The sequence below is a fragment of the Pseudorasbora parva genome, chromosome 24 (genome assembly GCF_024679245.1).
Source record: "Pseudorasbora parva isolate DD20220531a chromosome 24, ASM2467924v1, whole genome shotgun sequence".
Lineage (NCBI taxonomy): Eukaryota > Metazoa > Chordata > Actinopteri > Cypriniformes > Gobionidae > Pseudorasbora > Pseudorasbora parva.
In genome coordinates this window covers 19570382-19792881 of record NC_090195.1, presented here as the reverse complement: position 1 = coordinate 19792881, position 222500 = coordinate 19570382, and the positions used below count along the sequence as shown (strand labels likewise).

Here is a 222500-nt window from a genome sequence, read left to right as displayed (position 1 = left end):
TAAGCCCAGCCTAAGTCTGAACTGTGTGTGGACTGTTTGGGATGATTATGAGGGTTCTTTTGTTGTATTACATTCCTGAATAGCAATGCCTTGCAGAAGTCCCACTGAGACCAGTCACTTGCAACATCATCCGGTCCAAAATGCAGTAGGCCTATATTCTGAGGTTCAAGAATGTGTCGGTTAAAGAGAGAGCCTGCTGCGGAAAATGCAATCAGTAGCATTTATCTAGACCCAATTTTTCAAAATATTGAAGCTTGTTTAAGCTTTACTACAAAGACACTAATGCATGTGATACAAGTAAATGAAAAATTAGAAAAAGAAAAAATGTATGTGTCCTGTTGTTATACAACTTTTTTATACTTTTACAGCATTTTAAAAAATAGCTAGTTAAAATTGAAATATCACGGTTTGCACTTTTTTTTTTTACAGTACGTGTATTTATGTGTATGTACAGTGTACTTCCCTAAGAATATACTGGGTAATAAGGTGTTAAGGTTAGGTTAAGAGTAGGTTCAGGCTTAATACCTAGTTAAGCTACCAACTTATTGTAATTACAGTAATAATTACATTGTATGTACATGAGGAACAGGACCGTAAAATAAAGTGCTACAATATCACAACACATTTGAATTGAGAAAATAATATTTCCATCGTGCAAGTGGTATTCAAGTAACAGTTTTTAAATGGGCCTAATCTGGACAAAATACATCAACAGTTTCCATTTAGCCCTCAAAGGTGAAGTTGTATAGCCTGACAAGCCCCACATCAAGATGTTGGGTCTGGAAACTCACCATTGGCAGGGCTCAATCCGAGGGATAAACGGTTGTCTTTCAAACTCCCTCTGCACTGCATGCACGCAATTGGGTAGAGCTACAACCAACCAGAGCAACGACGGTGACACGGAGCTAGTTGAAAGATTAAACTTTTTTAATCTGTCCAAACATGTGCATTGTCAGGCGGAAATGACGGAGCCGAATCTTCGGGACTGCAGGTAAACAAGACACTTGAGGATAGAAAAACGGCAGCTCTCATGGACACACGTCATGTTCTAGGCTGTGCAGGAGATTTGAGGACTTTTCTACCCTTCCCACAGATAAAAAATGTCAGCAGTCATGGTTGATGTTTTTTTTTTAATCGGATACCACAACAAGTTAATTCAGGATCGTTCGTTCATTCGGCCCATTTCAAGCAAGTTTCGCTCAGCGTCTTAAACTGAAGAAAGTGGCAATTACAACTGTATTCCTGCAAGCAGTAAGTAGTGACATATCCACTTATTGACTGTTTAAACAATTTCTGATTCACGAGCTTGTGTGCCCATATAATCTTAGTGAAAGTGGTAAACAGATTTGGCTTGCTGTCTGCTATAGAGGGGCTCGGAGAGGATATTCTACCCGAGCTCCGATTGCCCCCCTATAACAGTTAAATTGAATGAATAATATAATGAATGAATGAGTCATTTATATAACGCTTTCATATGTACTACTGTACACCCAAAGCGCTTTACACTCGTGTCAGGGATCTCTCCTCAACCACCACCTGTGTACAAAAATTGTACAAAAGGAGGAGCAGGGGAGGAGGAGGGATGCTTCAGGAATTAAAAAGGGGAAGAGGTAAGCTGCTGGTTTTATACCTTGGTATTAATTGAAAGATTAGATGGGCGTACTCCTCCCGAAATTACGTTTATTAACTTTACTTAAATTGAAAGTTTCTTAGAGAGACATATTGTCTAGATGACGCAAGATGCTAGTACAGTAACAATAGGAAACACCAAGTACCATACAAAACTAAATAGTGTGTCTAATAACAAAGGGTAATATTATTTTGTATTACAAAATACAACTGTAGATACATTGCTTACAGATCATTCACTCGATCCTTCTAGCAAATGTCACCTTTTCCACCATATGATTTAAAAACGATAGTCATTTGACAAGGCTATTCATTTTGTAAAAAATATATATTATTTATATTTTTGAGAACTTAAGCATGTTTTTTTCATGCTTGTATTTCAGAGTACATTACAGTCACTGCATAGCCTACACTGTGACTAACGTTATATAAATGTCTAAAATCTCTGGTTTTGGTTTCATCTCTGAGGGAATGAAGAGCGTTCTTGTTTGTGGTTGCCAGATTTCAGTAATTTAAATCCCCCAATCAGAGCTGTTCTTTCTCAACACAATGCAGTGTTATACCTAAACATGTATAATCTGGCAACCATATGCACGCAAGCTCTCTCTCCTGCGTGGGTGATCTGAAAACACCAATAGACAAGTAGGCTGCATTTCAGCAATCTCCATTTGAGATGTTCTGCTTAAAGTGTCATTCAGTAAGTGTTCTGTCAGGACGGTCAGGACTCACGAGCCGCTGAACTGCTGTGTGCTGTTAATAAATCATGCTGATTGACTGAAATAAGCCAATCAGAGCAGAGCTCAACATTAATATTCATGACTCTTAAAAATAAGGCAAACACAGAGCATTACATCCTGGACCTGTAAAACTGTATCTGGACAATTTTTGCCCTTAAATAAGCCACATATGTAGATATCAAAGAACAATTCAACATATTGTTTCAACTCATTCTAGGGCACCTTTAAGAATTACTTCACTTCGGTGCCGTTCTTTGTTCTTTTCTCAGAGAAAAGCTCAACTCCAAGTCTTCCAGAATCGCTGTCAAAGCTGATTTGAAAGACTGGCGTTCGCCAGCTTGGTTACTAGAAACACACAAGCGTAACTCCACGGTCATTCTGTTAAGCCCCGCCCACCGACTCTATACACGATGTGATTGGCCTGACCAGAGTTTGGTTTTTACAGCTCAGACGTGTATTAAGAGTTGCTAGACGATTCTCGCGGCAGATTAGATTTGCCAAATTTGCTTGGCAACTGAACATCCCCGATCGATTTGAGGTCCTCGTAACTCGCAATTTAACTTCTGGAAAAATCAAGAAAATCTGTCGGGTAAAAGAAGCCAATCACGGTCACTTTTTTTTAGGTTCAGCCAATAAATAAATAAATAAATGAATGAATGAATGAATGAATGAATGAATAAATAAAATATTAATAATTACAATAATTTGTTAAGCCTAATGAGTTTCCAGTGTTATTAAAATTGTACGTTAATAATGTATGCTGTAGGCTACTACTTTTTATTTTAAAATTGTGAGGCAATTTAATTTAATTGATTTGCATCTCTGTATTTCATTTCAGCAGTTGTATGCCATTGGCCTATCCCAATTTTTGCATACAAATAGTCTACGTGGATGTAAAACCGTTTAGTTTTTAAATTATAAAAGTCTTTACAATTACAGTTAAGTAGCCTACAACTAATACAAATAAATAGCATAGGCCTATAACATAAAAAAAAAAAAATCACACAAACATATATCACACAGTCAAACGATTCATGTTGTAAACTTACTCTTGAAAAAAACATATCTTGAGAAAAAAAAATCATATCAGTTAAATTTAATTTGAACTAAAGCAAAACCTTCCATGTCGTTGTCAGGAGCAGACTGAAAAGAAAACGCTTTAATCTGTTAGCCTACCTGATGCAAGAAATTACAGCGCGCTCGCTCCTCCTCCTTTTCGTTGTCTTCTGAAAGTAAGCTTTTTTCAAGGGGATGCCCACTCACTCCCCGGCGAGATGTGAAGGGTTTAGTTTTTATTGCTCCGATAAAAGAGCGTCGAGCTAACGGTCGCGGCGCAGTCGGCTGTTTGATTCTTTTGCACGGCTCCGGACACTAGAGAATCACACATCCCATTTCTCACATCGCCAGCTTCCACGGCCCCTAGCGCATTTTATGTAGCGCTCCCCTCCTGTGCAGATGGGTTAAATATTACATCAAAGAGCCTTTAATGTTTCACAGTGCCTCTCGAGTTTCGTCCCTGTATCGAGTTCAAAACTAGTGCACGGTCCATTTTAACAGTAGACTTAATGGATCGCAGTCCATAATCAGATTATCACCGGCTTAATGTAGAACAAATTTCACTACACCCAGCATCAAAGAGGAGTCACACACTGTAAGTCCACACTGCATCTTTTTCATAATTCAGTGTTTAGACCTGATCTAGACACGGAGGAAAGAGATGGATGAGGTATGGCCTGATTTTGATAGAAGGCAGATAGTACACAATGGACTTGTAAAGAATGAAAGACAACATCACTCGCTAAACCAGTTGCATATGTGCTTTATGTCTTCTTCCAAATGTTGTGCGTGTGTGTGTTTACGTTTATAGCTCCTTCACTGTCAGCATTTATCTAGAAGTCATTTCCTTTCACTGTCGTTCCTCAGGGTCATTCGCATTTCAACGTGTCTGCACTCAGTCTTCCCAAATGTTACAACAAATGAAGACAAAAACGTATTCTGGAAGTGTCTGTGGTGTTTAATGAAATGGTTGTGTGTTAAACCCCCGCAAAGAGCACTGGTTATACTTGAGACAACCATCCAGCTTTAGTATCAATTAAGTTTTATTTATAGTAATTAGACGGTTCAGCGTTCAAGAATACTTGATTCTGATTGGTCAGTTGTGGTAATTCCACAGTCTAATATTTCCTCCATATCTAATATTTTCTCCAGAACTAACTTATTTGGTCCCACTTTATATTAGGTGGCCTTAACTACTGTACTTCAAAAAACAAAAAAGTACAATGTACTTATTGTGTTCATATTGTAATGCAAAACTCTTCTGCTGATATTGAGGTGGGATAACAGTAAAGTTAGGGACAGTTGTGGTGGGTAAGTTTAAGGCTAGGGTTAGGTGTAAGGAAAGTGCCAGTGTCATTATAAATGTAACTAGAGAAATTAATTACAGATGTAATTATATATAGGTAATTTTTTTAATGCAAGTACAATGTAAAAACATGCATGTAGCCTACACAATAAGTGCATTGTATCAAATGATGAATTAAAATGTTAGTGCACAGTAGTTAAGGTCACCTAAGATAAAGTGGGTCCAAAGGTTAGACTCATATTAAGTTCGTCCAATTTTTTTAAAAAAAAAACTTTAACAAGGTTATTAATTGAATGCATTTTTTTTTTTTTTTTACAGCAGTATTCCTGCTGAAAAACACTCATAAATCTCCACCTGCCAGAGAATCGAAATAAGCAAATTGTGCCAAAAGAATACCACCTGCTCCTGAAACACTGCGAATGAGATAATAAGGTCAGTGTTACAGCTTTTGTTGTTTCATGGAATGTAGTTTTTTTTTTAGGTGACAATGCAGTTATTTAGTAGACTGGGTTAACCCAACCTTATCTGCCGAGCTTAGTCTGGAAACCTGCACATTAATTTCTACTGCTTCTCTTCTCAGGTGTTATAGTCTACACCTGGCACGCTATTGGCGGGTTTAACACAATGGGTCCGAAAACCTAGGCAGCTGACTCGTTGCCTCGCTGCCTTATCAGACAATGACTTATAAGGCAGTGTTTTGTGCATGAAGGCACCTCACGAAACTAATTCCAGAGAGACTTTTAAAGCTACACTGTGTGATATTTTCCCCCATCTAGCGGTGTAAAGGTATATGACCATCCAGTGAATAATAGTTTCTATTCCTCTCCATTCTGATTTCGTTTTAACTCCTACGGTGGCCAATTTAGTCCAAGATTAACATGGCAACCCCCCTCTTCACATTCGACACGGTGCCATCGAGTGTTAAAACGTGAAAGGCGAAGCTTGAATTTACGGGTATGTCCCTCTTTGGCTAATGTACTTTCAAAATGGAGGGGCAACATGGCGACCAGCATTCGAACCCCTCACCCATTTCATCACTTGAATTTATTTCTCTCTCACACACACACAGGCATTTTGATAAATGTATACATTTATGAATTTTATATTTTAATAAAGAAACAAGTTTGATTTTTCACTTAGATTTATTTCTCTCTCACACACACTCACACTCACACACACGCACACACACCTTCTGTAACACATAAGCTCCAATATATACTGTACCAGCTCAGAATTATTATTTTTTTAAAGGCCTAAAGTAAACGTTATAATTCCAGGTCATTCCAGCTTCTTACATTACACTGTCAGACTTGCAACTGGGACTGGGGAGCTAAAATCCTTTAAAAAGAACTGTTTTGCACAGCTTCTTGCGTATGCTTGCACTCTGTAACTCCAGGGTAGTTAATTTTGCGATGTGTTGCAGCCTTACTTTGTGAAATAGGCCTACAGACACCACAAAAGACACAAGCATGAAATGATAATAATGTATAAATTATAAAATAACCTAAATTATTGTTCAATCTTACTTGTGAAATGTAATCCCATGCGATCTGGTATCAATATTGCTTTATTGCAACCGTAAGCTGCAGAAAAAACAGGCATAATTGCTCGCTCTCCATTGACTTTGAATGCTAGCATTGAGTGAAGAGACCCAACCAATATGGTGGCGACACTGGATCACGCTCCAGCACATCATGGGGCATCTACGTATATGATGTCTATGCCCTCTCCTGTATGTATTTTCAATGGCATATTATAAACTTACGAGAATACTTTATTACTTGAAAGAAGTGAATATACATTAATGAAAGAACTAAGTGTTTTTAGCTAAGAATACACTAAAAAAGTTACACAGTGTAGCTTTAAGGCAGTGTAACATTTTAATGATCTACAGCTAAATAGAGCGAGCTTTGGTGAGAACTAAACACATATTTAATTACTACATTATTAATTTCTCACTAGAAATGACATCAGAAGTGGAAAATATTAGTTTAAAAAAAAAACACATTTACACATAAACTGACATGCAAACACTTTTGGACGCCATCTTTTTTCCCCAGCTCAACTGTCACTGAATGGAAAGCACAGGATTGTGGGATATCAAAGGCAGCAAAGGACACATGTACGCTGCCTTCAAAAATCGATCAGATGAAGGTATCGCAGGAGACAGAAAGTGAAGCAAACAGTAGATTCGGTCATTAATTGATGCCTTCCTGTCTTCAAATGTGACCTCCGAAGGCAGCATTTTTCAGGTTTCGGACGCAGCCGATAAGAAACGATGGGTCGTTGCCCGTTGCTCACGCCTCTTGTGGTCTGATTGGTTGAAGGACTATTCAATTGCATACAAAGTCATTTAAATAATGCTCATTGATGACACCTCTTGTGCAGTAGAAAATACAGAGCAGACTCCCCAGACCAATGTTCAATCTTAAACTGAGCTTGATCTGGTGATAACCAGACAAGTTATTTAGACCTCGACTTATATATAAACATAGCACATATTTGATAGGTTGTTTTCGGAGATGTGAGCTCCAGACAGTTAGCAGCTGTTCAGAGCTTGTGTACCCGAACTACTTTTTCTCGGCCAGTCCTTCAGGAATTTGCCGGTGGCTCTTATGTAGAGGGTGTTTAAACATGAATCATTTTGGGTATATCAAACGGTCAATCTTTGCTCTAATTAATCTATTACTTGTTCCAGAGCATTCCTTTTATTGTTATTACGTGTACCCTGTCAATCATAAAAGTTAAAATCGTCCACATTCAGTTTAATTTCCTACCGTATTGGAGAGAAATGTAGCCACATGTTGATCTCCCGCCAGTCGTGGGTCTTTACTGCAAAGACTCCCTTCATGTGTTTTCAGTTTAAATATATTGATGCATTTAAAAATTATGGCCAAACATATCATTACAAAAGTTCACAATGCTGCTGCAGGTGAACTATAATGTTGATAACATATTTTCGTCAGATTACATACTAATAACTGATCACTCAAACTCCGTTATCTAAACATCTCTATTTAACTGTCAGACTCACACATCCTGTCACATGTTCAGTGAGTCTGTTTTGCTTGATTTGCTGATTTGTTCCTTTGTTCAGTATCCCGCCACTTGGTCACCATCACCGTCATTATGAGTTCATTTAGTTCAGCTGTGTCTGTTTCATTATCTCGTTTTGGGTTCAGTATTTAAGTTCCATCTTGTTCACTTTGTCTTTGTCTGGTCTTTGTTATGCTAAGTTGGATTCCTTGTTGCCTGGTTTCAGTTCTTTGTGAAGTTTGGATTAAAGTGTATGTTTGCTTATTATCCTCTGAGTCTTCAGGCTGTTCCAGTGCACCCCTCCAACCTTGCACATTTGTCATGTTTGTAGTTTAACACTTTTTATTTGTGTTCGTAGTTCTAATTGAATTCTCATCCAACTTGCAATGGGTTGTGGCTAATATCAGCCGTTAGAGTGCATGTCAATCTGCACTTCGAATTCTGACCAGAAATAGTAGACCATCAGGGTATTTGGAATACTCTTTTCAACATACTACAATTTGGGATATTCTAATTCTATTTTTGAATATTATTTAAGGTGGATAGGATGCAGCATTAGGCTCAACTGTTGGGCTCAATTGGGCTTAACTGTCAATTTAAGATTTGAATCCGTGGCAGAAGGACACTCCGTTGTTTCTTATTTATTTACACACTCTTGCTATCAAACTGTTGTATAAACACAATATCACATTCCTAGCCATGCAATATGATTATATATCAGCAAGAATCACAGCTGTGCTGATATAGGGCGATATCACACAGCTACTCAGAACAGATTTTAAAATATACTGTAAAAATATATTGTTGGTTTAACTTTAAAAAATAAGTAACCTGGTTGCCTTAAAATGTTAAGTTTATTGAAATTAAAAATGTGAGTTAATACAATGAAGGAAATTGGTTTAATAAATAGAAACTCAAAATATTATTGTATCTGGACAACTTCAATTAAAAAAAAATTGTGATAAATCATGAAAATGATTCACTGCATTATTACAAATAAAACACAATAACACAATATGCTTATACAATCTTTTAAAACTATTTGAATAAAGGGTGATTTAAATTCTCCAAAAATGTTCATTGTATTAACTCAAATTTTCAATTAACTCAAAATTGTAAGGCAACCAGGTAACTTACTTTATAAATATTATTTTACAGTGTACTTTTTCCTTCAAACAGATTTTAAGGAAATGGCTTTATAGCTTATGGTTTATAACTCTTTTCTTTGTTCCCTAGGGGGAAAAAAATATATTTTAAAAAAATACATTGTAATAGATTATTTTCCCTTAGAAGCTTCAAGATAACACCCACAAAAAAATCTAAAATAATGTACATTTTATTGATTGGGTGAGTGCCATACTATATGAAATAATTTTAAAAATATATAATCGTTCTTCCCAGTCGTGCTGTCGGTGCCAACCTCTTTGGCTCCAGAACTTGTTCTTAGACCTTTGTACAGTGTGGTAGTGAATGTGAGGTGTCACAGATCTTTAAAGCTTAGAACTGAGAAATGGACCGCAGCACTATTTTAAGATGAAAATGGACACGTACCACCCCAAGCCACAGATCATCAGTCTTGCACTGGATGTTTTGGACTGTTGCATAAAGAGAAATATACTCCCTCTCTCAATTCAACATTGTTACACGCCGTAAATGGTCAGACTATGATATTAAGCATTCATCAACCCTGCTGCCCAGAAATCAAGCTCTGGACTACAGCGCAAATTCAAAACAGAAAGCTTGCGATTGATGGCTTCCGTAGCCAGGCCGTTTTGAGTTGAGCTATGATGTAAGAGAATAAACAAGACGGCCTGACGTAGTCAGCTTAATCAAGACTAGCTTCCTTTTCCGTAGGCGGCAATTCTGCGCAATTTCTCTCTCCAGTTCATTCCTCATTCACAATTTCTAATCTTATTTAGATGTTGATTGTATAGACGGTCCAAATCAGAGGTCCACGTGCTTACTGAAACTCTTCCTTATGCCTTTAGACTGCACAAATAAACAGGCATGGCTAAAACATCCATCTTGCTTATGCACCACAGGATCATGCCCAACAAAAACATGGCTTCTGTTTTCTATCTGTGTGCGAGGTGACTGGGACGGGGCCAGGAGACACAGGCCTCTGTCGTGTGCTGCCCAGGCTGGCATCTTTCTTGAAACACTAAACCAACATCCCCTTAAATTAGGATTATACAAATTGGCTTTCCTCTGACTCACTTCTTCCTCTTTTATGGTCAGTCTCTGAGTGCCTGCGGTAGTCGTTTGATGATGTGCAGCAGCCAGGTAATTGCTCCAAAACCACCATGTTGTTTTCTGACAGCACAACATGTTAAAGTTAATGTTGTGGATCATGACATCTTCCACTTTTTTTTTCTTTTTTTTCACAAATTCATCAAACTCACAATTTCCAAAACTCAAACTATACTACGTAAGAGTAAAAAAAGGGAAGAAAAAGTCAAAGACAAAAGCTTAATATATATTTTTTTATTGATTTACTTAATTATTTAAATAGATCCCCTGAAAATAAAATATCAAGTTCTCATAACTTATAAATAAAACCAGACTGTGGTAAATGCACTGTAAAAAAGAAAAAGTTGCAGCCTTAAATTTGTAAGTACAATTTAAAATTAGAGTAAAATACATGAAACTGACTTAAAATAATGAGTTGAATCTTGTATAATTTATAGAAAAAAGTTGAAAATGGCTCAACTTATTTTGATGAGTTAAAGCAATGTAAAAACATATGTTGTCATAGCTTAATTGATCATATAGTTTTCTACAGTGTGGTTTTCTCATAATATACACTCACATAAAGGATTATTAGGAACACCTGTTCAATTTCTCATTAATGCAATTATCTAATCAACCAATCACATGGCAGTTGCTTCAATGCATTTAGAGGTTTGGACCTGGTCAAGACAATCTCCTGAACTCCAAACTGAATGTCAGAAGGGGAAAGAGAGGTGATTTAAGCAATTTTGTGAGTGGCATGGTTGTTGGTGCCAGACAGGTTGGTCTGAGTATTTCACAATCTGCTCAGTTACTGGGATTTTCACACATAACCATTTCTAGGGTTTACAAAGAATGGTGTGAAAAGGAAAAAACATCCAGTATGCAGCAATCCTGTTGGTGAAAATGCCTTGTTGATGCTAGAGGTCAGGGGAGAATGGGCCGAGTGATTCAAGCTGATAGAAGAGCAACTTTGACTGAAATAACCACTTGTTACAACCGAGGTATGCAGCAAAGCATTTGTAAAGCCACAACATGCCCAACTTGAGGCGGATGGGCTACAACAGCAGATGACCCCACCAGGTACCACTCATCTCCACTACAAATAGGAAAAAGAGGCTACAATTTGCACAAGCTCACCAAAATTGGACAGTTGAAGACTGGAAAAATGTTGCCTGGTCTGATGAGTCTCAATTTCTGTTGAGACATTCAGATGGTAGAGTTAGAATTTGGCGTAAACAGAATGAGAACATGGATCCATCATGCCTTGTGGCCACTGTGCAGGCTGTTGGTGGTGGTGTAATGGTGTGGGGGATGTTTTTTGGCACACTTTAGGCCCCTTGAGCCAATTAGGCATCATTTAAATGCCACGGCCTACCTGAGCATTGTTTCTGAACATGTCCATCCCTTTATGACCACCATGTATCCACCCTCTGATGGCTACTTCCAGCAGGATAATGCACCATGTCACAAAGCTCAAATCATTTCAAATTTGTTTCTTGAACATGACAATGAGTTTACTGTATTAAAATGGCCCCCACAGTCACCAGAACTCAACCCAATGGAGCATCTTTGGGATGTGGTGGAACGGGAGCTTCATGCCCTGGATGTGCATCCCACAAATCTCCATCAACTACAAGATGCTATCCTATCAATATGAGCCAACATTTCTAAAGAATGCTTTCAGCACCTTGTTGAATCAATGCCACTTAGAATTAACGCAGTTCTGAAGGCAAAAGGGGGTCAAACACAGTATTAGTATGGTGTTCCTAATAATCCTTTAGGTGAGTGTACATACATATACAGCATTACCTCTTTTCTCACAGTGTCTGAAACTGTTAAAGGATTCAGGCTCTCCAAAACCCCCTTTCCAAGAGCCTACTCTGCTCTGATTGGACAATTGGCCCAGTCTACTGTGATTGGTCCATCACTTACAGCACATGTCAGAGACAAAACGCCAATTACATCTCTGAATTTCAGCTTGTGAGGCTTCCTCAGCACTTAATACAAAGTGATACGAATTGTAACTGTGGCGTCGGTTTTACTGTGCCAATTTGAGCCAAAGTCCTCATCCTTTGGGAATGCCTGCAAAATGGTTTTGCTTTCACATCGCAGAAAACAGCTTTTTCTTGACATGTCAACATGAGCCAAACTCTTTCAGGCCTCGGCTACAACAGTGTTTAAGGGTGGGTGAAAGTAGATATTGAAGACCAGGAATTATGCAAATTTGTTACTAACCTACGTAGGTTCGTGCAGGAAGACTGGAATAACTGACAACTCATTTCAGCCAGTTTATAATCTGTTCTTTCTTTTGGTAGACAACACAGGCTTATCTGGGTAAATATCACTGAAGTCAGCGCTTTATGCTTGCTAGGAAAAAAAATTTCCTTATGGAAGTTGTGCGTTTGGTAAGCTAAAAAAATATTAAAACTCAAATCAATATGTGTAGTTGTTTAATTACTGTATATCATCCGGTATCGTAGACTCGCTCTCACTTGTTTTATTCCAAAGCAGCTTCTGTCATTTTGCGATGATTGTTTTGTACACTAACATACATAACATACAGGTATGAATTATAAACAGTTTCATCTCAAATCAATATCTGTTATACCCAAATGATGAAATACTGTGTAAAATGTGGTAAGACTGTACCGTATCCCTTAAAAGTCCGTCTTGAGTTTGCCGCTTGCTAACAAATGCTTTCTCTGCGGAAGCTTTGCATTTAAAGGGATAGTTCACCCAAAAATTAAAATTAGCCCATGATTTACTCACCCTCAAGGCATCTTAGGTGTATATGACATTCTTCATTCAGACAAATACAATCAGAGTTTTATTTAAAAAATAGCCTGGCTTTGAATGGTGGTGAATGGCAGCCCAAAATTTGAAGCTCAAAAAAGTGCATCCATCCATTATAAAAGTACTCCACATGGCTCCAGGGGGGTTAATAAAGGCCTTCTGAAGCAAATTGATGGGTAAGAAAATGAGCCATATTTAAAACTTAAATATCTACCTTCTGTGTTCAACTTACAAAAAAAGTGTAACTGGTGTAACTATGATGTTGGACGTAACGCAAGCATTTTGAACTGCAAGACACTTTTATGTTTTTTTGTTACACTTTCTTCGTAAGATGAATACGGAAGGCGGTCTGTCGGAAGCTAGATATTTTACTCATAAAGTTTTAAAGCCGTGTGGATTACTTTTGGATGGATGTAATTTTTTGAGCTTCAAATTTTGGGCAGCCGTTCACATTCACTTAAAAAAGTTATGTTAAAAAGCAGATTGATTTATAAGCTGAACAATTCCTTGAAACGTCATTGTTCTATTTTTAAAAGCATATCTTTGCCAACAGAATTAACCTGTAATAACACATACATAGTTTAATTTGGCTCATGAAGCAAATACACCCAAAGTAATCATCAATTAATGCTTCCTCTAATGTAAACACACTTTATTACCAACATTGTTCATTACCAAGAATAAATAAACCTATTTAGGGGAATGTACGTTTTTATTTTTCATTTAATATTTACGCAGCCAAGGGCAGAACATTAGTTTTAATTCATTCCACCATATCATTTTGCCATTATACATAAAAGATTTCTGCGTCGTTCACAGCATAAAGCATGTTTGTCTTTTCAAATAAATGATTTTTCAGTAAATTAATGATCCTGCTTTTTCCAAACTCAAACCAATGTGATTGACAGAGCTGATGTAGTCTAGCACAAACATATTCCCTCATAATTCTCTCTGAAACTAAACGCACAACGTAGAAGCGCATGCGTTAGTTTACATGTGCAACCGTGCCTGTGTGTGTTCCCGCTCTTATATGTATGTGATCTTTAACATCCGTGAATGAGTTCCAGGTGTGTGTATGTGTGGTTTGTGACACAGCCCACCTCAGCGCTGTGGTGATGTGCTCCATCTTGAGAGCTAGGCTCTTTTGCCTTGTTTCTCCAGCATATGTAAACAGGCAGTGTCAGGTCTCTGGTAATGACTGACCTCACCGTAGCTACAACGCAGATTGCTTTTCCTCTCTCGACGGTCCCCTCGCTGAACGGACGCCAACTGCAGCACTGCTTTACAAAAATGTCCCATGCAAAAATCCAAGCTGACTCTGGCATCAAACCATTGTTTAACAGTACATTTTGGCTCAAAAATGGCTCAGTTGCATGTGGACTTTATTTTGAAGAACCTCCCAGAGAACTGTAGTGTATGGAAGTCCATTTCCGCCACATAAAAAAAAAAAAAAAAAATATATGAATTATTATTTTTATGAAATTATAAATTATTATGACATAAAAAGACAAAAGTAACACCATACTTATGAGAGGAAGTCATAAGTTATAATTATGAGATGAAAAGTTGAACTTATGACTTAAAAAGTGGAAAAAAATTGACATAAAATGTATTTGACCTTTTTATCTCATAATTAAAAATGTTCTAATCTTCTAATATTGACAATTATGAAAAATTTAGAAAGTATGTTTATAGAATTTTGACTTTTTATGTCATATTTTTGACTTAAAAAGGGAAATGATCAGTTAGTATGTCATAATTTTAACTAGTTTGTATCTCATTTTGGCTTTAATGTCATAACTATGAGTTTATGACAAAAAAAAATTAATTATTAGTATGGCAGAATTTTGACTTATGTCATCATGACTTTGTATGTCGATTTTGACTTACAGTAGTCATAATTTTTTATCCTAATTATTACACAAAAATAAATTATTAGTTAGTGTCTCTTAATTTTGACGACTTTCCATCTCACAGTATCTCATCATTTTAGCTTTAATGTGATCATTATGACATAGGATGTCATTTTCGACATTTTGTCATAATTTATCTGTTTAATCTCATTATTTAATCTTTTTAGTATGACATAAAAAGTGAAAATGATTAGTGTCATAACTTTCTCATAATCGACTCATTTTTTGAGACTCATCTCATAATTATGACTTTGTATGTCATTTTGACTTTATCTCACAATTATGACTATGTATGGCAATTTTGATTTACATGTCATAATAAATCTCATAATTATGAGATAAAAAGGGAAAGTTGTTACTATGTTATAATTTCAACTACTTTTTTATTTCTTAGTATCTCATCATTTTGGCTTTAATGTCATAATTATGACTTAGTCTGTCAATTTCATCGTTTTTAATGTCAATTTTAACACTGGCATCAAAATATCTTTCTATGTCATATTCTTTACTTTTTATCTCATAGTTATGACTCTGTATGTTAATTTAGACTTTGTATGTCATAAATTTAGACTTTTTTTCTTAAGTTGCAGAAATAGTAGTGACACTTTATGATATAAATAAATAATGTGATTGGACTTAATTAAACTTTCCTCTTTTGCCATTTTTTTAACTGCAAATCTGTCTTAGCACGTGCTCTGTGATTAAAGGACCTGTACCCCTATGTACCACACCGATCGCTCCAGCCGTCCCATTCCGGTGAATTCTCCAGCTATGAGGCAAAACCTCCAGTGTCAGAATCCAGCCTGTGTCGACATTTACAGATTACTGTTGCCGCTAATGTATCTGTGCTTGCAGCCACAAGTCAAGTCATAATAATTAAAGACACGCTGCATCTAAAGCGTGCATTAATCATGTTTTATATGGACTTTGAAGCTCTAATGGGAAACAGCCACCCATACGACTGCCTCTCCACTTTTATTGTGCTTGGACAAATTGTGGTGAGTGTATGCTGTATGGCCCATTTCTGACTGGCTTTTACAGGAAATGGCAATAAGAAAAGCAAAAATAAACTGGAGTGAATCAGGGAGACAGTCGGCGGTTATGCTGTCTTGATTGACTCACCAGACAAAACAAAGCCTGATCTGTGTGAGTGCAATAAAGCACAGCTATCGAGATAATAGTATTGTCAAGATATTACATTTAAATTAAGTTAATCCTTTATCCTCCCCAGCTCAATTTTATTTGTTCAATAGGTTCATTATACTAACTAATTATCAAGATATTTATGGTAAATTAAAATCAGCTCAATTTAAACTGTTCACTAGGCGCAGTAATTCAAGTTTTTATGGAGCATATCAACCAATACACGACAAATTCTGCTTATCCGAAACTGCTAAACTATAAAAATGAGCTGAAACTTTAGACCTGTGCATTTATCATGCACCTTTTTCCATTGACATTGACTTATATTTAAGATTTTCATTAAGACATGATTTACTATTTTATTACTATTTATTGAAGCCATCATGGTGGTCCATATCAGTATTTTCCTTGTGACCGTTTGCTGGTCCTCGCAATGTAGATGACTTCAGGTTTTACTATTCCTGAGGGGACATTTGGTCACAGGCAAAACCTGACCCACATGTTTGCTTCGCTATCTAAAGGGGGACAAATAAAGAGTTCTGTTGTTTTTACATACAGTATAAAGCTAATTGTAAATGCTACATGCTTTCTCTAAACCTAGAAAGCTATGTCTGCTGTAGGCTACAAAACCATGAATATATGCTTCCATGTTTTTTTAAACTACAAAATAATAATAATAATGTGATTTTTACAAATTATAATATTGTATTATTGCAATGTAAAAATAAACTACACTGAATAAATTGTCATATATTACTGAAGACAACATGTTGAAAGAAAAAAATAAATAAAAAAATCTAAAAAAGTGATTAAATCTAACAATTCTTGACCTGCGGGTGCTTTTGACTATGCAGTTTAGCACACCAACGTCTTTATAGAAATATTTTAAAAGAAACTTCATTATAATGGACAGCAATATGTTTAATCATGTCGGGCAACTTAACAGAAACTTTTAGGAAAAAATACTAGGCCGCACTTTTAGGTGGCCTTAGCCTTGTGTAGGCTACTTACATTAAAATAAGTATGTACTTATTGTGTTTTATTGTATTGCAAAACACTTTCGCTGATTTTGAGGTGGGATACACGTAAAGTTAGGGACAGGTGTAGTGATGTGGGTGACGTGTCATCTCTACTTTAAGCTTTAAACTGCACTTCAGAATCCTATGGGTGACTTCACGGACACTACGTCCATTTTATTTTTTTTATTTTTTTGAGGGTGCTTTCACACTAGCACTTTTGGTGTGCACCGGGTTTGATTGGCGTCAGAGTTCGGTTGATTTGGATGATGTAAACGCTGTCTTCTGAACTTGGGTGCGCACCCAACAGTGTAAAAATATGTATGTACACAATTAGTGCATTGTGTCAAATTATTAATTAAAATGTTAGTACATAGTTAAGGCCACCTAATATAAAGTGGGTCCAAAGAATGTACTTTAAACATACACAAAAAAAGTACTATGATATAATATTGCCCTATCTCCAGCATCGCAAAGTCCCCAGGCCCTTTGTTAAATGTTTGTGTATAGGGCCTTTGTTAAATGATTAAATACATATGTCATATGAACACGTTTTTGGATTCAGAGGAAAGATTAGCCTAGAAATCTAGACGTACCCTAGCGTCAGCCAATCTAATCTGCCCGCGAGTGTCGTATAGCAACTCTCAATACCCTTCTGAGCTGTAATCACCTCACTCTTGTTGGGCCAATCACATCGTGTATAGAGTCGGTGGGCGGGGCCATAATGACAACGGAGTTGCGTTTGCATGCTTCTAGTAAACACAGAAACTGGCAAACGGCGGTCTTTCGAATCAGCTTTGACCGTGACTCTGGAAGACTTGGAGTTAAGCTTTTCTCTGAGAAAAGAACAAAGAACGGCACTGAAGTCATTCTTAAAAAGGGAAGATGTGTTCTGAGTTTTGCCGACCGGATACGGCGAATGTTTAATCTATCAACAAGCTCTGTTTCACCTTCGTTGCTCTGGTTAGTGGTAGCACTATGCTATCGCGTGCAGAGGGAGTTTGAAAGACAACCGTTTATCCCGCCCCTCGGATTGAGCCCTGTCTATGGTGAGTTTCCAGACCAAACATCTTGATGTGTCTGGCTTGTCAGGCTAAGGAAAGATCACAATTCCAGAGTTTTTAGCAAAAATGTGCCTATTATGGCGCCACCTTGTGGCAGATTCTCAACATGTATCCACCTTTTTCCTACGCCCCATGAAGCTTTCCATGAATTCTAGGAGTAACAATCAGCAGGGATCATTCTATGAATGCAGTAATGCGCATTTTCAGAATCGGACTGGGCTTTATTCGCCGAGTGTGCACAAATACACAAGGAATTTAATTAATGGGTTTTATTGCTGTGAACATTATGCATTAGCACATGAATGGCATCCAGGCTAGAAAACCCGCAAAAGCTCAATTATTTCCACATCAATATTATGGATGTACTACATATCACCATAGTAATAGATGTCTGTGTTAGGTAACATACATTTCCTTATTAAAAAATGTTCATTAACTATTATTCTTTTGACGTCCTTGATTTGAAATTATTTGCTTCAGTTTTTTTTCTTCAGGGAACAAGGGTTACATACGTAACTGAGATGTTTTGTAAAGAAACTTTACAAAAGAAAGCATGTAATGCTACATGTGTTAGGTCATTGTTTAATGAGTGACGTGTTTGTTGGTTGACAACATTTGCTTGTGTTGAAAAAAAAGCTTTTTTTTTTCTTTTGTTAAAATCAACTTAGATAATTAATGTGGTTGAAATAACATAATATTTTGAGTTTCTATTAATTAATCTCCTTTATTGTATTAACTCATTTCAATGAACTCAGAATTTTAAGGCAACCATGTAACTTACCTTTTTAAGTTAAACCAACAATCATTTTTACAGTGTAGCAATAAAAAAAACAGTAAGATTTTTGATTATGTAATCTTTTGATTAAAGTTTCATGTATGAAATAAAACGCAATGGTTGACGTTTTATTTTAAGGTGACGTAGTTACACGTTACTACTTACTATAGTAATAAAAGTAAATTGTGTATAATTACAAGTAACTCACCCTTAACAAAACCTGGTACACTTTATTTTACAGCGTCCTCTTGACACGTATTAATATCTATAAAATATGCATAATCACATTAAACTAACCCTAAACCAACCCCTATTCCTAACCCTATATAGTAAGTACATGTAGTTGATTAATATAACTCAATAAATATTTGAGTAAGTACAATGTAACTATACGTCACCTTAAAATTACCCGCAAATGTACTTATTATAGCGCCACCTAGTGGCTGACATATGTGTGTGGTGCCTGGGTAGTGGAGGGATTTGAAACCATCCCACCAATTATGAGATATCTGACGTTAGATGACGTTTAAAAAAATTTAGGGCAGAAAAGGAATACAAATTTTCAAAAACAGTACAAATACAATGATTAAATATAGGCCTGGACCCCTAATAATATGCTTTATTTATAAAGCAAATCATTTTTCCAAGTGAAGATATTGCAGCCAAAGGGAATATTTGTCAAATTTAGTTGAGATAGTTGGCTAAAAGTAACTGCAAAAAAGAAAAAGTTAGATTGTGGAGAATAAACCTCCTTCACCATGCAGATGCAAGTTGGGTTTATTTTTTGTGTGGGTGTGTGTGATTTAAATGTCCACAAAGTGTCTAAATACTTTTTGGGGCCACTGTATGTGTGTATGTATACATGAGAAAATCAAAAAGGCCTGCAGCCTGCTGAGCAGTGCTCATGTTTATTTGAAAGGGTACTACCGTTGAATAAATCTGCAGTCTTTCTGTCACGGTGAGCTCACGTTCTCAGCGCAGATGTTCACCTAACAGCACACTGAGGAAATGCTGTGACCGCTTCTCTATTTTAATCCTCTTTATCTTTGCTCTTTTTTCTTCTCTAAATCTTGACTCACTCCACTGGCTTGCACAATATTTTGCTGGTAGTCAAAACAGAAGTGGATTAGTTTATTATCTTTCAATTAGCTCTGAAACAGGCAATCTGTATGATCTCTCAGCCTTTCTCGGTCTCTGTAGACTTAGAGATTGTGAGGGTCAAAGTTCACATCTCCTTCTGCTTTAGACAGACATGCATGTACACATGAAGGACTAATGCATTTTTTGTAAAATCATTTTGCATTCAATTAACAGTGGCATTATAGACTTCAATAAAATGCGGATACAATACCTTTATTGCAAAAAGCAATAAAATGTACAGTAAAACAAGTAGTGTGTTATGACAAAGATCATGTACAGTACAGTCAGTAAATTTCAGCAAGTCGGCATGATGGCAGCAAAATCTCCAGTTGTATGAGGCAGTATAATTTAGGCAAGAGGAATGTTTTTTTTTTTTTTTTTTTTTTTTTTGAACAACAGTGCCATCTTGTGTCAGCGTTATTTCAGTGGTAGTGATTGAACTTCTAACAGAAAGCTGAGGCAGGGTGCAAATTCTGGTGTGTAAAAATATAGGCTATACAACATTTGAAAGTTTGGGGTTAGTAAGATTATTTAAAATAAATCATATATATTAGATACATTTATATTTTATTTAGCACGGATGGATTAAACTTATCAAAGGTGACAGTCAAGGCATAATGTTACAAACGACTTCAATTTCCAATCATTGCTGCTCCTCTTTTGATCTTTTCATCACAGAATCCTAAAAAAAAAATCACGTTCCACAAAAACATTAAGCAACACAGCTGTTTTTACTGTTGATAATAATAACTAGAAACTTAAGTTTAGTGGGACAAACTTTTATTTTGGCTTGACAAAGCCTTGTCTGAAAATGTGAAAGTTGTATATGCTTCCTAGCGTGTTTCATCATGTCGCTAACACGTTTTATATATTACATATTTACAGATGTTAGCATGTCTTAGCATGTGTTCATTATTTAGCATTTTGCTAGCATGTTTGTAGCAGGTTTAGTATACATTGCTAGCATAAATATGTTGCAAACATTTGAGCACACCCATTACATATTGCAGAGATTGCTAACATGTGGTAGCGTGTTTTAGCACAATACTAGCACGTTTTAGAATGTTGTTAGGAATGTTTAGCACATTGCATGCGTGAATTAGCACTTTGCTAGCATGATTTATCACATTGTTAGCATAAATTAGCAGGTTTTAGCCAACATAAGAAATGTTTCTCAAGCACCAAATCATATGTCTGAAGACTGTAACGTGATGGCTGCTGATATATAGTTTTAATATCAGTAATAAATACACATTTTCACAAAAAAAATCTAAAATATATCATTATTTTGAATTGTAATAGTATTTCACAATATTATTCAGCAAAAATACAAATGCATCATTTTGACAAGTTCAGTGACACCTGTGAGGTTCACCGTTTTATACCTGAAAAATCAGATATCATTGCTTAGCAGCTTTTTAAACATTGATCTTTTGTACTTTAACAATATATATATATATCGTTAACCAAGTTAATTATGATTTATGATGATCTATTTGATTGTTATATTTGTAAAAATTTATCAAAACGTGTTTTTGTCTCTGCTTCCAGTATGCCCATTCCATCGGGCTCATCTGCCGCACGTCCACGAGGGTGCAGGAGGCTGTAATAGAGTCCCAGAAAACCCAATCCGAGTGAATTTGACATTAATATAAAAAACATAATGGGCAGGAAATAGTCAGTCCTTTCAGACTCTGGCTTGAGCAGAAACAACAAAATAGGTGCAGCAAGATTTTGACAAACACTTACAATATAATACATAGTCATGGGGACTTTGGTGTTCTCTCCTTTAATGTTAAAGAAGGTAAAAACGAGGATAACTCCAACAATAGCTCGATAAAGATATTCAAGGACTCGTGAAGTGCAGAATTCGGTCTCCTCCACAAATGCCCAGATGGTTCCCACCAGCCATACGAAGGCCATTGCTAGAGTAGTGAAGGTGGAAAGCATGATGAAGAGGGTGAAGCTGAGGATTCGAGGGGTTATGGTAAATATTTTGTAGAACAAGTAGACAGCTGTTGGGATTCCAGATGGCATCTCATTAATGTGAGTTAGAGAGCGCCGTAAACAACGCCGATAATCCACCGTGGCCCAGGCTATGTTGATGAAAGACACGGCCATGCTAATGTCTAAAAAAGAGATTTTATTTTATTATAAATCAGTCTGATTACATGGTTAACAACAAACTGTTTGTCTTGTGCGCTGATATAGGCACTTACACTCTGCAGTGATGCCATAAAACAACTAATTTGGGTTACACAAAGAACAGTTCTTAAAAGTACCATTTTAATAATCCAAAGAACCATTTTCTTTAAAGAACATGTTATTGAATGGAAAAGTTCCATGAATGATTCAGGCTCACACTATTAAAACGTTTGGGGTCTATAAGAATTCAAAAGATTATGTTTTTGAAAGAAGTCTCCTTGCCAAGGCTGCATTTATTTGATCAATAAAACAGTAAACATATCTTATATCTTAATAATTTTTAATAAATAAATTGTATTTATGTGATGTTAAAGCTGAATTTTCAGCATCATTACTGCAGTCTTCAGTGTCACATGATCCTACACTCTTAAAAATAAAGGTTCATTGGGGTTCTATATAGGGTTCTTTACTAAACTCCAAAGAACCTTTTATGCTGATGAGAAAGAACCCTTTTTGTCACAAAGGTTCTTGGCTATTATTCATTCTATTACATTATTCTGCAACATTTTGTAGTTGTAATTAAATTATTGTTTATTAAACTGATTTTTTGAGGAGACTGAAATGGCACTGAAACACTGAAATGGCACTCTTCCTGTGATTGATTTAACTAAATAAAATGAGATAATATATATACATTTTCTAACCCCCATACAGTATCTTAAATTTTGTGATCATTCACATGCATTCATAAGGCATTTGAACACACTAAATAATGCAGTGAGATATTTGTCAGTAATTTGAAATATTTAATCCGGAAAAGACAAAACAAATGATAATGAATGAACCCCTAAAAAGTTCCATAAAGAACCTTTTTCCAGGTTACAAAGAACCTAAAGTGTTCTTTTGATTGAACCCTTAAAAAGGTTTCTATATAGAACATTTTCTTCTAAGAGTGTAGAAATAATTCTAATATACTGATTTGGTGCTTTAAGAAACATTTATTATTGATATGATTAAATCAGGATTCTTTGATGTATATAATCTCCAGCATTAATTTGAAATATAAATCAATGTAACAATTTAAATGTCTTTAGCCTACTATCACTTATGGTGTCTTTTAAAAAAACATAATCTGAATTTTTGAACAGTGTAAACTGTGGATATGTTGGGGAAATCTACTTTTAAAAGTAATGCATTACTTCATAAAAAGTAACAAATTGCGGTACTTAGTTACTTTTTATGGAAATGCTTTTGGGTTATTTTTTCGCACGGCTCGGCTCCTGTGTTTTTGTTTGTTTTATAAAAAATAAACAAAAGATCTAGTTTTGACAAATGTAAAAGCCCTTTCACACCAAAAGTGAAATGAACAAGCCTCTGGCTGATGCCAAGTCAGGCACAGTTCAAACAAACATTTCAGCTTCTGGATTGCAGAAAAAAAAAGAGGTTTTTCTAGTCATTTTTGCTTATTGAATGGTATTTTATTTTTCAATAAATGGGGGAAAAAGCTACTTACATTACTTATTTGAAAAAGTAACTCAAATATTTTGTTATACATTTAAAAGTAAAGTGTTTCTTGTTACTTGAAAAAAGTAATCTGATAACATAGCTTGCATTGCTTGTAATGTGTGTGTGCGGCAGTGCACGTATAATGCTTGCATATGTGCAGGACTTACATTGCAGATTAGATCGATGGTTGTGCTCCAGTATGATATAGACCTGCAGAACAAGTTGAGGAACGCTCTCCAAGAACGTCTCAAACATGCGGAGCATGCTCAGATCCGTAGCGAGCCCAAAAAGGCATAACTGCTCCTCCTCTTTATTCTGTCCTGAACACAGGACTTTCAAACTCTTCTTCAAGAGATTGTAATACCTTAGAGTAACAGACAGATTGATTGATCAACTCAATTTGGAATTTCCTTCCACCCTTATTTTTAAGAACTAGTTCCCCCGCATTATCTTCAGTCTTTTAAAAAAGACTAATTCATCTTCAGTCATCATTTTTCTCACCCTCAAGTCTTTTCTCTGGAAGCTTTTTTCCATCAAACACACACTCTCACACACACACACACACACACACACACACACACACACACACACACACACACACACGTATGTTTTTGTGACATATATGGTTTTTATCAAGTGGGGACATGGCCAATGTCCTCATATTCCACCCTCTCCTTGTAATACCTGTGTCATACCCATGTCATTATACACATTTATCACAATAACATCCCCCCCCACCCCACCCCACACACACACACACACACACACACACACACACACACACACACACACACACACACACACACACACACACACACACACACACACACACACACACACACACACACACACACTCACACACTCACACACACACACATATTGTGTGAGCCTGTTTATGTGGTTTATGAGGACACAAATGTGTATAACTACATGGGTATTACACTGGTATTACTCTATAAATGTGGTTTATGAGGACATATCAAATGTCCTCATAATTCAAATGGCCTTAAAAACATACTAAATGATGTTTTTTTGAGAAAGTAAAAATGCAGAATGTTTCCTGTGATGGGTAGGTTTAGTGGCAGAGGCAGTGTAAGGGGATAGAAAATACGGTTTGTACGGTATAAAAACCATTACGCATATGGAGAGTCCCTGTAAACCACATAGACCAACATGTGTGTGTGTGTGTGTGTGTGTGTGTGTGTGTGTGTGTGTGTAATTACAACTTTTTATCTGACAATTCAGACTTTTTTCTTGTTTATCTCATAATTATTTTATCTTGCAATTATGAGTTTATATTGCGTAATTGTGACTTTCTCCAGAATTTTGAGATATAAACTTGCAGTCGTACGTTTTAAAGTCCGACTTGTGACATGTAAGTTTTGTTCTTGCAATTGCAAGAAAAAAGACCGAACTGTGAGTTGTGACTTTCCTTTGGACCCCATTGACTTTCATTATATGAACAAAACAGCTGAAGCATTCGTCTAAATATCTTCTCTTATGTTCCACCAAAGAAAGAAAGTCATACAGGTTTGCAAAGACATGAGAGGGAGAAAATGATGGTTGAATGCTCATTTTTGGATGATTTCTCATTCATTTTTAGATATTAGATTCATGCCGTTTGAATGCTTAATAAATTAGCATGACATTACCTGGTAAAAAGGCCTATCTGCAGTACATGTATCCCAATCAGATTGCAAGTGGACAGAGCCTTGTAACCTCCAGCGTTTTCCTCATCATCTTTGAACCATGCATAGCTGAATATCTGTATGCATACAGATCCGACAAGAACAAACGCAAGAGTCAGTGCGGCCCAGGTCACGTAACCGCTTCTAAAATACTGCACAGATAACAACAGGTCTGATCCAATGTCTCCTAAATAAAAAACTAATCCAAAAACGGTGCATAGCCATCGAAAAGGGGAAAATCTCCTTTCAGTAGATGTCATTGTGGTTTATGGCATTTAATAAACGCTGATGGCAGATTGTGCTTGTTAATGCTGAATATGTAGATAGACATTTGGTTTCTGTCAACGAGAACAGCTGGATGAGTCATTCCCTTCTTGTCTTCATCCAAAACTGATAACCTGTATAGAATAAAAGAGAGAGAACAGACGGACATCAATACATTGTAGAATGTTTGACATCTGAACTGAATGAATGAACCAGCTTGATGTAAAGACTTCTTATTGATTCAGTTCTTTAAGTGTCATGTCATGTTATCTGAATGTGTCTCTGTATTTATGTTTTGGACTTTGTCCAGTACAAGTCAGTACCCAATGCCTGATTAATGATAACATTATGTAATGTGTACAAAATGTGCAGCACACTATCATAACCACATTTTCCCATTTAAAAATATTTATCAAAAGTACATTTTTATAGAGGGCCTGAAATGTCATTCATTTTTATGTTCTTAAACTATTTCAAAATGGCACTTTACATAAGATTTCATTCATCAACATTAGTTCAACACGTTATGTTTTACAGCATTTATTGGCCTTTGTTCATTTTAATTAATAAAAATGCAACTGTTCATTAACTATGTTAACATATATAATTTAGATTTTATGATTGTATCAGTAAATGTTGAGTTTAAGATTGATAAATGCTTTTGAAGTATTTTTCATTGTTAAAGGATCATAGTCCACCCGAAAAAAAGAAAAGAAAATTGTCATTACTTACTCATCCTCACGTTGTTCCAAACCTGTATGAGTTTCTTTCTTCTGGTGAACACAAATGAAGATATTTTAAAGAGCCAAACAGTTGACGGTAGCTTAGCCATTAACTCCCATAGTAGGTTAAAAAAAAACTACTATTGATGTCAATAGCTACCTTCAGCTGTCTGGTTACCAACATTCCTTAAAATATCTTCCTTTGTGTTCTCAAACAAAACAAAAACTCATACAGGTTTGAAACAACTTGAGGGTGAGTAAATGATGACCATTTTCACTCCTATTTTAAATATCCTTTTAAGCAATAAAGTTAATGTTAAAAATTAAACCTTATTGTAAACCTTATTCACATTTATGTTTTTCTTTTACTTTAATGCAAAGCACTTTCAGTTTTCATTTGTCTATAAAAAATAGTCTTACCAGGTCTATGTGAAATTTATGTATAAAATACTATCAAATGTTAACATTTACTATATTAAAGAAAACATCCTGAAAGTACTTAAATCATTACTGTTAACATATTGTGAAACACATAAGCACATTTGACATAAACAGTAGGACAAAATGTATTTTCTAAGCCTTGTTATCCAGTGGGTAATACTGTCAAGCCATAAACTGCCACTTTACAATGTTCCCGAGTGTAATATTAAATCAGCATATTTACTCTCATTAGCTATTAGTTCAAATTGTAAGTCCAATTCAAAACTTACCAGAGTTTTCATTCTTCTGCTTGCTCAGTTGCAGTGGCGACAAGACTCTGGTTTCTCGATTCTAGACAGTATGACATTTCTCATCATTCCAATGACGGTTGTAAACCACACCCATCTGAACTAACAGTGGCTGTGTGATGTAATACGCACCCAAATATGTCTTTAGTTATATATTGTTTGTAAGCCAACGAGTTATCACAGCAATTATTCATTCCCTGACACTTTGAATACAGAACCAAAAGAAGAAACACCTGCTATTCTCAGAATTACACTCAGTCTCAGCCCTTCTATTCTTCGCAACCAGGAAATAACTGCATTCTGGTCATTGCTTAGATCCTGAACTGAAACTACCATTTAACTATACCATCAAACAACAAGTGCTGTGTTGTGGGTTTGGCCATTGAACAAAAATGAAACACAGGAAATGGCTGCTTTTGATATGCTGCTTTACAAGTTCTACAATAATCAGCAGACTTCCTAGTAACTGTACTTCATGTCGCAAAGGCTTAGAGGTTATTTCACCCCCTTATTAAAAGCTAGTTTTCCCCATTGCCAAAAAATTACAATCAACTTAGATGTTTAAGTAATGTCAACTTAAATTACATTCAATTTACTTTTTTTAAGTCATTTTGATGAATTAAAGCAATATAAAAACATCTGTTGTCATAACCTTGATCATATAATTTTTTTGGAAGCGGCTAGTAATTGATAGTGTAAATAATTGTGAATGTAATTAATTGTAAGTGTAAATGTAATCTGCATCCATTTAATAATTTAAATAAATATAAATTTAAATAAATTTAAATATAATTCACACAATTTATGGTGTAAATAGAATATATCACTATTTTCACTTAGTAAATAGAAACTAGCTATTTGCACTTAGTGTAAATATCATCTATTGGTGAGAAAATATGTTTTTCTCACTGAGTGTAAATCTAGCGATAGATGCTATTTACACCAAGTGTTAATAGCAACATTCTATACTCACCTAAAGAATTATTAGGAAGACCTGTTCAATTTCTCATTAATGCAATTATCTAATCAACCAATCACATAGCAGTTGCTTTAATGCATTCAGGGGCGTAGTCCTGGTCAAGACAATCTCTTGAACTCCAAACTGAATGTCAGAATGGGAAAGAAAGGTAGTGATGGCGAAGTGAAGCTTTCTGAACCAGTGAAGCTTTCAGCACAGTTGTATCAGAAAAAGGTTCATTACTCGAAGCTTTTCAAGTCAGAGCTCAACAAGGACCTCTGCTGTTGAAAGTGAGGGAAAGCGCTGTGTCGCAAAATGTTTTGCAACCGACGCATTATCTAGAAGCAAAAAGTGAATTAATGGATTGATTAATACATTAATGAATTAATCAATATATTATATATGACATTATATGACACAACCTGTTCCATTGCATACTCCTAGTAACTTAAACCAATAAAGATATGATTTTGTATTGTGAATGTGAACATTTTTCCTGTTTGTAAACAAATAAAACTCACGAATAAAGGAAGTATGCTAAATAAATGACTGCACACAAGGAAAAACACACACACTTTCACATGATTGGATAGGCCTATACTTGTCTCTAATGTATGAAGTCATAGGCTAGTGCAGATTAAATAAATAAATACATAAATAAATATATGCAGCAGAACAAAAGCCAAATAAATGATCAACCTTATTGGGCGAAATCAAATGAAAGTGTTCCCACATTTCAGAACGCCCTCTCTTTGCAGCAGGTTCCATAACAAACTCGCGCAATACAAAAAACCTGCTCAATGCAACGCAATACACCTCAACAACCCACAAAGGCACGCCCTGTGTCGCGCATTTTTAAACCTTTCTGAATCAGTCACGTGGGTGTTTGTGAAACGAAGCTTCGGACGTCATTGGTCACGTGGTTTTGATAGAACGAATCAAGCATCGATACAAAGCTTCACAGAAAATTGTTTCATTTTTTTGACATACGCTTCGGAGCTTTGGTGTCACTGTTAACATCACTAAAGAAAGGTGATTTAAGCAATTTTGAGCGTGGTTGTTGGTGCCAGACGGGCCAGTCTGAGTTTTTCACAGTTGGCTCAGTTACTGGGATTTTCACGCACAACCATTTCTAAGGTTTACAAAGAATGGTGTGAAAAGGGAAAAACATCCAGTATGCAGCAGTCCTGTGGGCAAAATTGCCTTGTTGATGCTAGAGGTCAGAGGAGAATGGGCCGACTGATTCAAGCTAATAGAAGAGCAACTTTGACTGAAATAACCACTCGTTACAATCCGAGGTATGCAGCAAAGCATTTGTGAAGCCACAACCTTGAGGTGGATGGGCTACAACAGCAGAAGACCCCACCGGGAACCACTCATCTCCATTACAAATAGGAAAAAGAGGCTACAATTTGCACAAGCTCACCAAAATTGGACAGTTGAAGACTGGAAAAATGTTGCCTGGCTACATATCATCATGTTGAATTAGATTTATCTCTCGTTGTCTGAGAAAATGCGCCGAAAGCTTGTCAGATTTTACTTTCACTTTCTGTAGTGAATAATTGACTGGGTTTGAGATTGCGTTTGCACATTGTGTGATATCCACTGACTCGCGTTCATGAATTAAAACGGAAAAAGAAAAAAGGAAAAAAAAAGACAACATGACATTGTGTCGAGATGGACAACGGTTCCCACTTCCCGTCATAATAAGATTAAGTAGGCTTAATATTAATTAATATTAAATACAAGTAAGTAAGTAAGTAAGTAAGTAAATAAATAAATAAATAAATAAATAAATAAATAAATAAATAAATAAATAAATAAAGTGTGAAAGTAAAACAAGTAGCCCTAAATTAATGATCAACTAGCTAAATTAATAAGAGGCACTGGATATGCTATACACGGTGGTTTGGAATACTAATGATCCATTTTACAACACAAAATGGAGGCACAACAGTTTACTTAATTTCTGTTATTTGATAGCTGCCTACATAACCTAAATATCTCCCTCTTTTCGTTTTCTTCCTTGCTGCTTTTAAAAATTAAATGGTTAAACTTCTGCTTTCGCGCAGGCGCAGTGAGGGAAAATAGGGCAATCAGTTCGTGGCTTTGCTTCAGATGTGCGATAACCTCATGAGGGGCGTCCAGAATTTCTGGCACGCCAGAAATTCATCCGACCATCTGATTCCCATTTGGGAGAGGTTTGTCGCCTCTCGTTTCCCCCTGTACACTACACTGCACTTCACGACAAATGACGCATATGCCCAGCTTTAGTGCCAATTTGGCATCGGTTAAATGCCACGGCCTATCTGGGCATTGTTTCTGACCATGTCCATCCCTTTATGACCACCATGTACCCATCCTCTGATGGCTACTTCCAGCAGGATAATGCACCATGTCACAAAGCTCAAATCATTTGAAATTGGTTTCTTGAACATGACGATGAGTTCACTGTACTAAAATGGCCCCCACAGTCACCAGATCTCAACCCAATAGAGCATATTTGGGATGTGGTGGAACGGGAGCTTCGTGTCCTGGATGTGCATCCCACAAATCTCCATCATCTGAAAGATGCTATACTATCAATATGAGCCAACATTTCTAAAGAATGCTTTCAGCACCTTGTTGAATCAATGCCACGTAGAATTAAGGCAGTTCTGAAGGCGAAAGGGGGTCAAACACAGTATTAGTATGGTGTTCCTAATAATCCTTTAGGTGAGTGTATTTATACTCAGTAAAATAACATTTTCTTAGCGATAGATGATATTTACACAAGTGCAATGTTTTTTAGTTTCTATTTACTAAGTGAAAATAGTTTTATATTGTATTTACACCATATAAAAGTAGCAGTTATTTGCCATATAAATAGTAATTAGCCTACATGTAATTTATCATTTATTTTGACAGATACATACTATTTGCACCTCAGTGTTCTACATTACCAGGATGCAGTAATAACAGTGTGAATTATTATTTTTATTTAAATGTTTTAATGGATGCAGCCTTAAAGAAACACTAAAAGCCCTCCCTACACCTATCCCTAAAGGGGGTCGCACACAGGACGGGAAGTCTTTAAGTCTTTAAAATTCAAACACATTGTTTTCAATGAATACACACACTGGTGGTGGCATTTGGCGCCTGTCCGCGGCGATTCAGGAAGGTTTTGAAAATCTATTTATTTTTTTACAACACCAGCAAAGATCGTTTATTCCAGCGCGTGTGCAGACAGAGTTGCCATGTTTTTACAACAAAACCCTCCAACTACTAGCCCTAAACTATTCTACTATTCTAACTATTCCCTAACTTCTCGGGGGGTTCTCCGGGGAAAAAAATGGCGTTTGTGGGATAAAATGTGTGTAATTTTGGCAAGGTTGCCTGCTGAAATTCGCACTCATGGGTCTATATATCACATAATAGTCGCTTCAACCCGCGGACATAGAAAACAACCCGCGGGGAAAAAAACGCGGACTTGGCAACACAGTCCAGTTGAGCTCTGTTGACGTCGTTTCGTTGCTCTGATTGGTTGTAGGTCTATCCAATTGAGGTCTTTCCTGGTTCGGTTAAAACAATCCCCATAATCACAGCCCAATGGAGCAGTTTCAGACTCATATTCTGACTAGAATTGAGTATGACCACGTAAGGCTACATGGCCCCTTCATTCCAATAAAACTCTTTATCTTTCAGCATACCAATGATGAGTGAGTTTGTTTTTGAGGAACTTGACTGTCTAGCACAGTCCTGACCTTAACTGAATTAGTGCAATTAGTGAATAGTCAAAAAAATGAAGGATTAAGAATGGGATGTAAGGATTTAAACAGTACAGCGCATCAGCTGAGGACACACCCTACAGTGGGACACACATCTAAATCAGTAATGACAAATAAGAAACACCATGGGAGGCGTCAATTTAAATGTATGCCAAAGAAGTGTTGTATGTACAAGAAGTGTTTTTTTATTTGTATTATTAAGAATTAAAAATAAGTAGGCTATAATATAATAAAATATTAGGCCTATTATAAATAAAATAAAAGTAAAATATCATATAATATAATATTCTTTTAAAAAATAAGATGAAATGCAAAATGATGAATTTTAAATAAAACATACTATGATTAACAGCCTCAGATAGTTACAAGTCTCAGTAGGTATGTCTTTAAAATAAAAAATAAAAATAAAAAAATCCCTGTGGAGAAAATAAAACACTTTGAAAATAGTTTTTAGTTATGACTTTTTTTTTAATTGATTTTGTCCATTTAGTCTTGTAACAAACACAATGTGATTTCCGTTGATCGAGATCTGGCAGTAACAGCTAATTTTTCCTCTTGGGAAAGTGATTTGCTCACAGTTTTTCCTGCTCGTGAAATCCCTCATATGCCAGCGAACCAATGAGAATGTGGGACAGTGATGACGATACAGAACAACAGTGTAGGCACCAAAGCCACCGTGAACCCACATACCCAGAACAAAAGATTTGAAGAAAATTACGGTTGTTTGGCAAATAAATAAATGACAGATAGAGATGACAGAGGACTCGCGCAAAGACATGAGCCAGCTTATGGGGGCTCAGGTCCCGCATGCCTCGCTCTCTCCAAATAGAGAAGCTTTTGCCATTGCTCTTCACTCAGAAGGACTAGCACCCCTCGTTTGAAGCGAACAGAAGCGTCTTATTTGGTGGTATGGATGAAGACCTTCATGATGAAAGCTTGTCATTGACGGCCTCTGAAGGCGAATCCTCTGAAGGATTGATCAGGCTCCGTCGATGACCCTGCCCTTCCGCCTCAGACCGGGAAAATCAACGTCAGGGGGGCTGTTGAAGAGCTCTGTCTCGACTGGTCTTTACCAGAAGCCACCTTGATGAATGGTTCCTGGCGGGGGGATCACTAGGCCCCTCGTCAGCAAGCAGCACGTTTTTTCGCTGAAGTTAGCGATGAACTAACAAAGTCCTAGCTCTTCCTGCCTACGCACTTCTGCTTCTGCAGCGCTCTCGACCTTAGATGGCGCGGAGGAAAAAGGGGTATGAAAAACGACCCCCCAGAGGAAGCAGTGGCCGTGCATCTCTGCCCACCCACTGCCATTGAATGGAAGGCCAAAGTGTCACATCCATCAAAGCTGTGCAGAATAACTTCAGCTCTCGCCAGCCATGCTTACGCCTCCGCTAGTCAGGCTGCCTCAGCCCTGCACACCATGGCGGTCCTCCAGGTGTTCCAGGGGACACTCCTGTGCTCTGGACCAGAGTCTGGAAGAGTCTGGACCAGACCGACAGCCTTCCGCGATCTGCGCAGTGCCACTGACCTGGCTCTTCGTGTCATAAAGTCCACCACCCAGGCTATTGGAAGGACATTGGCCAGCTTGGTAGTGCTTGAGTGCCAGCTGTGGCTCAACTTGACGGATATCAAGGACCTGGATAAGACCGCCTTCCTTGACTCCCCCATCACTAACACTGGTCTCTTTGGCCCCGCTGAGAATGGCTGCGCTGAGCGCTTCACTGAGGCGCAGAAGTCTTCGCAGACCATGCAACACCACAATCGCTTAGACATCATTTTGCTCCAGCGTATCCACAATGGCGGACAGCTTGAGCTCGCTCAGGGCGGGTCTGAGAGGAAACGCTGCTTGTCAATCAACGTCAAAGGGAGGGGAGTCCGATCGTGTGACGCCACACATCGAACGGCTTGATTTCAGACAAGTGAAAAAATAAAAGGAGATTAAAAAAAAAAACACTTGATGGATTTTTATCATTATAGGATGGTTGTGTACAGTCGCTACCAACACACATTGCTGTATAATCAACTTGTAAAAGTGCATGTACCATTATATGACCCCTTTAACAAAGTTTGCATATTGCCATGCCTTCAAGCTATGGTCCACACATCGGCAAGCTCGGCTTATAGCTCTGCACTATGTTGGCTGTGCACTGCGTTTTAAAATAAGGGCTTCAATATTTTGAGAAAAGGAGTTTTCGCATAGCGTGTAGCAAAACGCAATACTTGTTCCCGTTCTCAGGGAACAGAGGTTACGTGAGAAACCGTTGCTCTAATGTGTAATAAAACATAATACATTAAAGGGTTAGTTCACCAAAAAAAATTCAATTTTCTCATTATTTCTTACACTCATGTCATTTGACACCCATAAGTCCTCTGTTCATCTTCAGAACACAAATGAAGATATTAGTGTTGAAATCCGATGGCTCAGATAGGCCTTCATTAACACCAATGTCATTTCCTACTAAAGACCACTAAAGACGTCGTTACAAAGCCCATCTCTCTACAGTGTTTCTTAAATCATTTTATGAAGTGACGAGAATAGTTTTTGTGTGCAAAAAACCTAAATAACGACTTATATAGTGTTGTCCTATTTCGAAACACTGCTTTGTAAAGCTTCGGAGCTTTATGAATCAGTGTATTGAATCAGCGTTTTGGATCGCCAAAGTCACGTGATTTCAGCAGTATGGCTGTTTGACACGCGATCCGAATCATGAATTGATACGCTGATTCATAATGCTCCAAGGCTTCAGGAAGAAGTGTTTTGAAATCGGACCATCACTATATAATTATTTTTTTAAAAAATTGCGCACAAAAACTATTCTCATCGCTTCAGAAAATTATTATAAAACCACTAGTGAGATGGGCTTTGTAACGACGTCTTTAGTGCCTTTTATGGCTCTTGAGAGAGGAAATTACTTTGGTGTCAATGAAGGCCTTTCTGAGCCATCGGATTTCAACAAAAATATCTTCATTTGTGTTCCGAAGATGAACGGAGGTGATAAACGAGCCTGGAGCCTGGAGTCTGGAACGGCATGAGTAATTAATGACATGTTTTCATTTTTGGGTGAACCCTTTAAAGCGCATTTGGTTTTTCCATGATTTAAAACCGTAAATCGAGGGTATAATGCGGGTATGATGTCATAGGTGATGCACAGACACGGTCTGTGTCCTGGTTAAAATTTCTTATTTCTCTGGATTTAAACATTCTTGGAAACATTCAGGATAGTGTAAGTAGCCTACACAAGTCAACATATTTAACATTGTTCCCTGTGTTTTATATTGTGCCTTTAATATTTTACAGAAATGTAATGCCAATGTCCATTATTAACAAGCATGTGTTTATTAGATATACATATATCTCTGTTTATTTTTTATTAATTTGATCCACTATAGACGGTTTCAACGGTAACAACATAAACAAACGCTACTGCGCATGCGCGCTTTTGTGGCCCAAACTTAACTTCCGGTAGACATCAATAACACCAGAGGATGCGTTATCTTTCTTATGCGTTAGCATCTTTAATTTTGATTGTGCACCATTATCTTAATGTATAGATTTTTTTTTTGTTTCAGCATGTTTATTATAAATAATCTCCCATTTATGTCTTTAATATAGAGTGGGAAAACGCCCCACTTAAAGGGTAGGTCACCCAAAACTGAAAATCCTGTCATTCATTACTCACCGTCACGTTGATCCCAGAGTTTCCGCTAGAAAAAAATGGTGCCGGACATTTTGATGATATGCCGGTCAAAAACTCCTGAAAGCAGTTTATGTAACTTAAAAAAAAATGACCATGTTTATTAGCCGAACTTTCAAATAGACGGAAAAAAAACATGAACGTCCGATTGGCGTCAATCAACTAATTTTTTAACTTATAGGCGTAATTTGCGGGTGGGACAGGTGGGACATGTCCCTACCACTTTTTTTAAAACATCTTGCTTCACGGATTTACCTAACTAATACAAACAATGCAGTTCAATGCAGCAAACGCGGCTCATGCAATCTTCACACAGACGAGCGCTTTAATCTAACGCTTAACGCCGTTGCAGAGACTTTCTGTTTGTTCCGGTCAGATCGCGAAACAAAACGCACAAAAACTGTTCCTGCTCTTGATGTACAACCACTGATGGTATTCGGTTTTGATGAGAGAAAAAATAGACCACGAGGGCAGATTAGAAACGAGAACTTCTGACAAGTTTAACAGACTAGACCAGTGATTAAACAAAGTGTGCAAATCTATTTGCCTTTATTCACGTGAAAAATCTTTAGATGCAATAATTAAACGCAATTAATAAATTTAATTATAAACTCAGTATGTCTCATTTAGTTGGTAACATTTAAATTGGCCACCGTGTGAAATGACAAAATCATATAATATAACAGTACAGCTACTGATAACTACAAGCAGGTAAGCACTACAAGATGTTTTTGAAATCATTAGAGAAAACGACCATGTGCTTATTTAAATCTTTTCGTTTCTACACATATTAGGCTATTCCTCATGTCTGTGAGGCAAGCCTGCCGAGTTTCAGTTTGAGACGCGCTTCGGTTCATGATGAAAGCGATGGCTTCCGCGACCTAGTCTACTTATTTATTTCTTATTAATTAAATACATGCAATTAACCGAATAACCCTTTATTAAAATTAAGAGACAATTTGTACAAAACGAAAGAAAGGCTTTTTACAAAACAAAACTTAATATTAAACTAAATATAACCACCAAAATCATTTCTGACCCACTCGCATCTTTGCACTTATAGCCTATCATAATCAGATGAAATCTAAAAATAATATTATAATATTTAAACATAAATATGAAGAAAAAAAAACATTGTTTAATGGCTACAACAAGTATAGTAAGCTACAGATTTATGTCATGTCTGAGCTGGATTTGAACGAACATAATTTTACCGGTGGGTTCACAGTAGCCTATATAAATGCATGCGCACTCGCCTTTCAATTATGCAATGCGTCGGCATAACATGTTTCTTTGTTTCATAATATAAGAATAATGTTGGGAAACTTGTGTCATGTGCTCTCTGCTTGATTTTTAATATTTATATCATGTTAACCAAGAATAGTACGTCAAAATGTATTTCTACTGAGTAGTGCGCCATACAAACAGACACAGACCGGAAGTTAACTTCGGGCCAGGCGCGTAACCGTAGCAACGCGCGTGCGTTCGATGAAACCGTCTATACAGGGTGTCTGCACGGACCCTATACCCTGAAAATGAATAAAACCTCTATTTTCCTCCAGTCCAACAGATGGCACTACTGCGTCTTTTGACACTGTAAAAAGTGCCTTAAATTGGAAAAAGAGGATGGAAGAAGAAAGACAGAAGTAGGCGTAAAGACTGACGTGCCTGCCAGATAACAAAAGTGAAGACGTGTTCCTCACTCACACTCACCAAAAGTTCTCGCAACATCCACCAAGATGGGAATCCGAAAAAAGAACAACAAGAACCCGCCGGTGCTCAGCCACGAGTTTGTGATCCAGAACCATGCGGATATTGTGTCTTGCGTTGCTATGGTGTTTCTGCTGGGTCTTATGTTTGAGGTCAGAATCCACTTTTTATTTCATTCATTCACTGCTATAGATTTAAGACCCGTTTGTGGTCAAAGATGACAAATAAGTCTGATCAGTGTTTCTGTGCGGAAACCTCTATAGCGGAAACCTATATCTTATTCTGGCATAGTCTGAACAGACCCTTTCACTTCCTTTAACTGCAGATAAAACTGTTACTTTTTATTTTTACCCTAAATGTGCAGACTTTTTATATGAATCTCTGATTCATATAAATTAATCTTACACCGCAGATTTACTCTCACGCGCTGGTGCTAATTCCCTTTTCATTGAAATAGTTAGAATTTGATTCAAAGAAGCATGATGCACGAGAGAGAGAGGGATTTCCTATGAAGCGATTTAAGGAACTTTAAAACCCGCGAGATGAAAAGCAAGCGCGCGAATTGGTTACATTTGAAGAAGTGTTGAGCGGAATTACAGAATTGATTTGTAAAAATGATTACGTAACATTGTAGCTGCACTGATACTTTTACGCGCAAATGAAGTGTTACGTGGCAATCGGAGAATGACTGAGCGCTGTCATCGGTGCACAGCAGCAGCAGGGCCACGATTTAAGCCAGAAAAATATGTTTACTGATATCAACTTTGCTATTTTACACTCCCAGTCCTCGTTAAGAATGCGAGTTTGCAAAACCGTTAGATTTGGACGATCGTTGGCTGAATATAAGCAGTGCTGGTGCATGATGGGAAATGAAGTTTACAGTACTGAAACGGGCATTTTTAAACATACTCATGTGTAAATGATATCTTGAAGAAAAACTGATTATACCAATTGCTGTATGTGTCTTATAGCTATGTCATTCACACATGTCAGTCATTCTGTGACTTAAAATCTGCATGGCCTATTCACTTGCATATTGTAAACCTTTCCCATACAATAAAACCGAATGGTGAAAGAAACTGGCTGACTGTCATTCTCTAAAGACATATCTCTCATTTTTTAGAGTGAAATATTCCTTTATTTATTTGTGTATTAACTGCCGTTTTATGTTTCTTCCCATTGCAGATTACATCAAAGGTAGCAGTTTTGTTCATAACTGTGCAATACAATGTTACAATTCAAGCAAATGGTAAGCATTTGGTAAACCTCGTTTATTTTTGGTCTGTATAGCTTGAGTATAAATATTTTCTGTCTATTTTTATTATTTTCTGGCACGTTTGTTGTTATGTTTGCTAGGGCTGTCAAATGATTAATCGCTAAAAGTAATATATTAATATTATATATTATAATAATATTATATTAATAATATTTATATTACAAAAAAGCTACATATTTGTATATAAATGTAACCCTTTTTTCTTAAACATACAAGCATTTGTGTGTATTTATATATACATAATAATTATACAAAGTAGACACACACATTATGTAAACAAACTTTATTTCAGATGCAATTAATTGCGATTTGACAGCACTAATGTTTGCTATTTCTGTTATAATAAAAAAAACACCTCAAGGTTTATCAGGATTTTTTTTTTGTTCCAACTTGTTTTTGCATAACAGCTCTATTTACTAATGTCACTGACACTTGCTGTGGCATAAAACGTAGCTCAATAAAAAAAAAAAAATACACAACACCAGTTTTATCATGATTCTTACCTTATATTTTGCAAGAATATTGCTCCGTTCCTAATGTGGAAAATCAACTGTTTTTTCTTTGTTTTTCCACTATCTTCTTTTTTGAGATTGGACAAACAAATCAGATATCAGTTGTCTATACTAAGCTAGCCATGCTGAGTGTGCATGCTAATGGTGTGTGTGTGTATTGTGGATTTTAGGAGGTCCAGAGGAAACGGCAGTGAATTACTTCCATTACGGTCTGAAAGATGTGGCCACAGTCTTCTTCTACATGTTAGTGGCAATTATCATGCACGCCATTATTCAGGAGTATGTGCTGGATGTAAGTATCCTGTTGTGAATGAATAAACGTTCACTAGCTGAAATGTTAATGCCATTTGTGCGTAAATGTTAATGTGCATCTTATTAGTGTTTTGGTGGAACACTGTTAATATTAAGAAATGTTTTGATTTGTTATGCCACTTACTTGAATCTATGACTGTTCAGAAAATCAACAGGAAGATGCACTTCTCCAAAACCAAGCACAGCAAGTTCAATGAGTCGGGGCAGCTGAGTGCATTCTACCTCTTCTCCTGCCTGTGGGGAGCCAGCATTCTTGTCTCTGTAAGAGCTTCGCTACTCTGTTTCATATAAATAGGAGCTTACGTGCAGCTTGGTGTTTATAGCATGCCTGAAGGATTCATTTGACTTATTCTGCTTAATCTGAAGGAGAACCTCCTGTCCAACCCTGTCAGCCTGTGGGACGGCTACCCGCACACTCTTATGCCGTAAGTACTGCTGTCTATGCTTCTGGGAAATGCAGACTATTTTAAAGGTTGGTTCACCCAAAAATGACAATTCTGTCATTTACTCACCCTCATGTTGTTCCAAACACATAAAACTTTAGTTCAAATTCACAATGCAAATAAAGATATTTTTAATGACATCTGAGCGATTTCTGTCCCTCCATTGAAAGTGTATTCATCTAAAAATCTGACGCTTCAAAACGTTCATAGAGATTGTAAAATATATCCACATGAATCAAGCAGTTTAATTCAAGTCTTCTGAAGAGATGCTTTTCTTTACATATGAGCACTGATCAGTGAACATACTTGGAGAACTGCATTTTGGTAAACGGAAGCCGAAGCATGCTTTCTTGTTGTGCGGGAAACCAACGAAACCATTCTCGTGTGTTAGGCAGCACGTATGAGCAGCTGCGAGAACCAATGAGGTTTTTTGTCATGCGTCAAGCAAGTACAGTTAAGCTTCCGTTTACCATATTTGAGTGCTCTAGGTATTTTCTAGGTATGATCAGGGTTTATTTGTAAAAAAAAAAAAAGTTCTTAAACCGCTCTATTCATATCATTTTACGATCTCTTTCTGAACTCTTTGAACTGTCAGAGTTAGGGGTGGGTAATATACTAGTAGACACAATTAACCAGTAGAGATTTTGGACTATCATTCCTATTGCGGTTACACTAATATGGCATTGCTGTACTGTATGGTCATCTGAGCCAGATTATCCAATGGGCAGGGGCCCAAGTTGGGGGTGGGGGGGAGGGTGGAGTTAATTTAAATAATAAAAAAAATTAATTAACATTTCCGATAACAGGGTGTCTGTTTGCACAAAGTGTAAATAGCCAGTCTTGTTGGAATGTCACGCATGAAAGTAGCTTTTGCCTCGTTCCACCCAAGTTCGACTCCGCCTTTTGCCGAACTAGCTGTTCTCCAATAGTAATTTACACTCCGTTATTACTGCATCCTGTTGATGTACAACAATACTGAGGTGCAAATAGTATATGCCATAATTTATAAGTAAATGTCATCTAACAACTATTTGCATTTATTGCAAAGAACCGATAGCCTAGAAATCTAGACGCACCCTAGCGGCAGCACATTTAATTTGCAGCCAGGGTAGTCTAGCAACTCTCCTTTGATTGTGAGCTGGAAAAACCAAACTCTGGTCAGGCCAATCACATCGTGTATAGAGTCGGTGGGTGGGCTTAACATAATAACGGCAGATCTGTGATGGTTCCGCATGCTCCTTAAAAACAAAGCTGGTGAACGGCGGTCTTTCGAATCGGCTTCGGCCGCGACTCTGGAAGACTTGGAGTTAAGCTTTTATTTGAGAAAATATCAAAGAACGGCACTGAAGTCATTCTTGAGAAGGGAAGATGTGTTCAGAGTTTTGCTGACTGGATACGGCGAAAGCTGAATCTATCAACAAGCTCTGCTTCACCTTCTTCATTGCTCTGGTTGTTTGAAGCGCTATCCTATCGCGTGCAGAGGGAGTTTGAAAGACAACCGTTTATCCCGGCCCCTCGGATTGAGTCCTGCCAACGTTGAGTGCCCAGACCCAACATCTCAAGTGATGTGGGTCTTGCTTGTCAGGCCAAGGAAACTGATTCTTTTACTGTAAATAGAATATATCACTATTTTCACTTAGTGTAAATAGCATATCACTAAGAAAATGCTATTATTATTTAGTGTAAGTAGTATTTATTGCTAAGAAAATATGCTATTTTCACTTAGTGCAAATAGCAGCTGCCTTCAGGTAATGACACCATGTATAACCAATAAAATAAAAAACAGAATGATATAATTGACCAAGCGCAAAGTGTAGAAAGCATGTAACGGGCCACAATGTCTTCAAATAACCCAGTACTGAATCTAGCGGCTGTGCGAGTATTCAACGTAGTTTAAAATGAGTGAGAGAAGTGGTTGTGGTAAACGCAAACAAAAAAGAGGAGGCAGGATGCTTAAAAAGACATTGGCCCTCATTTATCAAAAGTGCGTACACCAAATTTCCAGCGTACACCTGGCGTTCACCCAAACCCACGGTGACTTTGAGATTTATCAATATGGACGTTGGCGTACGGCACGCTCAAATCCTACGCCAGCTCAGGAGGTGGTTGTACGCACGTTTGAGTTAGTGTGAAAATGCGCAGTAAAACAATTCCTAACACCACAAAACGCACTGGCAAGATATGCTATATGACGCACTGTTAAAACCACAACAACAACATTCAGTGTTTTTTTTTGTGCAACATGAACGTCCATGTTTAATTTGTGTGACTTTACCAAAGCGTTTGATTAGTAGGAATATGTAATCCTCCAGTCGCGAGCCTGTGCGCTTTATCTGACGTTTCAGGCCCGTCTGGCCCGGCAGCTGCGGACGGACTGAAACTAAAATAATTTAGACTGACAAAATAATAAAAATGACCTTCTTCTTTTAAATAAAATCAATAAAAACGACACTCTTCTTCTGAATAACAAGCGTCATTAAGAGTAATAATCATAATAATAATAAGAAGAATCTTACAAATCGTCATGTAATTATTAATGTGAATGAATCTTACTCCACATCACATCATTATCACTATTGTACACCCCAATACATGTGCCGTGATACGAAATTAAATGCTAATTGTTTCAAAACGTGCTGTAAAATAATGCATTGTGATGGTAATTTATCATCTAAACAGCTATTTAAACTGCTGGAGTGCGCTTCTCAACCTCCACACTATTAAGAGTACTCGTAATTTGGGTCCATATTTTGTTTTTGTAGGTGCCTTTAATCCCACTCTTTAAACTCCCAAATAAAACAATTTCGTTTTTTTTCCCACTTCCCTGGTGATGGTCTCGATGGGCGCGTCTCAATCATCTCACTAGTTCAGTAGTCAGAGCACTGATCAGGGAGTCAGCCCATTGACTTATGTCCTAGTCAGTGCCCTGACTAGTGGACTAGTGAGATGATTGAGCGCGCCCGATCTCCACGTCGGAGAAGTTCCGCTTCTTTGCCGTCTTCTGTTTGTCCATGGCGTAAAATGAGGGCGTGGGAGAGGCGGAGACTTGAATATATAGGGGCGTGTTATTCTAATGACGATCGTTTTCAGCCGCCGCATTTATCAAGGGCAGGTATTGCGTACACCGGGATTGCAGAGGTGCGCACAGCTTCATAAATCAGGCGGTGAGAGGAGTGTAAGCATAATCTTACGCCAACATATACGCCCGTTTCTACGCACGATTGATAAATGAGGGCCATTGTACCCAGGGGCCTCTGAATTCTTAATCCGTGCCTTGCGTTATGAAAGCATATCTTTTGTGTTTTTAAGATTGACGGTTTAAAAACTGATTATAGGTTATTATTAGTTTATTAAAAATATTGATAACAATTATGAAATTTCAATGGTTTCAAAAATGTTGATATCATAACCTTATTCAAAGCGCACACAATAAAACTATATTGTGATTTACTCTGTTATCGTGAAATAAAATGACTCCTATCGTGATGTAAGATTTGGGTCATATCGCCCAGTTTTGGGTGAATAGACTTTTAATGGAGGGAGAGAAATGTTTCAAATTTCATTACCATTTTCTTTATTTGTGTTTTGAAAATGAATGAAAGTCTAACAGGTTTGGAACAACATGAGAGTAAGTAATTAATAAATGAACTTTCATTTTTGGGTGAACTATACCTTTAAAAGCGTAATGTTTAAATTTGAACTAATGGAATGTGCTAATTAATTAATGGATGGAAAGTGATGGTTGTTTTTGGTTCATATTCCGTCTCGCGTCACATCTGCCGATCCGCTGCATGAGCGCTCATAAGCTACATCTTTGGTAAACTGATCCGCCGAGATGGTTCGCACCAGGAAGACCGTTCAAAAGCTATCTCAATGCTCCTGATCGAATTATCTTGCATTAGTCTACCTCTAATTCTCTCTTCTGATTTTTGTAAACCTACTGTGCGTAACACACAGCTTGCAAATGCAATTACCATTGACATTTGATTTCCACAAGTCGTGGAGATGCTGAAGAAGTTCCTTGCCTTGTTTTAGGTTCCAGATGAAGTTCTACTACATCTGCCAGCTCGGCTACTGGCTTCATGCAATCCCCGAGCTCTACTTCCAGAAGGCCAAGAAAGTAAGCAAGCAAGCAAAGTCAACAGAGTGTTGAGGATGCACTGAAACCATATTCATGCATCCTGTTATTGTGATGGGACTGATTTCCTTCTCCAGAGGTTTTTTTGTTTACCAAACTTTTACTTGACGGAAAACGACAGAAGGCAGGACAATGTTGTCTTGTTTTATTTTTCAGGAAGACATTCCTCGTCAGCTTGTTTATATAAGTCTTTACTTGGTCCAAATTGCAGGAGCCTACATTCTGAAGTAAGCAATTCATTTATCATGTTTATTCATCATAAACAGTTGTCAGGGCATGCATTATAATGTTGTGTTCACGCTCAAATAAATGCAGCCTTGGTGACTTCTGTTGAACTGTTAAACATCAAATATTATTGATTGGCTCTTATTGCACCTGGTTAGGACATGGTGTACAGTTGTCAGTGACAGATGAAATTAGTATAAATATAAAACAATGCATAGTGACAAAGAATTACACTTTTCAAAGACTAATAATGCAGTTGACTCACACGTTTTAACCATTAATGATGTATTTCCAGTCTGAACCGGTTGGGCCTGGTGTTGCTGGTCCTGCATTACTTTGTTGAGTTCCTCTTCCATGTATCCCGACTCATTTACTTCAGCAATGAGGACAGACAGACCGGGTGAGTGCCATTCATTTGACAGAGCGAGTCTAGTTAATAAACACTGTTTTTTTTTTACTGAGCACAGGCAAATATGAAATTGCAAATGAATTTCAGCACAGTTGTGCGTTTGAAAGGATGTTTGACCATTATGAAGCGTTTTGTGTATGTTAACAGGTTTACAGTGTGGGCTGTTCTGTTTGTGCTGGGCCGCTTGTTGACTCTTTCCCTGTCTGTTCTTACTGTGGGATTTGGGCTGGCCGGAGCAGAGAAACAGGGTCTGAACATCGCTGAGGGAAGCTTTAATGTCATGTTTGTTCGGTAAGCAGGGTGATCCTCATCTTGTGTTCCTCACAAGACTTCTTCCTCACTGCAGTGAAATGAAAGGGTTAGTTCAACCAAAAATGAAAATGATTTAATTAATTACTCACCCTCATGTCGTTGGACACCCGTAAGACCTTTGTTCATCTTCGGAACACTAATGAAGATATTTTTGCTGAAAGCTGATGGCTGAGAAAGGCTTCAGAAAGGCCTCCATTGGCATTCAGTACATTCCCACTCACAAGACCCATAAAGGCGCTAAAAACATCGATACAAAGTCCATCTCACTACAGTGGCTGTACAATAATTTTACAATGAGACGAAAATAGTTATTGTGTGCACAAAAATCAAAAAACGACTTTATCCACCAAGTTATTGACGTGAACTCGTCGCATGCGCGAGAATATGACGCAGATCCACCGTTCGGATTCATGACCCAGAAGAAGAGGAGCGCCGCTACCACGTGAGTCCACGACCGAGACCTACACGGAAAACAATAACTTGGCGGATCATAAAAGATATTTAGATTTTTTTTATTTATTTTTTATTTGCGCACAAAAACTATTCTTGTCGCTTCATCAAATCATTGTACAGCCACTGTAGTGAGATGGACTTTGTATCAATGTTTTTAGCGCCTTTATGGGTCTTGTGAGTGGGAATGTACTGAATGCCAATGGAGGCCTATCTGAAGCCTTTCTCAGCCATCAGCTTTCAACAAAAATATCTTCATTTGTGTTCCAAAGATGAATGAAGGTCTTACGGGTGTCCAACGACATGAGGGTGAGTAATTAATGAAATAATTTTCATTTTTGGGTGAACTAACCCTTTAATAATTAAGATTAATCATGCAAATGCTTTGAAGCATTTTGGATATTCTCTTTAGCAACTGATGTTTTGATTTTTAGTTTTTCAAGAAGCAATTTTTAGCACCTTATTATTAGCCAAGTGCCTTACATGTGACATGATTGAATTTCTGTAGAACTTTGAAGTAGACAATTCTCTGAATTCAAATGATTTGCCCTGCACATACAGTGAAACCAAAATGAATTCAGACCTTCACCTTCAATATTTTCTCACATTATCACAGTTTATTCGCTATTGTTTAGAAAATGGTTATAAAATAGGACAAGACCTCAGAGTTAAACTGTCAGTACAATGTCAGATGTCAGATAACTTTGACAGAAAGATATGTAATGGATTACATTCAACCAATCAGCTGTTAAATTTAAGCACACAATTAGATAATACCAATTTAGTTCAACCAATGACCAAGCAACGCTTAGTTTTGTTCAGTCTGAAGTGTAAAAGGTCCCATTAGCAATTAAAGAAAAAACACTTCAGCAAAACATGGTCAGGTTAAAGTGTCTGAATAATTTTTGTCCCAAATGTTTTATCAATTATACTGGTATGAAGAATATTTGGGTATAATATGTCACCGTTTACTTTATTTTGCTATTCTCACTTACATACATGAACTATAGTGTCCTGTACCCACTAGTAAAAAATGATATCTGGTGTCTGAATAATTTTTGGTTTGACTATGTTGTATGTACAATGCTTTTTCAAATCTGATTTGCTGAGTGAGGTGGCAACAGTCATTAGGGCAAAAAAAAAAAAAAACAAGAAAAAAAAAAATTGCTTGTGTCCCCAAATTTCCCCTGTTAGCCATCAAAAAATTCTTGACTCATAATACAAATATGTAATCGCATTGTAAAAGCTCTTCTACTGGAAGTGAGTGCCTTTTGGATGGATGTGATTTAGTTAAACACCAGATGATGGAAAAGTAATGGCGACCTTTTGCTTTTATTATTGTTGGATTTGTTTGTAATGGCTCTGTTTCTCTCAGGGTGACTGTCTTGGCTGCAATATGCACCACTCAGGCTTTTATGATGTGGAAATTTATCAACTTCCAGCTGCGACGATGGAGAGAACATGCGCAGACTCAGACCTTAAAAAAGAAAACGACGTCTTCTAAGAGCAAATCAAAGAAAGGTCGGTATTGCCCATTTGAGATGCGATTCTACTGTTCCAATTGGGGGTGGGACATCTGATTTTTCTCCCTACTGCTTATGTTCACTTAAGACATAAGCGTTTGCGCAAATGCACGTTCTTAAGCCGATTATGCTTAATAAGTCGACAATGAACATGGTCATGTAAGCGCGGTAACCCGTTTTCTTTTATCGGAGTAAGGTTTAAGCATAAACCGATCGGAATAGGTAGTTTTTTTTTGCCTTTTACCCTGATTTCGCGTGGCATGTAAATGCATTAACTGCTTTCTGTTGGCTAATTGAAGTGCTCTTAATACAGCGTAGCATATTTTGCAAGTAACTTTGTCGCTCTTTCTGTCGAAATAATCCACCACAGTAGGCTTCTTTCCCATTTTGTGAAATATGTTTGTGTCTGCACGTGAGGTTGCAAGTGTTGATGTGTTCTGTGAGTAAACAAATACAGCATATTTTGCTTTAACCGTCAATGCAGCAAACAACAGGGTTTGTACGGTCATGAAAAACCTGGAAAAGTCATGGAATTTTAAAATAGCTATTTCCAGGCCTGGAAAAGTTTGGAAAAAACAAATAAACCAGAAAGTTTTGGAAAAGTCATGAAAATATGTATGTAATAGAAGATATGTTTAAGTGATTATATTGGTTAAACAAACTTTGTAAACATACTCGAGACGAGTACGGATCCGTTCCTTGCAGCCACCCGACTGCTGCATTCCATCAGATTTCCTTTTGCAGCGTTGAGCATTACAACCAATCACACGCCTTTCTGTCGAGCATGATGGCCAATCAGAAGTGTTCAGATTAGTTATCGCTGAAACCAAGCATTGCGTTCTAAATTCTGACTGAAACTCGCGAATTCTCCCGTCATCATAAACAACAAAATCCAGATTGGATGTAAGAGCTTAATATCGCAATGTAGTCATCTTCCGTGATTTTAACGAGAGTATTTGTGATAGCATTTAAACTCGCGCTAGACCCAATTTATGGATAGACTCGCATATGGTCTCATTCTCTGCTCCCATCCTGTATAACGTTACTTTATTCTGGTTGATATAATTTATTCATCGTGCTGGTAAGATCATAGGAATATAACTCCTAAATGGTTGTAAGATTCCTTTATCTGTGTAGTCAGAATAACCTATGACGTGTAGTTTCCCCAAACACAAAAACATTTTATGTATCTATTAATCGACGACATTAATAATCATTATTACAATATCAAGAGCATTACCTGACAATAATGACTCTGTAAAGAGTTAATTATTTTTATCATCTGAGTAACATTAAACAGTGTGTAAATAAACATTTATGCTATTTCAGATTTCAGGCTTTTGTTAATGATACCATTTCATTGATAACAAGAGTATTGTGTTTGATTTAAGTAATTGTTTAATTTAAGTATTTCACAAATGACAACACAGGTAATCATTAAAATTTGTAATTATAATTGCTCCTGGAAATCAATTGTAAGGAGCCCCTTAATGGAAAATGTAATTTCTGACCCTTGCATGGGGGAATGTCTGGCATTTTTAGTTTGTAACGTTATAGGTGTAAATTACAGAAATTTTAAACAAAAATTCAGGGACAATGATTTGATGATTTGCAATGATTGATGGGTTTCCAATGAGATAAATGGCAAATAGGAGGCAAAGCTGTTTTAAAATCTTTTTAAATTCTCATCTCATTAAATGTTGTATTCCAAAAGTTTGTCTCTGGCACTGCCACCTTGTAAAGGTTGCTGTCAGTGTTACTGGACACTTATTTAACATTTTTGCCTCCCATTGATGTGTGTTAAAGGGATAGTTCACCCAAAAATGAAAATGTGATGTTTATCTGCTGACCCCCAGTGCATCCAAAATGTAGGTGTGTTTGTTTCTTCAGTAGAACACAAATGAAGATTTTTTAACTCAACCGTTGCTGTGTGTAGGTCATATAATGCATGTGAATGGGCAACAATTCTATGAGAGCAGAAAAAAAAACATGCTTTGACAACATGCACAAAGAGACCTGTGGCTCATGACAACACATTGATATCTTAAGACACAAAACGATCCGTTTGTGTGAGAAATCAAGCCGTATTTATATCATTTTTTTTACCTCAAACACAACGCTATATCAAACAGCCTTCACTTCCGGTAAGGTCAATATACACGCTCTGGGTATATGAGCCAGAGTGTGTATATTGACCTTACCGGAAGTGAAGTGCATGAAGGCTGTTGGTTATAGCGTTGTATTTGAGGTAAAACAATTATATAAATACGGCTTGATTTCTCACACAGATAAACATCACACTTTCATTTTTGTGTGAACTATCCCTTTAATTCATTGCTAGGGTCAGACAGATTTTTTTCCTAACCATCTTTTGTATTTTGTATTAAACCACATAGCTTGTCGTTAATTAATTAGTTCAAGATATGCTGTGATTTGACATTTAAACATGGATTTTTCTTATTTGACATGTATACACAGACGTTTCATGGAAGCTTAGGTCATGAATATTTGTCTAAAAGTCATGGAAATGTATTGGTAGAAATGTTTATGAACCCTGAAACAAACAAAACCATAAAAACGTTTACCTGTTTAACTGATAAAGATTTAATCAGTCAAAATCCTTACTATCAGTTAACAGTTAAACGGTCAATATGAAGTGTGATAGGTGACAAACATACTTAGAGCAGATATAAACGCATCCGGAAAGAGTGCAAGTTTTGCATGAAAGAAAGAAGGAAATATATCACAAACGCAGTCTTTTCAGACCCAGACATTTGTAAAAATGTGTTCTCATCTCTCGTGTATTAGAAGTGGTTCAGTCAAAACTCTGCTTCTGTAACTTCATGAGAGGATAATATAGGAGCCGTAAGTTTCCCACTTGCACATTGCAAGCTTAATTTAATAATTTACATAACATATGGAATACTCAGGCAGATACTGAAAATATTATAATATACGTCACTACAAGGAAATACCCCAATTTATTAATAAAGTCAATGACAACGCAAGTAAACTGTGTTTATAGTCTACTGGTTTGCATGTAAACTGGGAAAACTGGTTATTTCTATAAGCTGATATTTGAGACATTTCAGCATTACTGGTGTGCATGTAAACGTGCTCACTGTTCAAATGCAATAAGCTATGAAAGATGGATGCCCTGGATCCCACAAATCTCCATCACCTGCTAGATGCTATCCTATCAACATGAGCCAACATTTCTAAAGAATGCTTTCAGCACCTTGTTGAATCAATGCCACGTAGAATTAAGGCAGTTCTGAAGGCAAAAGGGGGTCAAACACAGTATTAGTATGGTGCTACTAATAATCCTTTAGGTGAGTGTATATTAAGAGAGTACATCTTTCTAGTTATTCCAAGCTCTAAAATATCCTTCAAATATTGTTGTGGACAGTCGAGGGCCTTGAAAGTCAAAAAGGTTGGGATCCAGATCTCGAACATGTCAAAAACTTGTATATATTGCAGATTTACATAATGCTACACAAAATGGCACAATCAATTTACACCATCAATTTATATTGTCACCACAATATAAGTTGTCATACCAGTACAAGCACTCGAGGCTGTACTGTAAAACCAAATTGCTTTTATTAAAGGGATAGTTCAAACATTTAAATTATGTCATCATTTACTCACCCAGATATCATTCCAAGCCCTTAAAATTTAATGGAACCTGTTCCTTCATTAAAAGTCCAGATAACCACAAGGTAAAGATCCAAAAAGGTTATAAAGGCTCATAAAAACACATCCATATGAATTATATGGAGATTATAATCACTTGATATGAGCAGATTTTAATTTAGTCTTTTATTTACATCTAAAGAATGGCCGATACGCATGCATAAAGCAAATCACTCATGGTAAATACAGAAGCTTTAACATGTGCGTGATGCATGAGAACCAATAAGGTTTGTTCTAGCTTGTGACGCACATACATTTCCGTATTTACCATATGCTATTTGTATGTTTGTCAATCATTGTTTAGATCTGTTTTTAAAGATGTTCTAAATTAACCCGATTGATTTATATTGATTCGTTTTACGATGCATTTATAACCCTGATGATTATCTGGTCTTTCAGTGGAGGGACAGAAACCTCTAAGGTTTCATTAAAAACATCTTCATTTGTATTTCATAGATTAACCAAAGTGTTATTGGTCTATAATGACGTAAGGGTGAGTAAATGATAGGTTTTACATTTTTGGGTGACCTGTCCCTTTAAAGGCCTCTATACTTATAGCTATGATATAACTGCTGTGATGTCATTTCAAACATAATCAGGCCAAAATAAAGTTCATTTGTAGTTCAAAACGTCAGAAAAAGTCTGGTTAACACCTTTGTACTACTATTGGTCCATGGCAATTACATAATTGATACGCGGAGGATCTGCTGCTTTGAACATAGAATTTGTTCCCCCCATTCGTTTCTCCTTTAGTCGATTGATGTATGATCATTTGCTTTTCTTATGCTTTATTAAAAAATGATTGCTGTTTTCTCCGTTTTGTTGCACACACATTCAAACTTGCTCTTAGCAGTGTGGGTGGCGTTGGATGTTTGCTAACAGTATACCGCTGATCACCTATTTCGAACTTTGTTTTAACCCTATGTAGGGCTGGGCAATATGGCAAAAAAAATTATCCTTTTTTCTAATGCATTATAAAAATTGACGTGTTCTACGTTCACTTAGCCCGTCACACGAGAGCGGTTAATCAGACGTGCCATCATGTGGTTGGATCACTTTCTTTTCTTACATGTTTAGATGTAACGTTTGCTAACATTTTTATTCAAAACCGCAATTTCTCATTTTAAATATAATAAAATTGTGACAACATTACATTTAAATGAATCTGAAAAATCGCCCAGCCCTACCCCTAAGCGAAGAACGAATACAACTCTGCCTTGAGTATATTTGTAAACTTCAGCAAATTCATTTAGTGCCGTTTTTCTGCTTCGAGATGCAAGTCTCCGATGTTAAAGGGCTATTTCACCCAAAAATTAAAATTAGTCCATGATTTAATTACCCTCAAGTCATCCTAGGTGTATATGACATTCTTCTTTCAGACAAAGAAAATTGGGGTTATATAAAAAAAGTTCTGGCTCGTCCCGATCACCTTCCGTATTCAACTTACGGAAAAAGTGTTGAAAGTGCCTCTCTCAGTTCAAAATGCTTACGCTACATCTGACGAGTGTAACTGGTGTGTGATGTTGTCAGACATAGCGTAAGCATTTTAAACTGCGAGAGGTACAACACTTTTTCCGTAAGTTGAATACGGAAGGCGATCGGCTGGAAGCTAGATAATTTACTTGTTTAAAGTTTTAAATATGGATATTTTTCTTATACTTCACATGGCCTTTATTAACCCCCGGAGCTGTGTGGAGCAGTTATATGATGGACAGATGCACTTTTATGGACTTCAAAAACGACAACAATTACTGCCATTATAAAGCTAGGATTTGCTAGGATTTTAATATAACTCTGATTTTATTCATCTGGAGAAAAAAAAATGTCATATACACCTAGGAGGACTTGAGGGTGAGTAAACTATGGGCTAATTTTCATTTTTGGGTATAACAGCACTTCAGGGATCTAAACTATGAAATGAACTGCTGATCACTTACGTCAAGCCTCTTCTCATTTGTGTTTGTCTCAGCCAATGGTGTGAACGGATCTGTTGGTGCCAGCGGAGCAGATTCCCCCAGAGCGAGGAAGGAGAAGTCGTCATAAACCACCCACGTTCCCAACTTCTGTACTGGCTGAAATCAGCTTAATCATTCCTCTCCGCCCCACAGTTTGTCTGTTGCCCCTTTTCCCTCTTGTTTATCTGGAAAAGAAATATGGCAACTTCCTCATCCTGCTCTTTGATCACATAGGATGTTGAATGCTGTATTTCACAAAGCCATCAAACTATTATGTCTCTTTGCAAGAAGGGCTTAAGGAAAAATGTGGCATTGGGGTTTCTGGATGGGGTCTTTTTCATATCTCCTACATTCCTTTCCTCTTTCTGAAGGTCCATATGCTCTTTGCTTTATTTGCTTAATCCAAAACTATGATCCAGCCATACCTAGAAAAAAAGAAAGAAAGCTGTGGGGAAAATGTAACTTATTTTTACAAGTGCCTAGCCATACATCATTTTGACACATCACAGAGGGATCATCCAGTATTTTAACTTGAGTTTGAAATCAGGGTTGTATTTAAATTTCTCTGAAAGCTCAGTTTTTCTTCTGATTCCATCCTATGCATTTGGAACCATGTCAAATGTCTCTTCATTGTGTTGTTGTACAAAAGCATTGTCACATTTCTGTTTTGTTAATTAGAAGATCACAAGCAAACACATTCATTTGATGCCTTTTTTTTTTAAAACAAATATGAATTCCATTTGTTGCACTGCACTGTCAAGCTAAGCGAATAGTGTAATGCGCCACAAACTGTTTATTAAGCAAAGAAACAGGTTCCTTCAATGTGCTTTAGATTCTACATTTTAATCTTGAACTTTGCTGTTCGGTGTAGATGACACATGAAAATGTCAAATCACAAGTGTCATTCTAGTGTGAGCAGGTGTTCAAAATCTAAGGACAAGTTCTCAGACAATTTTCATAGCAGATAGTTTCATTTTAAGAACAATACGCTGAGAGTGAAGTTAAGAACAAACATTGTCATCTCATCTTTCTTTTATCCACGTACAGCCAGTTAGAAAGATAACGAGTGAATACACTAATAAAAATGCTGTTGTCACGGTTATTTGCATTTGTAATGAGTCGAAACATGTTTGCATTGCTTTTAATGCATTGTAGATAATGACGTATGCATTTGTTTGCATAAATTAGTTAATTGAAATCCATGGTGCAAATTACAGCGGCTTGGAATTCCGCAAAACAAAGTAAATCTTAGAATGTAGAGTCTAGGTTGGTCAGAAAGCGCTAAATAGAACAGTAGTCGCGTTCTCTTGAGGAGGTAACCATAGCAACAGTTCGTCGCTTGAGCCTCACTATGGCATAGACAACCTTGTTTGTTATATAGGCCTAATAACCCCATAAGAGTAATTTAATCATTCGCACATTTAATACGTAATTCTCAAAAGGAATACTTGTGAAAAGGCACAATGAAGTGCATTTTATTTTATGTTAAGAGGTCATTCTCCTTAAAAATGTTGGTGTTGACCATGTGGTGGTGCTGTTCGCCACGATTTTTCTTAACAGACAACACTGATATTTAATGTTTTTTTAAATAACACTGCGCGTATCTTGAAAATGTTTTCCTCTAGAAAAAGAATACAACATTAACCCATAATAACAAAATCTGTATCAATGCTTTCCTGAACCGAACTGCAGTCTCTTTTGGGACATTTCGTTGCGACAAACCCGTTTCACAATTGCTGGCAAGCGCCTGTCAATCTGAAACGGCGAACAGCAGAATATTGCACAAGTCACTGTTTGCAGATTTCCCTTTGAGAGAAGTTACTTTCGATGTAGACCTTTGATCGACACGGGTTGAACATAGGATTCTTTTCGATTCGTCGATGCTTCACCTCGGTCGCTGGCGTACATTCACATGGAAGTATTTTTGGTTATAGGAAATCAACCTGTCGCCGTTTGTGTTTTGATCGGAGACCCGAACAAGAACGGAGTTCTTGTTGCTGACTAATCACGGTAAGCTTTGGCTTTCTGCCAGATCAACCAGTCCATGAGCTTGTTGCCTTTTGAGGGTTGCATTCTGTGAATATGGGAGAAAAGTAAGAAATGTGAATTTGACAACTCAATACAGTTATGATGAGGCATGGTGGACTACATGTTGGGAGAGAAAATAAAACCCTTATTCAGGCTTGTTCCCATGTATTTCACAGATGTAATGGCCAAAATGCTCTTTAAAATGTGACTAAAAGTGCAATCGATGGGCTGCCTGAAAAAAATTAATATGACAAAAATATCTATATTGCTGTTATTACTAGGCTGCAATGACATTTAAAATACATTTGATCAAATGTGACAGAAATTCAACGTGTTTTGATGCTTTAAATTACAGAGAAGACTTAGACCTCTTAATGTCTCTTAGTGAGACTTGAAAAACAATTAGGCTATCTACAAGATTAAAAAAAAAAAACACTAATGATGGATAAAACTAGATTTAAACTGGGTTATCTCAGACCAAAAAACTCCTGCACTTTTCTTTAGTTGTATCGTCAAGGCCATATGTTAGGCTATTATTGTGCAGTTTTTTGATTTAAAAAAAACATTTGACAAGAAAATGCATAGGCTACTAATAGTCATACGTAGGATGGTATGTAGCCTACTACGGAGTTCTGGAGAGCAGTTTTATAATGTGATTTTTAATTAAGCTGTTATGACATTGATAATAGAGTGCAGATTGCTTTGAATCTGGACTAAAAACAACACCGTCTCGTGAACTGTCCACTCTGGCACACTTTATTTTCTCCCACAGTGCCACTATGTGAAAGCTTTTTCCTTTTTTAACGCTGCTTTGATTTCCTCTAATATTATGAAACATCTACTTGCAGTTTAGAAAATACAAAGGCACGGAAAATGCGATCCAACTGGTGAGCCGCGTCATTCTGTTTGCTGTATCATCATTTTGCCCCGTTGCTCACTGCAAGGTTGCTATGCAGGCTAGAGTAAACGAGTAGATACTGGTGCCCGTAGTATGTGGGGGAGGTTTTGCTGGCGAGATAAACAAGCAGCCAGCCATCGCTAGGCATAAGGCAGCAGGAACATGGCGGCGGCAGTTAACTATAATGCTGTTTCACCAACCCGAAGGTCAGAGCTGGACATTAAGTACAGGATTTAAGAGGAAACAAAACACTGTAAGTGCGACATGGTTGCAAATGTTCTATGTTTGCCGGTGAATGGCGGTTTGGGGTGGCTTTGTAACGCGATTTTTACACAGTCGCTGCATGATCCAATCACAGTTCCGCGGCGGCGGTATCCTGCATTAGCTTGCTAAACCAGCTACACTCGCTATCTCAGCCTGGCCACTTTGCAGAGTTCCAGAGTTGTGTTTTGCTTTTTGTCGTTGGGAAAACAAATCGCTTTGAGCGACCTTGAAGCGGATGCACGGCTGTTGTTGTTGTAACATTTCAATTGTGTCGCTGATTTACTTGATTCGCCCGCGCTGCTTGCATTTGTGCGATTAAGTTTAGCCAGCTCCCCCCTCATATTTGCCTGGCTAGCTTTAGCCTGCGAGGCTCAATTTGACTGTGCGAGGATACACTATTTCACAGCTCATGGGCATTTTAACTTTAGCGGGTTGGACTGTTATATTGTAACGTGTTAATGGGGTTCCGTTGGAATGCTTGCGTTACATTGTGGCGAGTTGGACGTAACAGTTCTAAAGCGAGCCGCTGAAACCAACAATGTATCGTTCGGGTTCTGTTGAAAGTAAAAGCGCGTTGTTGTTTGACAGTCGTTTTTGCGAGGGCTGAGATTAGTGAGTCAGCTCTTTGCTGAACTTCTGAACGGCACGCTACGGTTCGGTTTTCGGGTCTCGTCCGCTTAAGGAATGGGAAAGTTGGGGCGCCAGTGGTTGGGAATGCTAATTAGCATTTACCTCGTGATTTGCCTGAACTCCGCTAGTTTCACGAGCGCTTATATATGGAGCAGAGGCTGTATTTGTCGTCCAGCACTCGAGCGGATTTTTTAGTTTGGTCGACACAGTGTTCGTAGGCAGCGTGACGATGTTTTACGCCGTGTTACGTCACTCCGCCGGGCAGTTTATTGGGTCAAACAAATGATCAACCACACATTCAAGACCGAATGAGAGTCAACCCAGGTTTCGCTCGAAGAGTTGCTGCTTAAATGCTAAGGTGCATCTAGGTCATGTTTAGATGCACCTTAGCATTTCAATCCTGACTCGTAACTCAGAAATAGCTGGGTTCTTCTCATTCTGTTCTGAATATTTGGTTGATCATTTGTTTGCATACATTCTGTTGTTATTGGTGAATTGTTCTTTTTCATAAACGCAGACCATAGTCTAATGAGCGGGAATTGTTCATTGATTCGATTTCCTTTTAAGGATTCCAGTTCATTAATAGCTCCATTTTAAGAAATAAGAAATCCTGATTTAACTACTCTCATATTTGATCAGAACCTCTCTCTCTCTCTCTCTCTCTCTCTCTCTCTCTCTCTCTCTCTCTCTCTCTCTCTCTCTCTCTCTCTCTCTCTCTCTCTCTCTCTCTCTCTCTCTCTCTCTCTCTCTCTCTCTCTCTCTCTCCCCCCCCCCATACATACATGCGCACACACACAATACAATACTCTCATTAGCCTACACACTATATAACTACTCTGATTTATGTCTCAAAAGTCTAAAGTACAAAAAATCAGGATTTTGTAATTTTTGCGCCATTCAACACACTCAAGTGTTTTGATTCACACTAAAGAACTGGTCCATAAAAGGGTTCATGTGGGAATCGGTTTTGCTGTGTGTTTTGTGATTTATTAGCAGTGTTGAAGTGCCACTGGAAACTAGTAGTAAATAAAACACTGCATTTTAGTACAATGTTTTGTTAGCTGAATCGAATGTCATATTTTCTTTTAATCCATTTCTGTAGAAGAACAGGTTCTTCCCAGATAGCACACATACGTCGGGCCGATGTCGGCGCGATGCACAAAGTTACATCGGAAAGACATCGATCAGAGAGCGTTTGCTAATTGGGACAAAGTCGCCGAGACATCGGCATTTGATCGCGAATGCTGTCCGGCCGACGTGTGGACGATGCAATACAGCAAATCCTGGCCACTATTCATGGGCTTTCTAGGACCTTTATTTAGGTCGAACCTTTCGGGTTACACCCAGATATCACACTGGCATAGAATCAACGTTACACTCACGGCATTAAAGACCAACGTCACACACTCCATTCAAAACATCAATCTACGCAGATGATTTACTTACCTTATGCTAAATGACGTTGATGTCAGTTGAGTGAAGCACGATGTTGATTTCAGTTTGGTACAGTTAACGTTAACACATTTTTCTGTTTTAAAAATAGCAAATACTTAATACTAATAAGATACATTAGCCTGTTTATGTAATAATCACACATAACATTCAGTTAACATTGTTTTAATATTTACAGAGCAGTTACAGATAGCCTACATGTTTAGAGCAAACAATCTATATAAATATTCAATGACAATATAATAGAAAAATATATAATAGAAAAGGCATTTACATTCAAATACACAAAGAGGTAGGCTATACAGGTACATAAATTAAAAGCAATATTTACTCAAGAACAACTGATCATGTACCAGACATATTATTTTTATTGGAGCACAAAAGGATATGTCAGTCAGAACATAATGAGACTCAAATCACAGGTTCTTTTCTAATGGTGACTGAGACTATGTGACTCTTTTTGTGTTACACAAAATAAATGCATATGGGTGAGTAGATGGTTTATAAAGAAAGCTTACCCATGAAAATGTAGGGCAGAAGAATATTGCAGATGAATTGGTTCTTTTGCAACTATTGCAGCCTACTATCAGCAAGTAAACTCCTTGGTGAAAAAGGTGACAAAGATGTAACCCACATTTTCAATAGCATAGAGAAAATATTTTTAATTACTTTAAAAAATAAAATGCATATTATGAGCCAAAAAAGAGGTTTAAACCTCACTGAAAAGTCATTATTAAATACCGATGAGAAGGATGCAATACTAGAGAAACTGGAAAATTAAAGTTTGACCATTGGACGAAAAATACTGATCGAGTCTGCAAAGTCCAGCCAATCTCTTGAATTAAATATCAATTGTTTATATATTGACTACAAACAGAATTAATAGTTGTTAATGAAATAGGTTTGGCATTGGTAAATTGAGACTGGAAAAAATATAACCAGAACATCGACTCAAACTATGCATGTGCAGTATAATATCGAGTATTATTTTAGCAAAACTAAGCACTGCTGACAGTGCAGAAAATTTCAGTAAAGTCACTGAGAAAATGTATTAGGATTTGTAAACTTGTAGTTTTCTTTTCTCTCACAAACACAACAGTTATATTTGTACTAATCCTATTCTACAAATCACAAATTAATAAAATCGTGGGCTCATTTTTTCCATCAAGGGGAAAAAAAATCATACTCACGATCTCACATCATCTAACAAGTAAAATTTGTCCATGGCTTCACACTTTTGATACATGGGTGCACCAAACGCAGAATAAAGGTACGGTCACACTACACTTTACATTACATTGACGAGAAACCTTTGTATTAAAGTCAAGTAGATTTTTTTTTATATTTTGAATATACTGTTTTTAAATGTTGAATTCATGTTTATATAAAGACTCTGCAGAGCATGAAGTCATATCATGTTTTTTCATGTTTTTATCATTTGTTAATTTGTAGAATAGGACTTGTGCACCACCAGAAAATAATTTGAAAAGGTTTAACTGTTGTGTTCTTTGTAAGAGAAAGAAAAGTTTGCAACTTCTAAAAAAAACTTTTTTCTGACTTTATGGGTGCTTTCACACCTGCCTCATTTAGTTCAGTTGAATTGTACTAGAGTTCGTTTTCCTCTTTGGTGCGGTTCGTTTGGTGAAAGCAGCAATCGCACTCGGGTGCGCACAAAAAGCGGACCAAACAAGCGTACCGAGACCTCCTTGAAGAGCTGATCTCGGTGCGCTTTGAAACGAACTCTGGAGCGGTTAGCTGGTGGTGAGAACGTGATCCGACCTCGAACAGAACCAACGGCAAAAGTACTGATAATATTTTGACTACACCAGCTGCCATAGTAAGCTGTGCTGACATTATGTGCATGACATTATTACCTGATAGATCGTTGGAAATATTTTCGGAATGAGCGTGTCAGAGTTAAGAATAATTAATGCACGCCTCTGATTGAAGTGACGAGTGATGTGGGCTCGCCGTCTGCAGTACGTTGTTTTCAAGTCGCATCCGCGCTTCATTATAGAAAGGTATTGTTTGCATACTGTGGTTAATACACAATATGTAGTAGATTATGGCCAGGGACAAAACCTGCCTGCAGTCGTCTCTCTATAGTGTTATAGTTTGCTGGCTTTTCCTCTTCTGTTGAAATTTTCCCACAAAGTAAATTCTGACCAATCGAAAAGCAGTTTAGGTAATACACCATGGCCAATGAGTGATGTGGATGTTGTCACGTGTTTCAACTGGTTCGGACCAAAGCAATCAGTGTGGTGTGAAAAGGAACCAAAAAAGCTGTAAAATGCAACAATGTATTATTTAATTGTTTGGCCTTGGTTCGGACCAAATTAACTGAACAAGAGATGTGAAAGCACCCTAAGTGCACTGATGTGTGACTATTCTTTACAACTACAAATCCCACTGTCACAGGTGTTCAGTTTTTCTATAATAATACCCTCACAGAACAGGGTATTGATCAGCCATCCATGCAAAAGCAGAGGTCAGTGTGGTGGACTGTTGGTACATCTGTCCAGGCCAACATTTGATGTCTTCATGCCTTCAACTGGGGATTCCCAGAGAACCTGTAACAAAAATAGTACAGTTCAAAATCCATTGTACATACTCATTACAAAGTATTGAATCTGGTAACACAAATTATCATACAAGGTTCAATTTAACTTTAGCTCAATATACAATATTTGCAGCATAATATTGCACAAAAGGCACGGTTTTGTCTTGCACTCTGAATATTCCATTAATTTTGGCAATTTGTGACAAGCCCAGTGACATTGTCACATTTTCTTCTCTATTTAATTTTTATACAAAATGAATGATTAATGTAAAATATAAATAATTGATGCATTAACTAAATTGGAAAAATATTAGGGATGTCACAATTCTCAATATAATATTGAACCATTCGGTACGACACCCTTGGATCAGTAGGCGCTTATGTATTGCATTAATTTCTATGCATTTTATTTCTCTCTGAATTGGCTCTTTTGTGTGCCAATAGGTCTATGCTGATATGAGTAAAATATCCAATGACGATGCACTAAAGTTAGGGGGTGTTTAGCCACGGATGCAATGCTGGTGTCTTAGAGCGGTGAAGTGATGCTGGAGGGCGCACCACCATCTTTTAAACCTGTGGTGTGGGTGGGGTGTGCGATATAGAGTTAAAGAGTTAGTTCACCCAAAATTAACCCAATAACCCAATAAATTCTGTCATAATTCCTCATGTGGTTGGACACCGGTCAGACCTCCGTTCATCTTCACACACAGATGAAGATATTAGTGTTGAAATCCGATGATTTGATTTGATTTAATGGTTTATTTGAAAGGGGACAGTGCAATTTCATAAAACACATGAACAAGCATGGTTAAAAAAGCCAGAATTAGTCAAAAGGCTATTTTTCATCTGTAGTCCCCTGGACAAGATGTAAAAAAAAGCAATTAAATACATATTAAAATATGTATCAGATTGCTCAGAAAGGCCTTCATTGACACCAATGTCATTTCCTCTCTCAAGACCCATAAAGGCACTAAAGACGTCGTTACAAAGCCCATCTCACTACAGTGGCTCTATAATCATTTTATGATAGTAAAGTAGTAAGTAAGGTAGTACTTTTTCAAAGTTCAGGAACTTTGGTTGAGCTCACGCAGCATTTTATTTCAACTGCACGTTCGTCTCAGCCATCTTACGTGCAATGTCTGTAATAGCTGATAATAATATACATTGTCATTTTAAATCTAGCTTTACAAGCTTTCTGAATATGCTGCTGAATCTGCATATTAGTGCTCTTTTCTGTCATAACCAGCAAAAGCAGCACAGCTTGAATCTCTTCCATACTTGTTATTAATTTTTTTTCACCATGTAAACGACCTGACCGATTACTTTTAAGTGTGCGTTCTTACATGACGTGACAGCGCGCGCCGAGCTCACGTTGACAAGAGAGGATAGTTAATTTTTCTGAGGGGTAAACATTTTATTTCGTAAGTTATGAAGATAATGTTGGAGTAATGACACAGCGTATATTGCCCCAGGCAGTTTTTACTTTAAATGATGTTTCTTAAAAAACTAAGTTCGGGAGAAGCACGTTCAAATGATCTACCTAATCATGATGTCATTCCAACCAGCTGTCAACAATCAGTAATCAACATGTCTACCAATCAGCTCAAGTGGAGGATCACATAAATACCCAGTCAACTCACCAACGTTCCTTGACAAAGTTTGCAGCATCCCTCCACCACCCCTTCTACCTCACACGCACCTGGTTAACTTTCCTAACCAGAAATACGGGGGGAGTACTCTGGGTTCGGGCCAAATACCGAGCTCGGAGCCCTCTCCTCGGACAGCACGCCAAATACGCATACCATTTATTCTATCTGAATTATTTGTAAGTGTGAACTCGTGAACTGCGCCTGACAGAAGATTTTTTTTTCTGAGATGAGTATTACACTTTACGACAAATAAATAGCTATAAATAATACTGTATTAGTCCTGGTGGCCGTTAAGAGTTGCTATGGCTTCAGTTAACACACTCCAGCTGCTGGAGAAAACAGCGTTGACATTTTTGATGTGGCAGACAAACTGCATGTGACAAAATGATTGCGATTGAAAGTCATCACATGTAAACACCAGATTGGTTTAGATAACGTTCAGTAAACAGTCCACTAAATCTTTCAATCGGTACACACAAAAATTATTTCTATCCGACACTGATGGAGGAGCAGTCGCGCAGTAGGTTACATCACCAGACTAATTTGCCTAATCTTCTCGGAACTTTAGATCGCGGTCGAAACGCAGACAGCTGCAGGTTTGGGGGGGAGAAAAGTTCCTGTAAAAAAGTACCTGGTACAAATTGTTCCGGGTAATTTTGGTGGAAACGGGGCTTAAGAGTGTGTCATCTTTCTCGACTGTATGGAGTTCACTTAAGGCATATACAGACTATCTGCTTGGATACTCATCAAGATGGACATGTTGACATACTTCTTGTGCGAGTTTGTCCGTTTAAACGCAAGACTTGTAAGAGAACTCAATATTTGAGACGTGCTGTGAGACGTGCGCGCTCTCGGATGATGCACAGAGACAGATCTTCTCAAAGCGCGCGTGAGTTCTCATTCGCGTCTTCTGGCTCTACACGCGGGTGATGAAGGTGAAAATGACTTTTTTCTTTTATTATCACTGTTGTTGTAGTGTATAACTGAGGATCCAGTACGTGTATCCATCGACAGCATAATTTAATAAACAAAGCATAATTTTCGAGTTATAACCCATATTATATAGTTCGGCCATATTGTTTTGGTGATGAAAGTCTTTTGGCAGAAAGCTGAAAATTTGGTGCATCCCTACTAAATAATGACTTCTATAGTGATGGGCGATTTTAAAACACTTCTTCCTGAAGCATCCGAGCATATCGATTCATGATTCGGATTGCGTGTCAAACCGCCAAACTGCTGAAATCACGTGACTTTGATGATCCGAATCATGATTCGATAGTGATTCATAACGGTTCGAAGCTTAAGGAAGCTGTGTTTTGAAATCAGCCATCACTATACAAGTCGTTATTTTGCGGACAAAAACTATTCTCATCGCTTCATAAAATTAGTGTAGAACCACTGTAGTGAGATTTTTCATTTTTGGGTGAACTAACCCATTAAATTCACATAACAAGATTATAACAGATAATTCCATTAGATTTTGAAAAATGTAATTCAATTTTGTGGAAAGGTTTTCCTTAATTTAAGTTCGTTCAATAGCTTTGTTTTTGAGTGTATTTTCCAGACTAACAATGTAACATTAAATCTATCAAAATAAATTAAAGGAATAGTTCACCCAAAAATGAAAATGTGATGTTTATCTGCTGACCCGCAGGGCATCTGAGATGTAGGTGTGTTTGTTTTTTCAGTAGAACTCAAATGAAGATTTTTAATTCAAATGAAGATTTTTAACTCAACCGTTGCTCGTATAATGCATGTCAATAGGGTGTATTGACATGCATTATATGAGCGATATTAATCCATATTAAACCATGTGGTTTGTGGCTACACATCGAAACGATCGGTTTCTGTGATAAACACAACTGTATTTGTTATTTTTTTTACCTCATATAAGACGAATCTCATTTAGGATGAGTAGGTCAAAATCCCAGCGCAAACGTAGATGCCTCATTCGACCGATCCATCGAGGCACTAATAAGGCATATATCTATGATCGCACCGGGTTTTGACCTTCTTAGATGGAACTAATGGCGTTGGGAATACTAGATGAGATTCGTCTGATATGAGGTAAAAAAATAACACAAATACTGGTGTGCTTCTCACAGAAAGTGATCGTTTTGTGTCTTAAGACATCAATGTGTCGCCACGAGCCGCTGTGTTTAATATGGATTCGTATGTCTGTGTGTGTTTTACTCTCATAGAAATACACCCCACTGGCATGCATTATACGAGCAACAGCTGAGTTAAAAATCTTCATTTGTGTTCTACTGAAGAAATAAACACACCTACATCTCGGAAGCCCAGCAGATAAACAGCACAGTCTAATTTTTTGAGTGAACTATACCTTTAATACAGATTGAAGCCTGTTGTTTTCAGTCTTTTGATCTGGGATACTGGCAGCTATTGGGGATCTCACCATCTTCATGTACAAATTGTAGATGTCATCAAGGCCTTGTCCTGAAGAATCTCAGCACCAAACGCTGGGCTTTATATCTGATCTGGTAATAAGAGCACAGCAATAACTGTAAGAACTCTAATGATATATCTTTACCCTCTGACACTGTATTGTTATATAATTCAAACATTTTAGAGGCTAATAGTATGAGCAGTGAGTACGCTGAAAAATAACTTAAATGCCTAAAGTTGTTGACCGCCTGAACCATAGTCAGCATTTAAAGTATTTAAGTATTTAGTAAAAGTATTAAAAATTTATCAGTAAAATATACATACAAATATTGGGGCACTGTATTATGGTGTCTCAGAAATGTAACTCAAAACAGACCTAGAGAAAATATATTAATATTAATGACCATAACATCCTGTTATCATAATAGTTGATCATAAATACAAACTATAACAAATTACATTTGTCACCTTGTCTAATTTTGCTGATTATTTTACCCTAAAGGCGTTTCAGACGGTCTTACTGTAACAACATGGAGTTAATGTTTTTAAAATGTACAGAACCCCAACTTTTGAACAGTAGTATAATTTTTGAGGTTTTGCTTACCAGTCATCTAGTTTTTAGCCTGAGATTTTCTTCAACAGGAGTGCAGGCCATCAGCATGGAAGAATCTAGGAACATAAACAGTTTATCACAGAGCCTATATAATGTCAGGCTTATTAGAAGGAAACAAGCTAGAGCAGAAGTGAAATGCAGATAAGAGAAGTAGAATATACATAGTATACATACAATAATTTCTTAACATAATTTGTTTTAGGCTTACTTCATTTTACATTGCTCAGTGTTACTTATGTGTGGTTGTCAGAACCTTGCAAACTGTAATAAAAAATAATTTTGCAAAAGAAAATAACATGCATAGTGATGTAGGTAAAATATGTTGTATGGTAACACTTTGGTAAGGGAAACATTCACTTAACTTTTGCCTCAAATTCATAATTTACTGCTTAATAGATAGTAAGGTAGTTGTTGTAGCGTTTAAGTTTAGTTAGATACCAGGAAGAATTTAGGGATGTTGTAGTATAAGGTCATGCATTAATATGTGCTTAATAATACTAATAAACAGCAAATGTGCAAGCTAAGAATTGTTCACCTTACTAAAGTGTTACCTTTTGTAGAAAAAATACTAAAGATCTAATGAGATTTACCCTTCTCTGTCAGCAGCCCATGGGACCATCCTTTGCCTCCGTTGTTGTATTTTTTTTTTTTTTTTACTGAAATCACAGGGGGAAAAAATGAACGTAATTGGTATTAAATAATTAAACATTAAATGTAATTTAGGTTGTTGTTGTTGTTGTTTTTTTTACCGTGAAAGATCATTTCATTTGATTTTGGCGTTTCCTGTAATAACATTAACAGTAACTTATAGTGAAGTTAGGTTAAATAAATTAGCTCACTTCCAATAACCCATTGACAGACTACCAGCAAACCTAAAAAAAACTATCAAAGCCTCTCTTCTGCACATAAAGACGTGATTAAAAACTCACTTTCATTAGAGCTAAAGTATATTAGCAAACTGCTAATAAAAAACGGTTGAGATGCTAACGGACTTTTTCAAAGACACTGAACAATTTTAATAAAGTAAATATTCGACAGAAGCGTGTCAGTTACAGTAAGAAACGTGTACGGAACAGTTTTATATTATTTGTGTAATGTTTACGGACTAAACTTACCTGAAAGCAGCGAAAATAACAGGAGCGTGTCCGTTACTGTGCTGTTGCTGGCTTGCTGCATACCCCGGCCCGTTTCCATGGTAACTTCCACTGTTTGAATGTTCAACGCGCACGCCCGTCAAAGTCACGCAGCAGCATTACATAAATAAAGACGTACATTACCAATTTAATGAACAGTCAGTTTATTTATCAAATGATGACAAATGTTCAGACAGTTTGGCAACTCAAAAAACTTTGGCACAAGAGTATGCACCATTTCTGACTAAAAACTGTGAGGAATTCTTGGAGTGAAAACTGCGATTACAAACTGCCTGTTTTTTTTTTCTGATTTCCTCAAGTGAAAATTTACCTAAATCCCACAGATGGCGTCGCGTCGCGTCGTCTTTTCTCGGGTTGGTGGCAAAGAGATGAATGGGCATCATGAGCAAACAACAGATAAACACAGCATCGGCCTCCAGTAATTGGGCCGACCCAAAGCCGACGAGCTGGAAATAAAGCGATATTCGCCTATGCCTGGCCGATACTTATTCGATGTTATGATTTGGAGGCCGACGTCCGCTCTGGGGCCGACGTCGGCCAGACGTATGTGTGCTATCTGGGTTAGTTCTCAACCTTATTGGGTTTACTCCGTTGGTGGTTTATAAGAAATGATCTGCTTGAATGCCCAAGCTTGGAGGCTGTACACTGACAGCTGGTGTTCACCTCAGATTTGCATCAGCGCTGCTAAGATCTGCAGTAGTGCGACTCAGCCTGTTGGACCAGTAGTTCAATTCATGCTAGCTTTGTTACCAACCTCTTACATCATGCTGAGACATTCCAGAGTAAGGCTCGTGTGGTGCGCAAATGCTCCCACAACCTAAAATAAGAGTAATATGGCAATTACTTTAATTAGTTCAATTTGAGAACAATGCAGGGAATTGTATTCAAGTTTTTTATGGTGAATAATGCAAGCAGCCTACCAGTGTTGTTGTTAAATTAAAGCTAAAATTATTAAAAATAGTTAATTGACTGATATGTAAAAGTAGACTTGATAAATGTAAATGAAAATTAGAAATGTTGTCTAACTGAAATAGTTGAATACCAAAATTGCTCAAATAAATTAAAGCTTAACAGAAATATTTAAAATAACAAAAACTAATAACAAAAAACAAAAGTACATACAATTTAAATGAAAGGGTCATACACACACATGCATATATATATATATATACATACACACACACACATACATACATACACACATGTTTTTGTAAAAGACTGTTTCCAGATTCAGATCGATGATCAAACACAAATGGAGTAGATCAAGTCCATCAACACTCCTAATGCTTGCACAGTCCTGTAGCTCATCCATGGGTCCACATTTCATCAGTAACATTAGATTAGATTTCTGTGTTTGGCGGGGAAAGAGTTAAACACCTCTGATTGGGCATTGTGTTCACACGCTCAACATACAGCTCTGAAAAAAAATGACCACTATAATTTTTTTCTTAAATCAGCATCTCTACAAGTATGGAAGCCATTCCATTCCAATGTCCATTGAATTCCAACACAGGCACAACTCATTTTACTGAATGAGGTGATGATTAGGGGATCACCTGAACCAAATCTTATTTAATAAGGAAAAGTATAAAAAAAACACTTCATCACTATCCTCTTGCAGTAGGACCAGCTGGATGGGAAAAACAGTGCTAGTAGTACCTCAAAAGTTATTGGAATCAAGCAATAATGCTAAAAAAGTTGAAAAGGAAAGTTTTGAGTGAGGAAAAGAAGGGTTCAATTCTGGCTTTACTGGCAGAGGGATGAAGTGAGCATGGGGTTGCTTCCATCCTTAAAATTTCAAAGATGGCAGTTCATAAGAACAAGGTCAAGCAGCAGTCATTTGGGTCAAAGCTACAGACCGGCAGAGGGAAAAAACGACTCTCCGCTGACCGGAATGACCGCCAACTCATTCGAATGTCACTCAACAACCATCATAGGAAGACATCAAGTGACCTACAAAAAGAATGGCAAAAGGCAGCTGGGGTTCGAAACAAGCTCCTAGGGGCAGGGCTGAAGTCGTGCAAAGCTAGAAAAAAGCCCTTCATCAATGAGAAGCAAAGAAGAGCCAGGCTGAGGTTTGCAAGAGACCATAAGGATTGGACTGTAGAGGACTCTAATGAGTCCAATTTTCAGCTTCGTCCAACATCTGGTCATCTAATGGTTAGATGGAGGACTGGAGAGGCCTACAAGCTACAGTGTGTCGCACCCACTGTGAAATTTGGTGGAGGAGCGGTGATGATCTGGGGGTGCTTCAGCAAGGCTGGAATCGGGCAGATTTGTCTTTGTGAAGGATGCATGAATCAAACCACGTACTGCAAGAAAACTTGTTTCCTTCTGCTCTGACAATGTTCTTCAACTCTGAGGACTAGTTTTTCCAGCAGGACAATGCTCCATGCCACACAGCCAGGTCAATCAAGCTGTGGATGAAGGATCACCAGATCAAGACCCTGTCATGGCCAGCCTAATATACAGACCTGAAACCCATTGAAAACCTCTGGAATCTGGTCAAGAGCACTGTAAAAAATTATTTTAAAAAAAAGTTACGTGGTTGCCTTAATTTTGAGTTCATTGAAATTAAAATTGAGTTACTACAATGAACATTTTTTGAGATTCAACAACCTTTATTAAAATATTATTAAAAGATTTTGTAAGCATTTTGGGTAATTGTGTGTGTTTTATTTCTGATTACGCAGTGAAACATGCCAAATAGTACTATCTTCATGATTTATCAAATTTTTTATGTGGTTCATAAACAATAATATTTTGAGTTTCTATTTATTAAACAAGTTTCCTTCATTGTATCAACTCAAATTTTTAATTTCATTAAACTCAAAATTTTAAGGCAACCAGGTTACTTATTTTTTTAAGTTAAACCAACAAAAACCAACACTTTTTTTTTTTTTACAGTGAGGAAGATGGATGGTCACAAGCCATCAAACAAATCTGAGCTGTGTGAATTTTTGCACCAGGAGTGACATAAAGTCACCCAACATCAAAGTTAAAGACTGGTGGAGAGCATGCCAAGACGCATGAGAACTGTGATTCAAAATCAGGGTTATTCCACCAAATATTGATTTCTGAACTCTTTCTAAGTTAAAACATTATATTGAATTGTTTAAAAATGAATTTTTATTCGAGGTATGACAACACTGCATCTTTTTTGTTATTTGGACCAGTTTTTGCTTTCGGCAAAGAAATGCTCTAATTTTATTTGGAATTTGGGAAAAATGTTGTCAGTAGTTTATAGAAAAAACAAAAATGTTATTTTTACCCAAACACATACATATAAATAGTAAAACCAGAAAACTGATAATTTTGCAATGGTCTCTTAATTTTTTTCCAGAGCTGTATGTCTGTGATTGACTACAATGATAAATGTTCTTCACCAGATGTTTCATTGACACTCGTGCTTCGCAGAGCGCTTTCACAGATACAGGAGCGTTTGAAAGGTAGGTCTTTCAGCGGATCCCTATTATATCCACTGATAGACAGGTCAGCTGATAGATGGCTGCTTTCAAATGCTTCCGTGTGTATCTGTGTTAGCGTTGATAATTGTAGCCAATCACAAAGATATATGTTGAGCGTGTGAACATAATGGCCAATCAGAGACATGTATGTTGTGTGCATGAACATGATGGCCTATTAGGGACATATATGTTGATCATGTGAACACAATGACCAATCAGAGACATAAATGTTGAGCGTGTGAATGCAATGGCCAATCAGAGATATATATGTTGAGCATGTAAATACAGTGGGCAGTCAGAGATGTTTAAGAATCTGTTGAACAGCGATTAAAATGACGCTAGAGCGAAATGCTGTTATTGTCACAATGGTACTGACGTCGGTTTTGGAAACTTTATAACACTGCAAACTGGGGCTGCACAATCAATCGCACAAACCAGAAATAGTGCTAAACACAATACACAACATACCATTTCATAGCCTTTATCACTGTAGAGAATACTATGTCGTTTAGCATTGATGTATAAATATACTTTATTAGCATGAAACTACCCACGAAGGCTTGAAGAACCGTATATTGTCGCAGTCATGTGTTTATTAGTCATGTTTAATCATTCAAAGTGTTTCAATCTCCTGTTTATTCAGCTACATTATGTGCATATATATATATATATATATATATATATATATATATATATATATATATATATATATATATATATATATATATATATATATATATATATATATATATATGTATGTGTGTGTGTGTGTGTATGTATGTATGTATGTATGTATTAGGGGTGTCCCCGACTAAGGATTTACACATTCGAATCAGAATTTTCGAATCTCTCTATGGTCGACCGATAGTCGAATCATTTATGTGTGTGTAAACCATAGACCGTAAAAAAAATAAACGGTATAAACGGTTTGGGAAGGGCAGACACTAGTCAGCAGGAGCCTAAGACTATTTTTATTTTACTTTACACACGGCACACACAGCCACCACTTTTAATAAAGACATCAAAACTAGGCTACACTACACATTCGTACATTAACCGTTCTCTCATAACATTTAAAAGCCGTGATCGAAACACAGAACATCACACAAATATATAAAAGAACATTTTGATAAATAAACCTAAAAAAATACCTGCCTAGAGAGGAAAAGAACTCTTTGAGTGCGTTTAAATGCACGTTCTTAAGCTGATTGTGGCTAAAGGGGGTCGTGCACCGGACTGAAGCTCAGCGCCGTTATATACGCGCAAGCTCAATTTTGAATCGACTTCTGACAGAAGAGCTGCACGATGAGTATATCTTGTAGCACAGGGTGAAATCAGTATGTACATTCACCATTTGAGGGAAATATACATTTAATGCTGACAGGCGTCGAATGCCGCAGTAGGTGTGTAAATGTGTTTGAATTTTAAAGGAAATCCCGCGACACGTCTTTATAACACTAATATTGAGCACCCCCATATTGCCAAAATGGAATGATCCTCGTTTCATAACATAAGATCAGTGGTCTAATCCGGTCCTGAATATCGATGCATTGAATCTTCGACTATTAGGGGTCACCCCTAGTATGTATATGTGAGCGATGAGCGATAGTATAATGCCCATAGGGATTTCCTGGACAAGATGCGTTATCTTGCAGGGCATATTTGCTGTTTCTGCACAAGAGGGACCTCTGGCTTTCAGATGGAGCAGCATTTACTGCTGATCACAGAGCCGTGCACTCACAAGTAGCACATTAAAAACCACATCTTTTTGCCAAATCATGTGCCGTTTAATTTTGATAAATTGCGCAGCCCTACTGCAAACTACGAATAGTATTCGGTATGGCCTTTAAAATTCTGTTATACATAATCTTTCTAGTTTCAGTTAGCAGATTTTTGTCAGAAAGCATGTACTTCCTTTTGTAGTAAAATCTTTCCTGACATTCTGTAGTAGTAGCCCGATTACTTAGGGAATGTTAGTCAGCCAAGACTGTCAAAACGCTATGATGTGGTAAGATGTATTCCCACACAAACTGCGGTGTGTGGGTGTGACTATATACCATCAGCACTCACCGACGAGCATGCGTGCACTCCGATGCTGTCTAGGTCTCTGTGGCTTAGCGGCATTCACGCGTGGCAATCTAAATCTGGCATTTCCACCAGTGAATGCCATGGTCACATGACCTCCTCCTGGCTGCTGGCGGTTGGGTGGAAAGAGGAGTGTTAGTTCACATGCAACCCAGCCTGCAGTTCAGAACTATGATTTCATCCTGGATCAGCTGACCTTTGACTTCCTCTATTGATTGAGGTATTCCATCACAGTGAATCACTGTCTGATTGTTGAACTTTGATCTTCCAGCAAAGTGAGTTTGCCACAGTCGCAAGGCTTCAGCTGGGCAGCCCGGCCGCCACGCATACTCAGCAGAAGGTTGAAAGGAAGAGAAATTTGTCATGAGGCTGTTTGATTTTCACGCCACAGTGACAAGATGCAGTCTGTCAGTTAGAGGGATGATCATATGAGGCACTATCAAATCAAATCAGTGTCAAATGGCATCAGATTGGCATGCAGGGGAAACAAAAGCACTAAAATCATTGGCTAAAAAAATCACAAATGTAAGACCCTAATTGTTTAATGTGTAACATGGTTAGGGTTATTTTTTATTTTAATTTTTGTTTTGTTTTTACCAGGGCACAGTAGCTCCATCTGTAAGGATTACTGTAACCAAATTAAGCTAAATTAAGCCTAATTAGAAAAAAGCTGGAAAATGATGACCTTGTCCAGCTTGATTAGGTTAGACCACAGCTGAATGTGAACATGCTCTCTCTCTCTCTCTCTCTCTCTCTCTCTCTCTCTCTCTCTCTCTCTCTCTCTCTCTCGCTCTCTCTCGCTCGCTCGCTCGCTCGCTCTGGCTCTCTCTCTCTCTCTCTCTCTCGCTCTCTCGCTCTCTCGCTCTTGCTCGCTCTGGCGCTCTCTCTCGCTCTCGCTCGCTCTGGCTCTCTCGCTCGCTCTGGCTCTCTCGCTCGCTCTGGCGCTCTCTCTCGCTCTCGCTCGCTCTGGCTCTCTCTCTCTCTCTCTCTCTCGCTCGCTCTGGCTCTCTCTCTCTCTCTCTCTCTCTCTCTCTCTCTCTCTCTCTACCTTTCATTCAGTTCTGTGCGCAGGGCCTTCTTTTCAGTTGTGTCTCAAATTACACTGGGAGCAAAGGGCAGGGAGGAAACCAGGTCTGCCTAAATGACATTGCTGCTCACATTCAACAGTAATGTGCTTTTTCTCAAGAACCGTGTTTAGAAAGCATCCGCTGGAGTTTGTCAAAAAAAAGCTTTAGTTAGTGAGCATGGACCTGAGCTGGAAATTAGCTCTGTGTGATATTTGTAGGGCTGTCAGGTGATACCTTTTTTTTATTATTTTTTTTATTGCAATTAAATTAGCATTTCATGGAATTCCTTTCAATTACTATTTTTTTGCTTCCCTGAAATGTTTTGTATCTTCTCCAGATGCAAAAAATAATAGTAGTATTTGTTTCTTTTACTCCTGAATGATACTGAATGTAAGTTTAGAGTGTGTTGCCAGGGTAACAGTGGGTAGATGGGCCTGAGGCCTCACAGTGACGGATGAGCTGAGTTATAATGGCTGGGTTCATTCCACTCACCGCTTCCTCTCACAGACATACCGTCCTTGCACAGAGTCTGACCCAGGATTGCTACACGCATCTCTCTCAACTCCCCACTTCTGCCTAATGAGCCTGCTGTGTGTGTGTCCATGATGGCTCTCAGACTGTTCAAAACGGGCTGTCTTTCTGTCGCACATAAGTTTAGTCTGGATAGCTGGGAGTATTTTAAAATGTAGTCCATCTGAATACTAAAAATGTCTCTGAGTGCGTTTCTTTGTAACAAATATTTTTGCCTCTTTTTTGTTGTTTAAACGATGTGTTGAATGTGATCAGCTCCAGCTGCAAATTTTAGTCCCCTATATACTCGCCGATATATATATTTTTATATCCTTCGATTGGGGGTAAAAAGGAGTTTGAAATACCTTTGCAGAGGTGTACTTGGGGGTTGGGTGATATCACCAAAATCTTTTATCAAGATTTTATTTCACGACCACAATATTGTTATTTTTGCTTTAAATAAGGTTTTAATGATCAATAATTTCTCCATTTTCCATATAATTAAAAAAATGCTAGCTTAAAAAAACTCAAGCTTACTGAAGACAAGCAAACAGTGATAAAGTGCAAAGAAAACAAACTACAATATAACAAAGACACAACTGAAACAGACCTGAAAAACTTCAAGCACTAGTAATACTAAAATGCATAAAGTAATCAAACGCGGTGAGCACCTATAGAGGTGAATTGCTTCCTCTCAGAGCTAGTACAAAATATTTGATGCTTACCATAACACGCAAAGCAAAACGAGAAAGGCACAACAAAGAAAACTCCGTAACGGAATGAATTATGCAAAAAAAAAGTGTGCTACTGTTACACAGCCTAATTCAACCATTGAAATGTCTTACCTGTCCAGCAGGGAAAAAACCTGAAAAAACCCTTCAAAACATGGAGTTTACGTCACCTTTAAAAGCACTTTTTATCCTTGTTTTTGCATCAGCCCGGTTGAAGTCTCTTCTTTTTGTATTTTACAACGGATGAATCAGAAATGGAGCAATATAACCTGCTAACCGGGGCTCCTTCTTTATGTGTACAGATGTGACGCAATGACGCAAAGATATGCTTGAAATTACCGTGGAAATCCACCAATACCACTGAAATTAAAAACATTATTACAAGCTTACTGTTGTAAATCGAGCTATGGTAAAGAGATAGTTTTAAAAACTGGCTGGTTATGTACTTGCTCAAAAATGTATTTTGAATAATTTTTAACCCCAAGAATTTACGGATCGCTAGCCTAGAAATCTAGACGCACCCTAGCAGTAGCAAATCTAATCTGCCCGTGAGTGTCGTCTATCAACTCTCAATACCCTTCTGAGCTGTAAACGCTTAACTCTTGCCAGGCCAATCACATCGTGTATAGAGTCGGTGGGCGGGGCCAAAATGACGATGGCCGAGTTGCGTTTGCGTGCTTCTAGTACACACAGAAACTGGCGAACGGCGGCGGTCTTTCGAATCAGCTTTGACCGTGACTCTGGAAGACTTGGAGTTAAGTTTTTCTCTGAGAAAAGAACAAAGAACGGCACTGAAGTCATTCTTAAAAAGGGAAGATGTGTTCTGAGTTTTGCTGACCGGATATAGCGAATGTTTAATCTGTCAACAAGCTCTGTTTCACCTTCTTTGCTCTGGTTGGTTGTAGCGCTATCCTATCGCGTGCAGAGGGAGTTTGTAAGAAAACCATTTATCCCGCCCCTCGGATTGAGCTGTCAATGGTGAGTTTCCAGACCAAACATCTTGATGTGGGTCTGGCTTGTCAGGCTAGCGGACAGCAGCTTTAAGCACTGGAAGCCCTCTCAGAGAGAGTATGCGCATATACTGAAATGAGTTGTCTTTCGCTGCTTAAGTTAAACATGTAGCATTTAGCTTCCACACTCTGCACAAACACTTGGATATGCACTTCATAATATAGCCCATTTATCTAGGTTAACATTAGTGCGAGCAGCCATGTAAAGTAGCTAGCGTAGTAGCCACTTTACATGGCTACATGGTTTTAACATGCGTTTCAAATTATATTCTGCGCCCTTTCAGGGCTCGGGCCCTAATAATAATAATTCAATAATAATTATTTACTTTTATATAGTCCAGGGGTCTTAAACTCGTGGGATGATATTGTGTGGCCCCTATTTGACATCAAAGCTTAGTGTTAGTGCGGCCTGCGCGTTGTTCTGAAAAGCACATTTTTGCTGAGTTGTTACGTGTTCCGCGCTTCCCATGCATGCACACACTCCCCGTGTGTGTGTGTGTGTGTGAGAGCGTTAGCTTGGGCCTCATTCATGCAGTATAATTGGTTGACACCACATGATTGACAGGAACAGAATTTGAGGCTGATCAGACAGTCAAAACGAGTGTGTTCTAACCAAGCGGCAACCTCCCGCGAACTCTCTTGAAGCCAATACTGAAGTAATGTAAATTGCAATACCTCAACTGGCCACTAGAGACAGGCTACAGAAGGGAGCAGAATTTTATTGAGCCCAAAGTTAAAATTCCAAACTTTACAGCAGAAAAATCATTTTTACAGCCTGGTACAAATTGTGTTTTTGGCCTATACGGCTAATTTTGACCTTCATGACAACTGTGAGGGGGGTGAATTTTTTTTTCATTCATTTACGTTATATATAGACTTTAAGTTCTGCATAATTAAGGGTGTGGTTACTTTGAATGACAGGTGGATAACCATTTATCCGCTGTTATAGTCTTTGCGTCACCTAAGCTCCGCCCACATCCCACCTTTTTGCCAATTTTCTGTTATCCGAGAGTGACACGCGATGATTTGCTCGCAAGATGGCAACGCCCAGCTCGTCTCTACTTTAAGCTTCAGAACGGCTTATCGGAATCCTATGGGTGACGTCACGGACACTACGTCCATATTTTTTTTACAGTCTATGGTTCTAACAGCGCTCAGATAGCCAATGAAATCGAAGTAGGTGGGGTTTACTTTCTCTTTTGGTTTGTGCAGTCTTCACACACGCTTAATGCCGTTGTGGAGAGAGACTAATCTTTCCAGTAAAATCACAAAACTAAATGCACACACAAAATTGCACACAAAATACAAAGTGCCCATGCTCTTATAAACAATCATTGATGAACATCTTTGATTTTAATGAAGAAGAAAAAAACTAAATGAGAGCAGAGAACTCGGAACCTTTGAGAAGATTTACTAAAAGTCTACCGCTAGACCACTTGGGAACTCAAATATTAGCAGCAGATCTACGCATTTATTGACTCATGTGAAAAATCTCGGGACTAATAATATATTTGATGCAAATTAATGCAAATATAGATCCCAAATAGATTATTTCCCAACTAGAATTAGACCGCTTGGAAGATGCCACAGCCACCATGTTGCACCAGAACGCCCACCGCACACCAGCTTATGGTGGAGAGGAGGCCGAGTGATGAAGCCAATCAGTATGGGGATTATTAGGAGGCCATGATGGCTAGAGGCCAATGGGAAAACTTAATTGAAATTTAATTTTATAAGCCATGTTTGAGGTCAATTAATGATAGGTAAACATTTGCTTTCTGAGTTTGCATGTCACCTTTCAAAATGATCCTACACTTTGGATTTCTTGTCCAACATAATTACCACATAAACAATCTGTGTTAACTAGCTGTTTATCATAGACTGCATACCTTTTTTCAACTAACTTTTAGTTGTCCATTAGGGGGCAGGCCGTAGGGCTGGGCAGTATGACAGTAAGGTATCAAATGTCTATTGTTATAGAATTTTCTATATTGTGAATATTGCGGTATGTATATATATATATATACGTGTAGCAGTGCACTAATGGAATGATGATGAAATGCATGAATGAGACAATAGAGACTGATGTTAAAAATAGTTAAGCACAATAAGTCGTGTCAGCTCTCTAGTGTGGTTTTACTCGCGTCTGACTGAGACTGAACAGTTGAAATGAATCAGAGAATGTATAGTTTGAAGGTTTTTACCAGTCAGTGCAATCTTTTCTGTAAAGGTAGATTGCTTGAGCTGTTTTGAACTAGAACATCTCCCATCTTTGAGGTGTCTTCTGAATCTGAGCAATTTGGTTCACTCTACTTACAAGATGAAGAGTTCATGTTCTAAAAAGCCATAATGTGTAGTGTTTGAGCTGTGGATTGAGAAGCGCTTTGCTAGACCTCAGCTCCGATTACATTTCCCTTTTAATCGAAGAAAGGTTTAAGGGCAGGCAAAAGGTGTACTACTGATCCTGGTGCCGATTGCGTTTCTTTGCCCTTACAAGCGAGACGCTCTTTCTCCACTCAAGTACGTATTGATTTGACTTTGGCTGCTGACATTATGTTATTGCCTCAGATATTTACTGTGAAGGTGGCCTTACTCAAACTGGCTCCCTAATACGATAATGGAGGTCATGTAGGCTCCACCAAGAGCAAATGTACCACAGCTGAAGGAACATTCCAGGTTGAATACAAGTTAAATTGAATCGACAGTATTGGTGTCATGATGTTGAAATAGGACAAATATAATGTTTTCTTAAAAAGAAATTAAGGTAAGGGTGAGGTGCACACAAAAGTGAATGTGGCCAATTTTTTAATTAAAAATGTGAAGCTGTGTTACGTTAATTACGTTTAACATGTTTGAGGTGTTATGTTTTTTACACTAAAATGTAAAATCATACTTATGCACATATGTGACCCTGGCCCACAAAACCATAAGTCGCACGGGTATATTTTCGGCAATAGCCAACAATACATTGCATGGGTCAAAAGTTATCCATTTTTCTTTTATGCCGAAAATCATTTTGATATAAAGATTAAAGATCTTGTTCCATGAAGATATTTTGCACATTTCCTACCATAAATATATCAAATGCATTAGTAGTAGAAATATGCATGGCTAAGGACTTAATTTGGACAACTTTAAAGGTGTTTTTCTTAAAGCTGCGGTCCGTAACTCTTTGCACTCTAGTGCTTAATAAACAGAACTGCATGTGTCTTGCGGAAGAACATTGCAGCCGGAGCTACTTCTCTCTGTTTATTTCTATGGCAGATCACGCAGGGACTGTGCTCCTCCGCAGCGGTACCTACCAGTCTGGCCTGAAATAGTCCCAATATTAACACTTATTATAACTGTACCATAATGATTCGGGGTAAGACAAAAACACGGTTTGGAAAATGGTATTCATGTTGTACATTCTCATTATATAATTTTTGTAAATCTTGAACAAAAAAAAAGTTACGGACAGCAGCTTTAATATTTCATTTTTTTTTTTTTTTAGCCTAAGAATGCAGATTTTCAAATGGTTGCATTTCAGCCAAATATTGTCCTATCCTTACATCAATGGAAAGCTTATTTATTCAGCAGATTTCGTATGAATTTATAAATCTCAATTTCAAAAACTGTACCCGTATGACTGGTTTTGTGGTCCTATTGTTTGATTGTGGCTATACTTTTGAAACAGTATTTTAACAGTTCAGTGTGTAAATTTTAGCGGCACCTAGCGGTAAAGTTTATGCGGTTAAAACGCTCACCCCTCTCATCCGAAGCACATAGAGAAGCTACGGTGGCCAACACAGGACAAAGATGTCGTCGTCTGAGACAGCAGAGGGTAACTAGCATTCCGTAGAGCAGTTTGTCCGCTTAAGGCTACTGTAGAAACTGGCGGGGGAAAATGGCTCATTCTAAGGTAATAAAAACAACGGTTTATTATGTAAGGTTTTTATGCACCACTGAAAACATAGTTATGTATATTTAATATTGCATTTCTGTCACTAGATCCTCATAAATATTACACACTGCACCTTTAACGTAAATGCTAATTGTGCTCATCCGCTTTTGTTTGTCGTGTGCCTTTTCCCGGTTAAATATGGGATTCACCAGTCGATTTTGACCAATTCAGATTCTGTTTATTTTGGAAGGACATGTGGATGCTACCCAAAAGTAGTTCACCCAATTTGAATAGCTTCGTAGAGGCTCAGCATGGTGTCGTCCAGAACTCTGTGATGGAATGCTGCAGGGTTTTCCAGGTTATCACCCATTCTGATTGGTTACGCACTGCCTGTTGCTCGTAACCCACTTAATGAACCTGATAAATGAAAGTTAGCAGAAAGATCAGCGCCTCCTTGCCTGATCCCTCAGTTGAGCTCAAGGTCTTAGTGTCATCAGTGGATATCGACACGCTAGGAGTGCATGACTGCAGGTATGTGGAGAGGACGGTGTTCTTTTCACCGCTGTCTGGAGGTCTCTGCACGCTGGAGCCCAGCGTGTGCCTGGCAGCAGACCCAGAGTGTAATCCTTGGCATGGAGTGTGGCCTGGCAGCAGTTCAGAAAGCCACAGTTAGAGTGGTGGGGGGGCCCTACTTTAAGAAATGCCAAGTCGAAGGAAGGAAACAATGATCACAGGGCAGGTTAACCCAGGGTGGCCACAAGTTGAGCTTGAGGTTAACGCTGCCAAGAGACGCGGTGCGGCTTCGCTTTCGCTTCATTAAAGAGATGTATGCGAGGCTTTCCTGTCCACATTGTAATGTCGGGTCAAGCAGTGGCCAACTGCACATTACTGTACTGTGCAAAAGGGCCACAGAGGCCCCCGCACAGATTTTAAGCGCTTCAAGATTGCTTCCTGTTCACTCTTGGAGACCCTCGACTCAACTTGTCAATCTGTTACAGACCACATTGAGATCCGCTTCTTGTTCATATCTGGATCTTTCAAACGAAATGATTTTCATGACGTTTGATAACTGATATGGTTCGAACCGTGTTCTGTAATAAAATATTTAAGAAACAGTGGGCTATAAAGGCAAAAAACACACTTTTGTTGAATATTTTGGACTATATCACTATATAAAAGAATAGTGACATTGAAATGTTTGGGCTCAGTAAGATTTTTTTTACAGTAAAATACGATCGTTTTTTTTTGACAAAACAGTTACATTATTGTAAACAATACGGGTGTGATGAGACGCTTAGCTCACTAGACGAGACATGAGAAAAAGAGTTTGCAGGTGCATTTTAAAATGTTTTAACTAATCAACTTGTAATGAATGTAATTTTACTTCTACTTTCTGAATATGAATCATCATATGCAGTAAAAGACAACAATACTCAAACGCTACACTGTAAAAAAAAAAATGTTGGTTTAACTTAAAGTAAGTAACTTGGTTGCTTAGCTAATTGAAATAAAAAAAAATGAGTTGATACAATGAAGGAAATTGGTTTAATGAATAGAAACTCAAAATATTATTGTATCTGAACCACATAAAAAAAAATTGATAAACCATGAAAATAGCATTATTTGGAATGTTTCACTGCATCTTCACAAATAAAACACAAACCTGTTTTCAAACCTGTCCTGGAGGACCCCCAGCCCTGCACATTTTGTATGTCTCCTTCATCTAACACACCTGATTCAACTCATGAGCTCATTAGTAGAGACTGCAAGACCTGAAGTGGGTGTGCCCAATATGGGAGACATATAAAATTTGCAGGGCTGGGGGTCCTCCAGGACAGGTTTGAAAACAACTGCACTAACATTCAGCCAGTAACTTCTGAGTTTGTAAGTCTTTTTTTTTTTTATGATTCTGTGAAAGAACTGGTTTAAAAGGATGGTTTGTGAATATACTGTACACTCTTAGAACAAAAGGTTCTAAATAGAACCTTAAAAGTTTCTATTCGCGCTACGTATTTGGAACCCCTAAAAGGTTCACTGCAAAAAATGCTTTTCTTACTTAGTATTTTTGTCTTGTTTCTAGTCCAAACATCTAATTCGTAAAACAAGAAGACTTTACTAGACAAGCAAAAGTAAATGTCTTGTTTTAGGAAAAAATAACTCAAATTTGAGAGTTTTTGCTTTAAAATTAGCAAAATGATTTGCCAGTGGGGTAAGTAAAATAAGCCCCGTTTCCACCAAAATTACCCGGAACAATTTGTACCAGGAACTTTTTTACAGAAACTTTTCTCCCCCCCAGACCTGCAGCTGTCTGCGTTTCCACCACTAAATAAAGTTCCGAGAAGATTAGGCAAATTAGTCCGGTGATGTAGGACTGCGCGCGACTGCTCCTCCAAGTCAGTGACGGACAGTAATCATTTTTGTGTGTAACGATTGAAAGATTTAGTGGACTGTTTACATGAGACGTTATCTAAACCGATCTGGTGTTTACATGTGATGACTTTCAATCGCAATCATTTTGTCACATGCAGTTTGTCTGCCGCATCAAAAATGTCAACGCTGTTTTCTCCAGCAGCTGGAATGTGTTAACTGTAGCCATAGCAACTCTTAACAGCCACCAGGACTAATACAGTATTATATAAGCTATTTATCTGTTGTAAAGTGTAATAATCATCTCAGAAAAAAAAATTTATTCTCTCAGGCGCAGTTAAAGTAAAAACTGCCTGGGGCAATATACGCTGTGTCATTATTCCAACATTATCTTCATAATTTACGAAATAAAAAGTTAACCCCTCAGAAAAATTAGCTTTCCTCTCTTGTCAACATGAGCGCGGCGCGCGCCGTCACGTCATGTAAGGACACACACTTATAGTAATCGGTCAGGTCGTTTACATGGTGAAAAATAGACTGTAAAAAAATGAATAACGAGTATGGAAGAGATTCAAGCTGTGCTGCTTTTGCTGGTTATGGATAGGTTTACTAAAGAGGAAATTAACAACGACAGAAAAGAGCACTAATATGGAGATTCAGCAGAATGCAGCATATTCATTCTGAATATGAATTCAGAAAGCTTGTAAAGCTAGATTTAAAATGACAATGTATATTATTATCAGCTATTACGGACATTGCACGTGAGATGGCTGAGACGAACGCGCACCATCAAACAGAGAGCAAGACTGATATTTACTGAACGAGACCGAACCTCGCAAAAGACTTTTAAAAATGCCCGTTGACATAAAATGCTGCGTGAGCTCAACCAATCAGCATGTTCAGCGCCCAGGTCCCGCCCTCGAAAGTTCCTGAACTTTGAAAAAGTACTACCTCGCGAACAGGGCCGTTTGGAGGGGGAAATATTTACCCGGAACTTCATTTAGACCCTGGTTCATGTGGTCTAAACTCACCGAGTACCAAAGTTCCTGGTTCCTGGGTAAATTTCCTGTGGTGGAAACGCGGCTATAGTCTTCAAACAACATTATTTGACTTACCTCAATGGCAGATTATTTTGCTTATTTAAGCAAAAACTCTCAAATTTGAGTTATTTTTTCCCAAAACAAGACACTTTTTTACTTAATTGTTTCTTAATGTAAGAATGTTTTGATATTTAGACTAGAAACAAAAATACTAAAGAAGAAATGCATTTTTTGCAGTGTTCTATATAGAAAGCTTTTTAAGTGCCAAAAGGGTCCTTTCTTGTCATTTATAGAACCTTAAAAGGTTTTTTGGAGTATACTCAACTATACTTCCATATAGAACCTTTTAGGGGTTCCAAATACGTTTCACCAATAGAACCTTTTCTTCTAAGAGTGTATGTATAACTCAATAGAAATACCTGTTTTATCTAAACACTTTCAATTCAGTTCCATTCACATTTTGATTCAACCATTACATCACCCACCCTTAGTCATGATAGTCTCACCGTATTTTCTATTAACCAAACTTATACAAGTATTAATTGTTTACAATCTATATACAAATAATGTCATAAACTGGCAGGCTTCTGAGGGAGAATTCAGTTGTTTTCCAAATGTTGTTCATTGCTAAAAGAACCAGAGTTGTTTGATAAACTCTGAATTGCATCCAGATTTAATTCCTTATCCTTAATACTTGTTCTGCAGCTTTTTATATTTGTTCATTATTAAGCGTTGATATGCTTCAGTCTGCTTCATCTAAACATCTCCAAATCGAAAAGACTTGTTTTGTTTGCCTCATCTGCCTCTGCAGAAGACTTTTGATTGTATTGGGATTCTTCAAAGGCTTGTCGTTGAATGATGAGGACTCTAACGCGGTCATCAACCGCTGACAGATACCTCAATAAATGCTTACCATTCTTTTGGTTCCAGCACTGAACCACTCGTGATGAAAGCACTGTGGTTCTCTCACAACACAAACACCCTCAGGTTGCGTTTTTTCTTTGTTGAAAGAAGGTTCCAGAAGATTCTCCAGATGGCACAGGCCTCTTTCTCCCGCAGAGCCTTTCCTGCTGTAAAATCGGCTGGGTCTACTACTATCTATTGGCCAGCTCCGCAAACTGGGCCACAGATCTAATTGCTCTTTCATGCATTGCGAATTCAGGGGGGAAAAGACTTCTGCGGATGCTAGACTACAGCATGCAGGAATGAACATGGTGGCAAAGATACAGCTTCCGCTTGCAAAACAAAAATGCAGCACTAGCAGAAGAACTCATCTTTACAAAAAAGAGACAAAATGTATCGCTTGCTAAAGACCTGACACGGCTGTCCGGAAAGTGCAAAGCCAACGACTGTGCATGGCTTGCAAAAGACGAGTCATCGACAGCAAAACGACTCTGGACAAAAAAAAATCTGGACTATGCTTGCAATGCACTGCAGTGTTCACAGTTAAGATACTTTGGGCAATTGAGTTGTACTCTTCTGTTTTCCTTCCCTCGATCACCACTGTAATTCATAGCCGGCAGTAAACTAAAGAACGGCTTTATGTTTAAACCAATACCTGGTGTTCTTATTAGCAAGCACCCTTAACTGAATCAATTGCTCCTTCAAATTAGCGTATCAGAAGCACTAAAGTTATCCATAACTCTCTTGTCAAGCACGGACGCTTTGGCATTAGATGGAAGATTTGGCAGCTGCTATCACTGGAGGTTGCTAAGCAGCTTGATTCACTCGCCAGCCAGCTCGTCTGTCGTCAAAATACATTGCATTGGCTGTCATTTGCCTGCTACAAAACACAAACACCTTCATGCCTTGATGCTATTTCCGTACACGTACGGGCAAAGAATACACAGAAGTCCTTAATCTGATTGAGCGTTGGCTCTCTTGAAGGCAAATTTTTGTTGGCAATTCACAAAGGTAATGGTCCTGATGTAGGTGAGATTACATTTACGTTGGCCGCTTTTAGCTTCAGGCCGTCTGTATGGTGAAGAAGTTTTTTCCTCCTGCACTCGAGATAACTGCTGGTCATAGGTTAAAGAAAGAGACTGTAAGCAGCCCTTAAAGCCTCTATAATCAGCCTGTTACAGATATCTGTGGCTTTGGCACCTGGAATTGTGGGTTGTCAAAACAAATCCTCTCATGTTACACCTGAGGAGACAATTACACATACACACCCACGTACCGTGCAGGCGGCGGAGGGAATGATTATCTTTGCATCTTAAACAGTTAGTGATTAGTATTGCGGAGATTTAATTTATGCGGAGCATATTTCATTTAGGGTGTGAATTGCCGTTTGCAACACATTTTACTTGAGAGATTCTACTAATTCTCTAAAAAAAGTATGTGAAAATAGGTTTAAGTGTACCGTGTTAATATGAAGGAATTTTCCGCATCATTTTTTTTTACTGGTGTTTTCCTCCATAATTTGAATTATGCTAGAGCTGCATGATTCTGGATAAATAAAGAATCACGATTTGTTTGTTTCTAATGGAGATCACGATTCTGAACAGAATTAAACAAAATAACGTTATTTAAAGGGATAGTTCACCCAAAAATGAAAATGAACCCATGATTTACTCACCCTCAAGCCATTATAGGTTTATATGACATTCTTCTTTCAGACGAATACAATCGGAGTAATATATATTTTTTAAAGAAATATCCTGGCTCTTCCAAGCTTTAATGGCAGTGAATGGCAGCCCAAAATTTGAAGACCAAAAAAGTGCATTCATCCATAATAAAAGTACACAAGGTTCTGGGGGGTTAATAAAGGCCTTCTGAAGTGAATCGATGGGTTTTTGTAAGAAAAATTTCGATATTTAACATGTTTTAAAGTAAAATATGTAGCTTCTGGCGGACCGCCTTCTGTATTCAACTTGCGCAGAAAGTGTAACGCAAAACACTTACTGTGCCAGTTACGCTTCTTTTTAAGTTGAATCCAGAAGGCAGTCAGGTCAAAATTTTGGGTGAACTATCCCTTTAATAGAGCTTCTGACAAAAAATAAATTGCTGCAGTCTATTTAAAAGTTTTAAACTGAATGATTAAACCATTTGAATGAATGATTCAATGACTTATTTCATTACTGGATGAATCAGTGATTTTGAATGAATCTCTTTAATGAATGAGTCACTGGTCAACACCTGGTGTTGTAATGATATTATTATCATAATTTGAAGCATTAAGTTACTTGATTTACTCTCTTTTGTTCACCTTCATAGACATTAGTGTTTCTTCTTTGGCAAATTATTTGCTGAAAATTACATTGTTATTAAATTAGTGTTTTAAAGATGTGAGTGAGTGAGTGTTTTGATGAATGCAAAGATAATGTAAATATAAAAATTGTGAAAATAAACCATCTAGCAATTAAAATATTTGATACTGAATGATTCAGATTTTATAAGATCTCTTATTATCTGCCTATGGCCAATATGGTATCGCTATATTGCACATCCCTATTTTACTCCCACAGTCATATACTGCGTAGTGAAATAGAAATGCAGCACTATAATTTATCCATCAGGAATTCAGTGGATTGTAAAAAGTGGGCACTATTTTGATTCATTGTTCACTGTTAGGTGAACTCTTAATTCCAATTCTTGTAGTTGATGTAACTGTCTTGAGGGAGACAAAACAGTCTGGCAAAAAAAGAGGAATTTAATGATTTGGTTTGAATAAATAAATGATTGATATGATTGTGGAGTAAGTGTTAAAAATAGAGTAACTTAGCCTGTTTAGCCAGAGTAGAATAGCCTGTTTATGTCTATCATAATTTATCAAATCTTTTCTCTTTCTCTTTCATTTCAAACTTTCATCTGCAACAATGCATGCGTGGTCTTTACAGCCCAGTGAGTTGCTCTGTTTATTTTTGTTTCTAAAGTCATCTTACAGTAAATGGCCTGAAGTTACAATCATGACATTATGGTTTATTTTGAAAGCCTTAAGTTTGAGTGGCCAAAGCACTAATTTTGGATAATCATGGTATTTGACAACCGGAAGCTGTAATGCAATTTTACGCCCTTGATGTTAACTGACAGAGCGAAGTCTGCTGTGTCCACAGAGACAGTTTTCCACTGCAGCTTTTTACTTTTTCCCTGTCCTGTCCAATTACGTGCCCTCCTGGAGAATCAGCAGTATTCCTAGTCGGATAATGCAGGATTTGCCTCATTGCAACTGAGAATGTTTATTTAATTGGGCAGAAAAGCCTTTACTCTTCGACATCATCACAGCATCAGGTCTTTGGTCTTTCCCAAATTTTGCCTGGTTAGCATTGATCCTGCATGTTTGGCCCTCCGAATAGACTCTGTTACTTTGATTTCTCCATTGACATCCATTCAAAAGTAGAATTTTTTTTTATTTTACAATAGGGATGCACTGATACCATTTTTTCAGAACCGATCCGATCCGATATAAAAAAATTCTGAGTATCGGTCGATACAGATACTAAACCGATCCGATACCAATGCAGTTTTGTTTAAAAATTCTATGTAGAATTTCTAAACCTTAGTGTGTTGAATTGAAAATCACTCTTTTGTGAGTTAAACACAATCAATTAAATACAGACTTCATTATATGAAAAACAACAAATAAATTTTTTTTTAAAAAAAATCACAATCTATGACAAAAATAGCCTACTACTATAGATGGTGAATAAATTAGATTAGTGGATAATTCAGCAGCAAAAGTTACAAAATCACAATTGCACAATAATTGGATAAAATCTACACATTTAGTGGGGGAAAAAATTAAGGAAACCATAAAAGTGAATAAGTGTAGCTGTAAATCTGCTAAAATGTTACACAAAATATATTCATGAAAAAAAAAGTAAATATATTTATAGAAATAGGGCCTTTATACTAAATTACATTTATTTTAAATGTAGTGCATGAGGCAGCAACATATTATAGATAGAGCAGAACAATAAAGGCTATTAATAAGGCTTTCATAGCGCAAAAGTATTATAATATAGAGCGGCTCAAAGCACGTATGCGCACCCCGTGGGCAGGATGATGCCCGCGTAGTGTAGCCTATGTATCTATACAGTATTCTTATAAGCCGTTTATTTGAACAGTTTAACTTTTCAGTTACTGTGTGTGCAGAACAACATAATCTCTAGTCCAGTGTTGTGATCTAACAGACACCCGGTAAAAAGTAACACGATTTACAGCAATAAAATCCAGCAAGATAAAGTCATTTTTTGAGAAACTAGTCTTCTCTACAGAGCAAGCATAATAACTGAAACAATGAATAATCTTGGAGAGTTTCATCGTGTTGTCTGTCATAACCGAACGCGACACACTTTGAAAGCTGAATGGAGTGACTGACCGCAGCTGGAGGGAAGCATGCATTGACGTGAAGTTGAATTCAATGATTTCAATATTAATCTGTACTCACATTAACCTATGGAATGGCTTCAGAACACTAATAATATAGTGCATGAATCCTTGATGATGCTTTAACACAGAACAATAACACAGAATATTATACGCACAGTATCGAATTTGGATTGGCCCTGTCTGTCCGATACCCAATCCGGCAAATAATGGCAGATTGGAGCCGATACCGATCCTGAGTATCGTATCGGTGCATCCCTAATTTGCAAGCTGTATTACTGTACAACATTTTTCAGAGCTGTAAATAAAACAATATTTTTGGAGTAAGTTTTACAATGTTTCACAAAATGCCATTTCAGTCTGTTATACTTAAATTTCACATTTCATTTTATGTGTTACTTTTTTGTAGGTATTTTCAACTTGAGTGAGGTTTTTTTTTCTTTTTTTCTAGCATGCTGAGTGGTTAACGTTTAAAGTGTAAGCTAACTAAAAACACAGTCTATAGATTAGGTTATTTTTCTATTACAGGTAACGATTTAAAAGACACTGACACAATTCAAGACGTCATTGAAATGAATGGGAATGCTAACAGATAGCGTTCTTTTGGTATTATAGATCTCCCTAGTCTCGCCACCCACTTCTGAGTCACTGAAATGTTAAATAAAGCAGTTAGATTTACAGTACTCACAATTTAGAAAAACACAAAGCCGCCTTAGTGAGTCTGGCCATTGTGGAGATGGCTCGTATCCAAAAAAAAAAAAAAAAAAGTGAGCGTGGGCTTCCAGCTGGAGAGAAGAGAGAATGATAATTGCATGTGGAATTGGAGCTGACAACACATTGACTAAACGGAAACCGATTATTGATATGTGAGGTTTTTCTAGAGACAGAGCAGGAAAAGTGTCAGGCTAGATACCTCTTGAAAATTAAAAAAAGTGATGGGTCTAATGTCCCGACAGTAGCATGTCACTGGATTCATTCAGAGAATGTGGCATCCTGAAAGAACATTAGGATGAATGATAAATTGTGTAGTGTAATATATTGATATAGTATATATGGTCACTGTCATCATTGGCTAATGTCATTCCATAGGAAACCATATTGGCCACTCGCTATTGCACGTGAAGTTATCTAAGTGTTCAAAAACGTTATCCATAGAAAAAGCTAAAAGCATTATGAAATAATGTTCTCATGGCTTTTAATGCAGTGATTTGCTTTTGACGCGACACTTGCATCCAATGCAGGCAAATGTGACTGAAGCGACTGAATGCCAGTGGGCGGGGCCTATGCTATGAGGCAGTCGTATGCAAATGTATTTGCCTGTGATGTCAGAATATCAAAACAAGCTGTTTTTGGAGCTTGATTAAATAAATGCTTTGTTTATAAAGAGGATATTTAAGCTGTGAAACTTGCAGGGTGTTTTAAAGGGTCATGAAACCCCAAAACACTTTTTTTGAGATGTAAACAGATATGTATAGGCTGCACATCATTGAAAACACTAAGGGTACTCATTAATGGTATTCATATGTGAAAATAGTTATTTTTGCATTTTTCAGAGCGATTTCTGTCTTCCGGTTTGAAAAGCTTAGTCGGAGCAACGTCACAAATGCTGACGTCGGCACGGCCTTTTCGGCCCAAGTATGGGCTGCTGGGCACATGCTGACGTCGACCGCTCCGAGCGATTCTCGATATATATTCATGACATAAAGCTCATTCAGTCCAATCCCTGCGCTGTATTATGCATACAAGATAATTTAGTTAATATGCATGAGACAGTCACTTCTGTCAGGCTCGTCTTCCATCATTATTGTAGAGATATGGTGGGGAAGTTTTGGAAGCAGCGTGCGGAAAAGTCACGGAGAAAAGCTAGGCGTTGTGCTGATACGAAGTAACGTAAAGGGCGCCGAGCGAGCTGTAACCGGCGCCGTCTGTGGAAGCCTTTGCTACAAAGGCTCGGTAAAGTAAAATTCACCTGAGGAATCGCACGCCGAACCTCCAAGCGTTGACTATCTATGTCAGGAGTGCAAAATAACCAATCTGTAATCTGTAGGCTAATGAACAAAAGCCACGTCCTCCGTTTTATTTGTGGTTACAGCCATGCACTAAACCGCATGTGTTCTGGCTGCATATTTGGACAAGTATAGATTTAGCTGCCGAGTGACCGCGCGGATCCTCACGGCAACCCAGCGCGCATCGCTCTGTGCTTCAGATGCGCGGTCGAGACTATGAAGCCTCAAACCCCTTCGCTTTTACCCCGATCTAGAATTACACATCTCTGTCGCATCGCATGTTGGGTGGTTCACGTTCTCTTATCACGTCGGCGCGTTGTTCATCTTGCCAAACAGCGTGCATATTTGGACAAATATAGTTTTATCACGTTTGCAAAATATTTCGTCATGCAGAATAACATTTATTTTCATTTCTCACTGAATTATGCTGGTTTGAACTTTGAAGAGCTGAATGATTTGCGATCTAGCTGCTGCACGCCACTCATAGCTCTCTCATTCGCTGTACTCATCGCTCATTTAATCTCACTGTGGTAAACAATGCCAACGTGAACCAAGAACATGTCTCAGAAACGCTGTCTGCTGCTGCTATATGTCTAATCTTAATGCACCTATACTGACAGACACTCCCCTATTTATGCAAACCATTCCCTCTTTCCACACAATACCATCCCACCTTTTCACAGTCGACCACTCCCTTTTTAACAAGCTTTTTCAAATCGAAGGTGTGAAAAAACACCGCTGCAGCAGGGGGGTTTCATGACCCTTTAATGGTACAAAGACCTCTTGTATCAAAACGATCAGGGTCTTTGATTTCTCATGCTATGACCCCTTTAAAGTTCATCTTTAAAACAATAATCATATAAACCACTATTAAATGAAAAATCTACGGATGCACATGAGAACTGACCGGCGGAAAAGAAAGTGAAACTATGGATTTGAGGACACGCAGTGATACCTGTAATAATTTTGATCATAAAAATACAGCTAAGTTCAAGGGCCAACTTGCCATATACATAACATTAGAATGAGACTGTTTGTTATGAGGAATGCTGTCAATTCTCTGTGCTTTAGTTGCCCATGTTTCCGCACTGTTGTTGCAGGAAGAGCTCATCCACAATGGGATAGCATGGCAAGGTTACATACATGTGCATTCACATCCTTTTGTGCAGATGGAAGTGTCAATGTTACTTTAATGTTGTCTGTATATCTCTCATATATGATGTGGTTGGTTGATTTTGTATTAACATAACTCTGATTGTGTTCGTCAGAAAAAAAGGAAAGTCATATACACCTAGAGTGGCTTTAGGGCGAGTAAATTATGGAATAATTTTCATTTTTAGGTGAACTATCCCTTTATCCCCCTAGTAAAGCTCTTCAGTTTACCAGTGTTCATTCACTTCCGACATTGACTGTGTTATTTGTGACATATTATCAATTATTCTTTTAGTTTATTTTGCAAAAGCATTGATGAATATTATTAATAATACAGCAGTCATCATATTTTTTTCAACAGTATGTCTTTTAAAATAGTTTCTGGTCATGACGTTGAAAACGGGCAGGGACGTATAGAATCAGTTGATAAAGTAGTAGATGAAAATAGTACAGTTAAGTGTGAGATGTGCAGAGCCAATATGCCAAAGCTACATATCATTATAATCGGAACACTATAGAATGTTGTCCATTCTTTGTGCTTTAGTTGCCAGTGTTTCAGGACGTTGTTACAGGAATATAACATCCATAACGGGAGTGACACTTTCTGGCTAGTGCGTAAGAGCCCTCTTTATTTTATTTTATTTTATTTTATTTTATTTTATTTTATTTTATTTTATTTTATTTTATTTTATTTTATTTTATTTTATTTTATTTTATTTTATTTTATTTATTTTATTTTATTTATTTTATTTATTTTATTTATTTATTTTTATTATTTTATTTTATTTTATTTTATTTTATTTATTTTATAGAAGGGGCTGCACATGATTACATACATGAAAAAAGGTGTTTTAGAGAGTTTCAGTCATGTTTTAGTGCGATGATAACATTGGTGATATCACCATGCTGTGGAATTTACTGCTTAGTACAACAATAACTTGGAACATTAACTCCCAGATTGGTGGTACTGAGCTGCATGTTTACTGCTAGATTAATAACTTCAGCTCAGAAGATAACACTCATTTTGTGTATATAATTTAAAGATAAAGATACTATGTCGACAGAGCAAGAACATTTAAAGGAGTAAATTGATCAGCATTTAATGGCTAGTGATGCAAATTAAGGCCAGCATCGCTTTATACTGTTGCTCATTTTGTAGTTAATCTAGCACGTGGCAGTGAGTTTTGCACAAGCATGCAACATACATTTTCTTAAGAAATGTAAAAATCGAGTTAAGCATACAGATAATTGCGTTGGCTCCTGTGGCCTGTACTGTATTGTGATGTTATTTACTTTGAGGCATTAAATCTTCGTCTGACTAATACAATCAAGAAGTTGATGGATTGCCAGTGAAAATGTTGACATAGAAGGTTAAATTTGTATTTGGCCTCCACATCTGGCCCATTGTGGTCCGTTTTGAGTGAGTAAAAGAATCTGCACGGCCAATCTAATCTTTAGCCCTTGAGTGGTACGATTAGCTGGCTGCCTTCCCCTGACATAAGCCTTTAGTGACATCCCAACTGAGATGACTTGCACCTGCTTCAGGCCAGGAGGAAACGGAGAGGATCATGGGGGAGAGAGCAGGATCACTTACCCTCAGACATAGGGTTTAGACAATCCCGCTCACATCTAGTCAAAGAGCCGCTAAGTGAACTTGACTGAATACGTGAGACTTCTCAAAAGTATGAGGTGCTGCAGGGTTTTAAAATAAGATCTGGACTCCTTTTTGAGTGGGATTATTTTGTGAACATCATACGCTTTGATTTACGGTTGAGGTGTCATTTTTAATGAAAACGTTGGTGGCAATTTTGAGTTACTGATTTTCCCCTTCTCTGTTACCCTTAAACATCAAGTTGGCGGTTTTTGGTTACTGTGTCTTTAAGACTTCTATGTAAGTTGCGTCGTCTTGTGAAATGAGTAACAGCTTGTGAGCCGTGGGTTTGGTCTTGAGTTCAGTATAGTATGAACTGTTCATCCTTCAGTTCCTTTATAAAGCTTGCATTAATTTGTGGCAAGTTTGCTAATTGAAAAAAAACCCCACTAGATTTAAAATAAAGTTTCAGATCTGAAACAGCACTCTCCTATCATAGTCTTTATTTATTACTTATTTATTAGTAGTATTTGTATTGTAGTTTTTATTTATTTTTGTTTTATTTTAACTTTTGTATTTCACCTGTAAATGTTTATTTTAGTTTAAAGTTTAGTGATTTTAGTATGTGCTATTGTCGTTTTCATGCATTTTTCATAAATCTATATAGTAGGGATGCACCGAATGTTCGGCAACCGAAATTATTCGGCCGAAAATAGCCAAAAAAAGCACTTTCGGCATTCGGCCGAATAAGTAAAAAGGCCGAATAATTTTGGCCGAACAATGACGTTTTTAATGACGCGATCAAAAAGTAACCCACGTAGAGTGAGAGCCGCGTGCTTTATGCAGCAAACATGTCAGCAGTGTGGAAGCACTGTTTAGAGCTGCATCTCATGTCATCGATGAGAAGAGGAACCGACTTTCATGTGAGAAAGCAGAGAAGCTACTTTTCATAAAGAAGAACCTGCCACTTTTCCTGAAGAAGTAGGCTAAGTAGGCTTATGTCTAAGACAGTTATTTATTTGTTGTGGGTTCATCCACATTTTTTGCACTATTCAATGCACATTTGTTGTTGTAGACATACAGAGTTACATTCTTTCAGCAGTCAGTTATAGGCCTAACATAGGCTATTCAAGAAGGGGGCTTCAAAGATGGCCAAATAAAAATATATTTTTTATTGTACTAATTATTTATTTTAAGTTATGTTGTGCTTAGTTTGTATAATATCTGCTGGAATGTTAAAAAAAAAATCAGTGTTAAATAAATATTTTGAAATTGTATTTTTGTTATTTGATTTATTTCTCTGAAAAGCAACACAAAATAGTAAAAAGCAAATTTTTACTATTTAATTATTGTAATGGTAAAAAAAAATTGCCAAATAAATGGAAAAAATGCGAAACACCGCGTTCGGTATTCGGCCTTCGGTCTTCGGCCAAGCATTTCATTATTATTCGGTTTCGGCTTCGGCCAAGAATTTCATTTCGGTGCATCCCTACTATATAGTTTTAATTTATTTCAACTTTCAGTAATTGTAGCACTTCAGCATAAACTTATTTATTTCGGTTAGTTGCAATGGCAAGCAACAGTTCTCATTTTTATTAGGATTTTTTTCCATCTAATATTTATATTTTATTTAATTCCAGTAATTTTAATACTTTTTAGTGGTGAAACATGATTCAAACCCCTCAGGAATTTTTTGATATATTGTGTGTTTTGAGTCAGAGATTGGATAATATTTCGGGTCAGCAAAAAATAAAAGAACATTATTAAAGGCTAACTAAACTGTCAGTATTAAAATAAGAACAAATATGAAAATTACAAGCATAAATGAATACAATAGAACAAATTTACAAATAAAGTAAGGTCTAACAGTATTATTCAGGTACTGAAATGTAATAAGTAACACTACATCGTGTTCTCTGTGTAAATTAAATAGATTAGTCTTTGTTTTAAGCTGCCTTTTGTTTGATTAATATTAATGACATACAGCAGCAGGTATTTATAGGCTGCTGTCACTTTAAGATGTAATAAACAGGTCTAATATACCGATACAAATCGGATTTCTTTAACTATCTGTTAGCTTAAGACACAACCGTATGAGCTGAGGTTTTTATGAGAATACTTGCCGAGATTGGTATTTTAAGGTAACAGTTTGGCAAGCATTTTGAGAACTTTGTGTATGTGTTTAAGCACAAAGATGTGTTAAAGAGGACTATATTCTGTGTTTGCGCAATGTCTGAAACACGACCGTCCGCGTGTTCAAGTACAGAATTGAGTTCTCTTTTGCATCATCTTGCGCTTGAATGGTTTCAAATTTCTTAAATGTTTAAATTGTCAAGACTTACGCAGAGCTGTAGTGCTACACACAATGGTATTTGAAATACAATTTTTTTGAAACAGTATTTCCTTAAACACTTACTTGTCTGTATATTGTTTTCGGATTTATTGAATATATTTGCGGGCACCATATCTTTACATAAATGATATGACTGCGCTGATTTATTTATTTATACCCTACGTATCAGTTCACATGCCTGTTGTAGGAGCCATATTAACTTTTGTTAATATTTTTGCCTTATATTTTTTTAAGTTTTCTGTTTAGTTATATGTTTTCTAGTGTGTGTGCGCTCCTCCTTCATGCAGTGGGAGACAGTTTGTTATAAAGGCTGTAATTCTGGTCCAGAAGGGGTTGCTCATACCAGCATAACAGTCACTGACCGCAAGATGAGTGCGGATGAGCATTTGGCAGAGTGTGTTGAAATGATGCGCTTGCAGGACTTAACAAAATTTGTGTTTTTGTTTGATTTATTTTTAACAATAAATATCAATGAGCATCATCTGCATCAAATCCTCATGAGTCAAGCAGGATCAGCATCACTGCAAAGTGTACACCGATGTACAAGCAAAAAACGGTGTTTTACCAGTAGTGCAGAACCTGCCATTATTTTTCTAGGTATTCACGCACTAGTTGTGCTCATGTCTCTTGCAGCATCTCATGACATGCTGTTTTACATGGTGTTCAAGATAAAAGGCTTTCAACTTTTTATAATCGTGTCTTTAGACTTGTGTCTTGTGTTTTTAACGGCAAAAACACTTTGTGTATGAATGGCCTGTACTTTTTTTTGCAGCAGCAGCAGCAGCAGCAACAAGTCTTTGACAGTTCTTACTCATCTATCCTGTATTCAAAATATTCCCATACCAGGGATGTCCATATTCTTCTTTATTTAAGTCATTATCCTGCCTGGAATTCCCATTCCCTGCACTTTCTTCCATTTCATAATGGTAAACACGTTCTGTTCTGTTCTCACGTTAGATTTTGGCACTGCATTCAGATTGCACGGGAGGCCGGGAGAAAAACGAGCTTTCTGCGGTTTAGAAATCACACATGCCCACATCGCAAATTTATTACGATTTCGATTAATCTCACCGCCTTAGGTGGGATGTTTCTTTACTTGGGTCCAATGGGAAATGTGTGTTTTAAAGTAACATTATGACGGAGAATACCTGTTCAGTCAAATCATTTCTATGGTGCTGTAATATTAAGAAATATTACAATATTAAGAAATATTAAAGCCTCAAAGTGGCCAGTTGGTGAGAGCATGGGGAATATGGTCTGTGGTGTTGCACACACAACCGTAACACTGACATGAACTTTTGACCCAGACTGCAGATGGAGAGAGATAGTGGGTCTAGGGGAAGAGAATGCAGGCTGTGCCACTCTATCGCAGCATGTTATTTAGAAATAGATCTATGGTGTGTGTGACCACGCCATCGGATCTTCCTGGCACTTTGGTGTGAAGTGTTTATTGAATAGTAAGGAGCAGCTACAGCTCTGGAAAAAATTGAGACCACTGCAATTTTTTTCTTAAAGGGGTGGTTCTGTGTTTTTTTTTCCAGGCTTGGTTGTGTTTATCGGGCACAGTATAACATGTCTTAATAGTTCTTCTTTTTTTACGCCGTATTTTTACCTTTATTCCACACCGCTGTCTCCACTGTCCTTTGAGCGACTCGTTTGCTTCCTGCTTCTATGAAGCCCATCCCTCTAAAAAAAGCAATGGTCTTAGATCGGTTAGATGGGCAAATGCAGTTTACTGTATTTTTATTGGCTGAAGTGCCAAGCACAGGTTGTCTGGAAATGCCACGCCCCTTACTATTACGGGCAGAAATCACATCTAGGGTAGTGTTTATGTTAATAGCAAGGGTTTATGATGTCACCAACACGGGAAGAACCTTGCTGTAGTCCAAACCGGATGTTTTTTGTAGGCAATAAACTGCCATAAATATAAAAGACAATATCTCTGTTTTCATTGAACTTTCGCTGTAACTTTGCATATACTGTTTATGCTAAAGCAGCAACATTACACACTAACTAAAGTTAAAAAAGTGAAATCGCATGCAACCACCTCTTTAAATCAGCATCTCTACAAGTATGGAAGCCATTCCATTCCAGTGTCTGTTGTGAATGAGGTTCTGGTTAGATGATCACCTGAACCAAATCTTATTTAATGAGGAAAAGTATTAAAAAAAACTCTTCTGTGGTCATCACTGTCCTCTTGCAGTAGGACCAGCTGGATGGGAAAAACAGTGCTAGTAGTACCTCAGAAATGTTATTGGAATCAAGCAATAATGTTAAAAAAGTTGAAAAGGAAAGTTTTGAGTGAGGAAAAGAAGGGTTTAATTCTGGCTTTACTGGCAGAGGGATACAGTGAGTATCTGGTTGCTTCCATCCTTAAAATTTCAAAGACGGCAGTTCATAAGAACAAGATCAAGCAGCAGACATTTGGGACAACAAAGCTACAGACCGGCAGAGGGTAAAAACGACTCTCCGCTGACCGGAATGACCGCCAACTCATTCGAATGTCACTCAACAACCATAGGATGACATCAAGTGACCTACAAAAAGAATGGCAAAAGGCAGCTGGGGTGAAGTGCATGGTGAGGACAGTTCGAAACAGGCTCCTAGGGGCAGGGCTGAAGTCGTGCAAAGCTAGAAAAAAGCCCTTCATCAATGAGAAGCAAAGAAGAGCCAGGCTGAGGTTTGCAAGAGACCATAAGGATTGGACTGTAGATGACTGGAGTAAGGTCATCTCTGATGAGTCCAATTTTCAGCTTCATCCAACATCTGGTCGTCTAATGGTTAGATGGAGGACTGGAGCGGTGATGATCTGGGGGTGCTTCAGCAAGGCTGGAATCGGGCAGATTTGTCTTTGTGATGGACGCATGAATCAAACCACATTTGAGGTTGTCCTGCAAGAAAACTTGTTTCCTTCTGCTCTGACAATGTTCTTCAACTCTGAGGACTAGTTTTTCCAGCAGGACAATGCTCCATGCCACACAGCCAGGTCAATCAAGCTGTGGATGGAAGATCACCAGATCAAGACCCTGTCATGGCCAGCCTAATATCCAGACCTGAAACCCATTGAAAACCTCTGGAATCTGATCAAGAGGAAGATGGATGGTCACAAGCCATCAAACAAATCTGAGCTGCGTGAATTTTTGCACCAGGAGTGGCATAAAGTCACCCAACATCAATGTTAAAGACTGGTGGAGAGCATGCCAAGACGCATGAAAACTGTGATTCAAAATCAGGGTTATTCCACCAAATATTGATTTCTGAACTTTAGTATTGAGTTGTTTATAAATGAATATGAACTTATTTTCATTCGGTTATTCGAGGTATGACAACACTGCATCTTTTTGGTTATTTTGAACAGTATTTGCTTTCGGCAAATAAATGCTCTAAATTACAATATTTTTATTTGGGAAAAATGTTGTCAGTAGTTTATAGAATAAAACAAATGTTAATTGTACCCAAACACATACCTGTAAATAGTAAACCCAGAGAAACTGATAATTTTGCAGTGGTCTCTTATATTTTTCCAGAGCTGTATTATTGAACCTGGTTAGTAGTTTATCTGTAATTGTGACCATAGCTTTTGGATGTATCTCAACCGAAATCAAACGATCTCAAAAAACTTGTGACTTTCCGGTATTTTAAAGACATTTCCACAGAAACAAAGGCTCTTTTGGTGTCTAATATCTGACAGTTGAATCAGACGGTTGACTGAATTACCATGGTTGAGGGACCCCATAACTACAGTGACCAATCGGGTTAAGATCCCCTGTAGGCTAGAACAAGCATGTGACACAAGAAACTGAGGGAAATTCCTGCAGCTTCAGAAAAGACTCTTCTTTAACTTCCCCCTGACCAATGGAAATATAAATGAAGCCTTTCAAAACACATCCGATTTGTCTCTCTTTATGATTAATAGCGAATTGTATATGCTAGATCAATTTCAATGTACATTTTTGCACAGACCACCACATGATCCCTGTTTCTTATTCAGAATTGTTAAAGCCACATGTGTGTGTGTGTGTATATAATATTTTTTGTAATATTATTTATAGAAACACCTGCCCAAAGCGCTCGTATTATTGAATGTACCCATCAGAAACACAGCAGCAGGTCTTTTGTTCTCCCTTTGTGTTGTTGTCACTGTGCATGGAGTTGTAGCAGGTCAGCTGCTGTGGAACTACATGTAGCAATATCTGGTCAGCACATGACATCATGTGACAGCGCTGCGGAGCGTGCCCTCCCCTCAGGTATTTGTTCACAAGCTCCCAGGAGAGCTTCTGCTTAAGTCAACAACCCATTTAAAGGCATTTGCTCACAATGGGAGAATTCTGGCTGTTTCTGCATGGGCTTTCAACTTTGTTGAATGATACTTACTGCAGCAAGTCATTTTTTTCTTCTTCTCAGAGGCTAATTCTGGGATCGTGGAGATGATTTAAACCCTTTTTTCCACTAATTACTTGCTGAACATAATTAAAAAGGCGTACTTCATGTTACTATCTAATAAGCTTGAAACGATTCCCTTGTGGAAGCGGAGGCCCTGAAGACGTGTGTAACACTATTAAATCTTTACCAACCTGATGATGGTTGTCATTTTTTCCCTTCTCTTCCTGTTATTTTTTTTCCTCTCCAATTTTTCCCTCTTCTAATGATGTTGAGCTAATTTTCCGTCCCTTAATAGTCTTCAAAAAAGTTTATGTGATGATTGCTTTATACCATTTTGGGGATTCTGGCGCCATAACTGCTAACCCTTGCCGTTTGGGTTTCTGAAAGGGTTAGATTTCCATGTGCTGATTAGGTCTAGCACGTCCTAGATACTAGATATGCTTATGTTTTTCACAGCAGTGCTTGTTGCATTTGAACTAGAGTATTTGTGAATGGTATTTTTTTGTCTGACTCTATCAGATCATTCTGTATTGTCTCTAAATTGCACCGTCACAACACAAGTACTTTTATCGCTTGACCTTAAACTTAGTTCAGTTGTGAACCAAACAGAGCTTGTATAAACCAAATCCAGATTTTCTAGCAGACTTCAGTAAAAAGATTTTATTCAGCAAGGGTGCATTAAAATGATCAAAAGTGACAGTGAAGGATTTTTATAATGTTGCAAAATGTTTATTTTTCTAATAAATGCTGTTCCTTTGTCCTTTCTGTCCTTTTGTCCTCTTCTCTAAAATCAGTTTCAACAACAATATTGAGCAATATTGTCACTTTCACTTTCACTTATATATTTGGCAGCACAATATATTATTATTTTTATGTTGTTGATATTAAATGCTTCTTGAGCACCACATTTGCAGTTTAACATGATATCTGAAGGATCATGCAACATTGGTGTTAAAGCAAAAATTTCAGCCACCATTACTCCAGTCTTTACAAGAATAAGTTGCCTTTAAGTATCACTACACTGTGAACATTTTTTGTGGGTTTAACTTAAAGTAACTGGGTTGCCCTTAACATTTGAGTTTATTGAAATTAAAAATTTTAGTTGATACAATGAAGGAAATTTATTTAATACATAGAAAATCTAAATATTATTGTATCTGAACCACATAACATTTTTATAATTCACGAAAATGGCACAATTTCGCATGTTTCACTGCGTCATCACAAATAAAACACAATTACCCAATATGCTTACAAAATCTTTTAATAATATTTAAATAAAGGCTGTTGATTGTCAAAAATGTTCATTGCGTTAACTCAATTTTTTTATATTTCAATAAACTCAAAATTGAAAGGCAACCAAGTAACTTATTTTTGAAATATTTTTTTACAGTGTACAGTTTTGATCAAATAAATGCAGCCTTGCTGAACATAAACTTCTTTCAAACCCCCAAATTTCACTGTATTTACTTTATTTTTGCAAAACCTAATCTTTTTCTATAATATCTAATGGTATATTTCCCCTCATTTTGTCTCTTGAGCTCATGTGACGTGCTGATTCAACTGTCCCTAATGTCTCCACTTGATGTTCAACTTTCATGAAGTTTTTAATGGACAAACAAACTCTATAATATTGTGGGATCAATTAGATCTTTTCCCTTGGTATTGCTGAGAAGGTCAGGACGATGACCGAATAAAACCTCTATCCAACTCCTCTTATTCACCAAGTTTGTAGAGATGGCTTGCTCTCTTATGGTAGCTCACTTAAGCTAATTGCCTGAAAAACGCAACCACTCTATATGTTCTCATTGTGGTTTACTAACTATAGCAGAACCATTTCTCTTCAGCAATTCTTCGAAAGAATGTTAATTTGAAAGGTGCACATATGGTGAACCACTATCAACAAACTGTTTACTTGCTATTTCAGTTGATCTCCATTATCTGTTCCTATTTCTTTTTGGACAAATTATAAGAAGGGACCTGTACATATGGGTCCCAAGGACAGCACCAATTGTTGACCCCTGTGTGTCCTCTCAGTAACACCCCAGCATGGTTGGTTCTCTCCGAGCCGGTGCCGGCAAAGTGTTGTTATTAAGAATAGCCACACTCTTTCTGACAGGTCTGGTAATGCTCAGCTGTCTCTTCGGTTGGCTGATAGCTCTCTGATAGAGGACAGCTCAAGTGCCATGCTCACAGCTGACAGGGCTCTCAAGACGGACAGGGAAGTGATGTCATAGCAAAGACTAATGTTTACTTCTGTCGAGGTCAATTGTAGGTGTAGCCACAAAACATGAAGGTTATTTATTCAATAGATAAAAATGTGTATACAGTAGTAGTGGCCAAAAGTGATGTCCAGCCTAGGAAAATGTACATCTTCATTATTCACCCTTTACCCTAAGATTATTCAAAATTGGTTGATTTCGTAATATCACCATGTGGTTGTGCTTGAAGTCAATTGCTTTTTTGCGATAACGCAGTAAAACATGGATATTGTTGGATGTAATCTTTGTTTAGGCTGTCATACAAAAAAAAAAAAAAAAAATTAAATGGGACGTATCTTGAAAATCGGACTTTTCCCTTGTTTAAGTGCTATAATATAAATGACCCGATCTGATCCACGTCATCGGTATCATGCCGATACTGGCCCAAAACGCTAGATTGGAGATCGGAGGGGAGAAAAAAAAGATCCGATACCTATCCAACACAAACCATGGGAAAATCTAGCTTAAACCCTCGCCTAAATGCTTTAATATTAGCATATCCCTTGCTGCGACTAGGATTGCAACCCGTCCCATGAAATACAGAATCGTCCTGTATTTACAAGCGAAATTACATTATGTAAAATATGGGAAATTTTTGGAAATGGGAGATTTATCCCGTATTTTACATAGGTCCACACATAGTTCAATAAACATATAAGGATTTTAAAGTGTGGAGAATACTGATAGCAAATATTAAATAAAAAAACAATTTCTCAGTAAGTAGTAGAAAAGCTAATTTGCGCACAAATTGAGTTTTAGCAGCTTTGTTTCCATAGCGGCGAGGCTCGAGAACATGCGCTGTAAAGCTCGGCGTCCACCGTTTGACGAACGCAAGAGGATCTCCAGATATAGGGCTAAATATAAAAAAAGGTATCAATTGGTCTGTCCAGTAACTCATGATGAACCGCAGGCCAGCTGCACACTGTGCAGAGCAGCATTTCAGTGTCTCAGACTGTCTCTGACTTAAAACAGCATGCACTGACAGACACATCCTTGCTTCTAAAGGTAGGCCTATTGTTTTATTTTTATGGATAATATATTAATATAATTTTCCATACAATCAGAGCTTGACAAACAGAATCAATTTTTTTTAGACAGGTTAATAGATTATAGCCTAATTAATGTTAGTTTATCATTTCTAGGCTATACATACATAATAATGTCATATAAAGTTTATAAAAAGCATATTTAGATACAAATGGGACACAATTACATAATATAGTCATAATAATGTAAATAAATAATAAAAAAAAATTTTTTTTTTTGAATTTCAGAATTGTCAGAAAATATTTTACTGGTTCGGAATGACTGCTTAAAGGGACAGTTCACCCAAAAATTCTGTCAGTATTAACTCACCCTCAGGTTGTTCCAAACCTGTATATATTTCTTTTTTTCATGCTGAACACATAGGAAAATTCATTCCTACTATAGAAGTCATTAGTGTCTCCAAAGCAGCCTCATTACAAACTTTTGTATTTTAAATTTTAAAATATGTTCTTTTGTGTTCAGCAGAACAAAGAAACTCATACAGGTTTGGAACAACATGAGGGGAGTAAATGATGACAGAATTTAAATTTTTGGGTGAACTATCCCTTTAAAGTGCACCAAATAGATTACTAAAGAGTTCTTTTAGAAATAAATAAAATAATAAAATGTGAAATAATATTAAATATGTTCAGTTGCAAGTTCACATACTTGAGCTCATGGTTTTTTGTTGAGCTGTCAAGTTGTCATTGTTGAAATAATCAGTTCATGATTTATTTTTTAAATCTACAAATCATAAATGGGTGTCCCTAATTTTGGCTTCTAACTTTCCATTTATTTTATTACTAGTAGTAGTATTAGTTGAAGATTAAAATAAAAATATTGAATTGATATTGGAAGCTATCGTATCGTATTGAAAGCTACGGTATCGGTATCGGAAGTGAAAAAGTGGTATCAGGACATCTCTAATGACAAGCCAGACCCACATCAAGATGTTTGGTCTGGGACGCCATTGGCAGGGCTTGGTCCGATAGGATAGTGCTTCAACCAACCAGAGCAACGAAGAATGTGGCGTAGTCAGAGCGAGTGTCCTTTTTTAAGAATGACTTAGCAGGGAAGTAGCCTCAAGTAGAGGGAATTAATGCGGAACCATCACAACTCTGCCGCAACTTATGTTAAGCCCGCCCTTCGACTCTATACACGATGTAATTGGCCAGACCAGAGTTTGAATTTCAAGCTCGCAAGCCAACGGAGAGTTGCTAGACCCAGAAAACGTAAAAAAGAACACCCCAGTAACTTTGTTTTCTGCAAGCATGTGAAAAAACGAGCCGCTCAGATTTCTGCCCCCATCTAATGTAGGAAGGGGATCTATTATAATATTACTGCTCTTTAATCTGCACCTTTCCACCCACGGTGCAGACGGACTGCTCCATATTAGCATCGTTTTCGCCCTCAGCCAGTTGTACTTCCAACCATTTTCTCCACACTCGAGCATCTATAGCGACAACAATGTCTTGTAAGCAATGCAAGTGCATTGCCTGAAAGAGGCACAATCCAAGGAAGGTTTTGCTAAAAAAAATTATACTCAAGGATGGATCAGTACTAACTTTTCATGATCAATCTTAGTCTCTGGAGCGACACCGGTCACGGCAGTAATGAAAGGGAGAGTGCACACTTTATTACAGTTTATCTGAGTTGTTTTATGGATGTAAAGTTGACCCGTTTATTAAGCACCCCGGTCTGTATGTATTTAACTATAAGTTGTAACTAGTGTTTGTGTAATTCACTGTGTATGCTTATCATAATGCAAGAGAGCATTAGAGTGTTTATGGATAAGACCTTAATGCACACTTCTTGTCCTGTGTTTTACCAGCTCATTTGCATTTAAATGGCGATTTTAACATGCTATAATACATGATCTGTGGGGTATTTTGCGCTAAAACTTCACATACACAATCTGTGCATACCAGACACTTATTTTTCATCTTGTAAAAAGGGGCATAATATGTCCCCTTTAATAACTAATTATGTAGTCAATATATGCTTTTTCTCGTGACTAGTGGTCGACCATTATTTTATTTTTTTGATGGCTGATATCTAGAGCAGGGTGGCCGATGGCCTATATACTATATATATAATATTTTATTTATTTTTATTAATATTTAACAAATTAGTAGTGTGTATGTGTGTGTATGTATGTGTGTGTATATATATATATATATATGTGTGTGTGTGTGTGTGTGTGTGTGTGTGTGTGTGTGTGTGTGTGTGTGTATATATATATATATATATATATATATATATATATATAATATATATAATATGAATATGAATAAAAAGGAAGTAAACTGTAGGCTAACAGGGCACTCAGTAATCTGGTAAGTTTGTGCGCCCTGGTAATCATATGTAATATTTTCACATACCGTTTACTTTCTTTGTTTAACAGTTTTGTCTAATAACGAATTAGATATGACTGTTAAGCAGAAGCTGTAAAATAATGAAGATGGAGAAGAATGTGAGTGCTGTGTGATCAGATGCTGGTGTTTTCAGCACCGCCAGTCATAATATAAAAGTCCTGCGTCTAACACACCGGAATCAGTAAACAGTCGATGACGACATTTAAAAAAAAAAGTGAAATATCGGCCAATATATACTGGCTTTGGCAATATAGGGGTCGTCCACAACTTGTGACCTTTTTTTTTTCTATGCATTTTCTGCGGAGCCTTGTTTGAGATCTTAACTGGGTGGTTCTGCTCTCTTCCACAGATTGAGAGAAGAGAATAATGCCCAAAGATTTCCACTGGTCCCACTGCTGCAGAAATGCCCTGAGGCTTAGTCTGGACTGAAGCCAAGGTAAGCTTAGCAACCTGTGATGAACACACTGACTTTCTCTCACACTTTCCTCTATCCAATTGTTGGTTAATACACACATGACATTATAGGTTTAATGTGTGTTTATGAAACTACATGGTGAGGAGATGAAGAAAGCACTTCTACAATATACTGCGTAACAAATGAAAGTGTGAGTTGGTGTGGTTTGTGTGGGAGGCGTGATGTCATTTCCTCTCTGTATTTGGTTTGAGCTGCAAACAAGGAACCTTGTTTTTCTCTTGTTTGCATCCTTGAGATCACTTCCATTTTTCCTTTCTGTCTTTTATTCCTCTAAAACAAGGGGTTTTCAACTTTTAGAGACTACGATTCCCAGCCAGCCGAGGGACCACGGAATTTAAAAAGCTCATGTTTGTGTTAGTAACACTTTATAATCACTTGCATTGAAAACTTGTTAACCAGTGAAACAAACCCAAGAAATTGAATTTTAGCCTCTTTTGAAAGAAGACACTTGGGTTTAGCTCGTTTTACGCGCTACAACACGTAATCATGCCACATTTACAAATTATGATCAGTTGTATTTATTTTTAGTTTAAAATCTCTCAACTACAGACTAAATAAAACACAGTATAAATCGATATATAAATACAAATTTGAAAAGTGTTTGTGTGTATATGTACAGTGTATATATATATATATATATATATATATATATATATATATATATATATATATATATATATATATATATACACACACACATACACACACACACACACACACACACACATATGCTATGTATATACAACCACAAAACATCATGTGTATATATATATATATATATATATATATATATATTACAATATGTATATATTATTACAAATACAGTTCAGGCCAAAAGTTTGGACACATTACTATTTGTAATGTTTTTGAAAGAAATTTCTTCTTCTCATCAAGCCTGCATTTATTTGATCAAAAATACATTTATTTTTTTTTATATTGTGATATATTACAATTTTAAATATTTGGTTTTCAAATTATTATACTTTCAGTTTAGTTTAGAGCTTTATTTATCCTCTTGGGGCAATTAGTTTAGGCTCTCATGGTGCTTCACATTCAACACTAACACATATACATTCAAAACCAATTAACAAAAATAAATAAATAATAAACCAAATTTGTTACATAAACGAACCGCCTCAGGCACAAAAGTAAATTTATAACGATTTGTCCAAATTCAACGGGTGTGTGCTGTCTCCCATTATTTTGTGCGCCATTCTCAGCACTTGCTGTTCATAGTACAATATGAGGCTTCGTAAGGGAACTCCCATAATTTTTGAGCACATAATGGCTCATTTATTTCTGTGATGCAAAGCTGAAGTTTCAGGATGGTTACTCCAGTCTTCAGTGTCACATGTGACATCCAGTCTGTCACATGATCCTTCAGAAATCATTCTAATATTCTGATTTATTATGAGTGTTGGAAACCATTCTAATGCCTAATATATTTAATGAATAAAACGTTCAAAAGAACTGCATTTATTCAAAATAAAACATTTTCAAATAATATAAATCTCCTTTAGTATCAATTTTTATCCATTTAAAGCAGCACTAGGTAACTTTTCAACCTTCATAATATATTTTTTAAGACTCTTGTGATGATACATCGACTTACAATAGGTTGAATGACACGTCTGCCATAGCCTGATGGGGCCTGTATCGTTTTTAATCGTACTTTTAAACTTCGGGTTTCGGGTAGTAACCCGAGAACAAAAAGAACTACAAAATTCGACTGCTTTACGGCATATACGTCACTTCCACCAACACCCACACTTCCTTAAATTCGGACGTGCGAGCCCAACTTTGTTCGTCGGATAATATAGTCATGTCCGAAGCAGCACAGACACATAAGAAAGAAAAGGTTTTATTGGAGTAAAGCAATAAGAGGAAACGAAAAAGTGATGGGATTAAAGGCAGGACGAGGATCAACATTGGACCAGCGTTTGCTCGTTGGTGTGAGCTGAAGGAGGCATGCCCGACCGATGCTGTCATGCTTGTTATGGTGATTACCTAACGTTACCACCCAAACATTGAACTGAAGTATTATATAGATTCTGTAAAACGGTAACCAATAGACTACTATAATGACGCTGGCTAGTAAACGTGAGCATCGTGATTATTTGGCGTTTGAAAAAAATAAAACCCATGAAATTATATTCATATGACATGCTGAAACATATGCCACTGACTGTAACGTTACCTGGGATAAAGACATTTCACACGCGCCACCAGAAGAACACCTGCATGTGAACTCCTCCTGCAGTGTTCAGGTTAACTGTTAGTGCTGCACCAACCCGCGGCGCCACTTTTATGAAGTTATTTGGCTGGCCCGCACCACTGTATATATTTTTACAACCCGCCCCGCATCCGCGACCATTAAATAGACATATGGGGTCCGCGGGTTATGAGACAACCCGCGCATTACTAGTTCAGGGCTATCAGGGCTGTCATGTCAACAAATGCATGCGCGATGGCATCCCCTGTTGAAGGATGACAGATCTTACGACAGTAGTTGAGGACATTATTTTTTTCCAAACTGTAGGGGGACCCCAAGAGCAAAAGTTGCCAAATGCTGCTTTAACACATTCTTGCTGAATAAAATTATTTATTTATTTCAAAAAAAGAAAGAAAAAAGTTGATTGACCCCAAATGACCGACCAGTAGTGTATATTGTTGTTACAAAGATTTCTATTTTTAAAACATTTGTTTCTTTTTTTTTTTTTTTTTTTTTACTTTTATTCATCAAAGTATTATAAAAAAGTATCACAGGTTATAAAAAAATATTAAGCAGCAGAACTGTTTCCAACTTTGATAATGATTTATCATATTAGAATGATTTCTGAAGGATCATGTGACACTGAAGACTGGAGGAATGATCCTGAAAATTCAGCTTTGCTGTCACAGAAATAAATGATCATTTAAAGTATAATAATTTGAAAACCAGTTATTTTAAATTGTAATAATATATCACAATATTACATTTTTCTGTATTTTTGATCAAATAAATGCAGGCTTGATGAGCAGAAGAAACATCTTTCAAAAACATTACAAATAGTCATGTGTCCAAACTTTTGGCCTGTACTGTATATAACATATAATTGTGTATATATTCAAAAATGTTGTATGTGTGTGTGTATATAATATATATTTTATATAATTAATAATGGTATATATTTACAGAAGGTGAATTCAGGTAAATTAGGACAATTTTTACCATTGTGATGACTGGGAAAAATGTCCTAATTATCCTGGTTTAACCCTATTTACTTGTTATATTATTAACAAATGTTCATAGAATCAATCAGTAGTTTGATTCTACAACAAGTAAGTGACATTCGGAATAGCAGCCGCTAGTGAGCATGTGTTTGGCTGCATGTGAATGCCACAGTCACCACCTGCTCTGCTTGAACCATTGCGCTCTGCCGTCATGTGACTGAAGAGCAGGGTATTGTCTTGGTTTAAAAGAGTGTGCTCGCTTTGAGCAGAGAGGAGGAATTTTGGTGCGTGGATCATTCTCTGTGTATGTAGCGGGGTGGGAGGGGTTGTTGGAGACCTGGAGTTTCCTGTACGGGGAGGGCGGGGGAAGGCTGGGGGTGGGGCAACTGTAGCCGCTCAGATGGGATTTGCATTAGTAGTTTGTCAGCTGTCATTAGGAGCAGATGACAGTGAGGATAAGCTGTTTGCACACGGCTCTTTCTCCTCCCCTCCTCCATGAACTGACCGTAGCGTACACCTTAGAAAAACCAAAGGCAACGTGCCTCGTTTTGAGTAGGGCATGAAATTTCCGTTGATGGTTAATTGTCATCCAATTCATTGAGATGAACAGTTTAATTGTCCGTTTTGTTCTGTGTTGTCTCACATTATGAGATTAATATGCATACTTCTTAAAAAGTTTATTTTTATTTTTATGACTGACAATTTTTTTCCCCATCAACTTTTACAGTACCGGCTTTGTACAGTATAATATTTGTATTTTTATATTATATTCTATAAATATATCCTTTATTTACATACACTATTTCTGTGTCATTAACTTCGTGTGAGAACATACAGCCATAAATATTTGCCATTACGTGAAACTGTTCATTACAAACCACCGCAGACTATACGTGTGCCTTTTTAGGGCACTTGAAAAGTGTCTATAATGCACACGCTTCTCAAGATGAGCTCTGAGCACTATTTTCTATTCAAGCAACGAACTACAGCACTAAAAAGTTTAATAAAATGAACGGATTCTGGCTTTTCTAAATTTGGTTAACGCTTGAGTTTGGCTGACAATATGCAATATGCACAATCATTGTGTTCAGATGATTATGTAATAATCTGTATGTGAATTCCAGCCCACGTGTCAAGTTATGCTGAGTGTTGCTGATGCATGCGGTGTCAACTCCTCAGCGCTGTCCATACGCTGTAAAGACACACTAGATATATTAATGCACGTCAACCGTGGCATCCACTTATCTATGGCCCTTTAAGGAGCGTATCCTGTATTCATCAACCTCACTTATAAATGGACCATGAACAGTTAATCGTCTATCACCTAAACTACTTGAATGTTGGTTAGGCAATGTAAATACATCCTTAAAATACATATTTGAGCTGTCTATCTCTAACAAATTTATATAGTTGAATGTATAACTGTTAGGGCGGTGAATCTTTGGGTAGGCAGCGAATCGATTCAATACGATTTATAGGTTTTCGATTCAAGAACGTCTTTTGCTAATTCAGAATGATTCGATTCGAGGCGATTCACATTTAAATTTGATACAATTCGATTCATTTGTTTCGATCATGCATTTTTCATATGCATTCATAGGATTATTAAAAGGCTTCCCCTTAGTCAGCGTGTGAATTACACAGCAGCCTTCAGAGGTCAGAGTGGGCAAAACCCAATTACAATAGGGTTAATTAGTTAACTACATTAGTTAACATGAACTTATAATGAACTGCACATAAAGCGTTTATTTATCTTTGTTAATGTTAATTTCAACATTTACTAATACATTATTCATATCTTGTTAACATTATAGTGCACTGTGAACTAACTTGAACAAACATGGTTAGTTTATGTTAACTAATGCATTAAGTAATGTTAACTAATACAACCTTATTGTAAAGTGTTACCTAAAAAAATGTCCATTGCTAATGTTAGTTCATTACTTTGTTTTATTATTATTATACACTTTACTTTAATAGCCCATATAAAATGGCATTTGTAGAAATGACCATAAGACAACATTTAAAAAGGCTTTAAAGGTCCCGTTCTTCGTGATTCCATCTTTCAAACTTTAGTTTGTGTGTAATGTTGCTGTTAGAGCATAAATAATACCTGTAAAATTATAAAGCTCAAAGTTTAATGCCAAGCGAGATATTTTATTTAACAGAAGTCCCCTTTCAAAGCCTACAGCGAACGGCCGGTTTGGACTACAGCCCTGCACTTCCTGCTGTAATGACGTCACTAGAACCGTTTGTTGACTAACCCTCCGCCCACAAGAACACGCAAAATAGGGGGCGTGGTCTTGTTGCTCTCCCACGTGGAGAAGAGCCGCATTCATCGCTTGCATCTCCCTGTTATGGTAAGAGGCGGGACCTTTCCGGGCAAAGTGCGCTAAGCTGCTGTCCAATCACAACACGGGAAGCGCTGGCACAATCAGAACTCGTTACGTGTTTCTGAAGGGGGGACTTCATAGAACAAGGAAATCATCAGGCCGTTTTTAGGACAGAGGAAACAGCGCTGTACAGATAAGTAAATTGAGTGGAAAATACTGTTTTTTTTACACGCGAAACATGAACTCATGTTATATTGCACACTGTAAACATAATCAAAGCTTCGAAAACACGCGAAGAACGGGACCTTTAAAATATTGCATATTTAAAAATCCAAGTTTCACTGCAAGATTCTCTTTAAACTGTTGCTGCAAGATATTGGTAGTTGTAAAAGACAGTTAATGCTAAAGCTAATGCCCTGTGTACAAAGCTTTTCTGGGCTGCTTTGGAATTTACTTCATGGCCATTGAAAAAGTACATTCTATGTATAGTATGAATGTGTGTAGTATGATTAAAATTCGGACATACTACATCCACCATGTTGTCTCTGTCAGGTGACCTACCAGCGCCAGTCGCACTGTTAGACTTCCATTCATAAATCCTCTCCCGTGGCTTCATGGGCTAGTAAAGTATCCATCGTATGCACACTTCAGAATCTCGCCGGAAGTAGTAGCAATCCCGGTACTTTTCGCCTACTGTTTTTCGAATACTGTGAATTTAGATTTTAGCATACTTTTTTGCATACTATATAGTAGGGAAGTGTTCGATTTCAGACTCAACAAATGTGAGTCGTTTACTGTTGGAGTCAAACTCTGCTATTGGTTAAATTGTTGTATTACAACATCAGTGTGAGCTAGCTCTTTAAAATGCCCTTATTCCATAAACGCCTTCTTTTTGGGACACAAGATTACTTATCAAAAACCAGAGGTGTTTTTTATGCTTGTCGATGTTCTAATCTTCCGAGCTCGGTTTGTCAGCTGCAGAATGTGGACCCTCCCACTGAGCATGCACTGGAGAAGTTTATTGATTTTTCTCACTGCATCTGTGCCTCTTGTAACTCAAAACCCATCAATACACGTCAGACATTTAACCCCCTCTCCGTTACACTTTCAGTTATGGGAATACAGTTAACCCTGCATTTCGAAATGTACCGACAGGCTCAATGCTAGAGCAAACAGTACACTTCTGATGGACAGATAAGAGAAATCCATTCGTCTCTCTCTTCATTTCCAGCCGCGAGCGTCCTGTGCCCATGAGCTGCTCCAGATCCGCCGTTTGCCGCCTAATGTGTTTATTATACAGCGCTCTCCCCGTGGCAACTTGAAGTGGCTGTCAGTTTAAAAGATTCATGAATGTGATCGGCTTCAGTAAATGGACGTTGGCTTTTTGGGCCTTCTTGATGCTGGTACTTTAAGACCATTACGTTCTCTGTAATTGTAGAGCTTATGAGTGGCAGGAACATCTCTCTTTTCCTCTCTCAGTCAAGCCATCTGGGACAGTGGCTGGAGACCAGGCCTGCGGCTCTGGGGAGGAGAGAATGTCGATCTCCCCTCCTCCTCCTCCCCTCTCGCGCTCAATCTCAGTCATAAGCTCGTTGCCATCCCCACCCCCTCTTCTCATCCGCCGTTTTCAAGTCTTTCACATATTCTCCATCAGCACTGATTGGTTTCATTTCCTTCACTTCCTGTCTCTGCCCGTTCTCACTAGCTGACATTTTTGTCTTTGGGCTCACTATCGCCAACTGAAGAGGCTGTAAACACAGAATCTCCTGCAAATCTCCCTCAGACACTCGCTGTTAATAAAGGCCCATCTGTTCTGCATAACCACGATCCCCATCGGCCTTAGGGATCTCTCTGCACTGTAATCAGTAATGTTGGGTAATAGCTGTGGGTTGCTCACAACAGCTCCACACACACTCTTGTGTATTTTGGCTTCGCGAACCCCCACCCCCCACCCAGATATTTAACTCATTTCACCTTCGAGCTGATTTTGGGCTCTGTGCCATCAGATGAGCATGAAGGTTGGATTTACACGCCGAGGTTTAACATATGATTATGATGCAATCCCCTTCGGCTTGAATTGCGCTCCGGTCCGTATAGGAGGGTCAAGCAAGGACATTGTTCTTGGTGGCAAGGCTAGTCATTATACAAACCCTTCAAAGACCCCTGGTCCGCTGCAGGAGCGGTGCCCTCGTCATGTTCGAGGCCCCTACAAGCACAGGGTGTGTCCCCAGTCTTGATCCCTCTGAGCTTTTCAAACCACAAGATTACAGGGATGGCACATGACGCTTTGGTGCAAGCTGCCTCTTTGTCTACTCCAGGAGAATGATGGATTGAGCCTCCCTCCTCTGCTGCTCTCTTGAGATGTCTTTTGGGCTTTGTTTGGCAAGTTGAACTCTGTCTTTTGGTAGGCGCATTGTTAACCCGCTGTAAGCCTCTTCCACAGTATCTGTCCCACAGTTGGATCTGGGGGCTCAAGACTATAGTGTATCTTCTACATTTTAAGTTGACAGTTTAACAAGTACATTTTGCAGTTTTTGCAGTTCAAAATTGCAGTCTACACATATAATGGCGTGAATAAATGAGGGGGTGAGGGGGTATACAACTGTCCTGGTGTAATCACGGTCATGATCATAAGCAGTTTGGCGTTGTTTTTTATTATAATTTCTTAGATTAAAAATGTATTCATGCATGTGTCTATGTATGTATGTAATGCATATAACATCTAACATTTATATATTTTGAAATATTTATTTGAAAAATCGAATTGAAGAAGTAATTTGAACCTTTTATGACAAGGCATGGTGAGTTCTGGTTGTAAAATGTCATGGTGCAACTTTGCAAAAAATACTTTTTTCTTTTTTTACATTGGCATCTTTTTTTTTTTTAAATGTTTGGGAAAATAATAATACATTCACAAGTTCTTAGGAAAATGTTAATACTTTTAACTTTGTTATACCACATGACGTCTTTTTGTCTTTACATTTAAACTTTTGTTCATGTGTTTTTTTTTTTGTTTGTTTTTTTCAAAACTGCATAAAACCAACATTAATTCAAAGATTACAAGTACAAGTACTTGGCACACATGTTTTAAACTAGATTTAAAAAAGAAGAAGAAAAAAAGATTATCTATGAATCTTGTCTGGACACTCTTATTTGTCTTTGGCCTCTTAAGAAATCTCAAGGTTGGCCCTTTGATTTCAGAGCTTCAGTTGAGAGAATCTTCAAACTTGCGCTGGAGAATCGCAGCTTAAGATCTGAACACGCTCATTTCATACTAATGATCTGTGGAGTGCAGAGTTTTCTTTCTGCTAAAACCGTAAGGTTTCTGGTGCATCCTTCAAATCCAGGCTATCCCAGGGTTGTCGTCTCTGCATTTTGAAGAAGCCAGACTGTCAGTCTCCTGTCAGGCAGGCACTGTCTCTTCCAGTGATATCCAACCCGTCAGTGGATGCACACTGCACACCAAGGGCTTTTCTGACAACTTCATCAGTGGGGCAAAGTCAACTGTTTCTTTGAGTCGTTACTTGTGTGGGCTTATGTATGTTTTTCCTAGCTTCTAGAAGGCAGTTCTGCTCATTTTTGTGGTGGTGTAAATTCAAACCGGTTCACTCCACGGCACAAAAATAGTACATACAAGAATATATGTGTAAGTAAACCTATATACCCCAAACGTTACCCTGACAGAGCCACAGAATGCCCTGGCAAATGTGATCCAATCCCCTTGTGAGCCATTTGGAAAAGTGTTGTTGATGTAGCCTCTGCCAACAGTTTGTTTGTCCACACTATTGATGTGCTGTCCAGTAAGGTACTGTGTCCAATAAAGCAACACAGAATACTAATTAATCTTTTGTCATATTCATCCACTTCTACTGTCTATACTTGCATTGTAGGGGGTCAAATATTGTTGATGTATAGTTGTATGATTATAATTTTAACATGACACGCATGATGGTTTTCTAGCAAAGTTTTCCTCACAATTGATTCAACTTAACAATTGGACCGTTCAATACTAGGACGGTTCAGGCGTTTAGCTGTGTATGAATCCTTGGTAACCATTATTTGACTTTAAACAAGACTACGCCAGGCCTAGCCAGTCATGACTGGATGATATCCTGAACACCAGGCCCCAACAAGTGACCATTATATTGTGTTACTAGGAGGTTCCAGCATGTTGTTTTTGTGAGACTTGAAATGAAGTATCAAATAGTCACCTCACTGTCTAATGATAAGTTCACGTAACAACTTAGGAACGCCTGTGCTTACACAAGATCACGAGGGATAAGTGTCAGTTTCTGTCCGTGCGTCCGCAAGAACACAAATTTGGCTTTAAGATAATTAGTCAGTTCATGAACTACTTTTTAATAAGCGCAGAATAGTTATAGAATTATTTGCCATCACACCTGATGTCTGACATGCCTATTTAGTGTATCATATACAGCAAATCCCTATGACCCGCAATTAAAGTCAATTATCTCTGTCTCAACCATAATGTTTTTAGACTGAGCTATGTTCATCTTAATGTCAGTTGTTCAGTTTTGTTCATTTTTAGCTGAATTACCTGTGCTGAATGGAGGATGTATAGAGTGATGGCCATGCATCATGCAAGCAGGCACGGCAGACATTAAAAGGGACAAATTTGTTAAGGTTATCTTTAAAACATTTGACATTTCTTCGCATACATGTCGTATTACAGCTATAGACAGCAGTGCTGGCATAATACCCAGCTTTAAACTTTGAATGTCAATGGGTTAAGCTGTTTAATAGCATTATGAATGCATAATACTTTCATATTTTTTCCCCTTTTTGCACCACGCTAACATTCTTAAAATTTGACTTTACGTTAAGCTGTGCAATTCTACAGTCTTGCAATACATTACTGAATGTGGTATCCATTACAAATTACCTTTCCCAACGCATAAACCATATCACCTTTCATAGTTAAAAAAAATATATATTTTTAACATATTTTATAATTTTCAGTTTTAAATAGAATGAATTTTATTATTAAAGTGAGCTTTCAACTTTTAAATGTCTTTAAAATGGATGTAGGTATAGATTCTGGATTTTAAAAAAACCCACCAAAAATCATAAGTAATTAATAATAGTCAGGTAAAAAGAGTAAAACTTTAATATTAAAACATGTGATTTTTAATACTATAACGCCTTTTTCTGAAATTCAAAATTGTATAAACTGGGTCGTAACAGATATTTTTTTTAAATGATGTTTTATAAATATGGAAAAATCACTTTTTGTTTGCTTTCCGAAAGCTCAAACAGTAGAGCACGGTGCTCGCAATGCCAAGATTATCAAGATCAAGTTTGTTCTGATCAAAATGAATGAAACTTTCAAATTGTCTTGCAAACATAATCGTAATACAAATTTCATATGTATGCTCCACAGCACATCAGCTTGTCAACATTAAACACACATGTTCATGACTCTAAATGAGGAAAAAGTCACACAACTTCAAGAAAACATCATAAGTGAATCAGTATTTAATCAAATGTTGGTCAAATTGACCTACAACTCACTCTGCTGAAAAGACCAGTGAGTTAATACTGGTTAGAGCTGCTTTGGTGCTGACATAGCCCTTCTCAGTTTTGCTGGTGAAGCTGGCTGTCCCTCGTGGCCTTTTGGATGAAGTCTTGCTGGAAGTCTAAGCTAGATAAGAAGACTGGTTGAGAACTGGAAACTAGTGCTGTAGTGTAACTTTTACCGTTGTTGTTTCCTCCAGGGACTGTAACGATCGGCATTAATTTTTTTTCTTTTTTGGATGCGCAAACCCTCCCGAACATGAGTCTTTAGATGTTCATTTGGTGTCAGTGATCAAACATGGTATTTTTAGTTCCGTTGAATCACAAACAAACAAATCTCCCTATAACCCTCCAACTGTCCCAGATAGAGAGTCTCTTCTCAGTTGTGTTGATGGCAGCAAGGCTTTCCAGTAGGGAGTCATCCCTGCGGACTTTAAATGGTATCGCTGGAGGAGAGAACAGGAGGCTGTCAGCGCTCTGTATGCTGGAGAGTGGAAGTTCTCTGCGCTGCCTATTTCTCTTTTTTCTCCTTCTTTGTTGAGTGTTACAGGCTGGCACATCTGTTTATGGCACGAAACAATAGACAGGGTAAAGAAATGGAGGGTTTTTATCTGTCTTTTCTCAGAATGTACTTAAATAAAGAGGAGTGCAGTTGAGATAGTGTAAGCGATGTTATATTTTCAATGACAAAATGCCTCTCTGGTCTAGATAAGAAAATGCGTAGAAAGGGAGAAACTCTTGTTAGCCGATTTGTTACACCTTGTATAGACAAGCCAAGTCTTGTCCTTGGTGTAGATGTTTATAGATAGTTAAAGGGTTAAATTACCCAAACATGGAAATTCTGTCTTAAGTTACTCACCCTCTCATTATTCTCGTATAAAATCAAACATGGTGAATGCATCAGTACCTACTTGAAACACAAGAACAAACCGTAATGTTTGAGTTTTGTAAATTGATATGGATCCATCAATGTTATAATGTGAATAAAAGCTTAAAGGGATAGTTCACCCAAAAATCCCAGGGCATCTAAGATGTAGTAGGTATGTTTGTTTCTTCTGTAAAACACAAATGAAGATTTTTAACTCCAGCCGTTGCTGTGCCAGTCGTATAATGCATGTCAATAGGGTGTAATTCTATGAGAGTTAAAAACATAAATATATGAATCCATATTAAACCCTGTGAATCGTGACGACACATTGATGTCTTAAGACACGCAACAATCGGTTTCTGCGAGAAACTGAACAGTATTTTTGTTTTTTTACCTCATATCAGACGAATCTCATCTAGTATTCCCAATGCCATTACTTCCACAGAGGAATGTCAAAATACTTGTCTGGCCATCACCAGAACAAGCTCAATTTAAGATTGAACATTAGTCTGGGGAGAGTGTTCTGTATTTTCTACTGCACAAGAGGCATGATCAACGAGTATAATTTAAATGACTGGATAGTCCTTCAACCAATCAGACCACAAAAGGGGTGATCAACGGCAACGACCCATCGCTTCTCTATCTGTCATCGTGTTAAACCCACCAATAGTGCGCCAGGTGGATAAGCCAGTCTGTGATTGGTTCCCGCAAAAGTGTAACAGAAGCAGTAGAAATTAATGTACAGGTTTCCAGACTGAGTTGCCGGGCAAAATCTAATCTCCGACGGATCAGGCTGAGTTTACCCAGTCTATTAAAAACCGCCGTGATTTGTCCACTAATACAGTTCGCTTAAAGGAGTGAATGAAAACGAGTGCGTGAAGTCGGACAGAAGTTGTGTGTACATCTGCTGTACACTCGTTATTGCGGTGCAATATGGGATTGAATGAGTGCACTCAAACATGTCTACTAACTAGTTTATAGTTACCACTACAAATGGCTGTCCCCTCAAGTAATAATAATAGATTTTATTTATAACACACTTTTCATTCCGAAGATTCTCAAAGTGCAACAATGGAAAAAAGAGAAAAATAACAAAAATTAATCAAAAGTAAAAATATAGAATAATACAAACAATCAACACACAAACACATTTCTGAACAGAAAAGTCTTCAGTTCTGCTTTATAAATAAATTATTATTATTAATATAAATAGTGCCCTATTTAAGGGTATAGGGAGCAATTTCAGATTCAGCTATGTAGTGTGAGTGGCCAAAAATCTAACGATATTTATGAATGAATAATTCCTCATACTTGCAATAAAAAACAAACTTTTTACCTTGAAAAATAATGTATTCAAGTCAAACATAATAATTTAAACTTTTACACCACATACAATTTTTCAAGTCATTCAAGTTAAGCCTCTCTTGAAAGTAGTATTAAAAACTGACATGGATACAAAAAATACATTTTATAGCACTTGATGTGCATTTTTTTTATTATTATTATTCATATGTCAATGATCCAGCTGAGTCAATCGTTCAGCTGAGAAACCCCTGAAAATGTCTTTCCACAAATTTCCATTGGAAAAATGTATATATTTTTAATGTTTAATTGGGTGGATAATTGATAACCTCATTTCCGTTTACATCAAATTAAATAGGCCATTACCCTGACGAAGCTCTCCTACATTGCACGTAGATGGGGCATCCACTGAGATCCGCCCTGTCGCCGCCCACCAGCACTTGCATCTGATTGGACGTCCCCCTAACACTTATCATCTGCATCTTTAACGTACTCTAGAGCTGCTAATGGGAGTGAATGATTGAGAAATGTGTCAGTGTTCCTCATTATCTCTCTCTGCCTCCGCAGTGCTGTTGATTAGTGGAGGTCTGACACGGCTCATGTTGAGCGTTGAGCAGCGGCAGGCTGTTCAGAGTCTGCCTGGATGACTGGCCCTCTCCCTCCCTACTGCTGTAAATAATTAATGCTCCATGTCAGTGGCTCCCCGGCCCTGTCGTGGGCTATGCCCTGTTCACTGCGCCAGCTGCGACCTGCTTTAAGTGCAGGGGCTTCCGGAAGCTGGTCATGCTACATACATGCTGTTTGTGCGGCTCTACTTAAATAGGTTAAAGTAGCTGATTGTGGCCTTCCTTTCAGTCGTTCATTAATATTAAACAAGCTGAGCCTCTTTCATGATTTGGCCTGTGTTTGCACAGTAGCAGATACATTTTAATTATACCGTTGATTGATTTTACCTTTTTTTTGTTTCTATGGTGCATGTCGTATGCAGTGGTTGCAGTTAGATATATATTTAATATTTTTACTATTTAAGATTACATAGGAGAGAGATGTGCTTGTTTTTGAAAGCGCATTGAATTTGAAGTGTTTGCTAACTAACCAAGTTTTCTTCATAACCTTGAAAAAGCATTGCAAGAACTATTAATGACATTTAATCTTTTTTATCTTTCTTTTTTTTTTACGGTTGCTCTATATATTGGTCTGTGTTGTTATAAAATATTAAATATATTAAAACTATTTTAAAAAAGCTAAAATCAAATTTAAATATTAAATGAGAACTTTAATTTAAAAAGTCGTTGAAAATTAAAATATGTATTTATATAATTATTCATTAATATTTATTAAATTATTACTAACTAAAGCTAAATATAAATTAAAAATACTAAAAAATGTATAATATAATTAAAATATAGTATATATAGTAGTATAGTATAGTATAGTATAGTATAGTATAGTATAGTATAGTATAGTATAAATATACTAATACAGTATAAATTAAAATGAAAAATGAAAATATAAAATTAAGTAAAACTACTAAAATAAACTTAAAGGTGCCCTAGAATGAAAAATGTAATTAACCTTGCCATAGTGAAATAATAAGAGTTCAGTACATGGACATCACATACTGTGAGTCTCAAACACCAGTGCTACTTACATACTTTACATACTACTTATGTAAATCTCGTAAATCAAAAACTCCACGAAAAAAAAAAAGTGCTTCTCAACATAAACCCAACCGTGACGCAAGTGTTGGGGATCATTTATATGCACGCCTCCCAACATTTGCATATGTCCAAACAAGCCGAATCTACTGATGGTAACGAAGACACTCTAAGATAGCAAAAACGGCTCTCATGACACATGGTTAAGGTTTATTTTAATCGGATACCACAAGAAATCATTTGTTTGTTCGGCCCATTTCAAGCAAGCGTCACTCAGCGTCTTAAACTGAAGAAAAGAGCAACTATATTCATGCAAGCAGTAAGTAATTTATCCCCTTATTGACTAGCTGTTTAAACAGTTTCTGATTAAATTGAAAGTTTCTTAGAGACAGCATTGTCTAGATGACGCAAGATGCTGGTATAGTAACAATAGGAAACTCCAAGTACCATACAAAACGAAATAGTGTGTCTAATGACAAAGGTTAATATTATTTTGTATTACAAAATACAACCGTAGATACCGTTCACTGGATCCTTCTAGCAAACGTCACCTTTTCCAACATATAAGTTAAAACAATAGTCAATGGAGACTGCTGAAATGCAGCTTATTTATTTATTGGTTGTTTTAGATCATCCGCGCACGCGTGCATATGGTTGCCAGATTGGACATGTTTAGGTAAAACATTGGATAGTATATGGGTTTTTTTTACAGAAAAGCTGTTTGGGGGGTTTAATTCCTGAAATCTGGCAACCGCACAAACACAAGCTTTTTCTCCCGTGCGGATGATCTGAAAACACCAATAGACAAGTAAGCTGCATTTTATCAATCTCCATTTAAGATGTTTTGCTTAAAGTGTCATTCAGTTGGTCTGTGTTCTGTCCGGACAGTCAGGACTCAAGAGCTGCTTCGCTGAACAGCTGAACTGCTGTGAGCTGTTGAAATAAGCCAATCAGAGCAGAGCTCAACATTAATATTCATGACTCTTCCAAATAATGCAAAAACAGAGCATTACATTCTAGGGACAATTTATAGGGTTGTAAATGGACCTGTAAAACTGTATCTGGATAATTTTTGCCCTTAAATAAGCCACATACCCTCTATTTAGATATCAGTGAACAATTTAACATATTGTTTCAAATCATTCTAGGGCACCTTTAAATAATTTCAAGATAAATAGAAATATTAAAAACTGATACAAATGACAAATACACACAATTGAAAATAATATACAATAAACAAACAATAAATTACTAAAAATAATTAAAATAATCTAAAAGCAAATACATTTTTTTGTTGATATTGTTTTTTTTTAATTTTATTTATCAGTATCAGTCAATATTGGACATTAAATTTTATATTAAGTTAATCCATTTTTACATTTGATTACATAACTTTTAAAACACTAATATAATAACAAATCTCAAAATGAATATGCATTTTTCATACCATGCATTTATTATAATGTTGTATAATGTGCTGTCAATTCACTTGTAGCATTTAAAATATTTTTTAATTTTTTATTTATGCAAAATAGTATAGAATTTTATTGGAATTGGCCATTTGCCGATTTCCAGTCATAACATGAACATCTCCTTATCAATAAAAGCCATAGTTATAATATCAGTACATCCTTAATTTATTTATTTATATATATATATATACATATATATATATATATATATATATATATATATATATATATATATATATATATATATATATATATATATATATATATATATATATATATATATATATATATATATATATATATATATTAGTATGTCTAATGCTAACACTTTATTCCTCAGTAGATTCCACATATTTCTGTCCATGTATATATTTAGAGCAGTGAGGTTTATTAGACACATGTCTCTCGCCAGGAGTTTTAACACAAGCCGGTCACCATACCACTAGTCGTCATACGGATCTGTGTGGGGGTATCTGGATATCAGACACCTCTGACTATCTCCCCCTGCCTTAGGGGACACGAACATCTCTGACTCATTCTTGAGCGTATGTGGGTGATGCACGCAGCTTGCGGGACATCTGTTAACTGTAAACCTGTCAAAAGCAGTCTGGCACCAGTGTACGGAGTACCGTACATTAACTCTGTTTTAAATTCTTTTCACTTACATTATCAAAGACAATTTCATCAACAACCCATTAAGAAAACGTAATTGCTTCTAACTTGAGAGGGAGGAAGAAAAGGAAGAAAGCGCCTCTTTCCTTTTCAAGCACGCCCACTCAGTAGAGATCTTATCAGTCGCCTCAAGCCTGCGGTTTCATTTCTGTGTCCTCCCAGCCTGACAGAAGTTGGCATCTCTGTGAAAACTCCATTCAGAAAGCTCTCTAGTGTAGCTGTTCCTAATAGCGTAAACTTTTTAGAGTATCTTTAAATATCTCAAGAGCGATTAGTTATCAGCACAGTATTAAAAGGTGTTTCTGAGTGTGATTTATGGCGGTTGTTCTCAACTGGTGGATCATTGCCCAAAAATGGCTCGCTGGTCGGGTTTGGTCCCAGACAAATAGGCGAATGCAACTAAACACATAATTTTATACAATTAGGACACTTTGTTGTTGTCAAAAAGCCTTAAATCCAATCTAATGTCACTTTTACGAAGTCTTGTTTTTTGGGGGGTGTACTTAAATATGCTTTAAAGGAAAACTCCACTTTTTTTAAAAAAAGGCTTATTTTCCAAGTCCCTTAGAGTTAAAGAGTTGAGTTATACCGTTTTTGAATCCATTCAGCCGATCTCTGTATCTGGCAGTAACCCCTTTAGCATAGCTTAGCATACATCATTGAACCAGATTAGACCATTAGCATCGTTCTCAAAAATGACCAAAGTTCCTACTTAAAACTTGACTCTTCTATAGTTACATTGTGTACTAAGACCAATGAAAAATGTAAAGTTGCGTTTTATTTTTTTAGACCGACATGACTAGGAACTATTTTCTCATTCTCAGTAATGATTCAGAAGATATTTACTTTGGTGCAGATCTTGAACCGGAATAAGAGTTACACTGAAGATGAGCAACTTTTCATTTTCCATTGGTCTTAATACACAAATAGGAAAATATTGAAAGTCTTTAGTCATTCATTTTTGAGTGCGATGCTAATGGTCTAATCTGATTCAATGATGTATGCTAAAAGTGCTACCGCCAGATACAGAGAACGGCTAAATGGATTCAAAAATGGTAAAACTCTACTGTTTAACTCTAAGGGACTTGGAAAATAAGCCTATTTTCAAAAAAAGTGGTGTTCCTTTAATGCTATATTGTTCAAAAAACATAATTTTTCACATATTTTACATTATTACAGCGGCTCTCTCCCTAGTCTGACCTGAACATGGCGTTTATTTATCGTTATCGATGAAGCGCTTCCTGTTGAAATACGAAATGCGCTGCGACTGGTTAACTCTCCCAGTGTTTTTGGCATGGTTCAGGAAAAGTCACGCCCCTTACCATAACCGCGAGTTCTAGTACTTAGATGTAAATATTAAGGTTGCCGTCAATTTTTTAAAACCAATTCAATTACACACTGCACCCTTTAATCATGATATTTGTGGAAAACAATGGTACATAATTTATACAAAATACAAAACCCCAGTAAACATTATATCAACACTAATGTTGACTGGCAGGCCAGGCAAAGTCAAACAGCTTTGCCTTTTGTTTACATCGTAGCAACAACATAAAATCTATGATTGGAGCTGTTAATAGAAAATGCAACTAGAAATAATAAGATATACTTACAATACTTAAGATATACTTACTTAAGTTGTAATCCACCAACAACAGATTGTCCCAACAAAGTGGGAACTGCTCCATTTCAAGAGAAGCTTTTGTGCGTAGCCTGCATTGGACTCTCTTAGGCTCTGCTAGATGTTCTCCTTTAAATGTGCAGCACACAAATAAACGTAGGGGTTATAATGTTCAGGAACGCTGTTTAAAATCAGTTTTAACCACTCTTAAGTGTGTCAGCCCCTCAACACAAACAGATGCATTTAGACTTGTTCAGTTTCGTTTTGGAATGCGGACCAGACCATCTCCTGAAGTGGTTTGAGCAATCAAATTTGAATCGGTCTTGAATGCGTTTCTTTAGCTTTTATTTTGTAATTTAATTAATTTTGTATGATTTTGTTTTTCTTTTTTTGATTTAGGTTATGTTTTATTTTAATTTTAGTTTAGTTTTTATCTTTTTATTTTATTTTAGTATTGCTAATTTGCCATGTATGAAAGGGAGATAAAATGTATTACTACCAAAGTATGTTCTTTGATTAATGGTTATCTACTAGTTTTGATTTCAGTCTGCCGTTCCAGTAGTACAGAGCACTGACAAATCTGCTTGATGTTGCTTCTATTGTATTAGATATTTGGTGGTATTAATCTTTTGAACTTTGGTCCACTCCATCTGTGTTAAAGCCTCTTCAGCCAATCGGATTGTGTCAGTTAGTGGTGAAAGCTGATAGCGTTTCAAAGCCGCCTCTGTAATCACTAGCTACCATGTCTAACTCTCGACCCTTCTCATTACGGTGATTGTCCATGGTTTCAGTCCGAAACCCCTACCTTTCTGCGTGAAGGCCCCTGCAGCCTTCGAGAAGCTGCTATTAACAATTGATTGAATTACGTGCCACACGAGTGCGGGAGCTAGTTATATATAGTAAGGCTGAAGAGGTTGAAGTGGCTCTGTTCTCATGGTATGGAGAAAGACCGTGCACCTGACAGCTGGACGCTTGTGCATCCGATACCGACGCCAGCGAAATGTCATGATTATTGATGCCACAATACTTGGTACAATGAGACTACATTGTTGTCTATTTTAATATTGACATCTTTAATGCTAACAATGACATTGCCTGAATAAATGTGCAATTCCAGTGGTGTCTGCTGTCCACGGAAAAATCTTCCAGGCTGTGTCACAAGAAGCCGTTTGTCATTAAGATGGACAGAAGGGCCCCATGATTGACAGAAGGCCTTACGTAATGTTGCGATTCAGATGTCCCGCTGATGAATGTCTCTCGGACTCGAAGGTTAACGCCGTTTGAATGAATCTTTCTCTGCTTTTTCTGTAGTTAGCCGGTGTCCAGTGTCTGTAGCATTGGCCTCGTCCCCCAGAGCTGTTTGATTGGCCTCTCTGTCTTTAGGTTTAAGTAGGGCACTGCAATCCAGCAGGGATTCAATACCAGCACTCCATTCACTCCGGCTTTGACTCCCCCAGCCGGCCTACAGTGAGGCTGCAAATTACGCAAGGCAATGTGTGTGCGTCAGTTTGGCCTGAACGCAGCCCTGTGCGTTGGCCTCGTGTGCTGGCCCGAGTGTCTCTCCGCCTGCTCCCCGAACACTGCAGATGAAGCCCTGAGAGATGGTGTTTTCATTAACTTCCTCTGCCTGGTGTTTTGAATTAGCACCAAATTCACAACAGGTCTCATCAACACTCTGAAGTGCCTGTTTTTTGTTGACGTAATGTATTGGTTTGTCCTTTTGGATTATTATTTATTTTTTCTGACTCCCGTATTTGGCTTCAGAAATGGAAGTCTACTAAATTATCTAACAATGCTTTTGAGTAGATAATGCTTAAATTGCAACGGACCATTACCATAATTCCACCTTTTTAAAATAGGTCTGCCATTTTCAATTATGACAATTAGCCCACATAAGGCTATTTATATGATGTTTTTATTGGAGCGCTGAATGCAGTTTTCAACAAATTTACCCCAGAGGCTGCAAACATTTGAAAACGGTTTCCATTACATTAACGACACTATTTATGACAAGAATTTCAGCACAGCCTGTAATGTATCCTAAACGTTGCTACCACGGTTTTCTTTCTTTTTTGTATGTGCAGTTTGTGTAGTTATATGTATACACGCACACGCACACCGTACCGATCAATAGTTTGGAAACATTACTATTTTTAATCCTTTTAAAAGAAGTCTCTTGTGCTCTTTAAGTTTACATTTATTTGATCAGACAACAGTAATATTATGAAATATTATTACAATTTAAAAGAACGGTTTTCTGTTTTAATGTCCTTTAAAATATAATTTATTTCTGTATTGAAAAGCTAGATTTTCTCCGGTCTTCAGTGTCACATGGTCCTTCAAAATAATTTGAATATGATGATTTATTATCAATGTTGGAAACATTTGTGCTGCTTAATATTTGTTTTGGAAACCCTGGTACTTTTTTATGATTCTTAGTTGAATAAAAAGTTAAAAGAACAGCATTTATGCATTATCACTTTTTTATCACTATAACATGCTGAATAAAATTAATTGAAAAAAAAAATCAAAGAAAAAAATTACTGAGCCCAGACTTTGAACAGTAGTTTATATTACAAAATATTGCTATTTTAAATAAATTGTTATTTTTTTAAACTTATTTATTCATCAAAGTAACCTGAAAATTGTATCACAGGTTATAAAAAAAATTAAGCAACACTTGTTTTCAACATTAATAATAAGCCATCATATTAGAATGGTTTCTAAAGGATCATGTGACACGGAAGACTGGAGTAATGATGCTGACAATTCAGCTTTGCATCACAGAAATAAATGATCAAATAAATGGTAAGTTTGATGAGCATGAGGCTGCTTTCAAAAACATAAAAAATAGTAATATTCCCACATTTTTAAGAGGTAAATGAATTTTTCATTCAGCAAAAACGACTTAAGACGAAGATTAAATTCATCAAAAGTGACATTTATTTCTATTTCAAATAAATGCTGTTCTTTTGCACTTTCTATTCACTAAAGAATCCTAGAAAAAAAACTATACAGTTTAAGTGGTGTAACTGTTTTCAGCATTTATAATAATATATATTTTTTTTTGGTTGCTTTTTGAATATGTGCAACCTTGTTGAGCATTAGACATGTATTTCAAATATATACTGTAATATCAGTTATGGAAAGTAAGATTTCAATTTTTTATGGTCACATATGCGCCTTTTTATGTTGCACTTCACACTATTATTAAATGCCTCGTTTAATAATTTATATGAGTTCATTTTCCCCTAGTGATAGGACTAATTTCTCTCTTTTTCATCATATCGAGAACAGTACTAGATGATGAAATGTACTAGTTTTCTCTCTCGTGGGAATTTACAGTTTTTGTGAAACGCGGTTTTATACGGCACACAAATGTGAATGGAAAGTGAAACCACATTACATATTGTAGCACGTTAGAAAGATAAATGGCTGTGTCCGTATTTGTCGGGGCTTGTTAAATGAAAATTTGCATGCTCAACAGTCTTTTTGTCCTGTACAATATACAGCACGCTGTGTTCTCTCACTCTGTGACCCCTTAGTCTCTCTTTATTTCTCAGCACTCTCAAACTCGTATACTTTCGGGTTACTTCCACTTTTCTTTCATTGCTCTGCCCTCTCTCTTCTCTCGCTCGGTCTCCGGGGACGCCCATTGTCGCACAATATAATTGAATCCCTTTTTTCGTTCCATTTTTCTCTCATTTTCATTTTCACAGGCATCCTTACGCCTCCCAGCATCAACCCACATCTTCAATAAATGACCTCTGAACACAACCCCTAAGCCTTCTCGCTTTTAATTATCTCTAATTAGTCATTACATTTTTCAGTCCATTGTAAAGAGCCATTAAAGACTGTATTAATTGATATGAAATATATATATATATATATATATATATATATATATATATATATATATATATATATATATATAATATATACAATTTTTGAGATTTTGTGTGTGTTTTTATGCACTCACTGCCAAAAAATCTCCAAAAAAATTCTTCTAAATCCCTTATAGAGTCATTTTAACCACAAGTACCTAAATGACTAATTGATTCCACATGTATCTCTCTCAGAAGAGCAGTTTGGCTTGTTTGCAAATTGTTATGTGCTCAATTTTATGACGTTATGATGCTTTACTGTAAGTGTTTGAACTGTTAAACAGATCTATATCCACTGGCTTTCTAGAAGCACATTAGAAATAGTTGGCACAGTGTGCTATTTAACCTGTTCAGGAGATAACTCAATATGATGTTTTTCACTGGTCCACCCCTTTAAATGTTGCAGTGAAGCTTAAACGTAAGCTAAGTATGCACATGTGTCAAACCTACCGAAAGATGATGTGCCCTTTGAGCATTTTTTCTGAATCTGTTATGTTGACTCTCTCCAATAGGTGATATGATTTGAGGATGAGTGCTGTCGGGGAAAACTCGTCGGACCCTGCCAGGTCAGAGGGTCAGAAGCGTAAGGAATGCCCATCAGACCTCCTGGGCCCAAGGTACCTCACACATTCAAACTGAACAGCAGGTTGCAGTCAACTCTGAGACTGCATGCTTTGCAGTATACACATTTTTATTTTGTATATATAGCAGAGTGAATTTCTCAGTGTCTACACTATGAACCGCTGAACTGCAATAATCTTGAGCAGGCCTCCCACCGGTGGAGCTCAGCCTAGATAATACACGTTTCTATATAAAGCCCTTTTCCACTGAGTCAGGAAACATCAGTCTGTATAATTCATTCATAGGAAGGAGCTATGCATGCCCTCTTTATTGACAACATTTTCTGTGCAAACTGCTGAAGATGCAGAGCAGCAAATTGAAAATTCAACCTGTTAAAGGTTGCGCAGAAGGGGCTCTGGGAACTGTTGTCTATTTTAGTGTGAAACACTATGCAGAAAAGAGTGTTTTGCTCTTTATCGTTACCTTAAATGCAACGTATCACCCAAAGACACCGGTAAGTGTGTGTACAACATTTTAAAATATTGCAGACTGAATGAAGCAATTTGCAGGCCTCCAGCAGACTCATTTTCAACAAATAATCAGGCTAAATATGTGCTACAAAATAATGTGATTTTCTTGATTAATTGTTCTTAAAAAAGTGTTTGCTTTGATGGCAATATGGTAGATACCTAAAATGTAATGTATGCCTTTTTTCTCTCTCTACATCTTTGCCATAAAACAAGATAATAAAGTAACCCAAGCATGATATTTTCCCATGCGGTCTCAAAGTACATTTCTTAAAGGGATAGTTCACCCAAAAGGAAAATTTGAAGTTTATCTACTTACCCACAGGGCATCTAAGATGTAGGTGTCTTTGTTTGTTCAGTAGAACACAAATGAAGATTTTTAACTCCAACCGTTGCAGTCTGTCAGTCATATAATGCATGTCAATGGGGTGTAATTCTATAAGAGTGGAAAAAAAACATGCACAAACAACTTCATATTAAACCCTGCGGCTCGTGAAGACACATTGATGTCTAAAGACACGGAACGATCGGTTTGTGTGAGAAACAGAACGGTATTTATTTAAATTTTTTTACCTCAAATACAACACCATGTCCAACAGCTGTCCACTGCCTGCAAGTGAGGTCAAAATACGTGATATGGTGTAGATATGCGCGCGAGACATCACTTCTGCCGCTTGTATCCCATTGAGATACTGCATATTAATAATAGATATTGTGTATTTTGACCTCACCCAGCGGAAGAGATGGCGCCCTCGCGGCTGTTGGACAGTGTTGTATTTGAGGTAAAAATAATATAAATACTGTTCATTTCGTGTCTAAAGACATCAGTGTCGTCATGAGCTGCAGGGTTTAATATGAAGTTGTGTGTGCATGTTTTTTTTTTTGTTTGTTTTTTACTCTCATAGAATTACACCTTATTGACATGCATTATATGACTGACAGACTGCAACAATCTTCAATTGTGTTATACTGAAGAAACAGTCACCTATATCTTGGATGCCCTTGGGGTAAGCAGATAAACTATCCCTTTAAAGCATATACTGGTCTGATTGACATGTTGTTTTTTTCTCTCTTTTTTCTCCTCTTCACAGTCCCAAACGAAGCACCGAGAAGCGTAACCGGGAACATGAAAATAAGTACATAGAGGAGCTTGCAGAGCTGATTTTCGCAAACTTCAATGACATCGACAACTTCAATGTCAAGCCTGACAAATGTGCAATCCTAAAGGAAACCGTGAAACAGATTCGTCAAATTAAAGAGCAAGGTAAGAATCTTCGTTGAACTCGCATAATTCTCTTTCCAATAAATCTACAATCAAAACACATGACACATGTCCAAGACAGGTCAGTTTTACCAAATTAAACCCTGAGGTTTGACATAATCTGCTACATTGAGTGAGGTTTAGCATATTCATACTTTTGCTTAAAGCTTAAACAGACTTTAGATATATGTAGGCATTTTCAGGTTGTTTGTGAATATGTTTAGCCTGACATCAGATTTTGAGAAATAGCTTTGTCAAATCAGCCATAGATTCCAGATTGGCTTTCATCAGGTGCCTAGACAGATTAGCATCATGCTAACTGCAAACAGAAACCAAACACGGGATTTAAATAGAATGTCACAGTTTCCTCATTTTTCTAGATGTGTCATATTTTCCAGTTGTCTTGAGTTTTCACCGATTTTTGACTCAAAGCTCATCTGTGTAACTCAAATTCAGGTGCAGTGCTTGTTAGCATGTTATGCTTTTAGTTACTTGAAAAGTTATACAGATTAGTTATATCAATGTATCTCATTAACTTCCTGGAAATTCTGTTATGACACAAACTAATAAATATAGACTGCTATACATGTATATAAAACATAAGATTGGTTTATTCTGCCAGTGTGTGTTTTTTCCCAGATTTTAACATCTGTGTTGTTTTCAACCGACGAGAGTGCTACATCCAAAATCACATATTGTGTAGTAAATACATTTGGGTTGAAATTTTCTTCACAATCATTATAAAAAGTATTTTCTCTATAGTATGAATGTTTCAGGATGTAGTACTTCCGACATGTTGTCACTGTCATGTGACCTACGATCATGTGATCAGTCGCTACCCTTTACCGCCATTCACAGCTCTTTATGGCCTCATGGGATTAATGGTCCATCGAATGCACACTTCAGAATCTCTGTGGTAGTACCTAGGCCATCCTGGTACTTTCCACCTTTTCTTTTCGAACACTATGCATTCGAGAACACTGATTTCCGCATAGGCCTACTATACAGTAGGGAAGTATTTGATTTCGGATGGAGAGTAGGTGCTAGTTTGACGTGTGTGTGTGTGTGTGTGTGTGTGTGTGTGTGTGTGTGTGTGTGTGTGTGTGTGTGTGTGTGTGTGTGTGTGTGTGTGTGTGTGTGTGTGTGTGTGTGTGTGTGTGTGTGTGTGTGTGTGTGTGTGTGTGTGTGTGTGTGTGTGTGTGTATGCATTGATTCTGACTGGGTTGTGATGAAGATTGTTTGTGATGTACTGAGCTCTGAGTTATGTAATGCTGAGCAATGGTCTGCGTCTGCTGTGTCGTCCCTTACCCCTCCTTCACTTCTCCTCCGCTACTCTTGATGCCACACGAGCACAGCATCACACACTGCTTGCTCTAACACTGTTTGTGCAGTCTCAAACTGCCACCAAAAGACACAAATAGGCCTGCTTTGCCTGTAAACAATGCCTTAAGCATAGAGCGCAGCAGTCAGTTTTCCTTGTAAAGGAAGCACAACATCATTGACACTCACAGGAAGCAGCTTTCTGCTAAAAATAATTTTAGAGGCTTATGATTCTATATTCTTCACATTTTATTCAGATTCATAGTAACAAACATCTCTTTGAAGATATGTTTTACTTCCGTTGAGAGATTCTAGGGATTATAGTGTGTGCTGGGTGAAATGTAGGGTACAATGGGGCTAAAGGCACACCTTAATAAAAATGTGCTTTTCAGTACCCCCATAGTGTATGATTGCAGAAAGAATATGTTTTTATTGAGCATTGATGGAGAAACTTATTTTATGGGTTTGTTAAGTGGTTTGTTTGTTTAAAGTTTGTATAAATGTATGACTCACACGGGATAAAAGGCTCACTGGCCTGGGGGAAAAGTATTTACGCATAAAATAAGTAGCTAGTAGCACGTAAGTAGCACAAATAGCTAAAATAATGTATTTAATAATGTCTAAGTTAATACACGTTCTAAACAATCACATTAGCAAAGTTTGTACTATTTTTGGTTTATTTTGATGAATAAAATAAAAAAAAATTGTTTAATAAATCTACTTAAAGGTTGGGTAAGTGCTATCTGGTAACCTTTGTTGATATTTCAAATCACCAAAACAAACACGCCCCTACCCCCAAAAGGGTCTCGGCCCTATTTTGATAGCTCCGCCCCACACATACGTAACCCAGGCAACGACTATGCCAGAATCTCTGTGTATCTAATCCAGGTCGAATATTCAATGAAAAAGTCACCCCTTCCATCACAAAAACACAAACCGTTCTCATGAACAACTCGATAGAACACAAGCACGACAGTCCAGCTAACGACATATTACAATTATGACCGGATAAGGGTTATATAGATCATAAAAAGAGGAAACAAACATATATTAGGAGTATAGTATCTTACTTGTCGGACACATTTTGTGAGCTGACGCTTGAAGCACACAGGGAGGAGATTTAGATGCTCCATTCGGTGTGGAAATGAACGGGTCTTTATCATCGCTGAAGTGAGCCACCACAATATGATCGCAAATGGACAAACAAGCGAACATGACACGCGCATAGTAAAGCAAAAGCAGCATATATTAGGCTAGTCCTCGGCTATTGTCCGTCAAGTGCCACTCGTGTGTTTTGAATAATGACGTGCACAGAGCGAGAGCCAGCGCTCTTCTCACCATAATTAGTAGACACGCCCCTTACCTGCCGATTGGCTACAAGTTAGTTATCCCACTCGGTCCTTTTTCTAAAACTGTTTTGAAATAACACTTACCCCACCTTTAAGGGATAGTTCACCCATAAATGAAAATTTGATGTTTAATCTTAAAAATTAAGACCCTAATTTAAACCCCATTGACATGCATTATACGAGCTACGGTTGGAGTTAAAAATCTTTATTTGTGTTCTACTGAAGAAACAAACATACCTACATCTTGGATGCCCTGGGGGGTAAGCAGATACACATCAAATTTTCATTTATGGGTGAACTATCCCTTTAAGATTCTAGTTAAGATTCTGAAAGCATTGAATTAGATCCCACATTAATTTAACAAATAAATTATATTCTATTATATGATATGATTAATTTCATATTTTTAACATTTTTTAAAGATTTAAATTTTATTATAAATATGGGTATTATCTCTAAGGTGAACACCCAACTTAATATATTATGATATCTACCATTTGAATCTAACCATGTCATGTCAACGAAAGTCAGCCGGCTGTTTATTACTGTGTAAATTTTATTGTGCCTTTTGGCCAAAGAGCAGGGGCAATTTTTACCCCAAATACCATACTTTTACATATTCCTCCGTTATTGAAAAACTGTTGCTTTAATTACCTTGAACAAAACTGAAAATCATTACAGGAACTGTATGTTAGAAATGTATTTTAATTCATTAATCATGTTGACATGTTGTGTTTTGGTCTGAAGCTCCACCCTCCACCTGTCTACCAATCACGAAGTCAGTAGTGTTTCGGCGTTCGGGTTGCCAGATCTGCTCTGTTGACAGGGTTCGTAACCGCTCGTAACAGTCATTTGAAAATGATTGCAGTACCAGTTTTGGTCACAATCTGACATACACTTCCTTAAACGACACCTCTCAAAATAGTTAATCATTTTATTGGTTCATTTTATTACATTTTATAAAATAAAAATGAAAAAAAATATCAAAATATCAGTTCAAAGTAGCTCAGAATCAACTTTGTGTTGCTGTCTGCTATCGTTTCGAGGATCAGCCAAATTTTCATATAAAGAAAAGTGCTGGGCAGATTTTTGTGTCATCTAGTGGTTTAAAAAAAGAAGAAAGTCAAATACCTTTTACTCGGGTGTGCTTTTTATCCCCTTTGTACCCATATATGATATGATCATTTGTCACACAAAGCATTTTTTTTTATGAATTATTGATTTAATGCTTGTTGAACTGATAATGATCAATGCTAACATTTAAAGTTTATAGATCACCTAAAAATTAAAATAATTTCCTCACACCCAAACCTGTATGACTTTTTCTTGCACAAACTGGACAGGATCTGCGTCAAGCTTTGGTCACATTAGCAAATTTGTGTGGGCATAAATGGTCTATTTTAATTTGTCAAATTTAGCAATCAACTGGAACCAGTTCATGGAGCAATATTTCACGCTCTCACAAAATTCCTCTTAGTGGAATTATTCCTCTTAGAAGAGCACTAGTGGAAGTGACGGGATTCCAAATGCAAATTAGCTAAACAATGGTAAATGTGAATGCACCTTCAGTCACTATTCAATTTCATTGTTGTTGTTTTTCTCACACAGTAAAAGTGAATGGTCGCTAACCTGTCACCTAAAATCTCCTTTTTGCTTCCACAGAATATAATTTCTGTGTGAACGGTCCCTTTAAAATGGTGTTTGCATTTTGAAGAAAATGTTTAGTGAATGTTGTCCATGTAAAAAATGCCATCACGATATGAGGGTGTTGTTATTGGTTGCCAGGGTGTTGCTATGTGGTTGCTACAGTGTTTTGAGTGCATGGCTACGCAGTTGATGGGGTGTTATGCATGTTTGCTAGGTGGTTGCTTACATTTCCAAGTCAGAAGAGCCCATCTACAAGTCTCTATTATATTCTTGTCCATTGATATGACTTCTTTCAATGTGAGTATCTGATATTTTTTGCCTGTTTCATCATCCACCAGGTGAAAATCATGAATCCCATTGCCTAACAAAATATTAGCAAACCTTTTTTCAGTAAGTTGTGATATGAGGTATCTTTCACATAGTACAAATGGTGTAAGATGTATGAGCAATTATAATATGCTATTATACTAGCAAGCACGGCTAATACATTGTGTCAGTGATTAGTTTTCTACCTGTTTGTATAGAAAACACAATTTACCTGAAAAGGGTGTTTTTGTGTAAGTAATTTACTAGACATTTAAAACCAAAAACATATTATTCTTAATTATGCCAGTTTCATGTATTCATTAGTGAATCAGTGCTTATAAATGTAGAGACTGAACACCACCCAATAGATGACGTGATCCTCCCGTGGAGAGTCATCATGACCTAGTATCCATGATCAGGAAGTGCACTGATTGGTCGAAAGCAGAGTCTTGGGCGGTGCTTTGAATTGTGACTGGTAGGGCAGATCCTAAAGGCTTCAAGAAACTCCATCTGCTGCTGAACTGATGGTGTGACCTGATTCACAGCTTTTCTGGAGATAAAGCTGCCTTTTTTTTCCTGTTTGATGGGGACTGGCTGACGGAAAGGAATCCGCTTTGCAGCCCGAGTTTGAAATGAGAGAGGGAATGAGTTATTACCGGACCTCTGGTGCAGCTGTGCTGGTTTACCAGTCCCTGCTGGGCACCACAAAGACCTGCTGACACACAACACGCTCACATCCACTCATCATCAGGAGTGTACGCATGCGTATCTCTCCCAGACACACATGCACATATACGGGAAGAGCAGCGTTTGGAGCATCCCAGAAGGGTCTGAGGGGAGGCTGATGGATGGCCCTCTCTCTTTGCCATATGGCTACCCATCATGCCAGCACAGTTTGCCTCTCCATCGTGTCCTCTGTGAGCCCAATGCATCCACTGATGATCCCGAGGACTATTCCCTGTAATGAATGGGTATAGACAGGAAGTTAGATTAGTCCATGAAATTGTGGGATTGAGGATGTTTCACTGACAGCAGGAATTGTTAGTGTTGTTTTAGTATTGATTATATGCTATTATAGTATTTATTGATATTTTAATGATATCTATCTGAGTATACAGATACTCAGAGTATATATATATATATACTCTGAGTATACAGAGTTTGATTCTCATGCTAAACATGGCCAAATTTCTTTTATTTAAATGAGTTGGACACACAATTATATCTGTGCCAAATACACTCCTTCAGGTTTCTAACAAGTTTCATTTACGAGCATGTGTGTGTGTGTGTGTGTGTGTGTGCGCGTGTGTGTGCGCGTGTGTGTGCGCGTGTGTGTGCGCGTGTGCGCGTGTGTGTGCGCGTGTGTGCGCGCGTGTGTGTGTGTTTGTGTGTGTGTGTTTGTGTTTGTGTGTGTGTGTGTGTGTGTGTGTGTGTGTGTGTGTGTGTGTCAAAATGGAAATTATCACCGGCCACCTGCCAAATGTGGGTGATTTTGAGTTGATGCGGGTAAACTTGCTTCACCTACTGGCCACCGTGGCGTAAATAAACATAGCATACTGTTTCATCTCTGTGTAAACTTTGTTCAACGCATGCGAGTGCTGCAGAATGTTCGAATATGACCAGTCGTTTTCGCCGTCATCGCCCGTGTGTAGTGCCAGAGACTCGCGCCTGCTGAGAGAAGATTTATCTCTGATCTGAAAGCGTGCACACGTCTCACAGCGTGCAAATATTGAGTTCTCTTTCAAGTCTTACTCTTAAACGGACAAACTCACACAAAAAGTATGTCAACATGTTCATCTTGATGAGTATCCAAGCACACATAGTCTGTTTATGCCTTAAGAGAACTTTATACAGTCGAGAAAGACAACGCATATCCCTGCATTAGTTCTTAAAGGGGCAGTAGCCTTTACTGCTGTCTGTTTAAATGCCTGTTTAGTCAGGTTAAACATTTTAGTTTTAATTTTGAATTTTTTTTTTATACTGTACATTGTTGCGATGTGCTCAATAAATATTTGCATAATTTGTAATTTATTTATTATTTAAAACTTTAATATTAATTTATGTAATTGCAAGTCCTTGATTTTTTTTTAATAAAGGTCCAAAGTCATAGCATTAGCCATAAATTCAATGGTACTAATAATTGGCATAATTTCTTTCGGTGTTTCGGTTTTTGGCCTTGGTTTCCCCTTTTTTTTCTGCTCGGTATGTCGTCAACATGCTTCAGAAGATGCCAAAACGAATAGTTTCATTGTTGGGACTAAAAACCTAAAACTGGAAGCCATAAAAGACCACGAATCATCCAAATGCCACATCCAGGTAAAAAAAACAGCGCACAGAGCCCTACTCATTTAATGAAATGGATATCAGTTTATGGTTTGTGTGTGTATAAATAAACTGCTTAAGTATTGTGGAGCTTCCAGTATAAATTTTTTACATGCATTTACACATTGTCGGTTAAAAACAAGAAAGGGGCTGGTAAAAACATTGAGCAGCTAGTAGATTTTGAAATCTTTTATAAATATGATACAATTTCAGAGATATGATGGATGCTATACTACTCTATAGGTACTCAAGATTAACACAAGTTTGGCAGAAACTGTGTGTGATGACAATAAAATGACTATAAAACACAATTTTCAAACTACTCCATTAACCTTTATTCACAAACACAATACAAAATTAGTTTGCGCTTAATTTTCAGAAAACTTTTTATCCTGCAATTTTGTAAACAACATAATACTAAAAAATAATGCAAAAAAATAGGAAAATACTAATTGTGCAAAATTTTAAATGTATTATTATTATTACTTTTATTATTACATGTGGTGAAATATGTTCCAGACATGTTCTTTCTGAGATCCACTAAATTTCCTAGATTTAGCTCCATCGTGAGTGCTTTGTTTTCCAGAAGACGCTGTTTACAAATCATGTCATTTTGTTGGGGAGAATGATGTTCTCCGTTGTTTATATAATGGTTTGTTTGGTGTCTCTGTGCGCGCATGAGTGTATTGAAGGTTCCATTCATGTCCAGGCTGCTAGCTGCATGGCTGTTATGTGAGGCTTCACATGCACCCATTTAGCCTGACAGCTTCTGTCTCATGCGTTGCTAAGGTCCGGATGCGTGCCATAACAACATGTCTCAACAAGCGCACGCCGCACAGCAGTATGAAAGAGTGGGAAAGGGGTTTAAAAAGGTGTGTGTGTGTGTGCGCGCACAATATAAAATTAAACTCTTTAGTGTGCATGGAGAGGGAGAACTGCCCTTTCAAAAAATGCTAATATGCTCAAGCTAGCAAGACCACATGAAGTGTCTTTAATGTCATTTGAAAATAAAACACTTAAACTCTGCAGGATCTAATGAAGGGTTTTAGGTTCTTATATGGAAATGTTGATGTTTCCAATTGAGGACTGCGTTTCAGACCAAATTTTCATATTCACTTAGTAGGGGAGACAGAGTAAGCAGTGCCAATTTATGCTTAACTTGTCCTCTGTTCAAGGAGAAAGAGACGAAGGGAAAACTAATGCACCTAATAGTATTTCAGGATGTCTGCTATCAATTCAAATTAGAATAATGCAACTATAACTAAAGGCAATATAAATATGGGGTTAGCAAGGGGTTAGTTGAATCATTGAAACAATATGAGCAATGTACATTTTCAAATAAAATGTGAACATGCATGAAAGGAAAAACACTTTAATAATGTAACGTATCATTCTAAAGTCTAAGTTTACTGCATATTATTCACGTTTTGTTTAAAGAATATCTGGGTTTGAGTATTTCCTGCATTTAGAGGAAGAGCTCATCACTATGGTTTGAATCACTGGCAAAGCTTACCCTGTAGCTTCTGGCACACTTTACCCCGCAGCTGTCATTTTGGGAAAAAATATATTTTACTTAATAATTCATGGCAAATCTTTAGCCAGATACTTTACTTGGTATTGTACACTGGCAATTTATCAGCATAAATCATATTTTACACTTGCTTTGACATCAAATTTGCAAAGTACAACATATTATGACTTAAAATGTATATTTTCTCACACAGCTCTCACACACGTACAGCAGCTCTCTTTTTCCCAATATATGATCACATGACAGTAATTGTGTGGGTCCTATTCACCCTTTGACTTTTAACATAAAATAGCAAAATTAGAGTGCACAGTGATGTTGATGTTCTGCAACGCACTCATATTTCCTTTTATTGTCTCTCTTTCTCTACTGCAGAAAAAGCTGCTGCAGCCAATGAGGATGAAGTGCAGAAGGCGGATGTGTCGTCGACAGGCCAAAGTGTTATTGACAAAGATGCCCTTGGACCAATGATGCTGGAGGTGGGTTGTGCTATGTGTTTACTAGGTTACACAGAGCATGCAGACAGACATGCACGAGGAAGAGCCAAGCGTGAAACCATGTATGGGTGACAGTCGTAGTGAATGCCTTTTTGTATCCATTATAAAAAGAATGTTGTGTTGAAAATTTGGCAGCCATTTGATGTTTAAATCTCTGAATTCCTCCATCCTTTTGCTGAATAAAGACCTCATGGGCTGACGGCTGAGAAGCACAATTTTTGGCATGAAAAACATGCTCAAGCATAGTTATCCGTCTCTATGGAGCAGTGTTATTTTTAGTATTATTTATATACTATTAAAATAGTATTTATGAATATTCTAACTTAGCTTTTATTTTTAGATTTTAAATTTAGTAATTTCATGTTTGCTTTAGTAATTTTTGTTGTTATAATTTTAAACAATATTTCTGTATATAGCATTCATTTATTTGTATTTCAACTTTTAAGTTGCAGTACATTTACACGGCAATTAAACACTGCATTTTTTAAAAGTTTAAAATCTAAAAATGCTGCAATATTCATGTCAGGCCGGTAGTTGTCGATGTCACTAAAGAAACCCTGCGTGCTGATAGTTAAACATGTTTTCCTTTTGCGTTTTTGAGAAGTTTCATGTACAGCTGACAACATTATCAAAACGATCCCCATTCACACAGATCTGCGGAAAACAACTAAAAACGGCAGTAGTTGATGTCACTAAAGAAACACTGTGCCTTTTCCTTTGTATTTTAAAAATAAGGATTACTATAGAGTTGAAATAGAGATAAAAATATAGAGGACAACATTGTCTAAATGATCCCCATTCATCCGCGAATATGACTAAGAAGCTGTAATATTCATGCCAGGCCAGTAGTTGGCGATGTCACTAAAGAAACGCTACGTGCTTATAGACTGAACATGTTACACACATGGGCAGGACATCACCATTATCACAAATTTGTTTTTTTTGTGTGTTTTTTTACACCGAGACAAATGACAAAAATTGCACATAGAGCTTGAACACGTTCAGGCCCCCAAACTCTGTTGCCATGTAAATGAACGGCCAAAACAACGTCCCCTTAAATGTATCATTTAATTCTGCTTTATTTCAATGACAAAACTATTTATAATAGCATTAGCTTTAGTTTTAATTTTAGTTATTGGTAAAAATGCTATGAATCTAAAGAAATGTTCAAACAATGTTATATTGTTTATATTAATACTGCCACATTAAAATGTAATTTCACATAGCTTTACATCAAACTAGGGATGCACCGAATCCAGATTTTTGAGGTTCGGCCGAATACCGAATCCACTGGTTAAGATTCTGCCAAATCCGAATCCCGAATCCAACTCCCATCCTCTGTCCATTATCACAGTAAACACATTAATGACATAAACAACGTCCACTGCAGTGTATTTTTAATTTAATTTAAAAAAATTTAAAGGCAACATTTTGCCAGGATGACTGTGCCGTATTGCTGTCTGTAGATTCCTTCATGCACAAAAAAAACGGATCACCGCATCTTTTACGTCCTTACGTAATGACGTCATTTCTGTCCTACCGGCGGATGAAAATACATTCAAACACATTCATCTAAAATATTTGTAATCAAAACTTAGTATACTAATAATTATTATTGTAATCATCATCATCTTGGATACGTTTTTTAATTCATGTTTTGCAAAAGCACTCAATTTTACACAGATTAAATAAACTTACATTGTCATAACATAAACTTACACAAATCCTTGGTTCACCCGTGCTCATATATTATCAGCATCAGTTTTCCGAGAGAAACAGCAGCCGTCCCACTCCGAGAGAAACCGTTCTGTTCAAGACGACGCTATCACGCATGCAGTATCTCAGCTCACCGGTTCTCACAGCAAAACATGTCTCAGTTCAGTGAACTGTTGGAGTTACAACATATACTTCAAGATATTAGTTTATTTCTAGTCTGAGCGACTGTCACTCATGTCAGAAAGTGAGTAACAATAGTAACTTGTGGGATCAGTGCTGATTTGAGACGCGAATCGTTTAGAACGATTCAGTCCGATTTGGTGAACTGGTTCGACCGGATCACTAAAAAGATCCGGTTAAAAAGAATGATTCGTTCGCGAACCGGACATCCAGCGGCTATTGTTTAGGGTCTTGCCAACACGAGACAAATTGCCATTGCAAATTGAACATATAGCTCGACTTGAATTGCCTTCTTGTGACTGAAAGTACTGCCAAACAACACATTTTCTGTTCACAAGTTCCATTTTCACTCTCTCACAGCCTACTGCATTCGAGCGGTCGACCTAGTAAACACGTTGCCATAATCAACCGCGGCATCATGTTCGACCAGTATCGCGTAGTGCAAGCGGGTTCGGTTCGGTGGAAAAAAATTCTACGGTTCGGCAGAGACCGAACCCAGTCAAAAAGCCCAATATTCGGCCGAATCTGAACCCGAATTCTGGATTCGGTTCCCTACATCAGATATAGACCCTTTCCCAAAAAGCACCCTAAACGCTTGCGGTCTTCCTACGAGTCCACATTTTTGTAATGTAACAACACTTTGACTGTCGGGATTAAAGGGTTAAACCAAAAATAAAAATTGTGTCATTAATTGCTTACCCTCATGTCGTTTGACACCCGTAAGACCTCCGTCCATCTTCAGAACACTAAAGACGTCGTTACAAAGTCCATCTCACTACAGTGGTTTTACAAAAAATGTATGAAGCGACAAGAATAGTTTTTGTGCGCAAAAAAACGAAATAACGTACCGATGGGCCGATTGCAAAACAAATCTTCCAACGGTTATGAATCAGCGTATTGATTCATGATTTGGATCGTGTGCCAAACTGCTGAAATGACGTGACTTTGGCGATCCGAATCATGAATCGATACGCTGATTCATAACCATTGGAAGATTTGTTCTCGTTGCTTCATAAAATGATTGTAGAGCCACTGTAGTGAGATGGGCTTTGTAACGACGTCTTTAGTGCCTTTTATGGGTCTTGAGAGAGGAAATGACATTGGTGTCAATGAAGGCCTTTCTGAGCCATCGGATTTCAACAAAAATATCTTCATTTGTGTTCCGAAGATGATAGGAGGTCTCGCGGGTGTCGAACGACACGAGGGTAAGTCATTAATGACACAATTTTCATTTTTGGGTGAACTAACCCTTTAAGTCAGCTGTGGAACTCGCTTCAGTGCAGGCTCAGCAAAAGTGTGTGTCGAGAGCGCATATCGACCCTTATGAATCCTAAAATGACAAATGGAATACCCTACGGTCTCACGCGGCAACTGTTGTCCACAAAACCGAAAGTGCTTATGAAGTGCATATGAAGTGTGCCATTTGGGACAGAGCCATGCTCTGTTTGGCCGTGATAGCATTTTTTCGTTCATAGTGCACAAACTTGTCACGTTTTACAATGTTGGCTCAACCGTTGGTGCGAGTTTAGGGCGGAACTGTCTGTTTGTCTGACCAAAAGCATTGCAATGCAGTCGTCATTTCTCCAATTCTGTTGGCTGATGGATCGATGGTGAGAAAAGAGTGATAAAAATACATTTTTATTTTTGGGTGAACTACCCCCTTAAATAACAGTTAAAATCTCGCAAACGAGTAAGTTTCATCGGTCGGGCGAGCAGGCAGGACGCCCAGCTCCGAATGAATCCACCCATCCAGCCGCTCCATCTTCCTCTCACACCCTCTCCTCTTTGGGGTATTTATAGCCTCCGAGGTCCTCCGTCACTGAATCAACACGGAGCGGATGCCAAATATAGCCTGCGTGCTTGTGCGCTTGATCTTCCATCTGTTTGAAACGGCCGAAGGAAGGGACAATTCACACCCACACGCTATAATGCACCTAATTAAAAAACACTTGTGACAAAGGGCCAGAGAGGGGGAAACTCAGCCGACTGCCCTTTTCCACCCGACACCCATAACAGCCCCTCCAGTGTCGCCCAGGCACGCACACTCACCGAAACATCTCGCACACACTCGTGCACACAAACGGGCCTTGTGCAAAGCTTTTTCAGTGCTGCACGCCCCCCTCCCTGCCCCAATGAAAAACCCCATTGTTTGGTGGTGGAAGCTGAAGTGTGAGCAGCCATAGGATCTGCTAAAGCAGCTTTGTGTTCTTCGAAGCAGTGTGTGGGGATTTGTGGCCAAGCTCGGTGTGCCACTGACTGCGTGTCCGTTTTCGGTGTCCGCACCTCGCGACGAGCTTGGACCCAGTCTCTCCTTTGTATAGGAAGTTATGCAACCTCCCACAGCGGGACAGTGAGCGTGGGCCGGGCCAGGCCCACCCAGCTCCATTCATGTTGCAATACACGTCCATCAGCACATTTTACAGGGTTGCATAAGTTTGGCTAAATAAAGGTGGATTTGGCATTCCCCCGTGTTTACTCTGCGATGTTTGCTGAATGTGCCCACCAGATGGCCACATCTAGAGCAGTGCACAAACAGGGACTTGTGGGCTTTTTTCGCTCGCACCCCCTCTCCTTTTCCGTCCCTCGCTTTATCTGCTCTCTGGAGTATGTACGTTTGTTCTTGAGTTTCTTTTTTTCACGGCCGAGTGTTTGTGAAATAATTCTCCGCGTTAGGAAGAGACGTCGTGTTTGTTTTGCTGATAAAAAGATTTAGAGCTTATTACGCTCCGTCGCAGATTAAAGAATGATTTCTGAGCCGCTGCTCCACATTCTAAAACAAACAGCAGCTTTTATAGCGATCGCTATAGGCCCTCAGGGGCCCGACTGCATTCAGAGGCCTAATTGACACCATCTTGATAGGTAATGCTTGACTTAAGGCTGTGTTCTTTCAATTAAGACTCGTCAATATCATTTCTGTCACCCGCTATGAAGCGCTAAGATTCGGGAGAGCTCTTTTTTTCGCCAACACAAGCAGGCAAGAAAGTTTATCTTCGTACAGACAAACTCAAAAAAGATCTCAAGGAAGCTACTTCTGAGTAGCTAAACATAAAACTGTAGATTAGAGATTAGAAGTAGACCAATATATAGTTGTTACCAATATATCAGTTATATCATTTAATTGAAATAATAATTTACCATAGTTTAATTTAATACAATATAATTTACTTTAATAAATTATTTTATAATAAATTAAGATTAATTCATTTTATAAACTCAACCTTTACTAGGGATGAGCCAATATCCATAGGGTGTTTTATGGCTGATAACCCATAAATCGCTGATATTACAATTCTATACTCTTTTGTCAAAATAAAACAAAAATAATAAGGTTAAACCTATGTTTTTTTAAATGCTACACATGAATTTAAGCACAACAGCATATGTATAAATCAATTGTATAGTATGAAAGATGCATATTTAGATTTGCTAAAATGTTATGTTTGACAGATTAGATTAACTTTAAGTGAACATTAAAAAAAAAACAGTAAGGATGCATTAAACTGATTAAAAATGATAGTTAAGACTTACCATTTCTATTTAAAGGGGGGGTGAAATGCTGTTTCATGCATACTGATCTTTTTACACTGTTAAAGACTTGGAATCCCATACTAAACATAGACAAAGTTTCAAAAGTTAAGGTGGACGTTTGATGGGAGTATTTCTTTGTCAAAAATACTACTTCCGGTTAGTCATAAGTTTCGGCAAGTTTTTTGAGATCATGCGTCCCCTTTGACGTTAATGGGGGCGGAATTTCCTTGTATGGGCCTTACGGACAATTCTACCGGAAGCGCGTGAGAGAGAGCGAGGGAGAGAGCGAAAGCAACAGCCTACGCCCATCAAAGCGCTGGCTTGGCTGGACAGGTGACAATTACACATAGCACATAACAATGTCACCAAAAAAGTGGGTTTTTGGTTGCCAGACCAAGACAGTCCTGCACAGATTCGCCAAAAACCCAGCGTTAAGGCAACAGTGGATGTAATTTGCTTTTCCGGATCAGCAACTGAGTTGCGCGAATGTTTATATCTGTTCGCTGCATTTCGGTGCCGACTGTTTCATAAACAAGGCCCAGCTCGACGCCGAATTTTCCCAATCGCCTAATGCTGAAGGATGGAGCAGTCCCAACGTTAGAAGGGTGAGTGAGACTGCTTCAAATGTCTGTGTTTTTTAGTCCGCTTACTGTCTACACAAACCACGCGTAAACACACAAACACACATGCACAACTGCACTTCCCACATGTACACCTTCAAAGACAAAAATACGACGATATAATTCAAGTATAAATATGTAAATAACACAAGCCGCTAAGCATATTATATAGTTAGTGTATAACTTGTAACTTACCACATAGAGACGTCCTGCTCTAGTCGTTTTTGCTGCTGCTCCTGTTCAACTGCAGCCTCTGGGTCTGATTCCGGATCATAGATGTATGGCTGTATCTGATTAAAAGCCATATTTTTATTTTGAATAAAGTTTTTTTCCCGCTGTTAGGGATGACGCTTGACTCAACACACAGCGCGCTGCTGCACACGTCATTATTTAGCTCCGCTCACACGACACGCCCCCACCCGCTCGGCTTTTTTCGGAAAGACTCGGAACAGCGCATCTTTCTTATATAATTATTAAAAAAATAAAGACTTTTCGGAGATATGCAGGATGCAATGCTACTCTATAGGTACTCAAGATTGACATGACACTGACTGAAACTGAGTGTTTCACCCCCCCTTTAAAATAAATGATCTTCGCTTGAACTAAAATATTATGTTATGCAACCGTTTTCAATTTTGATAATAGTAATGTTAATAATAATAATAATAATAATAATAAATGTTTATGAGCAGCAACTTATGTCTGAAGGCTCATGTGATACTGATAATGCTGAAAATTGAGCTTTACAGGAATAAAGAAATGCAGGAATTTTAATTGTAACAGTATTTTATTTCTCTTTTTTAAATGAAATAAATGCAGTCTTGCTCCGCATAAGAGACATATTTCAAAGACATTAAAAAATCTTACTGACCCCAAACTTTGGAACAATGCTGTGTATCCAGTATTGGTAAAACAATGCATAAAAAAAACTTCTAATATCAATATATAATGTTTCCCCTCTTAAGATGCCTTCACTGCACCCGTCAGAATATGCGACACAAGTATGCAGTCTAATAGAGCCGTACCCTGTAATCTGCATTTAAAATGAGGAAAAACAGTTGCTCCACTTCCCCCGTCTGTCTGTCTGCCTGAGAGTATCGCTCCGAGAGGAAGCCTGTTAAAATAACCTTCTAACTGCAACTGATGAGATCAACTTGTTTTCCTGCAGCTTATTACTTCATTGCGGTGTACCTGAATTGAGAAGCGAAAACGCTGCCGTATCAATATGAAGCCTGTTGTCGTTCAAACCATGATCGATTTTAAAGCGATAGATCACCCAAAAGCGAAAATTACCCCATGATTTACTCGCCCTCAAGCCATCCTAGGTGTTTATGACATTCTTCTTTCAGACGAATGAGCTTTATAATGGCAGTGAGTGGCGGTCCTGAAGAAGTGCATCCATCCATCATAAAAGTAATCCATACGTCTCCAGGGGGAAATAAAGGCCTTCTAAAGCAAAGCAATGGTTTTTTTTGTTAATATCCATGTTTAAAACTTTTTTTAAACTGAAATAACCAATACGTCGACTTGCGCCAAAAGAGTAACCCTCCACACGATGTGTGACGTGGGATGTATGACGTTAGCTTTGACGACTCTAGCGGTTGAAACCAATAGGTCTGGGCAATAAACTTTAGCTCATCTTCTCTTATGTCGAAATCCTCTGACATTTCTCTTTAAAAATTCTTGTTTTAGACTTCTAATTTATGACTGGTGTTTTGTGATGGATGGATGGAGGGAGGGAGGGAGGGAGGGAGGGAGGGAGGGTGGGAGGGAGGGAGGGAGGGAGGGTGGGAGGGAGGGAGGGAGGGTGGGAGGGAGGGAGGGAGGGAGGGAGGGAGGGAGGGAGGGAAAGATTTTTTTGGGGCTTCAAAATCTTGACCCCCATTCTCTGCCATTATAAAGGGTATTTTTTAATGTAACTCCAATTGTATTTATCTGAAAGAAGAAAGTCAAAAACACCTAGGATGGCTTGAGGGTGAGTAAATCATGGGGTAATTTTAATTTTGGGGTGAACTATCCCTTTAAGGCCATGAATTTAGACTCATGCCGTAATCCCCTTGACTTCACTTGATCTGTTGTTTGGAGTGTCTACAAGGACTCCAGCCTTTTCTGTACGGCTTTTTGTTTTGTTTCTGCTGGTTATCGCATCTTCCTGATTGAATGGTTAAGCTTTCAGATGGAGCGGCGACGTGTACTTTAGCCTGTATGTCTGCTTGTGCTCGTCATATAATAGTATTGGTGTTTTTAGCTGCACGTTTGCCCTCACAATACCAAAAGCCTTGTGTTTTTCTCCTCTAGGCCTTAGACGGTTTCTTCTTTGTTGTGAACATGGAGGGAAACATCGTGTTTGTGTCAGAGAACGTGACGCAGTACCTGCGGTATAATCAGGAGGAGCTGATGAACACCAGTGTGTACAGCATCCTGCATGTAGGAGACCATAACGAATTCATCAAAAACCTCCTGCCCAAGTCACATGGTGAGACTCTTTCGGTTTTCCATTCATTATTTCCTTCCCATTTTAATATTTTCGTTTCATTTGCACTTCTAGCAACAGTACTTTTCAGGAAACACTCATTTCTCAACACTCAAGTGTAGCATTACTAGAGCAGTTGCGCTTTCCGTTCTGCGATTATATTACATTGAGATTGAGCATTAAGAACTGGGATTTACAGAAAGGAATATCAGAATCTCCTCATCTGGGGAAGGTCACCTGCAGAGGTGAAAGAGAGGAAAGGTTCATGGCTAGAAACCATGTTTTTGGTTCCAATTATATTTTCAGCCAGAAATACTCATTGGTTATTGTGGTGTAATGGATCACTACAGTCACGGTTCAAGTCATGTTACAGTTAAATTACGGGTCAGTTCATTTTTTGGATCAGCAAAAAAAAAATATATATATATATATATAATGTGTGTGTGTGGGGGGGGGGGGTGAATGTAACTTTTTTTACATTTATTACTTAAAGCAGTTTCAATAATTAAACATTATCTGCAAATCACATTCGTGATCACATTCGAAGTGCTCGTAAAAAAATGGAAACGTTTACTTTAATTTGTTTTATTCGGTAGAAAAACATCAGCATAACTAAGATGGAAAAACATTTACAGAATAAATGACTAGAGACAAGATATTACTTTTGGCAAAAATGTGTGAATTTTTTAATTGAGTGATCATTTATTTATTCTTAAAAAGGAAAAGTAGGAAGTAAGGACAAAATGTAGGGCGGGGCTTATGCTTTGGTTGTTGATTGGATGTTGAGATGTGGGCGTTACTATCAAAAATGGAGGCAGATGAACATGAGCTTGCAAGGGCAGCGTTTATGTAAATTAAAGAAGGGAGACTCTGACGTTTTCATATTTAGATAACATAATGAGGTCAGAAAATGAAACGCATACATCAATAAAATGTTCAAAGTAAGATCTATAACATGCAATTACAGAATAGATGTTCCTTTCATGCCGACTTTAAACACATGGTATGGAAACGCTGCTTTATTTGTAAATATTCAGATTTTTTTGCATTCAATTTTTATGATACATAGATGGAAACCTACATAAGGTGACCAAAACACTATCCTTTAGAATTTTCTTTCATCTTGAAGTGCTAACGGCAACACTCATTGGAATTAGTGCATATTTTAGATGTAGACTTGGTCTCATCGCCAACGGTCTCTGTCTCTCATGTCGCTTCACATCGCCAAACTCTTATTGAAAATTAATGACTTCCAGTCCCTTGCTGCTGTAAATCACTGTGAGTGTAAACACCCCTTTATTCAGTAAGGAAAAGTTAGGGAATGCTGGTTCAAACGAGTGACAGTGAGTGATGTCTATTTACTTCCCTCCCACAGTGAACGGAGTGCCGTGGTCCAGCGAGAATCCTCGGCGGAACAGCCACACCTTCAACTGCCGCATGCTCGTGAACCCTCACAGCGAGGCCGAAGAGACGCAGGATCACGAGGCACAGCAGAAATATGAGACTATGCAGTGTTTTGCTGTGTCTGAACCAAAGTCCATCAAGGAGGAGGGAGAGGGTGAGCCACGGTTTCTTAAAACACACTTAAGCCACATGAACGGTACTGAAACTCTAGATTTAATGCTTCAAAGCGGCGCAGGAAGCTTCAGCCAAGCAAAGTGACTGCTCCCCTTTCATTGAGCGGAGTGTTCATTTGTCAAGTGGCCCACAAAAAAGCAGATTTTAACCTATAGTTTGTTCAACATGTTTTGGTTCCAGTGGATGTTGTCTTTAGACGACAGCATCTAATGTCAGCTGTCGATAGTGATCTCGGTACCATTAAGGGCGGTAGCAATTTAACACACTACCCTCAAAAGTTTAGAGTAGGAAAGATGTTGTTTTTAAATTGCGTTTTTTTATGCTCACAATGGCTGCATTTATTTGATTAAAAATACAGTAAAACAGTAATTTTGTGAAATGTACAATTTTTAAATAACATTTCTGTTAGAATATATTTTAAATGATGGCAAAGCTGAATTTTCAGCATCATTACTGCAGTCTTCAGGGTCACATGACCCTTCAGAAATCATTCTGATATACTGATTTGCTGCTCATGAAAAAATTATGATTATTATCAATGTTGCAAAACAGCTTAATATTTTTGAAACTATATATTTTTTCAGGTTTCTTTGATGAATAGAAAGTTCAAAAGAACTGTATATAAATCTAGCTTATGTCTTGTGTCTTTACTGTCACTTTTAAGCTATTTATTGCCTCCTTTCCGAATAAAAAGTATTCATTTTTTTAAATTAAAAACTTAGCTTACCCCAAGCTTTTGAACTATATTTTACCATTTAAAATTTGTGTGTGTTTTTGTTGCTTTGTACAACGAGTGCTGAACCAAAATTCATATTCCTAATCATCATATAATGAAAACCCTTGCAGTGTATCACTCTGTACCGGTGAAGGTCCTTTATGGACTTATATTTACCTTATTATGAATTTGCAGTCAATTATGTTCGTCATATAGTTGGCTAGGAATGGGTTTTTTCCCATCTGAAAAATATGGCTAAACAATTTGATTTTTGGCATTAGGATATCAATTCAGTACCGTTAAATATTGCAAAACGCAAAACATAGTTTTATTTATTTTTTACTGTACACCACAAATCTTAAAGGGAAAGTTCATCCAAAAATGAAAATTCCGTCATCATTTACTCGCCCTCAAGTTGTTCCAAAACTGTATGAGTTTGTTTCTTCTGCTGAATACAAAAGAAGATTATGGGTAACCAAACCACAGTTGATAGACCACAATGACTTCTATAGTAGGAAAAAAAAAATACTATGGAAATCAATGTGCCCACTATTTGGTTATATCAAAGTATAATGTTTTGGGTTCAGCAGAAGAAAGAAACTCATACAGGTTTGAAACAACTTAAGGGTGAGTAAATAATGACAAAATTTTCATTTTTTGTTGAACTATCCTTTTACACCTTTCCTCTTTAAAAAATAAGGTTGCTAAAGTTGTTTTTTGCCAAAGACTACATCCAGGGGTCTGTTCTTTATACGTCACTAACTCAATTAGCTGGATTTGATTGTTGACGATATGGCATGGGCTTTGATTGTTTGGTTCTTTGAAGCTCATCCTGGACTTTCTGTCATAGCAACAGGTCCGTGAGCTTAAACCGGCTCGGGAGCAGGCTTATTTCATGTAAACAGGATTAGATTGCATCATTTTAAAGAATTGGTTAACTTTAAAATGAAAACTTCCTGATAATTGACTCACCCCCATGCCTTCCAAGATGTTACTGTCTTTCTTTCTTCAGTCGAAAAGATATGAATTTTTTTGAGGAAAACATTTCAGGATTTTTTTCTCACACAGTTAACTTCAGTGGCAACCAAAGTGTTGAAGGTTTCAATGGGCTTCAGAGGCTCTGCGTGATCCCAGCCGAGGAATAGGGAATTATCTAGCGAAACATTTTGGCAGCACACGGAAAGCAGATAACTTGATCTTGACCCTTAAGAAACGTTAATTAATACTGTCATGTAACAAATCTGCTTCAAGATAAAATTAAATTAATTGCTAATTACAAAACTGAATTAAAAATGTCAAGGCTGGACAAATACTAGAAATCATGAATTTAAGGGTGCTTTCACACCTACCTTGTTTGGTCCGGATTTTCGGACTTTTCAGTTTGGTACGAACCAAAATTACAGGTGTGAAACCTCCCTCGGACCATGGTTCGGTTCGTTTCTTGTGTGAAAGCATTTTCTGTATAGTTCGGACTTTCAGACCATTTACAGGAAGTTCTGGTGTAGGATTAGTGAAAAAACACAGATTAAACTCACAGCACATGTGAGCAGCAGTGATGGAGCGCGCAGCATTTTATCCAGAACCGCTTGTGTACTCATGTCAGCTCGCGTGAACAGCGTGCTCTGCTTGACTATATGAGTTTCGGTTTATGAGACCGCTCCAGTTCATGTGCAACGCAAATGATCACTCCGTCACGGGATTTTATATTATTTATTTAAGCTTATTTATTAAATTCAGGCAAACAATGAAACATTTATTAAAATTAAGATATAAAATAAAGCTTTCTACAAAACAAATCTTAATGAAGTGGTCAAAATTATTTCTGACTCGATGTCTTTGACATATATTGCACATCTGTGCACGTTTCATAATCAATATAGCCTAGATGAAATTTAAAAATAACATTATAATATTTAAACATAACTATAAAATAAAACACATTGTTTGGCTAAAAAGCCTATCTTCTAGGAGATTCTCCTTTCATGTCGGCGCCGATAAAATGTTTGCATAACGAGGACGTTCATTTGGTGAATTTGCCTCGAGTAGCCTATAGTTGGTGCTGCAGATAGTAATGCCATAATATTAACAGTATTGGCAACGATGCGTCTGTTCATTCATTCTTGTCAAAGTTAGCCGCTGAATTGACTACACACTGACATCAGACGCACGTCCGCTAACAAACCAATCAATGTTAAGATGCAGCCCACATAGATGATGACGACAGGACGCCAGTGCGTCATGTAAAGTTCTTTGGTGCGCTGAGATAACTGCAATGTGAAAGCAAACCAAAAAGAACCAAATGTCCAAACACAAACTTTGGTTCGGACCTTGGTGCGGACTTTCAGGTGTGAAAACGCCCTAAATAATTGGGAATCATGTGCAAGTTTCATGTAGCCTATCTATTATAACTTCTATGTCATTTTGGTTGCTTGGCTGTTTCCTTATAAGGGTCCAGAAGTATTTCATCAGGTGTTTTTTTTTTTAATTAAATGATTAAAGACGTTGATTTTGAATCAAGACGTTGCTGTCTTGCCTCCAGCCAATCGCTGCATTGCTGATTGTGGTTTCGAGTATCGAGACATCTGCCCTCTTCAGGGAACATGAGAACGAGCAGTAACTTAATCCAGATATTTAAATCCAATCCGCAAATTTGTTTGAAGAACCAAGTTAGCCAGAGAGATCAGTTTAGAAGATGGGTTCTTTCAAATCATCTCAGATGTATTAAACGAGGTATGAAGAACGGACCCCAGATCGGCTTCAGAGTAATGAACAAAACGTAAATGGAGTACATCAACATAGCTTATCCTGGGTTGATATTTCATTCAGTAAAATTAGGCAGTTTTGATTTATATGCCGCTTAATGTTGATGATTGTGTTATTTCACATATTCATCTGCTTACATGTGATATCACTTGTCTGTGCTTCTTTTTTACCTGTGTTTTTTTTTTAGGAGATTCAGTACTCTTTCAGAATTCGTCATAGTGCCCCTACCATTTAACAGTGAAAACACTAAAAGCAGGACATTTCTGCAATAGCGGGAAAGTGTTGTCTTATAAATGACGGAAATATCTGTCAATGGCCGTGAGAGAATTAAGGAATGAACTGTATAAATGTTTTCTGAATCAGTCGCTCCACTAATGTAGAAGCAACACTCAGTGTTGACAGTCGTTCCTGACATGTGCGAGAAATGAGTCTTCCAATTACTGAAAAATAAGGCGAAAAGGTGACAGCAGTGACTGTGGAACGTGCATCTGTGTCCCGCCTAGAGAAATGTTTCAGTCTGTGAGTCATTTACTCATTTCTTTCCTCCTCTTTCTACCTCTCGGAGTCACCCAGAGTTCAGGGTGCGTTTGAGACCCACTTCTCCACTGGATCGTGTTGGCTTTGGTTTTGGCCCTGGCTGGGGTTTTAGAGAGTATGTATGTGTGAGGCAACGAGAGATATTTAATGTTGGTCTTCCTCTCTCTCGCTCTCTCTCACACACACAGACTCTCTCTCTCTCTCACACACACACACACACACACACACACACACACACACACACACACACACACACACACACACACAATGTTTCATTTTTGTGGGTACTGTTGGTGTGTTGAGTGATGAAGCGTCTCTCTTTATGGCCCGTCAGTGTTAGCTGTGTGCCAGCTGCTCTTTCAGCCGCCAGCTCAACCTGGCGCAGGAGACTGAGAAAGGGGGCTGGAGGAGGAATGTGTGTGAGGAGAGGGATATCAGAGAGAGTTTATTACAGAGACAGTGAAGCTTGGTATTCATGCAGTTTGGAGTAAAGACCACCCAAGGGGCTCGACAACAACTGTGTATTTGCACGTAAAGGCCTGTTCACACCGGCTCTGATGTAAACAACATGCTCAAAAAGTAGAGCACGTCTCTCGTTCATCGGGAATGCATGAACTGCAGCGTGATTCACAAGCAAGTAGACCCAATATTGAGCTGTTTTTATTTTATTTTTATGAATCATTCAAAAAGACTCGTAAACACAGGAGTTACAGTTTTGAATCAATCTAACAAGCCCTTTACTGAATGAACTGAATCAGTCAGAACGGTTACTGAATCAACATCTGACTGACTCGCTTAATGAACGGCAAGTTAAAGGGATAGTTCACCCAAAAATGTAAATTCTGTCATCATTTACTCACCCTCAAGTTGTTCCAAATGTGTTTGAGTTTCTTTTTTTCTGCTGAACACAAACAAATATATTTTGAAGAATGTCTGTAATAAGCAGAGAGAACAACCATTCACTACCAATAGTATTGTTTGAAATCGTTCAAATAGGCTGGTGTTTAATAAAAATGTCTTATTATTATCAGTGTTGAAAACAGTTGTGTAGTTTAATGTTTTTGTGTAAACCGCAATACACTGTTTCCAGAATTTCTATTAATAGAAGGTTCAAAGGAAGAAATATAAATGTTATGTAACATTTTTATTTTTTTTAAACTACTGATTGCAAAATTTTGAGTGGCAGTGTGTATAATGGAAACTGTTACTTACAGTGTGTCTTGTTTATTATGTGTGATCATGCCTGATTTGTCAGACATAATGCTGTTGGAGACATATGAATCTCTTATGATCTTTTTGTGGGTGGATGAGGGATGACTTTTCTAACTTAGTCTCCATGGGAGCAGCACAGCAGGGTCAGCCTCCACAATGACACACAAACGAAAGGTCACATTCCATCATATCACCCCACGCTCCACTCTGCACCGCCCCCTCGACACACACAAAGACACAGAACCAATGCCTGATTATTCATTAACACCCTTAAAATGGCTTAATAATCTGTTGTCACTAATCTGATCATTCTCTCTCTCGCTCTCTCTCTGACTGTAGATTTCCAGTCGTGTCTGATCTGCGTAGCACGGAGAGTACCCATGAAAGAGAGACCCATGCTCCCCACGCACGAAAGCTTCACCACCCGCCAAGACCTCCAAGGTAACCATGCCAACGCCAACCCTCTCTCCCCGCTTACACTTTTCAAAGGGTGTTCACATCACAGTTAACGCTCATCTCAATGCGCAGCCCCTCGCTTAAAACAACAGATAATGACTTTAACCTGGAAAGACTAATGTCATCAATCTGACTTGGCAGTGTAAAGTGTAAACCTTTGAAATATTTTTTTTTTTTTTTTTTTGATCTTTTAAACAATTTTTTAAAGGTGGAATTAGTTGTGACCAAAGAAGTATTAATATTACATTACATTACATTGTATTGTATTTTATTGTATTGATTTATTTATGTATTACCAAAACAACCTGGTTGTCTGGAATTTTTCTTGGTGAGCTCAAAAAAAAAAACAAAAAAAAAATTAAAAAACAAAAAAAAAAATATATATATATATATATATATATATATAAAATATTATATTTATATATAATTAAATATATATATATATATATATATATATATATATATATATATATATAATTATATAAATATAATATATAAATATGTATAATTATTTCTAACTGCATACAACTGAACAGTCTGTGACCACCTCAGTGTTTAATTGAATGGAAAACAGTAGTATCAATAAAAATTTGTTTACATTTTTTTAGTTATCTATTTATTCTTTTTTTTTTAAACCACTTGGCTCAAAATGTGCCCTTTCAGTTTAAGTATTCATGGGGCTTATGTGCCATTCTGTTAATTCATGAATAGGGAACACGAGTCGTACCATAATGCAATTGTCTCTCTGTCTGAGTTCCGAATATGAGTATGTTAAGCATACTATATGTAGCTGGAACCATTAAATCACACAATAGGAAGATCAAGAGTTTTTACTGTCACACCAACCACACCTGTTGTCACTTTCTGATGTGGCTAGTGAATGGAAACTCCCAGTTTGCTGTTTATTGTAATGCAAGTGATTACAAATCTGAGATAGCTCTGTCATATATTGTCATGTTTTTTTGTTTGTTTTTTGTTGCTTTTGGTCCCAGTTCTTACAAAGTAACATTCAATGTTTGATATTACCCAAGCATGCTGCTTAGATGCTTATTCTAAATCCATAACCCTAAGTATTAAGCGTCTGCTTAATTATGTTAAGCACTTAACATACTGTCAATAAATACGTTTAGATTTTGCTTTGCAGACCAGCATTAACAGTGCTTAAAGGGTTAATTCGCCCAAAAATGAAAATTCTGCCATTATTACTTACGGTTAAGACCGCCGTTCATCTTCGGAACACAAATGAAGATATTTTTGTTGAAATCTGATAGCAAAGACAGGCCTTCATTGACACCAATGCCATTTCCTCTCTCAAGACCCATAAAAGGCACTAAAGACGTCGTTACAAAGCCCATCTCACTACAGTGATTCTACAATCATTTTATGAAGCAACGAGAATAGCTTTTGTGCGCAAAAAAAAACTAAATAACGACTTCTATAGTGATGGGCCGATTTCAAAACAAAGATTTGAACGGTTATGAATCAGCGTATTGATTCGGATCGCGTGTCAAACTGCTTAAATCACGTGGCATTGGCGATCCGAAATCATGAATCGATACGCTGATTCATGACCGTTCGAAGCTTTGTTTTGAAATCAGCCCATCACTATATAAGTCGTTATTTAGTCTTTTTTTGCGCACAAAAACTATTCTCGTCTGTACTGTGTACATTTCTGTGTCTGTATTCTTCTCGTCTAACTGTACTGTGTGTTTGTAGGTAAGATCACCTCCCTGGACACCAGTCTGTTACGAGCGTCTATGAAGCCAGGCTGGGAAGACTTGGTCCGAAGATGCATTCAGCGATTTCACCTCCAGAACGATGGAGACATGTCATTCGCCAAGCGGCATCAACAAGAAGGTACTGATCACTTAATTAACTGACTCAACACTTTAGCTGTATCATGGTAAGAAATGTTGTAATACTGGCTTGCGGGTATGCTAAAGAGTACATTAGTTCCTTTCCCCTCTTTTTCAGTTGCACTGGTTCCTGAAGAATTTTTTCTATACATTTTTCCCATAGGGATTTTTTAAAAAGTCTGTTAAAGCATTATAAGTAATCAACCACGAGGTGAATAACAACATTACACATTTGAAGCAAAAAAGTGGCTTATAACTCTTACCCACTTCTTCTCATAACTTGCTATAATGAGTGCAAATACAGATATTTTAAGTCTTTTTTTTTAACCACAGTAGAAAAAAAAACAATCTTTGATTGAAGGATCAATGCATAAATGTCATAAGGATAAGGATATATAAAGTAGTAGACATTGCTGTATTTCATTATTTTTCATATTGTAGCAACCATGTAAAACATTTTTCCTGCAAACAACATCAGGAGAACAGTAGTTTGGTTGTGGTGTGTGAACGGTGTGTATAAAACATAGTTTATGTGAATAATGCATGTGGTACCTTCACTGGAAAAGTTTATCTGGTAATGTTACAGGAATTATATGGGTTTATGTGTTATATTATTTTGTCAAGACATGTTTGAGGAAATGGCTGAATGCAGATGTGACTTCATTAAACTTTTGCAAACAATTTAGATGTTAAATGTTTTGTTGTGTGTGTTTTGCAGTGATAAGGCATGGGCAGGCGTTCAGTCCCATCTACCGGTTTTCCCTGTCCGACGGGACCATCGTCTCAGCTCACACCAAGAGCAAACTGGTTCGCTCACCTGCTACCAACGAGCCACAGCTCTACATGTCCCTGCACATCTTGCAAAGGTACCCAGTACCCAGCCGCACAGCTTGTTTATGGCTGAATCTGTGTTTTTAATATAATTGAAATGGTGTATTTTCTGAACCAACATGACCATGGACGGCAAGAATTATTATTTTTTTGCACCTGCATCAGCAAAGTATTTGCAGAAATTTGAATCAAACTAGTTTAAGTTGACTTGTTTATTTGCCTTCTTTTTTTATGTAGGCTTCTCATTTAGCCCATTTATTAATTTACTTATCTTAAACCATAAGGGTGAGCCAGTGGATATCATATTGCAATGTGTAAACTTTGCGCGAGAGTTATGCCGGTGAAGAAGTCAAACACCAGTCAGTTATTCAATACAGAAACTGAAAGTAAAAACTAACCGAGTGTACGCCATCTAACTCTGCGTTAACAGCGCATATTCTCTTAGAGATGATGAGACATTAATCACATTTATTCACAAAATTTCACTTGTGCTCCATTGTGAAGAAATTTTTTTTTTGTGATTTCGTAAGCATTTTGTGTTAAACAAGTTGTTTTTGAAATGAGGAGTAATAAGACTAATCTTTATATCCTCACAGCACGTCGGTTATGCGTTGCTGCGCTGTGAAATATTGCTGGGCAAATTAATTGTAGTAATATTCATTTAATAATAAAAATTGCCTAATCATCAGAGGTGGGTAGTAACGAATTACATTTATTTCCTTACATTTACTTGAGTACATTTTTTGGGTAACTTGTACTTTTTTGAGTATGTTTAAAAATGGGGACTTTTACTTTTTTACTTTTACTTCATTACATTCTTTCGCTACTGTCAAATGGTAATAATTAATTTTTTTAAAATTGTAGATTTACATATCTTTTTTTTTTTTTTTTACGAAACAAATTGAGTAGAGTAATCTGTGACGTCTTGCATTTATACACAACTTTTGACAGAATCTGTCCAGTTTGAACTGTCTCTGAACTGTCTGAAGTGTAGAAAATGCATACAATTAAAAACGGGATTGTATTTTATTCCTACCTAAAGAACGCATATACTTATAAAAATATAAGAGCCAAATATGTTTTAAAAACAACATTAATTTACACTGTTTAACCATTAAACACACACACACACACACATATGTTGTGTTTCCATGTTTTATGGGGACTTTTCATAGACGTAATGGTTTTTATTCTGTATAAACTGTATATTTTATCCCCCTACACTGTCCCTACCCCTAAACCTACCCATTGCAGGAAACATTCTGCATTTTTACATTTTCAAAAAACATCACTTGTTATGATTTATAAGATGATTTCCTCATAGGGACCAAAAATTGTCCCCACAAGGTATTGCCATCTTTGTAGGGACATTTTGTCCCCATAAGGTAGTGTTTATCAGGCCACACACACACATATTTGGAGAGGTCAACCTTTCAAGTGGAGGTGTGTGAAAGCTGTTCAAGTAGTCTGAAATTCAGTGTTTTTGCTTCTTATCAATCAGATCGAAATTAACTCGTAACTAAGTACATGAGTAGTTTTTTCATCAAATACTTTCTTACTCTTACTCAAGTAGCTGTTATGATTGTTACTTTTGCTTGAGTAAATATTTCCGTAAGTACTTGTACTTTTACTCGAGTACAGATTTTGGCTACTCTACCCACCTCTGCTAATTATAATAATAATTGAATATGCCTTGTGAGCCCGTCCGCTACTCCTCTGTGAAGGGCTAAACGCCGTCCGCAGGCACAACATCAAACCGATTGAACTGTTTTATGCAAATCCACATAAATGGCCCATTCAATGTTCAGTAGCTTACTTCAAATGGCCGAGAGTCTCTCCGGTCTCATATTGTCTCTCGTCCTGTGTTTTCAGTCGGCGCAAGCAAGAAAATCTTCTTCCACACAATGTGGTGTCTATTAGCACAGTCAAGAATAAATTAAAGAGGTTGCCGTTTACTAGACCATAGACTAGCTTGACTCTCTGAACAGTGAGTTTTTCTTGCTTATGCTCTGAACGGGTCATTCATGTGGATTTAGCTCTTGCTTAGGACACGCACTGTCTGGAGGCCTGACTAATGGCTCTAACTTGTAGCGGAGCTGATGGTTCACATCGGGAAACTCCATGGCTACAATAAATATGATGCTCCCCCTAATGTCACCCATGAACACGACTACGTGTTTTGTCATTTTCGACCCTCTCCTCACAGTTTCCTGTTTGATTCAGCTCCATGTGTGAGCGCTCAGCTGAAACACGCTGTCTAGTTCTGACAAGCCCAGCTAATGACCATACACTGAAATCTCACTGTCATGTGAGAACATCCAAGCATGTTTTCCCAGAGGCCGACGCTGGTCTCTAAACATTCCATCAGAACCAAGAATAACAAGTCCCTCGACTCCCACAGCTACACACTGGCAAACAAGTGTTTTCACCCTTGACAATTCCTCAAACTTGATTGCTGAGTTAGTTTAAGAGTTAGTTCACCCAAAAACGAAATTTATGCCATTAATGACGTTCCTCACCCGTAAGACCTCTGTTCATCTTCGGAACACAGTTTAAGATTTTATATTTAGTCCGAGAGCGTATGAAAGTGTATGCACACTATACTGTCCATGTCCAGAAAGGGAATAAAAACATCATCAAAGTAGTCCAAAAATAACAAAAACTAATTTAGCATTGTCTTGTCTTCCTTGTTTGTGTTCAGTCCTCAAATAAAGATTCAAACGGTCATGAATCAGCGTATTGATTCATGATTCGGATCGCCAATGTCACGTGATTTCAGCAGTTTGACACGCGATCCGAATCATGAATCAATATGGCAATTAATTACCGTTTGAATCTTTATTTGAGGATTGAACACAAACACAGAAGAGAAGACAATGCTGAATAAAGTCTGAGTTTTTGCTATTTTTGGACCAAAATGTATTTTTGATCCTTCAAGAGATTCTAATTAACCAACTGATGTCACATATGGACTACTTTGATGATGTTTTTATTCCCTTTCTGGACATGGACAGTATAGTGTACATACACTTGGATACGCTGTCGGACTAAATATAAAATATCTTAAAGGGTTAGTTCAGCCAAAAATGAAAATTATTTAATTAATTACTCACCCTCATGTCGTTGGACCCCTATAACACCTTCGTTCATCTTTGGAACACAAATGAAGATAATTTTGTTGAAAGCTGATGGCTGAGAAAGGCTTCAGAAAGGCCTCCATTGGCATTCAGTACATTTCCACTGACCCACTCACAAGACCCATAAAAGGCACTAAAGACGATATTACAAAGTCCATCTCACTACAGTGGCTGTACAATAATTTTACAAAGCGACGAGAGTAGTTTTTGTGCACAAAAAAAATCAAAACAATGACTTTATCCGCCAAGATATTGTCTTCCGTGTAGGTTTCGGACGTAAACTCACCTGGAACTCACGCGATAGCGGCGCTCCTCCTCTTTCGGGTCATGTATTGAACGGTGGAGTTGCATCATATTCTTGCGCATGCGTCGAGTTCACATCAATAACTTAGTGGATAAAGTCGTTATTTAGATTTTTGTGCGCACAATAACTATTTTCGCCGCGTTGTAAAATTATTGTACAGCCACTGTAGTGAGATGGACTTTGTAACGAAGTCTTTAGTGCCTTTATGGGTCTTGTGTGTGGGTCAGTGGAAATGTACTGAATGCCAATAGAGGCCTTTCTGAAGCCTTTCTCAGCCGTCAGCTTTCAACAAAAATATCTTCATTTGTGTTCTGAAGATGAACGAAGGTGTTACGGGTGTCCAACGACATGGGGGTGAGTAATTAATTAAATAATTTTCATTTTTGGGTGAACTAACCCTTTAAACTGTATTCCGAAGATGAACAGAGGTCTTACGGGTGTGAAACAACATTAGAGTCATTAATGACATACATTTTTATCATTTTTATAAAATAATAAGTTTTTGGGTGAACTAACCCTTTAAATATGGACTAATTGGATGTTACCAACTCCAAGTTCACAGGGACAGTTCACCCCCAAATAAATCTGTTTTTTTTTTACTCACCCATAATGTCGTTCCAAACCTGCATGACTTTTTATTTATTTTTACTTAAAGATTATTTCCCATGTTGTTACAACATGTAGGGAGCTTTTGAGCTTTTAAAAATAATGGTAAGAATCATAAAAATGATCTATATAACTATATTCCAAGTCTTCTGAAGCGGTACAATAGGTTTGTGTACGGAACAGACCAAAATATATAAGAATCACTGTAAATCTCTGGTTCATGAACGATTCTTTTGAGTTGGATCTTCTCAGTGATTCATTGGTCCAGTTTGCACATGTTCATCTCACAGACTCACTGATTCAGTCATACAGTAGCAGTTAATAGATGACTAGAGGGGAATATTATCACTAAATAACTACTTCTCACACAAAGCTTTAGAAACTTTAAACAATAATCACAATTTGTATGGGCTGATTTGATTGTTTTGCATCCTTTTTGAGCCTTGTAAGAAAGGTGACAAAGACATTCTTCAAAATCTTTGGAGCATAAAGGTGAGTAAATTAGCATGTGTATCATTGGGTAGTCAAAGATTGCAGTTTTGCATAGAATCTAATAATTTGGGATGTATGGATTAGTAAAGCTTGGATCCACAGCAGGCAGTTGTGAACATGGTTTCATATGTTAGCTGCAGAGTTTCTATCTCTCTCACAGCGTGTGAGGGAGGAACACCGGTTTGCTTTCTGAGACAATAGCAGCAGTGTTAGGCCGGGGTGTCGAGCACAGATAAACATTAAACCCAGAGTGAGCTCACAGCGGGGGGTGGGGGGCTGTCTTAAAGCACAGCATCTTTAGCACAATAACACGCAGTATAGCCTGACCATTGATTCATCCTGCACGCTCCGAACAAAAGCATCTCTATGCGTTTAACAGCTCTGAGTGAGTTTTTAGTATGTAGCTTGCTAAAAGCTTTCTACCCCGAGGTGATTTTTACATTAAAGGGGGGATGTGACAGCACAGCCGCTCGTTTACTCTGTCCCGTGGCTTGTTTTGAGGGATGAGCACTGCTGTTTTTCTTTGATAACAATTCGTTCCCCTCTTTTAACCTTCTCTGCTGAAAAATACTTTAGTTAATTAAGCCATTCCTGAAATTCCGCTTAAGCTCTTCTCTCGGATTCCTTGTTCGAGCGCTAGAAAAAACGCTTCCTGTCTATGGGATTAATTTAACAAATGACTGCACTGGATTAATGTAATGAAAGAGTTTCAATAGACTTTTCTTGAAAATCAATATTAATTCCTTGGATCGCAATTGAAACCCCATTGTCAACAGCACGTGCCAACCTCGTGAGACTGTCATGGCCTGCCTGAACTAATGAGGCATTGTTTTGTTTTTTCTCTTTTTTCACTAACTTTTTTCCTTCTCTTCTTTTATCTGACTCTTTCTCTTTACATTATTTCAATATGTAATAGTCACCACAATTATGCCAAGAGATGTTTGTGTGTGTTTATTGGTTTATTAAAAAGTATAGCCTTCAGCGGTGTTCATTTTAATATTATTTATTAATTTGCTTTTACTTTTATATTTTCTGTTTTCATTTTAATTTGAGTATTGTTTAAGTTTTTTAATGTCTAATCATTTTAATAGTTTTAGTTTTAATTATCAATAAAAACACTGACATTCATTATGCTCGTTAGCAAGTACTATCAATTATGAATTTTATGTTTGTATTGCAAGCTTATAATAATTAGGTTCATTTTTGTCTATAAAACTTTATTCTTTAGTTAATCTATAATATTGTGTTTTTTTTGTTTTTTTTTAGGGAGCAGCCCGTGTGTGGCATGACCCCCGATCATGGAAATGGTCAGGCTATGGGCAAACCCATGAACCCCATGAGCTCTCCCAATCCAGCTGGTTCCTCCGGCGCCCCCCAGGGGCAGGATGCCACGGTCAGCAGCAACACATCCACTTTCCCCTCCCCTGGTGGCCAGAAGGAGCCTGGCGCCATCGGCCCTGTACAGGGCCACCGTTTCGGCTGCCCAGGGACCATGAGCCATTCGGCAACCATGCAGGCGGCCACCCCTCAGGGCAGTGGCTATCCACTGAAGTTGAGCAGCCCGTCTCAGGGCAGTCCGGGCATGCTGTCTCCGTGCCACAGAGCAAGCCCCGGGATGGCAGGATCTCCACGTTTACCCCCGCCGCAGTTCTCCCCAGCAGGCAGCCTCCATTCACCTGCGAGCATGTGCACTAGCAGTACAGGTGGCAATGGGGGAGGAGGCGGTAATCATGGTTACACAAGCAGTTCCCTTAATGCCCTACAGGCACTTAGCGAGTGCCACGGTGTGAGCCACGGCCAATCGTTAGGCTCACCCGACAGGAAGTTGGGGTCACCAGCGGGGGTTGGCGTCAATCTTCACCTGCTGAATAAAATGGGAGCCTCTGAGTCATTTGGAGAGCAGAACCAATCAGAGCAGGGCAACAGCGGACAGGACGATGGCATCGAACAGCAAAGAGACGAAAAGGGCCAGTTTAATAACCCTGACGCCAGTGACCCGCAGAACCGGCTACGTGACAACAAAGGCCATACTAAACTCCTGCAGCTTCTCACCACTAAAACTGAGCCTATCGAGTCCACCTCACCCCCTCCAATGGCTGGTGGTGAACCCGGGTGTAAGGACCCCGGCGGCCCTGGAAATGGCGGCATGGGCTCTCAAACCGGAGTCGGGTCACATGCTACCTCCCTGAAGGAGAAGCATAAGATCCTTCACAGACTTCTCCAGAACAGCTCGTCGCCCGTCGACCTGGCCAAACTCACGGCCGAGGCCACGGGGAAGGAAATGTGTCAGGATTCTGCAGGTGGGGCGGCCGGTGTGGCTGAATTAGCCATTAAACAAGAGCCCGTCAGCCCCAAGAAGAAGGACAACGCTCTGCTACGCTACCTGCTGGATAAAGATGACAATGTACTCAAGGAAAAAGTCAAGATGGAACCTGGAGAGATAAAGGTGGAGGGCGGTAAGATGCCGGGAATTAAGACGGAGAAAACGGATGGCGGCTATGACCGTGTGGAGCCGGTAAGTGACATCACCAACTTTAAAGTAATATTTAATTAAGATGAATTCTATATTACCACAGAAAATCATTTTGACACCTCTTTTCATTTTATTTTTATTTTCACCATTCGCAATCCTGGTGCTATTACATTAGAGGCCAATTAAATGTGTTTATACATATATATATATATAGTCTACGCGCTGATATGAGCAAATATCCAATCATATGCACTAAAGTTAGGGGGTGTTTAGCCAATTTTAAAGCCTTGCCAGTTAAACATTTCATTCGTGGTTTACATGGGCTGAGCGTGCGCGCCTGTCAAACACACGTGATTACTGGACTAAGTAGTCTTACTGCGCTAATACTGTCAAATACACACAAGGTTAACGTATATAAGTACAGTTGGTTATGTCTAAAGTGAAAGCAAAATCGTGTGTGTCTGTATATGAGATGTCTTAGCAGCGCCGCCTAATGATTGTGAAAGCTTGTCCTTAAAGGGACAGTTCACCTCTAAAATTATGTTAATAAAAAAAAAAGAGAAGTAACTCACTGCTCTTGAATTAAGTATATACAGCAGCTGTCAATCAATGTATATTGCATATAGAAGACTGTATTTTTAATTTTAGCCTACCTTTATTCATTCAATTTCATACTTAAATGCTGTTGTACATCTCTGAGCTGCCACTGTAAATCACTGTGTGTGTGTGTGTGCGTGTGCGAGTGCGAGTGCGCGTGCGTGCGTGTGCGTGCGTGTGTGAGTATTAGGCATGTGCCGATTTTCGGTAATGCGATATATCACGATAATGAATATGCACAATATTGTTATCGTTGGCACTTCAAAATATCGTAAATAATAATTTATTAGCAATTATTAAAAAAATTATAATGCACTCAAGAATACTTTGCCCATCAACTGTATAAATGCTCAACACCGCTGTATTCTGCGTCAAATGGACACGCGCTCAGATGTAAACAAGCCCAATGTGCGTTTGCACATGACTGAACAGGTGAAGGGGCTGAATGAAGTGCTGCTCTGTGAAAGCAGAGGGCGCTGATGGAATGGCAGAAAGCAGCGGTTACCCTGGAAACCACGCAAACAAAAGCAACCTCGCTAGTGAAGAAGTTTTTAAAACAGCCATTCGTTTTTGTAATCTCAATGTTGTTCACCACAGGCTCAGCACCAAATACTTAATACTTAAAGACTTAAATAGGCTATTTACTAATATATATATATATATATATATATATATATATATATATATATATATATATATATATATATATGTGTTTGTTTGTTTATTTTATATTATACAATACACCCGGAATGTGTACAAGGTATTTATTTTAAAGTAAAGTTACGTTTAAGTAAGATTTTTAAAGTAAAATAAAGAAAGAGTATTACAAAAAAATGTTTTCTTCTTAACCTCTTTCTGTTCCTATCACCTAAGAATAGAATAGCAAAAAACGAACCGAACCAAAAACCGTGGTTAAAAACCTGGACTAACTGTATTGTTGCATCCCTTGTATATGTAATTACAATTTCTAGTTTTTACATATGCTATATGTAAATATAAGCCAAATAGTCTAGTGGTATTTTTTTGGATGTTGCTTTCAAAATCCACTCGCCTTAAAATGAAAGCCTGTAAATGCATTATTTGTTTGTATGTTCAAGTTCAAATTATTTTCTGTGGTAACTGATAGTAGCATGCTGTCGATGGAGTTAAACGGAACAGAAAGTACTGCGAGTTTATACATGCAAATGTTGGTTTGGAATTAGAATTTCTTTAAATTATTTGCAATGGACTGTCACCTCGGTGAAATGCTGGAAAGCTTCGTCATTAGTGGGTGTGGGTAATGGTTGTTTTGGTTAGATATTAAAAGGTCTTGCATGTCAGAAAGGTCTTCAGCCAGCGTGCTGAATTCACACGCAGATGTAACCGAAATGACAACCATTACCAACATATTCAAACGCTCTTATCACGTTCTTTTCATTATGTTTCTGTATTGTGAGAGTGTATGCATTCTTTCCTTTCCTCTATGTGTATCTTTTTGTTTTCCTCTCGATTTGGGTGTGAAAGTAGAGCAAACAACAGATTTATAAACCGGCCAATGAAGCCCCAGATCGAGGCAGTATGGTAACAGCAGGGATATAAATGACTCAGCCAGCTGGAGAGAGAGAGAGAGAGAGAGAGAGAGAGAGACAGTGAGAGAGAGAGAGACAGTGAGAGAGAGAGAGACAGTGAGACAGAGAGAGAGAGAGAGAGAGAGAGAGAGAGAGAGAGAGCGCGCGAGAGGGAGAGAGAGAGAGAAAGTGAGAGTGCTGTCACAGGAAGTCGATTCTGTGGGAAACTGGCAGGACTTTCTCAGAAGCAGCTCTGTGACATTTGAAAAAAAGGCGTCTCAGCGGTGCACAGTGCATCTCATCTGGCACAGCGGTTGGCACATGCCCTACAGAGCTGGCACTGGGCACCAATCAGGCCTGGCACAGTGGCGGTAAAGTTAGAGAAGTGTCTGGGGCCAGACCACAGAATAGAGAGATTATCCTGTATGTGTGCGTTTGTGTTCATTGGGCCTCCCGGGCCTCTTTTAAAAGCTGTTGATTGAGCCACAAATTGAGTCATAGTTGTCAAATCAAAGCAGCGGTCTCAGGAAGCTACTGCTGTTAGCCTGTTAGCAGAATGACCTCACCGCCCCTCGGTTACCAGGAAAAGACCCAGAGTTCCGCTAGAGAGGAACCTCTGACCTCACGGTCTCCACGACAGCGCCATTGAGAACATGAAGTGCAGTGATTTACAGAGCAGGGAGGCCACAGCGGGACAGAAAGAGTGATGGAGGAGATGCTCAAGCACGGACACGCAGAAAGAAACGGAAGACTAAAGGAAAAAAAACTGAATTAGTGAGGATGCGGGAGAAAAGAGGATGAAATGTCGCAGGAGTGGAGAGGACGGAGTAAGAGAGAATCTCTAGGGAGCTAACTACCTAGATAGCATTTTTAGGCGTCATAGACATGTTCTCGACAGTATACAGCTAAATTGTTAGACACTTCATGTTTTCAAAAGAAGTCTCTATTATGCTCAAACAGTAATATTGTGAAAATTGGAGATCATTATCACTCACTGATCTCGCCCCGTTCTCACGGTCCCTCTGCCTTGACCGCTTGCCACATTTGCGCATTGAATTTAAGCGCAAAATTGGAGTAACCCGTAAGACATTTGTGAATAAAGCACCTTTTCAAAATAACTAAATCATCACTTCCTGGGAAATTGCCGCAACGTACCTGTAATAAAAATGAAAGTTGCTGAAATGACTTGCGCCTCAGAGTGCGGAGACAAACGCAATAAACGCTGCATGCTATCTTTTGTTAAAATGTGCCTAGTGTTTGGGAACGCGATCATGTAAGACGCTTCTGGAAGGGAATTCAACCAAATCCTTCTGATGACAGACTTCAAGAATATTCAAACCAACATTTGAGATGCAATGCAATGAAATCTGCTAGTTTGTCCAGTTGTCCAATCGCACTCATTGTTGAGGCAGTGTCACATGAGGTTTTATTTTGTTGTTGTTGAGTATCGAGGGATTGAGCGCATGTTTTTTTTAAATAAAGTGCATTTTTACAATTTATTTGTCTGGCTATCACCAGACCAAGCTCAATTTAAGATTGAACATTGGTCTGGGGAGTCTGCTGTGTATTTTCTACTGCATAAGAGGCGCGTCGTTTCTCTATCTGTCATTGTGTTAAACCTGCCAAAAGTGCGCCAGATGGATAAGCCAGTCTGTGATACCCCATTTCCACCTGAATGAACCTGGGGCTAGTTCAGAGCCAGTGCTAGTGTTAGTGCTAGTTGACTGATGAGCCTTTAATAACCAGTTTGACTTTCCACAGGCTAGAGAGCCACCATAGAGCCAGGTCTTGCATCACTTTTCTCATCTTTCTCACCAATGCTAGCACAGTAGCGGGAAACATAAACACACCAGGCTTGTTCGAGATGCAACGGCGCTATGCGGACCGATCCACGTGTGATATACAAAATACAGTGTGAGCGATTCAAAAGTATAAAGAGTCATTTGCTCTGGCTGTCTTTGATGTCAAACGGCGATCGGGCTGCACAGATGCATCTCGAACAAGCGTTCCATCAACAGTGGCGAATGTTGCGTTACTATTGATGCTCACGGTTTTATGATCCTACAACGGCATCAAAAGACAGCAAATCCAACGCATTCTTGCAGCTCACCATGATTTGTATAGATGGAGATTACAATCGAGCAGCTGTTAGCTTGATTAGCGCTATTTAAAAATGGTGGGTCTCAAGTTTGTGTTCGTATTTTTGGTCACGGTAACCCCGTCCCCAGCCACTGACGCAAGCGGTTCTTACTTCTAGCCCAGCAATGTTTTGGTGCTACTTAAGAACCTCTTTTTCTGGTTTGGAGCTGGTGCTTTGAGTGTGGAAAGATAAAGAACCGATTTGAAACTAGGCTCTGGCTCCGAACCAGCACCAGCATTGAGTTGGTGAAAAAGGGGTATTATTGGTTCCCGAAAAAGTGTAACAGAAGCAGTAGAAATTAATGCTTCATTTTCTTGTAATAACAATATATGTAATTAAAACAACATATTTTCCCCTAATAAGGACATGTGTTGTATAGTGATGTGTAAAAAAATATGCCTTTATCCACATTAGAGAATTTATAGGCTCGCCTATGTGCCTTTGTTACACTTCCATGTTTGAAAAGCAGAAGCAAGCTCAGCGTAAAATAGGCTCTTCCGCTGCCTGTATCAGTGGCAGTGCCCAGTGTTGTAACTTATTGATGTAGCCTGCAGTTCATAACAGATCTTAATCAAAATTTCAAACTTTTTGGGGCCATGGACTGCTCATGATTAGCCTCAGTAGCGTAACTTAAAACTGGAATGAACTGAAAAATGGACTTCAAAAACAGAGCTACAGCTACTGCTATTATAAAGCTTGGATTAGCCAGAACTTTCTTAATATAAAACTGAGGGTGCTAATTATATATATATTTAATGCTTCGCGTTGGGGTCCTGAATGCTCTTGGTTTATTCTACGATAACAATCGGCTGGATGCACATTATCCCTTACATAATAGCTCATTATTACGACAATTGAGTGGAAAAAATTATATGTATGTGGCAGCAATGCGTCACCGTAAAAGTAGCATCCTTAGGTTAAAGCCACAATATGTAATTTTTTACCGCTAGAGGTCTCCTATTCAAAAATGATGCGTAGCTAGATGACGCCTTGATATCACAGAGCTTTTATAATGACACAGGCGACCGCTTCTACTTTTTCCGGCCATGCATATGTGGCGGAATGCAGCACTGTTTTATCATATCAGATACATCTGAGTGTGTTGAAAGTTATGTTATAGCACTACTCTGTGCATTCGCTCGGCAGCTACTATGACACACTTGTTGCACACTGCAGTGAGCTAGATCCATATTAGGCATGGCAAAACATGGTACTTATGGTAAATCAAAGAAATATAACACATAACAATGATGCGTTTTCTGTCAATGAATGCATCCAAACAGTTTGTCTAATAAAACACATATCATACTAAAGCGTGTTTGTTGTTTCCATGGTTTCTACAAAACCAGAAATCGAGGGCAACGTGGGTATGATATCATTGATGAGCGACACACGGACACGGTCAGTGTCCTTGTTAAAATGGCTTATTTTTATGGATTTAAACATTCTTGGAAACATTAGGGCTAATGTAAGTACACAAGTCAACAAAATATATAACTTCGTTTTAGTGGTTTTTGGATATTTAAATCCGAAAATCTTACATATTGTGCCTATAATGTGTGGGTAAAATCAGGCTAATGGGGCAAAAATCTAGTGTTGATCGGTTTATGCTTAAGCGATTTATGACCCTACCCCGATAAAGGGTTAGCACATTTACATGACCACATGCATTGTCGGCTCATTAAGCATAATCGGGTTAAGGATGTGCAAGTAAACACATTTAGTGAGGTGGATGACTAGGGTTTGGAACAGAACCAGTGACCTCTCACCACTCGTCTCTCTCTCTCTCTCTCTCTCTCTCTCTCTCTCTCTCTCTCTCTCTCTCTCTCTCTCTCTCTCTCTCTCTCTCGTGATGGGATGAGATGAGATTAGCAGCAGGCTGGTGTGATAGAGGTACAGCTGAAACTGAAGAGAAGCAGAGATCTGTATGAAAGGTCATGATGGCAGAGAGCAAGGCTCAAGGAGCCTTTATTGACAGTGTGTGTATAGAGCGACCACTCTTGAGTCTTTCACCATTGGCATTCAATGCACACGGTTATTTTCACAGTTGGCTTGCAATTAAAGGCTTCCGATGGCTCAGGACAGGTTGGCTTTCAATAATGTAGTTTTTATGGCAGACGGTAGAAATGACCCAGATGCACATATCGCTGTCATCCAGGCAGCTGTAGTGGCTTCAGTCAGTCTGTTCACTGATGTATCAATCCCTCTTTCTCTCCCGCTCACCCTATTGATCATTCAATCCCTTAGTCTCTCTTACATCCTGTATGTCCTAGTTTGCTGCTCTCTAGCTCTGTTTTAAAACAGCTGCTTAGCCAAACAGCATTTTACAGCATAATAAGCATAGTTAGGATGCAAATGCCATTCTTAAAGGTTTTAGACAGCCTTATAAGACAGCCCATTTTGACCAGATTTGCATCTCATGCATACTTCATGGAGAAGGCTGTCCCATAATGCATTGCTATGGCTACATGCTGCACAGTATGCTGCATGTTGAATTCTGAATGGTTGATTCCTGATCGTATGTTTAATCCAGCTATCATATGAGATGACAGAGGTGTTAAGATTATGTTTAAAGATTATGGATATATATCATCCAATAAGAGAAAGTATAGTGAAAATGAAGGTGTGCACTATTTTGCTGCTTCCAAATCATTAAATTATGAGGTTCCCTTTTAGTTTTAGTTTAGGTTTTTTTGTGCTTCTATCTCATACTCGTTTACAGAATACAGATATTAGTTGTTTTAATTTTTTGTGGAGGCAATGTCTTTCACTCTGTGTGCTTCTATAGCTGTGCTTTGTATGTGTGTTACAGTCTAATGCACTCGCTGGGGTACATGTGTGTGTCTGCAGCAGGAAGTGTGACTCAGGATAGGGTGTCACTCCTCTGCCCTTCCCAACCCCTCGCAGAGCTCTAATCGGCACCCTTACACCATTCCTCGGTTGCACACACACGCGGTGCAGACAGCTGTCCCTACCCTGACACTGTCGCTTCATTCCTGTTTGTGCCAATTAACCCTGCAACCCCTCTTACCCCTGCGGTCCTGCTCCTGTCTGCACGACTAACAGCCCCTCGTCCCATCAAACCAGCATTAGGGTCTCTAGCTTCGCACTGATTCGTCTCTTTATCCACTAAGAGTCTTTGGCCTGAAGTGATGTAGGTTGAATTTTTGCCTGTAACTTTCAGGAATTTGCATCAAATGTCCTAAAACATATCTTTCAATATAAGTTGTATTTATGTTAGTCATAAAACGTGTGGACCACAGTATGACATGCTAGAATAAATTAATAATGTAAAAAAAAAATATATATATATATATATATATTTTATTTTTAATTTTTATTGTTATTATGTAAATGTAATAATTTTATATACATAATTGCCTATCAAATTTGGGGCCAATAAGATTTTATTTTTATTTTTTTGGGTATAATTTTTGTATTTTGGCAGGGACTTAAATTAACGTCATTAAAGCTTTCTATTTCAAATCAATTCTGTTTTTGTTTTTTACTTTCTATTCATCAAAGAATCCTGCTAAAATAATTATTTCTGATGATGCATTTTGAAAATATATATTAAAATATAATTCGGTTACTGTAAAAATGCACTATGAAGTATTTTTGCAGTAAAATATCCAAAAACCACTAGGCCAGTGTTATATATCATTTGTTCAGTTGAGTTCTTACAATATCCCAAATGTTTCCAACTATTTGTAAATTGGAGCCGGGCCGTCTGAGGGAGTCGCCTGTCAATTGTGTCATATCTGATCTTACCCTCGGTTTTCGGTATTATTTGGAAGAAACACTTTACTCTTAGCAGTGAGCAACAAGCAGCCGCTGAGCGAACGCACAGAGTAACGTCATTTTCAACTCTCAGATGTATCTAATATAATAAACAGAGCTGCGTGACCTCATACTCATGACCGGAAAACTGGAAGTGGTGCACGCGACTGTGTCATAGAGGTTAGATCGGGCTCAAAAAATCAAGCCCGACCCTACCCGAGCCCGTGCACATTGTGTCCGAACCCAGCCCGGCCCGACACATTAACTTTAATTATGAGCCCGAGCCCGATTTAAACCCGACCATTGTTCAATACGTGGGCGTTTTGACGAGAACGAGCCTGTAATGAGCAAAGCACAGCGAAGCGGACTGGTGAGGCTCATGATAAAATTACATATAGTTGCAATATTTTCATGTTTAACACTTTGAAGCTGCTTTGAAACAATCATCATTGTAAAAGCGCTATAGGCTATAAATAAAGTTGACTTGACTCCGCTCAATAATCCGCAGGCGCGCGCTCATGATCTGCTCACCGGTAAACTGATGTTTGCTCAAATCCAGCTCAGACATTTATATGTAGCTTACTTTGTTGTTGCCATTAAACAATGTGTTTTTTCCTTCATATTTATGTTTAAATATTATAATATTATTTTTACATTTCATCTGATTACGATGAGTGAAAAGATGCGAGTGGGTCAGAAATGATTTTGGTGGTTATATTTAGATTAATATTAAGTTTTGTTTTGTAGAAAGCATTTATTTCGTTTTGTTTAAATTGTATCTTAATTTTAAAAAAGGTTTCTTGGGCCAATTGCCTGGATTTAATAAATAAAAAGCAAATAGCAGACTATAATCGCGAGGTGAAGTCGTGGGAGTGATTGCTTTCATTGCTCATGAACTGGAGCGCGCGTCTCATAAATAAACCGAAACTCAGCAGGCTATACTTGCCTCAAAGACATGACAAATATGCGTATAGAAAGCTTGAAATGACCACTTTTAAACGAAACGATTCGAAGATATTTAATTAAGCAAAGTGCAGTGTTCACGCGAGCAGCTCTTGACACAGAGCGTTTCTGTTTATAATGCTGCGCTCCATCACTGCACGAGCTGTGAGTTTAACACGTATTTTTACACTAATCCTGACTTGTGCAACTTTGTAGCCTTCACATTTGTTTCTTAGTTGTTGTATTAGTTCTTACTTTGCTAAATATATATATATAATTTCTGATTATAGCATAGCTTTCTGCCCACCCAATTAGACTAGTAAAGTAGGCTAATAATTAAAAAAAAAACAACTCTTGATCATGGGCCCGGCCCTACCCGACCCGAGGATAGTGCAGGGAAATCTCAGCCCGACCCGGCCCGCGGGTCGGTTCGGGTCAGGCTCGGGCTCGGGTAGAGAATCTAAACTCTACTGTGTCATAATAAAAGTCCCGCTGCTCGCGAGGCGTGTTGTTTGCGTAACAATCGCTCCAGCGGCCTTGCTCAGCTCCACAACACTCAGTCCTGCTCTGCTTCATCCTACAGTAACGTTAATAACCATATCCATGAACATGATTTCTGCCCAAGTCCTATTTTCCAGGTGAGGTGAGAACCACATGTCCCAAGATTCTGCGCTCAAACTTGGCGTCATCAAACTACGCGTTTGTTTTGAATAGGCGCCCTCTAGCGGACATAAAAGTTACATAGTGCAGCTTTAAATCACAATATTTTATTTTGATCAAATAAATGCAGCTTTGTTGAGCATAAGAGACTCTTTTCAAATACATTATAAAATCGTACCAACTTTTGAACGGTAGCGTACCTGCAGTTCCAATGACCTAATGATAAAGTTAATTTGTCATGCCTTAAGACTGGTTAAAGGGATCTGGGGAAAAAAACAAAACAAAAAGGATTCATAATGGTAAAAAAAATAAAGAAACAAAAGTGACGAGTGCATGTGTGCACACACACACACACACACACACACTTGTCCTTATACATTCATATGCAATTTAACTTAACATTGTTATGTTAACAGTAACAGTTCATGGATATGTCTTTTATCATATACCCACATCCAAAATAACCACCCCAAAGTGTAAATTATAGTGGAATATGTCAGCTTGTTTTACTGTAAGTGCTCTGGTAGCTGATGAGAAACACAGGTCTCATAGATCTCCACACAGGGAGCTTTTCCACTATTGGCTCAACAGCATCACGCTGACGTCAGCGCTCCCACCGGCGAGCAAGTGATCCGTGGAGGTGCAGCGCAGTGCGATATAAAGAATCCATGCTAATGCTCAGGCACCTTCCTGTCTGGACTGAGCAAGTGCACACAGATAATACACAGGAGAGAGACCGGAGAGTGATAATTGGAAAAGAGGAAGCAGTAATGGCTGAAACGAGCAGCCTGTGAGATGCATGGACAGTGAATAATCAGCAGCAGGTTTGATTCAAGAGGGCAGCCAGGGACAGGTGGTGATCACACAAGTGTGTGTGTCTGTGTGTCTGTCTGTGTGTGTCTGTGTGTGTGTGTGCGCGTGTATGAATGAGATGAGAGAGGGATTGGGAAAAGAGCTTCCGAGCGCTACACAAGGAGAGTGACCTCATTAAGCAGTTCCTCCTCTCCACTCGCATCCTGTTTGTGCAGCGCTTTTCCTCCACGCTGCACACTGAGTCGCAAATCACTGGCAGGAGAGACCGACGGCTTCATTAGGCTGCAGAGATGCAGCATGAAGGCAAACTTTCCGCAGAATGATATACAGCTTGTGATCTTTGACCCACTGGCCTGGTTATATTAATGATTCTGTACAACAGAGCCGCTCTGATGTCATTTATTTGTAAACTAAGATTTTTAAATGAAACTTTGCTAGGCTACTTCATATGTATGTGTGTGTATATGTATATATATATATATATATATATATATATATATATATATATATATATATATAATGCTGTGTTATGCTGTCCTTTTTGTAATAGCAACGTCACATGTGCTGCCCCCTTGTGGTGGCCTAAAGACTTGAGTGTGCATTTATTAAAGTTCCAGAACTTGCCTTCACATAAAATCTATATATTAAACCAGCATAAATGTTTATATCTCCAACTGTAGAGTGCTTGTGTACAGGGGACTTGATTTAGCATTTATTTAGTGTCATTTCATAGGAGTTGTATGCATTTTTTTGTCTTTTCTGATAGACGACGACAGCTCAAGATAAACAAAAGTACAGTTCTGAATCTTCAAGCTGACATTGTTTATCTGAAATGCACGGCTGTGAGAAAGTTGCTTTATCTGAACAGTCTGAGTTGGAGTTTGTCAAACTCCAAACCAGGACAAAAAAAAAAAGTTGCAATGCATTAGGGCAGATATTTCAAATGCAACATAGACTCTACGGCCAAGTTTGCATTTAGATTTCTACGGTAATAAATAATTTTAAAAGCTTATGAAGGAGATGAAAGGGTTTAAAGTCGAAGCGATGAGGTATTTACAGTCAAGCTGCGTTCCAGACCGTGCTGAGTGCATTTGCCTGCATGCATTTAAAAGATCTTGCTATGATGGAGAAGCAATCTAGGGTTTAAAGATGGTAACCAAACCATGGCAAATGGAGTAGTGCTCAGCTAGCCTCCTTTAACTCAATGTGAAGTATGTCCTAGATTCCAGCGCTGTGTGTGTGTACATGTGAGAGGGAGAGGTGTTTCAGCAGGCAGACTTCGAACTCTCCAGCGTTTCCCTGCTGAGGTCTAAATCCGTGAGACTTTGCGATACCAAGCCTTGTGACTATACAGTCTGCATGTAAAACAATGTCATTGTGTGCACACTGGTGCATTGGTATGTTACACACAAGAAGATATTTTCATGTGCATCCAAAAACCACTAGAAACCTGACCTTGACATACATATTAGACATGTCTTAGACTACAAACTGATGATATGATTTCAGAGACTAATGGAAAATCTAAGCTAAAGAAATTCCCTTGTGCGTTTGCAGTCGAGCGAGCTGGACGATATCCTGGATGATCTACAGAACAGTCAGCCAGGCCTGTTCTCGGACTCCCGGCCCGTGTCTTTGCCTGCTGCCGTGGACAAGCAGTCAATCATCAATGACATCCTGCAGATGACCGGAGAGGGTGGAGCCAGCATGGGTCCCCAGCAACAGAGAGCATTACAGGCTGTCGGCCAACAGAGTAAGTACACACACACACACACACACACACAGACAGACACAGCTTTCATCTAAAGGCTGCAATACACTCCATTTTAAATCCGGACTAATTTGGGCACTTGAGGACTTTTAAAATAGTTTACAGAGGAGAAAATTTGTGTAGAAGCAATTTTCACTCCAAAATTTTAAATTTCACAATTAATTACAAGCAAATGTCAAGGAACATTGGATTTAATATGAAATTTCAAATATAAAGTCTAAAATAGTATTTTCTATTAAAGTATTCTCAGTGAATTAGGACTGTGCGATATTAAAGAATAATGCGATATTCGATAAATGATATGATTTTGCTATTAGTGTGTAAAATCAATTTAAATGATATTAAAAAAATATTAATGAAAATGATACCATTTATTTGGGAAAAGAAAGTTTCGCTACAACTAGACCAGCTGTGATTTAGCAAAAATGTATGTTTTAAATCTGACAGTATAATTTTAACATCAATGTAAACAAACAAAAAATGTTATGCAAATATTAAAATACCAAAAACTCTTTGCTTGACTTGGTAATATATAGTTATATCCACATAAAACTTAACATCAAGAACATCCAGGTAAACAAAGACACCTGAACTAGGGGTGGACGATTATTTTTGTTATTTTAATCTATCTTTATTATTAAAAATAAGAACTAAAAACAGTAGTATTCCCATGAATTAAATATACACTGATACATCATAAAGCTACAATGGTTATTCAACCAAGAGCACTGAGTGATTTTCTCTTCTGTTGTTTGACAGACAGCGGCAGGTTTACTGTATTAGCTGCCTGTCGCTTTAAGAGCTAGTGCACGGATCCTATTGACACACATTCGGCTTCTTTCCTGACTGATATCCTTCACTTAAAGCATAACCATCTGGGTTTACATGAATACTCATCAAGACAGCCATTTTGACATAACTGTGTGTGTATATTTACAATGCTGAGGTAGCCTATATATTAAAATCATTCAGATATAGCATGCCGTTGCGTTATGCATATCGCGATTTATATATTTTTGATATTTCGATAATTTCTATATATTGCACAGCCCTACAATGAATTTTTATTTCCAACTTTGAAAAAAAAACGATTTACTCTTTTAGGAGGCGCATAACAGATGTAAACACTGTGGCTGCGTCCGAAAACCTAGGCAGCTGACTCGTTGTTTCACTGCCTCATCAGACAATGACTCTGCAGGCAGTGTTTTGTGCATGAAGGCACCTCACAATTTTCGGACAGACTTTTAAAGGCAGTTTAACAGTTTAATGATCTACAGCAAAATAGAGTGAGCTTTGGTGAGAACTAAACACATATCTAATTACTACAGTAGTGATTTCTCACTAGAAATGACATCAGAAGTGTAATATGTTGGTAAAAAAACATACATTTACACACAAACTGACCAGCAAACAACTTCTGGACGCCATCTTATTTTCCCAGCTCCCAGTCACTGAATGGAAAGCATAGGTTTGTAGGATATCAAAGGCAGCAAAGGATACATGCATGCTGCCTTCAAAAATCGATCAGATGAAGAGACAGAAAGTGAAGCTAACATTAGAATCGGATGCAGATTAATGCTTTCCTGCCTTAAAATGTGTCCTCCGAAGGCAGCATTTTCCAGGTTTCAGACGCAGCCTGTGTGTTCTTAAAACATGTTTGATTTCCTCAGACACGGATTCCGATTTTTAGACTCTGATTCCCTTTAGTCGATCGCACATAGCGTATTCTTCTTTGAAATGTCATCTCAAGTCTGCAGACTGGCTCTGACTTTCGACAAGAAGCATTGAATTGTCCAGATTGTAAATCTTGGCAAAAAAGTGTAATGCGTTCCACCCTTAAAATGCCCTAATTATGTTATATTAAAGGTTCCTCATTTTGTTTTGGTGGTCTCCTACATTGTTTACATGCATCCAAGGTCAAAAAAACACTTTTGCAGCATCCTCTCTTCTCTCACAGTGTCTGAAACTGTTAGATAAAGGACTTGTTTTCTCTAAACCGGTTCTTTTCAGAGAGCATGCCCTGCTCTGATTGGTCAGATCTCCTAATCTGTTGTAAGTGGTCTACCGCTTATTGCACGTGTCGGAAACAAAACGGCCATTACTTATTTGCTTCTTTAGCCTACACCAGACACTATCAATCATTTTGTCTCGAAGTAGCATTTTAAAGTTTCTGAGTTAATAACTGTGCTTTCTTTAAAATCCCTTAGTTTGTTTTCAGGTTTAAAGTAGACTTTAAAGAACAGATTTCAAATGGGCCTATTTACACCTGCTTATATCTGATGCGTTTTGCAGTAGCGCTGTCATATGTTATTACGTGCTCTCGCATGTTCATTTTTTGTACCATTTTGGGAGATGTAAAATGTACATGTGGCATCAATAACCAGATGCATTTTGTTCAGTTTTATCTGGAATGTGAAAAAATCTGACCCCTGGCCTACACATTGATATGTACAGTAAAAGCTGTTGGTTTTCTTATATCAGTCCTCATCCTATGCTTAAATGGATTTGGTTAATGACATGTCTTCTTGACATGTCAATAACATTAACCAAATTTGTCCAGTCCTCAACTACAACTACTGTGTTTGAGGGCCAGTGGAGGTAGATGTTGTTCGCAGGGAGCCATTGAACACCATAGGCTGGCATTATGCACATTTGTTACAAACCTACCATAGAACTAAGGAACTGCGACTGGAATTGCTGACGATTCAGTTCAGAAGCAATTTTTAAACAGCTATTACACTCTATATATGAAAGGTAATATCCGAGAAAAACATAATTGGGGCACTTAAAAAAACAAAACTGAACGTGAACAACTTTCCAAGCATGCTCGTTTTGTATACAAATAGTCATATAATTGCATTATCGCTCATATTTATGCACAATGACCCTCTTGAACGCTCATGTAAGAGGATTAGACCAGTGTAACGCACTTGGTTTGAGCCTTCTGTATGTTTTGTGTATGTCACCTTTAACCAGCTCTGACATCATAATCATATTCAGACTTTCCCTGAGAGTGTGAATGTGTTTACAAGAAGTGTTATTGACTAGTCTTGGGGTTTTTTGCACTTGAAAATTCCACAGTCCATGAACAGCGTCCTAATGTTTTTGCAAAAATATTTGAAATACATGAACGTGACAGTGAAGTGAACCCAGAGCGCTTTACATTTACAAACATGTCATAATTTTTGTGAAACACCCTGAAACTCTTCAAGCGTGCCCAGAGGCTGACCGAAACTGTAAGCGAGTAGAACATGCCGCTTTTGTTTCTCATCCACATGATTTCAGCTGCGCGGATATTCTCTCTCACACACTCTTGTCAACTGAGACTTGCCAGTAAAGGCAAAGGCCGCTAATGCCACACAGTTTGTGTGTGTGGAGTCATTTACTTAAGTGTAATTACAAACACTGACTAGTCAACTACTTCTGGTAAAATAAGTGAGCATGGGTAGGTATACAGACTCCAAACCATAATAAAATACAATATGCATTTTACAATATCATTCACTCATTTTCAAAAGGTTTTTTATGCACTACCGTTCAAAGATTTGGGGTCTAAGATTTTTTTTTGAATGATACTTTCATTCAGTAATGTTGCATTAAATTGATCAAGATTGACAGTAAAGCCATTAATAATGTTAAAAAATATCTATTCATACAATCTAATTCTGAAAAAAGTCCATCATAGTTTGCACAAAAATATAAAGCTGCAACATTGATAATAAGAAATGTTTCTTGAGCACCAAAGCAGCATATTAGAATGATTTCTGAAGGATCATGTGACTGAAGTAATGATGCTCAAAATTCAACTTAGACATCACAAAAATAAATCACATTATTAAATTATAAATATAACAGTATTACTGCTTTTTACTGAGTTTTTGATCAAACAAATGCAGCCTTGGTGAGCATAAGTGACTTCGGTAACACTTTACTTAAAGCCTTGATGTATAATTCATTATAAAGGTATTCATAATGTACGTTATAATCCATTAAATCTTTTCATAAATAATTGTAACCAAAGTTAAAATGCATTATAATATTCACAGATTCCTTGTTACAACGGAAATTGTTTGTTTGTCTTGTTTTAATGCATTATACTTTCTGAAGATGTATTATATCTGTAATCTGCAATTATTTATGAGATCATACAATGCATTATAAAGTGCATTACAATGCATAATTATCGCATTAAGCTTTAAATAGTGTTGCCGAGACTTCTTTTAAAAACACCCGGTAGTGTAATTTATCTAGAAAGACCAGACTCACCAAACTAAATAAGGTTTTTTTCTTACTGGATGTTTGCTGTGTGTGTGTTTTTTTGTATAGATTTCGGTGCGCCGCGGCCAGGTCATCCCGGCAGAGCTCCTCCGGTCAGAAGCGTGTCTTTGGAAATGAACATGCCTGCTAAAGGTGCTCAGGGTCAGTACCCTCTGATGAGGAACAGCAGCCCCTACTCACTCATGCAGCAGCAAGGCATGATGGGAAACCACAGTGTCATGCCTGGTCAGCCCAACATGGTCAATGCAGGTGAGTTTAGCTGGGGTCATGCAGCATTGTAATGACATTTAAATGTGCAGTAACGACAAATAAAGGACATAAATGAAGCTTGTCTGCACACATGCACCAAAACACTTGGCTTCCTCCACACTTAACGCCTACTATGAGAGGAAAGTTCCAATTCCGCCTCGACCATGTGCAAACCTAAGTTTCACTGTGATCGCCGATGCACAGTCAAGTATGACGCTGTTAGCCAAGAGGAAGACAAATGTGTAAAACGGCACAAAAGTGCTGAGTCAGATCAAAAGAAAGCCCCTCTGTTTTGTCTGTGTGGTGGGTTGCATTCGCATGCACATAAGGTGAGACTGAGCGGCTAGATATGAATGACTCATAACCTTTGGAAAGAATTGCTTGGTTTTTTTTTTTTTATCTGATCATATCTTAATTTTATTTTCAGATGGAAGCTTTTTAAATTGTAGTTATGTGAACTGAATGATAACATATTGGTAACACTTTAGGTTAGGGTCCACCAGTTTCCCCATAGTTAATAGTTACTTGTTATCAGCCTCAGACGTCACTTTACTAGAAACACTTCAGGAGTTTCGAAGTCGTCATCTGATTGGTTGAATTCAACAGTACATCCGCAAGATGTGTGTTGCGTGCTTTAACGGACCGCCTGGAAACAAATGCTGTGACGCCAAGCTCCCTCGTGGAAGAAGAACACCGTCGTGTTTACAACCGAGACAATGAACGCTTACCAGGATCAACTAAATGCTGGATTTTCACAAGTGTGTGAAGTTCGCGGCTCCATTGTTGCAGTAAATTTGCACAACGTTCTTCAATTAATAATTTATAGATGCACGTCGGTCTGTTATTGTACATCAACTTTACTTTTTCATGCCCCTAAACAAGACGCTGGACAAAACGAACTGTGATTGGTTGCAAGCGTCCTCTTAGCCGGTCCTTGACCAATGGAATCTGGAGTCCAGACCTTCTGCCATCAGTATGAAGGTTTGGCTAATAGCTACTTAATAGTGAGAATTGAATCCTAATCTAAAGTGTGACCCATATTTTATATATTCCATAATTTTTTTCACGTTTATTTTGTCAATCAACCCTATGGGACCCTTAAGGTCTGGCCCACTTTGCTACTGTCACTAACTCTAGGTTTTACTAAACGTACGGACATGTGTATATGGGAATGAAAACCGAAACAATCCACAGTAACTTCTTAAGATTTATTGAAAGGCAAAAATGCCTCCTGTGTCCTCTGGCTTGTTTTAATTGTGGCCAATATCAGAATCCAGTGGTCCTGAACTGACCTGCATGTGCAAAAGAACAATGCGTAAGTAAACCTAGAAGACAATAACGTTATGTTTTTATTTATTGTGTAATCTGCCACGTAAGCCAGTGAATTTATGCTCTGGCAATTTAAAAAAACAAAGACGAGGATGAGAAAATAGAGAGCATAGTTATTAAACATTTATGATTCGAGCCCTCATATTTTGCTTGTATATAGAGCTTTCACTGTAATACTTTTGAGCTCTGACACGTCACTGTCCTTCACTGACTAACTTTCACAACTGTCTTGATAATATCAGGTGTGTAAAATCTTTTGAAGTGACTCCCATTAGCGCAGAATTGTGACGATGTAAAAATTGCATGAACTCTGGTATGACTGTTCAGTCTGAAGTCACATTGCAAAACATCTGACCTGTGGATTTAGAACATATGGAAGTGGCACAAATCGGAATTGGAAAGATCTGATTCCATGTTGTTTGTGCTGTTCACATTGTCATGAGAAAAACAGATCAGTCACAAAATCGGATTTGGGCCACATTTGTCGGGAGTCTGAATGCAGTCACTCTAAAAAGGGACAATAACAACATTTTACCTTATTTTTGTATATTATGCATAAAACTGTGTTAAAAACTAGCCCGAATACATAGAAAAAGAACAAAAGCTTGTGACAGTAGTAACAGTTTTTAAGGAAGGACTGGCCATATATATATATGCTTGTAGAAGGTGTGAGGGGATGGGATCTAGAGGGCAGGGTAGTGGGGTGGCTGGAGAGGAGAAGTTTAGATACTTCAGCCTCAGTGAGTGAAGAGAAGGAGGAGAGAAAATGTTTGGCTGAGGGTGTGGCTGATTTAAAATTGTGTGTGTGTGGAGGTGGGAACTGACTGCTGATGATTGTGGTTTTATCTGTGAGAAAATGGGCAAGATCGTCTGCAGAGAGAGATGTGGTGGGAGGTGGTGGAGGGGGACAGAGGAGAGAGTTAAAAGTTCTGAAAAGTGTGCGTGTGTCTGAGGTGCTGTTGATTTTGTTGTGGAAATATGAGGATTTAGCTGTATGGACATCATGTGAGAAGGAAATGAGCAAAGATTGATACTTACATACATACATACATGCATACATACAATGCAATATACATAGGAAAATATAATAGCTTATCTCCCATATATACATATATATATTACTTCTGAAACTTTTTTTAAAGATTTTTTTATGGCTTTAAAAGGTTTTCTAATGTTGCCAGGTTTGCACAAAATAACTAGCCCAATGGACAAGCAAATATAGCCTAAAATATATGTTAATCCACAGGAAAAAATCAACCCACGGCAACAATTGAAAAGGAAAAACATGGACTGGGCAACACTAAAGGTCACTAATGGGCACCAAGGCTGCATTCATTTGATTAAAAATATAGTAAAAACAGTTATATTATGAAATATTACAATTAAAAATAGGTGTTAAAATATTTTTTGAGTAATCCTTAAACTTAACTGTAACTTTTGATTTGATTTTAGGCATCCTTGCTAAATAAAAAGTAAATTTTCTTTGTCCCAAAACTTTTGAACGGTTGTGTAAATTCTCACTGAAAATTGTTTCAATCAAAAATATGTTAAATACATTTGTATTTATCATAAATTACTTTTAAATGTAAACCTCTCTGTTTTTGTTTTTTTGTTTTTGTTTTTTTAAAAGGAGTCATGGGTAGTAACGGTCAACGTGTAGGAATGCAGCAGGACGGTTGGGGCGCACAGGGTCCTGGTCCCGTGGGTAGCGCGACCTCACCCGCCACAGCCGCTCCCGCCGGCCAGCACTCTCTCCCGCAGGGGGCGCTCCACGCTCGCATGGTGGCTAACTCTGGCACAGGCATGCCCATGAGGCCTAGCAGCCAGCCTGGACCCAGACAGATGATTCAGTCCCAGATGATGACCAATGGTAAATGTACACTGCACAGATATTTCTCAGCTTTAAAGGAAAGACTTTTCTTCTCCGTTCGCTTTTTTTTCCTGATCCTAACAAGTGTTATTTAGTGACTTATTTACTAATGCAGATCTATTAACAAAAAAAAAAAAATTCTGCAGTTTTAGACATGTTTTATCATTTCTGTTTTTTCTTCAGCCCAGTCAAACATGGACATGGGCATGGCTGGCCACCAGTTTCCCCAGCAACAGGCACCGCCCAATCAGACGGCTCCATGGCCAGACAGTGTGATGCCTATAGAGTCGGTGCCATTTGGGAACCAGAACAGGTAAACAGCATTTATTATTGTCACTATTGTTAGACCCTCTGCTTAATTGGAGGTGTGTGCTGTGCACATGTTGATTTTGTCCTTCTTTAACAAAACTGCTAGACAAACGCACTTCATTATGGGATATCCCATCATTCATGTTTCAGTTGCTTAATCAGAGCCTCTCATGTCTGTCAGCTCCATATACAGCGGCTCTCAGGAGGATGTGCTGTGCCCCCCTGCCCCCGAGGGTCCGGCCGATGAGGGCGCTCTCCTCAGCCAGCTCTACACTGTCCTAAAAGATTTTGATGGTCTAGAGGAGATAGACCGTGCACTTGGTATCCCGGCATTAGTGGGACAGGTACATTTATCTTTTATAGCCCAGTCCCTTTTTTCTTTCATCGACTGTATCCTTCACTAAACCTAGTGATGCACAAAAATAAAGTTTGCATTTAGACTAAAAACTAAAAATAAAGTTTGTTGGAAAGTCAATATACATGCGTACTCTAAATGCTTACTCTATTTCCTTTCATAATAAAGTATCTGTTGTGATACTATGCACAATTTATAAAAAGTAAAAAAAAAAAAACTATTATCTCGACATCTGAAATGACCAAAAATGATTGAAATGTATTAAATAATCAACACTCAAACAAAAACTTGTATATAAACATTTAGATTGCACATAAGGCAGTTTTTACATCAACTTTTGTTTATATAATTAATATAATTCTTTCTACTCCAATTTGTCTTTTCTAGTTAACTAACCAGCTTTGGACATTGAATGACTTTCCTGAGGTACAGTAAATGTAATGTTGCGTGACATTAACAAGCTGCTTTATTGATGTCTTTCCGCAGTTGAAACACCGAGCGATTGCAGATATTTTAGTTGCTGATATTTCTGTGCATCACTACAAAATCCAGGACCGAAATATCTGATTTATGTTAGGGCTGTCAAACGATTAATCACATCTAAAATAAAAGTTTGAGTTTGCATAATATATTTTGGTGTACTGTGTAGAATTTACTATGTATATTTGGATACACACATGCATGTATACATTTTAGAAAACAATTTATGTATACACTGTATATATAATATATATTTATATAGTTTATATTATTTATAAATAATATAATTATTTTTATATATAAATATAACAAATGTTTCTTGAATATATACATGCATGTGTGTGTATTTATATATACATAAAAATTATACACAGTACACCAACATATATTATGTAAACTCAAACTTTTATTTTGGATGCGATTAATCGCTATTAATCGTTTGGCAGCCATAATTTATGTGTACTATTTATTAATAATGCACCTACACAAGACATAAAGTAAATAAGGTGTTTTATTGCTTGTTCAAGTGTAACTGTGTATCCTCACACGTGTTCAGGCCCAGCCAGTGGAGCAGGATCAGTTTCCTGGTCAGGACCCTGGTATGATGATGGATCAGAAGCCACCCATGTACAGCCAGCAGCAGTATGCTGCTTCCCAGGCCCACATGCAGCAGGGCGGGTACACACCCATGCAGGACCCCAGCTTCCATGGCATGACGGGACAGATGGGGCAGAGGCCGGGATACCCCATGCTCCGTGTGCCGGCCAGACCAGGACTCAGACCCACTGGGGTCGTCCCCAACCAACCCAATACACTCAGACTGCAGCTTCAACACAGGCTACAAGCACAGCAGGTATAGTTTTTACTCTCATACACAAGAAGAAAGCCCAGAGTGTGATTTTAAGTAGAATAAAAGTGGTTATATCTGTATTTCTTGTCTATATTATTTTCTGTTCATACCGTCAATTTCAAGCAGAGTGATCATTTAGTTGCTTTAAAGGGGTTGTTCACCCATAAGTGACAATTCTGTCATCATTTACTAATCCTCATGTTGTTCCAAACCTGAATTACTTTCTTTTATTTGTGGAACATGCAAAAAAATGTATAATGGCCAACAAACACAAGTGGAGTAATACAAACAGCAAAACATTCTACCATTTGTAAACTACCATTGTAAACTACCATTCACTTCCATTGTATCTGCAAAAACCACTAAGACATTTCTCAAAATAAATACTTTTTTGTAGGTGAACTATGCCTTTAACAAAACCATTTCAAGTGGATATAAACAGCACAATGGAAAGCTTTGCCTGTGTATTTTTAATTAACTGGTGACAGTCAGCCGATTAGCTTAGCTTTGTTAATCCAAAGACTTAATACACAATCGTTGTCTATCCTTACACACACACAGACACACATTAAAGCTGAAAATATTGTTTAATGTAAATCAGACATCAGATGGTGACTAGTACCTTCTTTGGTTAGCTGCCCCCTGCTGGACATTTCAGGAATTGTTCCTTGACCTCATTTGGGTTTATTTAGGGGTCATCGCTCATAACTGTTTGGTGTCTGATCATTTCAAGATACCAGCAGTAATTATATATAATGTGATGGTTATTATTTAAAATATAATTTGATTAGATTTTTTTGTGTGTATTTTTTGAAATGCTTTACCATTTTTTCATGATATATATATATATATATATATATATATATATATATATATATATATATATATATCATGAAAAAATTGTATATTATATATAATATATATATATTATAAAGTATCAGTATCATACAAAACAAGAGTAGCATAAAATACAGAAAAAATGCCTATGAAAATAATTTGTGTCTCTCCCAGAATCGTCAGCCTATGATGAATCAGATGACTGGAGTGTCAAATATGAACCTACCTCTAAGACCCAACGTTCCAAATCAGGTACTGCGAATCAGTTCCTGCATACTCTCTCGTGCACCGGTATCGGGCTTGCCTAAATAACACGCAGAACTCTCTCTTTGTCTCCCAGGGGACAATCAACGCTCAGATGCTGGCCCAGCGGCAGAGAGAGATGCTGAGTAATCACTTGCGTCAGCGTCAGCTGGACCAACAGCGGCAGCAGCAGCAGCAGCAGCAACAGCAGCAGCAGCGCAGCATGGTCATGCGAGCCCAGGGCCTCAACCTGCCGCCCAACATGGCCGCAGCAGGCATGCCCGGAACCATGAGCAACCCTCGGATCCCCCAGGCCAACCCCCAGCAGTTCCCCTATCCGCCCAACTACGGTACAGGACTGGCCTCGCCGCCCCCCTCCACCAGCCCTTTCTCCCCCGGTTCTCCCAACCTCCCCGCCCCCCAGCTCCTCTCCCACAGCGCCATGCATGGCTCTCAGATGAGTCTAGCTAACCAGGGGATGCTGGGCAGTCTGAGCGGACAGTTTGGGGCTGTTATGAGCCCTCAAATGCAGCACAGTGCCTTTCAGTTCCCCAGCTCAGGTACTGCCTGCCCTTTCTCTCTGTCTGTGTGTCATGCGCTTCCACACACACGCACAAACACCTGCGACCAGCAACGCTACAGGCTAAACTTGTGTGATCGGAGTGTACGGTGAAAAATCAATGGCGTCCAGGGCCGGTCAACAGGGTTTAATTAGAAACGCAATAGTTCAGAGACAGGTCAGCTGTGTACAAATACTATTTCAGCAACTATAGTGACATCCAATCTTAAAAATCATATTCTAAAAGACCTAAAATAATTAGTTCATGCAGAAATTATAATTTTGACATTATTTACTCACCCTCATGTTGCTCCAAAACACTTTTTTTCTTCTGTTGAGCACAAAAGGGGACTTTTTTTTTTTCTAACCAGCTTTTTTTGAATGAAGACACTAAAATGACAAAAAAGCATCATAAATATATCATAAAAGTGATCTGTGTATTTTATTCAGCAGCCAGGATATTCTTAAAAAAATCACCTTTTGTGTTACAGTTGTTATTGTTAACTAAAACAGCTAAAAATAGTTTTATGAAATAAAGCTCAAATCAAATCAAATAGAAACATTAAATGAAAAACTTAAATGATAATTACAAATATTGCAACTAACTGAATTAAGATAGTTCTAAAATTACTAAAAATGGAATTACAGAAATAAAAATAAAAGCTAAATGTAATTAATGTACAAAATAAAAAAAGCATGTAACAAAATCACTAAATTGTAAACTAATATTAAAATAAAAATGTATGCAAAATATAAAAATATTGTATAATAGCATATAAATAATACTAGAATAGCACTAGAAGAAAGTCATTCATGTTTTGGAATGACACAAGGGTAAGTAAATAATGACAGTATTTAGATTGTAAATAATAATTTTAAGAGATTTATATTTTCAGGATTATTTACTGTATTATTTATAAAACTTAAAACCAAAATTCACTAGAATTAAGTTATGTTCATATTTATAATCTGAACTTAAGGAACCATTTCAGTGAGTATTTGGCATTTTAAATGTTTGTAGTTGTTCAGTCAAGTATTGTGAGGTAATGGGTTATTTAGCGCTTTATGCTTGATAAGTACTATTCATTTAAAAAGGTATTGATGTAGTGCACTTGAAACATCTTAATGGTTATGGCAGAAGGTGGCACTAGAGGGCAGAAGAGTCTCTTGAATGTTTCCCCCACATGAAATGAAGAATTTATTACAGGAATAGTCCACGTTATTTAGAACGTATTATCTATGAGCAGAATTCTGTATTAACACAGAAAATTATTATGATTTCAGTTTGTAAAAACAAACGGTGTGATCATTTGCATATTTTAAACTGCCACCTGCTCAATGTAATTGGGCTTCCATTGAAATAACTTTTTATGAACTGCATTTTGCATTCTTTTTTACAAACGGAAGAATGAGTTGATAATATTTTGTGGTAATCAGCCGAATTCAACCGATCCAGACATTAAGAATATCCAGCTTTGCCACAGTAGATCTTTAGGTAACACATGAGCTACCGATGCAGTCAGAGTCAGTGTATCATACTTATTCAACGCTTGTGTTGTGTCAAACCGTTGATAACTGTGGGTGTCTATGACTGTGCTGTGTCATATGTGTCAGTGTCTGTCCTGCATAGACTAATTGGCTGATGGTGATCAGTGGAGGCGGAGCAGTTGATTTTTAAACCAATTATGCGGTGACCCAGAACCCATCCCCAATCCTGCCCATTACCCACCCACCCCTCTTTTCTCTGGCTATCTCAGCCACTAACACTAACCTGCATGTGTAACTTTACCTTACTGCCTGCTTAACACCTCTAAACCCCTCTAGTTAAACACGGAATGCGAGTCCCTCCTGATTCCTCACTTTTGATTATGGAGATGGGCTGAAACACTTCTCAATATGATTTATGCTTTCTAAAAATGATGATCAGCTAATTAGTTTGGTGAATGAATGATTTGATTTGGTTTGCATTTATTGTGTGTGTCTGAGTATGTTTGTGTATGTTTAGATTTTTATTTATGAATATTATGAATCCGTTTTTTGTTACAGATTATAATTAATTTCTGGGTGCTGTTGTGAATGAGTGCGAGAGAGTGAATATGATGTGAGCACTGTACAGTAATAGTTATGTGATTTGTATTTAATTTCTTTGATGTATGTTTATGTCAAGTCGAGGTTTGTCTCCTCACATCTGTGTTTGTGTGTCAGGTATGAGTCAGCAGTCGGATGGCGGGTTCGGTGGTGCCGCCACCCCTCAGAGCCCCCTAATGTCTCCCAGGATGGGCCACGCCCAGAGTCCCATGATGCAACAGGCCCAGGGCAACACTTCTTTTCAGTCCTCCCCTGACATGAACGGATGGACACAGGGCAACATGAATGCCAACAGGTGCAGCTTTATCACATGACATTAGCAATGTTTCTACCCAAAGTTGCGCGTTTGACTTGTGTGCAAAATTGGAATTTTCCATAAAACATTTGTGACTAGTCGAGGAGAACAAAATCGTCTCTTCCTAATAAACTGCCGCTAAATGTCAGTAAGGAAAGAAGGAGAATTTTATATAATCATTTTCGTAATAAATTATTTGCGTCTCAGAGCGTGCAGACAAAAGCCAATAAACATGTTATCTTGCTTTCGGAGCCAGATGCCTACTGTTTGGAAACGCGGTCATGTAAGACAGTTCTGGAAGGTAATTATACCAAAGCACTTTGACGACAGACTTTGCTCAGGCTTTTCTGAATGACCAAAACAGCATTTCAGATGCTGTGCAAAAAGATCGATCCACTGGTAGGTCCAGTAATGCCGTCCCATTGTGCAGTCACATGATTGTTTTGCGTGTGCACATATGTGTTTCCTTATCGGATAAAAAATGTGTCTGACTCAAACTAGTGCATACATTTTTTAATGAGCATTTTTAGAATTTATACTCGTCTTGGCATTTCCATCCAGCAATGTTTTTTATGCGATATCCCAAAATGCACATTAAAAATAGGTGGATGGAAACAGCTACTCGCATGCTGACATATTTGTGATCGCTGTTACTTTTTTAAAATATATATATATTTTATATACTATTTTTATGTATATATATATATACACACACACACCCCACCAATCTAAAGTAAAAAAGAAATACATTAATTTAAATTCTTTTTAAAGAAATTATTCAGCAAAAATGCACTAAATTGATCAAAAGTAAATACATTTAAAATGTTAAAAAAAGATTTCCGTTTCATATAAATGCTGTTCTTTGAACTTTCTATTCATTCTAAGAATCCGCAAAAAAAAGAATTGTGTTTTTACAAAAATATTAAGCAGCACAACTGTTATAAATTGATAATAATAGGAAATGTTTCTAAAGCACCAAATCAGCATAATAGAATGATTTCTGAAGGATCATGTGACACTGAAGACTAGAGTAATGATGCTGAAAGTTTAGTTTAAATAAATTATTTTTGAACAAATGAGTGCAGCTTTGGTGAGCAATAAATTAAAAAAATTAAGTTATTAAAAAAGATATTTTTGTCTAAGACAATTAGGTAGGAAACATTTTACCACCTAAAGGGTCTTAAACCTTTATGCTTCTCTCCACAGTATGTTCACGCAGCAGTCGCCACCTCAGTTTGGTCAGCAGGCCAATAACAACATGTACAACGGTAACGCCATGAACCTCAACGTGCCCATGGCCACCAACTCGGGCAACATGGGCCAAATGGGCAACCAGATGAGCATGAGCTCAATGAACTCTGGACCTGGGGGCAACATGGCCAACATGGGCCCTGAACAGGTTAGACACATGCAGTCATGATGTGACACCTTCATCTATGAAACGGGTGAATGTTTATTGCTTTTTGGGAACTCGTTCAAGCTCCACTGTTCCCAACAATCAACTCAACTAGATGGTTTGAAAGCTCAAGATACTTTTAAAACCCATCTTTAGAGTGAAACTACTTTGCAGTGCTTGTCAAACTCTCAAACTTTTCAACGCTAAATAATGAAGCACATTTAAACCCCTCAATGTTCCAGCCAAGAGTTTAGTAAAAGCGTTGCACCGTAGATTTATTGGATGCTTTTATTTACTTAAACCATTAGACATAAAATGTCTAATGGTCAGACTTTAAGTGTCTGAGGTCACCAAATAGCGTAGTTGACTCTGCAACTAGCTCGTTAATAATTTACTCTAATTATCCCGAGTAATTTTGCAGATGAGAGGGATGATGCAGAACTAGACATAATAGGACAGTGATGTGATTAGTCGCTGGCAATTAGTGCCTGTTTGAGGTGGATCATGAGATCATATATGCAGACATGACAGACTTTGAGTGCTAAATATCAGACATGACGTCTAAAAGTCAGCTAGGGTTTGACCACACATTCCTGCACGCCCAGAACTAACCAAATCTTATCATCAGATTATAACATTAGGATCAGTATTAACAATATTGTGGTTTAATCATGTAAATAAAAGCTAAATGAAGTTTTTTTACTGTGTATACATGTTTTATATATTATATATGCAGTATACTAATATATACAATATTGTTCAAAAGTTTGGGATTAGTTATTTTTTTAGCAAGGATGCATTAAATTTAGCAGAATCTCGAAACAATCCTGAAAAAAAAAAATTACACAAAAATATTAAGCAGAACAACGGATGGGAAATAATTAAAATAGATCTCGGAATAAAATGTCACAAAAACCATTTATTGCTATATTTTTGATCAAATAAATGCAGCCTGGGTGAACATATTTCTTCTTTCATTTAAGACATGAAAAAAATATCTTATTGACCCCAAACATTTGAATCCTTTAACATGTTTACCTTTAAAGGCACAATATGTAAGCTTTTTGGATTAAAATATCCAAAAGAAACAAATGCTATATATTTTGTTGACTTGTGTATTTATATTATTCCAAATGTTTTCAAAAATGTTTAAATCCAGAGAAATTAACCATTTTAACCAGAACACTGACCGTGTCCATGCGTCGCCTATCAATGACATCATACCCATGTGTTACCCTTGATTTCCGAAAGCATGGAAACACTAAAGACGCTTTAATATATTAGTTTTATTAGAAGGGTGAGCAACTGTTTGGATTCATTCAACGACAGAAAACTAATCAATCTTATATAGCTCAACATAATTAGTCTTATTGTTTAAATCTTGTTTTCTTGATTTACCATAAGTACCATGTTTTGCCATGCCAAATATGGATCTAGCTCCCTGCAGTGCGCAACAAGTGTCTCATAGTAGCTACCAGGCTTGTGCACAATTCTTGACTTTGAATTTAATTAAGAAAATTGTGGTTCAATGTTGTATAGAAATAAAACCAAGAGATACACTTTCCTAATTTGTTTAAGGAAATATAAGCAATTTTGAGGTTTGAATTGAGGAACTGTTTAATAAAATTAAGGAAAATAAGATTACTTGATTATTTTAAGAGAATTAGCTCAATTATGCAGTTTTATTTAGAGAAACCATTGTTAGTTCCCAGCATGCTTTGCATATGGCCGGAAATGGAGATTAACATTGAAATGAAGTGTTGTTTAATGTGTGTTTGAGTGAAGGGAAGCATCTGTTAGTGTATAATGTTCATTTATGTTTGACATTTCTGTTATGTTGAAATTTTGACCATTACCATTGTACAGAAGAGTAGAGCTTATAGTTAGGTTGTGATGTGAATAACTGCAAGTATTATTATTATTATTATTATTATGAAGATGAATTTTTGTTTTGTTCAATGAGCAAACACTTTGCTAATGCTAGTGCAATAACAAGTTTGTTTCTAGCATTGTGCCAGTATCAAACAGACTATTAATTGAATAACATAACTAAAAGTCAAATATAAACAGGTAATTTCCATTTACTTATATATATCAAAATCAACTTTCTTTTGAAAAAGCACATTCAACTACTAAGATTTAATTCATCATAAAAAGTACTGAAATATGTCATTTTGTTACCTTTTTTAAGTAGATACTGTGTAATATTTTTACAGGGTAGATGTGTGTAATGAAATTGTTATTAAATTACAAAATTAATGTATTTGTTGTATTACTGAGGTAAAATGTGTCATTCAATTAGTTACTAATCATATTAAAAGGAAATTGCTTTGAATTGATAAAGTAATCCAAACCACATTTATAATGGGTAAATTATAACAGTAAGCAAATACATTTCCAAAGTAACCTTCCTACACTGAATGTGTGTGAGATTCAACACATTCTTTCTGTTGTGTGACTGTGGAATTTCTTTGAATTGTCATGAATTTAATTCTACTTCCTGTCATTCCAATTCAAATTCCGCTTCCTGTGGGGCGGAGTCAATTCAATTCAGATTACAATGAATGAAGGCCAATTCTGAAATTCTGTATTTTGTACAAGCCTGGAAGCTGCTGAGCAGAGTAGCACTATAACATAACTTTAAACACAGTCAAATGTATCTGATATGATAAAACAGCGCTGCTTTACCCCACAAATGCATGTCCGGAAGCGGTCGTCTGCGGCATAATAAAAGCTCCACGATCATCAAGCTACACCTTTGTTTTGAATAAGCGACCTCTAGCGGCGAAAAATTACATATTGTGGGTTTAAAATAGTTCTTTAATATGTTTTCTTAAGTGATGCACTCTCGCGCCAGTTATGTAGTAAGGATTTTTTTATGCTTTACACAGTCCGCTGCAGCTTTTAAGCTTCATTAAATAGTATGAATATTTAACCAAGTTGCATCGGTTTGATCGTGTGCACTTGGTGTTGTTATAAGTCCACAGGCCGTTGAAAACTCAGTACGCTGATTTATTCCCAAGATGTGTGTATAGTCGGTAGTCTTTAAATAATTTAGCATTTTGCCATTAGTGGAGGTTTAATGAATTATTGCTCTCTGTTTCTTAGCTGTAATTATCTCTTCATGGTAACACAAAGTTTGGCATTACAACACATTTTAATGAGGGGTACATAAAACTGGGTTACAAGAGCTTTTAAAAAGTAATTTACCTGACATTAATTATTACAGTTTATTTTGTGCAAAATAACATCCTCCTCATACAAGCATATTCTCATATAATTGGATGAGTGTAGATTTTTATAAACTTATGGTCACACTTAAGATTACAGTCCAATTCTCACTTTTAACTAACTATTAGCTACATCTTTTTCCTCAATAAACTCCTAATTATTACTTGTAAATAGTAAGGAAGTTGTTAAGTTCAGGTATTGGGTAGGATTAAGGGAGAATATGGTCATGCAGAATAAGGTCAGATACTACAATGTGCTTTATGAGTACTAATAAACAGCCAATATCCTTGTAATATGTATGCTAATAAGCCAATAGTTAATAGTGAGAATTGAACCCTGAAGTGTTACTAAACGTATTATTTTTAAAATGACTCTGTAAATGCGCTTCACACCAAGTCATGTGGCCTGTGCTTCATAATCGACTGGATTGTAACCGCTATTTTTATGATTGCAATGTGAAACAGACAGTTTTATCTCATTTAGAAAATTAGTAAACTTAATGAGTAAAATATGAAAAAACACTTTGACATAGAGTGCATTTACTCTTAACTCCCCAGTTTTGGTCATTTTTACAAAACTTTCATGGCCCTGGGAATATTTTGTTGTATGAATATCTGAACATGCAATACATCAAAAGAAAGAACAGAGCCTCTGCTTTTAAGCAAAAAAGCTACATTTTGATCAAGACGCTGAGAAAATCACGTTTTTGTCAAAGACTACAACTTTCAGTCGCTTGTTTTTGTTCATTTTTTGCCTGTTTTCATCCGGACATTCTGTACTCTTTCAGAAGATGCGTAATAGCGCCCCCTGTTGTATAACATTGAAAACATTTATTGCAGCCTCTTTATAGGAGTAAGATCTTAAACGTCTTAAGCATAAACTTATTGACACAGCTAAATATTTCTCCCTTACCCCGATTTTGCCTGGTTTCACCCACATTAAACTGATAGTTCACCCTAAAATGAAAACTATCATCATTTACTCATGGAGGTTGTTTCAAACCGGTATGAATTATTTTTTTCTGCTGAACAGAAAAAAGATATTTGGAAGAATTTGGATAAGCAAACCATTCATGTGCCCCATTGTCCTCCATAGTATGGGGGGGGGGGGGAATACAATGGAAGTCAATGGGGCCTGTGTACAGCAGAGGAAAGAAATTCATATAGGTTTGAAACAACTTCAGGGTGATAATGACAACAGTATTTAAATTTTTTGGTGAACTGTCCCTTTAACCAGCGCTCTGTTGACTTACTGAAGATGCACATGTGGCAGGACAGTGTCCTTACTGTGGTTTAAGCACATTCAGACATCTCTGACTTTTTCTTGACCCAGGAAATTATAAAAATGTGTTCTTATCTCTTCGGCTGAAGTAGAAGTGGTACAGTCAACATACTGCTATTTAGTTAACATCATATGTCACGTAACATCAGTCAGTTACACAAATGATTATCTTTTGACATTGTTATGCTAATATGCATTTGCATATAAACTTGGAGAACGTTTTAATTCAATATGCTGATTTAAGGAAGTTATCAGGGCATATCAGTGTGAATCTTAATGTTCTCAGTGACAGCAACCACATAGCCTATTTCATAACAGATATGCAATGAACACCACAACTTAAAGCATACACAACAACACCGCTAAATAACCCAGCAAACTATAAAACAGAAGTTCACATGATTTATTCATACATGATGCATGCCGTAGGAACCGAAGTCCTGAAGCCAGCACTGCAGACATTCCTATAGAATGCTGAAGAGATTACATATTTTGTAGGCGAAAACCCAGAAACATGTTCGCATTTTAGCACTTCCGGTTCCATTGTCCCAAAGTCAATAGTTTTTAATTGATTTGGGTTTAAAGTCTGAAATTAAGGTCTGTGGTAAACACAAGCTCAATATATTTTTTATGTTTTATTCTACAACATAAAATAACATAAAATGTTTTAAATAAAGACTGAAAGAGTTATCACAAAGACTTTATATTTAGGAAGAAACTGCACTCAGATTACTTGTATGAATGTGAACAATGATATAGCGACGCGATGACGTATGGTTATGGAGTGATTTTTGTGCCATAATTAAACAAACAAATCCAGCATTTTGCAAACAAACACGATCTGTTTTGCAAAGGAAAACTCAACTCGCAAACAAACAGAAAGCGATGTGCAAATACAAAGAACAGTTTGAGCGAAAACGCAGAAGAGTAACAAATATATATGTGTTTTGCAAATAAATGAGTGAGCATGCATATTTCACAAATAAATACAAACCATCCTACAAATTGCATGTAACCTTTGAACAAATACCAAATCTAGTCCACATAAATGCATAGGCCTACATGTTTGTTACTATCTCTCAGCTTAATTATCCCCTCCCCCCAAAAATGAGTGAATTATTACATGCCTGAAATCTGCTGTTTTGGAAGAGAATTGCATTTGTGAGAAAATCTGCACAAACTGCATTTGTGAGAAAATCTACACAAACTGCATTTGTGAGAAAATCTGCACAAACTGCATTTGTGAGAAAATCTGCACAAACTGCATTTGCACATCGCTCTCTGTTTGTTTGCAAGTCGTGTTTTCCTTTGCAAAGCAGATCGTGTTTGTTTGCAAAATGATGGATTTATTTGTTTAATTATGGCACAAAATCCATTCCATATATGGTGCATTTAACCCTAACGCGCACAACAACACCTGCCTGCGAGTAGGCTACACGAAGAGCAGCATTAGCCTCCGACGGCGATTTAGCACCTAAAAAGGGAGCTACTTGGTTACTTGGGGGGGGGTTGGTAAGCATCTCTCTTACCAACGAAGATGTGTGTTTATTACTTTAAAAAAGCAATGTAACTCTTTTGTTGCCGAGAAATATAATGTAGTGATCCAGTAGCTTAGCTATTTTATTGCTAAAAGTCACGGGCGGCGTTGATAACAGGTTTCTGTGCTCCTGAATCTCCGCGCTCTGCATGCGCGCATTCGCGAGCATGCTAATTGAATACCGCGTAGAACGATGATATATCTGACTTGGAACTACCTATGCATCAAACGATTTTATTGCACACCTTCCAGCCAGTCAGAATCGAACATTCAGACAGACCATGGCATAAATTACTTTAGTTATTTCTTAAACTAAAATGTTATGTTTGTTATGTTATAGTTTTACTTAAGATTTCCAGTGAAAACACTAATAACTTGTACCAAGGCTACTTTGCTTTCATTTGACTCGTGCTGTGTGTGATTATAAAGCTGCTGCTGCTGCCACCTTATGACAATAGATTTACACCTCAAATTAAATATTATCTCATCAATGCTCTTTATTTTGTATGCAATAATAAATGCTGCTGCCTACCAGCTGCAATAACCAATAAAACTTTGTTCTAGCCTATATATATTTTTTTCTATATCATCATAAATATTATCGCAAATATTCTTGAAATATCGTGATATCACTTTGAGGCCATATCACCCACCCTTACCAGCATCTACCTAGTTTTCCCAGTCGGTCTCCCATTCAGGTACTGACCAGGCTCGGCCCTGCTTAGCTTCACTGGGAAACCAGTCTTGGGCTACGGGGTGATATGGTGAATAAGCCCCGCCTTCTAATTGAAAGAGCCAATCGTTGATTAGTAAAGCTGCCATTAGACGCGTGTACGCATTAGCTTTATCCAAGCTAAAAATGCGGCTGTTTTTTTCCAGATTCAAGCCTTTAGAAACTAAATTTATAAGACAGTTGTCAGATTCCATTGGTGAAAATTGAATTTAATCGGAAGCTTGGCAAAGAGAATTTCCCCATTCAAAGAGATAGGAGCTGCGCTTGCATGACCGAGAGGTGTTTTAAAGATGGCCGCCGAGTGAAATGACTTTGTTTACAGCCTATCATTAGTGTTATATTTCTAGGGATTGTATTAAGGCTTCAAAATTCATAAAAGTTTTGTTCGTTCATGAAAATGATCTTGATGGACAAAGTTGATCACAGAGCTTCATTCAAAAAAAACTATTGGGTTGTTGTCAAGGGAACCAGAGTGATGTTAACTTTTGGGTTGGCCTACAAAAATACATAATCACTGCAGCTCTCTAGTTATTTACAACTTCATTATTGTTAATTAATATGGCATTTGACCTTTCTAGTATTTCAAAAATACATGGCTCATATATGATTTCTGTGGAAAATGTAAGTTTCTCTTTGTTTTTCATTTTAGGAATGCTCACTGTCAAGTCTAAAGCCAAGGTTTTTTCTCTCCCTTTCTCTTTTCCACAGCAGAAGTATTGTTGACACGGGGCAGAGGACATCACAATGCAGTAAACCAAGTTTAATGAAGATGTTTCATGAGTGATTTTCAGCTGCAGCGTGATCAAGGAGAGTTTGGAGTGATGCTGTGCTATTTAAGCTGCTATCGGGGCCGTACGGGTCTTTAGAGAGCCTGTCTACTGCCCCCTACTGGACATCTCTAGAGGATGCATCAGGGGTACTGGAGCTCGGAGGGGACGAACACTCTCCTTCACTCTCTCTCACACACACATACACACTCACACACTGACACTTTGATCTTCTGGACCTAGAGCCCCCCTCTCACCCCCTCAGTCGAGCACGGCCTTCTGTCTCGTACTTACACCGTAAGCCCTTTCCGTCAGTCTGCTCCGTTGCATTCACCGTAGTGTGACTTAGGTCTCCCCTGACAGTGGCATCGGAATCCTTGTCTCCCATGAATGTATTCCTCCCTCTCTTTTACTCTGTCTCTCTTCTCGTTTCTTCTTCTGGACTTCAGGCTCTTCTTAAGAAGACGCTCTTTTGCCCAACCATCTTTCTCTCTGACTCCTTTCCAATCTGACGTTCCAAAACAGGCAAGAATAACTGCATTTGAAATGCACGCTCAAAATTCAGCCACTTTGCCTTTTTGTTTTCTTTATTGTTTTGTTTCAGAGTGCAAATAAAGATAGAATGATGTTGAAATGGCATCTACATAGATTATGAGAATCCAGATGATGGTTTGTAAAATTAGCTTAATTTAGTTGAGAGGTTTATTGTGTATTAAATTAAGTTTTATTCTAATGTATAGTTTCTTTTTTTAATAACAGTGTAGATTTCTTTATAAACCATCAGTTAGAGAAAAATCACTCAGCGTAAGAAAAAGTGCAACATACCTCTGGATTATATTTTCCTTGGTCCAGTAGTTTCAGAGAGAAGGTGATTTTGTTGTGGTTAGTCAAATGAAATGCTGGTAGATTGTAAATACCAATACTGGGGGTGGGGGGGGATTTGTTTCATGCTATATTTAATTTTTCTCCCCCAATATATTCCCCCTTCCTCCCCTCAAAGTCCAGTCTTAACTGTTTCTGGAACGAGGACGGAGTTTCTCACGACGAGCATGTTCGTTTTGGCGGGAAGATGAGGATGTGCTGATTCCTGTGGTACTAAGGAAGGGGGAGCTGGGGTGCGGTGGCTCTTCTTTCCTGGGTTTGGGGGTCTGAGAGGGTGCTGTGTGTACAGTGTACAGATACTCGCTTGCTTCTAAGCCTTTAGCCGGGAGCCCCACCGGAGGAACCCAACACAGCCATAAACTCAACACTGAAGCGTGCTTTCTTTGTTGTGTGGAGTGACGTGCTTCATGCCAGATGCTATAGGTACAAGCAGAATCCGGTGTGTGTAAGAAAAGACAACAAGCAATAAATATTACTTGAGGTTTTCTTTTGTTTTGTAATTTTTGTACAGGACTTTTCAGGAGACACATTTTTGCTCCCCGGTTTAAACTCAGTATTAAAGACAGATTTTTTTATTGTGGTTTCTATTTTAAGAAAAAAACAAAAACGAGATGTCCAAATCTACTTGTTCCTCAGTGAAAGCAGGTTTTAGTTCTGGTGTAGCCAAAAAAAAATGAATTATTAAATGAAGCATCATTGATGTTTTTCGTGGCTATTCCAACATTCACACATTGTTCGCCATCTTGAAAACATCCGGATCAACGGTTGAGATTTGGATCAAAGGTCACTACAAACACGTAAACTCTTATCGCTGTAATGTTCGCAATACAGTCCTTGTTTTCTAGCCTATCTGAGGACGAAGCCAAATTTCCTCGCCTTTGAATTGATCGACTTACACACATGCCACTTTCATTTTGTTTTCGTCTCATGTCTGCACACAGTATCGGGGTTAGATTGTCGCTTTCGCTGAAAATATCGCCATGCCATCTGTGTTTAAGCTGGTGTGTTTAAAAAAGTACTAGGCCTACATGTTTTTAAGTATATACTGTATGTACCAGCAGCAACAAGTTTGCGACGACCAGCTCTGTCATTATTCGCTGAAGGTGCCGTGGTTGTGTACGAATATACCTGGTGTTTTGGTATAGCTTTAGCTTTTCCTTTTCAACACTGTAAATACAAGTTTGATTTCACATTGTTTGGGGTGAAGCGTCACTCTGGCCACCATTCAAAATGCTCTGTATCCTCTGAGAAGCACCTGCATTCTCTTGTGGGATATCTAATGATCGATTTCAATAAACCCGCTAGCATTTGTCGACTAAAACGAGTAGGCTACTTATTTATTCCAAGTTTTTATTTTTATTTTTGGTCACTATTTGATGAATGTTGGATGCCTTGAACAAGGACTGACATCCATACGCATCTATCATATTGGAGAAAAGCCAGTTTTGAGGTCGCACATGTACCACTACCCTCTGCAAAGTCCAAAGATTGTCAAGATTTTGAAATAAATATAAGCCATGATGTGAAGGTGGTGCAGAGTTTTCTAGACTTTTTATCTGCTAGTGCAAAAGAGCCATTTGTCCTAAAATAAAGAAATAAATCAATGGAGTTGTAACGGCTATTGAATTTCCTAAAATGATTTGTCTTTACCTTACCTTTTGATTTTCTTTTCTGAGACTTTAAATGTGTTTTGTATAGTCTGCCAATTTCTTAGAGCTAAATGCAACAACCTTGAAATGCTATGACTTAGCATATTGCCTTAGATCTGTTTTACCGTCTTGTATATTACAAAAGTTGTCTGTATTATATTTGTATAGCGAATCATTGACAGGATCGACCCAGTTCATCAATGGATACTTACAGAACTCTCTCTCTCTGTCTCTCCCTCACTCTCCTCCAGTCTCAATATTGCTCATTTTCCATGTTTTGTTTGTGATCAGTTGTGGGTTTTATTATTTTGTACAGTCCTGATTTTACCCTCTCAGTTATGTGTGAGAATGAAGACGATGCAATGGGAAATCGAAGCAATATGTAATTTATAAGGACTTTTTGGAGAAAGCTTACAGTGTTGCGCTCCTGAGATGTATTTTTTTTCCCAGTTGTGGTCACAAACATCTCTGTTCATCCGCATCGATGTGTGTAATCTTAGTGTGAGCCTTTTATGCAAAGTTAGATATACCGAGAGAAATTTAAATACAGTTATGCAAGTTGTCAACTAATATGGCTTTGCTGATGCTATTTGATGTTGAATCAAATTGAATTGTAAATAAAGAATTCTGTTATTGCAACATTTATAATCATCTCATGGCTTATGTTTTCCATTTTACAGAGAAAATGATGAAAATGTCTTTCTAAAAGCTTTTGAAAACCTGCCATAGTAGGCTAGGCCTACTATTAACAATGGCGCGCTTGCCGAACCCCTGCGGATATGGATGAAGTTAATAAACATATTTATTAAATGTAAATAAAAATAATAATAAATTGGATTATAAACATTGAATTAAAAAAAACGTTACTCGGGAACTGACTGAATAATGTATTAAGAGAACTTCAGAAAGACAATTACAAATTTGAACGTCATCTTGTCAACAATTATTTATCCTTACCATATTTATAGCCTACGTAGGCCTATTTTAGGATCCATGAATAGGATGATATCTGAGGAATTGATAGCTTTTGCGGTAGCTTGTTGATGATTTATTTAGCCTGAACATAATAAATTTGCCTTAAAATCACAAACATTAATTTACAAAAAAAAAAAAAAAGGCTATAGGCTCGTATTAGCTATATAAATAAGTGTATTAGTAATTGTTAATAATAAGTTAACAATTATAATATAAAAATAACAATACGTTTGTGGTAGCCTAAACGGTTTTGGGTTATGTTTTATTTTAAAGGTAACAATTATTAATAACTGAGTAACAATAATTAATAACTTGGGGTTAGTTACATAATTATGCATAATTTAATGTTATTACTATAGTAGCCTACGTAGGACTATATGTAAGGTAACAAAGAAACTAAAATTTTAAGGTTTTGCTTAAGAGTATTACTACTTTTAATTTTAACACACATTTGACCCAACAAAACTTAATAATTATAATGAATTAATTAATAACAATTATAATTATTGTTCGTTTTATTTAGAATAATTGTTTAAGCTCAAAATGTAGGATTGTGTTAAAGTTAATAAGTTTCTAAATCCCCGCAGCAAAACCTACTTTGCAATTTTATTTAAAATATATATTTTTATTATATTAAATATTATTTTTGGAAATAAAATGACCTCTCATAGCCTGTGAGTAGGCTAGACTAGACCTACAGCTGGCTGTGAGGTGTAAATGATATTGCTGTGAAACTCAACTTCGTATAAAATAATCTTCAACAGATGCTTCGTCTGTGTGTTAAACGCAATGCTCATGCTTATAAGTAGGCTATATATAATATATTAATTCCCATTGCTCCATGCATGCTGCTACTGACTTTCGTTTTTCACAAACGGCCTCTAACTGAGCTCGCGCCGGGCTCGCAGTGGCCCGGTTAGGAGCGGTTAACAGTGAGCCTGCAGTAGTTAACACATTAGAGACTGCGGTGCATATGAAAGAGAGCTGTGAGAGGATTCTCAGTGCTGCTACAGCGTGTTAAAGTGCAATTCCCCGAGGATCAACCCAAGACTGACCAATGACAGCACAGATCCGGGAAAGGCATCCCCTCTCTAGTAGCTTTCCTACACTCAACCATATGTCTTCAGACCTGTCTCAAGCTTCACACACACAAGACCTGAGTTCACCGCTCCTGAACCGCCAAGAAAAGGTCCCCCAAAACACAAGAAGAGGATCTCAGGACTTGCCCAAGTCGCTATATGGTAAGAACACTTTTAAGCAATTACAATTAGTAATGTTTTTTTCTAGTTTTGATGACAGCAGTAAATTATGTGTTTTATTTCGCGTGAACACCATGGATTTAAGCCCACTCTTCATGTGCAATAACCAGCTGAGGTCAGGAGTCTATGGAGCATGACACCTTTAATGCTCTTTAAAAGAGTTGGAAAGGCTTCATTAATGGTGACCTTCTTGCTGACCCTCTGTTCTTAAATTGTAGTGTCACGACCCTCATTAGTCTCTGTTAGTGGCGCGCTCACGCACAGTTTATTCCAGGGATCCGTTTCGAAAATGGGCAATTGGGAAAAAGTAGAGGAAAACCAGAAACTTTAGTAAACTTTAATCTCTGCAGTCGTGTTACCCTGAGTTATTTCTGTTTGGGGTTACTTGACAAAGCATTTCACAGTGCATTAAAACTTTACTTAAAATGTCTTTATGCAGGTATTTATAAAGTCATAATTAACAGTACATTTCAAAGTAATTCAGTTTAAATAAAAGTAAAAAAAAAAAAAAAGAATAGCCCAAAATGAAAAAGAATAGCCCAAAATGGTTATTTGATATTCGCTAACATTTGTTTATTGAACGGAGGTCTTAGTATGCTTGTTTTCTTTAAGTCTGAATTTGGACAGAATGGGACAATATATACACTTAAGAATTCTTAAAAGTTCTTTATTGGCATATGATTCAATGAATATAATGTAACATCCATGGAATATTTTAATTGCATAAAGGTTATTTGTCGTGAAAATGCTTTTTATATTATTAAATGGCAATACAAATGGTTCTTCTAAGAACTAAACAAATTATTTAATTTAAATTGGGGTCTGAAATATTGACGTTAAATCAAAGTGGTGTCAAAGTTACAACATTTTTGGAGAAAATCCGACTTGAAAATGAAACTGAAAAGTTGGATGGAAACGATATTGTTATAGTGATGAAAACCTGTTTACAGTCTACAGGGCTGAATAGAAACCTTAAGTGAAATTGTCGTCGGATCCCCCTCGTCGGCTGTGGCGATGTCGGTGTCTCTCTCCACTCACCCCGCAGTGAGAGACAGGAGTCTCGCGGTCTACCCGTCTCTGCCCGGCGCGCACTACACGAACGTCCTCAAGAGCGCTCACAGCATCTTCCACCCGCTCAAGTCTCTGGGCCGCATGGTGACCGACTCACAGACAGCCATGCCGTTTAACTTCACCGGGACTCCGTCTTTTTTCAGCCACAACAGCCACCAGACCGCGGTGTTCCATGAACACATCCTCAACGTGTCCAACATGCCATATTTTCAGCACGTGCAGCCTTCGCAAGGCATGCACACCAGACACGAGGAGCAGAGCACCGGCTGTCCGTCCGAGTTCAGCAGCCCGTCCAGCAGAAAGTCTTCTTCGGCTTCATCCTCTCCGGTTAAGGACAGCTTCAGCTGCATGCAGGCCGCAGATCCGACACCTGAGCACACACGCACCTTCAGTTTCACAGAGGAAGACCTCTTCACGGTCCTATACGGATATTCCAAAAAACAAGGCCAAAATGTTGGGCATGCCATCTCTGGACTATCATTCCCTCCCAGTGCAGGTATTTAATAATCATATATAGGCTTATATATGCTATACTACGTTTTTAATTATAATTAGGCTGCTATACTTTTAATTCTATTTAAACGCCCTCTTATCTCGTAATGTGTTTATTTTAGTTTAACATGTTGCATTTTCAAAATTGTGTTTGTAACCCTTTTTTCTTATGAATTAGCTGATCGTCATCTTCTCCCTGTTGATACCGAAGGATTTGAACTCCCAGAAGGTATAACTTTCTTTCTTTCTTTCTTTCTTTCTTTCTTTCTTTCTTTCTTTCTTTCTTTCTTTCTTTCTTTCTTTCTTTCTTTCTTTCTTTCTTTCTTTCTTTCTTTCTGTCTTTCTTTCTTTCTTTCTTTCTTTCTTTCGTTTAATTTCATAGAGTGCGTCTTGAATTTTTCAGGCGTATCGATTCTCCGAGCTAATTGTGGAAGCCTTTCCCATTATGGAGTTTTTGCTGATAAAAGCACAATTCCAAAAGGCACCCGGTTTGGCCCGTTTCAGGGCAAACAGGTGAACACGAGTGAGATCAAAACCTATGACGACAACACGCTCATGTGGGAGGTAAATAGCACATTTGAAACATTATAATAATTTTATTTAAAAAAACGTGTGTGTGCGATAATGCATACAGCTGTTATATTCTGGCAAAATGTGTTTATATTTCAAAATTAAAATAGTTTCTGTCTATGTTCAGATCTTCGAGAACGGGCGCTTAAGTCATTTTGTGGATGGGAGAGGCGCTCCGGGGAATTGGATGTCCTTGGTGAAGTGCGCGCGCTTTCCAGAGGAGCAGAACCTGATCGCGGTGCAGTGTGAAGGCCAGATATACTATGAGGCCTGCAAAGAGATCCGAGCCGGCCAAGAAATGTTGGTCTGGTACGGAGACTGCTATGTGCAGTTTTTGGGTATTCCTCTCACCCTCAAAGAGTTTACTGACGCCAGTGAACCCCTCCCAGCTGAAGGTATTTGCGCAAAACGCCTCTCTAGTGTTCTTTATCATTCTTTGGATGGGGAGATTTATAGCCCAGTGGAGTTATTTGATATGAGATTATAATGACTTGCAAATGTGTCGTCCTTCCAGATTCTGGAGAGGGTTTCAAGTGCGATCGCTGTGGTAAAGTGTTCGCTTATAAGTACTACAGAGACAAGCACTTGAAATACACGCGCTGTGTGGATCAGGGCGACCGGAAGTTCCCCTGCCACCTCTGCAACAGGTCTTTCGAGAAGAGAGACCGACTCCGAATCCACATTCTCCACGTGCATGAGAAACACAGACCGCACAAGGTAAATATACCTTCCCCGGGGTGGGGGAACGGCGATGGTGCTGAAAGAACAGCTCCCTTTGAGAAAAGCTGCACAAAACCCAGGTCTAAAAGAAAATATCGAGACATTGCGATATTTTACTAATAGTCTCTCACTCAACTCTAATATTTTAAATTATTTGATTAAGAAAAATAAGGGTCTTCCAACAACATGCATGCCTTTTCCGTTTCGCAAAGGTGATTTTATTTTTAACGTTTAAAGATTATGATTTTTTATTTATTTATTTATTTATAGAATTGTAGCTTCTTTAATCAAAATATGATATATGATACATGATATATAGGCTAATAGCAGGAAGCATTATTTAAATAACTTTTTTTCAAATAGTTAATTGTTAGCTTTGGCCACTTTTTTTTCACTTTTTTTTTTACACATATGGACTGAATCCGAAATCGCTCCATACACAGTCCCCTATATATACATGCCCTATTTGAGGGGGCAGCCATTTGTAGGGGTGTCCGAAACCATAGAGGACGTTATTGAATGCACTCATTCAATCCCTCATTGCACCGCATGTCTATGTACACTCTACAGCTGTCCGAATTCACCCACTTGTTTTCATCCGCTCCGTCAAGTGAACTATAATAGTGGACTAAAGTAGGGAATAGTGAATGAGGGTTTAGGGGGCGATTTCGGATTTAGCCAGGCTAACGGGGGACACAATTACCCTTTTCGAGGAATGACCCAGATGCACTAATGTTTGTGTAAAGTCTTTTACCGTGTCAATAAAGCGTCTTGAGTGTAATTGTGACCCTGTTTTTCCTCTCAGTGCTCCGTGTGCGGCAAAAGCTTCTCGCAGTCCTCAAGTCTGAACAAACACATGCGCGTGCACTCAGGAGAGCGGCCGTACAAGTGTGTGTACTGCAACAAGGTGAGTGAGGCTTGGTTCTTATATAGGTGTGTTCCTAAAGAAGGATTTGAGGATTTGACTCATTTCTTGGCGCATCTGAGTTCTCGTTAGCGCTGGACTCGCTCTAGAAGACGCTTACATGCTAAATAATGGCAGATGCAGATCCAGTGGATTGTGCTTTAATTTATGACTCTCAAAGAGACAAAAGTTTGTCTGTCGCCTTGTTTTAAACGCGTCTCGTTTTGTTCTTAAACACTTACGCTTGCGATAAGAGCCTTTCGATGGTCATGTCACTCTATCTGTCCTGTTTGTGGACTTCCAGAGACAGTTTTATTCCTAAATGAGCATAATATCCATTGTGTGTGAGTCAGGCAATGGATACCAGTTTTAATAAACATAAATAATGTCTGAAATGCTTTATATGGGCTATAAAATGTAGGAAGGTTTATATGACAGTACGATTTGTCTTTTTGGAAGAAAAAAAATAGTATTATTATTATGTTCTTTTTCTTCATGAATTTATGGATTGCATTGTATTGCATTCTAAAATGCAAATAACCACGAATAGGCATAAAAAACAATATAATTCAACAGGATGCCCCCAACTGAAGTATGTTTGTTTGTTTGTTTGTGTATTACCTTTATTGAATATGACGATGTATGTGTGAATGTTACAGGCGTTCACGGCCTCCAGCATCCTCCGCACGCACATCCGCCAGCACTCCGGCGAGCGGCCGTTCAAGTGTAAACACTGCGGGAAAGCGTTCGCCTCTCACGCGGCACACGACAGCCACGTCCGCAGGACACACGCCAAAGACAAGCCCTTCTCCTGTGATGTGTGCGCAACCACTTTTCTGGATGCACAAGAGTTGAAATATCACATGAAGACTCATAAAAGTAAGTATGACATTTTTTACCTACTTGGCACTTGTATTATAAGAGTGGAAATGTATCCGCAAGCAACCAAAAAGAAAAAAATGTTGGGGGGGATATTTGACAATTTGACATGGATCCAAAAAAGAATTGACATGTAAAATGATTGAAAACAAAACGGGAGATCACGGGGTTGAATATAAGTGCTAATAATTTAATATTTTGTTGTTGTTGTTGGATTTATAAAGATTTAATGTTAATAGGCAAATCTAATAGGCTAAAATATAACGCTCCCCCCTAGAGCGACCAATTTTGGACGGCACTGTTGTTCTTCCTGGAGACTTCCCCAGCAAAGATTCTTTACATGCACAGAAACAGATGGGAGACAGTTTTTCTTTTCCAGGGATGACCAGCATCACATCCGAGTACAGACCCTGGAACTAACGCGTCACTCATTATTATTCAGCCTTTTCCTAGAAAAGATGGCTTGCGTCAATGTGGTTTGCCGTTATTGTGTATTTTATTTAATGTAGTTACCTGTACCCTATTAAAATAGTTTTGCTTTAATTTTATTATTTTAAATGTTGTTTATATTTATTAAAATGTATTTGGCATTAGAAAAACGTGTTTTTGTACTTTTTAATGTTAGCTCAAAGCAAATATGTCGTCGTGTGATTGTGAGCTGCACAACCAAAGCCAGTTTATAATACCAAAGACTGATTTTATTATTATTATTATTATTATTATTATTATTATTATTATTATTATTATTATTATTATTATTTACACTGCATTTCCTGTTATCGGTCATTTATATTTGTAAATTCTTTATCATGAGCTGTAACTGCTGTTCAAATGTATCTGTATCGGATCGTCTGCAAACTGAAAATTAAAATGAATGATATGAGAAAAATATGTTTTTCCTGAAACTTCCTGAAAATTGTGAAAATGATTTATTGTAAATGAAATGTGTGTTGTCTCGGTAGCCTATTAGTTCAGATCGAACCAAATGTTGACTATTCGAAAATTTTCTGGTAATATATCAATACCGCATTTTTATATTATTAACACTATATTTTTAAGGTTATAAATCGTCTTTTTCTTCAGATCAGATCAGATCAGTTAATTCGCAATTCTGTTTCAGCGCAGACAGAAATACAGATGTCACTGAGAAATATATATCACATAACTGCTGAAATCATTCACATTTTATAAGGATCAAATGATAGTAACACTAATGGAAACACCAACTCTGAGGCTGTTTCTGAACGATAGATAGATAGATAGATAGATAGATAGATAGATAGATAGATAGATAGATAGATAGATAGATAGATAGATAGATAGATAGATAGATAGATAGATAGATAGATAGATAGATAGATAGATAGATAGATAGATAGATAGATAGATAGATAGATAGATAAGATAAGATAAGATAAGATAAGATAAGATAAGATAAGATAAGATTAGATAGATAGATAGATAGATAGATAGATAGATAGATAGATAGATAGATAGATAGATAGATAGATAGATAGATAGATAGATAGATAGATAGATAGATAGATAGAAAGTTGCTGCTTTTAAAATTACAATCTTGGATCTTTAAGTAATTTTAACTTTACCTAAAACTGAATTAAAAATTGGTTGAATCTTGCCGAACTTATTTTGGTGAGTTAACGTAAAAACATGGCATAACTTATTGGTCATATCATTTTTTTTTTTTACAGTGAAGATAGATATAGTCTTCCCATGTAGACTGAGTAGAGTGTGCACTTACAGTGCTTTGCTAAATGATGGTCAGCGACAGGAGAGGAGGAGTGTGAACATCCCCCAACAGCAAATTAATGACAATGGACTACTGCAATGAGGTGGTCTAGTGTGGAGAGAATGGAAACAAAGGCGGTCTCACTGACATCTGCTGCCCTCTGATTGTGTCTTCATGGTACCAACTGTCTGGGATGGAGAAGGAAAGAGAGAAAAAGGCTCTCTGATATATTACTCCTTCCACATTCTCCTCGAGTGTTCACCTTTTTAAAACACACAGCAACAACAAAGGGTCAAAGGGCACAGCTTAATGTTACAGTCAGTGCTGTTAGTTGTGATTATTACCTTTATGTAGAATGCTGGACTGGAACCTTTTATAAGTGTGGATGAGCTGATATCATTACGTCCAGTCACTCAACACATTCGCTTTAAAATATTCCTGAAATACCATCAGAGATCGAGCAGACGTGGCTTTCTCTGAGATCATTTAAAGATGTTGAGCTCATCCATAGTCATTGTTGTGAGGGATTTCCCTGGCTAGGCTTCTCATTTGACTGGATTACCTGCAGAGTCTCAGTGGTCCCCTGCCATCAGATTCACCCAGTGCTGGCACAGGGAGCCGACATGGATTCCTATTATAATTTCACACTCACTGGTTACATACAAAACTAGCCAGGTCATAGGTCAAGCTTCAGAAGACAATTCAATTACCCTGTCATACTTCGGCCGGGAGAGATGCAGGCTTTGCCATTCTGTCCAGCTTTTGGCCCTGGGGCTTCTGCTAGTACATATGTACACCAGAGCTCATGGTGAGTTAACAAAGCTTTGAGGAATTATAAAATCAAATAGAAGCCCTCAGGGTCAACGATAAAAAGCACCCTAGATGATGGCATTTTCTCCCATGCATGCAGGCCAGAAAAAGAAGTGCACTTAATAATACCGAATGTGCACTTGTAGTGTACTTCAAATCCAGAGTAAACTTTTATGACATTTTTTTAAGACACTTTTATGACACTTAAGTGCACTTTTAATGATGATGTCAAATTAAAAGGTTTAACTTAAAGTACATATAATATTATATTTTAATGACGCTTTAAAGAATTTTAATGTGTTGACTATCATATAAAAACACATTTAAAGAAACTAATTATACATTTCACTGTTATTTAACGTTACATTTAAAGTGAATATATTTTAAATATAATAAATTACAACTTCATCCTTACAAATGCATAATTACAAATACATTTAAACATGCAAGTTTCAATGTTAAAGGGTTACAGGTGTACTATTTTAAGTATTTTTTGGTTAGTGTTAAGGTTTGGTTTAGGGTTAGTTGCATGTATTGACTTTACTATAGTAAGTATGAGTAAAATGTGTAACAAGGACACTGTAAAACAACATGTTACCCTTTATATTAGGGTTATTTGCATGTAATTATGCATATGCAATTTCTGTTATTACTTTAGCAAGTACTTTAGTAAGATATGTTACAACATAACTGGTAACACTTTATTTTACAGTGTCATCGTTACATATGTTACATGTTTCTATTGTAATAACTATTCATTTGACATAATTACATGCAAACCAAATCCTAACACTATAGTAAGTTCATGTAGTTATATTACTCGTTACTTAAATGTATAGGTACAGCATAAAAAAATGTGTAACACTTTATTTTAAGGTGTCTTTGTTACAATGTAATTATGTTTAATACTGAGTAATAAGAGCATGTAGTTACTATAGGTTTAAGATTAGATTTAGGGTTAGTTGCATGTAATTATACATACATTTCTTTTATTACTTCAGCAAGTTCAAACCCAATTTCAAAAAAGTTGGGACACTGTACAAATTGTGAATAAAAAAAGGAATGCAATAATTTACAAATCTCATAAACGTATATATTTTATTCACAACAGAAATATCAAATGGTAGCAACAAGAGGCCGGAAAAGTGAAATGTACACATAAGGAACAGCTGGAGGACAAATTTGCAACTTATTAGGTCAATTGGCAACATGATTGGGTATAACATGAGCCTCTCAGAGTGGCAGTGTCTCTCAGAAGTCAAGATGGGCGGAGGATCACCAATTCCCCCAATGCTGCGGTCAAAAATAGAGGAGCAATATCAGAAAGGAGTTTTTTAGAGAAAATGTTTAAAGAGTTTGAAGTTATCATCATCTACAGTGCATAATATTATCCAAAGATTCAAAGAATCTGGAACAATCTCTGTGCGTAAGGGCCTAGGCCGGAAAACCATACTGGATGCCGTGATTTTCGGGCCCTAAGACGGCACTGCATCACATACAGGAATGCTACTGTAATGGAAATCACAATATGGGCTCAGGAATACTTCCAGAAAACATTGTTGGTGAACACAATCCACCATGCCATTCACCGTTTGACCGTTTGTCAAAGAAGCCATATCTAATCATGATCCAGAAGCGTAGGCGTTTTCTCTGGGCCAAGGCTCATTTAAAATGGACTGTGGCCAAGTGAAAAACTGTTGTGTAGTCAGACGAATTAATATTTTGAAGTTCTTTTTGGAAAACTGGGACACCATGTCATCCAGACTAAAGAGGACAAGGACAACCCAAGTTGTTATCAGCGCTCAGTTCAGAAGCCTGCATCTCTGATGGTATGGGGTTGCATGATTGCATGTGGTATTGGCAGCTTACACATCTGGAAAGGCATCATCAATGCTGAAAGGTGTATCCAGGTTCTAGAACAACATATGCTCCCATCCAGACGTCGTCTCTTTCAGGGAAGACCTTGCATTTTCCAACATGACAATGCCAGACCACATACTGCATCAATTACAAACTCATGGCTGCGTAGAAGAAGGATCCGAGTACTGAAATGGCCAGCCTGCAGTCCAGATCTTTCACCCATAGAAAACATTTGGCGCATCATAAAGAGGAAGATGCGACAAAGAAGATCTAAGACAGTTGATCAACTAGAAGCCTGTATTAGACAAGAATGGGACAACATTCCTATTCCTAAACTTGAGCAACTTGTCCCCCCAGTCCTCAGACGTTCGCAGACTGTTATAAAAAGAAGAAGGGAGGCCACACAGTGGTAAACTTGGCCTTGTCCTAACTTTTTTGAGATGTGTTAATGCCATGAAATTTAAATTCAACTTATTTTTCCATTAAAATTATACATTTTCTGAGTTTCAGCATTTGATATGTCATCTATGTTGTATTTGGAGTAAAATATTGAAATTTGAAATTTCCACATCATTGCATTCTGTTTTTAATCACAATTTGTAGTGTCCCAACTTTTTTGGAATCTTGTTTTTAGAGATATGTAACACTGTAAAATAGTGTTACTGTAATTTTACCATAAAAGTTACTATATACGTGTCAGTATATTCTGCAGTAAGAACAATATAAGTAATTAGGAAATTACTAATTGCTTTAAATATACATTTAAACTATATTACATTTGAATTTAATTTCAAATAACATACAGTTGTGTCTGAAGACGTTCTGTTTGCACTTAAGTACATCATTTCCATACTAAGTACTCGTCTTTAAAGTATGAAAAAGTCTACTTCTTTTTCACAAGGGGAATGTTGAACGAAGCAGCAATGTGGTTCATAATGCAAAGCCCATAATGAGCTGGTAAAACGTCCATCCTGATGCACTCAGCAAAAGCTCTGTGGTGTTAAAAGCGTGACTCGACAATAGTGCTTTGTGGGAAACTGATTTAGAGGCTGCGCTCGCTTGCTGTTTCTCTCCTTTCACTCCCCTGATTTTTTATACGCTCATTTATAGGCATTGATTTCACACTTAACCTTTGGTGCTTTAAAATGCCTCCCCGTCCACTGTGGACATCCATAATTCAGTTTGATTTCTTTATTAATACGAGATTAATGACATCCCCCCCGGTGGCGTTTAGATGATTGTGTATGATACGGCTACGCTGAGGTCAACCTCTCATAATGGCTGCGTGATAATTCATTTTAAATGAGGGCCGCAGAATGTACTATCTCAAAGCCACTGGAATCACAAATGGTAGATTTAATATAAATGAAAAACATGTGTCTGTATTGAAGGGAAAGGGGCTTATGTTTGGCCCACACTGTCTCTCTTTAAGTGGTTACCTGTCAGTTCCTATTTCAGCTCTATGTCTAGTAGCCACCAACAGTTGAGCTAAACCACAATCTGATCAATTAGCCCTATTGATTCCCTAATAGCAGCCAGCACACATCACTAGACTTGTCTAAATCTAGCCCAGGGCTCTTTGCTGAGTGAAACCATAAACTCTGAACTGTCCGGGTCATTTTGACCCGAACGACTCATATCTCACATAAAGGCCTTTTTAAAAAATAAAAAAAAAACATACGGTATGCCGTCTCAAGGGGTCTTGCTACTGTCTTGAGATATTTTAAAGAGGCTGAGGTGTTAAACTTTAATAACTGATTCCCGGTCAGGTGCTTGGGTCTCTTGAGCAGCTTGGAAGCAGAGGGTACAGGCAGTCATTGTGCTGGTAGGATCCTCTGGGACTGTAGGTAATCCTACTGCAAAGTCCAGCTAAATGCTCAGCATGCTGTTTACTGGATGAATGACAGATCAAACACAGTAAAGCCGCTCCATACTGGTAGAGAGAGGACTGAGAAGATATTGAGCAAGAAACATATAGAGGGGGAAAGAGGAAAGAGAGATTGTCCAGATGACAGTAGCAGTGGGGCAGATGGCCCTGGTTGCTTGGATGAAGCTTCAGTGAGCCTTCACTGACGGTCAGTCCCATGGGACAATACACACACACACACACACACACACACACACACACACACACACACACACACACACACACACACATACACAATACCCTCTAAAGATATCTGAGGTAATACTGAGTCTCTGACTGACAGCTGTATCTTGAGGAACTGACTGAATGTAATAAGGATTAATAACTTTTATAATGTAATCTTATGATAAATAAGACTGTATGAGTGGACATCGTGTATGTTGCGTACACACAAAGTGTAGAATTCATTTTAAGCCGTGGTTTTTATTAAACATCTATTAAATTAAATCATGTATAGCTTTAAAATCCAAAATAGGATTTTAAGATAAATGTGACTGCATTTTAAACAGTTAGTGTAAAAGAAAAGTTTTTTTTCACCAATTTTATTCATAAATTTGTCTTCACTGGTTGAAATAAATACATAAATAATCGTATAAATGAAAGTACACACATTTCAAGTAATTGTAATTAATTTATAAGGTCATAAAAATCTGAATGCGTAATTAATAAGTAATAAACAATTAGCAAAGTTATGTTTATAATACATAGATTTGTAGAGATAATTGAAGTTAGAATAATACAAAATTTGTGCTGTCAAATTGTGAATAATCGCATTTAACATAAGAGTTTGTAAATATATAATGTGTGTGTGTGACCACAAAACCAGCCATAAGTCGCACAGGTATATTTGTAGCAATAGCCAAACTGCATTGTACGGGTCAAAATTATACATTTTTCTTTTATGCCAAAAATCTTTAAGTAAAGTAAAATATCCTACCATAAATATTTCCAAAACTTAGTAGTAGTAGTAGTAATATGCATTGCTATGGACTTCATTTGGACAACTTTAAAGGTGATTTTCTCAATATTAAGATTTTTTGCCTTTTTTGCCTTTTTTTTTTTTTCAAATGGCTGTCTCATCCAAATATTGTCCTAAAAAAACATACATCATTGGAAAGCTTTCAGATGATGTACAAATCTTAGTTTCAGAAAATGTACCCTTATGATTTTATACATACATAAAGTACTGTGCAAAAGTCTTAGGCATATTATATTTGCACAAAAAAGGTTTTAAGCCAGTTTTTAATATATTTTGCTGTAGTGTGTCAGTAGGAAATATCAATTTATGTGTTCAAACATTCCTTTTGCCATTAATTGTAATAATCCAGTGAGATTTTTCTAACAACGGCTGGTATGATCTGCACTAATATATATGCACTAATATGCAAAACAAAATAAACATAAATAATAGGTGCGTGTGAATGTTCATGTAAAACCAGAAAGGTCATGTCCCATCACAGGGTGTCAGCATGCCAGGAACACCTCGAACGCATCTCCCTCCTTAACTGTTTCACTCTCTCTTTCTCTTTCATCCTCTCTTTCAGTCATTCTGCCATTCGCCTGCTCTCTTTCTCTCCCTTCCCTCCTGCTGCTGTGTTAGAGTCAGGAGGAATAACTGTGAAAAAGAGACAAAGGCACATCAAACCACACACACATTTACGCATTCGCATACACACACTCCTCTCGGGCCATTGTTTAACATGATGCATGGGGAGAGAGAGAGAGCTCTCAAATGTGAATGACAATGTCTGATTCAGACCTGCTGCTGGTCTACAAATACATTTATTTGATGATTACCTAAATGATTCACGATTCAATATTATGTCCTAATTTCGTATAAAATTCTGAAATATTAAGTTAACATAACATAATTGTATTGCAAAAATTAGGTATTTTCAGATGATTTCTTGATTGAGCCATGTGTTTTGGGATTATTTATATTTAGTATAATTGTTTTTTGTTTGTTTTTTTGTGCCTATTTTAATTTATGCTCCATTTTACTATTGCCTTCAGCTAACAGCTCATTACACAGCTAACAGGGAATGTTCCCAAAAACTGGCTTAAGTTCTGGCAAAGTTCTCTGATATTTATGAACAAACTTCTAACATTATGTTTGTTTAAAGTTATCTGGTCTTTAATAATGTTTTCAAATTATTAGTACAAAAACCTTATCTATATTGTTCATTGAGCAAATGTTTGTTTGTTTTTTTCTTCTGAATTGTTTTCTTTTTCTTCTGGTGTTCATGTGACTTTTTTTAAATGTTACTGCCGCTTTCAGATTGTTCAGAGAACATTCACAAGTAACGTTCCCATGATTTTTAAAGAATGATAAAATTGAATGATTCCCTAACATTCACATGACCAAGAAAAACATTTGGACGTTTTGTATGTTCAAAAAACATTCAGAAATAACTTCATAACTTAATGTGTACATTAGCTTAAAATATATTTTGTTAGCTGGGTAGTAACTAATTTAGTACTAATACTTTTTAATTTAATTTGACTAAATTATAGCAATCATCATTTGTACATCTGGAATTCAGCTGATTATTGTTTAAACACTGATCATAAAGTCATAATCAGATATTTGAGGAAGAAAAAAAGCAGATATTGTTTCCTTCCTTCAGTGTTTTGCACTGGATAAACTGTTTGCACAAGGGTCTGAGTGATGGAAGCAGTGTATGCATACTCTGCATCCCTGTGCTCTCTCTTAGTCCCGCATTTGTGTGTTTACTGTCATCCTTACTAATCCCCTTTGTCTTACTAACACTCCTCGGGATACAGCATGTATATCCATGTGTGTGTGTGTGTGTGTGTGTGTGTGTGTGTGTGTGTGTGTGTGTGTGGCCTGGTAATCCCTACGTTATGGGGACAAAATGTCCCCACAAAGATGGCAATATCCGAAATCCTTGTCCTTGTGGGGACATTTTTAGGTCCCCATGAGGAAAACATCTTATAAATCACACAGGAGGAGTTTTTTTGAGAAAGTAAAAATGCAGAATGTTTCCTGTGATGGGTAGGTTTAGGGACAGGGGCAGTGTAGGGGGATAGGATGTACAGTTTGTACAGTATGAAATCCATTACGCCTATGGAAAGTCCCCATAAAACATGGAAACATGACATGTGTGTGTGTGTGTGTATGTGTGTGTGTGTGTGTGTGTGTGGGGGGGGGGGGGCGGGGGGGGGGTGGATGGATGTATAATGTGCTCAGGAAATCAGTGAGTGCTTAAATGTTTTTATACCTCACATTTATCCTTACCGATCCATAAACCACATAGGGCACAGTATCATTTACACACAAACATCTTCCTTAGGCTTATTGGGGATTTTCAGTTTTATAGGAACTAACCTTGACTTTTCGCTAATTGAAATAAACAAATACATACATACATATGTTTTTTCTATAATATACATACATAGACATACACAAACACACACATATACAATTATATAAAATTTGAAAGTTTGTTTTCCTGTTTTTCTAGTCATCAAAATGACTTCAATAGAGGAAAAATATTAACAGAAAATGCCAAACTATAGGGTTTTTTAGTCATTAATTACAGCTGTTCATATTATTGTTATGTTTTGTTATTGTAAGTACTTTGTTAATGTTGTTACTGTCTTATTTAATGTATAAAGGTATTGTTATGGGAAAATTATAATCACTGATGAAGAATATTGATTATTTAGAGTGTGTTTGCATTCATACAGGAGCTAATATGTGTCTTTGCCATGCAGGACACTTCTCTGCTGTGTTTAACACTCTTACCATGTGTGGAAAACTACTGAGAGGGATTGTTTTGACACTGGGGGTATAAGAGATTGTGACTTCTGTTATGTCTTCAGTTCACACTCGATGCAGGCATTGATGACTGTGTTGACTGTGGCTCTTTCTTGCAAGAAATAAAACTTTATGATTATAATTGGCTAACTTTTGTCTCTTATTCAGTGAAGCGATGGAGTTAATTATTTTGCCATTACAGTACATTGAACAAATAAAATGTATTATGAGTGAGCACGGTATTTAAATACAGCTGTTTCTGATTCTGACTGGCACCAAGATGTTAGCAGCAGATCCTTTAAGTCCTGTAAATTGAGAGGTGGGGCCTCAATGGATTGGACTTGTTTGTTCAGCACATCCCACAGATGCTCGATTGGATTGAGATCTGGGGAATTTGGAGGCAAAGTCAACATTTCAAACTCAATGTTGTGCTCCTCAAACCATATATATATATATATATATATATATATATATATATATATATATATATATATATATATATATATATATATATATATATATATATATATATATATATATATATATATATATATATATATATATATATACACACACACACAGGTCCTACTCAAAAAATTAGCATACGGTGATAAAGTTCATTATTTTCCATAATGTAATGATAAAAATTTAACTTTATATATTTTAGATTCATTGCACTCTAATTGAAATATTTCAGGTCTTTTATTGTTTTAATACTGATGGTTTTGGCATACAGCTCATGAAAACCCAAAATTCAAAAAATGTGCATATCATGAAAAGGTTCTCTAAACAAGCAATAAACCTAATCATCTGAATCAACTAATTAACTCTAAACACCTGCAAAAGATTCCTGAGGGTTTTAAAAACTCCCAGCCTGGTTCATTACTCAAAACCTCAATCATAGGTAAGACTGTCGACCTGACTGCTGTCCAGAAGGCCATCATTGACACCCTCAAGCGAGAGGGTAAGACACAGAAAGAAATTTCTGAACGAATAGGCTGTTCCCAGAGTGCTGTATCAAGGCACCTCAGTGGGACGTCTGTGGGAAGGAAAAAGTGTGGCAAAAAAACGCGTGACTGGACTCTGAGGAAGATTGTGGAGAAGGACCGATTCCAGACCTTGGGGGACCTGCGGAAGCAGTGGACTGAGTCTGGACTAGAAACATCCAGAGCCACCGTGCACAGGCGTGTGCAGGAAATGGGCTACAGGTGCTGCATTCCCCAGGTCATGCCACTTTTGGGCTACAGAGAAGCAGAACTGGACTGTTGCTCAGTGGTCCAAAGTACTTTTTTCGGATGAAAGCAAGTTTTGCATGTCATTCGGAAATCAAGGTGCCAGAGTCTGGAGGGAGACTGGGGAGAGGGAAATGCCAAAATGCCTGAAGTCCAGTGTCAAGTACCCACAGTCAGTGATGGTCTGCGGTGCCATGTCAGCTGCTGGTGTTGGTCCACTGTGTTTTATCAAGGGCAGGGTCAATGCAGCTAGCTGTCAGGAGATTTTGGAGCACTTCATGCTTCCATCTGCTGAAAAGCTTTATGGAGATGAAGATTTCTTTTTTCAGCACGACCTGGCACCTGCTCACAGTGCCAAAACCACTGGTAAATGGTTTATTGACCATGGTATTACTGTGCTCAATTGGCCTGCCAACTCTCCTGACCTGAACCCCATAGAGAATCTGTGGGATATTGTGAAGAGAAAGTTGAGAGACGCAAGACACAACACTCTGGATGAGCTTAAGGCCGCTATCGAAGCATCCTGGGCGTCCATAACACCTCAGCAGTGCCACAGGCTGATCGCCTCCATGCCACGCCGCATTGAAGCAGTCATTTCTGCAAAAGGATTCCCGACCAAGTATTGAGTGCAGAACTGAACATAATTATTTGAAGGTTGACTTTTTTTTATATTAAAAACACTTTTCTTTTATTGGTCGGATGAAATGGGCTAATTTTTTGAGATAGGAATTTTGGGTTTTCATGAGCTGTATGCCAAAATCATCAGTATTAAAACAATAAAAGACCTGAAATATTTCAGTTGGTGTGCAATGAATCTAAAATATATAAAGTTTAATTTTTATCTTTACATTAATGAAAATAATAATTATTATCACAATATTCTAATTTTTTGAGAAGGACCTGTATATAGTCCCCATAAAACATAAAAACACAACTATCTATCTGTGTGTTGTATAATGATGACCTTGTCTTTCCCAGGATAGTCTATTAATCTGTTTAATGAGTGGGAAGATTGAAGAATCTGTGACACTGTCTTTCTTTGGCTCTGTCTCTCAAAAGCAATGTTCTGCCCTCTCTTTTGTGCGTAGGACAATTGGCAGTGACCCCTTCCAGCTCCCAAATGTACTCAGAGGTCAGGAGGAGTAACACTGAAGATATATACACACTCTCAAACACTGACTGGAGCGGGACGTGACGGCTGGTCGAGGGCTGTTAGAGTCTGTTCAAATGAGCCTCTGAAGAGGAGCAGAGAAAGGTAAGCTGTGGGCTTCACCTCATGTAGGACATTTGGCTTGCAAACATTTTTGATTATTTTGATAACTTTAAAGTATTTTCACAAATGGGATACAAACTTGACAAATGGAATTTTCACCAATCTATTAGAAACAAAATCAGGCTTTAAAACAAGAAGCCTTTAAAACATAAACAATCACAGGAGCCTGAGCACTAATGGAATAGGTACATTTTATTACCCCCATTATACCCATGCATACATTACAAATGTGAAATAAGAATGTGCTTTCTTTTTGCACAGAAACACACGCACACACACACACTGCTCTATGGAGACAGCGACTGCTAGCAAAGCCACAGATCTCTCCCATGGAGAGCCGCCACAGGACATAGTCCCTGAGTATCTCTGAAACATTTATGAAGTCTTATAATCCCCTCTCTGCCTAATGTACCCTAACAAGCCTTTACTGCCTCTCTAGCCCTGCTCTAGAGTTCCCGGCATCTAACTCCTTTAACACCCTACTTTCAGCGCTTTTACGTGGTTTTTGCATTTTTAAAACATATAGCATGGTCAAATATAATGAGCATCCTAACAGTTTCATAGCATACTTAAATGTTGTTTAGTGCTATAGTATAGTGGATGACATAATGCAGTATTAATATGTGTATTTGGGAAATAACATGTGTGGTAAAGAATTATATACAATTATTTTTTTGACCCTCCTGTATATTAATTTATAAAATATTAAAATATTTTTGCACTTTATCAAGTAATCAGGGTGATTACTTAGCATTACCTAACATTAAATCAAAGTGAGCAATACATTTATGATTATGATTATTTGTTAACATTAGTTAATGAAAATACAGCTGTTAGTATATGTCAATTCAAGGCTAAAATATGAACAGATACAACTTTGTATTTTAACATATTAGTAAATGTTGATATGAACATTACCTAAGAAAAATAAATGTTTTTTTAAAGAAATTTTCAACGTTAACTTACATGAACAAATGTAGTTAAGTAAAGCTAACAAATGGAACCTTAAGTGTGACCCATATCTATATCTATATCTATATCTATATCTATATCTATATCTATATCTATATCTATATCTATATCTATATCTATATCTATATCTTTATATATATATATATATATATATATATATATATATATATAT

At 37.6% G+C, this 222500-nt stretch overlaps 4 protein-coding genes and 1 long non-coding RNA gene across 9 annotated transcripts; 3 read left to right on the top strand and 2 right to left on the bottom strand.

The window, feature by feature from the left end:
• Nucleotides 1-20292: 20292 nt before the first annotated feature.
• Nucleotides 20293-27204, bottom strand: xkr9 (XK, Kell blood group complex subunit-related family, member 9). The gene is made up of 5 exons (XM_067435083.1): nt 27127-27204; nt 26876-27005; nt 25144-25577; nt 23659-23855; nt 20293-21969 (listed from the first exon to the last, which is right to left on the bottom strand). Exons 3-5 carry the CDS (start codon nt 25437-25439, stop codon nt 21344-21346), a joined length of 1119 nt encoding a protein of 372 aa, XP_067291184.1. The 5' UTR covers nt 25440-25577; nt 26876-27005; nt 27127-27204; the 3' UTR covers nt 20293-21343.
• A 9730-nt stretch (nt 27205-36934) lies between these two features.
• On the top strand, nt 36935-52989 carry tram1 (translocation associated membrane protein 1). The gene is made up of 11 exons (XM_067435026.1): nt 36935-37172; nt 38206-38269; nt 38979-39100; nt 39265-39381; nt 39487-39545; nt 43599-43683; nt 43858-43928; nt 44222-44326; nt 44483-44626; nt 46473-46618; nt 52286-52989. Exons 1-11 carry the CDS (start codon nt 37050-37052, stop codon nt 52357-52359), a joined length of 1110 nt encoding a protein of 369 aa, XP_067291127.1. The 5' UTR covers nt 36935-37049; the 3' UTR covers nt 52360-52989.
• Nucleotides 52990-53989: 1000 nt separating this feature from the next.
• ncoa2 (nuclear receptor coactivator 2) lies at nt 53990-202504 on the top strand. Of its 4 annotated transcripts, none has more exons than XM_067435023.1 (22): nt 53990-54281; nt 104910-104996; nt 128106-128210; nt 129773-129945; nt 138790-138893; nt 147254-147431; nt 148804-148986; nt 154573-154674; nt 156406-156546; nt 157264-157411; nt 163182-164430; nt 176425-176620; nt 180965-181165; nt 184125-184364; nt 184548-184677; nt 184855-185017; nt 186065-186361; nt 187370-187447; nt 187536-187998; nt 190203-190380; nt 191587-191779; nt 199267-202504. In XM_067435023.1, the coding sequence occupies exons 3-22, from the start codon at nt 128122-128124 to the stop codon at nt 199279-199281; spliced, it is 4521 nt and encodes a 1506-aa protein (XP_067291124.1). In that variant the 5' UTR covers nt 53990-54281; nt 104910-104996; nt 128106-128121; the 3' UTR covers nt 199282-202504. The 4 variants fall into 4 exon arrangements, with proteins under 4 accessions (XP_067291124.1, XP_067291126.1, XP_067291125.1 ...); XM_067435025.1 differs by lacking the exon at nt 53990-54281 and adding an exon at nt 55293-55450 and having other exon boundaries at nt 187536-187788; XM_067435024.1 differs by lacking the exon at nt 53990-54281 and adding an exon at nt 55293-55450 and having other exon boundaries at nt 199270-202504.
• Nucleotides 58738-65955, bottom strand: LOC137063661 (uncharacterized). 2 transcript variants are annotated; one of them, XR_010901414.1, is made up of 6 exons: nt 65887-65955; nt 65521-65554; nt 65362-65427; nt 64763-64827; nt 64097-64250; nt 58738-60113 (listed from the first exon to the last, which is right to left on the bottom strand). It is a non-coding gene; the product is annotated as an uncharacterized lncRNA (long non-coding RNA). The 2 variants fall into 2 exon arrangements; XR_010901413.1 differs by lacking the exon at nt 65521-65554 and having other exon boundaries at nt 65887-65949.
• A 1497-nt stretch (nt 202505-204001) lies between the features above and the next one.
• Nucleotides 204002-209312, top strand: prdm14 (PR domain containing 14). The gene is made up of 9 exons (XM_067435410.1): nt 204002-204072; nt 205041-205657; nt 205832-205882; nt 206057-206217; nt 206351-206618; nt 206738-206940; nt 207749-207850; nt 208507-208726; nt 209004-209312. The coding sequence occupies exons 2-9, from the start codon at nt 205105-205107 to the stop codon at nt 209144-209146; spliced, it is 1701 nt and encodes a 566-aa protein (XP_067291511.1). The 5' UTR covers nt 204002-204072; nt 205041-205104; the 3' UTR covers nt 209147-209312.
• The last annotated feature ends 13188 nt before the right edge of the window (nt 209313-222500 follow it).

Coding starts and splice junctions, on each gene's coding strand:
- xkr9 (XM_067435083.1), bottom strand. CDS start 25,439: ATGACATCTACTGAAAGGAGATTTTCCCCTTTTCGATGGCTATGCACC. Junction 23,856..25,143: donor CAGATAGGCCTTTTTACCAG/GTAATGTCATGC, acceptor TGTTACTCTAAG/GTATTACAATCTCTTGAAGA. Junction 21,970..23,658: donor CCATCGATCTAATCTGCAAT/GTAAGTCCTGCA, acceptor TCTCTTTTTTAG/ACATTAGCATGGCCGTGTCT.
- tram1 (XM_067435026.1), top strand. CDS start 37,050: ATGGGAATCCGAAAAAAGAACAACAAGAACCCGCCGGTGCTCAGCCAC. Junction 39,382..39,486: donor GAGCCAGCATTCTTGTCTCT/GTAAGAGCTTCG, acceptor CTTAATCTGAAG/GAGAACCTCCTGTCCAACCC. Junction 44,327..44,482: donor AATGAGGACAGACAGACCGG/GTGAGTGCCATT, acceptor GTATGTTAACAG/GTTTACAGTGTGGGCTGTTC.
- ncoa2 (XM_067435023.1), top strand. CDS start 128,122: ATGAGTGCTGTCGGGGAAAACTCGTCGGACCCTGCCAGGTCAGAGGGT. Junction 148,987..154,572: donor CATCAAGGAGGAGGGAGAGG/GTGAGCCACGGT, acceptor CTCTGACTGTAG/ATTTCCAGTCGTGTCTGATC. Junction 187,448..187,535: donor GACCCAACGTTCCAAATCAG/GTACTGCGAATC, acceptor TTTGTCTCCCAG/GGGACAATCAACGCTCAGAT.
- prdm14 (XM_067435410.1), top strand. CDS start 205,105: ATGTCGGTGTCTCTCTCCACTCACCCCGCAGTGAGAGACAGGAGTCTC. Junction 205,883..206,056: donor AGGATTTGAACTCCCAGAAG/GTATAACTTTCT, acceptor TGAATTTTTCAG/GCGTATCGATTCTCCGAGCT. Junction 207,851..208,506: donor AGTGTGTGTACTGCAACAAG/GTGAGTGAGGCT, acceptor TGAATGTTACAG/GCGTTCACGGCCTCCAGCAT.